This window comes from Halichoeres trimaculatus, unplaced genomic scaffold (assembly GCF_033239565.1).
Source record: "Halichoeres trimaculatus isolate MK-OKI-2021-1 unplaced genomic scaffold, fHalTri1.1 fHalTri1_scaffold_10, whole genome shotgun sequence".
NCBI classification, from domain to species: Eukaryota; Metazoa; Chordata; class Actinopteri; order Labriformes; family Labridae; genus Halichoeres; species Halichoeres trimaculatus.
Genome location: NW_027437187.1, coordinates 35,944,853 through 36,208,427, shown reverse-complemented (window position 1 = coordinate 36,208,427; position 263,575 = coordinate 35,944,853). Strand labels below are relative to the sequence as shown.

The 263,575-nt window shown below is 39.0% G+C and overlaps 1 protein-coding gene across 1 annotated transcript; it reads right to left on the bottom strand.

The window, feature by feature from the left end:
• Positions 1-23,085: 23,085 nt before the first annotated feature.
• On the bottom strand, positions 23,086-244,370 carry mgat4c (mgat4 family member C). The gene is made up of 10 exons (XM_074676815.1): positions 244,323-244,370; positions 238,416-238,935; positions 200,454-200,541; positions 143,206-143,276; positions 125,240-125,308; positions 88,327-88,422; positions 86,370-86,460; positions 28,407-28,574; positions 26,439-26,586; positions 23,086-24,961 (listed from the first exon to the last, which is right to left on the bottom strand). Exons 8-10 carry the CDS (start codon positions 28,533-28,535, stop codon positions 23,805-23,807), a joined length of 1,434 nt encoding a protein of 477 aa, XP_074532916.1. The 5' UTR covers positions 28,536-28,574; positions 86,370-86,460; positions 88,327-88,422; positions 125,240-125,308; positions 143,206-143,276; positions 200,454-200,541; positions 238,416-238,935; positions 244,323-244,370; the 3' UTR covers positions 23,086-23,804.
• Between the last annotated feature and the right edge of the window lie 19,205 nt (positions 244,371-263,575).

Below are 263,575 nucleotides of genomic sequence, written 5' to 3'. Positions count from 1 at the left end.
GGGCGGAAACATCCAGAACAACACCAGCTCTGCAGGAGGGAATAAGAACAGAGACATCAGCTGTTTCCTGCAATTAGCCTGTTAGCAGCTGGTTAAGTCCTCCTGCACTCACAGTTTGACTTCTTATAGAATTCAAGACTAATCAAACTGCAATAAAGGACAAATTCAATCAATAATTAAAATACTTAAAAAAAAAAAAAGGAAAGAAACCTGACAATCACTGACAAACAAAAACTGCTGTTTTTTGTCCGTGAAATGATCAAAACGCTATGTTCAAAAAATAAAAAATCACACAATCTCCCCGACGCTTGCTGAAACAATAAGGTCATAACATGAGGATCTCATCACTGGTTCATGACATGTTATAGCCTCAAACACCAGCCTCTGCCCATAGTTCCACCCTTTGATATTCGTCCAGACTACTGGCCAATCAGAGTGAAGGGGGTTTGTGAGGCAGAGAGCCTTAAAGAGACAGAAGCTGGACCAGGTGTCTGCAACCTTTACTTTCAAAGGAGCAATTTTTCCTCAGCTCACCTGGATTAAGTCATTCAGGAGACACAAAATCTACTTTATCTTCACTATAAAGACAAAAAAAGTGAATAAAATTCTATACCAGAACCAGAAGGGTTGTTTAGGGAATTTATGAAATTATACATGTAATGTTTTAGGCTTTATTTCTCATCAATCTTCAAAAACAACAACATCAACAACAACAACAACAACAACAACAACAACAACAACAACAACAACAACAACAACAACAACAACAGATAAATAAAGTTTTAAAAAGTTGAAAAAAAGAAAGAAAAATAAAAACAAAAAAATTACCAAAAAAAATCACTTTTTTTAGTGAAAATGCAAACTTAAGAAATAGCAAAAAATTGCATTTTTAAAAAGTTGGCAAACTTTGTTTTTTCTTATGTTTTTATTTTTAAAGAAATTTCAATGCTGAAAAATGTTTAAAAGTTTTGTTAAAATAAAAAAAATGAAAAAAATAAATAATGACATTAAATAAATTTGCAAAATATTCACTTTTTTTAAATTGCAAATTTTAGAAATAGCAAAAATTTTCATTTTTTAAAAACCTAAAAAGTTGGCAAATTTATCTTTTTCCTTTTTTTCAAAGAAATTCCAAATATTGACAAACATTCAAAAGTTTTTTTAGAACTTCCAAAAGTTAAAGAAAATTAAATCAATCAAGTTTTAGAAAATCCCAAAAAATGTATTTTTTATTTTGAAATTTCAAAAGTTGGCAATTTTTTTTTATTTCAAATATTCGCAAACATTTAGAAAAAAAAATCTGGAATTTCAAAAATTTGCAAAAATGTGATGTTGATGTCCACAACCTATATCTTGAGTCCCATGCGATTAAGTTTTTAGGATTTATTCAGGGAATTTCACATCTCTCCAGCACAGCTTATGAACATGGACTGAAATGGAGGTTTTAAATTTTAGAATCAATATACATATGATTTTTTTTTTTAATTACTATTTAAAATTTGTAAAGAAACAATACTTATACTTCAATATACTGAATTATTCCTCCACCCCTAGAATTGAAGTATTCATCACACTGAAAGAGTTGGGTAACACTTTTTTTTTAAGCTCCTGTGAGGAACTGTGTTGGCACCAAAAGTTGGACCAATGAAATCAAAATTAGCTAATTTTCAGACTGCTTAATGTACACATTGGCAGAGAGCTTTCAGAAACTTTAACAAACATATTTTTGATGTTAAATGAGCATTTTGTTGCCGCCTGTTTGATAAACATGGCTCAAAGGTGGGTTTCATTTGATTTTTATGGCTTCAAGGACTCCACTAATCCAGACTCCCTGTGCCCAGTCTTTGTGGCAGCCCGTGTGCCTCTCTGCAGTCTGACTCTGGGTAACCAGGGTTCAGTCCTCTCAGCTGACACTGACAGCCTCACCTGTGACAGTAAACAGCTCTGACATGGCTGCTCCCTCTCTGCCATCACTGAAGGCTGCGGTAATGCCGCCCATATGTGAGGCCTAATTACTTTCTCAGCTGGCCCCTGCAACAAGGTCACACTTGTTATGCCAATGTCCCATCCACACAATCAGATTTCTCACAAAGGGAGCTAATCTCATTCCTTCACAAGCCATTATCTTGATCGGACCGGCTTTTTATGCAATTTGCAACGCTGTCCAGATGAGAGAATGACTTTCCTTTAGCAGGAGTGAAGACGAGCGTCAGCATCCCACTGAGAAGTTTCAAACTGTCAGCCAACATCCACCAACTCTAAATTGGAGTTAAATTGAAGAGGCGTCCGGCTGGAGAAAGGCCAAGACAAGCCGGGCCGCGCGGCGCTGCAGCGGCAGATGTCGATGAAGGTTTTTAATGGAGTTGAATTAATTCACGCAGGGTGTAATTTGTTCGGTGGATGTGGGAGGCGTACTAAGCCTGAACCTTCCCAGGGTCATGAGAGTCGTTATATTGATAGACATCTGCTGAGGCAGCCTGTGGATTTGCAAAAACTGACAGATCTGCTCTGATGTCCAGATAATGATAAATTACAACTCCACAGTGTGAAGACGGAGCTGCATCAGGACGACGCTCTGCAAGAAAAGAGTTAACGCACGGGATAAAGAAACATCTGTTGGAGTCTTAATGTTTGATTTGATCACCTTATTTATGATTATCTAAAACATCTACACACTTCTGAAATATTTATCTGTGCTATGATTGTAGTTTTACAATGTAACCCTGGTAGTATGTTGAAAAAAAAAATGATATTGGTTATGTTGCGGGTCATTTTGATCCGCACTATGTGAATCAACTCAAAACAGACAAAAAACGGGTCAAACGAACTTCACCTTTGTTTTAGTTAAAAGAAAAAAAGACATTCAATACATTTTTAATCCCCAAACTATATTTAGTAACCATTTCATTAAAGTTTTCCCCTCTTTACAAACACATTGTTTTTCATATAACTTGCCCCATTTTCTCAGATTCTCAATGTTCAACATTTTCAAAGTTCTCCACATGATGGAGAGTATGTCACTGTGAGCTTTCTGCAGATGTTATTTCAACATTAAACACAAGAGAGGCTTGTTTTACTGTCCTCACAGAAAGGACAGACCTGGAAAAACACAAGCTAAGGTTCTCTCTCAGGAGTCTAAACACATGCTACGTGTTCTCTTTGGGTCTAATATGTGCCATGGTGCCCCATTGGTTAGCAACTATACTAATCTGCCCCCTTCGCTGGCTAAAACAGAATAAACTGTCCCCCTGGGTGTGAAAAATACTGCCATGACCTCTTTGGGGCCTCAAAACACATGCTAAAGTGCTATTTTGGGAGCCTAAAATCACACTTAAGTGCTCTTTCAGGAGTCCAAATGCACTTAAGTGCTCCCTTTAGAGCTAAAAACACACTTAAGTGCTCTCTTTGGAGCTAAAAACACACAAAGGTGCTCTCTTTGGAGCTAAAAACACACTTAAGTGCTTTCTTTGGGGCTAAAAACACACAAAGGTGCTCTCTTTGGAGCTAAAAACACACTTAAGTGCTCTCTTTGGAGCTAAAAACACACTTAAGTGCTTTCCTTGGGGCTAAAAACACACAAAGGTACTCTCTTTGGAGCTAAAAACACACTTAAGTGCTCTCTTTGGAGCTATAAACACACTCCAGTGCTTTCTTTGGAGCTAAAAAATACACTGAAGTGCTTTCTTCGGAGCTAAAAAATACACTTAAGTGCTTTCTTTGGAGCTAAAAAATACTCATAAGTGCTTTCTTTGGAGCTAAAAAATACACTAAAGTGCTCTCTTTGGATCTAAAAAACACACTTAAGTGCTTTCTTTAGAGCTAAAAAACACTTAAGTGCTCTCTTTGGAGCTAAAAATACACTTAAGTGCTTTCTTTGGGGCTAAAAACACACGAAGACGCCCATTTTGGAGCTAAAAAATACTCATAAGTGCTTTCTTTGGTGCTAAAAACACACATAAGTGCTCTCTTTGGAGCTTAAAACACACTGAAGTGCTTTATTTGGTGCGAAAAACACACTAAAGTGTTCTCTTTGGAGCTTTATATACACTTAGGTGCTCTCTTTGGAGCTTTATTTACACTTTAGTGCTCTTTTGGGAGCCTAAACACACATAAGTGCTTTTTTGGGAGCTAAAAATCCACTAAAAGGCTTTTCTTAGGAGCGAAAAATCACTTAAGGGCTTTTATTTTAAAGCTAAAAACCTTATGAACTGCTCTCTTGGGAGCCTTAAGGCACTTCAGTGCTCTCTTTGGAGCTTAAAACACATGCTACAGGGCTTTTTTTGGAGCTTAAACCCCACTAAAGTGCTCTTTTGGAAGCCTTAACACAGGCTTAAGTTGTCTCTTGGGAGCCGTAATACACTGAAGTGCTTTCTTTGGAGCTAAAAACACACAAAAGTTCTTTTTTGGGAGCCTAAACACACTTAAGTGCTTTTTGGGCGCTAATATTAAACTAAAGTATTCTCTTAGGAGCTAAAAACACACTTAAGTGCTCTCTTGGCTGGCTGAAATAAAATTGGCTGCTTTCTTAGGTGTGAAAAATGTCCACTGTGACCTAAACACACGCTAAGGTGCTCTCTCAGGAGCCTAAAAGCAAGCTAAAGTGACCACTTTGGGTATTAGCACTTGCTTAAGTGTCCTCCAAAAGTGCTCTTATAGGAGCCTTAAAACACTAAAGTGCTCTCTTTGGAGCTAAACACATGCTAAAGTGCTCTTTAGGGAGCCTTAATGCACCTAAGTGCTCGCTTTGGAGCTCAAAACACACTTCAGTACTTTCTTTGGAGCTCAAAACACACTTCAGTACTTTCTTTGGAGCTCAAAACACACTAAAGAGCTTTCTTTGGAGCTAAAAACACACTTAAGTGCTTTCTTGGGAGCTAATACACACTAAAGCGCTCTCTTGGCAGCCTAAACACATGCTAAGGTGCTCTCTCAGGAGCCTAAAAGCAAGCTATAGTGACCTCATTTGGTCTTAACAAGTGCTAAAGTGCTCTCCTGGTTAGCTAACACACTTAAGCGACCACTTGGCTGGCTAAAACAAAATTAGCTGCTCTCCTAGGTGTGACAAATGTCCCTGTGACCTCTCTGGAGTGTAACACGTGCTAATGTGCTCTCTTGGGAGCCTTAAAATATGCTTAAGTTCTCATTTGGGAGACAAACAAATATGGGTCAAATTGAGCCTTAACACAATCTCATTTTATCATCTTTAATTAAGTTTCTTTATGTTCATTGCAGGGCAGGATCCATTGGTGGCGCTGTTTCAGTCTGGTGAACATGTGAAAGTCTAAAGTCAGGATTACAGACGGATTCTTTGACCTGTTGGTTGGAAACTCTCAGATATAAGATTCAAAGCTCGGCCGGTGAGTCTTATGAAGTATAGTGGCTTTTCTTTGATTGGTGTATCTTATTGTTTATTTCATGTCTGTTATTGTATATATGTAATCTTACCTTTCCTCCCACGCTTCCCCATGCTTGTGTCTGATCCTCTCATCGCTCAGACTTCATGTGTTGGAGCTGGTGTGTGTTTCTGCGGCCCAGGAGGGGAGGTGGGTGTTTTGGTGTTTTTGGATGTTTGGTGTGTTGAGGGATATGAGCCGGAGTGTTTCTCGCTGGTTTTGAAAACAAATGAAAAATAATTGAATACACAGAGCAGCTGGGGTCAGGATGTTTTCCTTTTTTTCTGCATTGTTAAATTTTCTTGTTCTGAGCTGGATGAGAGACAGCTCGAAGAGAAACTAGTTAGTCTTTAAAAAACAACCTTTAATAAGATCCACTCATCGTATCTAAAAGTCTTTAGACTAATCTTTAAAAGCTGAGCCCCAGGTGGATTTAGTCCTTTATTTGCAGACTTCATATAAGGATAAACTATGGTCTCATCATCTACAGGTGAACTTGAACCTTAAAGGGTTTTAACACTTGTGTTAAGCTACACTATTAAATGTGATTTTGCGCATTTGTTGTTTTAACATATTAATTTAACTCAGTATGACAAAAGATAACTGAAGTTATGATAACGCAATATTATAAGTTGAAAATGTAAACTTTGAAGAACTTCTTGTTTCCACATAAAAAGTTGAGTAAAAGGCTGCTATTTATATAATAAATACAACATCAATGTAATTATAAATATATTGATATTTAGCTTGTTAGCCTTTATTTCTTTTGTTGAATTGAAATATAATTGTTCGTTTACTTAACTTCTACACTGTAAAACATCTCACTACATGGTAAAAAATAGTGGTAAAACACTGGCAGCAGGGGCTTCCAGTTATTTTCTGATCATGAAATGCAGTTCATTGTAGTGAATCGTCAAAATGAGCGACTTCAAAATAAAACCAACAAATCAAAACATGGCTAATGTTTACGTGGAGGAGCAGACGATTTGATATCTGATCAAAAAATATGCATATCATGGGAATTTGATCATACTGCTTGGTTTCCAGCTAAACGAAGAACTGGGACACCACTTAGCTAGACGTAAATGTGCAAAACCACAGGCTAAGGGGTAGAAATGGGATTGGACCTTGTGAGCATCTACAGAAAGAGTCAAGAGGAAGATTTAGGATCTGGTCTTGGTCAGACTCTGTAGCGTGTAGCATAACAGCGGTTTTCCACACACTGACATAGTTTATGCCGTCCATATCCGATCTCTGATGAGGGCAAATCAATCCTCCTGCTAACAAGGAGACAACAGCCGACTGAATCAATGTCTGCTCTGCCTCTCAATACCAGGGGAGAGATTTGCTTACACAGTAGCACGGCGCGATATGATATGCTCATTTTGGTGTCTGAGATACAAAGCAAATAAAGCAGTGATCAGATAGTACTCTCTGCAGAGTAGATAGTATCTGTAATCTCCTGGCCTGGACAGGCGGCTGGATATTGCAGGATATTCTTCATGTTTTCGTCTTTCTGAGGCTCTCAGATTTGTTATGATGAGAATTCTTCAGCGGAGGAGCCAAATAACAGGCCTTTCAGAGCGTCCTCGTCCTCTCCTCTGTTAGCGAGAGGCTGGGAGTGATTGTAAACAAGAAAGCTGATGTGTTTGCGATCTCATCTCTTCTGGAGGAAGGATGCACTTTTATGTGACAAAAGCACCAACGAGCCTCATTACGGCTCTGCAGGCGCTCGTCTGTATCCTTTCACAACTGCTGACAAAACACATGTTCACGTGAACACGCGTGCAAACATGATGCGCTGCAAACACGCCATGCATGTGCAGAGGCTGATTGCTGCAGACAGATCGCCGTGCTCTGTGGCGTGCTCTGTGGCGTGCCCTGACATTGTGCTCAGCCGCCACGGAGGAGATGAGCAGCGGTAATTGTTGCATGGACGGAGGAACGAGCAGCCTGAGCGGCCTGAGCGGCCGGCCTTACGCTGGCTGATTGTGCCGTCGCCTGCCTGTGATAATTAAAATGACTCAACCTCCCCCTGCTCCAGTCACAGTGGTGGCATCGCGGCAGCGGCGGCGGAGCTGTTATTGCTTGTCCTTCAGCTGAAAAGATGGTGTTGGCCGGAGAGCTGAAGGCTTTTGTTCTGAAGCTGAAAAATCTGGTGTCCAGCCTGGGTGGTTTTTAGCAAAGCACCCGGGGAAATGAGTTATCTAAGCGGCGCATGCAAGAAAACCCTGACATTAATCTTTAATTAAGGCCTTTACAATTTTGGACGACATGCCCGGGAGTGGGGGAGATACTGTAGGGGGAAGATATGAGCAGTGGGCAGCGGAGAGGGCCCGGCAACATATTATATCTCATGCTGAGCTCATTTTGTCTCATCAAAGTCAAGGACCCGATGATCCGCTGAGACGGCGCCTCGCCTTTCTGCTCTGCTGTTTGGATCACGAGATGCCCGGAAAGGTAAGCTGGGCGCTGAAAGTGAGAGTTCCTGCTTTGGGGAGGATGGATGATACTCCCCGGTGAACCCACGTGGTCCGCTTAGTTCGCTGCAGACTGCTGCTGGGCGATTTGACCTAAAATCTATATCACGGTATTTTTTCCTTCATATTGCCCGAATGATATTAAATTACAGTGGCTATGGGGCTGGACCAATATTCTTTTCTTGGGATTTGATTCTTTTACAATTTTGGGGTGCCAATTCAATTTAAATTGAGATTCTTCGCTACTTCGGATTCTTGCGATTTTTAGTTTGCTTTTTTTAACACCAGACCATGTAAGAAAGTTGAGTTATAATGATGAGTGGTAGGAAAAAAAAAATCAGAAATCGATGTATTAGAATTATTTTTATGACACTGTAAAAATCGTGATTCTCCATCAAAATTCTTCGTCTTTGTTTATAAACTGGATTGGAAAAAAAATTACCACTTTTCTCCAGCAGAGGGCGAAATATTTCTCTCTGACTTACTTGATGTGCATTTTTATGGGAAAATATGGCTGTCTTTATTTTTCTTTTAAATAAATTTTTAAGTGTTTCAAAAAATTTTGAAATACCAAACAATGCAAAAAAGTTTTGAAAATTGACATGAAAAAAATTTGCAAAATTCAAAAAAAATTCCAAAAAATAAAGAATAAAATTTAATAAATTTGCAAAAATTGCAAAAAAAGTAAAATTTTAAAAGTTGCAAATGTTTCAAAATTTTTTCAAATTTCAAAATATCACAAAAAAAAACATCTTAAAATTTCATAAACTGGAAAAAGTTCTCTATTTAAAAAAAAAAAACAACTGGAAAAAATTCTTAAATTTTAAAATTGGCAAAAATTCCTCAAATTTCTGAAATGTCAATATTTAAAAAAAGATCTTGAAATAAAAAAATATAATTTTAAAAAATTGGCAAAAATTTTTTTTAAATGTTTTTAAAAAACTTTGACTTAGAAAAAATTCCCAAAAATTGCAAACAATATTTTATTTTAAAAAATCAATATCCTTAAATTAAAAAAAAAATCCAACATTTTGAAATGATAAAAATTCACAATTTTTATCAACAAACATTTTAATTTTAAATAATTTAAAAAAAAATCAACTAATCCTTGAATTTCACAGCATATATTGATATTATTGCTTAACTCATGTTTCCGTTTTCTGCCAGTTATCTACACTTAGTTATTATACCTGAGGTGAACAGGAAACCTTTGACCTCTGCCTTTGCCAACAAAGGTTATGTAAAGGATTGAGGTCAACTTTGGTTATTGACCAATTACTTATTTCCACCAAATTTACAAACTAATTCTTTAAACTTCCTACAATGTTCCTGGATTTACCTCTAATGAAAACTACAGACGTCTCTCGTCTTTCTAAGAAGAGGAACTTGTAAAATCAGTGTCTTAATAAATACTTTTTGCCCACTGTACCACCCCCCCCTCCATCAAGGTGACTTTATTTGCTCACACGTTGGTTTGTCTCCCACTCCTTCAGTGATTGGTTGAATCTTGTTGAAAAAGCCAAGTGATAAACCCGCTGGTGGACGCAGCACGCCGCTGAAGCTTCCTGTCTTCTTTTGTGGCAGCTGCCGCCTTTGTGATGTGACGTTCCCCAAACCTCTCCCTCCCCCCTGTGGACACAACCTGTTTCATTCTGGCGGAGGCTGGCATGAAAAAGACGCGTCCTCCCTGAAACAAAGCTGGACTTTTTAATTGTTTTGATTACTCCTCTCCCTCCTCCCAGAAGATGAAGGCTGTACCGAGCTGAAAGAGGAGGTTCAGGGAAGAGAAGTGGCAGCACATCTCCCCGCGGCGAGATTTGTTCACTGGCAACAATGAGAGACAGATGGGAGGACGGTGGAGCTGCAGGAGGAGGAGGAGGAAGAGGAGGTGGAGGGGAGATCACACCTTTGTGAGGCAAAGCAATTGGGAGCGATTAAACCCTCATTGGCTGCAGGGACGATCCAGTCGGAGGAAAGAGCGCGCTCCAGCAGCGCCTGCAGCGGTGTTCCTTTTATCTCCACTCCTCATGAAGACCCTGGAAATGCCAGGGGAGTAGTTAAAGTGAAGCACGCAGCGTTCTGCTGGCTGCTTCACCGGTAATGCTCAACATTATGACACAAATGGGAAGAAGCTCTCAGCTCGGCTGCAGCCGCTCTGATACGCAACAGGAGCCCGGCTCGACCTGGGAAACTACGCTGGAGACACTGAATCAGAACCAGAAATACACCACATCTGTCTCTGGTCCATCACGGCGTCAGATCTGACACGTTTCAGCTCTATTCAGTCGACGAATGCAGTCAACACTCAACAAAGCGGAGCTGGACCGCAGGCGGATCTGGTGTATTTGAGGCGTAACGGTCTCATGTGACCAGGGCCCATGTGCACGTCCACGTAATCCTGTGTTAACATTTAGTTGAACTAAATCTTCATCCCATCTGTCCATAAAGCCTGCCACCGCTCTACTTCACCTCCTACAACATCAACAGCCCACCAACTTTCCATGCACCTGTGGCTAACCTCAAGTTTTACAGCCCTGGGAAGATAACTACATCTACAAAAAGACTCATCTGGAAGAAAATACTGATTTTAATTCTGTGTGGATGGATTCATTTAACTGACAACGTGCCTGATTAATAAACATGGTTGATATACCACGACAAGATATATGCAAAAATAATAAAATATGGTGAGTTGAGCCATGTGATCAATTTAAGTAATTAAATTAAAGTGTTTTTTTTAAGATTTGGAGTTTTTTTTTCAAAATTTTCACATTATAATTTTACTTTTTGTGCAAAATTTTTCAATAAAAAAAAAGTTTTCACATTTTTTTTCAATTTTTTGAATTATTTTTATGTTCCCATTTGATGGCTTAATGTACATGCTTGACATGTAGCAAGACACAAGTAGACAACAAAAAAAATGATGAGTTGAGCAAGTATTCTTTCAAAAATTTTGATTTTTTTTTCAATTTTTTAAAATGTCATTCTTTTTTGATTTTTGAAATTTTACAAGTGTCTAAAGTACTGAAATCTTGCTTTTTTTTAAATTGCCATTTTTATTAATTTTTGCAAGTTTCAGTAATTTTTTCACATTTTTAGAATTCAGTTTTGTTGATTTTTTTAATGATTCTTTTACTAAAAAAACAACTCTTTTTGTCCTATTTTGCAAATCTAAAAAAAATTCAAATGTCTTCAATTTTTAAAAATATTTCCAAAAATTTTTAAATGACTACACATGTATTAAAAATCATACATCAGTACATCACATGGAAAACTGCTTTAATTAAAAAATAGAAAATTCAATTTTTTTTTCAAAATTTTAAAATTTTATCTTTTATCTTTTATTTTTGTCTTTTGTTTTTTTTTTTGCAAATTTTTAGAAAATTTTTCAATTTCTGCATATTTTTATGTGAATATATATATGTAGTTTTTGTAATTTTCTGCATATTTATTAAAAGTCATACATTAAGACATCACATGCATTAGTTAATGAAAAATTTCTTATTGGGATAATTATTTATGACATTTTGATCCGGGCTTTGAGTTTCCTTTCTAACAGCTACAGGGCACCTGCCAGTCAGGTGACCTGAGCTGTGTTTCTGATTGGACAACCTAATCCTAATATTTCTAGACTACTGACTTAAAAATAAAAAAAAAAATCCTCTGAAAATTATCATTTCAGACCCAATTCTTTTATTTTAACCAGGCTGCAAATATGTTTTTAATGCCTTAAAAGTCTGTTTTTTTGTGTTTTTTTTTTGACAGGGTGTGTATGTGGTTTCTGGTCTTTCTGCAGCCAGCCTCAAGTGGATCCTCGATGAACAGCAACCGTCCATGATGTTTTGGCCTCCTCTGCACCCCGGTGCATCAGAAATGTCTGGATTTCTGCTGACACCTTTGGTGTAAACAAAGCATCAACGATGGTAACAGCAGCGCAAGCAGTAAAAACAGCAGTTTTCTCCAACCACACGTCCACAGTTTACTGCACACGTGTCCTCTGCACATGTGCAGATTCCACTTCATATATCTTTGATTTGCCCCCAAATGATGATTGAATACTCGACGCGCCCTCACCTGCACACTCAGCCTTTCCATCCCGTGTGCTAAGATAAGGATGCATCCGCTTCCTTCTCCATCATGAAAGCGTTTTAATACCCAGCAGCAGCACGCCGCTGGCTCAGGCCTCTCGCCATCCTCTGTAAACTGGCAGCTCATCAGCCTGAGAGCACCTGAACGCCGAGGGCCCCCCCTCCATCACCGCTAGACACACAATCACAGGTTCCTCGCTGGGTTATTACGAGTCATTCATCACCTACGCCGGCTCCTCGTCCCCCTTCCATCAGCTCGATACTTTAAATCCACGTATGTGCCCGTTTGTCTGCTCATTGCAGCGCTTTCAGCTTCTCCTCCTCGCCACGTTTACACCTGGCTCCTGTGGGCACAGAGTGTACTAATCAGAGCCTATTGACGGCTTTGATGACGCGCCGGCGTGCGCTTGAAAGCAAACCGTGCCTGTAACTGGAGCGAAGAAGCGGGCAATTATAAATCAAAGAGGCTGCGCTTGTTGTTCTTTGGATTCCTCTGCGTCTTCCTCGTGGATGGATTGAGAATATGAGGCAGGATTTAAATCCCGCCGCGGAGGCAGATTCCCAGAGGCGCCGAAGCAGGACTGATCAAAACCGCACAGTTCGTATCAGGCCGCCATCACGAGGGGTTTGCCCTCCTGTGCCAGCTCCATGGAAACCGCAGCGATTGATTGGTTCATGTCCCCCGCTGTGCGCCGTGCAGATGTGAGATATTGGTTTTTTCAGGCGCCCCCCTCACAGCGAGCATTCGCCGAGGTTTCCAGGTACCCAGCTGTCATGTACGCTTACCTTCCCTTTGGTTCCGGATGACTTTGAAGGACAGGAGATGCAGCGAGGCGGGGACGACTGTGACAAAGCGTTTAAGGTCTCTGAAATGGCGTTGGGGCCGTGAAAGCCTGGAGGTGTGACACAGAGTGCGAGACTCTATTATGGCAAGCCGCAGCAGTCATAAAGCCTTTAATAACTGATCCTGTTTACAGATACTCCTCCTGAACTCTCCTTTCTCTGCGCTCTTTATTCCCTAATCTTTCAGTATTGTTGTGAGCGGCGTTATGTGCCACATGCTCGTTGTTAAACAGCTAATTAGCAACGAGAATCAAGCATGACACTGTGAAGGCCCAATCTGTTCAATTACCAGATGAAATGCTTCTCTGTGGATCCTGGAAATCTGCTGCTTTCATCAGACTCTGACGAACAAACGGCGGCTCTCGCAGAGCGAAATGGCTCGTATTAGTCTGAGATGTTGAAACTTTATCGCCCATCACCAACGAGCGGGAATCATTGAGAGGCTGCAGGGAGCGACTTCTGTCAGGGCTGGCAGCTAATTCTTTGTAAACAAACTGAAAACGCTGAAATAGATGAGCGTCGGCTCAGACCGGTTCAGACTTTATTTCATGCAGATCTACCACCCGTGGTAGAATCTGACTCTGAGCTCTGGGCTTCCAATCCTCTGAATGAAGCGGATCATCGTGGACGTGGTCCTGGAGGATCATTTGGAGGATGAAGAGAAACAGAAACAAACAGGAGCTTGAAATACATGATGATGTTTTTCTAACTGAGCTAACACCTGCTGAATAAGATCGTGCTGCCAAATGAACGTGTAATCCTGCATCCAGCAACTTCATTCAACAACTTTTCAGATCCCTCTAGAAACTTTTTTCAAAGTTCAGAGTTTGGAGAATCTCAGGTGTATGGAGCTAAATCAAGAACAAAAGTTTTCTAAATTGAAAAAAAAAAAAAAAAAAAAAAGAAGAAAATTTAAAGTTTGATCTTGAATTTAAAAAAAATGAAATCATAAGAAAATACAACACTAACCTGAAACAAAAAAAAGAATAAGTAATTATCTTCAAATCCAAAAATATTTTTTTCTCAGTTTTTTCTTTAAAATATTATACCTTTAACTTTTTTTTTTTTTTGTTTACTTTACAGTACATGAGCAGGATCTTAAATTATTCTCTGTTGTAATTTTAAAGGTCCCATATTAGCCCCTTCTGTTCAGAACGCTCTGATTTAGTGGGCGTGGCCTTCATATGTAAATTAGCCACCGCTGATACCGCCCCGCTCTTCCACGTCACTGAGAGCGGCGCCACGAGCTCCGAGTGCACAATGTTTAGAAAACAGAGAAGCTGGTTTACCGTAACATTACAGGCTAAAACAACAGGCTAACTGCAGCTAAAGTTAGCATCCTGAAGCTAACACAGAGACAGGGGGGACACTGAGGAAAAGCTCTTCCATCTGCTCCACAGCACACAGCATTTAAAATACTCACATTTCCAGGGTCCCAGGTTTGTTGGAGGATGGTTGGTAATGCGCCTGGATTCAGGACCAGTCTATTGGCTAGCCCTCTGTTGGACTGTCCAAAGTTGGAAAAGCAGTCGGCCGTGAAGTGACTAGCACACACATGCACAGTTTTACTGAGTGTAGCTGGAACATTTCCTGATAAATGAACTCTAGACACTTAGTCTGTCTTCTGAGATGGGAAGATGTGCATGGAACTATGTGACTGTTTACAGCCAAAAATAGAGCAGTGATGGCTCTTCAACTTTGGCATTCTCCTCCCCGCTGCTGGAGAGATTTCTCTCCAGGGGGATTTGGGTGTATCTGCTCTGGTGGACCAATCAGGTCAGACTTGCTCCTGATTGGTCAAAAAAGGGAATCGCTGACGCCAGCAAACCCCATAAATTTCAAACAGCTGGTTTTAGGTCAGGATTTTACATTAACAAGCTCTACTAAATACAGGTTTTGTCATTAAATATCACATTTTGTGGGCTGGGAGGAAAGACAAAGTGATTTTTGCACAATATGGGACCTTTAATCGTTTTTTAATTTTTTTGTTGTTTTATTTTTTTTTACATGGTGCTGGTTTTCAGCCTTTTATTTGATTTATTTTCTTTAGTTCCTCACATTTCTCTTTTACTCATCTTTTACTTCTTTTACTGTTTGTTACATGTTGTACAGCACTTTGTAGCATTGCTTTTGAAAAGTGCTATATATATAAGTTTAGTGTAATAAATATATTTTAACATTTGAGGTGTTTTTTTTTTCAGGGGCGATTTTCTTTTTTCCAGATTGCTTTATTCTTTCTTTTTTGTCCAGATTCAAAATTTTGGCCCTGTTCTGGCGTGGGGGGCCTGGTCACGAGTAAGAAGGGTGAGTGACAGCATAGCACAGAAGGCTCACACATCTGTTGTCTAATGCACAAACCTTCTGGAGTCATGTGATGTTGCTGAGACTTCCTGTAGAGGTTTGGTTGTCTTACCTGATCTCCAGCGTTGGTTTCTGTTCCTCTCTGAGTGGATGATCTCGGCCTTCTCCTGGTCCAGGATGTGGTTTTCTTTCTTAGAGTGGTCCAAGATAACTTACACCAACTTTACACCTGTACAACCTGTTATTGGGAAATTTCCCAGTTGAAATGTCTGAGTCCCAACCTGGAAGTGTTCCAGGCAAATTACAACTTCGGTTTAAAGGCAAGGAATTGTGGTATGTAAACAAACCATAATTCTTAATCATTTTCAATCACCAAAGCAGCCGCAACTTGCTCATCTGAGTGAAACGGAGGACGGAAAACAGTCCATAAGGTAACAAAAGCTTTTACTTTAAACATCACAGTATTTGTTGTTATATTGAAACATTTTTTTGTTTTGATTAATGCACCGAAAACTAGCTAACGCCAGAGCATTAGAGCCATACCTTGCTATGACAGACTGTAAAAATAAGTTGTGTGACGTCACGAGCCGTGACTCTGCGTACATCGATCTGGTACCAGTTAGAGTTGCATGATATACCGACACTGAGAAATTATTCATACTCCCTGTTTTCAAAAAGTAAATAATACCATGTGTTTTGAGTATCGATACTGCATTTTTTTCAAATCAGAGACATTTTGACTCAGGCAACTTGTGAGTCTGCAGCCACCAAGCCGGGTCCTCTCTCCTCTTTGAGGAGTGGGTGGAGACTTGCTCCCTTTCTAAAGTGTGTGTGACAAGCAAACTAGTTCACCACTGCTTATAGTTGATAAGATAAATAATCAACGTCATAAACACATGAGCTGTGTGGGGTTGACTCACTTTAAATCAGTGACAAGTAGTTTTACAACTTTAACGATGACAGAAACCTATAGGAGACACTAAAGTGTTGCATCTGTGAAAGAGTTTAAATAACACGGGTACACTTTTTTTTTTTTTTAGAGTATTCATGTTAAAAGTGTGTTTTTCAGTGCCTCAACACACACAGTATGAGCTAAACTCCAGGGTGTTGAGCATGAAAACAATAGATGGATGTTAAAGTCTGGCAGGGTTATTTCACCTGCTTATTACTGTACGACAATATTTTCTGTTTTTCTATTTAGTTGAATTATTCTTGAGAATAATAAATGAGCTCAGGTTCCCTCCAGGAATTGATTCTGCATGTAATCTATAAAAGTTTCCTTCAAGCTGCTTATTCTATTCATTTTCTGATGTTTTAGGTTTTGCGATGGTATCGATTAAGTATCAGTGTCGAATTCTTTCAGGCAGGTATGGTATTGAATCATTATTTTGGTATTGTGACAACACTAGTACCAATTCAGGGGTGGGAAGTTAGGAGTTTGACTGCCGTTCCAGTGCACTTTCATGAGTTCCAGGTAGGAAAACACAAGTTGCGGGTTGCCTGAAGCCTCGTTTCCACCAAGCGGTGCGGTATGAATCGGGGTTGGATCAGTAAAACCTGATCTTGTTTGCGTTTCCACAGCCAACTGCGCCCCCTCTTGGTAGACAGTGTGCACGCAAGATACTGATAGCAACATCAGCTTCATACCAGCTAACAAAAAGAAAGTTATCATCTCAAAGTTGACTGGAGATTTAAACACGACAGAGTTGCTCCTTATTACTGCTGTCACACAGGAAGTGACGATTCTTTTGACCAATCGACGGACTGCTGTGTGTCTGGCTCCACTTTCTGGGGTCAGATCGGTATGCCTGGTGCCCCAACAGAAGGGAACCAGAAAGTGGGACGGTACGGGTCGGTAATTTCAGACGTTATCCTTGACAAACAGAACTGAACCGCTGTTGGAAACTGAGCTTAAAGGTATTTTCAACCACAGGATCCAGATTTTGATGTTGGGTATTAATCTTACAGTCCTGTCTGGGAACTTTGGGGACCAGGACCTCCAAGCTGAATGTTGGACCTCGACCCGCTGGTTGAGAAACTCTTTATTTGTGTTTGAATCTATGAATCCAAAATCTGCTCTGTCCGTGTTCTCAGGTGTCTGATGGGCTTTGTAAAATCACTGCACCTGTCTGGATGAATACACAAAGAGTATCAAACCCTCCCTCCTCCAGCAGCATCTCCACACCTTCATTAAACATGCAGTTAAAAAAAGCAGAAAGCATATGAATGCTAAAATGAATTATTTATGTGTTTTGCTTTTGGCTAGAGCGAGATCTTAGTCAGCTGGCTGCAAGTTTTCCAGGAAGTGAAATGTCAGTGATGTTTCTGCTTTGATTTAAAGTGTAGGCTGCATCTGTAGGTTCTGCTTTTATTTCTAAACAGTCAAACAAACACACAACAGGGACAACAGCTCTGATTCAGGGTCCTGTAAATATTGTTTTTCTGATACCTGGAGACATTTGGAGCCAATATTCAAACTCACATCGCAGACACATTTTCAATACGTCCAGCTCCCCCGAGCGCCGGGCTGTCTCAGCAGTCAGTGCACCACAAAGTTGGCATTCATTCCTTTAATCTAGTTTCATTTTAAATACAATATGTACAATACAACGTCTGAAATGATACCTGTAAAAAAATATATGTCATCTTACAATACAGTACCATTTAGAGACCGATGGGAAGGAGAAGAGACACAGGAACAACACTCGTTCCACCGAACGGTTTACAGCACACGTCGACTCCAAACCTGCGTGATAAGGTAGTATCTGTACGCGTCTACGCACGAACCCAGGACGTTTGTGTAGCAGAAGCTGAACGATAAGATCCTGACGTAGAAAAGGAGATGTTTGATCCACTGAAGATGCTTTTTTTGTTCATGCACTTTGTACATGCTCCACTGGAAGACAGCTCCACACTTTATATTCACATTCATCACTCGCTTGGCTCCGTAACTTCAACCAGGGGTAGGCAACCTTTTCTATGACCCACGCCGCAGATTTGTTGAATCTCGCCATCTCTCGTTTTTCTCTTTACTTCTGGACATAAATGTTTCTTTATTTGACAGTCCATCAAATAAAATGTTGATAGCAAAGTCTTCCCGTAAGTATTCCCTGTCAGCGAATGGTTTCCCATACTTTGAACGCAGTAAAAAATGGTCTAACTTCCGTACGCTGCCTGGTTTCCAACAGTACAGAAAGTTTTGAATGTGCTACTTTCTTTAGCATACTTTGCTAACACTGTTTTCTTCACACTCGATCTCCTCTGGCAATAAATCTGTGCTCCCTCGTCCAACTATGTTAGAAAGAAGAACTGGGACTTGGTTTGCTTGCTATGGTAACGCCGCTCAATGCTAGCTAGCACACTTAGCTCCCATGATATTGAGAGGAGTCCAGCTGCAGACCTCCACCCTCAGTCTACTCTCTTTGAGGCTCCACTGTTAGAAGGAAGTGACCTAAGGATGTGAAGTTAAAAACCCAAACAAAAAACCCAAACAGCATTTTTTTTTAGCTAACAATAAGTTTACAATCAAATAAATTTGGATATCCGTATATCTCTGTACATAATTAGATAAAAATAAGTAAAAAAAAAATCACATCCCCTGACATAGATTTATTTTCTGTTTTAAGTTTTTGACTGAGGTAGGCCATCTAGTGTCTTGAAGTGGTAATAGCAATAGTTTAAGCCATAGCCTGCATGTAAGTTTCATTTTCTTTTCCTGTTGGGAAACATTTGTCTGTTTGTATTTTGACATTTCGAGTTTTGAGCAACTGAGACTAACTGTGAGATGTTTCTGTGATGAAACTGGTGTAAAACCAAGGGTTAGTAAAAATGAAGCCTATGCGAAAGTGTTAAATGTTGCTGTTCATTGAGAATCTGCTTCAGGCTGGCTGCAGAAACAGCAGGGTTTCAGGAACAGACGGGTGACGTCGCGGATGCTACGTCCAAGTTTTATACAGTCTGTGTTTAAAACTGAAGTTAATAATATATGCTAACCATAGTCAACCATAGACTCTAAAAAAAATGGACGTCATCTTGCTCAGTTTGATGTGAGGTGGCCACAGAAACTGCTCCCCCTGGTGGCTGACTGCAATATAGGTCAAAAATCCATCTCCCCAGTCATTCCAGATGGGCTGTGGTCAAACTTAAAAAAAATAACACACCTGGTAGAAATGTTTCTCACATCTGATTGTTGTGGTGATTTGAAGATATTATTTGGCTGCTTCGTATCCAAGTCCTCTTTTTTCTGAAAAGTTTCGTTTTCATTAATTATTAGAGGCTAAAAACAAGGTTTTATGTCACATTTACCATTGATTGACAGCTGCCGTTCTTGTGTATTTTTTTCGAGGACTGTAAAATATGTCAGGAGGTAGAGTCAAGAAGAGAATCACATGTTAGAGAGTAATGAACATTTCTTTGTGAGTTCAGTTCTGTCGTAAAACTTTGAGCTGAAAATCCTGAATTAGAATTTTCTTGGGAAACAGTTATCTATATGCTAAGCTAAGCTAGCTGTGGCGTGAAACAAATGAGGAAATAAAAATGAGATCATTACACCAAACAAGGGTGCTCACCAATACATGTTGTGTTATTGAAGTCATGTGGTTTGTACTTTTTGTTTTTGTAATTTAACATTATTGAGGAATCTGGTTGATCAAGGTAAACAAAACGCTAACGCGAGACTGGCTCCAGACAAGACAAAAAAGTCTGTTTTCAAAGCAGAAATTAACCTATTTACAGCCTTGTTCAAAACACGTCTCCTGTCTGAGTCGCTAATTTTACAATCAGCATCCATTGTACGGGGGGTGAATTATTTTTAAACCCGGAAGTTTAGAGGATATTAAGATCTTGAGCTCAGGGTCATATGACCGACAGAGGCCCTATAGCTGTACGTGAAAACCTTGCCCCTACCAATATGGCTGCTACAGCCGATCTGCTTCAATTTCTGGTTCATAAACAGACGGGGGACTTTGGGGAGACTATGTCCATGTTTTATACAGTCAATGGTGTCTACTCAGCGTAACTTTGGAGGATACTTTTATTTTGAAGTGTTTTTACTTATATCAGGACATCACTTCCTTCTGACGGTGGAGGAGTGAAGCCTCCAAGAGATTCGGCTGAAGTGTTTAATAGAATACAATAATTTTGTTATTTATTTTGTCCTGTGCTCCATTGTAATTTTTCTCTGCCAACATCAACAGCCTCACGTGCTCCTGTTGCCTACCCCTGGATCAGACAAACCTGGACAGACCCCTTCCTGAAAGCGACTAATAAATCTCCCAGAGATCTGTTTCTTCTGAGAATCTTCCAGAAACGCGCAGCAGAGATGGCGTTTTAACTGCTGCAGCTGCTCAACAGGAGGATAAAATAGTGTTTCCTTAAGTGTTATTGGACAGTGTGAAGTGATGCACGCTTCGCTCCGCTGTGAATTGAGGCTTCCAAACATGCTGCAAAGAACGCTGCGCGCAGCAGTTTGCTGACATCCAGTTGAGGAATTTATGCAGCTTTAGTTGTTATCCCCCTTCATGTAAATCTGTCCATAAATCTGCAGCGTGCAGCCAGTCCTGGCGGGCGTCTTGTTTCAAATAAAGATCAGAGAGCGATTTCTCCTGCAGTGGGAAAACAGGTCGAGCCGTTCATTACACTTGTAAAACAGCTGACTGCCCTGCGGTGACATCACGGGTTTGAGAGCTCGTAAGCGGGAAATACAGGGGATCCATGCAGGTCACGGATTCACTCATTTCCAGGGGAATGCACAGGAAATAAAACGCCGACGTGCTGTAAGGTGGTGGCTTTGTAATGGAATTCTCAAAAACGAGCCAATCTGCGAAAGGTCTCGATCCGCGACACCAAACAAGACCTTGAGGGAAAACATGGAACAGGTGCTCCCACCTCCAGCGTATGTAAACATTCACCTCTTTATTGCATTGTTGAGAGATTTCTTCACGGCTTTCATCGACGAAACAATCAGAAGATTCCCTCCCTGACAGATCTTTATCACGCGAACGCAAAGGAAGAGAAAAAACTGCTTTCAAAGCACGTCGAAGAAACGCTCAGAGCATCTCCTCTGATTTATCGTGCACGGCGTTAATTCTCACAAATGTTTGCCGCTAAACAACATAAAGCGAGGTGGGGAATTTTTAACAGGAACTTCAAAGGAAAGCAAAGTCAAATTCCCCCAAAGCAGCAGCAGCAGAGAGCGGAGAGCAAAGATCACAGGGAGGCAGCCGTGTAGGAGCAGAAACATCGGGGTTGGGAGAGCGCAACATTGGGGAAAGAACGAATTGAGATCCTATAGCTTCAGGGGAGATGTTGTTGTGCTGGTGTAGGGAGCGAGGCAAACACAGACCAATTTACTGCGGGAAAATTGTGCCGGGGTGGAAAAAAAAAAAAAAGGAAAGAGGCGAAAGCTAAGAGCAGACCAGGCCCATTCTTCACTGTGCAATCTAATCTGAGCTCTTAGAGAAGATGGCGGAAAACAAACATTGTTCTCCCGTCAGCAGCCCTGACACAACACATAGAGCCCACTCACGCCTCCTGCCGCCGCCTCCTCTTCACACAACGAGGAAGATGATTAAACCTGGAGAGACTGAGACAAAAAGAGCTGAGGAGTTTCACTGTGACATGATGAATATTCAAGGCAGTGGTGACCTCTGGTACCGTCCTGCTGGGCTTCAAGGAGGGAAATAATTAAGGGCCAAACGGGGACAGAGGAAACCAGGACTAGACTCCGACATTACTGAAGACAATAGATTTAATTTGATGCTTTCAAGGAGAACTTGTTCCAAATAAAGTCAGGCTTTCTAACAGCTTTCCTTTCCTCCTTTTTAGAGATAATCAGTTCGTTATTGTCAGGAAAGCAGCTTTCATTAGACGACGAACTGAAGTTAATACCCCTGCTGCTGTCTGCTGTCTCTACGCCAAGGCTGGGTGATACAGACAAACCTGATCCTAGGGTACTTTTTGAATCTTAAAGGCCCTGTGGAGGCTGTCTAAGGCAAGGATCCTCAACCTGCGGCTCCGTGACTCTTTTGCAGTGGCTCCCTGTAGCTTTAAAAAATATTACTGAAATAAAGACTTTTTGTTTTTCTATCAGAGGGTATTAATAACACTAAATCTTCATCCCATCTGTCAATAAAGCCTGCCACCGCTCTACTTCACCTCCTACAACATCAACAGCCCACCAACTTTCCATGCACCTGTGGCTAACCTCAAGTTTTACAGCCCTGGAAAGATAACTAACTGTAAGAAATTGAAAACACAAACACGAGCTGAAAAACACTATCAGTATATATTTGATGAAATCCAGAAATTCTTTCAAAATTTTGAAAATAAATTAAACTTGAAATTGTTTATTTTATTTTTTTTATTCTGAATTGTTTAAATTTCTTGCACATTTTTTGCACATTAATTTAGCAAAGAATTAAATTTTTCATTCAAAATTCAATTTTTTCTTCTTTGATTCCTGAAAATTTAATGATTTTTTTCAATTTTTTTGACATTCCAAAAATGTTTGATTTTTTTGCAATTTTTGTAATTTAAAAATGTTTTTTTTATATTCTTGAAATTGAATGAATTTTTTGATTTTTTTAAATTTTTGATATCCCAAAAACTTTTGAATTTTCTGAAATTCTATTATAATTTTTAATTCTTTAGATTTAATAATTTTTTTTCAATTCTCAATTTTCCAAAAACTTAATTTTTTTTTTTGCAATTTTGGAAACTTTTACAGCCCCTTTTTTATTTTTGTGATGTCATGATTTGATTTTAATTTTCTGTTGTTTTTTTTAGTTTTTGACATTCCAAATACTTTTGAATTTTGTTCAATTTTTGCAATTTTACCCTTTTATTCAATTCTTGAAATTTCAGAATTTTTTGATTATTTTTACATTTTTGACATTCCAAAAACTTGACATCCTTGCAATTTTTTTAAAAAACTTTTGTGAACTTTTCAAAAAAACTTTGAAATCTCATGATTTGATTTTAACTTTCCACATTTTTTGACATTTCAAAAATGTTTGAATTTTGTTGCAATTTTTGACATTTTCAAAATTCTTTGAAATTGGAACTAAATGGCTTTGTAAAAACAGGGCTTTAATGTCCTGTTAAAGTTATTAACCACTGATTCTTCTGGGAGTCCCTGCGCTCTCTTGTCTCCTTGGTTGCTCTGGACCGTTGCCTTGCCTCCTTGGTCTTTCCACAAGATTTGTTGCCCTTGAGAAACTTTCAGGCCTTAAGACTCAAATTTAATTTCACAAAACTGCACCAAAATATGAATATAGCATGTAAAACTTTTCCACCCAGCTCTTTCAGGGAACAAACGGCCACATGAACAGAGGCTTTAATCCTCAAAAATAAGGACCAGTGGTTGATCTGACCCGGGGCTCTCTACTCCAGATTACCTCAGTGTCTGACTCTTTGCACTGTCCCGTCTGGATAAAGGCTGAAAAACTCCAAATAACTTAAACAGATGGCGAGTAGAAGCTGAACGAAGCCGTATGAACACGTACGGAAACGCGCGCTGATGAAAACTCTGAGGTCAGTTAAACAGTCTGTCAGAATGAGTGGGAAGAAGCTCCTCTCAGGTATAAAAACTATAGATTGATTCAGCAATCCAAATGAGTATCAATAAATACATACAAAATGAATAAATAAGACATTTATAAATAAAAAAATGACGTACTAAGAGTCAGAGTGTGTAGTCCTCATTGGCTCGGGGGTTGTGTCGTCCATAAACTTATACTTCTTATAATGAGCCACTCTTTCTGACTGGCTGTCACCACAATACGCACACACTCAATGTCAAAGGCAATCTTGTGGTCGACGTCTTGTACCTCAATGTTGCCGTTTTTAAACTCCCCTAACGTGATGTAGGAGGAGCACTGCTTCCCTTTTTTGGTCCCGACCAGTTTCTCTCCGACCTCCAGAGCTCCGTGGTGGAGGAAGTCGTTCTGTCGGTCGTCTGAACCGGTGGAGATCTTTATTTTTTTGATTTTGGTGGATTTGTTAAAGACTATGACGAAGAAGTCTCCTGTAGACGGAGGCTTCCCCCAGAAGTACTCGTCCACGGAGCTGTACGCCTTGGTGGCGTCGTAGTTCTCGAAGACGTTGATGTTGGTGTAAAGGCTGGCGGGAGGGTTGTCGGGGATGTCGATGGAGTCCTCCTCGAAGTCGTCGTCCTTCAGCTTGTTCTCGGCTCCTTTGTAGGAGGAGTAGTAGCCCATGTGCTGGAACAGAGAGGGTTTGAAGCGGATCACGTCCTTCTGGGCCAGCAGACCCCTGAAGTGGATCAGGAGCCAGTCGCAGGGCATCTCCTGGTAGAACATGAGCAGGAAGTGAGCCAGGCGGGGCAGGTCTCTGGAGTGGTACAGCTTCCCGATGTAGCCCAGCTTGGAGAACTCCAGCATCACCCAGTAGGACCCGTCTCTGGAGGTGATCACCTTCTTCAGCGCCGTCAGGAAGTTCCTGGAGCAGCGCACGTCGTCCTCCAGCATCATGTAGAAGTGGGACAGGTTGGTGCAGAAGTTCAGGAGGAAGGCGTAGTCCACGTTCTGCTTGGAGCGGAAACGGACTCGATCCTCTGGGTCATTATAGTTCCTTTTCAGCCCATCCAGAGACGGGTAGTACTCCTCGGGGGCCTGGATCACTAGGAGGCGTCCGGCTATGATGTGATGAGCGAACTTCCTGGTGATGTCCTGCACCAGGTTTTCACACCAGACCAGGTCAAAGTCCGCCAGGTGGACCACGACCACGATCTCTTTGAGTTCCTCGTAGCTGGACTGGTCAAAGATGGATTTGATCGTCTCCAGGAGGTAGTTTCCTCTTTTTCTTTTGACTGACGACAGTCCGATGGTCAGGTACTCTGTGAACAGAAAGTAAAGTTTCATGTCACTGATTTTAAACAGAAACACCAAAAACATCTGAAAGAATTAAGAAGCCATACGTTTAGTTTTTAAAAAGTGAGAATAAAATTCTCTGTCTATATCAGGGAGTGTTAAGGAGCTCCTCAGGGTTCAGTGCTTGGACCATTTCCTTTTCACTATTATGCAGATGATACTCAGCTAAACTCGTCAATTAAACCTTCACAATATCTTCACAATAAAGACAAAAAGTTGATAAAATTCTGAACAAAGTAAAATATCAAGGTAATACTTATCTAGACCAGAAGTTTTTTGGGGGGTAGTTTATGAAACTAAACATCTGATGCCTTATATTTATTTATTGATTTTTTTTTTTTTTATTTCAAAAATTTCACAATTATAAAATTGAAATTTCAAAACTTTGCAACCATTTAAACTAAAACGTTTTAAATTTCAAATTTTGGAAAACATTTAAAAATTTTAAAAATCCCCCAAATTTCCAACAATTAAAAAAAATTAAAATAAATTTGCAAAAAATTAAAAAATGTAAAAAAAAATAAACATTTGGGAACAAAAAATAGTTTAAAAATTATAGAAAAAATGTGAAAACTTTTTTAAAATTCTAAAAATTTGCAGTCATAAAAGTTTTATATTTTAAATATTTGAAAACACTTTAAAAGTTTGAAGTTACTCAAAATTTGCAAACATCTCACAATATGTTAAAATACATTTGCAACAATTTCAAAAATATTTTAAGAAAAATTAAACAATTGGAAAAATATAAATAATTTTAAAAATTGCAAAAAATAATGAAACCTTTTTTTCAATTTAAAAATTTGCAGACATTTTTTTGAAAAAATTAAAATAAAAAAATAATTGAAAAAAAAAATCCAAAATTTAGAAAAAACACTTTATTTTGATTACAAAAATTTATGACATTGCTAAATTTCCGAATTTTTGGTTGTTTACTCATTCCTTGCCAATTATATCAATCGTATATACTAATCTTGCACGTTGTCAGTGAAATGAATCCATCCACACAGAATTAAAATCTGTATTTTCTTCCAGATTAGTCTTTTTGTAGATGTAGTTATCTTCCCAGGGCTGTAAAACTTGAGGTTAGCCACAGGTGCATGGAAAGTTGGTGGGCTGTTGATGTTGTAGGAGGTGAAGTAGAGCGGTGGCAGGCTTTATTGACAGATGGGATGAAGATTTAGTTCAACTAAATGTTAACACAGGATTTTATTTAGTGTCAGTGACTTTAATCATCAATACCCTCTGGAAGAAAAATAACAATTCTTTAATGATATGTTTTAAAGCTACGAGGAGCCACTGAGGACCCTTGGTTTAGACCGACACACAGGCCTTTCTTCCCACACATCAGTCTCTCCCATCCGTTCACGGAGGAAACACTGTTTGTCTAACTCTAACTCCTCCACACTGGTGTGAATCGTTAATCCTCTCAACACTTCAACTTACTCTTGCGATTCAGCGGAGTCCCAGCCAGATAACGATACGTCACGTTAATGGCTCCGGAGAAATTACTGAGGTCTCTGAAGGTGTGAACGTATCGCTCGGAGCTGGGAGGGTGCGCTGATGTTTCTCTGAGCTGCCTTTTATCCCCTTCCTGAAAGAGAAACACAACGTTACACTCCAGGAAAAGAGGAGCTGACAGACGGCTGCTAAACAGAAACAGGGGGGTCCTCTGGAAAGTTCCAATTTTGGCTGTGAATTATTCAAAGGCAGGGAAAACAGAGTCCTTAAACTTGCTTTAACATCTTGTTCCAACATGAGACGGGACGTGTTTGGAAGCAGCAGCGGTAACCCTCAGTGTTGTAGACAAAAGGAATATTAAAACCTCTGGCGGCAGTTTGCATAGCTGAGCAAACGGACTTAAGAAGAGCAGCAGAGAGCTGAAACACAGTGTACAGTGCGTTAAATAATTTACAGAACAAACATGGATAATGTACTGTGATCACCAAGTTTGATGGCATCATGAATAAGAAATAAATCATCTGGATGATTTCAGCTCAGGCCCGTTTGATGAAAATTTAAAGACGTTTTCTTTAAAAACAAGCAATCATGACGGGAAGACATGAATAAATACAAGTGCACATTTGGTTCTGAGCTGGATTAAAACAAGGGGTCTGCAACCTTTAATTTGATAGGAGCCATTTTTCCTCAGCTCACCTGGATTAAAGTCATTCAGGAGACACAAAATCTACTTTATCTTCACAATAAAGACAAAAAAGTGTTTAAAATTCTAAACATAAGAAAAAATAAAGGGGCTACTTAACTAGACCAGATGGTCTATGGGGGGTAATTTATGAAACTATACATGTTATTGTTTTTTTTTATTTTAAAAATTTCAAAATTTCAAAAAAAAAAAAAAAAAAAAAAAAATGGAAATTTCAAAATTTGCAAACATTTTCAAAAATAAGTTTACAATTTCAATTTTTTTGAAACAGTTTAAAAATCTTAAAATTCCAAATAATTTGCAAACATTAAGAAAAAAGGAGAAATAAATTTTCAAAAATTCAAAACATATAAAAAAAAAAATAAAGAAATGGGAAAAAAGATATTAATCATGGCTAAAAAATGTGACAACTTTTTTTTTTAATTAAAAAAATTATGAACCATTAAAAAAAGTTTTAGATATCATATAATTGAAAAAAAAAAAAAAAATTTCTTACTTCCAAAAAATGTAAACATTAAAAAAAATGTTGAAATAAATTTGCAAAAAATTGAATCTTGAAAACAAAAACAGTTGGGAACATATAAATAGTTGAAAAGTTGCTTAAAAATGTGATAACTATGTTTTTAAATGTTAAAAATTGTGCAACCCTTAAAAAAAGTTTTACATTTTAAATATTTGGAAACGTTTAAAAATTTTGAAATTACTCAAAATTAGCAAACATTAAAAAAAAACGTTGAAATAAACTTGCAAAAAGTTCACAATTATATATAAATATATTTGAAAATAAACAAATGGGATGATACAAATATTTTACAAATTGCAAAAAAAAATGTGAACACCTTTTTTTCTTTCAAACATTTGTAAAAATAAATAAATTAATAAATAAAAATAAAAATTTGAAAAAAAAAATCCAAAATTTTGAAAACACACATTTTAGATTTATTACAAAAATTGTATACATGGCTAAAATCGCCATTTTTTTGTTGTTTACTAATGTCTTGCCACATATCAAGCATGTTTATTAATCTGGCACGTTGTCAGTTAAATGAATCCATCCATGATGATTTCAACTTGGGCCCGTTTGATGAAAATTTAAAGATGTTTTTTTTTTTTTTTTTAAACAAGTGATCATGACGGGAAGACATTAAGAAATACAAGTGCACATTTGGTTCAGTGGCACATTGGCTCAAACTCAGACATCAAGAAGGAAAACAACAACACAGGAAGAACTTTATCTGAGCAGGACTCACCAGCACGTAGCCGTCCTCGATGTAGAGGTTGAGGAAGAGGAGGAAGGTGATGAGGAAGCCCAGGAAGGGGATGGTGGAGCGTTTCCTCAGACACCTCATCTTATCCAGGGATTTCCACACTAGCCTCATGCTGCTGCTGCTGCTGCTGCTGCACGCGCTCACCGGGATCTGCATGGGAACGACATGAGGAGCGACACGTTAGAGCAGCTCGCTTTGAACGCCGTCAGCTCCTCGCTCCTGCTCCGGGAATAATTTGTCTTCTTTATCAAGCATCAACAGATTGTGGGAGAATTAATTTTAGGACCGCACAGCCATGTATGACGTGATTATCTTCCTCTGGCATCATAATTATTCTCCTGCAGACTTCTAATGATGTGTGATAGGAGCGTTTTTCTCCTTTTCAGGGAGAGCGCTGGATCAGATCCACGCCAGGGGAAACTAAAGGCTCTGCAGACGGATATTGACGTTTTAACAAAAGATTACTGGTTTGAATGAATAACCACAGTGTTCACCAGTTGATGGCTGACTTAGTTTCATCTTCCTCACCCCCCACTGCTCTGGTAATTTTAGCTGCTCACTGTTCGAGACCTTTTGCCCGTCTCTCTGCAGGACTTCTTGAAGCAAAAGTGTTTCAGTGTTACTACAAAACCGTGTTGAGCAGTGAACTCAACAGTTGGAGACAGACAGTTTTCCCAACAGTTGCACTTTTTTTTCAAACGAAAATTCTCTCAGACATTGGTATTAACTCAAATAATCCACACATGAAAAGAAATCACAACGTTCAGGTCCATAAATAATGATTATGGTGAATTAAGTACAACAACACAGGAAAAAAGTATTGAACACACCATGGAAAGGCTGTATACTTTGGCAAAGAAATGCACCATACCACCTGAAATCTGTTGATGGTCCTATAAAAAAGGTATTTTTTTCACCAAGCAGTTAAATAGCACACACCTCATGATGGGTAAAGGCAAAGAGCTCTCTGAAGACATTCACAACCTGATTGTTGCTCAGCATCAGAATGGAACTGGTTACAGACTTATATCAAAGCACCTGAATATTCCAGTCAGCACCGTTGGGGCCATTATTCACAAGTGGAAGAAGCACCACCTTACCATCAACAGGCCACGCACAGGAGCTCCTTGAAGATTTCTGACCAGGGAGTCAGAAAGATAGTCAGAAGAGGACTCAACCAGCCAAGGACCACCCTGAAAGGGCTCCAGAAAGACTTGGAGGCAGCAGGTATAATTGTTACAGAGAAAACAACAGGCAATGCACTCCACCGCCATGGCCTCTATGGACGCTCAGCCCGCAAGACTCCATTCCTCAAGAAAAGGCATGTTGAAGCTGGTTTAAAGTTTGCTAAACAGCATCTTGACAAGCCTGTAGAATACTGGGAGAATGTTGTCTGGTCAGATGAGACCAAAACTGAACTTTTGGGCTGTCATACTACAGACCATGTTTGGAGGAGAAATGGCTCTGCACATCAGCCAAAAAACACTACACCAACAGTGAAGTTTGGAGGTGGAAGCATCATGGCATGGGGTTGTTTCTCATCTCATGGTGTTGGCAAACTTCATATAACTGACGGAGCAATGAATGGAGCCATGTATGGGGAAATTCTTGATCTGAATCTGCTGCCATCCACCAGGATGATGAAGATGAGACGTGGCTGGACCTTCCAGCAGGACAACCATCCAAAGCACACGGCAAAGTTGACTCTCAAATGGTTTCAGAAAAAGAAAATCAATCTGTTAGAACGGCCTAGTCAATCACCTGTCTGTGTTTTTGTCCAAAGAGTCTGACAAACTAAAGGCTAAACCCGTTCCTCCTCCTCCTCCTTCCTCCTCTCCTCTCCTCTTCCAGACTGAGCTCACTCCTGGTCAAAGGAGACACTTCTGTCAGCTCCTATCAGCCAGCTTACCCCTCTTTGTTGTGAAAATGTGACTCTTCTATTTGTAGATTATGGGCCACCATCACTAAAGGAAAAAGTCAATTCAATTTTCAATCCAGTTAACTTTATTTCCAATTTGTGGTCCGGAGTGGAAAGACATAAAAGATATAAAAGTGGAGCAGAGAGCGCGGAGAGGCACTACGGAGAATAAAACGGATGATTACTTTCATTCATCTCTTAATCTATCTATTTTTAATCTCATCTATTTTTTGATTTCTTCAGTTTTTTAGAGAAAATAAAAAAGAGCAGTCCCAGATATATAAGCTTCAGAAACAAGCGTTTCTAAAGACGCACAGAGCTGGAAACGGCGTCCTCCAATCCCTGACGCTCACAGCTTAACGTACATATATCAGGGTTTATCTCCAACAATGGGGGCTGTATCATCTCCAGCTTACAGCGCCGTATCAGGCTCAGTCACAGCAGATACAAAGCATGAGATGGACTGAGGAGAGGAGGGAGGGGGGCAAACAGGAGGAACAGCCAACAGATGCTACGATGGCGCTGGTCTTTGCTCCGCCTGCGATTAGACATCAGCGCGCTCTTCTGCTCCATGACGGCGAGACCCCAGAGGAAGCTAATAGAAAACAAACTAGCAGTGAGCTCAGCCCACTGACCGCAACACATCGATCACTCGCACCAGGAGGCAGCGCCACCTGGGGTTTGGATGCAGTCAATACCTCCTCGCCACGCTACGCCTGAAACTGGATCAGACGTATTTATCTCTGCAGTTGTTGTTTATCTCTGTGCCTCAGTGTAGGTTATTCAGACGTATATAAAGTAACTGAATATTACAACGTACCAAATTCCTTAGGAGCATCATAATCTTTCAGTTTCTCTATTTTCAGTTACCTGAGACTTTCTCCCTTTAGTGAAACTCTCACCCCGGTCTTTTACAGAGGGGGTATGTGATTTTCTTAAAGTCTTTATTTTGTCCCTCTGGTGCCCCTGTAGTATCTTTACCTGATCTACAACAATTTGATATCCCTATTTTTTTTTTCTCTGACTGGTGTTTTAGAAATACCTCAGTTAATTTAAGGACAGACCAACACATCTGTGGATCTTTCTAACCAATACAACATTTTTTATTTCTATTAATTAAGTAATTAATTAATTCATTTTATTTTAATTCAATTTGATTTAATTTAATCTGATTTAATTTTATTTTTATTTCATTTTTTAAGTTTTGTTTATTTTTTTATTTATTTCATTTTATTTTATTTTTTTTTGTGTGTGTGGGGGTCTTTTTAAACATTGCACAATCTTTTTCTTTTATTATAATCATTTTAATAATAATAATAATAATAATAATAATAATAATAATAATAATAATAATAATAATAATAATAAAAATTATTATTATTATTATTATTATTATTTTACATTTATGGGTCATTAATGCACATGTGTGGCTTTTAATTATTATTATTATTATTATTGTTATTATTATTATTATTATTATTATTATTATTATTATTAGTAGTAGTAGTAGTAGTAGAAGTATTAGTATTTTTATTAGTATTATTATTATTATTATTATTATTATTATTATTATTATTATTATTATTATTAATATCAATTTTACATTTCTGGGTCATTAATGCACATTTGTGGCTTTTCATAGTATTTTTTTTATTACTAGTATTTTTTTTTTTTTTTTTTTTTTTTTTTACATTTCTGGGTCATTAATGCACATTTGTGGCTTATTATTATTATTATTTTTATTTTTATCATTATTACTATTTTTATTTTATTTTTTTTTTCAATTTTACATTTCTGGGCCATTAATGCACATCTGTGGCTTTTTAAAAAAATGTTAATTGTAATAACACATTTATATATCTTTAAGACCCATCTGCGGATGTCTCTGTACATTTGTAGATCTTTTTTTACACATTTTTGAAAGATAAAAAACACATTCATGGAGCTTATCTACATATTTATGATCTCCAATACATGTTTGATAATTTTTTAACAGTTTTGCAGGTTTTTCTTCACATTTGCGGATTTTTTTTTTTTTTTTATAAAAGTTGATATTTTCTGCACAATTTATTGATCTTGCTGTACATTTGAGTATCATTTCAACATGTGTTTACCTTCAATCAATCTTTCAGGCGCCGCACTGTATTTGGGGTGGGTCATTACTTTGTATGGTTTATTTTTTGGTCGTAAACACCAAATTGGTTTTGTCTTCAGTGATTATCTTATTATTTTTTCTCCTGTGTTTGTCTGGAGATCCAACATGTAACCATGGCTGCATTGTTTACATGTGAAATCAGCTGTTAGCAGCCTGTAGCATGTCAATGCTAACTGGTGCTAGGCCAGATGTTTCCCTACAAGGTGATTGGGAACGTAAGATCTATCTCCAATAAGATGGACAAGCTAGCCATGCTAACCCAGCAACAGAGGGAATACCAGAGGGCAGAGTAGCATCATGCTATTCACAGACATGGCTAACGGAGCTAACACCATGTCCGTCCTGATATAGGTAGACAAAGCAGGATGCTCCTGTTTTATCTGAATAATTCAGTTTGTGAGATCCTGCTGCAGAACAACCTCTTCTTCTTCTTCTGCTCATTTATCTGCGACCGATATCTGGAGGAGGCCTCCTGAAGCATCAGCTCTGACCCTGTTTCTGGTCCACGGTATATGGAGCGCGTATACGTGGACGTATGGATGGCTGCATGCTGAGCGTCCATTAAGACAGGGGGACGTGTGTGTGTGTGTGTGTGTGTGTGTGTGTGTGTGTGTGCGTGTGTTGTTGTGCTCATCCTTGTGGCATGAATCCAGGCTGGAGCTGCAGCAGTGAAATGGACTAAGTGTGTTTTAATGGCTGTGTCATCCTGGCAGTCACACACTCCCTCAGATGTCCCCTGCACCATTTCAGGGCACACACACTTCCAGCAGGCCGGGGCTGTTAAATATCCATTATGCTCAGTGTGTGTGTGTGTGTGTGTGAGCTGAACCAAATAAACCACAACAGTGCACATCTTCTCGCCGACACACAGCAGCGCTCGGCACACCTCGCTCCCATCGACCGTTGCGTCCTGCAGGCGTTCCTGCAGAGGAGGTTAAATCCTTTTAGCTCGACGTGAAGAAAGATAACCAACGTCAGGATCTGCTCTGACCGCTGTCGTTACTGTAGTTAAATCTGATCAAGACGCCTCCAATCAAAACCCGGTCTGAAAAAACAGATACTCAGGGTCCTCTGATTGTTTCCACCCAGGAAAGGTGAGACACAGAAACTCCTCACAGGAAAATATCACCTCCCAGACTCACACCAGGACTAAAGTGCCTGAAGGTTTGGAAATGGCTCTCAGCTGGAAACCTCTCGCCCGTCGGTCCTCGACGTCACAGAGCGCTGAGGGTAGTTATTACGCTGCTGTGCTGGAAGATTACAACACAAGAGGTGAGAATGAAACACAAAGGGAAGGAAATTACCGTGAAGGGCTCTTTGTAAACTAGGACCATAAAGATCATGAAAAATGCATGTTCCTGTGCATTTACATACGCGCAGTTCAAGGATTATAGAGCTGCACTTCAGGGGTTTGATAACTCATGGATCACTATCTGCAGATCCTGCAGCTTAATGAGGATAATGTTTCCATAGATGGTGTAATGATCATTTTGTACGGTAGTGTTATCGGACAGATCTCCTGAGAATAAAGAGAGCTCATGTTGAAGAGGTGTGCACACAAGTGGAACAGCCATTTAAAAGCTCAAGCATAAGAAAAACAGGAATGGTACTACCAACCCTGTTTGTCTAATGTGAATGTTTTCCGTCAGTTTGGTAGGGTCTAGGTAAATTACATCTCAGCCGTACAAAGGCTGCTGGTTTAATGCTAAAGATCTGTACATCCTACATAAACTCAACAACTCTTCAGCTGACGTCTTTAAATGAACAGATTCATCAGGATGAGAAAATGTGAGAGTTCAAAAAAACACAAACCAAAAAAGAAAGAAAAACTGGAGCATAAGAAACGACAAAAAGAAAATTTTGGGGTCTAAAAATGTTATTTGAGGAAAAAAAGGTCTGAATATGAGAAACAATCCTTCCCCCACCATTCTTTCTTTTTTTCTTTCTTTCTTTCTTTCCCTCCTTCCTTTTTTTCCTTCCTATCTTTCCCATCTTCCTTTGATTCCTTACTACTTCCCCTCTCCCCCTTTTCCTTCCTTTCTTCCTTTTTCCTGTATTATTTATTTGCTTCCCATCTTCTTTTTGGTACTTCATTCATTACTACCTACCTTCCTTCCTTTCTTATCTCCTTCCTTCCTTTCTGTTTTCCTTCATTTTTTTCTTCCCCTCTTCTTCTCTTTCTTAAAGAAGTATGTCCTTCCCTTCCTTCCTTCCTTCCTTCTTTTCTTTCTGTTTTCCGTCATTTATTTTCCTCCCCTCTTCCTTTAAGTCTTTCTCTTGGGATAAATTAAGTATCTATCTTTCTCTCCTTTCCTTCCTGCCTTTTTTATTTCCTTCCTTCCTTCCTTCCCTCTTTCCTTCTTTACTTCCTTTCTTTCCTTTCTGTTTTCCTTCATTTATCTTATTCCTCTCGTCCTTAAAGTCTTTCTCTTGGGATAAATACAGTTCCTATCTATCTTTTCCTCCTTTCCATCTTTCTGTCCTCCCTTCCTTCCTACCTTCCCATCTTCCTTCTTTCCTTCCTTCCCATCTTCCTTCCTTCCTTCCTATCTTCCTTCCTTTATGTTTTCCTTCATTAATTTTTCTTCTAGCCATCCTTTAGGTCTTTCTTTTGGGATAAATTAAGTATCTATCTATCTTTTCATTGTTTCCTTCTTCAGTGCTTTCTTCCTTGGTTTATTTCCTTTCTCCCTTCAATCCTTTCTGTTTTTCTTCATTTCTTTTCTTCCCATCTTTTAGGTATTTATCTATCTTTTCCCCCTTTTCTTCCTTTTGTTTATTTTTTTTCCTTTCTTCCCTCCTTCCTTCCTACCTTTCTTCCTTCCTTCCTTTACTCCATCCTGTTTTCCTTCATTTCCCTTCTTCCCCTCTTTTAAGTCTTTCTCTCGGGATTAATAAAGTATTTATCTTTCTATTCCCCCTTTCCTTACTTTTGTTTATTTCCTTCCTTCCTACCTTCCTTCCTACCTTCCCTTCCTTTCCTTCCTTTCTGTTTTTCTTCATTTATTTACTTCCCCTCTTCGTTTAAGTCTTTCTCTTGGGATAAATAAAGTATTTATCTATCTTTCCACCTTTCCTTCTTTTTGTTTATTTTCTTCCTTTCTTCCTTTCTTCCTTCTTCATTTCCTTTCCTTTCTTTCTTTCATTAATTTTCTTTTCCCTCTTCCTTCAAGTCTTTCTTTGAGGTTAAATCAAGTATCCATCTTTCCCTCCTTTTCTTCCTTCCTTTGTTTATTTCCTTCCTCCCTTACTTACATCCTTCTATCCATCCTTTCTGTTCTGTTTTATTTTCTTCCCCTCTTTTAAGTCTTTCTCTCGGGATAAATAAAGTATCTATCTAGCTTTCCCTCCTTTCCTTTCTTCCTTTCCTTCCTTCCTTCCGTTGTCTCTTGCCTTTATTCCTTTCTCATTCTCTCCCCTTCCTATCTCCCAATTTTCCTTCCTTCTTTCTTCTGTCTGCAGGTCAAAACAGTCTGAATCTGAAAACCAGTCCTGGTCAAATCCAGATCCTGATCATGTCATCAAACCATCCTGACATATTTCCCTCATATCGCCCCCTGATGGAGAACATGTTCATGGTCAGACACAGAGTTTGCTGATGTTTCTGCAGCAGGTAACACAACAGAAAACTGATCATCTGGATCAGAGACACCTGAGGGACAGCTGTGATGTCATCAGTCTGTGACACATTGAGTGACTTATTTTTACAGAAATCACCAAAACTGTGACAGTCTGACACCAGAAGGTGTTGAATTTAATGATTTAAAGCAAAGAGGATCAGCAAAACACCCCGTTTGATTAATAAATGAATGCACTAATCGTTGGGCTGTTTCACGGCTTCACACCGTTCAGTCTTTCTCCAGAGCAGAGCCTGCTTTTCAGATATTTTTTGCCAGCGATATTAGATTTTTCTGTGCTCCAGGCGAACCTTTGGCAGCTATCTCTGGCTTCATCGTCAATGTCCTCTTCCCTCTCTGGCAGCTCACAGCAGCTGACTGATCCAGGTATTGTCTTCCCCTCCCTCTGCTGCTGAAACCTGACAGAGGCTGACTTCAAATGGAAAACAAGGAGCTCCCCAGTGAGGAGGAGGCAATTATGGTCTGGCCTGATGTGCAACCTAATGCCAGGAATTCTATATCACACACACACACACACGCACACACACACGCTGGAAAACAAGAGCGAAACAAAACAAAAGGCCTTCCATCTCCTCCCTGTTGGTAATGGCTTGATTGCTGCCGAGCGGACGCCGTCCTGCTGCATGCCAACGATGCAGCGTTTTGTTCCTGAGTGCTGTGAAAGCGCCGCAAAGAGCAGGGCGGACGGAGGGGAAAAGGGACGCGATTGAGCCGCACTGACACGAGTCGAGCTCCACAGTAATTTCACATCCCATCTTCCCAAGGTTGTTCCTCTGAAAGTCATTTCCGCGCCGTGTCAGGACGCCGACTCGGCGAAACACCTGCAAACCTGAATCTGACAAAACCTGAATGGATTACCTCTTCTTTCCAAAAACGGCGTGTGTACAGTATCGGCGTAATGAATTCAGTCCGTTGGATGTTGGCGGCGAAGTGAGGGGAGCAGAATAATGAAGGTGAGATATGAAAATAAAATGTTTTCCTGCGGGAGTCTCCGGCACAAAAACACACCGAGTCCTCCCGCGTGTTATTCACGAATCAAAATAACCTCTTGACAAACACTTTTCCCGCCTGCTTGAATCAACCTCCAACTTTCAATTTAGGCCAGCGCGCTTTCAGAAAAGTGACGCCGCGTTTCAGAAATGGGAAAAACTTATTGTGAATGAGAAAAGGGGAAAAGATTAATAAAACGAGTAGCAGAGGCAATTCTCCCACATTTCATCTTGTTATCTGTTTTACATTATTTCCCCCGGGTATCCTGCACCTTGCAGATATACAGCTCTGCACAAATAATCAATTAAGCCGGCAGATTTGCCGGGATTCAGCGGTTGCTTTGTGTCAGGCCTTCAGCCACTTTCAATGGATTCTCCTTCCTGATAAAAAGCCCGGGGTAACAAAGGCTTCAGCGCCGCATGCCCGAATAATAAATCCTTTTGTTATGAAATGGCTGTTTTGTTAATGATTCAGATTGGCCAAACAGTTTACCAATTACTACCTCCACACAGCCTGACGCACACAAAAGGATCTGTCAGCTACAAAGTCTCTGCAGCCTTTTGTCAGACGCCAGCTCTGACTCGGAGAAGCATCGACGTGATCTTAATTATGTGGACGCGAGGGGGGACTGTCGATGAGGGCGTTGTTTCATGTCGCTGGGAATCAAAACACGGCACAGGAAGATTCAATAAGTAAACTAGCAAACCATGATCCAAACAATTAAAGACAGAGTGAAACCTGACGCTGAGGGGTTTGTTTGATTTGGAAGAAATGAGAGCTTACTTCCTATTAGGGTATGGGAAATTAAAAGAAAAAATATATATACAAAGTTTAACTCCCTGTGAGGGGTTTCAATAAGATTATCAGCGCCAATGTTACAGGTTACAGGTTATTTCAAAATGCTACTTCCTGATTGGTTGATTTATGGCACGTCTAGAGCTGTGACCCACTTCAGGGTACTGAACCAGATATTTTTAAAGGTACCGACCAAATTCTGTCAAAAGTAACTCAAACACAAAACATAAGACCAAAATTTTTCCATTTTTGAATTTATAAAATTGTAAACATGATGTGTTGATTTTTCAAATCATTAATATATTTGCAAAAAAAATCCAAAACTGCAAAAAAAGATTAAAATATGTGAAATAATAATAAAAAAATAATAAAAAATGCAAGAAGTAAAAATAAAAAATAAATGTAAAAATTTTTGGCAATTTTTATCTTTTGAAATTTCAACATTTTCTAAAATTAGCTAAAAATTTAAAAATGAATTGCAATTATGCTTACATTTTTTTTAAAAAAATGTAACAATTTCAAAATTTGTGAAACTCAAAAAAATTCCAAAAATAAAAAAGTGAATTTCCAAAATTAGCATTTTTTTTTTTATTTCAAAAATTTTATTTTTTATTTTTCTAAAATCTTAAAATTGCATTGCAACTATGCTCACAACTAAAAGCGCAATGGGATGAAAGATGTAGAGACACAGGAATAGTCTGGAACAAAGTAGAGTTGAATATGGGCAGGAACCTATCGATACGATACGATTCGCGTCACGATACTTGGGTCACGATACGATAATATTACTAGTATTTAATGTACTGTGATATTCTACCCAGTTGTGTAAGAAAAAAAAAAGACACGATGTTTATATAAATCAAAATATAACTCAAAATTAAAGAAACTGAGGAAAAAATTGATGTCTGTCGCATACAGACTCTGTCAGAGTAGGTGACTTTCCATGCTGGTCATGAACACAGCATTGCAATGTTTTATACTGAAAAATAAATATGTTAAATTGAAAAAAATGGAAGTTTTATTATGAAACAAATTGACATTTTTTGCTACATAAACACAAAAAAGTATAAAATTGGTACCATCGAGTATTGATACTGATTGCCAGGTATGGGGCATTGGTACCGTATCGTATCGAATGTGAAAGTTTCCCATCCCTTACTACAAAATGCAGCTGACCAATCAGGCCCTTTTTTCAGGTGCCTTGAGGGACAAATTCAGTCAACTGTTCTTAGCCTCACATACCAAGATAACATGGGATTGAACTTATATTTTAATGTGCGTACGTTTCAGACGAAAAAAATAGACTTGGTGTGCAAACACCTTAACTGTCAGATAGAAAAAGGAAAGAAAAGCAGAAGAAAGATAAACAGGATAGAGATAGAGCATGAGCTGAAGGCCAAAACAAGAGCTATAGGCTAATACATGAGCTTAAGGCTAAAACATGTGATAAAGGCTAAAACACAAGCCAAAGGCTAAAACACAAGCTAAAGGCTAAAACATGAGGTAAAGGTGAAAACACAAACTAGCGAACACGTGTTAAAGGCTAAAACATGAACGAAAAGCTATAACATATGCTAGAGGCTACAACATGTGCTGAAGGCTAAAACACAAGCTAAAGACTAACACATGTGCTAAAGGCCAACACATGTGCTCAAGGCTAAAACACATGCTAAAGGCTACAACATGAGCTAAAGGCTAAAACATGTGCTAAAGATCAAAACATGGCCTACAGCCTAACACACAAGCTTAAGGCTAAAATGTGTGCTTAAGGTTAAAACACAAGCTAAGGGTTAACACACTAGCCACCAGTTAACACACAGGCTTAAGGCTAAAGCATGAGCTAAAGGCTCAAACCCAGGATAAACTGTTTGTGCTAATGTTTCCTCCAACCCACAGTCAGCAGTTATTCTGCAGTGGTCTGTTCAAACTTGAGAGTCTATCAATAAAATGAAGAGCCAGGTTACGTTAGCTCTGCTTGGTGAGGTTGGAGTTGGTAGATGAGCTCTGGTAGGACAGAACCAGGATTCACTAACGTTACACGTTACAGACACGTCTCAGAGCACCGGGCTGTGAGGAGAGAGAAATATAGCAGCTGCTAAACTACGCTACAAACTGACAAAGTTAGCTTGTTGTCAGGTTTCACTCATTAGAGAGTTACGCTTCTTTAATCTGGCTGATCATCTGTTGTAGTCTTGCTTTAACTTTAAACTGCAGTATAACTTCAGCATGTTTGGGTTTAAAACAGATGCCACATAAATAAAGATAAAGTTAGACAGGTGTGTGATGGAATATTTTGATCAATCCATAGGATGATGATCAAAGCTGATCATTATTTTCAACATTTCCTCCTGTGATGCTGACAACCTGCCGCCTCCTCAGAGGTAATCTTCCAGAGGGCGTCACGGCGATGCTTCATTTTTGTCTGTTTTTATGTTTTATCTGTGAGCTGCCAAGTGCTCGTCTGATCATCAAATGATCCCAGATGTGCCGTGCTTTACTGATCTCAGCTACATCAAACTCCGGAGGCCAGACGGTGCGCCAAGGACCCAAACAGATGTAGCATCCCGCGACAGCAGCAGCAGCAGCATCCCCCCTCTCCTCCTCCGTCTCCTCCTCTGCCTCCTCCTGTCTCCCTGTCAGCGCTGTCAGCAGCCGGAGCTCACTCACTCTAATGGAAGGAGGAGGTGTGTGTGTGTGTGTGTGTGTGTGTGTGTGCTGAATGTGATGGGCTCCCTACGGACAAACTGTCCAAGAGTGGTGCTCTCCCCCCACCACTGCTGCCACCACTAACCGCCACCGCCACGGCCCTCCAGGGACCAAACAAGCAGTCCGGTGACAACGCCACTTCCAGCTGTTCTCCCATAAGGCACCAGCGAGCAAGAGGAGCCGTGGAGTGTATAAAAGCCCGAGCGGTCCCAGCACAGCCGCTGTCTCTCATTCAGGAACATTTCTGAGCGCTGCCAGGCAGAATCTGTGTCCTGGACGGTCCCGGCGTCCTTGCCTTTATGCGCTCATGCAGGGAGAGGACGCCGCCTTGTTCTCGTTCCAGGACGTGTTGGACACTTGAACAAAGCGTTTCAATCCATCAGCAGCGATGCTTGTTGTTTCCAGAGCAGAGCTGGCAGCGGCTGGAGTACATTCTCATGAAAAACTGATCGCTGTGCCACCCGCGGACGCAACCTTCAGAGCAATCAAGCATCAAAACGTTCAGAACAAACGGCTTCAGCCTTTTTCTGCCTCTGTACAACCGTCCAGATCACTCAGCACGCACTGCACGGAGATATGATTGTGAAGAGCTCTCCTCCCATCAGCCCATATTTCACCCACTGTTTCATTACTTGGCACGAGAGGAAAAGGTCTCCTATCTTTTATAGCTGTGAGTGGACTCGTGCCATCAGTGGACGGCCAATCCTTGAGGCCATCAGGGATATGAAAGGGAGCCTGCATTTATCATGGAGCACAAACCCAGAGCAATCAAAGAGCTTAATGTGCTAATGATGTGGCAACATATAAACTACTTGCTCCATCAAAGAGAGCTGCCGACAGGCGTTTGGACTCTGTGCAGCCATGAGCTGCTTCCCCTCTGCAGGAACTTTTACCCAAGACTTTCAGAGCACGTAGGAGGAGAGAAATGAAGGAGAAAAAAAAGAGTTGTGCTACACCACCAGACCAGTAAAGGGCAGTAGGATCATCCGCTGTTTGAGCTTTTGGAGCATCCTATTGATTGAGGGGGATGCATCCTAGATCCTCATCAAATCCTTATCTGATGATGAGATTACGACATTTATATCAAACTCAACCAGGATGACTTCCTCTATGTTTGAACAGCTGTTATAACCTGGATCTCCACTGACACGTTCAGCTAAAGGTCTCCAGTTTACAGAGTCACTCTTTAAACTGGAACACCGGGAGCTGACAGAGACACATTCACACTATCAGGCTCAAGGAAGACCATTGGTTACGAGGCACTTAACCAGGGATCCGCAACCTTTACTTTGATAAGAGCCATTTTTCCTCAAAATTTTTCCTCAGCTCACATGGATTCAAGTTATTCAGGAGCCAGAAAATCTACTTTATCTTCACAATAAAAACTACAAAGTCTATAAAATCCATATGTAGTTATTATCTAGTGAATAATTATTAAAATAAGAAGTTATTTTTTGATTTATGAAATTTTACAATTGATGTCTTGGTTTTTTGAATTATAAATAAATCCACAAAATCTGCAAAAATTGCAAAAGTTTCAGAACTAGAGGGTATAGTAGTGAAACATTAGGGAAAAAAAAATATAGTTTTGCAAGTCAGATGGTGTGTGGGTGTTGACTTTAGAAATGTTCTACAGGAAACCTGACCCTCCAAGGCACTTGTCCTGAAAAATAGATGTGCGATAAATTTTTCCATTTTTGAATTTATTAAATTCAAATGTCATGATGTCTTTTTTTTAATATCAGTAAATTTGCAAAAAATTTGCCAAAACTTCAAAATTTGTGAAATAAAAAAAATGTGAAAAAAAACATTTTAAAAAAAGTGCAAAAAAATTGTGAAATTAAAAAAATGTGAATATAAAAATATTTTTTAAAATTTGCAGAAATTTGTGAAATTAAAAAAATGTGAATATAAAAATATTATTTAAAATTTGCAGAAATTTGTGAAATTAAGAAAATGAGAATATAAAAAATAAATTCAGAAATTTGCAAAAAATTGTGAAAGAAAAAATCAGAATATTAAATGTACATATCAAAAATTTTGCCAAAAATTTTTGAAATTCCAAAACTTGCCAAAAATGTTTATTATTGCTAAAATTCTAAAAATTACGTTCACAACTAAAAACTTAATGGGATGAAAGATGGAGAGACACACAAATAGTCTGGGACAAAGTAGGGGTGAGTATTGGCAAAAACCTTCCGATACAATATACATATATATATATACCCGATACTTGGGTTGTGATACGATAATATAACAATGTTACTCAAAATTAAAAGAACCAACGAAAACATTGATTTCTATGGCATATGACTCTGTCAGTACAACAAAACCCCACATTATCAAGTTTAGATGTTAAATATTTTGAATATACTTTGAGATTACTATGCAATCTATTATCAACATACAGGGTAGTAGCTCTTTGGCGCCATCCACTGCAAGCGCAGAAATTGTATTGTACTTCCAACTCAGTTAAAATATGAATTTTTGTTTTAACAAAAATATCAATATTAAGAGTAGAAATATCAACGTTATAGTTTCACACCTTTAGACCAAAGTGATAATTGAGGATGAAGTCTACTTATTTGAGCAAACAGCAACCTTAGGTCTTTAAATATGAAACCAAGGCAAAAGTGTTAAAATCTACAGTTCATCAAGTGTCCACTAGAGGCTGGCTGCAGCAACATAAGAAACCACATACGCATCCATTCAAAAAGCTGATCTCGACAGAAGAAGTAGACATGTTTGCAGCCTGGTTGAAAACAGGATTTCCATCTGAACAGCTCTTCTTTATCTCCTGCTGCAGCTCGGCTAGCAGACGCTCTCCCTGAGTGTTGGTGTGTGTTTACATGTGAGGTCAGGGTGGAATAAAAAAGCCTTCCTCTGCTACAGCTGGGATGAGCGTAATGAGGACGGGAGGCGTGAGCAATGATTCATACGTGGCCCAGCCTCTCCAAGGCCCTTCTGAGCAGTTAGCACTTCGACCCAGATTAGCACTCTGCCAGGGGTTCACATGGGAGGGCTGCGATCCCGTCTCTTCATTTCCACCAGGAAACACACACGACATGTGAACACTGTGTGTGTGTGTGTGTGTGTGTGTGTGTGTGAGGTTGTATGAATTATTACCTGCATCAGACACAAGATGATTAGTATTTAAATATTGTGAAGTGGACTCTAGGGTGGAGAAATTCAATTAAATCCTCTGTTAAATCACAGTCTGCTAATCGCCGGCGTGTCTTCAAACTCCCTGTTGCCCTCTGCGCCCGACGTCACGTGTCATAAGCATATGCTGCTGCCGCTGCACCCCGGGGCCCTTCGTCAACATCCAAAGCACAGACCCAGGTGAATTAGCAGACAACAGCCTGTCATCATGTCTACTCACTCCACAGAAGAAGAAGAAGAAAAAACACGGTCAGTGGCCGAGGGCATGAGAGTAGAGAGCGAAGAAAGGAGGCCGCTGAAGAAAAGGCCGGAAAGAAATCTCCTCTGCCTCTCAGTCTCCATTTGTGAGACGGGGGAAAAAAGGAAGAGGAGACTTGGCTCTGCCTTAAAAGCACTTAAAAAGCCAAGGTCACCTCCTGGTCAAATCTGTGAAATGAGAAAATGGCTAAAGGGGCGAGAGGCCGGTGGCAGATAACATGAGAATGCACTATCTCCTCCCTACACATTTAGTGCAGGGGAGGACGGGGCAGCGGCTGGCGTTTTCTGTGGAAGCGAGCGCCGCTGACACAATGAGATGTCCCAGTTTCACCCAGTATGCCGGCGCATACATTGAAGTGCTCTTAGGGAATGAGCTCTTTGGTCAAGCAGGGAACGGACACAGCCGAATGTGCTGCATTCAATCACACAGACAGAAAAGTGGCCAGGTGAATTTAAAGGGGCGGCGTCAATTTTCGTCAAGAATCATTAGCGTCATTAAATAAATGGATGTGGTAAGCGAACAGAGGGTGTGCTAATCCAATCATTCAGGTGGAATCAATACCTGAAGAAAATTACAACCATCCCTCTTCAGAGGAAACGAGAGCAGGCCAAGGAGACGCTGAATTGATGTCATCAGGTGGCGCTTTTTGGCACTCACGATGTATTATCTTTGACACTGAGGGTTCAGGTTTTTCTGTGATATTTTTAAACCAAATTACTTTTCCTCAAACAACAGGGCCGTGCAGCTGTGACTCAGACGCTGAGACCAGAATAAGCCCTGTTTGCTCACAGAACCAGTATCACCTGCAGTCGGTTTTAATCATCTGTGATGTAACTGATGTGATGTGTCCAATCAAAACTTTACCACAGATCTGAACACCACCTTTTTGGGTGCTTTAGGAGACTTTTTAGAAAGTCTCATCCCAACAAACGCCTGAAAATGTGGTTGTTGTTCTTTTTTAAAATAAATGTTAGGATCATAACAAAGATTTTCTGTGTTAGAGGAAGAAAATCTGCAACTAGGGCACAGCTGGTTTAATAAGCTAGATGTATATGAATATCAAGAACAAAAGCCCCGTTTCCACCAAGCATTTCCTTTGACTAATCCAGGGACAGGTCCCCAAATTACCAACCCATAGCGTGTACCGTACCACTTTTTGGGACCCTTCTGTTGAGGTGCCAGACTAATCCAATCGGACCACAGAAGGTAGAGGTACAACAAAGCAAACAGTAGACCGGTCAAAACGATCTTTGACTTACGTTATTGTTAAGCCCCATTTCTACAAAGCGGTCCGGTATGGATCTGCACAGTTTGGTACAGGTCGTATAAGTAAGTAAGATCCGTTTTGAGTAACCAGAAAGCAATAGGCGGCGTGCAAGCTGGCCAGCCGGCAGTCATGTACCCCAACAGGAGGGTACCAAAAAGTGGGACAGTAGAGGTCTGTAATTTGGAGACCTGTCCTGGGATTTGTCAGTAGAAACACTACAAAATGTGTACCGTACCAAGATTAACCACTTGGTGGAAAACACAGCTTATGGCTAAAACTGGGGTAATATCCCTAAATTACCAACCAGTACTGTCCCACTTTCTGGGACCCTTCTGTTCGGGGACTAAATCGATCTGACCCCAGAAGGTGGAGCTACAACACAGCAGACCGTTAATTGGTGGGAAGAATCGTCACTTCCTGTTTGACAGCGCCTTCTCAGACAAACAACATGTCTCTGGCAAAGCCGTTCACCAGGGGGGGAAGTACTCTTTTCTTCAAAACACATAAAGTTTTAACATCCCTCTTAAGGAGAACCTTAACAAGAACAAAACTGTTCTTCATCTACAGCTCCTTTCCTCATGGTTCCTGGTGAGCCCAGTTTCCACCAAGTGGTCTGGTATGGGTCTGCACAGTTTGAAATGGGTTGGACCAGCAAAGCTTGATCCTGTTTGAGTTAGAAGAAAGCAGTAGGTGGCGTGTAAGCTGAACAGTCATCAGTTATGTACCCCAACAGGAGAGTACCAAAAAGTGGGACGGTACAGGTGTGTAATTTGGGGACCTGTCCTGGGATTCATTTATGGAAACACTACAAAATGCGTACCGTACCGAGAGAGGTTCCCAAATTACCGAGCCATACTGTCCCCATTTTTGGTACCTTTCCGTTGGGGTGCCAGACTAAATCGATAGGACCACAGATGTCGGAGCTACAACACAGCAACCGTTGACTGGTCGAAAGAACCGTCACTTCCTGTGTGAAAGTGGCTGCTGTATTTCTCCTGGCTGCACACAGCGTTCTCATCAGAGATCTGCTCTCAGACAAACAAGTCTGAGCAAAAGCCGTTCACCAGGGAGGAAGTCTCTTCCAAAACATGCCAAGTCTAAACATTCCCGTTAAAGAAGACCTTAACAAGGAACAAAACAGTTCCACATCTTTGACCAAACTCCTGTCCTCAATGTTACTGTTAAGCCCCATTTCTACCAGGTGGTCTGGAATGGGTCAGCACAGTTTGGTACAGGTCCAATCAGTAAAACTTGATCCTGTTTGAGTCACCAGAAAGCAATTGGTGGCGTGTAAACTGGACAGCCCCCAGTTATGTACCCCAGCAGGAGAGTACCAAAAAGTGGGACGGTACAGGTCTGTAATTTAGGGACCTGTTAATGAGACACTACAAAATGCGTACCTTACCAAGATAACCTGGTGATAACTTGGTGGAAAACACAGCTTTTGACTAAAACAGGGACAGGTTTCCAAATTACTGACCCGTACTGTCCCACTATTTGGGACCCTTCTGTTGGGGTGCCAGACATACTGATGCTACTTTACCTTAGCCGGATTATTACCTTAACTTTCTCAACGTTTACTTAATAAGAAAAAAAAAACAGCCTTTGAAACCTAATAAGGTAACACTTCTAGTGATTAATTGGTTCATTACTGAAATCACAGCATATGACACTGTTCTGTCTCACAAAAACCTTAAAAAATCTATTTTATTTTTTTACCCAAAGCTGCTAATACTTCTATTCCATGTGTAATAATCGTTCAACAGATCCTAAGAATTAAAGTTTATGTACGACTAGAAAAAGGGGCCAAAGCACTCAGACACAGACCATTTTACAGCTGTAATAAAATATCTCCTGACTGAATCAAAATGTCAAAAACTGAAGATTGTTAACAACAACCTGCCTTGTTTTATTCAGAGTGTTTCTATTTTAATACTGAGATTAAAAAAAGGATATTTAGTTCCTTCTGAAAACAATACTCTGCCCTGAAAAGTGTTATTTCCAAAACATCTTCTGTTGTGAGATCTGCCGACTGCTCCAACCCCACTTCAGCTCTCCGTGTTACTGCCCTGGACGGTAACCAACGACCAGCAGACAGAAGACAAATTCTTGGCCCATCAGCCGTCTGAATTTCTGCTTAATACACAAGAAATGTTGGCCGTCGCCCACGGAGGCTTCATCAATGTCAGACGACAGCAGATGGGATCCCAGATTCCTTCAAACCTGGCTCGTACGGGACAACAACAAGAGTCTGTGTTCGCTGTGTGACTGCTAACGTGTTCGCCAAAGGAACCGTGAAGAGGGGAAAGTTTGTTCGCTTGTTTCTGAGCTCGACCACAGCCCAAATATGGCTGAGGGGTTGGACTTATGGTGGTGACTGTTAGAGAAACAACCTTTTTTTCAGTAAGGAGTAATCAAAATGTTACTATTTCCACAAGTCACGTTTTCAGCATGAGGACAACTCACGTTTAATCAGTGGCTTCGTTTACATGCAGTCCGTAATCCTTTCATATTGTGAATATTAGCAACAACCTGGCTACGCTCAGCCATGTAAACACCAATAACCCTTTAAAAAAAAAGAATATAATCATATTCCAGTTTTAAACACCCAAAAATCACCCCCCCCCAAAAAAGGGAACGTCATCTTGCTCAGCTGTAAATGCGGTCGCCACAAAAACTGCTCCCCCTGGTGGCTGGCTGTTGTATAGGTAAAAAATTCCATCGCACCAGTCATTCCAGATGGGCTGTAGTCAAACTCTAAAAAATGAATACACCTCGTAGAAATATTTCTCACGTCTGATTGTTGTGGTGATTTGAAGATATCATTTATGAGGTTAAAAACAAGGTTTTACGTCACATTTAACAATTATTGACAGCTGACATTTCTGTGCATTTTGGCTTCAAAAACTCTGAAACTACAATTGTAAACAGCAGAGCCACGATCTACCCACTCTATATACAGTCTATGAGCAGAGCCACATGAGGCAGGCTACCTGCAACAAGCAGGGGCGGGTCCTGACTTTTTAGACTGGGGTGCCCTGACCCAGGGCACTGGGGATATGTGAGCCCACAATCCAATTATCATTTATTTTGGCTTAATTGCATTACAAATACAGGATTAACAGGCTACAAAAATGATTTAAGAAATAAACTAGACTAAAAAAAGCATTTAAAAAACCCCCTCAAAGCTAGAATTTAACTGAACTCTTGCTTTGCTTTGTGCGTAATGTGTAACAAAAGGGTGTGATTTATTTTCTCAAATCTGACACCACATAGATTTTTTTCTGCTTTGTTTTATCGTATTTCATTTTTTTTAGGTCGCTTACTTTAATATTTGACTGGGGATGACAGATGGAAACTAGTCCTATGGCTAACGTGGGCATATTTACAGGAATGTCTGTTACAGTTTTTCTCCATTGGTTTGTCTCGCATCTTGGAACAGAAATTACTTTCTCGAAATAACACGGACAAACCCCCAAACTACTTGGCAATTGTTCACAACGTAATTGAATTTCTCATTAATTTCATCAAATTGCAAATGCTTTTGTTTAGTTTTGCAAAAGACAAAGTACAGGTAGCCTACAGTTAGCCATAACAACATGAATACGAATGAATATATGAATCTCTAGGAGAATCTGATAAATAGATAAATCAGACGTCAGGTGAAACTAGAACTCAAAGGAGGAGTTTTACACATCTCAGAAGTCCAGATGACAGGTTCTGTCTGTGATTGTGAAAACACATCATGATGTGAATAAGAATCTCTATACAGACAGATGGCAGCGTGTGATTGGTCAGGAGAGGGAGGATGAGGACAGCCACCAGTGAATGATTTTCCTTGTTTTTTGTTTATGTGTTTATATTACAGTATTTTGGGCTTTATATATTTTCTTTTTACTCTGATGTGAGGTTACTTTATGTGTGTGAATAATAATGGTTACAATTTCCTTAGCAGTATGTGAGCAATGTGTGATGTCAGACCTTGGAGGCTGCTTTTACCGTAAAATCTTTTGTTTTGTTTTTTTTTTTTCTCCTTTTTTTTGGCAAACAAATTTCAGTATTCTTTTAGTATTCTTTTTTATTTTGCAAATTTTTTGAAGTTTCAAAATTGTTTACATTTTTTTTGATTAATTGAATTTCAATTTGTTAAACAATTATTATCATAAATATAACATATGATATATTAAAATACATATATATATATATAAATATAAATCTTAAATTTTTAAAGAAGTATTTTTTAACAAATTTTTGATATTTTCATTTTTCATATTTTTTGAAAACTTTTTGTTTTTTTCTAATGTTTCTAAAATAATTAAATTTGAACAAATTTTTGAAATTCCAAAATTTTTCTCTTTTTTCTTTCAAATTCTTACAAATTTATAAAAGCATTATTTCGCGCATTTTGACATTTTCAAAAATTTACTGAATTTCATACTTATGCAATTTTTGCAAATATTTGATAGTCCCAAAAAAATAATAAATAAATTTGGACAATATTTGCCATTGTTGCAATTTTCTCCTTTTTATTGATAATTCAATTCTGTTAGCTAGACAAAAAAAAAAAAAAGAGTACAGTGACGTTTGTCAATGAAGGAGTTGGCTCAGACTGAGAGGTGGACATGAGGGATATTTCAATGCTCCTCTGCCTTAGTGACAAAACATCTAAACATTTGACTTTCAGTGCTCACACAAAGCCAAAGGGACGATGCGTTTTGGAGGCACTGACTATTTGTATGAGAGAAATTTGTTTTTGCACATAACTGAACTGTTTTGGGAGAGATATGAGCTTTTTGCAGGTGATCCATGGTGTTAAACTGATCAATCCAGGTTATTTTGAGCAAAAGCACCAAGAGTGTTGAGAACGTCCGGCCTGTTTCAAGAAATAAGCCAAAGCAACTGAGAAGGATCTTTGCATTTTTGGTGGCACTGACTTTTTGCATGGAAAAATGAACAGTTGAACAGTTTTGGTACAGATATGCGCTTTTGCAAGTGAGTGTTGTGCTGAACTGCAATACTGTTTTGCCAAATGATCTCAGAGTTTTGAGAATGTGATTTCTGTTTCAAGAAATTATCCAAACCAATGGAGGTAAAAACTGTAATACGCATTGTTCCTTTAAATTAAAAAAACAAATAAATAAAACGGTGCTGTAGTGCACCAAAAAATAATGTTGTAAATTTTAAATTGTGTTAAATGAATCTTTTTGTTTTTAATTGTGCAGTACACTTTTCACAATCGCAATTTCATAATTTTGCCAAATCATGCAGCTTTTACATCAATTATAATAATAATAAATTTTATTTCAAGGTGCCCAAGGACATCTTACAAAGCATAGTTAAGAATGCAGAATGTAACCAATGAAATAACATGTAATCAAACTAAGTTACTTTTAAAATGAAGTAACTAAGTTACTTTTTAAAGGAGTAACAGATTATTTTTTCAAGGTAACTGTGGCAATACAAGCTAATATCTGCTCAAAGACCAGACTATTCCTGATTCATCCAATGGAAACATGTGTAAAGGTGGTTTGATAGTTAAGTTCCACTTTTAAGACTATGTGGATGTGTCTCGTTGAAAACCCGAAGCTCTTAAACTAAAGTTCAGACTTCCAGCAGATCATGGTTTGAAATCTAAATCATGAAATCTGATAATCAAAGCTTTCCACCTCAAAAGCAAAGCCCACAATCCTCCAGCTCTCTAACCCTCTCCCTGAGAACCAGCAACACGCAGACATTGAGATGCACGGCACCGTACCTCGGTGGAGGAAGCTTCCCTGAGCTGAGCTCTTCAGTCGACGGCTCTGCGCTGAAACATTGACTTCCTTTCCCAGAGCTGGAGCGATGGGAGAATATCCCATTTCTCTGCATCCTCGGACATCTACCAAGTCTCCAGCATGAATATTTGATGAGAGACGTGTGGGACGGCCAATCACTAAAAGACATTTATCTTCAATACCCCTGACTGGGCAGGCTCTGGCTGAGCCTTTCCTTTGGTTATCAAAAACAAACGCTTCATGCATGAAAAGCCTCTTTCAGCAGAATCATTGATGCTGCTGTAACGTATGTACAGAGGATTAGCTCTGCTGCATGCTGGGAATGCATTAGCTCCCAGCATCTGATAGGAACAGCTCACATCCTTTATGAGATCTACTCTTATTCCACCAAAACCAGGAGCACGGCCTAGTTCTGGTTCCCAGCCTGTGTTTGTTGTCTCCAGCCTCCCGTGGGTCTCCCAGCGCTCACAGTCGGTATTAATTAGCTATTCTGGGGCTTAAGTCTGTACTTATTCAACCCTAACGACCCTGTTTGTGCCACGGCAACATTACAGTGTTCAGCAAATTCCTGCGGTCATCGCTCAGACCTTGAGTTTCACATCATCAGCCCATTATTTTATAACCTTGGTTATGCAAAACACTGTGGCATTTAGTGATGACACAAATGAGCTCCCAGGTTCTCATAAAAACCCGGCTCCAATTTTACATCGTTTTAATGATGCTTCAATTGAGCCGTCTCCTCAGCGGGGCTGGCCTATCAGAGACTCTCCTCCTCCTCCTCGTCTGAGTCCAGCTCGCCCTGACCTTTAAAGGAAGTGGGTCCAGGGATCAATCTGAACTCAATCAAACCAGACTTATTACAACAGTTTTGGGATAAGAAAGAGCTTTTTCATTATCCCACCTTTCCTCTTTTAGTTCAGACTAAAAGTGGGTACAAGAAAGAGCATAGACGTGAAACATATAGAAGTGTAGGAATAAAAACATACAAATCAGTTGGATCTGCTTAATTCTTTAGGGATTTGCTTAACAATTCTTCCTCTGAATTTTCTCTGTACAAAAAGCAGCTTTACAGGTTTATAAGTAAATACATTTTCAATTTGTGTCTGGATCTAGATTTCTCTGGGCGTAAAAATGCAGAAGTAAGAAATTGCACGTCATGTAACTATTATGTACTGTTTTGTAATATATTATTGACTTAAGTAGGCCATCTAGTGTCTCAAAGTGGTTATAACAGTATTCTAAGTCGTTTGGAACCTTGCCATAGTTATGAAGCCTGTGAGTATTTTGACATTTTGAGTTTCAGTATTGTTAACAAAGATGAGCTGTGATATGTTTCTGTGATGAAAATTGAAATTCTATTCTGAGGCCAAAGTTATACCAATGTATGCTAACTGCTAGCATACCAATGCAATTTCCCATATACGTTAGCACCAAGCTAGCACTATGTTGGTTATATCTTTTTTGGAAAATAAGGACATTTCTAACATATTGATTGTATTGAATTTGAGGGGCTGTTTACATGGCAATGACTTTAGGGTAAAACGCAAAAGTTTTGTTGCGTGTCAGCCTCGCGTTTACAAGGAAACGGCGTTTCAGCCGACCTAAAATGCAAGCTTTTTAAAACGGTCACCAGAGTGAGATTTTTCTGAAACGCTGCCGACACCGTTTCCGTGTGAGCCAGCGTTTTCAGTGGGAACTATGACATCACACTCCGCTTCGCGTGACTGCATACAACAGGACAACAGTACCGTCGTTACAACAAAATGAGCATCTGTAGCTCCACTTCTGCTCTTAGCATTCACCAATACACCAGATGATCCGCTTAACTCTACTTTGGTGGAGATCTACCAAAAGCTGCTTCTGGACAAGACAGTTATAGTGCCAACTACAGGTCTGGCATGCTTACTACAGCGTTTTCAGTCCCTCGAAGTTTCCGTGTAAACGCAAATTTTTTTCACTGTGTTTTCAGATGAAACATTGCAGAGTAAACAGAGCCTAAATCTCCTATGAGAGAGTGATGTGTGTTCAGTTCTTCAGCTAAACTTTAAGCTGAAAATCCTAAATCAGAGTTTTCTTTGAAAATGTTATCCAACATCTAAGCTAAGCTAGCTGCAGCAGACTCGTTGGTAAGGTCTAGCAGCTCCGACATAGAGCAAAGAATTGATAAGAGAATCTGTTTTTGATTCCCATCCCTTTATGTGTACAGCAAAAGCCTTAAGAAATTCAAGGTGTAAAATAAAGACAGAGATACAAATCCTCCTGTTGTTACAGGCTTGTGTGAAATATAGGCCAGAGTTTGGGTCTGGTGTGACACTGAAAGCCAGATGAGCAAAAAGTGAGTAACTTGAGGCAGCCTGCAAAACCAACCAAAACCACAAACACACTCATTCAAAAAGCTGATCTTCACAGCTGGGTTAGGGCTAAGGTAATGACCAAAATACACCAGAAACCTTTCTTCTCTGACATGGCACCGTATCAGGTAGGTTTCTTTTCAAGACATCCTGTCAACTTGCACTGGATCCACTCTTTTGGGGTCCAACAGCGTCCGTTCTCCAGCAGGTCACAGCAAGCCTCCTGATTCTTCAAGATGCCGGAGCAGTGACTTGTCAATTTATAAAAGTCAGATCTAGCAGGACAAGAAGTTGTTCACAGGAACCACATAAAAACCCACAGTGACTTTCAAAACAAAACAAACCATGTCCAAACAAGATAGTATTTATCTTGACTACAACAACAAACCGACAAAATGAGCAGAGCCAGATCAGTAGTCAACAGGTTTGAGGTTTTACAGCCCAACATGAACCAGGAGAGGATCTTCATTGGGGTGGAAATCCAGGGACTTCCTTGTTCTTTGACCTGGAGGCCCTTACTATGAGATATGATGACAGCTGCTTCAAAATTTGGACCGTTGTATGTCTGATGTGGAAGGCTGCAACCTGTCAGAGCAGGGACCCAGCCAGATGACGACTGTGCAGATCGAGTGTGAGCTGTGAGCTTGTTTTATTTTGAAAGTCACTGGGTGTTTTAGGTAGTTCCTGGTCATGACTTTCAGTCCCACTCGATCTTCTCTATGCTGAATCTAGATGTCACAGCTCTACCTCTGGCAAAAATAGGATGGTTGTGACCTGACGGACCAGCCACGTAGACGAACTGATCCAGTCTAAGATGACACATTGACTTGAATGGAAACCTATTTGATCCGTTCGTAACGTAGACGGACTGCAAACCTAGATTGTTGCTCTTTACATGCTTACCGTAACATGATAACTTACATCCATGTTTCCACAAAAAACCTGTAAAAATTTACATATTTATCTTTGAAACCTGAGGAAAATGAGACCACTCTGGCCGACTACAGGCTTGGTACAGTTAGCATTTCAGACATCCAACACATTCCCTGCTACAAGAGAACAAAGCAACACCAACATTTTCACAGGTCTGATTGGAAATGGCACTTTTTGAAATAGGGATATTAAGTTTTCACGCACTGACAGAAAAACAGGATCCTGAGAGTCCTGATCCAAACTGGAACACTCATAACCTGAACGTGTCTGAACCATAAGCAGGTGATCTTTAAAGCTACAGCACGCTCATGATGTGATGGCTCTTTTCTGTCAGCGCCGTTTGAAGCTTCGCTAGCAGCTGATTGTGATAATCACACAGAAGTAAATGAGGCACCGAACCAACTGTAACACAATTACACTTTAATTAACGAGTGTTTTACTGTTCACTGACATTTACGCTCAGAAGCTAAAGACTGAGAACGTCTCTTCCACCAGGACACTGGCTAATTTCCCAGGTCCCACTTCTTCCTTTGTGTCCTCCAGAAAATCAATGACACTCCCCTCACGACTGTTTCACGCCTTTCTGCCAACATTTTAATTCATCTATTCTGCATTTTCTCCTGTTTACCGGTGATGGAGCTCCTCCTGTAACCTGTCTGAGGTTAATGAAGGTTTTGTCTGTGCCGCTCTCTGAAACTGTGCCTCTTGTGTTTTTCTGCGTAGCCACAGGGACCGTTTCTTTGAATAGCGGTTGTCTGCAATTACTCTTTGGGAGGATCTTTTGCTGTCAGGTTGAGATGCTGACAAAAGATGCCCTTTGCCTTTGAAGTACATCATCTTGCCTCGGGTGAAAGAGTCCATAAGTCGGCGAAAAGGAAAACTTTTTGTTTGGTTCCCAGCCGCAGGCAGGCTTTCAAGTGAGCGTGCTCCTCTGATGTTCAAGTGCACACACACTACACATTCATAATGGTACCTCAAAGAGAAAAAAATACAGCCCAGCTCATTTCAGGAGAGAGCAGCCGAAGCACTCTATTAGGAGTATGTGCTGCACATTTCCTTCTACTTTTTCAAATCAGAATCCCAGTCCAGTAAAAGCTTGTCTCGGTGCATTTTTAATGCCACTTGAGTGGAAGAGGCTGCCGAGGGTACGACTCGCATCCAGATCGTCACCTGGACACGGCGTCAGGTGCATGTCAATGAGAGTATAGTGGGAAAGATCATTTATTTACAGAGTGAAATATTTCATCATTTATTTCTTTTAATTGAGATTACTAAAAACACTAAACTAGGGATGTCCCGATCTGTGTTTACTGCCGCTCTCTGTAATGTTAAGTGAGGTTTGCTTGGCCACTCAGTCTGACTGAAGTGGGCGTGTCTTGAAAGGGAAGTGATGTAAACACATATCTTCTATTTTTTGAGCCAAACCTTTGAGATAAAAACCATCCAGATCCAATTAAAATCATCCACACTCTAACTGAATTAGCCGGTCAATTGCTTGATTTCTTCTATCATTTTGACCCCAAGGTTCTTGTTGAAGGTCACAGAGAGCTGGATCGAAGTCCGGGTCGGTTCAGTCCGGTTTGGTACAGTGTGTTTCCACAGCAAACACTGCCCTCTCATGGTAGGCGGCGTGTAAGACAAATGCTGAAAGCTGCAGCTGTTAAACAATAGCGTGACGCCGTAGCAGCGTGTCACAGTTTACCCCGCTAATAAATACAACGAAGAAGAAAAACGTGACACAGTTAACTAAGAGCATAGTGACGATTCTTTTGACCAATCAGTGGTCTGCAGTGTTGTAGCTCCACCTTCTGAGATCAGATTGGTTCAGTCTGGCACCCATATGAAAGGGTCCCAGTGTGATGGCTTGTCTTGGTTATTTGGGGATTTGTCCCGGGATAAGTCAGTGGAAATGCCACAAAATGCGCGCCGCACCAAGACGAACTGAACCTGAACCAACATGAGTCTGGTTCTGTCCGAGGTTTCTGCCTGTTAAAGGGAAGTTTTTCCTTGCCATTGTAACTTGCTAAATGCTGCAAAGTCCTGTACTCATGGTGGATTAAGATAAGATAAGACTCCTTATCTTGTCTTGATGTTGGGTTTCTGCTAATAAAATTTTATTAACATTTACGGGTCTAGACCTGTAAATGTTTTTGTAAAGTGTCTTGAAATAACATTTGTTATGATTTGGCGCTATATAAATAAAGATTGATTGATTGATTAAACCGGTCTGCTTGGTGGAAACACAGCTAAAGAAGGCCAAGGAACATGTGGCTCCTGCCCACAACGCCAAAAAAAACAGAAGCTGGATAAAGGACCAGGACATTGCTGAGCTTGTTTGGCCAGCAGATTCATCGGATCTGACCTCCAAAGAAATCAAGAACCACTGCTCCCAGATGTATAGGAATAACAAATGGAAAATTTAACTCTGACTGCCTCTTTCCTCGAGTCAAACCATTCTCAAACCAGAGACCATGGCAGAGGAGTCTGACCTGGACCAAGGACTACTCCTCAGTAGTCCAAAGTCCTCTTTCAGATGAAGGTCACGGTTCATTACATTTGTGAATCAAGGACCCAGAGTCTGGAGAAAGAGTGGAGAGGCTCAGAATCCAAGCTGCCAGAGTCAACACAGACTTATACACGGACAATTTAAAACGTTTCATGCTCTGTCCGGGTTTCTTGTACTGTAGGACTTGGATCCTGCCGGCAACGCCAAAATTTTGACCAAAAGCTGGTTTGATGCAGTTCAGTTTTTCTGTAAAATGAACAAACTTTTCTGATCTGAATCCTTTTTATAAGCCATAATCATCACAATTAAAAGACATAAATGCTGTAATATTTCACTATGTGTACTGAATTACATTTGTAAACTCACATTTTCACTGTTTTCTAATTAGTTCATATGCGCCTGTATTGGAAACATACCGCCCATGGTTTCCTGCTGAGCATGTTGAGAGTAAAGCTGCATGTTTTTAATGTGTTTTTTTTTCAGTCTAAATGATGATTGAAGGCTCCAGCAGCACATTAACTAGCACATCATTACTGAAGGTGAGCGTTTCCAGCAGGTCTGCGACTGTTTTCCTGCAGACACAGCCGTTCTCTTTCACCTCCACAGCACAGCACAGCACACACTCTGGTGTTTATTATTCAGCGTAAGTCGGCACACCAGCCCGGCTCCACCTTTGGCTCATTTCCGAACAATTTCAAGCTTCCTGTAAAATGAATATGCATTGCCTTCGCAGTGAATCCATTTGCAAGACAGAATGATAATGAAGAGAAAGTGCTTTCAAAAAACCCAATTAATCTCATGTAAACCGGCTGCTCACTGCTTCTAATGAGATGCCATTTTAATAAGCGGGTATGTAGTACAACAAAGCCATTTGGTAAACATTATTGTTTATTTGTTTGATGACATGCAGGCAATGGAACGGATTGGATTCTGCAGAGAATAAAAAACACTTATCAAAGTTTAATGTAAAGAAAACGCTCGTTTTGCTCCACAGCTTGCAGAGCGGTGTGGTTTTTGTTGCACTGCAGAGAGAAAATGCACATTTATGTTGCTTTAAAGGGGCATACAGAAGGTTAAGGCCCTGCGAGGAGTTTCTCTGTTTCTCTCTTAAAAAAGTCTCCCTTCTAGATATCTGCCTGATCCTAATCCACACTTTAAAATGAGATCATCAGCTCCGATATTGCAGGTTACAGTTATTTTAAAATGCTACTTCTTCGCTTCCAGTTCAGGTCATCCAAGACCAGACTAATTTACAGCACGTCTAGGTCTCTATGACAACACCACGCTGGCTGACGAAGTTTAGCAGTGAGAAGAGAGATCAGTGTTTTTCTCTGCTAATGATGGTGGACACTGGAGCCTAACTGTCAGACAGAAAAAGGACAGAAGAGCTGATTAGCTCCTAAACTACAAACAAACTGACAGTGTTTACTTGTCACGTTAGCCTACAGAGCACCAGGCTGCCGATAGCACTACATATAGCCAGCTGCTACAACGTTTGCTTGATGTCACGTTTCAAACTGTAGCGCTATGTCACTGTACTGATAAATACCTTACCTCAGCGCGTTGTATCCAGTAAAAAATTGTCTTGAACAAAGAAAATTGTTTCCATCTGATCTCCATTTAATTCCAAAACAAACACACGCCTTACTTAAAGTAATTTACGACAGTGTGCAGAGACTCCGAGCCACAAGGTGGCGAGGGAGCGCAATCCAAACAGATCCTCCTCAAAGCATCTTTAAAGCGCGTTCTGGTCTCGCTCCAAAGTAGGGGAGACTGGGGACAGTTGCAACAAGGGACGGTTGCAACAAGCCTTATTTCTCCAATCAGAAACATGCTAGAGTGATGACACTCACACTGCACATGCTCAGTTAGACCCTCTACCCACCAAGAAGAGAGAGGCCATATTGAGCATCTGGTCCTGCTTCCATCAAGTACAGTTGTTTTGGAGGAATGAAAGTAGCATTTTTCATGAGCTGTTTTTTTTGTCATACTGTGCTGACCTTATGTATGAATGAATCCAAACCTTTCTAGTTTGAATCACTGTTTGTTGACTATTAAATGACATGGTGAGCATGTGTCAATGTCAATGTAGCTAGCTAGCACATGGCGTTTTGTCATGACTGGTACCATGGGGACAGTTGCAACTGTTGCAGCTGTCCCATGCTATTAGGTTAGTCATATTAGAAGAGACCACACAACCATATTCTTTTAAAATTTCAGTTCAAAATAGGCAGAATTAATATATTTTATTGCTCATGATGAACAGAACAGGCAATCATATGGAGAAACTAACGCTAATGATAACAGAATAATTTCCCAAATAACTTGTTAAGCAAAAATTAGCGCTTAGTTATTGTTGTATGTTGTATGTGTCATATAAACTTGTCATATAGTGAATGAATTATCTAGATAGAGAAATTATTAAAAAAAACAAAAGGAAGAAATTATTCAATTCTTTTTGTCCCAAAATGCAATATTGAGTTTTTATAGCTTCAGTAACATCTGCACATTGACTCAAGGTAGGCCATTTTTTTTTAAAACAAAACAAAACAAATTAAATACCTTAAAGCTGTACAGAAAAGAAAATTGAATTTGAGCCCACTCTGGGTCATAACATTAGTATTTGTCCTATTTAGACAAAACACTGAGGATAATTAATGAAAAATTAATGTTTTTTTTTTTTATATGTTGCATCTGTCCCCAGGTTTGGGGTCAGTTGCAACGTCTGAATTCCTCTATTTAGCATTTGGGCATTTAGCAGACAGATGTAGGTTTAATATGTAAAGATTTGGTGAGACTAGTCCAAATATTCTCTGAGTAACTGAGGGTAATGTAAAAAGTGTTGCAACTGTCCCCAGTCTCCCCTACATCTAAATCTCTTTTTAAAGACACATTTTAAAGATGTACTTTTATTGGAGATCTTACCTGAGCGTGTTTGAATCACCAAAACGCTGCTTTTATTTCTATTTTTACCTTTTTTTGATGGTATCATGGGGAGGATCTGAAATCCTTTACCTTTTGTTGTTTTAATCTTTCATGTCTTTTATTTTACAGATGTTTCCTTTATTTGGTGGTGGTTCTTACCCTTATTCTTCTCTTTTATTTTTATAACTGCTTGTTTTTATGATGTAAAGCACTTTGTAACATTGTTTTTGAAAGTGCAATATAATCAAAATTATTACAGGCTGTCCTTGAGTTACGAATGAGTTTTGTGCCCGAAACACTGCGTAAGTCGGATTTTTACCCTAAATACCCCCTGAATCAGTGGCGGCTGCTGGTCAGTCAAGGAGGGGAAGCTCATTTTTTTCTGGCCTACATCATACATTTGTTTGTTTATTTATTTGAAGGTAAATTCTCCCCTCTGTGTCAGCTTGTTAGCAGCTGGAGCTGCTACGTGAGACTACGACAGGCTGTGAGTGTGAGTGACAGGGGGAGAAGCTCCACAGCTGTAGCTGTAGCTGCTTATTGGTGAAAAGAGAGAGAATCTTCAAACACAACACTCGTCGTTTTTAAGAAAGGCTCACTGTCAATCAAAAAGGGATTCGGCCTCAGACACATCATCCAATCATCATGCAGAAGCCCAGCGTCCAGGCCAGCCCACTGCCTCATAGACCCCCAGAGACGCTGAGCGTCCGATGGGCGGGACAAAGCCCAGCGTTTATCCAATGACCGTCCAGTTTCCACAGTGGAACAACCCACTCTACGTTTCCCCGCTGAAGTCAGAAGACGCTCAGCGTCCGACTGTGTTAAAGCTCTGAGACGCTGCGGGGATGAATGAGAAGGAGGTGGAGCCAGTTACCTGTGATAGGAGCTGATTCTGAACTAAAGATGAAGGAATTCTAGCACAGATTTTATCAATGAAATGTTCACACAGCAGAACATATCAACACTTTTTGGGGACATTTTAGGGGAAACTGAGCTTCCCTTGCAGTCTTAGAGCAATCACCACTGCTTGAATCTCTTAATTACTATCCAAATACATGTATTATACTGAATATTCATAGGAAAACATATAAGAGAAAACAGAAAACAGAGGTAAAAAAAATAGTGCGCATCATAGGAGCTTACAAACAGAGCAGCATAACTTTAAGACCTTCTCTTAATATTGAATCCAAGCACCAAGGCTAACTCCATTGAAGCCCAAAAAGTGGACTTGATATCCTGTTAAGCCCATATTTCCGCATCCATCCACCAAACACATTTTAATCATCTTAATTAACGGTCAAATTAAATTAAATAATACTTTGGAAGAAACACAACAAACACGACCTGAAATGTCTGATCTCACTCATGAAAACCTGTTATTTACATTGGCTAAGTCATGTGACGCCATGTTGAAAAAAAGAGTGTTTTAAACATCTATACAGAAAACAGATACTTCTTCCTCTGAATTTGTGTCTTTTTTGGTTGAATAACATATAAAATCTATGATTGGCTTATTTAACAGCCATTATCAGACGATGTTAGGTGTTATTTTACAAAAACTTTAACCTGCTATTCCCTTGAACTGTCACCAGCGTCTTATTCAGACGAACCTTAAGCAGTGGGGATCCAGAGTGTATACATGGAGTATTACAACAACGCAGGAAATTCAAGTCGTCCCCGCAGTGGGGAGGCGCTCCGACACAGATTCAGATGGAAAATATTTATGGGCCCCTCATGAAGACGGACTCGGAGCAGGCACAGCCTAATTCCTTTTTTATTGCAGCGTGAATTGCTTGTTTCAGAGGCTGCTTGTTTGGACGGGGGCGGGGGGAAGCAGAATGTGGTCAGAGTGCGCGCCCGGCTGTGTCAGAGATCAGTGAAAAGTGTTGAGAGATGGATTAAATTTGAGAGCTAATCGGTAGCTTGTAAACAACGCAGGCTTCAGATGAAAACAAATCTACTTGTTATCGACTCTGCCGAGGCTGCCGACTGCATCTCTGCCCGCTTGAATGTGTTTACTTATTCATCAAGGTGGAGGGAGCCCTTACTTTCTCAAACTCAGGGACCCAGCAGTTAGTCTTTTCCTGCTGTCCTACAGGGGAGGCCGACCCCATTAAAGATGCATAGTGACCAGCGAGACGAGCGTCCACGCTTTGTGCCGCCCTCTTCAAATATTCACCACCCCTGCTGTATGTGCTGCCTCTCATCGTCGCGGCAACCACGCTGCATCGTGTGCGCTCTGTTTGATAATGCATGGAGGAGTAGGAGGATGCTGTCACAGCGTCTCCAACGTGAAGTTTGTGCAGATATCACTCAGAGCTGGGGCTTGTTTGGTATTCAGGGAGAAGGCTGCAGAATGAGAGGTAATAAGAGAGCGCTGAGCAAACTGTGCAGTGAATTCGTGAGCGGCTCAGCCACACAAACAGGAGGGGAGCGCTCGGGTCGGGGTAAAGGTTAGCACACGGAGTCCAGCTTTCATTTCTCTGAAGATTTTTAAAGCCTAATTGGACAGAAAGGATGAGGAGAGACAGGAAGTCTGGGGAGAGGAAAGTCGGACCAGTTCACATCTGAGAGCAGGAAGACCAGAAATGAGAGACTGACGCCTGAGCTGCCCACACGACTTTAACTGAGACTGTTGGAGGATCCACACGTCCAGCCAAACTGGTTTTGTCTTCAGTGATATTTTTACTACTTTTCCCCTGTGTTTGTCTAAATATCGTACATGTAACCATGACTGCATTGTTTACATGTGAAATCAGCTGTTAGCAGCCTGTAGCATGCCAACGCTAACTGGTGCAAGGCCAGATGTTTCCCACAAGGTGAGGAGAAGGAGGTGAGGACGACGTGCTGGTTCTCAGGTGTGAGCTAAGAAGTGACGACATGGACCTGTCCTTCCATCCATCGTTATTGTGAACATAAGATCTATCTCCAATAAGATGTACGAGCTAGCTGTGCTAACCCAGCAACAGAGGGAATACTAGAAGGCAGAGTAGCATCATGCTATTCACATATTTCTGTTCTATTCTGTAGCAGTGATTAGATTCATTGAAGTCTACTTCTGAGGTAAATGTAGTTTAAGAGCCTCAGCCTCAGATCCTCTGGCGAATGCCGTCTGGTCGTCCCAAAGTTGAGGCTAAAAACCAAAGGTGATGGAGCTCCTCGACTTTGGATCGACCTGCCAGAGGAGAGAAGGCGTGCAGAGTCTGTCGCCTTCTTTAAGTCACTTTAAAAAACTCACTTTTACAGACTTGCTTTTATGTGATACCATCCTTTTGTACTTTTTCTTGACTTTTATCATTTATCTCTTTGATTTATATCTTCCCTCCGTTTTAATTTCTTTTATTTTATCGTTGTATTAAAACTCTTAATATTGTCTTTTGATACTTGCTATCCTATTTTCTGCTTTAGCTTTTGTTTGGTCATCATGGTCTCATTTCATATGGTATAGTTATTGTTTAGTCTGAGTTTATCTTTTATTTGAAACTTAACGATTTCAAGGCCTTGTCTCAACTGAACTGAGCCTTGTTGTTTTATTTTCTGTGTGCTGAAGCTTTTGTTCCTTGGTTTTTTGTTCTAAATGTTTATATGTTTTTAAAGTTCTGTATAAATAAAGTTATTATTAAAATTTATTGCTAAAAGAAATGTAGATTTCTTTTCAACACATTCAACATTTCATAGATCTGTTAATGTTCCAAAAAATAAAGAAAAAATAGAGCTAGCTTGATGCTAACGTATATTGGAAATTGTATTGATATGCTAGCGGTTAGCATACATTTGTTTAATTCTGGTTTTACAACAGAATTTCAACTTTTACCACAGAAACATATCACAGTTACTCTGAACTGAAAACTCTAAAAGTCAAAATACAAACACAAGAAGGTCGACTTCATAACTACGGCTCAAAGCATTGCTATAACCACTATGAGCCACTAGGTGGCCCAAATCAACAGCACAGTTTTTACTTATTTTATTCATTTACATCCAGAGATTTCCAGATCCAGAGACCAAATTCATATTTAATCACTTATAATCTCAATAAAATGTTGATTACACAGAAAATTATTTATTGTGATTTGTTATAAGCAATTCAGACCTCATCTCTATCTTTAAATAACTTGAAATAAGATATTTTTCTGGACTGGTCAGGTGAATGTGGCTCATATTAAGTCTTATAAGAAACTTTTTTACTGAAAATAAGACTAAAACACTTGATAAGATTTCAGTATTTTGCAGAGTGTGTGTATCCTTCCTGCAAAAGGTTGTCTTAAATAACAAATTCACGCTTTAGCAGGACACGAGAAACACTCCACGAAAACTTCTCATTGTACCTTTAAGAAAGATGCAGAAACATATTCATCAGAACATCAGAAGATGCTCTGACAGGACGGACAGCGAGCAGTGGTGTCCGCTCTGCCTCATGTGGAGACGGGACACGTTTCCAAACCTGTTTCCCTTCAATGCGTTTTAATTCTGTGTTGCACTATTAGTTACAGAGCTGGTGATTTATTCTTGGACCTTTGCCATCATTATAATATATTTATATTTGGTGTGAAGTGACTCAAAGCCTTTCAGTCCGGCTAATAAGCCATCAAAGAGAGTCTAAAAATATCCAGTAAGCCTCTTCTCTCTGCTCCATTCAGGACTCAAAAGGAAAATATGACAAACGGCAGCGAAATCTCTCTGTAACAGCTTTAAGTCGTCTCTAAACCCGTCAGCGAGCATCCAGCAGGCGTCACATCAGCGTTAGGACCACCTCGCTGTCTGTGGACGTACCTGAGAAAGTGTTGTCTCTGCTCTCCTAATGAGACCTGACTGAAGTGTCCAAGAGGAAATAAACATTTCTTAAAGACTTTCTGAGAACGTGGCGTGACGCTAAGTGTTCGAGGCGTGTCATTGAGCGTCCTCGCACATTTGAGCCGCGGAGCTCATTTTCTCACCTTGTTTTATTCTGGGCTCAGATTGGAGATGCACGGCTGGTTATTGCTCCGCGTTCAGGAAGAGTGACAACAGGCGCTGAGCCATGGCCTGCTCGCGCTCTCGTTTGTGTCTCGCTGGCTGTGAAATACACCCCGGACCAACGCTCGGAGAGACAGCGCACTCCAGTCCATGATGGATGTCGTCATTGTTCAAAGGAGGCGTCGGCGCGGTGTGTTTTAGACGAGATTTATCTCAGGAAGAGCAGTGAGATGCAAATGTAACATTTTTACCTTTAAGGTTTACTCTAAGCGTGATCATAAGGATGATATAAGAAGAGAAGGCCAGTGAAATCAGACGTTTTAAACTCAAAAAGAGGGAAAAAAAGGAGGCAAAAATACTTAATAAAGCGCAACAGATGGAAAATGAGAATGAGAAAATTAACACAAAAATATATCAGCTAAACAGTTCCTTTTTTTTCCAGTTGACTTCGCTCCCCCAAACCCAGTAATTAAGAAAAAAATCTAAGTTCAGATTAGTTCTCTCATGTGATCTATAATTATGATTCTCCATAGGATTCAAAGTCTATAATACTTAGAGAAATGTTTTGTTTTCTCCTCCAGAGATACAATAGTCAAAAAGGCTGATCAGGCTCATTCCTGCCTACCTGGGGTCCCTCATCCAGGTCTACACTCCTTCTCGCCCTCTGCGCTCTGCTTATGAAAGACGCCTGGTGCTCCCAGTCCAGCGTGGCTCCAAATCTCTAGCCAGACTCTTCTCCTCTGTTGTTCCCAAATGGTGAATGAATTACCTTCTAACTCTATACGATCCACAGAGTTCCTTTCTGAGTCCCTTTCTACTTTAAGAGATATCTGAAGACTCATTTGTTCAGGGAACACTTAGGAACTTAATCTGAGCCTTCTCCTCTTTGTCCTCAGGGGGAGAATGAGTCAGAGGGTCTCAGGCCCCGTTTACACGGAGACTCCCGCAACGATTCTTCCTTTGCGTTTTCAAAAGCCACCCGTGTTTACATGAGGACGGCGTGAAAACGATCCGCGTTCATACGACTCCAGGAGGAGAAGTCTCCTCTTCTGTTCTTTCTTTTTCTGCCGTTTTGTTGTGTGAGACGGTCAGCAAATCCAACCATAACGCGCATTACCGCCACCTACTGGCTCAACTGGAAATGTGGCTGAGCGCGGAGCCTTCACCTGAAACTGCGAGTGCGCATGCGGTGACGTCAGCGTTTCACCCTGAAACGCTCCGCTCTGTGTTTACACCAAGCTGGATGGAGGAGCGGATTCAGATCTTTCCACTCTGGGGAGCGTTTTCAAAAGTTTGCGTTTTCACTGAAAACGCAACGTGGTCTCATCTAAACGGAAGGCCAAAACGCATCGAAATGTTTGCGGAATCGACCGTTTTCGGCGTCATGTAAACGGGGCCTCAGACCCCCAATTCACACCCCAGCACAGCTGGATACCCGAGATCACAAGATCACAGGAGAACCACATGTTCCTGCAGAAATCCACCCTCCTTTCTGTGTGTGTCCTTATAGAAAGGATGTGTTGTGTCTGATAGAATTGTGAAGTTTTTCCTCCCCCAAAATAAATTTTCCCTGTCCAAAACGTCAGATTTCCCCTGGATCTGACCTGCTGATGACTTTTGGCCAGAGACATAGCTTTGATAAACAAGGAGTAGATTTATGATCTGGAGCCAGAACATGGAGCTTTATTTTGAAATGACCTGATGCTCTGATCGTTTTGTGTCTGATTTCCCAGTTTGGCTCTGCAGACATTGACGTCCAAAATAGACTTGCAGCGAAAAAGCCGCCTTAAGCCAGTGGTGATCGCGGTGCTGGCGGACAGCAGTGTGTGCTGTGTGAATGCAATGATTGACTAGAGTGGTTTCAAAGCATGGCGGTGTGCGGGCTGTGCGGCGCCGAGCTCGCCCTTTATGTGTTAATTGGGGGTAAGACTCAGCTCCTATTGAATACAACTTTTTTCTACTCAGATTTTGGGTTTTCTGTGTGATTTCAGGTCCACTGTGTTAATATACTATGTCAGAATGGGAAAATAACTGTAAATCCACACCTGTGAGGTTGTGCTGAAAAAAATGATACCAAGCAATGCCAGGTAAACAGTTTTTAAGGTGAAATAAAAGGGTCAAATCAAAAGTAGTCAAAATGGCCAAAAATACCCTGGACCCCAGAGGGTTAATTAAAATGTTGTTTTAACCAGCAGTCCACATGTGGTCTAATAAAATTCAGCTTCTCAGTTACTCTGACTTTTTGGTCTAGAGTCGAGCTCCTCAGGCTATGAAATGCACCATCTTTTGCACACACTTCCTGGTTCACGTCGATTCCAGGAATGTGATTGGTTAACATCCTTATCACGAGACGTAACAGAACTCAAGAACAAATGAGACTCAAACACAACTCAACCCCACCATGCACATTCACACATTCATCTTAACAATGAAATCAGTGACCTGAGCTACACAAACAAACTGAGCAGGATGCTCAGAGCGTGCAGCGATGGCGATCCTGCGCTAAACGTCGTCCTCAGTGGTTCCAGCTGACCTGCCAGAGCTGAAATGAGCCTTTACCTCGCTTTCCTGAAAACCATTCCCATTATCATGCCCCACTTATCAAACTGGGACACAGCATCTCTCTCTCCCACTCCTGTGAAATCATAAAGCAGAAAATCACCATCCATCTGACATTTCTCACCAGGGAAATCGCCGCTATAACTCCTGACTGAGTTGGCATTTGGAAGTTGGCCGTGGACGCCTCGGGGACAGGACAGGAGCGGAGGGTTGAGTGTCGAGAGGGAGCGTTGTGCAACTTTTTCCCTCTCGTGGAGAGGATCCGCTTTATCAGTCACAGCTGCTGTGTGCATGGCCCTGGTGGGCACAGACGCTCGGCGGAGCCCTCGCATTTCGGCGGCGGCGGGGAGCATCTCAAAATAGAAGACAATAATATGCATGGTGGGCTCTTCAAGGAGGAAATGTAACACGCCATATGGGAGCAGGAGCATGCAAAATATTGAAACATTGCTTTCGACACAGTTGTCAGATGCTGCTGATAGCTTTCATTCCTGAGTCTGACAGCAGCGCAGCGAGGGCTTTCTTTGAATGCAGCAGCTCGCACAGCTCAGAGGAGAGGAGGACGGCGTGTCAGGGAGTGATGCGCCTTCAAGATCCTTCTTTTGTTTAAGATAGAGCTCAAAGATCTCCAGACTGTGCAGACTGAAACCTGGATATTCACAGCTTTGAATGTAAACACTCTTTTCCTTTAGTGAATAATAAAAAACACAGCACGACGACGTAAAGACGAGCGTTTCATGAGCTGAACATTCGTCTGGTAAACACTCATAATAATAATAACAATAATCCAGAGCACTTCAGTGATTAATAACACTTTCATTGGTCCATAAACTGAACCATAAACAAGGATACATGAATTATCTGTGTCAGCCTCGACCCCCTCCTCTGCCTGGATGTTGATGTTTTGGTTGTATTCTAAAATATTTAATCACAAACTGAAAGTACGTTCAACTTATCCCCAAATCCAGAGTCTTGTAGGAACACAAAATCATAAAATTTTGAAAATGCATTTAATCACCATCAACCATTAAATAATACCCAGTACTTAATCATGATTATAAATAAATTGGTGGACAGCTCTGCGTTATGCTAATTAATGCAGAGGCTTACTGAATCATGTTGTAATGAGTCACATTTTCTTTTTTAAGTGTTGTGGTTGAAGAATTAATTTAATCCATAAATGATCAGTTATTTATGAATTCAAGGTTTATAATTAATATTTTGGTGCACTGGTCTGTGATTGGCTTAAACAGCTTCTGAGTTTTGTTCAGACAGAGCATGTGCAGGTTTTCAAACCTCTTCATCTGTTGTAGAAATCCATGATCTAAAAGTTTTAAAAGTATCACCAGATCTTTAACAAGAAGTCTTCAGGAATGATAAGGTCATGACATAAAGATGCCCTGACTGGTTCGGTAAATGTTTGGTGGTCTGCTAATGGCTCCGCCCCCTAACAGGCCTCCACAGGGCTGGCCAATCAGAGTGAAGGGGGTAGCCTTTAAGAGGCAGCAGCTAAAACAAAGTGTTTCAATCAGAGACTAAAATAAATCCCCATTTGTTTCGGTATGGTACACAATTTTTGACGTTTTCTTTGACTAATCCAAGGACAGGTCCCCAAATTACTGACCTGTACCGTCCCAATCTTTGGTACCCTTCTGTTAGGGTGCCAAACTAAAGCAGCGTTACCACCAAGAAGTATGGTTTGGCACGGTTCAGTACGGTTAAGCCTGATCCCTTTTACGTTTCCACAGCAAACTGTGCCTCTTCGTGGTAGGCGGCGTGTAAGCCGGATGCCGAAAGCCGCAGCTGTTAAAGAATAGTGTGACGCTATAGCAGCCTGACACAGTTTAACCGCTAATAAATCCAATGAAGAAGAACAACAGCCGCCATCTGGGGTAAGGGACGATTCTTTTGCCCACTTAACAGGTCTGCAGTGTAGTAGCCCCACCTTCTGCGAGCAGATCGGTTCAGTCTGGCACCCATACGGAAGGGTCCCAAAAAGTGGGACAGCTCGTCTCGGTTATTTGGGGATCAGTCAGTGGAAACGCCGTAAAATGTGTGCCGTGCCGAGACGAACTGAACTGAACCACTTGGTGGAAACATGGCGATACTGATCCCAACCCAGAAGATGGAGCTAGAAACACTGTGGTCAGTTGATTGGTGGAAAGAATGGTCACTTCCTGTGTGACAGCAGCTGCTGTATTTCTCCTGGCGGCACACAACCGCTTCTGTGCTGGATTTATTAGCGATATCACAAAGGGGTGGAGTCATGGGTGGGCCCAATGGTCCAAGGCCCACCCACTTTCTTACAGGCCCACCTCATTTTATATATATATATATATATATATATATATATATATATATATATATATATATATATATATATATATATATATATATATATATATATTCTTTCATTTTTTAAACAAATTCATTCTTAAGAGAAATATTATAGAATTCTGTCATTTTTTTCTCTAAATTTTTACAGTTAGATGCCCCGTCTTTATAAAATGAGCCAAGTTTGGCGATCTTGTAGCCTGTTGCTAAAAAAAGTTGTGATTTATTCAGCCTCATGTTAAACTGGTAGGACTAGAGAATGATTTTGGGAAAGACTGTAGATTTTTGTCTTATTTTCAGTAGGAAATGTCATTTTAGACTTAATGTGAGCCACATTCAACTGATCAGTCCAGAAAAATTATTTCAAGCTATTAAAAGACAAATTGAGGTCTAAATTGCTTTTAACAAGATTATTTTTTTTTTCCAAATGGAACAAGAAAAAAGTAACTTGTATCAAGACACTACTCTAGTTTCTGATTTTTTTTTACTTGTTACAGCAATTCAGACCTCATTTCTGTCTCTAAATAACTTGAAACCAGACATTTTTCCTTCTCTTTCTTTTCTCTTTCTGTTCTTTTTTCCTCTTTTAAATTATTATTATTATTATTTTTTTAATTTATTCTTTTTCTTCTGTATAAAAAAATGTATAAAAACGTGAAAAGAGAAATCACTATTGTCAATTTACAGAAGGACAACACGTCAAAATGCTTGTGAATGTGAGATTCTCAATAAATACAAAATAATAAAAAAAAATTAGGCATTTTTATGGACTGATCAGGTGAATTTGGCTTGTATCAAGTAGTATAAGACAAATCTTACTCAAAATAAGACAAAACCACTTGATGAGAGTTCAGTTTTCTGTAGTCTACTCTTTGGCTGATACCACTGGGAGCCATTGCAGTCTGATGCACTAATCTGCTTCAAATCTGCTTCAAAACACGTTGTGTCAGTAATATAGTAATATAGTGTATAGTAATAGTTATTTAATAACTTTTTAAATTCAAGGCCCATCCAAACTGAAACCCTGGCTCCGTCTCTGGTGTCACGCTGCTATGAAACACGAACAGGATCAGAATTTACTGATCCAACCTGAACCAAACTGGACCGATCCAAGCCGGACCGCTTGGTGGAAACTGGGCTTAATGGTTTTCTAAACCACCAGGGAGAGAAAAACAGAGATTTATTTGAGCTGTAAATCATGTAAAAATTACTATGGGGGCACCATAGGGACAAAATAAAGACTTAAGACTGATACATGATATGAGCTGTTGAGCAGAGTTTTGATTCTTTGAGCCCAACATTTGAGATAAAAACCACCCAGATCCAATAAATATCATCCACACTTTATAAGCGAATTAGCCGGTCATGTTCTCCCTGACATCTGATCTAAGTCACTCTGTGTTTCTGCTCACCCCTCCCCCTTCAGACCTTAAATTAGATTTACATCTGAGCTTGGGGTGGGCTAAAGAAATGGACATTGATCCACTTAACCCTGTCCGTGGCCTCTCGTCTATTACTCCAACCCCCCTCCCCCTTCAAACGTCTCATTCCAGTAAATTATCATGAACCAGACCTCGTCTCTGACAGGAGAACCGCTCGTCTCCACCAGAGAAATTAGCCAACATTCATCAGCAGCTCTTCGGAAAAACAAGACAAGTGTTTTCCTTGGTGATATGTCCAAATTATAGTCTTGTCAACAGAAAGGCAGACTGTTCAATTAGAGGCTGAGCTCCAGCAGGCGAGCAGCGCAGCAATGATCCAATCAGAGCCAGAGCTGCCTGGTTAATACGGCCTGTCACGTCTGAGATCCCTGGACTGTGGGTAACGCCGCTCAACGCCAAAGGAGCAACACAGCCAACAAACTCAAGTTGATGTAGAGAGCAGCTGGAGCCCGCCCTCTTCTCAGGGAGGAAATACCAACCTGGATAAAGCCCCTCCATGGATGAGAGGTGGCTTTCATCCAGCCCACATGCTTCAAAATACCATCTGAAAATACATGCTTGATATGTGGCAACAACTTCGCAAACAAAATTTTAAAATATATGACTTTGGTAAGACAAAAATAATTTATAAAATTAAATTCAAGGTGTATTATAGTTTTTTTTTATTTTATGTTTTTTTTTGCATGTTTTTAATGTTCCTATGTTTTTTTCCCCCAATCTTTTGTTATTTTAATTTTTTCAAATATAAGCAAATTTATTATTATAATTTTTGAAAATTTTGTAATTTTAAAAACATATTGAAATGTATTCTATTTTTTTTGCATTTTTTTTATATCAAAAATTTTGAATTTGTTGCTATTTTTTTAAATTTTTCTTTCCTTTTAATTAGTAAATTTTATTTATATCCTTTTTATAATTTTTGCAAGAAAAAAATTAAATTATTTGATTTTTTTTTGCATCATTTAATATAAATTTTTTTTAAACATGTTGCAATTACGGTATTTCCTTTTTTTTTAAGTATAAGCAAATTCATCAATATCATTTTTTTAATTTTTGCTGTAAAAAAAAAGAATTATTTGAATTATTTAATTATTAATTTTAAAAATGTTTTAATATGTTGCAATTTTGTATTTCCTTTTTAAAATAAAAGCAAATTTATTAATATCATTTGTTTTAATTTTTGTAATAAAAAAAAGATAAATTATTTGCTTTTTTTCATTTTTAAATTCAAAATTTTCGAATATGTTGCAATTTTTGTATTTCATTTTTTAAATAAAAGCAAATTTATTGATTTCCTTTTTATTAATTTTTGCAATTTAAAAAAATTGAAATCATTTGTTTTTTTTGTATTTTTTTAATACCAACATTTTTTTGAATATTTTGCCAATTTTAATTTCTTTTTTTTTTAATATTTACAAATTTATTCAAAATAAAATCTCAGGCTTCAAATTTAAAATTTTCTGAAATTCAAAAAAACATTTCATTTAGATGATTTTTTTGATTAAACTAATTTTATTGAACCAATCAGGTTAATGGTTGATTCGGCCTGTTATGTCCCTGCTCTGTGGGTAACGCTGCTTCACGCCAAATGGCACCGCAGCCAACTAACTCCAATTGATTTAGCGAGCAGCTGGAGCCCGCCCTCTTCTCAGGGAGGAAATACCAACCTGGATAAAGCCCTCCATGGCAGAGAGGTGGCTTTCATCCAGCCCACATGCTTCAAACTGCCGGCGTTGCTTTGAGACACTAACTGCTGACATTTAACAAAGACAACAATGTGACCTCCGGGGCGCCGTTCGCAGCAGAAAGGTCAAAAGCTGGAGTCGGGCACCCACAAGCTGGGAAAGAACAGTAGCAACTGTGAGTGCTATTTGTTAAATGTTGACTCTAGTTATGCCATTAAGCCCTCCGTCTGCTACCACCGCTGAGCCTCTGAGCCGCTGAGACGCAGACGCAGAGGAGGAGGAGGCAGAGCCGCAGATAAAGAGGCGATCTTTAGATGAGAGGTGAGAACGCACAGAACTCATAAATCACGGTGCGTCCTCGTCACCCGCTCGCTCGGGAATTCAGAGCACAGTTATTTCACTTAAACGCACTGACATTTACATTCTGCCTTTTTCCAACATGTTTACCGAGAGGCTGCAGAAACACAGCTCCAGGAACCTTGATGTGCACCCGTGGCGCCGTCAGCCATGAATAAACCATGCAGCGCTATCGTGATGAAGGAGTCGGCGTCTCCCGGTCGTACTCGCGCAGGGCGCGGCGCTCAGTCTGTTGAGCCGGTGTCCCAGCATTGACTGCTGGTTGTAATTCTCTCAAGAGATCGGAGCTGACAATCTTCAGCATGCCAGACGCGAAATCCTGTTTATCTGTCAAGACGAGCGTCTCCAGCCCGCCATTCTCTCCCCGCTCTGCCTGTAAGCTCAGCGCTCACACGGTCTGAGACATCAGGAAGACAGAAAGACAGGCCTGATAGCTAAACTGACTGTGCCATCAACACTCCTGACACCCACAGCTCCGGTCAGTCCGGGCTACCAGGACTGCAGAGACTCAGACTCTCAAGACTTGATTTGACTTTCATGTGTTTTTCAAAGAAGTGCTCGGGGTCAGCTCGGGCTTTGTTTGTCTGGAGCAAACCGAGGTGCTCCAAACTTATCAAACTCAAGACTTGGAGGAAGTGTTGGCAGTTTGCTAACTTTTATTCTGCTCCTTTTCTTCAGAAATGTTTGGAAAACATTTTTATTTTACGTCGAAAGAAAGTCTTCCTCAGCTAACCTTCAACAGTTGGATCATGATTGATTTAATCAAAGTGAAGCCGAAGCTTTTAGAGCTCCCCCTGGTGACTGGCCGTAGATAGATAGATAGATAGATAGATAGATAGATAGATAGATAGATAGATAGATAGATAGATAGATAGATAGATAGATAGATAGATAGAAATTTAGATTCCAGCAGCAGGTAACACCAAGGGATAAAAACAGCACAGAGGTGCAAGAATAAAAAAATACAAAAATACAAAAATAAAATAAATAAATAGATAGATAGATAGATAGATTAATAAATACATAAATAAATTAAATAAAACACAAACAGGTTAAATAAAATGAAGAAACATATAAAAAGAATAAAAAAAGAAAAATATTATTACATAATGATATATATATTTGTATATATTATATATTATTTTTAACCTGTTTTGGTGACAGAATCAGATGTAAAAATGGACATTTTATTATAGAACCTAATGGGGATTTCTGCCTCATGTGGACACTCGAGGAACTGCAGTGTTGCGTCTTTCTGCATTGGCTCATTTTTCATCAACAGAGCTCACTATATGAATTGTTTTTTTCCCACTTGTAGAGGTTGATTTTACTTATTAGTCTTTTATAAGGTCTTTCTGGTGCCCCCGTAGTATTTTAACGTGTTTTGCAGCCCAAAAAAAACAACAACAACATATCTTTTCCTCCCTGTGGTTATAGTAAACCCTTATTTCAGTCTCTGTTTGAAACGCTTTGGTTAAGCTGTGTCTCTTTAAGACTCCCTGCTCCACAAACCCCCTTCACTGTGATTGGCCAGCCCAGAGGAGGCTTTTTAGGGGTGGGGCTACAGACCAATCTATTTTTTTAACTCAAAAACTGCAAATTTCAACACATGATTTGCATTTAAGCTCAATAAATTATGGAACCTGTTAACTTTATTTATTACATAAAAGTGAAATATCACCCAATGACAAACTATAAAATTGGTCATTACTTGAAATTAATATTTAGTAAAATTGATACATTTACCCCATGGACCTGAAATATCATCTTAAGATACATGCTTGATATGTGGCAACAAATTGGCAAACAAAACATAAGAAATTATAATTTAAGTAAGAAAATCAATATATGAAATTAAATTCAAATAGTATTACATTTTTTTTTCAATTTTTCTAAAGTTTTTGAAAATTCTTTTTTTTTATTTTGCATGATTTTTTTTTCATTTTTTTCCCTTTTTTGTAATTTTAGATTTTTATATAAAATCAAATTTTACTTTTTGGCATTTTATTTAATTGAAATTATTTCATGTTTTTTGCAATTTTTTTGAATATCAAAATTTTTGATCAAGTTGCCAATTTTTTTAATTTTCCTTTTTAAAAAAAAATAAAAAAAATGAATATTAGATAAAAATAAAAACTTAAACATCACATATAAAATGTTATCAATTAAAAAAACATTTAGATTATTATTTTATGTTTAGGTATGTTTAGAATTTTTTACACTTTACATTTTAATTGTGAAGATAAAGTAGATTTTGTGGCTCCTGAATGACTTTGAGCCAGGTGAGCTGAGGAAGAATGGCTCCTATGAAGGTAAAGGTTGCAGACCCCTGGTTTAGACCTTCATAAGACATTTTGCAGCCCTGGTGTCTGTATCAGAGCAGCTCTACCGTCCCTTCAGCGGTTTGTAATGGGCTGCGCTTTGTTTGTCTAACCAGTGGACTCAAGCGGTGTTTAAACCTCAGAAGAATCAAAATGTGTTGACAAAAAAAAAAATCTCCAGACTACTTCAGGGATCAGTGTTTGTAGTGGAGTGGCTTACACTCACACAGCTTGTTTCCTGTAAGATGGCTGGAGACGCTGGGATTACAGCGCCTAAAACACAGCCAAAGAGGAAGAGGAGTGTAACTCAGAGAGACATGGCAGCTGTGGCGGGCTTCAGAGCCAAGGTGCCGCCCGCTGCAGAGCGAGAGGGGAGTGTTGATGGGCTTGCTGGGTGGAGAGGAGCGGTGTGAGGCTAAGGTCGGGCAGATGGTGGCCGATAATGAGGGTGTAGAGGTGTGGGGAGGAGGGGAGTCGTGCTGTTCACAGGGATCGGCTCTGCTGCAAAGGCTGAGCGCTGACTTCAAGACCTGAGAGGCTGAGGGGGGAGGAAAAGAAGAGGAAGGTGTGGGAGGTATATAGAAGAAAGGAAGCGGTGTCCCTGTGATGAGGGTGAGCCCAGCAGCTCTGTGCAACCTTTAACAAGCTCAGCCATCATCCCGTCGAGTCTGCAGACCAGTCAGAGAAATATTCAGCTCTCACTCGCCTGAAATCCTCAGCTCCTGGGAGAATACCGGCTCCTGGATCCTTCACCCGTGTCCTGACCTCGCCTTCATTAGCAGGTTGACAGGAATGCATAATTGATAAGAAACAAATGACTCTATGCTAATCATGCTAATCATGTGGTCAGAAGTGTGACAGGGTGAGTGCACATTCCTGTGGTCTGGGGTCTGCAGAGCCCACCCCTGAAATATCTTCTTTTTCTGAGGCCAGAGTCAGGATTCAGTTTGGGTTTGTGTTTTTCTTAGATGTTGATTTTCTTTCTCATCAGTGATCTCGTGCATCCTGAGTTTTATCTGTGATTATTTCTTCATGATTCTGTGTTTCCTGTCAGTCTATAGTTTGTGCTCCTTGTAGCTGATCATGTGAGTCTTTTTATGTTTTCTCAGTGTTTCTGTGCTTTGGCTTGATCTTGTCTCTGTCTTTAGTTTCCCTGTTTGGTTTATTTCTTCTTCTGTTTCCCTCCTGTTTGATTGTCCCTCATGTGTTTTACCTACAGAGCCAAAGCGATGACTTTTTTGTTTGGTATTGAGAGTAAAATTTGGCTTCAAAAAACACATCCTGAAACTAAAAAAGGAAACACTGGCAGTGAAAAATGTGCATAATGAAAAATTATAACGGCATCAAAAGGGGTAGTGGCATTGATAACATATTGCTGAAGTTAAAAACACACCAACAACATTCACAATATTCGCCAACAATATGCAAAAATATGCAAATACCCTCCAAGCCCAGCCCCCCCCCCCCCCCCCCCCCCCCCCCCCCCCCAAAAAAAAAAAAAAAAAAAAGACAGGAAGTTGAAACTAAAAAAAAAAAGACAAAAACAAAAACGTGTGATTAAAAAGAAATAAAACATTAAATTTACAAACCATCATTGATAAAACAGTGACATCAAATAATAAAATCCAATTTAAATTCAAAATCATCAAAATGTTAAAAACAAATTATAATAATAATACAAAACATTTCATGCCTGTGATATTAACTTCAACAAACATTATCAATGCCATCACTTGTTTTGATTCTTATTTGTTTAAATTATATTAAAATTGAATAAAATGATTAAAGTATTAAAAATAAATGTAATTAGAAAAATAAATAAATACATTGATAATATAAAACATATTATATCTGTGTTTTTAACTTCATCAAAATGTTATTTTGATGATAATTTTTTATAACTTGCATTTTTTAAAGTCAGTGTTTATCATTATAGGTTTCAGGATGTGTTTTTCAATGCTAAATTGTATTTACAGTACCAAACATTGGAGTCATTGCTTTGGCGCCATAGTTTCACACCTGTGTTTATCGTCCATGTGCCTAGGGATGGGTACTGAATTAGGTACTTTTATAGGTACCAACCAAATTCAACCTGTAGTACCAGGTACCGATTCAAGTAAAATCAAAGGTGCCATATTTAGGTACCTGAACGCATCTTTGTGACTGTGAGGGAGAGGAAGAGTAGGAGCTTTTCCATGCCGGACATTAACACAGCGCAACTTTGTATTAGTAAACAAATATATATTTATTTATTACCACACATCAAAGTACAGAAAACTGGTACCATTGAGTACTGATACTGATTTCCAGGTTCTGGGCATTGATATTGTATCATTTCCAATGTGATAGGCACCCATCCCTACATGTGTCTATCATAGACTGTATAAGAGTGGGCAGTGTGGCTCCACCATTTATCATTGTTCTCAGGTTTCTTTCGAGACTCTAATCACTTCTTGATTCCCCCTCATGACATATTTTACAATCCCGGAAAAAAAAAACACAAGAACGTCAGCTGTTAACTTCTAATAAATAATGAAACAAAACTTTTCAGAAAAAAGAGGACCTGGATACAAGACAGCCAAATGATATCTTCAAATCACCACAACAATCAGAGGTGAGAAACATTTCTACCAGGTGTATTAATTTTTTCAAAGTTTGACCACAGCCCATCTGGAATGACTGGGGAGATGGATTTTTAAACCTATACTGCAGCCAGCCACCAGGGGGAGCAGATTTTGTGGAGATCTCACTTGAAGCCAAGCTAGAGGACGTCCATTTTTGTTTACAGTCTATGGTGTCTATTGAAGCCTTGTTCAAACACAGCAGGTTATTTCCAAAAATGAATATCCCCCCTTTTTGGTTTTTAAAAATACTTTCGTCCCCCCCCCCCCCACACACACACACACCAAACCCATATTTGTCAGTGCTTTTCCAGATGTAAAACCTTTGCCAGCCAATCAGAATGAGCCCCCGCCATTCAGCTGTGACGTTTGAGAACCAAAAACTCTGTCTCCCAACATCCACATGAAACACAAAACCAGTTTTCAAAAATCTTCACTTTGGCCGGAGTTTTCAGAAAGCATCGCTTTAAGAGACGAAAAACTGGTTAAGTGTGGATGAGGGGCATAAACATATACAAATTTGTGGGGTTTCCTAGATACCTGGCTACATGTGGACATGGCCATAGTCTCAATGTTTCTTGAGTTCCTGGTGAGTCCATCGTTATTGTTGTTGTTGTTGTATCCTGTGTTCTCTGTCACGTATCTCCAAGTATTTCAGCTCTTCTTTGTGTTAGTTTTCTAGAGATTTTGGTTTTAAGATTTTGAAACAGTGAGTTTAGTATAAATAAAGACTTTTTTCTTCTTGTTTCCTGCTCCTGTGGATCCTGACAGCAAGAGCAGAAAACCCAGATAACTCTAAGAGCAGCACTAACCGGCTGGAGGAGACGGTTTGAGGAGGTTGCATTAAAAATAATCAAAATTAAGCTGAGATCGACTAATCAACGCTCATCTAAAGCCCCTCAGCGCAGCCACCGCCACCGCCGCCGCCGCCTGGAAATGTAAGCGTAAGAAAAAAGGAAGTTAGAAAATCAAATAAAGTAATGAAAGGATGTGTCCTAATCCGGCTTAGATGTCATAATTTGTGTTGGCAGGAAAATGTGTGCCAGCAGATTCACATTAGCATTCTGGTGGGATTTCCTATTGGTGGTGACAGCGCTGTGTGCTAATTCTTCAGATAACAGAAGAAGAAGAAGAAGAAGAAGAAGAAGAAGAAGAAGAAGAAATGTGATAAGTTCCTGTTTCCCCACAAACACGCCCCTGTTAGAAAACGAATCCCGTCTTTCATGAAGTCCCCTCCTCCCTGGTCTCTTTCCGCCTCATTTGGCTGTGATGACAGTTGACAAGCCCCGCTGATTTTTTCATTAACAGCTCACACCGTCACCGCGTCAGGCGTCAGTGGTACACAGGAAATGAGCGCTCATATCAATATTCCAGATGACACATCACACACAATGCATCTCAAGTAGACTCCGACTCCTCCGCCTGGTCCCCGAGGGCCGGCGTATTGATCCCGCTGCATTATCATTATCGACCTGTGAGCTGAATCAGGGAAGGAGGCAAATCAACAACTGCTTTACAGAAATCTGATTCTGGGCTCAGAAATTAGAAACTGTGAACATGGAAGCTTGTATTAAAACAAATATTTTCAATACATTTTAAAAATTAAATATTAGTTTTTGTTGCTGGACTACATGCTCCTGAGCATTTTGTATTTGTGTTTTTACCGGAAATATGTCCAAAGACTTCTAACTCTGTGTAAAACCATATTACAGTGATAATACTGTATATTACAAGTTCAAACTCAACATTTTCTTTATTCTAGAAAAAAGTTTCATCTCATTTAAAGTTGGTGCCTCAATGGTAAAATACTGAACATTAGTTTGCAGCTCATTAGACCATGACCAGGTATGAAAAAGACACACTGTAGAGCCTGAGTCTGTCACTTTAAAGATGCAAAGAGGTTCAAGACTCTGTGTGAGTCACAATCAGCTTCTCAGTATAAATATTTGTTCATTTCTTCATCTTTAGTACAAAATAACAAAAAAAGATTCAGAGCATCTGAAGAAATCTGAAGAAAAACGGACAAGGACAAAAAGCCGATAGTGCTACATTAAAAACAGACATGACTCTGTGGTGGGAATTACTGCATGGGCTTAAAATGACACCCACTTTATGTCCAAGTGGCCCTGGAGAAAAGTTTAACACTAGGCAAAAAAGAACACAATAATAATAATAATAATAATAATAATAATAATAATAATAATAATAATAATAATAATAATAATAAAATAAAAAAGAAAGAAAAAAAGAGGCCAAAAATTTGACAAGAAACTTATCTTTGAAACATTTTTTTCAGTTTAATAAATAAAGCTGTGAAAGCTTTTTTTTTTATTATACTTTCCAAAGCTCGTAACATTAGGGCTGGTATCATTGCAATTGCAATTTTTCGATATAAACAATTTTTGCGAATTTAAGTTTGGTTTTTTACCACAGGATTATGTGAAAGTTAAATGATGAAGAGAACCATTTCATCCTCTGCTGGAGAAAAGTGGTAACTTTTTTCCAATCCACTTTATAAAAAAAGACTGAAATGAAGAATTTAAATTGGAAAAAAAAGACAAAATATCTTGATTTTGATTTTGTCAAAAAAAAAGGAAAAAAAAAAGAAAAATAATCCTGATTTATTAGTTTTTGATTTTTTTCTACCACCCCTACATGGTACTAAACTAACTGTAATGTAAGCAATGTACACATTTGACTCAGTTTGAAACAGGGTCGGTGTTATGGGTGGCCACAAAGGTTCGAGGCCACACCCACTTTTTAATAGGCCTATTCTTAACTTTTTTAAATATTTTTTTTCCCTTTTTATCTTCATCTTTTTTTTTCATTTTTTTTAAAGGGGACATATCATGCTTGTTTCTCCTTTTCTCTATGCCAGACTAGGATGCCTGTAAAGCATTTCTGCCCTCAGTACAAGTCATTTAGTTCCTTCATTTCCCCACAATAGCGTTCTCAATATCCTCAGTTTAGGCCACAGCCCTTTGTGCTCTGATTGGTCGGTTCTATCAGAGGGGCGGAGGGGGTAGAGCCAGGGGGCGGTTTTTGCAGCATGGCAGTATTTACAAAATCACCACATTGAATGGAGCAGACCGAGCGAGTTTGCTGTTTGCCAAAACTTCACCGTAAGGCATTGATAGCACTAATATAATGGCAGAGTGTAGGATACGTCCTCTTGTATTGGACCCTGAGTCAGACCCGGACGGTTCTGCAGCTCAGGAGGAAGAAAATCCACCTGGACACAGATCATCTCAGGACGCTTCAGTGTGGTGAGTCAAACCGGTACTGTAACATGTATAGTTTATACGTTTATACTCGGCTCTTGGTGGGTGTATCCCTCGGTGGCGGTTGTGTGACTAACTGACATCACAGAGGAGGAGCTGCTTTATCAGATTACTCCAATAAAAAGAAAGGATCCTCGTGTCATCACAACGGTCTAAATCTCGCGGCCAACTGGCAGTGACCTATTTTCAGAGGCATCAAATCTCGTTCTAGGATATCAGAAAAAATACAATATCTCATTTTTTTGAAAATTCAGGAGGTGAAAGGTCTTGTTTTCAAATTTATTATTTTATATGTAAGTATTAAATCAGGGATCAGCATGATATGTCCCCTTTAAAAATCAATTTAAGCATAACTTTTTGTAATTTTTTTCACTTAATATTTTTTGTTATCGTTAGATAACCTGTCTTTATAAATAAGCTGAGTTTGGCACTCTCTTTAACCCGTTAGACAATAACATATATTGTAACATCATTCAACCGTTGCTGATGTCACTGCTCTTTCGGCCTGTGCTTTACATATAATGCTCTTACATAATAAGTCGTAGCAGTGCACCCCTTTGGTGCACTACAGCACCACCTGTTGGTCAGTAACATGGAGAACAATCACAGGTAGATCTGACTGATGCACTAAATGCTATTAGAAAAAATTCAATCAAATATTGAAGCAGCAAAAAATCAACCACACATAGTAACAGTAGTATTTCAGTCTTTTTATTGATTGAAAATAAATAAATAGAGACCTACTAACTTTTGTCATTTAAGGCTGAGCCAAAAATGAAATCCTGAAATCTAATCTCAGTGTGTTGCAGAGTTAGAGCTTTGTACAAACATCAGATTTTGTTTGCCTAACGTTAAACACAGTGTCACAGCGTTTGTTGAGCTGTAATTTAAGACTCATCGGCGTGGCGCCTGATTCGCTCTCCCCTCAGGTGAGTGTGAGGGAACCTTAACAGGATTGTTGATCTTCATTTATGACACAGCATCTGATATACAGGAGAGCTCCGGGGCCTCAGAGTCAATACCAGTATCAGTCTAAAACCTTTCATTAAGGAAGGTATAACACTTCAGTGGCTACCTTATTTTCTCCTTTATCTCAGAGGCTCCGAGGAGGAAATAAAGCACGGGCAAAAGCTCGGCTCCGTACGGGATAAAATCTATTCTCTATTATTGCTCTGCCGTTGCTTGAGGGCTGTCAAGCTAAAGGTAATGGCATTGCCTGTGATAAATTTATGGCTCAGCTGCTCCATGTTCCAGGAGGGATATAACGGGCTGGGAATCGTCCTGATTGTCGGAGTCACAGCTAAAATGACAAATGAGCCTCCTGCGACAAATCAACGACGTCATTTACAATGTCATTCAGATGACTAAGTGTGTGCTAATGGCAGTCACTGCGTTATATATTTACACAATGCAGGATGGATGGACGGATGGGCCGTACTGGATACGGCGTCAAACGACCCAGAAGGACGAGATTAACCCTTTAACACCGGGTTTGTCAGCGCCAACACATCGTAATATGAATGACAGTTGTTCCTAAATAGTAATTAATGTGTAAACTGAAGCTTGTATTGTGAATTTTTAAGAGCAGCTTACCAAGTCTTCTTTTTCCTGTTTGGACATGATTTAAGGCTTTTATTGTGTGATATCCTTTGTAAAACAATGCACCAAGCCTTATTTCTACTGTACAGTGAGCGTAACCAGCTGAATCTTTCTCCTTTAGTTTCGATTTCAGTTTCTCCAAAGATGAGGAGCACCAATCCTCAGGTGGTGTGTGTGAGAGGAGAGAGGGTTGAGTGGATGCTGGAGATTCTGGTGATGCTTTAAGTGACCTTTTGATTTACAAAACAAGAGGCGATGCCAAGAAATGTTAATGTACACGTTATCAATGTTCATCCTGTAAAATTTGCTCCCTATGATTGATTGTTGTGTTTTTCCTTGGCTAGACCCCTAAAATCCAATTCTATCTTTTAATTTATCTTCATTTAAACTGTTTTACTCTTGTATAAACAGAAGGATTAGGGCCACTGGAAAAAAAAAAATATATAGCTATATTTTTTATAAATATTTTTTCTAAGATAAAAGTCAGAATTTAAAGAGAATATATATATATATATATATATATATATATATATATATATATATATATATATATATATATATATATATATATATATTTGTGTGTGTGTGTGTGTGTATATATATATATATATATAAAATTTTAAATTTAAATTCTTACTTTTTTCTCAGAATTCCTTTTTTTCAGAGACGAAAAGTCAGATTCTGAGATCAAAATGAGAATTCTGAGAAAAAAGTCAGTCCTGCCTTTTTCATTATTCTGAATTTGAAGTTAGAAATGGAAAAAAATAAATGTCCAAATTTTTTTACAACTTTTGTTTTCTGAAAGAAAAAGAGTCAAAATTCTGAGATTAAATTCAGAATTTTGCCTTTCTTCTTAGAATTCTAATATAAAAGTTAACATTCTAGGAATATTGTCAGAATTAAAAAAAACAAAACAAAAAAACCCCAAATTTTTAAAAACTTTTTTTCCAAAAAGAAAAAATAAATAAATAATAAATAGAAAAAAGATCAGAATACTAGGATTTAAGCCAGACTTTTAAAAAGTACATCCAAATTTTTTATTTCTATTTTTTAAAAGAAAAAAAAAATATAATTCCGATGATTCAAGTCAGAATTAACAAAAGATATCCAATTTTTTTATCACTATTTTTTAAAGAAATAAGTCAGAATTCTGAGATTTAAGTCAGGATTAAAAAAAAATACATCCAGTAAAAACTGGATGTATGTCACCTTTTTTTTAAAAAAAGAAAATAGTCAGAGTTTTGAGATTAAAGTCAGTACTAAAAAAAAATACATCCAAATTTTTCTGAAAAAAAAGTCATAATTCTGAGATTAAAAACAAATTTATAAAAATTCATCCGATTTGTTTTATCACTATTTTGTTTTCTGAAAAAAAGTCATAATTCTGAAGATTGAAAACAGAGATAAAAAAATACATCCAAAGTTTTTTATCACTACTTTTTTTTAAAAGAAAAAAGTCAGAATTCTGGAGATCAAAGTCAGAAGTAAAAGAAAAATACAACCTTTTGTTTTCATCATTTTTTTAAGGAATAAGTCAGAATTCAGACTTTTTTCTTAGTGGCCCTAATCTTTGTCTGTACATATAACATGCAGGAAATTGGAAATAACACTGAATACTGACAGAACAAAGTACTCTAGGAAAAAATGGGCCTAAGTGTTTCCTCACAGCTCATTTTTGGACTTTTTTAGTCAAAATAAGCAAAAGGTCGGGGCAGGCATTTTGAGGCTCAGGAGTTGGAGGGTTTAAAGCCAACGCTGACGAGATCATCTAGATACAAGCGGGTTTGGAAAAGTCACTCTGTGGTCGCTCTGAGGCCTCAGTTAGTCCCTGCTCTCACCTGATTGGTCACCTGACTCCTCCTCAGCGGGTCAAATCCATTTCCCTCCATTTGTTCTCTCCTTCTCGCCAAACTCCGACTGATTCCTGAGACTCTTCTGTGCCAATTAATCAATAGCCACTGCTGAGGCGAGCTGGCAGGAGTTCAGCAGAGCTAAAGCTAATAGGGCACTAAACTGGCTCCACAGTCCCATCTTTTATTGGGTATGAGAGCGTCTATTAAAGCAGGACACAGCTCCTCCAGGACCTAACTTTTGTCATCACGTACTAAATAATAATTGGTTTACCAAAGGTTAATTGCCCAATAGATACTAGGCCATTGGAATTTAATTGTGCTGTTAAATGCCTCAGTTGTAGTCCACGCTTTGTAATAGCTCATTTGACTTGGAATGAATGGAAAAACTCTCAGATCCCAGCTGACTGCTAAAAGTCGAGTCTGTTTGAATTTGTGTGAATCAGAGCTCAATTCTCTAAATATTAATTTGAGATCCTCGCAGCACTAACACTCCCTCTTTTCATTAATTAAAGCTCTTTCTATGATTTTGTTTTCACGCCCTCCGGCTCTTTCCTTCAGTCTTTGCGTTGCCAGATATCCGCGAGTCAGCAGGTTTAGCGGCGTGTGGGAGCTCCCGTCTCCCTCAGCAGATAATGGGAGCATTAAAATGCCAATCTGGGATTTTGTGAGTACATCAGCTACGCATGTTAATTCAGATTTTCCTCGAGTATGGGTTGTAAAGTTGATGGAAAATACGTCCTCTGCAATAAGCATATTTCAGCCCAAAGTCATTTAATACACTTCTGTCGGAGCTTTATTTCGCCGGCGCTTGTAAAAACCATAAAAATTATTTACCTAATCGTTAAGCTCAATGAAAGATAAAGTCTTCCTCCTTTTAGGCTCCTTAATTCATGCACCAACAGGTCAATGATACACTTTACGCTGAAAGATTTCCCCCTCCTCTCCATTATGCGTCTGTTTGTTGTTTTAGATGAAGAATTATGTTTTCAACATTGAACCACGTCAAAGGGAGAAAGGGAAGAGAGATGAAGTTACGTATTTAGGAGAGCTCGTCGTTTGAGAAATATGTTTTCATCTGCTGGAGGAAAGCCAAGGGAGCGATTTGAAAGCACAGCCTGTTGAGAACACGACCTAATGGAGTCTTATAAATGATGAGGACAACAAGCGCTCCTGCTATCAGCTCGTTTCAAAGAGAAGACTTCGGAGAGCGCGGCGGCTTCAAATGAACCTGGAGCAGACGTCTCCATGCTCTTTATCAGACGTCCCCTGGCAGAGCGCGGGAACAGCAGACAATCAAGTCGACTAAAACATAATTACTTTGTTTATTTACTTCCTCTGCCCTGCCTCCGAGGGCAGATTCAACCCAATTATGACGACTGAGTGACGACTGACTGGTTGGTTAATAGCTTTCATGAAAACCAGGCTGGGGAGCTCAAACTTTTTGTGCATAACTACCATGCCTAGACCTACAAAAAGGTCTCTTACCACCATTATGAATTTTGGACAGGAAGTTCGGAAAATGGACGTAAAGATAGGGTTTTGAAGATTTCCAGCCTACCTATTTGAATGATCTAGTCCAAGGGTCTTCAACCTGTGGCTCTGGATCCTCATGTGGCCCTTTGACTCCTTTGCAGCGGCTCCTTGTAGCTCTGAAAAAAATATTAGACATACTGAATGAAATGTCTGCTGAAGGTCACACAGACTGTAATGTTACAAGAATAAAACTATGACTGAGAACGGGAACCTTTCTTTGATGTTGTAGACACTTTTTGAGTTATGCCCTCTTCTTACTCACCAGTGTACGGAGATTTTGCGTTTATCCTTGAGAAAAAAATCTTAAAATAATGAATTTTTGTTTTGCTTACAGAGGATATTGATGGTTAAAGACACTGACACAAAAAAAAAATCATGCAATAACTTTTTGTTGACCTAAATATGGATAAACTCCTGCAATAAAAAAAAGCATTTTTTTTTGTAATTTTTGCAAACTTTTGACTTTTTTTTCAAATTTGAATTTTGCTGAAATTGACAGGAAAATTTTAAAATTCAATTTTTTTCTTAAATGCCAATCTTTAAATTTTCTTTTTTTTTTTTTTTTTAGTTCTGAAAAAATTTTCAAATAACACTTTTTGTGAGAAATGTTTGTATTTATGGCAAATTTTTGACCTTTACATTTTTCAAGGAGTTTTGAAAATTTTTGCACATCTAATTTTTTTTTTTCAATTTTTCAGAATTACAAAATTCTTGAATTTCTGCAAATGAGTGTAATTAACTGAATATAATCTTAAATTAACATTTTGTTGATCTGATTATGGATAAACTCTTGCAATAAAGATTGCAATTTCCTGTCTAAATTTTGCAATTTTTTTTTTTTTTTTTTACATTTTCTTTCAAACTAAGACAAAAGATCCAATTTTGGGGCATTTTTTTTAAAAATTCAAATTTCATTTTTTTTTTGCAACTTCTGCAAATTTTGCAAAATTTAATTCTATTTTTATAAGAAATGCAAATTTTTCAATTTTTTACATTTTTTTCTAAATTTAGCAAATTTTTAAATTTCCTCAATTTTTTTTTTTTTTTAGAATTTTTTGTAATTATGGGGAAATTTTTGACCCTTTAAAATTTTAAGTACTTTTGAAAATCTTTATTATAATGATATATATATGTATATATTTGCAAATTTTTAACATTTCAAAATTCTTCCTTCTTGACATTTTCTTTTCATTTGTGCTCTGAAATCTTCCTCCAGCTTTCACAAAGTATCGACGATCAGGTCATGTCCTGTAGTTAGAGGGTCTGTCTATGGCGCCACCTCAAACCCGGATATCTTGCCATGAACCAGGAAGTCATAGTAACTCAGTCATGTAGAGTCCAATCTCCTTCAAATTTCACACACACCATCAAGGTCTATCTCCCAACACTTCTGTCTCCTCAAATCTCTAATACTGCAATAGCTCCACCATCTGGAAATGCATAATAATATCTTTGACCAATTTCTTTTCCATTTTCATGAAATGATCACAGTCTCTTGAATGGTCTGCCTATAGCTCCGCCCCTAACATGCCTCCAGAAGGCTGGCCAATCAGATTGAAGGAGGTTTGTGAAGAGGGGACACTTAAAGGGACAGCACCTTAAACAAAGTGTTTCAGACAGAGGCTGAAATTAGAGTTTTCTAAAACAGCAGGAAGAAATATATTTTTTCCTTTCTTTTTCCTTTTTTACAAGCTGAAAATCATGCACTGGTACACCTCTCTTATTCTTATTCTTTCACTTCAATTAGCACTCTGAGTTTAAAGCATTATTCCCTCCATATCGAAGCTGTGTGATAATCAGGCCGGAGATTGAACCTCTGCACGCCGCCTCCAGCTCTGACTGTAATTTACTTTGTGTTGTGTTTGAAATGTCACGATTTGTCTCCGCTTCACTGTGTTTGCGTGTTTTAATGACAAAAGCTCCTGCCTCTTTGTTATCAGCGCAGTCTGACATGTAAGACTGATGTCTGTTTTCCTGCTCACCTCTTTGTTTCACTCAGTTTTCCCTCCGTGTGCTCGGAGGAGACAGGACTTCTGTCGGTGTACCCTTGAACATGTTGTCGAGTCCAAACAGCCCCCCTGAGGACACACACATGATTGGGGCCTGGTGAAATTAGATTACCCGTCAGCTCCCCGCTGTGTTTGTTGTGAGAGATCCTGCTGCCAAACGTTTGACAAGGATGTCACAGAGAAAAAAACCCAACGCCGCCACTCTGCAAAAGCTGCCAGCCCTGGCATCTGACCCCTCTGCGCGTCCGAGCAGCTACAAGTGCTTTCCATCTCCTCCGACTGCTCAACCTGTCAATCTGCCTATTCAAAGGTTTCCCCTTTCCCCGGGAAAAGCTCATTTTCCCTTCCCCTTGGCCCAGTCAGTGAGTGTCACTTCAGTTTAGATTTCACCGCCTCCCTGCAGTCGTGCACTAAAGTTCCTGTGGAGGATTTCTGTCTGCTGTTGTGGACCTGCTGTCCAATTAAAACTGTGGGGGACGGGGGATTAAAAAACAACTTGCTGCTGAGTAAATGTGTCTCTTTTGGAAATTAAAACACAGCAATAAAACTGAGTCTGGTAAGATTTTTCAAGTGTCAATTCAAAGCCTCTGGACGAAACGCTCCAAACTTTTTAATTCCAGTTTTTTTTAACCAAACACTCTGTACCTGAAAACATCCTCTCCAGTGTTTTCCCCACACTCTCCTCGTTTCCTACCTCTGAGCACCAAGGGTTAGTTATTACTGATGCTGTTATGGATCACCAACAGATCCAACAAGAAGAGGATTTTTAGCTGGCATTAACTTGGATACTGCATACCAGAGTGTGTACCACCAAACTTAAAGAGGGGGTATTCTGCTTTCCCATATGTTTGACATGAATATAACATAACAATCCTGGATGTTCAGACTGAGCATGTGCAGATTTTCAAACCTGTTTTTTTTCTCTGCCAAATCACACCATCTGCCAATCTGCTTCGTATCGGCACTACAGACACACCAACGAACCAATCAGAGCGAGCTGTCGGCAGTATCTAGGTTTGTTTTTCTCCTCTGATCCCTGGCTGCCAACTAAAATGAGACAACAAACAACTGCAATTTGCAAAGTTATCGACGAGAACGTTCATACTCCTGACAGAAACACAACGAACCCTTTTAACCACCTGAAGAGACAGAAACCAGAACAGTACATGCAAAATCGAAAGGCGAGGAGACCGGCAGCCACACCGTCATCCACGCAGCCAAAACAAACGATACAGGTTTTAGATAAAGGCACGCCGTATGACACAACAAGTCAGCGCAGTAAAGATGTGACTGAAGCAGGAATGTTGTACCTGGCAAAGGATGTGGTCCCCATACAGCCAACAATCTTGAAATAAAAACGACAGCTTTGTTTTCCTTTTCACAGCGAACAAACAGATTCTGCACATTCCTCTGGATTACACTGCACTTTAAAGCAGGAACTCAATTTTACATTTTCATTTTATGCTTTTCATTATTTATTTTTTTAACCTAGTGGCCCCCCGTACCATGTGTATTGATAGAGAAATTGGCGTTTCAGGCCTAAGCTGTTTTTTTGAACCAGGCTGCAGATTCTTGATGAACAGCAACTTTTAGCGCTTCTACATCAGCTTCATTTTTCTGAACTACATGTTGCTCTTTGCTAGCACCAGAACCTGAAGGATCTCTTTATATTCAAAACATTCATAATGGACTCCTCACTGCTCCTGTCTGAAAGCCATTTGCACCTGATGTTCACCTTCCTCTGCATTTACTAACCCTTTCTAAACTTTACTTCACAATATTTTTCACCTATCATCTTGGTCTCCAATACTCAGGTGTTTTAGTATTTAGTATTTTTAGTAGGGATGGGTACTGAGTTAGGTATGTTCATAGGTACAGACTGAATTCTGTCATGTAAAATCAAAAGGTACCATGTTAAGGTACCTAAACACATCCTGTGACTGTCAGAAGAGTAGGAGGTTTTCCATGCTGGACATAACCACAGCATCGCAAAGATATATACTGAAGAATAAAATTGTTACGTTTTATAATTCAACACATTAATATTTATTATCACATAAACACACAACAGTATCAAAAGTTGGTACCGTCGAGCGCCGATGGCCCTGGGCATCTGTACTGTATTTTTCAAAAGTGAGAGATACCCATCCCTAACTTTTAGTATTTTATTTGGGTTTGGGCGAGTACTGGTGTTGGTATGGGGTATCGAGCTGATACCAGCCTTTTTTCAAAGTATTGGTACTCACGAAGGCTGCTGATACCAGCAGCTCAAGATACTCAAGGCAAAAAATCTTATACATAGTAAGTCTTACTCACCAGTGGTTGGCGCTACTTGCTGTGGTTTAATGCCACGGCAAATATGCATCAGTTCTCATAACTCTACAGCAGTGTTTCCCAATCCTGGTCCTGGGGCCCCCCTGCCCTGCATGTTTTAGCTGTTACCCCGCTCCAGCACACCTGATTCAAATGAATGGCTCGTTATCAGGCTCGAGCAGAGCTTGATGATGAGCTGATCATTTGAATCAGGTGTGTTGGAGTCGGGAACATGAAAAACATGCAGGGCAGGGGGTCCCCAGGACCAGGATTGGGTAACACCGCTCTACAGTTTCATTTAGCAGATGCTTTGTCCAAAGCAACGTACAACACAAGCAAGAATTTAGACTGAAGGGAAAACTCAGTTATTGCGACAGAGTGCTACAAGTTGTTTGGCTGTAGGTGCTGCCATTAAGTGCAGGATTTTTTTTTTTTTTTTTTTTCTTTTTCCCCAATGTAGAATAATGGGAGCAGGTCCTGTTCAGACAACATGAATAAGCCTGGGAGAGTGAACAGTTAAACTAGTTTATTTTGTACTTCAGTTTATTTATGAAAAAATATTTAAACTCTGACAGTTATAGGCTTTTATCTTAAACTTTTTCTTTCTTTCTTTTTTCAAGGAAAGAATTAAGATTATATTGAGTTTTATTTTGGACTTAATGGCACTAGCTGTGCTGTCTTTGTTTGAAATGATCTGTCACTGTGAAATAAAATTTTGTGCATCAAAAGTACTCAAGATGGAGTATTTGTACTGGTTTCTGTCTGAAAAAAAGTGGTGTTGAACATCCCTTTTTTATTATTTAAGTAATTAATTTCTACTATTTTCATTTCCTTATTTTTTTGCATTTTAAACAGACTAAATCTAAATTTAAAGTGCAGTTCTCTCTGTTTGTGATGTTTGTTTTCTCATCTTTGTTTTCAGTTGTTTACATTGTTTACTGCTCAATGTGCTGCTAAATAAAGTTTTTTGAATTATATCAAATTAATTGCCTATAGCTCCGCCCCTAACAGGCCTCCAGAGGGCTGGCCAATCAGAGTGAAGGGGGTTTGTGGAGCAGGGAACCTTAAAGAGACAGCAGCTAAAACAAGGTGTTTCAGACAAAGGGTGAAAAAAGAGGGAGAGACAAATACAGATTTCTTTCTTTCTTTCTTTTTCTAAAATCTGATAATCATGGACAGAAACTACTTATAAAGATTTAAAAAGGCAAAATACCCCTCTTTAAAGCAGTTAAGCTTCATGAAGGTATGAGCATCTCTGCACCACTGTTCATAAAAAATGAAGCTTGATTTACAGACCTTGGTTTTTTTTTCATTACTTTCTGTTTCAGTCCAAATCTATGGACGCTTTAAAGATCGTCTCAAACCAAACCTTCATAAAATATGTAACCAGGATCAGACTTATGGACAGATTTTCAGCGTTTCTTGGATTATTTCCTGATTTAACCGCCCAAAGCCCAGATGTTCCTTGGTGAGCTGCCTGTTTACCAGAATCCCATCAGGCCCTTGGTCTGCCAACGCCGCGGAGGGCTTGAATCTTAATACAGCCTGATGCTTGTCGAGCTTCCAATCTACTCCAGATTGCAGGGCCTGTCTGTGAGAATAATGAGGGACCGGTTCTGCCACAGAGATTTCCTCAAAGACCGCTGGATTAGGAATTCACAGGAGCCGCTGCCTCTGCAACCCCCTTTTCTCTGCAGATCAATTCTAATTTTGCCCTCCACGTCGATATCCTGCTCATTGCTCTCTGTCTTTGGGGCTTACTGGCTGTTTCCCACCATCCCGTCTTAAGCCATGTTGCTCTGGTTAACCTGCTGACAGCAACACACCGGGCTCCCCGTGTAACAATCTATTCTGAATGTAAATCAGAGATTAGCTGGAACTTTCTGGATGCTTTCTGCTTCCTTCATGTCTCTACCATCAGCTGTCAGGTTACAGACACGAGCAAAGCAGAGCACGTTATTAAACAGAGAAACAGCCCGGAGCGTGGTATCTGAACAGGGTCACGGGCTGCGTTTCCTGGTGCCCCCTGTCAAAGTTTGGTATCGATTCCTCAGGATATGATTCAGATGAGGGAGAGATAAACTCTCTGAGGAGGAAATAATGATTGTTTGGATCGTTACTGCGTCGATGTAACACCTACAGAAACCGGGGGAAGCATAATTCACTCGTTTGATGAGGATGAAAAATAGATGAATAAATAGATTTGATTCAAATGATGGTCAAGTTTCCATCCATCAGTTCACACAGCAGAATAAAATGGTGTTTTCACAGCGCCCCCTTTCATCAGAGAAAGAAGGATGCATACCCCTGGTATTATGCTGAAATAAAATGTACATTAATTATGTTGCACTTTATAAATCCACTTAAGACAGTCAAAAAAACCCAGGTGAAACCAAAACAACTTTGTTTTGTTTATATAAATGTTAAGCAAAGAGACATACAATACATTTTTAATCCTCAAACTATATCAAATAACTGTTTAGTTAGAGTTTTTTCCTCATCACAAAAACATTGATTTTCATTTAACTTGCCCAATTTTCTCAGATTCTGAATGTTCAACATTTTCACTGTTTTCCACATGATGGATAACATGTCACTGTGATTTCTGCAGAGGTAATTCTTACATTTGAAGGACAGACCTGGGAAAACACAGCCTAAAGTGCTCTCTTGAAACCTAAACACACAAATACTTTCTTGGGGGCCTACATCGAAATGCTCTCTCTGAGCTGAGGTGCTTTCTTTGAGCCTGAACACAAAAATATTCTCTTAGGAGCCTGAACACACTGAGGTGCTCTATTAAGAGCCTTAACACAAGCAACAGTGCTCTCTTGGAGCCTAAAAACATGCCAACAGTGCTTTTTTGGGGGCCTAAACACATGCTTAATACTCTCTTAAGCCTAAACACACACTTAAGTGCTCTATCCAAAGCCAAAATACAGGCGTACGTGCTCTCTTGGAGCCTAAACACACAACATTTCTGTTGGGAGCCTTGACAGACACTAAGGATTACTCTTAAGAGCCTAGACAAACTCTAAAGTGCTCTTACGGGAGCCTAAACTGATAAAAGTGCTCTCTCAGGAGACACAAACATGCTTAGGTGCTCTCTTGAGAGCCTAAAAACACATTAGAGAACATCTTTGAGCCTAAACGCACACTAATGAGCGCTATCTGAGGCCTAAACAAGTGCTAAGGCACCCTCTCGAGAGCATAAACACACGCTAAAGTGCTCTCTCAGGAGAATAAACACGCTAAGGTGCTCTCTCAGGAGAATAAACACACGCTAAAGTGCTCTCTCAGGAGAATAAACACACGCTAAGGTGCTCTCTCAGGAGAATAAACACACACTAAAGTGCTCTCTCAGGAGAATAAACACACGCTAAGGTGCTCTCTCAGGAGAATAAACACACACTAAAGTGCTCTCTCAGGAGAATAAACACACACTAAAGTGCTCTCTCAGGAGAATAAACACATGCTAAGGTGCTCTCTCAGGAGAATAAACACACGCTAAGGTGCACTCTCTGAGCCCTTAACACTCACTAAAGTGCACTCTTTGAGCCTAAACACACACACAAATGCTCTATCCAGAGCAAAAGCACAGGCTTAGGTGCTCTCTTGGGGCTTAAGCAAACATTATAGTTCTCCCTGGGGACCCTTAACACAAATATTCTCTTGGAGCCTAAACACACACTAAAGTGCTCTATTCAGAGCAAAAATACAAGCTAAAGTGCTCTCTCAGGAGCCTTAACACACACATATTCTCTTGGGAACCTAAACACACTCAATAGTGCTCTTTTGGGAGCCTAAAGACACACTAAGGTGCTCCTTCAAGAGCCTTAACACACCAAAATGCTCTCTTTGAGCCTTAACACACACAAGTACTCTCTTGGGAACCCAAACCCACGTTAAAGTGCTCTCCCAGGAGCCTAAACACATACCAAGGTGCTCTTATGGGTGCCAAAACACACACTCAAAAGCTCTCTCAGGAGCCTTAACACACCAGGATGCTCTCTCTGAGCCCTAGCACATACACATATGTGCTCTTTTGGGAACCTAGACCTACGCTAAAGTGCTCTCTCAGGAGCCTGAACACAAAAATATTGTCTTGGGAGTCTAAACACACGCTAAAGTGCATCTTGGATCCCAAACAAGTGCTAAGGCGCTCCCTCTTGGCCTAAATGGGCACTAAGGTGCTCCCTTGAGAGCCTTAACACAAGCTGAAGTGCACTTGTAGGAGCCTTAACACACTTAAGTGCTTTCTTGGAGCCTTGACACAAAAATATTTTCTTGGGAGCCTAAAAACACATAAAAGTACGTCTTGGAGACTACACGCACACTAAAGAGCTCTCAACACGCGCTAAAGTGCTCTCTTGGGGCCTAAACACATGCTACAGTGCTCTCTCAGGAGCCTTAACACAAATAAGGTGCCCCCTTGGGAGCCCAAACACGCACCAAAGTGCTCTTATGAGAGCCTCAACACACACATATTCTTTTAGGAGCCTAAACACACACTAAGGTGCACTGTGAAGAGCCTAAACACACACTAAGGTGCCCCCTTGGCTGGTTCAAGCATAACAAACTGCCCTATTGGGTGGAAAAAAGGATTATAACTGTCCCTTCTTCTTAATTTTTTTTTTTTTTTCGCCCCTTCCCATCAAAAAGTCAGTGCACCATACCTGTGATTTTGACCGTTTTATATTATCATCTTTAGATGCCCATGTCTCTTCTGTGAACGGTTTTACCTGATGGAGAATCAACAGCAGACTTGTCCTGTAGGAAAACTGACAATCTGGATCATCAATACCAACATCCACTGTCTCTGAAATGTGTCCCCTGAAATATTCTCCTACTTCAAAATCAGTGGTAGAGCTTCTCCAGCTGTAAACACACCTGAGCTAATGTTTGGTGTATACGTCAAAGAGATGGTGTGAGAGCAGTGACAAGGAAGAGAAAGTTCCTCCACACACACCTGGGTCTCTGGGTCTGAATTTCTGTTCAGAGGATGTCAAAATATACATAAATGGGCGCTAAAAATAATGTACATCAAAGAAACTTCTTTATTTTGGATCTTAGCAGCTCTTAGCTCCATAGATTGAACAGCTGGGAGCATGAAATACAGATAAACACACGACTCCGTCAGTCTGACCTTAAAAACCCTCTCTGAGAGTCTGACTTCCTCAGAATCCTGGATAACTTTTCACCCTGCTCTTTGTCCTCTGGCTTCCATTTACTCCCACATCAAAAAAAAGAAGGAATCAGTAATTGGTGAAGCATATTTGCAGGATGAAAGGATGTGGGCCATTCCTGGGAGTGGCATTGTTACAAAAAAAAAAAAAAAAAAGGCGCTGGGCGGACGCGCCTTCTATCAAACAGCAGAAAGAAGCTATCAACCCCGTAATCACTAAATTGTCCTGAACAAAGGCAGCCGGGGCTTTTTTGTCATTTCCTGTAGGTTAGGAGGAGCAGAGGAGAAAATTGCCTGGCATGGGCACATGGTTACATACCTGCCTCCGTATCTCCGCCGCCTGATTATTTGTGGGGCTCTGACTCACCGCGTTTTATCAAATTTTCTGGATGGCAGCTTTTATCACAACAGCTCTAATCAGCCCTACTCCCTCACGCTGGAGTAATGTGGAGGTACAGAGACGCTGACTGATGTGGGGAAGTCTGGGTGTGAATCCTGATTCGGAGCAGAATTTATTGGATAAATGATTTAATGTAAGATGGAGAGAAGACGTAGACAGATGCTGATCATCAGGCAAACTGTCATTAAGGCAAAATATCTGCTGTAAGTTTTTATCAACAGTAAGAACATGAAGTCTGTGCCGTTCAGCTGGCTTCATTTTTTTTTATTTTGTTAAGTTAAAACAGTCAGAGATCATACCCAGAAAGCTCATCTTCTCTGTCAGGGAGTGTTTGAAATTTTTCTCCTGCCCAAATAGTTGAAGACTTACGGTAATGAGAACAGATAGCATCAGTTGTTGCCTGTGATTAGAACTACACATCAATTTCTATGAATCAGTAATAGTTTAGTCATCTGAAACCTTTTAGTCTTGATTTATTAGTCGACTAAATACCATTTAAGTCTCAGTCTAGTCTAAAGTCTTTTAGTCTCAGTCAAGTTTTGGTCGACTGAACACCATGAGAGTTTTAGTCTTAGACTAGCTCAAAACCTTTTGATCATAGTCTATTTTTTTGTCTGAGACTTGCTTAAAGTCTTTTAAACTCACTTAAGTCGATTCAACACCATAAACGTTTGAGTTTAAGTCTAGCCTTAAGTCTTTTAGTCCTAGTCCAGTTTTAGTTGACTAAATGGCATAGGAGTTTAAGTTTTAGTCTTGTTTTAGTCGCATAAATACAATTATCATTGGTCTGAAGTCTTCTAGTCTCAGTCTAGTTTAGGTTGACCCAATGCCATAAGAGTTTTTGTCTTGAAGTTGTCTGAAGTCTTTTAGTCTGACTCTAGTTTTAGTTGACTTACTGCCATTAAGGTTTTAGTCTCAGTCTAGTCTTAGTCTTAGACTTGAATCAAGTCCCTAAGTCTAACTTTAGGCGATTCAACACCATAAGTGTCTAAGTTTAAGTCTAGCCTGAAGTCTTTTGGACTCGATCTAGTTTTAGCTGACTAAATGCCATAAGAGTTTGAGTCTTGGTCTAGTTTTCGTTGAGAAAATACTATAAGCATTTTATTCTTGGACCAATCTGAAGTTTTCTATTCTCTGTCTACTTTTCGTTGACCAAATACCATAAGAGTTTTTGTCTTAGACAAGCTTCAAATCTTTTACTCTTAGTCTAGTTTTAGTTAACTTAATGCCATACCAGTTTAAGTCTTAGTCTAGTTCAAAGTCTTTTGTCTTAGTTTAGTTTAAGTCTCAGACTAGTTTGAAGTCTTTTTGTCTAACTTAAGTCAATCAAACACCATAAACGTGTTAGTATAAAAGTAGTCTGAAGTCTTTTAGTCTACGTCTAGTTTTATCTGATTAAATGGTATAAAAGTTTAAGTTGTAGTCTTGTTTTAGTCAAGTTAATAGATAAGGGTTTAAGTCTTTGATATGTCTGAAGTCTTCAAGTTTTAGTCTAGTGTTGATTGGCCCAATACCATCACAGTTTTAGTCTAAGAAAGGTCTGAAGTCTTTGAGTCTAGGTCTAGTTTTAGTTGACTTGCTGCCATACCAGTTTAAGTCTTAGTCTAGTTCAAAGTCTTTTGTCTTAGTTTAGTTTAAGTCTCAGACTAGTTTGAAGTCTTTTTGTCTAACTTAAGTCAATCAAACACCATAAACGTGTTAGTATAAAAGTAGTCTAAAGTCTTTTAGTCTACGTCTAGTTTTATCTGATTAAATGGTATAAAAGTTTAAGTCACAGACTAGTTTTAGTCGAGTTGATAGATTAAAGTTTTAGTCTTTGACTAGTCTGAAGTATTAGTCTAGTGTTGATTGGCCCAATACCATAACAGTTTTAGTCTAAGAAAGGTCTGAAGTCTTTGAGTCTGGGTCTAGTTTTAGTTGACTTACTGCCAGTAAGGTTTTAGTCTTAGACTTGTATGAGGTCTTTTAGTTTAACTTTAGGCAAATGAACACCATAAACGTTTTAGTTTGAGTCTAGTCAGAAGTCTTTTAGTCTTAATCCAGTTTTAGTTGACTAAATGCCATAAGAGTTTAAGTCTTTGTCTGGTCTAAGTCTAGTTTTAGTCGAGCTAATACGATAAGCATTTTAGTCTTTGACTATCTGAAGTCTTCTGGTCTTGTCTAGTGTTTTTGTCCCAATCCCATAAAAGTTTTAGTGTTAGACTTGTCTGAAGTCTTTAAGTCTAAGTCTAGTTTTAGTCGACTCATAGCCATTAAGGTTTTAGTCTTAGTCTGGTTCAAAGTCTTTTTGTCTTAGCATAGTTTTAGTCTTAGTCTAGTCTGAAGTCTTTTATCCTAGGTCTAGTTTTAGTCGACCCAATACCACAAGAGTTTTAGTCTCAGACTAGTTCAAAGTGTTTGAGCTTAAGTCTAGTTTTAGTCTTAGACTTTTATAAGGTCTTTTAGTTTAACTTTAGTACATTAAACACCATGAATGTTTTAGTTTGAGTCTAGTCTGAAGTCTTTTAGTCTTAGACTAGTTTTAGTTGACCAAATGGCACAAGAGTTTAAATCTTAGTCTCGTGTTAGTCAAAGAAATATAATAAGTGTTTTTTTGCCTCAGACTAGTCTGATGTATTCTAGTCTCAGTCGAGTTTTGGCTGACCCAATACCATGAGAGTTTTTGTCTTAGACAAGTTTAAAGTTTTCAAGTCTGAAGTCTAGATTTAGTCGACATTCTACCATTAGAGTCTCGTCTCAGACTAGTCTGAGTTTTAGTAGACCCAATACCATAAGAGTACAAGTCTCAGACTTGTTTGAAGTCTTTTAGTCTGAGTCTATTTTTAGTCATTTTCTGCCAGTTTTAGTCGTAGTCTAGTTCAAAGTCTTTTTTGTCCTAGTCTAGTTAAGTCTCAGTCTAGTCTGAAGTCTTTTACTCTTAGTCTAGTTTTGGTTGGCCCAAGACCATGAGAGTTTTAGTCTTAGACTAGTTCAAAGTCTTTTAGTCTTTGTCTTGTTTTAGTCTTATACCTGTATGAAGTCTTAAAGTCTATCTTTAGTTCACTCATCACCATAAATATTTAAGTTAAAGTCCAGGCTGAAGTCTTAGTCCAGTTTTAGTTGACTAAATGCAATAAGAGCCACAAGTCTTAGCCTAGTCTTAGTCTAATTTTCTAATTTTTTTTTCTCTTGCCCAAATGTTTGAGGAGTTGTTTGAGGAATTCAAAGAGCACTTATAGAACAGGTTTTAAATGATCAAAAACAAACCAACTTTTGAAACATAGCTGCACGTGTATCAACGCCACTTCTTCTTCAACAACCAATCAAAATCAAGAGGGGGTGGGACTTCTAGCTAAAGGTTTGGAGGAGAAATTAATCAGACTTTTATTTTAAGTGTGAAAAAGATTTCTGTCCACTGCTGTTCTGTTTTCTGGAAGTTTCTTGAATTTTATCATCAAGCATACGAGCATTTTAAAAAACATCTTCATCCATGAGGAAGAGTAATGGAGCACAGATTCACACAAATTCTCTTTATGTCCATGAAAACCTGATGGTTCAGTCCTGGTCTTCAGGTGGAGCCACAGAGCGTAAAGGGCTTTTCACAAATAACTCTGGACACAAGCTGCATGTCATCCTGAAAGGCTTCGCCACGTTTTCAAAACTGAACCCTGAAATAACAACACTGTCTGAACGCAGCGGCAGGTAGACCTGTAACCTTTGAGAGAGGACAAGATTTCCTCGCTCCATAAACAGAGCGGCGTGCTCACAGCCTGTCCCGCTCGGCGGCTCTGTCTCAGGAATACCTAATGCCGGGCTTTGCAGGGAGAGGGGCCAGATAATAAAGCTCAGTCTGGATCAGCGGGGCCGCTCCGCGCTGGCTCTCCCCTCATTGTCAGATGCTTCGCTCCCTGGGAGTCGCGCCGGCGTTATCAGTGATCATCAAAGGCACTGTCAGGAAAAGTGTGGAAGTGGGGCTTCCACAGGCCGTACGCGGCGCTGGAGACGTCCAAATGAGACAGGCTTATTAATTCTTCAAAAGCCACACTGCTTCCTCTTCCCCCTGACTCATTTTGGTACATTTAAGGATGATAAAGGCTCAGCCAGGGAGCTCTCCCGCCTCTTCCGCTGTCTCTCATTTTCCTTCACACATACATCATACATAATGCAGGCACATGCGTTCAGACGATCCCAACCAGATATTTCTTCTTACTTGGAAATAGCTGTCATGTTTTAAAGTCTCTTGAATGAATTTAAGAGTATCTCGGGGACAAAATGCAGAATGAAAAGCTGCTGCTGTTTCCACCTCGACGTTTCGTTTCTTTCCCAATCCTGCAGCTTTATTCGTTTCCTGCTATGGGGTGTTTGTTCAATCAGTATGAGTAAAACATGCAGCTTCTACTAGATTATTTCATGTTTAGTGGTTAAACGTGATCAAATCATGTTGTTTCAGCATGATTTGCAAAATCGTTTAAACTCCACCTAATAGGTTTGGGTAGGAATCCCATCTGCAACACCTCTCCAGAGCAGGAGGTGGCAGTAATGTCAATGTAAAGTAGCGTCTTAGAGAGTGCAAGTTCTTGATGAGCTGGGGAACAATCTACTTGCTGTAGCGAGGGGTGCATCTGGACATGACTTTGTAAAATTTTGTTTGTATAATTGGAACAAACTATTTAAGACATTTTTGTTGTGACAGCTCGTTGAAACCATGAGTGAGAAGGGAACGCAGTGCATATGAGACCCTGCTGTGCATTGAGATGGTATTTAAAGGGTGCAAGCAGCTGTCTGTGCTCCAAAGCACAGACTGGCTGTCTGTGCTCCATATGGCCCAGCCCATGTATCCAATGATTTTTACAGATTGTTTTATGGTAATAAAAAAAAAAAGTGTTGATGGGCTTTGCTATGTTGGCGCATTTTAAACTGAAGTATTTTAGGGCGTATTCAGACCTGACTGTTTGGTCCACTTTAAACGGACCAGGGTTTGTTTCCCACGCTGGTGCGGACTTTTCATGCAGGTGGGAATAGACACAAATGAACCCTGGTGCGGATCAAACAACCGGGCCCAGACCCACTTTTTGAGGTGGTCTCGGTCCGCTTCCAAATGAACTCTGGTGCGGTTCGTGGTTCTCCAGTGCAGGTCTGAATACAAACCAAGGTCCATCAGAACTACAGGATACACGCGCCTTTTGGGCCTAAAGCCACCGTAACCTGACCGTCTTTGGTTCATACCTGATCTTCCGTCTTCTGTTTAGCCACGCTGTAGCTAGCATGTTGTGGGTCAGGACACGCAGAGCATAGTGCCTCCTTACTGCGATCATTGGTCTTCCTGTTCCTAAATTGTAAACGGTGTTGTTAAGCCTGCTCTGAAGGAGCTGCTCTTGAAACTGAAAATGATTTTGCAGCTCTAATAAGAGCACAAACACACGTTTACCTCCATTTCTGGGTCTGTACTCTGTGTGCCGCCTTTGTCAGTGCTGTCCAATGAGAGCACTGATCCTCACACACCTGGATGTGTTTACAGAATATAGTCCACTTGCAAAAAGTACAATCTGAATACGAACCGCACCAAACGAAGAAAATAAAGTCCGCTTTTGGTCCGGACCAAACAAGTGGACCAAAAGACTTTTCTGGTCTGATTACAGCCTTAATATGTCCAAGCAACATATGACACAGCTCAGTGTGTCAAAGTGTATCTCTTATCCAAAGTTTACCCCTCGTCACTCACGGTTCAAATGTCTTACCTTAGTGAATATGTTGAAACAGTTGAAACAACCTTTACAATTAAGTTGGAACCAAACAAGGCAAACAAGTAACACTAACGCCAATACTTTATGTTCACACAACATATTTACAATTAGTTGGTTTAACAAATTTGGGTCTTGCTAAATGAAAGCAATTTAATTAGGTAGAAATTGTTTCCATAATTGAATAACAGTAATTCAACAATTTATTTTTTGAGTGTTGACAAACAGTGGAGTCAGGCAACTCCCACTATGTATGAATGGGTGATTCTTTAATTAAGAAAGCTTTTCTGTCCTCAGGATGGAAAAAAGTTTATTTTTATTTATTTATTTATCATTTTTTTATTCATGTATTTATGTATTATTTTTTATTTATGTATTATTTATTCATTTATTATTATTATTATTATTATCATTATTATTATTATTATTATTATTATTATTTATTTATTTTTTTTTTACAAAAAAAACAGTTATTGTATTTTTTAGGTTTAGGTTGAAGTAGTTTGGAATAAAAATAATAACTGTGTCTCAGTAATGATATTTTAATACTTTTTTCTCTGTGTTGAAAATTCAAAAGTGCAAGAATTTCATTGTTTTGGGCTTTTCCCCAATCCAGGTATTTCAACATCCCCTCTATAACAAAGCAATAAAAATGCTAAATTCATTTAAACCTTCACTTTACATTTCATCAAAACAACCTAAAAGACATTTTTCAAGTTCACATATATTTGTTCAATTTGCTATTTATTGATAGTTAAATATTGCTGTCACTTATACCTCTGTTAAAGTTATTTTTTTCATAGAGCAAAGTGCAATAAAATGTTACATACTGATATATTTTGCAACGGGCATCAACAAAAACCAAAAATACACATATTGATTGTCACAGGAAAAGCTGAACCAAGCTTATAACTTGTGCGTGTTTGTATTTTAACCTTGCAGAGAAGTCTGAAACTTAACAAAGTGAGAGTAAAAGTTCTGAAATGGTTTTTATTCAGCCCATGACAGGCACAAAGTTCTTCATTCTGCAGAAACGAGGAAGCCAATTCCTCCTGAAATAATGTAAGAGCCATTTAAGTAAAATAAAGTGAAATCCCAACAATGAGCCGTCGAAACGAAGGAAACAGAAGGACAAAGTCTCCAAACCCATTACAACTTCTTCTGCATTCTCTATTGCTGCACATTGGATTATGTGGAACATCAAAAGCTTTAATTATCTTAATTACTCCCACATTTTCAAGAAGGGAAGCTCCTTCAAACCAAAGGAAAATGTAAGAGTGTGTGTGGCGGAGCTGGTCGTTAAAATGCACATAATTTGAATGTTATATGAGAAGCTTAATTGGTGAATTCACGGTTATCAAGGGGGCCTCCTTCATTACGATTCAAGAGCCTCCTTCATGGTGGCCATATTTTTTACATAATGAATTTGATTCTTCTCCTCCCTCGGAGCAGGAACTAATTACACAGACCTGCTGATCGCCACACAGCCTCCTACACACACGGCGAGTTACTGCAGGAAGTTTCTGTTTACAGCGTTAAAACCAGAGAGCTCCTCTTTGTTCACATCATGGATTCAGAGAAATCCACACTGATGACTTCACGTTAATCAGGTTAAAACACTTCAGACGCATTAATTAGAAAGTCAACGGCTCTTCTCTCCACGTCAGACTGGATCAAAATAAAACATCAGTCTGAGCCCGGTCGCTAGGAACTCACAGCGCCAGAAAGGAAAACTGGTGTTTGACCCATGTTGGACTTTCACTGAAACACCTCAGAAGGCAACCTTTACTTTCTTAGGAGACATTTTTCCCCAGCTCATCTGGAATAAAGTCATTCAGGAGCCACATAATCTACTTTATCTTCACAATAAAGAAAAAAAAGGGTTTACAATTCTACACAAAATAAACATCTAGTGAATAATCGTCTTAATGAGAACTCTTGTGTGTTAATAAATTGTCCATGTGAAGTCTTAGTTTTTCATTTGAAATAAAATCTGTAAATACTTAAGACAATAATAAAATGTGTAATGTCATGCATTTAATAAATTTGAAATATTTCTGAAATTTGAATATGTTGCAAAATAAAAAAAAAAGAATCTTAAAAAATTTGTATTTTTTAAATGACGAAAAATGCAAAAATTTGCAAAAACACTTAAAATTTTGAAATGTCAAAATATTGCCATAATTTCAAATATTTGCAAAAATATAACAAATTGCTTTTCCAAAAGATTTGTTTAATTTTCCAAAAAAAATGTTAAAGTATCCGATTATTTCTTATTAGAAAGGGAATTTAGATTTGCAAAAATTTGAAGTAATTCAAAAAATTTTGAAATTTGCAAAATTTAAAAAAAAAATGTTATGATTTATTTTTAAACGGAACTTAAACTTGCAAAAAAATTGCAGAATGACAGAAATTTGGGAAATTTTTAAAAAAAGGATTTTATTCTAAATTGGAAAAAACTGTCAAAATTTGCAAAATACTTAAAATGTTTAAATGTAAAAAATTTGCCATAATTTTTAAAAATTTGCAAAAAATCAAAATACAATTTTTTCAAAAATTTGTTCAATTTTCAAAAAAAAAAAAAAACTTTTCAAAAAACTTTGAAATCAGCAAAAAAAAAAAATGTTTAAAAAGGAATTTAAAATTGCAAAAATTTAGAACATTTGGAAATTTGCAAAAAATGTTTTATTTTTATAAATTGGAAAAAACAGTCAAAAATTTGCAAATAATAAAAAAATGGAATGGTTTATTGCAAGAGTTGATGCATATTTACCTAAACAAAATTTTAATGAATGATTTTATTTAGTGTCAGTGTCTTTAATCATCAATACCCTCTGTGAGAAAAATGACAATTCTTTACTTCAATAATATTTCTTAAAGCTATAAGGAGCCACTGCAAATGAGTCAAAGAGCTGCATGAGGCTCCAGAGCCGCAGGTTGAAAACCCTTGGTCTATACTGTACTCTTTCTGCCCACTTAAGCCTGTTGCATTGATAAAAATAAAAAAAAACCTTAATGCATCATACTTCCTAGATGAGGCCCTAAGTTTGCTATTTGACAGCTGTTTTGGGGACACAAACCTTTTGTGTTTATTAAGCTCATTTAGAGTTTGTAGAAACAGCTCTTTAAGATCATGTTGCTGTTTTTAGTCTGTAAAAGAGAATTACTTTCCTTGTCGTTCTGGTTGTAAGGAGACATTTTGACCTTAAATTAGCTTTTTCCCATTTAAAGAGCATTGAAAACTTTGCTGTGCTGCTTGATTAAATCTTGTTTAATGTGAACTTTGTTATGTCAGATGAGAGTCATCCTGGTGGTTTAGGTCTTAGTCCAATAATCTGGCTCTGAGGAAAGCTGTCATACGGCTCAGAGCGGACTCTGAAATGTTTGGCTGTGTCTGTGAACACAAACAGCAGCTACACGGGATGATTAAAATCACTGCATCGTGGTCGTGGTTGGCCTGCTCTGAGCTCCTGTTCCTCCTCACAGCTTTAAGGCCGAGGAGCTGGGGACAGCCTCAGAGAAAGTCCTGCCCTCTTGTCTCAGGAGTGCTCTGGATAATGTGTCCGGGCTCGCCCTGAGGTGCAGGGATCTGGCTGCAGGGCCAGGCGACACTCCAGCAGGTCAGCTCTTTCGGGCACGAAGCCCAGCTGACTGGTGCGGAAGCGCTAAGCCAGCAGCGGCTGCCAGGGGGTTAGAGGTTAGTGTAAGCCGCTCTGGGCCACCGCAGCCCACTGACTCCGAACAGCGGGGTCAGTCCAGGGGCCACGGGACCCCTCTGCTCAGAAACACAGCGACAAAAACACATCAACAAGGAGGACATGACAAGGAGGGAAACAGGACAGCGCTCGCAGGAGGATCATGACAGGTTTCAGCACGGGGGACGAGAGCGATTTTATCAAAGTCCACAGCTTAGACGCTCCTCAGGAGGAAAAACAACATAACTCAAACATTTTCCTTTAAAAACAGAAACACATCGATTACCTATGAGTCTTTATTTTGTTTCTATAACACTCAAATGTTAAAATGATGAAGTTTAAACATAAAAATTTGCTTAAAGGCATTCAGAAAAAGTGAAATGTTGGAGTCTTTTTAAAAATACTCTGAGGAGGATCTGTTTTAATACCATTGCAGCGCCACCTTCTGGCTCCAAGTCTCACACACACTGTTGTAAAGAAGTCACTTTGAACCAGGTGTGTGTTTGTTTGGGAATTAATTTCATTTGTTCAAGTCAACTGTTTCCCCGATCCAGCTCCACGAGGTAAGGTATTTATCAACAGTTAGGTAGAGCTACACTTTGGAACCTGACAACAAGCTAACTTTGTCAGCTGCTCTGTCTCTCTCCTGTTTCTCTTTCTTCTGCTCTTCTGTCCCTTTTCTGTCTGACAGTTAGGCTCCAGTGTCCACCATCACTACAAAATTAATCACAGAAATCCAAAAGGAATCAAAACTTGTTTTAGCCATTAGCTTGTTTTTTTTTTTAGCCTTTAGCCAGTGTTTTAGCCTTTAGCATGTGTCTAAGCCTTTAGCCTATGTTTTAGCCTTTAGCCTGTGTCTTAGCCTTTAGCTTGTTTTTTTTAGCCTTTAGCCTGTGTTCCAGCCTTAGCCTGTGTGTTAGCCATTAGCTTGTTTTTTTAGCCTTTAGCCTGTGTTCTAGCCTTTAGCTCTTGTTTTAGCCTTTAACTTGTGTTTTTTTTCTTAGGCGTGTCTTAAAGCCTTTGTTTTGTGTTCTAGCCTTTAGCTTGCATTTAAGCCTTTGCCCCTTTTAACCTTAAGCTTGTTTTTTAGCCCAAGGCATGTCTCAAAGTCTTTGTCTTGTGTTTTAGCCTTTAGGTTGTATTTTAGCCTTTGGCTCTTGTTTAAGCCTTAAGCATTTGTTTTTTCGCCCTTGGCTTGTGTTTCAGCCATAAGCTTGTGTTTTAGCCTTTAACTTGTGTTTTAACTTTTAATGCTTGGCTAGTGTTTAAGCCTTAAATGCTTGATATAGCCTTTAGGTTGCATTTCAGCTCATGTTTTAGCCTAAAACTGAAAGCGTTTCCACTCTGTTTAGTCTTTAGTTCATGTTTTTCAGCCTTTAGCCTCTGTTTAGCCTATAACTCATGTTTTAGCCTTTAGCCTCTGTTTAGCCTATAGCTCATGTTTTGGCCTTTATTTCATTTTTGAGCGTTTAGCCTGTGTTTTAGCCTTTAGCTCGTGCTCTATCTCTCTCCCGTTTCTCTTTCTTCTGCTCTTCTGTCCTTTTTCTGTCTGACAGTTAGGCTCCAGTGTCCACCATCACTACTAAATCAATCACAGAAATCGTTTTCAGCAGAGAAAAACACAGATCTCTCTTCTCTGTACTTAACTCCATCAGCCAGCATGGTGTTGTCACAAAGCAGCTCTATGTGATTAGCTCTTGGGTCCAACGAGAAAACATCTTTTGCTAAAACTGACAAGTTCTTACAAAAATTCAAACATTGATACAAATATTGACTGCAACACCTGTTGTAATGAAGTAACTAACCTAAAGCAAAAAATAAAAATAGCGAGGAAAATCATCAGTTTAATCCTGCGTGGCCTGGAAAGCATTTATCTTACCACCAAGTCCAAAAACCAAACCAACGTGTTTCAGGTGTAAATAACCTTTATTAGCATTGTTGTTATCAGCATCATGGCGGTGTGAGCGCTCCATTAACACACGTATTTGTCACACTTCATCAAACGACACCACGACTACTGTAGCAGAAACTCTGCCAATATGCATTTCATTTCCTCTCAGCTCAGTGAGTGGAAAAATACATGATGAAATCAAGACCAAACACATGTTTGCCCACATATTAATGAAGCTGCGGTCACCAGGAGACGCCGGGCGGCTGCACCGATACATCTTCGTCGCCTCCGGCGCTAACAGCAGTGTCAATTTCTTGACTGAGTCCCTCAAGGCTGCCGGCAGAGAAGATACTTCAGATGGAGGAGCGTGTGTGTGTGTGTGTGTGTGTGTGTGAGGGGAGGAGGCGGCAGGGTGGAGGGCTCCTCCCTGAACGCCGCCTCTCTGCACGAAAAGATAATTGTCTCCTCCTCACCCGGAGAGATGGGTGTATTTCTGTGACCTATAGCAGGTCCTCTTCCCCTCTCGTGCGCAGCCTGAGATGTCACAGTAGTTTGCCGTAATTACTTCTGCTGATAGAGGTGATGGAGGACATTTGCATCAGATGAGGCGCAGAGTGCTCGGGTCTCCCCCGCTCGCCGTGTGCAGCTTTTAATGTCACCGTAATCTCTAAAGGTTAGCATTGGCGGCCCCCCTGTATATCTGCACAACGAGCTGAATCAGTGCTTTGGAAATAGGTTTGACATTGAGTTCGGGTAAATGCAAGAACACACACACACAGTCACACACACGCAGAGTCACAAACAGAAAAACACACAGCAGGAGAAGGAGATGTGCATCTTCAGTTAATCGGATCTTTTTCTGTGTACGTCTACCCTCGGAGCGGGGACAGGAGCGGAGAGGTCAGGCCCTGATTTCCTAACACAGCGTCTGTCTCTTTAGACTCTCTTTAAGCTGCAGAGATAAACACACACTGAGAGGGCTCCTTACACTTCTGTCACAGGAGCTTTTCACCTTTTACAGTCTGCTCCCCTCCCCTGCTCTAATACAGACTGCGATATTTATTTTAACCCTGTGTTCTCCAGTTTTTAACCTCTCCGTCTGATGAGATGCTTTCAGCTTCAGACAAAACACTCACAGCTAACAAAAACTAGCCAAATCATTCCCGTAATTACTCTAAACACCTGCAGAAGTAAATTCAGCTTCACCAAGGGTCTTCAACCTGTGGCCTCTTGTAGCTTTGAAAAAAATATTATCCAGACATAATGTACAATATGTCTGCTCAGGGTCACACAGACCAAAACATTACACTCAAAAATCTATGATTGAGTGATACAGTGTGTAGGAACCTTTCTTTGATGTTGTGGACACTTTTTGAGTTACGCCCTCTCCTTACACACCTGTGCCTGCAGGTGAACTAAGATTTTGCATTCATCCTTAAAAAAAAACAATATAAATAAACATAAAGAATTGTTGTTGTTTTTTTTTACAGAAAGTATTGATGTTTGAAGACACTGTCGATAAATAAAATCATGCAATGACATTTTGTTGAACTAAATACCATAAAACGCTTGCAATTAAAATTGCATTTTTTTGACTGTTTTTTGACTTTTTTTATTCAAATTATTTTTTTTTTTCCAAATTCTGAAAATTTTAGTAAAAATATTTCCATTTATTTTTTTTTTAAATGCAAATTTTTGGAATTTACTTTTTTTTTTATAAAATTTGCAAATTTTTGTTAGAAATGTTTGTAATAATGTTAATTTTTTTTCGACCTTTCAAAATCTAAAGCTTTTTTCAAAATCTTTGCACTTTTTTTTTTTTTTGCAAATTAATAAATTTTTAAAATTCTTGAATTTTTTGCATCTGAGTGACATTTACTAAATGAAATAATAAATCAACATTTTGTTGACCTAATTATGGATAAACTCTTGCAATTAAGATTGCAATTTCTTTTGTTGATTTTGTTTATTTTTTTATTTTTTATTCAAACTTAGAAGAATGATCTATTTTTGGCAATTTTTGACATTTTTGCAAATTTCAACTGCTTTGCAAATTCTGCAAATTTTAGCAAAAAATATTTAATTCCACTTTTTAAACAAAAAATGCAAATCTTTGACATTTTCACAATTTTTCCTAAATTTTGCAAATTTTTTAATAATAATAATAATAATAATAATAATAATAATTATTATTATTATTATTATTATTATTATCATCCTTATTATTATTATTAATTCATTTAGCTATTTATCAATTTATCTATTAGAAATTTTTGTAATTATGGCAAACTTTTTGACCTGAAAAAAGTATTTTTGAAAATCTTTGCACTATATATTTACTTTTTTTTTTTTCCAAATTTTTTGAAATGTCAAAATTTTTTAACTTTTGCAACTGGGTGAAATTTTGTTAATTTTTTAAATTTTTGAAATATATGACATTCCAAATGTTTCATTATTTTTGAAATATTTGCAGATTGGTTCAAATAAAAAGCAAAGACATTACAAGCACAATTTTACAAACACAAAAAATCTTCTTGTTACAGATAATTATTCACTAAATATTTTATCCCCTTGTATGTCTTAATTGTGACGATAAAGTCGATTTTGTGTCTCCTGAATGATTTTAATCCAGGTGAGCTGAGGAAAAATGGCTCCTATGAAGGTAAAGGTTACAGACCCCTGAGCTTTACCATGAATCCTGCTCCATCACAGGGTGGTGCAGCAGAGATGTGGTAATTGCTGTCTGCAGTGACACATCCAGGGCTCTGGTGTATTTCTAGATGTGACAAAGGGCTGAAGCCACCTTTGTATGCCTTTGTAAGTCACAACATTTCACAACATGTCTTTTCTTTTTCTGCAACATTATGTCAGCATGTGGCATCTGTAGCATTGTTCAACATGTTGTTGTTATGTCACGGTGCTCAAAGGTCAGATATTCTGGTTTCAAGCTCAAAAAAAGAACTCCGAAAGGATTGAAGCCTCTAATAGCACAAAGAAGAGTGCATCATGTGTCCTACTTTCTGCTTGGTCTAAGGGTCTGGGTCTCAAACTGCTTCAGGGTAGGGTCTTCCATACATGTGTGTCAGTGTCTGTGTCTGCCTCCACCCCCTCCTCAGCCTGGATGTTGATGTTTTGGGATGTAGAAAAATAGTGGATGTAGCACAGAAGAAGAAAAACTCAATCAATTTTCCAAAACGAGGGTGAAGCTTGGCTAGACGTAGAGTGACAGGAGTTAGCTTTCTGCTAACCAGGTATGCGCCAAATACCCATGATTAGCTTGTGCTAACATGCTAAGTCAGGTGCACAGCTCTCAAGTCTCTTCCTTGTAGAAACTCGATGCTACAGTTGGTTGCTGGGCTAGTGAGTGTGTTCACGTAGCCATGGTTGGAAGGTGAGGGTGTGTGCTGCTGCTGGCACTGAGCCAAGGGGGAGGAGCCTAGTTTGAATGTTGTGTTTACTGACAAATAACAAAAAAATCCTGCAGATCCTGGATATAAAGTGTCAATCCTGGATGTTCGGACTGAGCATGTGCAGATTTTTAAACCTCTGACCAATCAGAGGAAAGGGGGTTATGGAACAGGGAGTCTTAAAGAGACAGAAGCCAAAATGAAGCTGAAATCAGAGTTTTCAGACGTCTTATAATGTTTTCAAAAAGTTTCAGCATCAGTCTGGAAGAACTCTGAGGCCTGCAGGTTTTCCTGCTTATGCATTTCAGCTTTCTCACTTTTTATTGGACGTTCCTGTTTGTGTCTCAGTAAAGAGAGGTAAGGGATGGTTATTTACGGAAGCTCGACTCGTTCCAGTAAAGATTGGAAATGCCTCCAGAAATCCTTGGTGCAGAATCATGCGTTGGACTGCGTGCCCAGCATCCAGCCAAGTAATAAGAGACAATAGTAAAAATGTAGATTCAAAACAAGCTGCTGCTGCCAGTTTGAAATGATTCACTCTCAGGGGACACGTGTTCATGCTCGACAATCACGCGCGCTTCTAAACAAAACAGAAAGAAATTGTTGAGAAAAACTGTGAGAGGCGCTCAGGGTGGAGGGTGGGACTCCTTGTGGAGTGATCCTGCAGAGGTGTAACATGAAGGAGAGTCTCTGAGCCGTCTCCCCGAGTCTCTGAGAGAAGCATTCTGCATCCACAGCCTCCAAATCCCACACCTCCCAGAGCATACGCGTCTGTTCATCACACTTTCTCCCTTCTCTTCTGTCTCTCTTTGTTTCGAGGATTCTGGTGACATTTTCAAAGTGCCAGATCCTTGCCTTGAGACATTTGTGCATGTGCCCACACCTCTCCGCCCCCCTGAAAACACACACACAGATTCACACAGAGAGAAAGCAGATACACACACACACACACACACTCCTCGCCTGGAGCCGGGCCCCTCTGTGCTCGTCTACCTCAGAGAAGCTGGAGCTTGGCATGGAGAGGAGGCTCCGGTGGATTCTGTGCTCCGCCTGCCAATGCTGCTCTTTTGATCTGCCGCCAGCTGATGACAGATCTACATTAAGCTCATCGTCTTCTCTCTTTCGCTCCGCTTCTCCTCTCTTCCTGCCTGACACCGGGGCGAAGTGCTGCTGTAAGTCCACCAGCATCGGTGGGAATCGACATCTCCAGGGTCGGCACCAAAACTCTGCTCTCACCAAAAGGAGAGAAGCACAGAAACCTGAGTGGGTTTGAAGCTCACAGAGAGAAACCGTGTGGGCGTGAGCCAAAGATAGAGCCAGATCAACAATCCAAGAGAAGGCTTTGCACTTTTTAGATGTGCACCTTCAAGTTTTGGAAGAAAAATCACCATATTCCCTCAAACAATCAGAGAAAATGGTGAGGTTTTGTACTTTAGTCCTCCCCGTTTAGCGCCTACTTTTCAGCTACTTTCAATGAGCAACAACGCAACAAGGAAAACTGCCCAAAAATTCTCAACAAACTCTATTAAAGACTGTCTTTACACATGCACAACTTCTGAAATCTTTTCCAAAATTTTGCAACTCAACAGCAGCCTCCAGGCTAAAAGTATGACGCCTAAAAACTGCAGTTCCTCGAGTATCCACTTGGGGCTGGCTGCAGACACAACAGAAGAGCACACACACAATAATAAAACAAAGTTACCTCTTTGGAAGCTGTTTGATTTGTCTTAGTTGAGTAGATAACAGTGGTAGGTTGACTTTGTGGCTATATTTAGTAACTTTTCAGGCCCCTTTAGGGACTCTTAAGATAATTAAAAAAAATAAATAAATAAAAAAAATAAAAAAATCTAGCGACTTTCCCTGTGGCCAGAATTGGGAGTGTTTTTCTGGGGTCAATATTCCATTTCCCATGAGGACAAAAAAAATAAATAAATAAATAATAAAAATAAATAAATAAATACAATAATTATAATAATAATAATAATAATAATAATAATAATAATAATAATAATAATAATAATAATAATAATAATAATTATAATAAAAGGTTATTTATAACACACTTTACATTTCACAGAAATCTCAAAGCACAAAAATTAAAAGCTTAAAAATCTGTAAAAAAAAAAAAAAAAAAGGGTAAAACCAGCCAAGTAAAGTAATGACCGGTATAGCACAAACAGGAATAAAACTTGTTAAAAACAGTGGATCAAAAGACAAAAAAAAGGTCTGACGGATCCAAGCTGTCACTTACTGTGGTAAAGATGTGACTCTTACTATGGTATGCATTTGTTTTGGAGAGCAGGTCTTTCTTTTTAACACTACTTTTTGGATGCAAAGCAACGAGGGAATGTATGCTAGAAAATGTAGTAGGATTGGAAAACTAGGAAAAAAAACAGTCAAATTTATTTTGTGTTATCTAATTTTCATTTTTTAAATAAAAAACAAAACAAAATAAAACAAAAAACAAACAAACAAAAATCCATTTCTATTTTGGATATTAACAGTAACAGTTGAAAAGTACCCTCATATTTCTGATGAATAACTTTGGCTTGATATGATGGTGCAAATACTGTGATTGCTGACTGGAGCATCATCATAACTAAAGATTAAATGTCACTTCATAAAAACATTTAATTCTTCTTTTAAACTGTAAAACTCTGACTCATTATTGTGAGTTGGTCTCTCAGGATCTGATGACCCGCTTTGGCGACCCAAAGGGAACAACTCACACTTTGGTACACTTTCATCCATCAGGCAGTTCTTGGTCTGCTTCCCACTGTTTATGTGCTTTTATCACGCAGAAAAGTCCTGGACGGTACTTTCTGTGTTCTCAGGACCTCATTGTGCTCTCTGTCCCAAACGCTCGGACAGAAATTGGTAAAAGGCCTTTGAGTGCTCTGCAGCTGCAGAACGACCTGAAGCTGAAGGAGCTGGTCCTTCAATATCTTTAAATCTAAAATGAAAGCGATGAGGGCTGGTTCTGTAATGTGTCAGTGTCTTAGCTCATTTGTTCTGACAGTTGTTTCCTAGAATGTGATTTTAATCCATTATCTTGAGTTTTGTTGACTGTGCTTTGTCTATTGTTGTGTTTCCTGTCTGTAACTTTGTGTTTTTGCTGCTGCCAGTCTCGGCCAGGCCTCTCTTGAATACGAAAGGTCTAAATCTCAATGGGACCAACCTGGTTATATAAAATGAAGTAGAATAATAAAATAATAAAATAAAATAAAATAAAATAGAATAAAATAAAATAAAATAGAACAAATTAAAATAATAAATAAAATAAATAAAATAAAATAAAGTAAATAAAATAAATAAAATAAATAAAATAAATAAAACAAAATAGAATAAAATAAAATAAAATAAAACAAATTAAAATAATAAAATAAAATAAATAAAATGAAATAAAATAAAATAAATAAAATAAATAAAACAAAATAAAATAAAATAGAATAAAATAAAATAGAATAAAATAAAATAATAAAATAAAATAAAATAAATAAAATAAATAAAATAAATAAAATAAATAAAATAAAATAAATAAAACAAAATAAATAAAATAAAATAAATATCTTAAGATCAGACATTTTCTTCATCTTTCAGGTGAATGTGGCTCACATTAAGTCTAATAAGACAATTTTTTTCCCAAAATAAAACACAAACACTCGATTGGATTTCAGATATTGCAGCGTAGAGATGAGACTGTGATTCACTCTGCTCTTCAGGGCTGCGTGAACGTTGGTCTGTTCTTTGTCAGTGATTGATTCCTCTTTGTGTGAACAGCTCATATGAGCGTCTAAAGAGAACTCTGTGGTCCGGAGTGACTCACACCAAAAACCAGACACTTGGCTGGATGTGTCAGACGGTGCAGACAGTGTTTCATAACTCTCTGTTAGTCCAGGAGAAGCTCCCAGGCAGGAGGAAACACATCGGACGGCCTGTTTTTAAATCCAAGAGGTTAAGAAATTAAGTTTTGGATGCAGGTGTGGTTTCCAAGGATTAGCTGCAGGCGCCTGGAAAACCTGATGATTCCCCTTGTTCTCTTGTTTACTTTAATAGAAAATGTGAGAATTTGCAGAGATTTGACTGCTGACGATGCACTTGGAGGTCAACATTTGAAGAATAAATAACTCACATGTTATGTTTCTTGAGAGTCTTGGAATTTTTTTTGCAAATTATTAGGAAAAATTGCAAATTTCTTAATTCTTTTTTAATTTTGTTGAAAATCACGAAAAAAAAAGTTTAATCTAGTTTTTACTTATTTTTTATTTTTTATATTTTTTTGCAAATTAAAAACATTTTGGCACATTTTTTGACATTTAAATTTTTTGATTTCTGGGAAATTTTTCACATTTATTTTATTTTTTATATATATATTTTTTTAATTTCTGCACACTTTTTTAAATTTCATTTTTGGAAAAAGTTTGCAAATTTCTGAAATTTCCAAATTTTTAAAAATGTTGCAACTCATTGAAATTTAATATGTTTAGCAAATTTTCGAATGCATGTCATGACCAATTTTTATTTTCTCAAATATTTGAAAATTTGTCAAAAACAAAAAACCAATACATTAGAAACAATTTTATAAACACAAAAACAATTTTTGTTTGGATAATTATTCACTAGATTTTTACTATTTATACAATTTATACAATTTTTTTTGGTCTTTATTGCTAAATTAAAGACCTGTGTTTTAATTGGTCAACTCGTCTCTAAGGTGGAAAGCAGACATGCAGAAATTGGACGCAGCAGCCTCCGTGTTTGTGTTTTAATGTGTTTCTCCGTGCGGTGAGTGCTGCTGGAACATTTCCCTTTACAGTGCAGCAGAAAGAGAGCAATCACACAGCAGCTGCAGATGAACAGGGAGTGACGCGCAGTGATGGAGCCTCACCATTAGAAAAACACAACCAGCTGTTATTTCTAAAGGGGATCATCTGCTCGGTACCTCCAGGAATAGCTCGCCATTTCCGTTTGATGCACGGCTGGCAGATTATCCAAGCTAGGTGTAACTTTGTTTGAAAGGTAGAGACACTCTTTGAGGCGTTTCTCTCCTCAGAAGCTGTGATGGAGTGTGTAAGAGGAGACGAGCGGAGCTGTATTGTTTGTGTGTGTCATTACAGAGCCGTCCTTTGACTCGGCGGGGCGGCGCCTTTGTGAGGGCTGCAAATTGGCAATCAGCCTGTCACATTACCATTCAAATGGTCACTGTAAAGAGCTGAGAGGAGGTCACGGCCTGCCTCAGAGCGCTGCGATGCTGCACCCTTACACATTATTTGCTGCACGCTTTGGGCACGGTGAACAAAACAACACACACACACTGGAGCGCACATCCATCTCCATGGAGCTCGGATTGAATTCAGTTTGTTTCATAACGAGACCTCAGTCCCTGCACGGAGAGAAGAGGATATCTGGAAACATGAGACAGAAGAAATGTGAGCGTAAACTCAGGAGTCAGAGTGCACCGGGGAATAAGAGGAAGACGGATCGGGACATAACTCAGGCGGTGCATTCAGAGGCTGCAGCTGCTGCCGGGAACTTCAGACACAATCTGTATTCATAAAGGTTTATCATCCAGTGTCAGCTCGCATGAACACACACCTTTCTTCTCTTTGGGTTTGGAGCCTGTGCTTACTTTTTGTGTCTCATTCCTGTGCTCCTGTGCAAAACCATGGTCGACTTGTTTACACATGAGATTTTACTTGTTAGCAGCCTGTAGCATCATGGCGCTAACTGGTGCTTGACCCAATGTTCCCCATGAGCTGAGGAGAATGTGCTGGTTATAGGGATGGGAAATGATATCAGTGTTTCTCCTACCATTACGCATTATCTGGAAGTCAACTTAATTTTATTTTTCATACAGCACCAGCAGAAGTGATTTAGAGTTCCCTCTCTCATAAATCAGGTCTATACCTTGTTTTTTTATAATCTAACAGACTTAATAGACTTATGTTATTTATCTAGTTTTCATGATGGGATGTCATTTGTAGATTGTTGGGTTCACAGATACACAAACACATGTTTCCGTATAGTGGACAGAGAGCTGGAAAACCACCATAAGGACCATTTTCCAACACTTTCTCTGCTCTGTGAAGATGCAACACTCGCACTCATGCCCCCCCCCAAAAAATAAACCTTGGGAAAACACTGGATATGGTACAGATGCCTGGTACTCAACACTACTAACTTTCAGTTCTTTTGTGCGTGTTTATGTGGTAATATATAATAGTTGCTTAATGATTAAATCTAATAAATGTTCAGTTTAACATGTCTTTTTCTCTATATATATACTTGCAGTGCTCCATTTATGTCCAGTAGGAAAATTGTCTACTCTTCCTCTCCTTCACAGTCACAAAGATGCGTTTAGGTACCAAAAGATGGTACAGTTTGATTTTACATATATTAGTACTTGATACTACGGATGGAATTTGGTCAGTGCCTATAAAAGTACCTATAACCCCACCAAGCAGTTCAGTTCAGTTGAGTTCGTCTCTGCAAGGCAAGCATTTTATGGGATTTCCACTGACTAATCCCGGGATAGATCCCCACATAACCAAGACCTGCCGTCCAACTTTTTAGGACCTTTCCAAAGGGGTGCCAGACCCAGGGGCCGTTTACATGACAACGGTTTTAGGATGAAACCGAAAGTTGTGTTGCGTTTCAGCCTCGCGTTGACACAGAGACGACGTTTCAGCCAACCTAAAACACAAACTTCTGAAAACAGCCTACAGAGTGGAGATTTTCTGAAACGATGCCGACACTGTTGCGGTGTAAACAGTAAGCCTGTATTTTCAGTGGAAACGCTGATATCACATTCCACTTCACTCGAGCGCGTCCAAAAGTAACGTTGCTACGATCGACGCGATCTACAGTGTTGAGCTTGTGCTGCTCAATCTGCTGAATCTGTGACTGTCTTTAACAAAATGAGCATCTGTTGCTCCACTTCTGCTCTTAGCATTCACCAACACACCAAATGATCAACAACTCTACTTCAGAGGAGATCTACCAAAAGCTGCTTCTGGACAAGATGGTTAAAGCGCCACCTACAGGCCTGGCATGTTTACTACAGCGTTTTCAGGCCCTCTGCGTTTCCTTGTAAACGCAATTTTTTTTGGAGGTGCACTGCAAAAAAAAAACTGAACTCCTTATGAGTGTTTTTGTCTTATTTTAAGTATAAACTGTCTTATTACACTTGATATGAGCCTCATTCAACTTCTCAGTCGAGAAAAATGTCTTGTTTCAAGTTATTCAAAGACAAAAATGAGGTCTGAACTGCTTGTAATAAGTAAAAAAAAATCTGCCAACAGAACAAAAGAAATCAGCTCAAAAGAAAGTCTTAATACAAGTGACTTTTCTTTTTTTCCATTAGCACATTTTTTTTTTTACATTATACAGCAATTCTGACCTCATTTTTGTCTTTAAATAACTAAAAAAAAAACTTTTTTTCTGGACCTGCCAGGTGAATGTGGCTTGTATTAAGTCTGAAAATTCATTTTCTACTGAAAATAAGACAAAAACACTTGATAAGATTTTAGTTTTTTTTTTTTTCTGCCTGTGTAAAGCTTGAAACACTGCAGTCCATTGATTGGTGGAAAGCATGGTCACTTCTCGCTGGATGTCTTCAATCATTGCTCTTTGTTTACTGTGTTGCATTTTTCTTCTTCGTTGGATTTATTAGCGGGGAACACTGTGTCACACTGCTATGGCATCACGCTATCATGTAACTGATACAGCAGTGGTCCCCAAACTACGGCCCGGGGGCCGGATGTGGCCCGCCTCCACATTTTGCCCGGCCCCCTGAACAATACCAGAGGCGCATTATGTTTTTTTTTTTTTTAGCCTGGCCCCATGATCGAGACTTACACGTGCATAAATTATATCTTTTTACTCTACCTTTCTGCAGTTCGTGCCCTATCTGAAACCCCTCCCTTAAAAAAAATACATACTGTTAGTGAAATGTATTGTGCTGGTAGCTGTTGTATCAGGTTTCTTAGCCTGCTTGCTTTCTGGTTTTCACAGTGAAGTTAATGAGAGAGAGCTGCAAACAGTGGAGTCTACAGGAAAGTTAATATTTCATGGTCTTTTTTTCAATAAAAAACCTGAAAAGGGTCATTTAATTATTATTTATTTCATAAATAGTGTTATATATGTCATTAACAGTGTTATTATTTATATTCTGATTTTTTTTCCTGTCAAGATCCCAGAAAGGGTTACTAATATTTGGTTATGTGTGGCTTTCTGTGAAACAATAAATATTTACGTTTGGACACCTCTGCGATCATCACACTTTTTTTACTAACTGACCCTGGCCCCTCGTCAGAGAAGGGAAAAGTTGTTTGGCCCAGACGGGAAAAAGTTTGAGGACCCCTGTGATACAACTATTGACATCCAGCTTACAAGCTGCCAACCACGAGGGGCAAGGATGGCCAAGCTGTCTCCAAATTAAATCCCCTTCCCCCTGCTGAGGATAATTTTTTGCATGTTATCTGGAAATAATTCATCTCTTACTTTATACATAATTCATGTTGTGTTGAATTCTACCAGGTTCCTGAACTCCAGCACTGTCGGTTTTATAAACTGTGAGTGGTGTCCTGCGTTATTTACCATCCTGACCATCCTCACCTTATCTGGCGTGTGCGTCGGACGTTTCTTAAAGATCACACGTTCACATCTTAACATAGATATAAAGTAAGAAGCTGGATGTAGATTGTCCAACAGTCTCTGATGAGGGTCGAACCACATGAGTCTCCTCCCTCCCACTCAGCGTCGGTCTCAGATTTTCTCTATTAAGATCTTTTTTTGACAGGCATGTGCTAATTTACTAACTCTGCACGATGAAGTTTGCTTTTCTCTCCAGCCGTCCCTGATTTGAAATCCAAGCACACAGCCCTGCTCTGAGCCATGCTGTCCTGTAGAAGAAACAGCTGTTTGCATGAATCTTTAATGCACGCCCACATTGGCACGGCATTGAAGCAGACGCGGAACTGGAGGATCACCTCGATCCCTGATTTAAGCTGTTTCAAGTCCCCGCTGTTTCAGAATGTCAAACGTCTCATTTACTGGAGTGCAGCACTTAAAAATGTTAAAGGTTAGAAAAACAAAAACAGCGACAGCGCTCACGCCGGAGCGGGAAGCAGAGTTCCTTCTGCAGTTTGGACTTTATGAGGCCAGAGTGCACTAAGTAGAGACCGCGTTTCACAGTCTACAGCCTCAAAGCAGCTCAAATGAAGGTCTACAGGAGGAGAAACACTGAGTTCACCTCATGAGACAGAGCAGCAACACAGCACGCCCAGTTCCTGCAGAATCAGGTCTGTCACCTCCTGCTCCTGATGAGAGGAGAGCTGAGAGGAGATAATCACAATATTTAAGCTGAGAACAGCACTTTGAAACATCCTGCAACAAATAATCTGATTCAGACAGTTCCTCAGCATGTGGAGCTCCACTAATGACATTTACATGAACAGATTAGGTTTAAAATGCGGGTATGGTGCTTTCACAGTCTGTATTCTGTCCCTCTGGTGTTCCCGTAGTGTCTTCACATGATCCACGGCTCAAACAAATCTTTGTTCTTCCCTCTCTGGTGTTTTAAAAAAACTTTATTTCAGCCTCTGTCTAAAAAAAATAGTTTTAGCTGATGTCTCTTTAAGGCTCCCCACTCTGCAAACCCCCTTCCCTCTGATTGGCCATCCCTCTGAGAGCTCATCAAGGAGTGGGACTACAGGGTCACTTTGTAAAGATTTAAATCTTATATTTATCACGCAAAGATAGTAAAGCTCTTGTGAAGACCTCAATCTTGTAAGCAACTCATGAGATTGCTTAAAGAACTCATAAACCACTTGCGAAAAGCTCAATCTTATGAAGATCTTGTGAAGATCTCAATCTTGTAAAGAACTTGTAAAGATGTTGTTGAGTTATTGTGAAGATGTTGTAAAGATGTTGTGATGATCTCTGTCCTGTGAAGAATTCTGAAGATGTTGTAAAGATCTTAAACTTGAAAAGAACTTGTAAAAAAACTTGAGAGATGTTCTTAAGATGTTGTAAAGATGTAAAGTTGTTGCAAATATATCAATCTTGTAAAGAACTTGTAAAAAAACTTGAAAGATATTGTAAAGATATCAATCTTGTATAGAACTTGAAAAACAACTTGAAAGATAAAAGATGTTGTAAAGATATCATTCTTGTAAAGAACTTGTAAAAACAACTTGAAAGATGTTGTAAAGTTGTTGTAAAGATATCAATCTTGTAAAGAACTTATTAAAAAACTTGAAAGATGTTGTGAAGTGTTGTAAAGATGTTGCAAAGATATCAATCATGTAAATAACTTGTAAAAAACTTGAAAGATGTTGTTAAGATGTTGCAAAGATATCAATCATGTAAAGAACTTGTAAAATAACTTGAAAGATGTTGTTAAGATGTTGCAAAGATATCAATCATGTAAAGAACTTGTAAAAAAACTTGAAATATGTTGTAAAGATGTTGTAAAGATATCAATCTTGCAAAGAGCTTGTAAAAAACTTGAAAGATGTTGTAAAGATGTTGTAAAGATGTTGTTTAGATATCAATCTTGAAAGGAGCTTGTAAAAAAACTTGAAAGATGTTGTAAAGATGTTGTAAAGATGTTGTTTAGATATCAATCTTGTAAAGACCTTGTAAAAAACTTTAAAGATGTTGTAAATATATTGTAAAGACATCAATCTTGTAAGGAGCTTGTAAAAAAACTCGAAAGATGTTGTAAAGATGTTGTAAAGATGTTGTCAAGATGTTGTAAAGATGTTGTAAAGATGTTGTAAAGATGTTGTACAGATGTTGTTAAAATATCAATCTTGTAAAGAACTTGTAAAAACAACTAGAAAGATGTTGTAAAGATGTTGCAAAGATGTAAAGATATCAATCTTGTAAAGAACTTGTAAAACAACATGAAAGATGTAAAGATGTTTTAAAGATGTTGTAAAGATAGCAATCTTGTAAAGAACTTGTAGAAAAAAAACTTGAAAGATTTTGTTAAGCTGTTGTAAAGCTTTTGTAAAGATCTCTGTTCTATGAAGAGCTCATAAAGATGTTGTTAAGAGCTCAAACTTTTAAAGAATTTGAAGATCTTGTAAAATGTCTAAAGAGAATCGGGAATATCCTGTTTTTTTTTTTTTTGTGTTGAGACATTTCTCATTTCAAAAAACTTGAATGGCACATTTATGTTACCTCACTAAAAGTAATTTTTGTCCCCCAATATTTTGAAATAAGGCAAATTCTTGAACTTGTGAAGACCTCAATCTTGTAAGCAACTCATGAGATTGCTTAAAGAACTCATAAACCACTTGCGAAAAGCTCAATCTTATGAAGATCTTGTGAAGATCTCAATCTTGTTAAGAACTTGTAAAGATGTTGTTGAGTTATTGTGAAGATGTTGTAAAGATGTTGTGATGATCTCTGTCCTGTGAAGAATTCTGAAGATGTTGTAAAGATCTTAAACTTGAAAAGAACTTGTAAAAAAACTTGAGAGATGTTCTTAAGATGTTGTAAAGATGTAAAGTTGTTGCAAATATATCAATCTTGTAAAGAACTTGTAAAAAAACTTGAAAGATATTGTAAAGATATCAATCTTGTATAGAACTTGAAAAACAACTTGAAAGATAAAAGATGTTGTAAAGATATCATTCTTGTAAAGAACTTGTAAAAACAACTTGAAAGATGTTGTAAAGATGTTGTAAAGTTGTTGTAAAGATATCAATCTTGTAAAGAACTTATTAAAAAACTTGAAAGATGTTGTGAAGTGTTGTAAAGATGTTGCAAAGATATCAATCATGTAAATAACTTGTAAAAAACTTGAAAGATGTTGTTAAGATGTTGCAAAGATATCAATCATGTAAAGAACTTGTAAAATAACTTGAAAGATGTTGTTAAGATGTTGTAAAGATATCAATCTTGCAAAGAGCTTGTAAAAAAACTTGAAAGATGTTGTAAAGATGTTGTAAAGATGTTGTTTAGATATCAATCTTGAAAGGAGCTTGTAAAAAAACTTGAAAGATGTTGTAAAGATGTTGTAAAGATGTTGTTTAGATATCAATCTTGTAAAGACCTTGTAAAAAACTTGAAAGATGTTGTAAATATATTGTAAAGACATCAATCTTGTAAGGAGCTTGTAAAAAAACTCGAAAGATGTTGTAAAGATGTTGTAAAGATGTTGTCAAGATGTTGTAAAGATGTTGTAAAGATGTTGTAAAGATGTTGTACAGATGTTGTTAAAATATCAATCTTGTAAAGAACTTGTAAAAAACTTGAAAGATGTGTAAAGTCGTTGTAAAGATGTTGTTTAGATATCAATCTTGTAAAGAACTTGTAAAAACAACTAGAAAGATGTTGTAAAGATGTTGCAAAGATGTAAAGATATCAATCTTGTAAAGAACTTGTAAAACAACATGAAAGATGTAAAGATGTTTTAAAGATGTTGTAAAGATAGCAATCTTGTAAAGAACTTGTAGAAAAAAAACTTGAAAGATTTTGTTAAGCTGTTGTAAAGCTTTTGTAAAGATCTCTGTTCTATGAAGAGCTCATAAAGATGTTGTTAAGAGCTCAAACTTTTAAAGAATTTGAAGATCTTGTAAAATGTCTAAAGAGAATCGGGAATATCCTGTTTTTTTTTTTTTTTGTGTTGAGACATTTCTCATTTCAAAAAACTTGAATGGCACATTTATGTTACCTCACTAAAAGTAATTTTTGTCCCCCAATATTTTGAAATAAGGCAAATTCTTGAACTTGTCAGTTGAATGTGGCTCGTATCTAGTAAAAAAGATATTTTACTGAAAATAAGACAAAAACACTTGATAAGATATCAGGTTTTGCAGCGCAACTTGTCCCAACCCTGGCTTCCATCACAGAAAAAGTAAGTCAGTACACACCAAGCGACAACCTCCAGTCTTTAGAAGTGATAAAAACCACAGATTCAGAACGCACATTTCACTCTCCAGTCTCGCCTTGTTTTTTTGCTCAATCTACTGTCCTGAAAAGCCCCAAAAAAGAACTTCAAAAACAAAAAAAACAGTTCCTGGAGCGTCCACTAGAGGCTGTCTGCAGAAACACCAGAAACCACATACACACACATTCAAAAAGCTGATCTTTACAGCAGAAACGAACTTCTGGGTTGAGTCAAGTTTGGATGAGCTTCGTTAACGTCTTCAAACCATCAGAAACTCATCTGGTCTGCTAATCCAAACCATGAACGCTGTTTTTTCTTTTAACTCCTGCTCCTACAGAAAAAACTGTGATTGAAAAGTGTTGTTGGAAAGTTTATAAGCACAATAACAAAAGTCTATACGGAGCTGCAGTGACAGCCAATAGCTCAGAGCTGCACATAATACTGAGGTGATGAATCGACTTCACCTGTGTGCAAACCAATAATCAGCGAGGCTGGCTGAGAAAAGGCTCGAGCACAGTGAAGGAAACACACACACACGTACACACACAGAGGTGTCGTCGGTCAGTGTGTTTTGTGGTCTTAATTTAAAAGGATATTTAGAGGTCCCTGTAGGTTTGGCGTCCGACCCAAAGAGTAAGTATTTCTCCTTGTGTTGCAGCACTTTTATATTTGTCTGCGGAAAAAAAAAGAAGCTCTTTGGTGAAATAAGCCGCAGAGTCAACAGCATAAGCCGGATACGCTGCCCTGCACAGAAGAGCAACACGCCTGTCAATACGGCTGCGCGTTTACAATTGTTGTGCTTGGCAACTGCTGTCTGTTTCACACAAGTGTGAAAAGCAATAACGCCAGCAAAGTGCAACTGTTGGCGGTCAATATTTCCTCTCCCTGATAAACCCTCCGGGCAGCAGCGTTGCCTCATCTCGCCAACACAAACACAGCTTTGCAGTTTCAATCTGTCACAGAGTGTGAATATCAAGCCAGGGAGGAGAAAAAACATTCAAAACATAAACCCTTGTCTTGGAGTCTTCGCGCTGCTTTCTCCGTTTCACAGAGGAATCATCCGAATGTGAAGTTTAAGGATTGCCTGAGATAAAGTCACGCTCCTCAGCGGTGTCAGCGGGGTTAAAAAGAACTCCCCGCTGAAAGCAAATTAGTCTTCACGGCTGTTCCGCTGCGACTTTGATTCAGTTTACCTTCTTCTCATGTCACTCCTCTGCGGGGGGACGTTTTATGAAAAAGCAATCTGAGGCAGCGGCTGGGAACCAGACGCAGAAGTGTAAATCCACCACGACACACACACACACACACACACAGTTTGTGTGATGCAGAAACAGAAAGGAAGTCAGAAAGAGGAAGAGGAGGAGGAGGAAATACCTGGTAGGAGTCAGATGTGTTTGAGGGTCTGCAGGTCAGGATGCATGAACACGTCTGCTTCAGAGGAATCTGGAACAAAGAGACACAACATGCTTAATGCACGGCTCTGCAGCGTGCGGTCACGCTTCATTTACATCATGAGGATGTGCAGAATTCACACCGTGCAGGATCCAAACTGGTTAATGCTCAAACACGAGATGGAGGAGTGGATTAAACAAGAAAAGGAACAAAATTTGAAGATTATGCAAAAAATCTAAGAAATAAATTTAAAAAGGAGCTCAAACTTAATAACACTTGTTGTGGGTTTGACAGGGTAAAAGAAAACGGTGTTCCAGTCAGAATCATGTCTGACAAATAATAAAAATAACACATGAATACAACAATCCCATCCTCGGCCTTTGCACACCAACAGCTACATGAATAAATGGCAGAAAATTGCAAAAAACTTGGAGGCGTCAAATTCAATCTTTATTATGGATGGGTAGTGAATCAGGTACTTTTAAAGGCACTGACCGAATTCTGTCAAAAGTAACAGGTACCGATTCAGGTAAAACCAAAAGGTACCATGTTTAGGTACCTAAATGCATCCTTTTGACTGTGAGGAAGTGGAAGAGTTGGTGATTTTCTATACTGGACAGGAACACAACATTACAAGGTTATATATTGTTAAATTAATTTTTTTTTAATATTCCTATTGTTAGACAAATTGATATTTTTACAGGCTGCACGGTGGCGCAACACTTAGCTCTGCAGCCTCACAGCAAGAAGGTCGCCGTTTAGAATCCCAGCATGTTCCCAGCTCTCTCCGGGTACTCTGGCTTCCTCACACAGTCCAAAAACATACTCATCAGGTTAATTGATCACTCTAAATTGTCCCTAGGTGTGAGTGTGTGCGTGAATGGTTGTTTGTCTCTGTGTCAGCCCTGTGATTGGCTGGCGACCAGTCCAGGGTGTACCCCGCCTCTCACCCAGTGACAGCTGGGATAGGCTCCAGCCACCCGCGACCCTGAACAGGATAAGCGGTTCAGAAAATGAGTGAATGATATTTTTTACCACATAAACACAAAAAAGTACCCAAAATTGGTATCGTTAAGTACCAGGTACCAGGCATCGGTACCATATCATTTCAAATGTGAAAGGTACCCATCCCTAGTTTTTATGTCTTTTGGCGTAAAGAACTGGGGTTGCTGAGACTTGAACACAATCAAGCAGTCAGCCATGTTGAATGTTTTGGAATGTGAGGTGTCAAAAACGAACATTTAGATTGGTCAGATTTGTACTCGTCACAAGCGAAATTTTCGAAAAAATTGACCTTAGACTAAAAAAAATAAATGCTGCATTTTTAAAAGAATGTTGCTGGTGTAGAAGCTTGCATTGAAAAACAGAAGGTTAACAAAATAAACAGCAAAGTATTTGACAGGCATGTTGGAATAGTAATGCGAAAAATATGCATTCCATGTGCAAAGGGCTTCAGAACTTAGTCCAGTTCCAGTCTTTCAACTCCCCCACAAACACAACCCAAACCAGTTCAGTCAGATACACAGAAAAACAATTCAAAAATCCGCTCCAGGATTGACCACAGACCCTGTAAATAAGACCAAACAGAGAAATAAAACTGAGATAGCACCATCTGTGGTGAACCAGACAAACTAGTTTTGCAAAAGTTTTGTCGCGTTTCAGCCGACCTAAAACGCAAACATGTGAAAACGGCCTCCAGAGTGGGATTTTTCTGAAACAGAAACAACCCAGTTTTTTCCGTGTGAACAGATTTTTTTCACAGCGCTTTGGTGATTTCTGATGAAACGTTGTTGTGTAAACCATGTGTCACTCAGTCAATCTGGATCTGAGTCAGTCGGTCAGTTATCTCTGCCCAGGCCAGCACTCCTAGAAACACGCCGTCTGGCAAGAAACATCCACTGGTCAACTCATCTCTGGCACTCCTTGTAATGCTCCGACTGCAAATAAACATCCATCGCACGATTCCTTCGCCTGACGCAGACTTCAAACACGGACTTTTAAAACACAACTGGACGCTAGGCAACGCAAACCACACAACCGACTGACAGCTCTGCACAGAGACAAGAGACTTCCCCCCACGACAGTTATTCCCTTTCCAGGTCACCTTGTGGAACTACACCACAAAAAAAAACAAAATCTTATCAAGTATTTTTGTCTTATTTTCAGTAAAAATTGCTTTATTATACTCCATATGAGCCACATTTAACTGATCAGTCCAGAAAAATGTTTTGTTTCAAGTTATTTAAAGACTAAAATGAGGTCTGAACCGCTGTGGCAAGTTTAAAAAACCTAGAATAATGTCTTAATACGTTTCTCTTGTTCTATTGTCAGATTTCTTGTCACTTGTTAAGAAAACACTTCATAAGATTCCAGTTTTTTGAAGTGCACTTGTCACGTTAGTCCACGGATACATCAGAGCGCTGGGCTGCCGATAGCACTACATATAACCAGCTACTACATTTGCTTGATGTCACGTTTCAAACCGTAGCACCCATAGACTGTAAAAAATGGGTATCCGCTTGCTCGGCTCAAAGTGAGGTCTCCACAAAAACTGCTCCCCCTGGTGGCTGGCTGCAGTATAAGTCAAAAAATCCATCTCCCCAGTCATTCCAGATGGGCTGTGGTCAAACTTTAAAAAATTAATACACCTGGTAGAAATGTTTCTCACGTCTGATTGCTCTCGTGATTTGAAGATATCATTTGGCTGCCTTGTATCCAAGTCCTCTTTTTTCTGAAAAGTTTCATTTTCATTAGTTAAAAATTAGCTTTACGTCACGTTTAACGATGATTGACAGTACTGATAAATACCTGACCTCGGCGCGATGTTTCCAGTTAAAAGTTGTCTTGAACAAAGAACATTTGTTTCAATCCCATCTGCGTTTCACTCCAAAACAAACACACGACTTGCTGAAAGTAATTTACGACAGTGTGCTGAGACTCCAGGCCACAAGGGGGCGAGGCAGTCCAGTTAAAGCAGATCCTCCCCATTACATTTTTAATGTCCCTGAAATGAGGAAAGATAGTCAGGATGAGAAGATCAGACTAGGGCTGCAGCTATCGAATATTTTAGTGTTGGAGTATTCTACTGAAAATCCCATCGATTAATCGAGTAATCGGATAAAATACATTTTTGTTATTTTTCAAATGAAAATTTTTCTCTTTAAGAAATAGAATTTTCTGATACAGCATGTCAATAAGAGCACTTGCTTTGGTAGCTCCAAAATGTGTTAACACACTTTGACACATTTTTTGTGCCTTGTTCATCTCATCAAATGTTGCGGACCCAAATGGCGCCCGTTTGGTAGAATGACCCGTTAGTCTCCAAACTCCAGAAAAGAAGCTAGATTTGTTTCTATTTTGTATAAGAGGTAGCTTGAGGAGTCTGAAAACTCTCTTAATATGGCCTCAGCTCTATTTGAAATACCACTCTTTGATCTTTTTTAAAATTAAACGATTCCTCGAGGCGGAGAAAATTACTCGAGCATTTTTTGTAATCGAGTACCTCGAACAATTCGAGGAATCGTTTCAGCTTTAGATCAGACTTCTAACTCATTGGAAAAACGAAAACATTTGAACACACAAGTTAAGCAAAACCAATCGAATCACGTCAGAAACAACCTCTGCAAAGTTTCTGAGAGTTTCTCAAAGAAAGCTAAAGCTAGCTCAAGGCTACGGCGCAGGAAGGAGTGCTCCGACAACAAACAAACAAACAGGAAGTCAGTGACACAAACAATCCTCATCCTCTCTCCTCAGTAGCTTACTGTTCAGCCGGGGACGTCCAGGAAGTGTCGCCTCCTCTCTGAGCGCGCTCACACTGACGCTGCCTGTGATGAGGGGAAGGCTCTGCGCTCCCACACTGAGGCAGGGTAATTGGCTCGAGATGATGGGCCATAAACATACATCAGAGGGGCGGTGAAGCGCCGAGCAGACAGCTAACTAAGGCTCTGTGTTTGTCTCTCACACACACACACTCACACACACACTTTAGCGTCTTTCCCTCTGAATATTCACACACACCTTTAGCACCTCAGAGATAGAGAAACAACACTTTTTCATCCAATTTATGAGCATAAAGCCAAAGTGCCACACTCCACATGGACCTCTCCGGCGTTTCTCTGGCGCCGTGACCCACAGGACGCTCTCATCTCCACTGATGCACATGTAAAAGGTATCACAGGTTTAAAACACGCCATCACCAGAACAGATAGGCTGCCCTCTCCCTCGCCATCACTAGCCTCAGACACAGCGGTGGATAATAGGCTATCCGTTCCCGCGGTGCTATCACCACGCCGCAGACTTTCCCTCCATTACCATAACACTCCTGTCATAATAAGGCGGGAGAGCCTCCCAGTCATGACCACAGCTCGTCTGGAGGAGGTCAGTCATGTCAGATTGTTTGCGCACACATGGGTAATTGGGAGAAATAAGGCAGGGCGGAGGAAACAACACTGCAGCTCCTCTTTCTTCTTACAGCGAGGCAGCGTTTGATGGGAAGAAGAAGAGATGTGGAAACAGGCGATTAATTTAGACTTCCTCACTCTGAAACAGACTCACTTTATATGTTTTCCTGTTTTTTAATCCAGGATTTAAAATAAAATTATACACAACAAAGGCTGCAATTTCTAGATCAGGCTTCTGCAACCTTTACTTTCTAAGGAGCCATTTTTCCTCAGCTCACCTGGATTAAAGTCATTCAGGAGCCACAAAATCAACTTTATCTTCACAATAATAAAAAAAAAGATAACAAAAAAATTTCTCTGCATGGTAAAATCTATTGATTTATGATCTAAACAGAAGTTGTCTAAATTGGTACAATTGAAAGATTGATGTCTATGTTTTTTATTTTATTTTATTTTATTTATATATTTTTAATGATGCAAAATATTAATAAATTAATTAATAAATAATGCAAAAAAATTGCAAAAACAAAAATAGTTGCACATTTTTACAAAAACCACAGATAATGAGATTTAAAAAAATTGTAAAAATAAACAAAATAAAAAAACTCAATCAAAAAAAAACAAAAAAATAAAATAAAATAAAAAAAGAAAGAGAAAATTTTCAAAAAAAATTATTAAATTTTAAAAAAGAAAGTTTTTTTTTTTTTTGAAATTTCAAAAGAAATAGAAAAAAATTTAAAACAAACATTTTAAAAAATTACAAAATTTTAATAATTTGTTAAATTATATTTTGTGGAAACTAAAATAAATAAATAAATAAATAAATAAATAAAGAGAAATGCAAAAGTCTGAAACAATTCAAAAGCATTTGAATTTTTTTGTGACAGTTAAAAAAATAAAATTCCATTTTCTGCAAAAATGTCAAACAGTTGAAATGAAAAAATTAAAAAAATGGAATTGAATTAATTTTGCAGGCTATGTTGACAGATGCAATGAAGATTTAGTACAAAAAAATGTTAACACAGGATTTTATTTAGTCTCGGTGTCTTCAATCATCAATACCCTATGCAAGAAAAATTTAAAAAAGCTTTATTTCAAAAATATTTTTTAAAGCTAAAAGGAGCCACTACAAAAAGCAGTCAAAGGGCCACATGAGGCTCCAGAGCCACAGGTTAAAAACCCTTGTTCTAGTCTATAAGTCGCTCAGGAATACAAGTCCCATCAGTCAAAAATTGCGCTATAAAGAAGAAAAAAAAATCTAATATTCCAGAGAAAACTACTTCCATATAACTTTGATAAATAAGTATTTGTTTATTTGAAGGTTTAAATACGTTTCCTCCAGTGTATTATATCTGTGACCATAGTTAAGTTTCAATTTCTTTTCTCTACATATGCTCCTCCCCCTCTTCCCCTGCTCTACTGTGAGTGTTGCTGGTCAGACCGTTGCAGTGTACATCAGATGAACATCCTCACTTCTAGTTTTGAGACTAGTTTGCAACTTAAACTGAGCGAGAAGATGCAAGTAAACCTTTATTTCTCTAAGTGCTGCTGGGAAATGGAGTCTGACTCTGGATAGTCTCCACAGCGCCCCTAGTGGATGAGGATTTTCCAAGTATTGATCTAATCCTCTTTCTTCCCCCAGTTTCCAGGTTTCCTTTGACACGTCTTGCCGCCTAAAGACCCTCTCCTCGCCGTCTCTGCAGACTCCATCTTCAAGGGGAAGGGTGAAAGTGATTGCAGGAGGGGAGGTAGGGGGGGCCGAGGGGGGGGGTCTGGGCAGTGCTCTCATTATTCAGGGAGACACTCGAGGCCACAGGAAACAGCACACTTCATTTTTCTTGTCAAACTCCGGCTGGCTTTAATGGCGTCTTCACAGCGAGCGGTGAGACAGAGGGATGACAGGGACGGGCCCGAGACGTGGAAGGTGTGCAGATCACTGCGCGCTCACCTTAACGTCGACCACCTGAGCTGCGGCGGCCGCTGAGCTCTGAGCGTCTCATGTTTCAGAGAGAGGAAGGTATAGTGTGCTTTGCTCTCAAAGAGAAAAATGAAATATCGTCTCAATTATCCGGGAACAGTGGAGGGGCGCAGATGTTCCCATTGTTCCTCCCATCCCACATCCTCCTGAACCGTCCCTCATTATTGCCTTCATTACCGGCGCCATCGATACGGCAGGCGGCTGCCAAAAAACCTGGATGTATCCACAACTCATCATCCAAACAACAATTAATCATCCGCCCTGCAATTACACACCGTCCACAATGGCGCTCATTGATTTCCAACACACACTGACGCCTCCTCTCCTCCATCCCTCGTCGATGGAGCGCCGCGGGCCATGCAAAGCAATCTCCTCCTGCTCTATATCTCCTCTGGACTGGAACTGTGTTTTTGATCACAGAGATGATGGGGCAGGTGTTGTGGCGCGGCTTCGTGTCAGCGAGCGGCCTCGTTCCATCACGTTCCCATCTCGCGGCGTGGCAGCCGGGCCGCGCTATCAGACGCTCTCTTTTGTTCAGCTCCTAATTGGGGTAATTTATTGTCCTAACAGGCGGAGCAGCTGTGGCTTTACAGCGCAGCACCAATTAAATCCAGATGCTAGCATGAAAGGATGGGTCTGGACGTGACTCGAGGACCAATGGCTAATATTAACTCGGCGAGGAGAGATTCTTTTCATGCAGTGATATAGAAACTCAAGTCACCATCAGCGCTCAGGATCCTGCATTATCTCCAATAATGGATGCAATTATCTGCCAGATTTAGCAGCAGATTAAAAAACTGCACCTGACAGCTCTGCGCCTGCACAGCACATTAATCTACCCCACTTTTGTTCCACTTTCTCGCCTTTAAGAGAAGTTTTTCCGACACAGGATCAGGTGGATATGAGCAGGAGGTCTGGGGAATACGAGGGAGCAGCCGTGAGAAATCAGGTCGCCGTGAAGATTCCTCCCGGGCAGGGATAACCCCGACATACTGTGCTCTTCAGACGAAGAGCCCCAGGGACGGACACAAATGTGAGTAACACAGAGGATGGAGGCAGCGCCGAGGTCACGGAGCTGCAGCGTGGACGCACAGCGACTCCTCGGGCCTGTGAAGTTTTAATCAAGCCAACGAAGTCTTTGTTCATTAACGTGCTTCATCTGATGTTGATCCACTCTGCGCAGCGACAGAAGGAGCATCAGGAAATCTTCAAGAGTCAAATATCCTCTCTGAAGCTGGAGGTTTGTTTGCATACGATCTCCTCACAAACACTTGGAGTCACATGACAACCAAACCCAACTCCGGTCTAAATATAAACCACACAATAGGAAGGATATTTTTAAATCTGTGTCATGACAAACATCTGTGCCATCCCACATGGGATCAGACGACACCGCCATAACAGAAGCACCGTCACAGCCGGGAAACAGCGAGCTAGAATTCATCAGATTTGACTGTGACACTCAAACACAAAAGGGTCTTCAACCTGTGGCTCTGGAGCCTCATGTGGCCCTTTGAGTCCTTTGCAGCCCACCAACTTTCCATGCACCTGTGGCTAACCTCAAGTTTTACAGCCCTGGGAAGATAACTACATCTACAAAAAGACTAATCTGGAAGAAAATACAGATTTTAATTCTGTGTGGATGGATTCATTTAACTGACAACGTGCCAGATTAATGTACACGCTCGATATGTGGTGAGTATCAATATATGTTATCAAATTCAAGTATTCTTTCATACATTTTATTATATTTTATTTTATTTGCAAAATGTATGGAATTTTTTTTTCTTATGTAGGGAATTTTTTTTTAAATTAAAAATTAATAAATTTTTTGCTAAATTTTGAAATTTCCAAAATTTTAAGCAATGTTGGCACATTTTTTAAATGTTAGTAATGTTATTTTTTTGTGAGTTTTTCCAATAAAAAAACAACATTTTTTTGAAATATCAAACAGTTTTGGCATGCTTTTCAAAAAAAAAAAAATCTTAAAGATTTTAGAAAATGTTCTCAATAATATGATAATAATATAATTTTTGCAAATTCTTGAAATTTTGAACCTTTTTTTTAATTTTCACAGTCCTTTGAAATTCAAATTTAAAAAAAAAATTTTTACACCCCTGCTTTTTCAGAAATTCCATTTAAAAAAAATCTTGCTTTTTTTGAAAAAAAAAAAAAAAAAAAAGTGATGATAATGATAATATTTTTTTTTTAAAGACAAAATTTGGCTAGTTTTTCCAGATCATAACAGTTCCAGATATTTTTGCAAAATCCTATAGTTTCAATTGTGTTTGAAATTTTTGCAAATTCTTGAAATTTTGAAACTTTATTTAAAAAAAATTCACAGTCCTTTGAAATTTTTTTGCAAATTTTTAAAACCTTTTTTATAAAACTTGCAAGTTTTTGCAAATTTTCAAGTATTAAGTTTTTTAATTTTTTAAATTCTTGATTAAAAAAAAAAAAAAAACCTTTCACGGTTTTTTGAAATTCAATCTTTTTTATTCTTTGCTAGTTTTTTTATTTCGCAATTTTTTAAAATTTTTGCAAAATTTAGAAAAAAAAATACAAGACATTACACGTACAATTTCTAAAACCGAAAAAAAAAAAATCTTGTTTAGATACACAAATGGATCTTCTCACTTGAAGGCTCCTTCTTCTCATTTGATGGATCAGTGCATCTCTGCAACTGTGCAGACTTTCTCTGAATCCCGTCCCTTACCTGAACATGCAGCTGACTTAAACCCCACAGAGGAAATAAAACACCTGTTTTCTGTGTCTCTGTCTTCACTGTGACCCGGTCTCCTCCTCATTCCCCAGAGACGGAGCTGAAATCTGACGTAAGTGGTGCGACTGCACGGCAGGGAACCTCTGAGTTTCATGAGGATGAAGAGCTCTGACCCAATTAGCCGTCTTTGTTAAATAAAACTCCACAGGTTCTGGTTTTAACACGCCACACACCCCCCGCCGCCCCTCTGCCCCCCTCTGCTCCCCCCTGCTCCCCCTGCCTGTGTTTTTACAGCACAAAGTGATTACAGATTTAATTAGCTGAGGACCTTGCTTCAGGGAGACTCCTAAATCCATATTGATATTTCTGCAGAGTTGGGAGATAGAGGCCGGCGCTCTGCGGAGACGACTTGGGATGGAGGCTGAAGAAAAACATAATGAAAAGATGATTTGCAACTTTTGCCCACTCCTGTTTCTTTTCCCCCTGGAGGCTAATCACTCTGCAGCGAGTGATGGGAGAATTATGCAGGGAGCGAGGAGCTGATCGATGCTGACTTAATGCTACAGCCTGGGATGTAAACAGGTCTGCTGTCAGGTCCAGGAGCTTTTTCTGCTCCTGACACGTCAGGGTGTCCTGCTGCTGCTGATACACATCGTCTGTCAGCGCTAACTGTGCTCACAGCAAACTGGGAGGCGAGTGGGAGAAAATAACGTAAACATGATTCCAGAAAGTCATCTAACACGACTGGTGGAACGTATCAGAACGATTATGCTAATGCCAGCTAATCCTGCCAGTAAATGATTGCATGTGAGCTTCATTAAAGCCTGTTTTAAAGATGAAAACATCTGTTTACTGAAGATGGTCCTCCACTGCTGGCTTCAAGGGACAGGCTTACACTGCTGTGTGTAACAGGCGTGATAAATACAGACCTTAAACTGTTCCTCACATGATAAATCACCTCATGTTTGGCCTGTTTTCCTGAGAGGTGTACGAGTCAGGGCCTGGTTCACTAAAGGGATGTGAAGCCAACTTAATGTATGCAAATGGGGCAAGAAGACATCGTCCAACTCAGGGGTCTCCAACCTGCGGCTCTGGGGCCTCAAACAGCACTGTGACTCCTTTGCAGTGGTGCCTCATAGCTTTAAAAAAATAATTAAAAGAATTTTAATTTTTCATAGAGGGAACTGATGTTTAAAGACATTGACACTAAATACAATCATGCATTGACATTTTGTTAAACTGGATATGCATCACCTCTTCAGATAAAACTTTCAATTTGTTTTATGATTTTTGAAAATTTGACATCTTTTCAAACAATAGAAAAAACATCAATTTTTTTGGGAATTTTGCAAATTTATTGTATACATCCTAATGTCATTTCTTTTTATTTCTACATTTTTTGAAAATTATTTAGATGCTTTTTAAAAAAAAAAAAAAAAAATTGGGACTTTTATTATTTTGAAAATTAACAAAATTTGAAATTACAAGTTTTTGTTGGTAAATTTTGACATTTAATTTTTTTTCATTTTATTAATTTTTTTCATATTTTTTTATTTTAATTTTCTGACAAATTTTGCAAACTGCGGACATGTCAAAACTTTGAAAAATAAATAAATAAAGCTTTCAATTTGTTTTAAGATTTTTGCAAATTTCATGACATTTTTTTCAATCTGAGATAAAAAATAAAAGTCTTTGAATATTTTGCAATTTTTTGTAAATTTGCAAATTTCCTTTCCTTTTATTGCTGCATTTTTTTTTTTTTTTACAAATTATTTTGATTCCTTTTGAAAAAAAAAAAGTGTTCTAAAGTTTGTTGATAAATCAAAGAAATTTTTTTTTTCTAAGTTCTTTTTGCAAACTTATCCAATTTTCCAAATAATGGCAGTCTTTTTTTCTTAATTAAAAAAGAAAAAAATTCTGCATATTTTTTCAATTCTATTTTCGGACAAGTTTTGCAAACCACTGATATGGCTAAATTTTGAAAAAATGTACTGCTTTTTATTTATTTATTTATTTTTACTTTTGGGAATTTTTTTGTAATTTTTCAAATTTCTTTTTTAAATCAAGTATATTTTTAATTTTAATTTTATTTTGGAAGTTTTTTAAAATTCTAAAATGTTTTGCCAAATATTTGCAAAATTTTGAAATAAACCCCCAAAAAAGCACGTGTCATAAATAATAAAAAAACCTTCACATTTGGATATTTTTCACTGGATTTTACCTGTGCAAAGAATTTCACACACTTAAACGTCATGAAGATAAAGTAGATTTTGTGGCTCCTGAATGACTTTAATCGAGGGGACCTGAGGTAAAAAGGCTCCTATGGATGATCATTGAGAGGTGCAGTCCAGCCCATGATGCTCTAAGTTATGATGTTATAAAGGTCGAGGGCTCTGTCGCCATAAACTGTCAGACACGAGTGACAAACGACGGCTTCTCCAGCCGATCCAATCTTCACTGTGTCCCTCTCTGGTGTCCTGGGGGGCCAAACTTGGATGACAGGGACTTTATTTCCAACAGTTACAAAAAAAATTACGAGCACAAGATGTTCCAGGAAGTCATGACATCTCGCTGTCAAAAAAAGGGTCGAGGAATTCTCTCCAGAGCCAACCCCATGCACCGAGGAAGAGGAAAGACAGACACATCAGACTTCCTCTTCGTCTACTGTTCCTGCCCTGGAACCACAACAACCTGATCATTAACGTCAGAGAGGAGCGAGGGATGGAAATACAGGAAGTCAGACTTAACATCCTAACTGTTGAAAGTCAGCTCCTGCATGAAAGCTTTAAACTGAACGCCCGGCTTATATCTGAAACATCCTGTTCTCTGAGGTATGAGAGTGTGTGAGCTGTGAGAGCTGAGCTTTCTTTCATCATTACTGTACTGAGCACACACATGGTACAGCGCCGTGCTGCGTGAGCTAACGTGACGGAGAGGAAATGAAAATGAGGAAGGGGAGAATGGAGGAGCTGGAGCGGCTCGATGAACTCCCCGCACGTACCCTGAATATTTCACAACTGACACACAGCCGCTACCAGACGATACCCCCCGAGACAAACAGAGACAGAGGATCAGGGAGGGAGGGATCAAAGACAGAGAGAGTGATGGATGGATGGGTGGATGGATGGGTGGATGGATGAGGGATGGAAAAATCCCTGACTCTGTGTGTAAACTGATCAAAACGCTTCAATCTAATGAAAAAAGAAAAAAGCACATAGCATATTACTTAGATTATTAAAAAAAAACTACAATTTTTGAAATTTTGAGGGTTTTTTAAATTGAGCAAATTTGAAATCACAGTTTTTTATTTTTTTTATTTTCTGCAAATTTATGAAATTTGGCAAAGTTTTTCCACATTTCAAAATTTTTTGAAATTTGGCAAATTTCTAAAATTTGGCAACTGAAGCCCACTGAGTGTGTGCAAATGAACCAAGAAGATATTGTCCAACCCAAGGGTCTTCAACCTGTGGCTCTGGGGCCTCATCTTCGATTCCTTTGCAGTGGCTCCTTGAAGCTTTAAAAATATCATTTAAATGAATAAATAATTTTAATTTTCCTTACATAGGGTATTGAAGATAAAAGACACTGACACTAAATAAAATCATGCGTTGACATTCTGTTTAACTAAAAATGCATTAACTCTTAAAACAAAGCCTTTAAATTTTTTTGCAGGCATGTTGGCAAAATTCTTGACATTTTTTTCAATTCAGAAATAAAACTCTTTTTTTTAATTTTTGCAAAATGTTGACATATTTGCAAATTTTAGTTTTTATTTATTTATTTTGCAAATAATTTATAATTTTTTTAAACTTTAATTTTTTTTTTAATCAAGCAAATTTGAAATTACAATTTATTATTATTATTTTTTTGCAAACATATCTGGCACATTTTTTCACATTTTTGAGAATTTTTTGCAAAATTAAATTTTGTAATTATTTCCACATTTTCAAATTGTTTTAGAATTTTTGAAAATTTTTGAAAATTTTCAATTTCATTTTTTTAATTTTGCAAAATTTCAAATTATTTTTAAACAGTTTACAACGTATCATAATTCTTTTCAAAAATCTTTTTTTTTTCTAAATATTTGCATTATTTTTAAATCCCCCTTTCACTTTTTGTCAGTTGTTTAAAATGTTTTGCTTTTTTTTTTTACATACTATAATTTTTGCTAGATTTTTGAAATTTTTTGAAAAATAGAAAAAAATAAGACAACACTTAATCATCAACAAATGCTAATTTTGCGACAAGCCAATCGAGTCATCCTTACTGGATCATGACCAGGCACAGAGAGGAGCTGCAAATACAATGTGGGGAAAAGCGTCAGACACACAAGTAATGATGAGAACAATCATGTTGACACGTGTTTAACAAAGAGCTGATGCTAAAGTCAACTTTTCAGCAACAAATATCACACAGCTACCTGTTTGTGTCTGTGTAACCTCAGTCAGAGAGGATCTCATGCAGCGTCTTTGGATCAAACCAACTCCAGGAAGAGGGGAGGATGTTTTTCCAGGTTTGAAAGTGAGGCACAAGTAGCAGACTTGTTTTGACTTAAATAAAAAAAAATCAGCAGCTGTGATTGGCTGAAAAGGAGGGGGCATCTGATTGGCTACAGACTTTGCCAAATGATTTTTTTTTTCTCAACATTTGTGAATCCTTTCTTGTGCATTTGTGGTTTTATACATGCATTTGTAAATATTTTACACATTTGCAAACCACACATCACACATTTGTGTTTTTATTTCCACACATAAATTTTACATTTGTGGATTTTGACACTGATCTGGCTCCATACATTAAAGGTTTTTCCAAAAAGTTGTGCAAGGATCACTTTCCCTGGTAACTTATTATATTCATGAATGAGCAACTACATTATTTATTCAACTTTTTTTTTTTTTCAGAAAATAACAAGTAACTATAACTTATTACTGTTTTAGAGTAATTTGCCCAACACTGTTTGAGGGGCCCTCTTAAAAAAAAAACAAAAAACAAAAAAAAACCCCAAAAACTTGTTTTTATTTCTTATGTAAGACCTTTTTTCAAGACACAAAACAAGAACATTTTCCTCCTCTAGCTTCATTTTTGGCTTTAAAAACGTAAATAAAATGTTTTTTTCTTACTTATCTGCCAAATGTGGCTCGTATTAAGTTTAATTTGTCCAAAAAGTAGACATAAAAAGTTGATAATATTTCAGTTTTTGCGCTGCAGGATGCTCGTAGTGATCCCCTGACTCCTAGTTGTTTCTCTGACAGCTTTTCAGATAAGCTGCATCTGTGTTGTTGCAGGAATATTTTAACTTTGTTTGACACAAAGTGTGTTTTACTTCTGGCATTTTAACCATTTTTCTTTCTTTTCTTTTAAAAAAAAGTGAAATATGGGATACAAAAGAAAAACGTAAATAAGAAAAGATGTTTTCGCTGATTTTGGGTGTTAACGTCTGGATTCGTGAGTTGATCCTGACATCCAAAGTCTCTTCAGACCAGAGCGCAGACTTTCAGACCCACAGACAGACAGACAGACAGACAGACAGATGTAGTCCCTCCAGCTCCTCACCCACATGGGTTTCTGTCTCAGGCTTCATCTCACAGGCGTGTGTGTATATATATATATATATTTCAGGAGCGGAGCGGGCAGTGCTGTCAGGAGGAGCTCTCCACAGCTGACAGCGCTGCCTTCCAGCTCCAAACGTGGCTGTCTGAGAGCTCACCCACATCACTCCAGCAGCCAATACCCAGGACACGCAGCGAGCCTCGCAACAGACTGCTTTCAATCCCACAACACACCCACTCCTGCAAACAGCACGGACCCTGAACACACACACACACACACACACACACACACTCACACACATGCACTGAGGATGAGCTGCAGAAATGAGTTGCAGTCAGAGGAGGATGTTTATCACTCTGGACAAACTCTCATGGTGGATTGATGACCCTGTGCATGGACTGAATCATGGTGATGTTGATGTTTCTTTAAATCATTGATGTCTTCTATTATTCACTCATAAAGACCCTCTGGACGAGCTCCTCCTCTGACATGCAGCGGCTCAAACTTTCTGCTCAGTAAGGATTAAAAACCAAGATGTTGAGATGATGTTCCTACCACCGTGCAGCCCACAGCTCAAAAGTGAAAAGTTTTTTTCTTTGGCTTTTTCAGGAGTAAGAAAGTCTGACAGGTGGTAAACTTGTGGGATAACTTCAGGAGAACAGTGGGTCCCTCTCAGGGGATCAGGACTCCTTAGGGTCAATGAAAAACACTGATAAGAGGGTCATAAAAATGCCAAAATCCAAAACTATTTATGGTTTCATATTTCATCCAGTACTGTAAAAATAAAATCCATAACAGAAGTTAAACTTGAGTGAAGGCAGATAAGTTCATTAAACACAGCAACATGTGAACATTTTCAGGGGAGTGTTTTCAGTCTGTTCTGGATGTTTTAGCCGAAAGTTCATTTTTTTGCCATTAGCCTGTGTTTAAGACTTTAGCTTCTGTTTTATCCTTTTGCTTGTGTTTAAGCTATTAGCTTGTGTTTGAAGCTTTACCCTGTGTTTTAGCCTTTAGCCTTTTTTAGCCTCTAGCCTGTGTTTTAGCTATAAGCCTGTGTTAAAGCATTTAGCCTGTGTGTAAGCCTTAATTTTTTTTTCTTTTGGTCTTTAGCTTGTGTTTTTAGCCTCTAGCTTTTGTTTTAGCTTTTGTTTTAGCTTTTAGCTTGTGTTAAATCTATTAGCCTATGTTAAAGCCTTTATGCAGTGTTTGAACCTTAAGCCTCTTTTTTTTTTTTAGCCTTTAGGCTGTGTTTAAGCTATTAGCCTGTGATTTAACTTTAAGTCCCTTTTTTAGCCTTTAGCTTGTGTTTAATCTATTAGCCTGTGTTGAAGCCGTGTTTCAGCATTTAGCTTGTGTTTTGGCCATAAGCCTTATTTTTTAGCTTTTGGCTGCAGTGATAGTCTTAGCATGTGTTACAGCCTTAATCCTTTTTTCCCCTTTAGCCTTTGTCAGCCCTTAGCTTGTGTAGAAGCTATAAGCCTGTGTTGTAGCCTTAAGTTAATGTTTTGCCATTAGCCTGTGTTTGAGGCTTCACCCTGTGTTTCAGCCTTTTGCTTGTGTTTTAGCTATAAGCCTATGTTAAAGCATTTACCTTGTGTTTAAACTATTGGCCTGTGTTTAAGCCTTAAGCCTCTTTTTTAGCCATTAGCTTGTGTTTTTAGCTTTAAGCTTGTGTTTTAGCCTTTAGCTTTTGTTTTAGCCTTCATTTTAGGTTTTATCTTGTGTTAAATCTATTAGCCTGTGTTTAAGCCTTTATGCAGTGTTTGAACCTTAAGCCTCTGTTTTGGCCATTTGCTTGTGTTGGGGCCATCAGCCTTCTTTTTTTTAGCCTTTAGCCTGTGTTTAAGCTATTAGCCTGTGTTTGAGCCTTAAGCCCCCTTTTTAGCCTTTAGCTTGTGTTTTAGCTTTCGTTTTGGCTTTTGTTTTAGCCTAAAGCTTGTGTTTAATCTATTAGCCAGTGTTGAAGCCTCTATGTTGTGTTTTGGCCTTTAGCTTGTGTTTTGGCCATTAGCCTCATTTATTAGCTTTTGGCTTCAGTTTTAACCTTTGCATGTGTTTTAGCCTTAATCCTTTTTTTCCCCTTTAGCCTTTGTCAGCCTTTAGCTTGTGTATTAGCTATAAGCCTGTGTTTTGTCCTTTTTGCTGTTTTTCGGCCTTTAGCTTGTGTTTTGGCCATTAGCCTCTTTTTTTTTTTTTTAGCTTTTAGCTTCAGTTTTAGCCTTAGGGTGTTTTTTGGCCCTGAACCTTTTTTCACCTTTAGCCTATGTTTTAGCTTTTATTCTGTGTTTTAGCCTTTAGCATGTGTATTTTATACTTTAGCCTGTATTATAGTCCTTAGCTCATAATTTAGCCTTTAGCCTTTATTTTAGCTTTAAGCTTGATTTTGAGCCTGTAGTTTATGTTTCGACCTTTAGCCTGTATTTTAGCATTTGGCATTTTTAGCCTCCAGCCTTTTTTCAGCCTTTATCCTTTTTTTAGCCTTTAGCATGTGTTTTAGCCTTTAGCTCGTGCTCTATCTCCCTCCTGTTTCTCTTCTTCTGCTCTTCTGTCCTTTTTCTGTCTGACAGTTAGGCTCCAGTGTTCACCATCACTACAAAATTAATCACAGAAATCGTTTTCAGCAGAGAAAAACACAGATCTCTCTTCTCTCCACTAAATTTTGTCGGCATCACTAAAGTTTGTGACTTTAACAACCTGAACACAGAAGCTGAAAAAAACATGTAGAGAAAACAGACTCTGATTATCTCATATTAAATTATGTGTTTTTGAGTTTACTTAGAAACTCCTTTTCCTTTTTTTTCTCCCTTTTCTTCCCAAAGAAATTAAGTTTTGACTGGTTTCAATTAAGCCAGTGGTCCTCTCTCGTCACTTCCTCTAAATGAACGGTCAAAAAACACGAGGATCCTTGAAATGTTCCCACAAAGAAAATTCCTCAAAACATGAAGAAACAAAGCTCTGTTTTGAAAAACTAAAATGACTCAATACCTTTAAACTTCAGAATGAACTCAGGGATTAATTCCACCTCAGGGAAATTCATTAACCTTAAAGATATATAATCCACTCCTGTGATATTTCACCGTCCTCTTTAACCTCCAAACCAGCGCAGACGAGCGTCCGCAGCACGTTGCAATAAAAACACGGTTTCATCTCAGCCGCTCTGTGTTAAGTGCAGTGTTGTGATTTAAAGTTTTCCATGTTGTGCTGATCGATAAGTCTGCATCAGATGAGCTGCAGGTTTACAGGAGCACAGGAGGAGGAGGAGGAGGAGGAGGCGGTAAATCTGACCTGGAGCACTTACTTCCACTGCGCATCCTATGGGCCATTATTGGTGGGTGAGCTCACACATCACGGTGGCAGGGGTCTTCCAGGCTAAAAAGGAAGAAGAAACAAAGGAGTATTAAATCACAGAGACCTGGCTCTGAGCGACACACACACACATTCACACACACATGCATGGGGTTAAACGCTGCAGTGTGAGGAGTGTGAGGAGTGTGAGGAGAGTGAGGAGAGTTTAGCACCCAAAGAAGCAGAGAGAAAGGGAGCGCGACATTGATTTTCCCCCTCTGAAGTGCCAGTTCATCATTCTGTGAGACACACTCTATCGATCCTCCGCCTTTGGTTTGTTTGTAATTTTGGGGGCTCAAAACCGTTCACACAGATAGATCCTCGTTTATGCCTCCCCGATGAAGGATGGAGGGATCAAAGGATGAGTGGAGACGACCTCATTCTGCGAGGTGCTCCTCAATCAGAGGAGGCCTGAGGTCGCTGCGCAGCAAAACAAAGACAGAGGCTCAACGCAGACAAACAGCAGACAAACAGCAGACAAACAGCCTCCTGTTTTAAAGCTGCATGAGGTGAGAGTCTCATCAAACCCAGCTTTAATCACTTTAAATCCATCCGCCGTCCTCGTCCTCTCTCAAACGAGCCGGTTAGTGGGTCAAAACGAGAGATTTGTGAGCAGTTTACTCACGTCACGTTGCATCATCTGGATGCAGGATTTCATCCTTCAAGCAATTACCTCCTGCTGCCATTTGGAGCTGGAGGAACACGCTAACCTGCCAAGTGCAGTTTTAGCTCAAACCCTCTAATGCCCCTCAAAAAAGCTCTGAACGGAGTCATTACTCGTTACTTCTCCGGCCAAAAAAAAGGCAAATCAGGGTTTTTAAGTCAGCACTCGTCAACGTGGAGCAGGAAAGGGCTGGGTGGAGGATGCAACAGGGATTTATTCAATATCTGACATCATTTCTGTCAGGATTATTCTCGTCATGCATTGCGTAGCTTTTTGTCCTTAAAGGCCACCGTTGCTTGTGGAGCTGCACCAACAACAAACGTGAGCAAAGGATGTTTAGACCAAGCTTCAACCTCCTGCCGTGCAGAATGAGGCTGATGCAGAATTTTTAGAACCTGCAGTTCCTCCAGTGTCCACTAGAGGCTGTCTGCAGAAACACCAGAAACCACATACACACCCATTCAAGAAGCCGATCGTGACAGCAGACATCAACATGTTCAGTATCTATCTAAGAGTAAAATCTTTTTATAACTCGTTAGTTTAGAGGAGATGAAGGCGATGAGTTTTTCATAATTAGCAGAGCGTCCTGTAGCTGTGACTCTCTGGCAGCGTGTCCAAAGTCAGACCCACACGCCTCCAGCTTTCATCTCTCAGTAGATTAATCATGTCACTGAAGTTTATCCTGCGCTAATTATGTGAACACTTACATTTTATGTTAAAGTCTTGCCAGTAAATTCTCACTAAACCACATCTGGACTGTTCGTAGGCTGCTGGTTTGAAGCTCAATAACTCTTCCAGTTGACGTAAAATGAACAGATTTATCAGGATGTGAAAATGTGAGAGTTCAGAAAACTTATCAGAGGAAACAAGAGCAGGTTAGAGTCAGGAAACTGAGCAGAATACACCAAACGTGGAGCAGAGGGAAGAAGAAATCAGAAATGAATTTTAATTTCGAGTCAGAATAGGCTGAATATGAAAAACAGTCGTCCTCCCTTCCTTAACTACCTTCCTTAATTTCCTTGCTTCCTTTCTCCATTGACTTCTCTTCCCTTTGAAATTCCTTATTTTTCCTCTTTACTTGTCTTCATTTCCTTCATGTCGTCATCTCTTTATTCATTCCTTCCTTACTGACTTTCTTCCCTTCCTTTCTTCCTTCTCTCCCTTACTTTTGTTCCTTTCTTCCATACTTCCCTTCCTATCTACCTCCACTTCATTCCTTAATTCATGTCCTTCCTTTCTTTCCTTCATTACTTTCTTCCCTTCCTTTCTGTCTCCTTAACTTTCTTCCTTTCCTTCATCTCTCCCCTCCTCTCTTGTTTCCTTTCATTCCTTTCTTCATTTACTGTCTGTCTTTCCTCCCCTACTTCATTCCCTCCTTTCCTTTCCTTTCTTTCTCCCTGACTTCTCTTCCTTCATCCTCCTTTCTTTCCTCCTCCATCTTATCATTCCCTTCATCCTTTTCCTTCCTTTCCTCCCTAGTTTCCTTTTCCCCCTCCTATTTACCTCAATTTTGTTCCCTCTTCCTTTCTTTCCTCCTTACCTTTTTCTCTCCTCCATTCCTTTCTTCATTTACTTTCCTTCTTTCTTCCTTATATTATTCCCTCCTTTCCTTTTTTCCCCATCCTCCCCTTTCCTTTCATTCGCCTTTACTTCCTTCTTTCTTCCTTACTTCATGCCCTCCTTCCCTTTCTTTCTTTCTTTCTTTCTTTCTTTCTTTCTTTCTTTCTTTCTTTCTTTCTTTCTTACATTATTCCCTCCTGTCCTTTCATTTCCCTTCCTCTCCTTTCCTTTCTTTCTCCTTTACCTCCTTTTGTCCTACCTTTCTTTCCTCCGCCCTTCCTTCCCTAGTTTCCTGTCTTTTCTCCCTTTTAACTTAATATCCTTCCTTTCCCCCTCCCTTCCTTCTTTCCTTCCTTCTTTTTCTTCTGTCCTTCCTTTCTTTCTTTCCTTCCTAAGTTACCCCCTTCCTTACTCTGCTTTCTTTTTTATTCCTCAGTGATATTAACAGTCTTACCTTTTACTCTCTGTTTTACTTTTTGTCCCTTTCCTTCCTTTTTTCCCTTTTTTCTTTCCCTCCTTCCCTTCCTCCCTTTTGCTATGTTTACAGGTCAGAATAGTCTGAATCTAAAAACCAATCCTGATCAAATCCAGATCCTGATTCTGCCATAAAACCATCCTGACATGTTTCCCCCACATCGCCCCCTGATGGTGAACATGTTCCTTGGTCAGAAGCAGAGTTCGCTGATGTCAGAGACACCTGAGGGACAGGTGATCTGTGATGTCATCAGTCTGTGATGATGGAAAAAGGAGGTTTGAGGACACAAACAGGGAAAGTTTTCGACAGAAGAAGATATTTATCAGAAGTTTTTGTATGATTATAAAAACATGTTAAAATGTTCAGAAAAATCAAAACTTTAAGAATAAAATCGAAATAATCAACAAAAAAGTCAAAGTTAGAGCGTTGGAGTCAGGCATCAGAAATTTAAATCAGTGGAGGATGGTTTGAAGAATTCAGTCTAAAGGTTGAACATGAAGTATAAAAAAGTCAAAAAGTCAAACTTTGAGTTTTCAGTTAAAATGTTAAAAATGAGGGGGAAGATTTGATGACATTGAGATTTTATTCCTCTTTTTAAGCCTCGCTCCAAGACAGAAATATCGATTTCTGACACGTTCAAAATGCACCATAGCACAACCTCCTCATAATTTGGCAATAACTAACTTCTGTTGAGGAGTTGAAGGGAGGAATAAACATTATAAACGCTGATTTGAGGAGAAAAGGAGTGTGTGTTTATCGGTGAAGTGAAGTGAAAGCACCTTGGCTCTAAGTTTAACTCCTCTGCAGTGGAGTTGAGGGTTGTTGTTGGTGGTTTCTCCACGTTTCAGCCTGATAAACACCGCACTTCTCTCCTGGAGCGAGCAGAAAGGGTTTTCACTGCCAACACCGAGCCGGCTGCATCGCTTTTCACAGCGTGTTTTCCTCCGCGACCTCCATCGCTTCCGGGGAAAATCCTCCACCTGAGAGACAGCCGCCCACACGCTGCCTTACCTTAACATCTCATCTGCATCTCCTCACTCCCTCCATCCCACTCCCCCTCATCACGCTCAGAGCGTCAGAGAGCTGCCACCTCAGGAGACCGAACCGTGGGGGTCATCGTACTACAGCGGCGGCGCATTGACTGCAGGGAAACATCCGTTAGCCGGAGTCTAAACTCACATGTTGGAGTGATTAAAGACTCTTCAGTTTGGAGGCCTCACTCTGAAAAACAGGCAGCGTCCAGCTTTCTACAGGGATCAAAGGAGCAGGCGACCAAAGTCCAGAGTTTATCTGCAGCTTACTGACACAGACGAACAACCTCAGCGTGGTCCTGCAGAGCTCAGCGCAGAGCCACAGAGGCCGCACACCGAGACGTGGATCTTAGGAAAGATGAAGTGACTGAAATCCTGAGAAGATGTCGGAGGAAACCAAAGTGAAGAGGGTTTTTTCAGTCTTTAACCTAAGCTGCTGATTTGGGATAGTAGTATCTTTACATGAATCACACTGCGAAAATTATATCTTAAGTGTTTTTATCTTATTTTCAGCAAAAAAGTCTTTAAGATTTAATATGAGCCACATTCATCTGACCAGTCCAGAAAAATATCTTGTTTAAAGTTATTTAAAGATGCTGTGAGGAGTTTATAAGTGATCCAGCAAAAGTCTCACTTCTAAATATATGCCTGATTGTAATCCAGGCTAAAGGCTAAAACACAAACTAATCTGTTTATGCTAATGTTTCCTCCAACCCACAGTCAGCAGTTATTCTGCAGCGGTCTGTTCAAACTTGAGAGTCTATCAATAGGTTGGAGCAACGGGTTGCCGATAGCACTACATATACCGGCTGCTACAACGTTTGCTTGATGTCACGTTTCAAACCATAGCGCTACGAAACTGTACTGATAAATACCTTAACCCGACTCTGGGCCACAAGGTGGCAAGGGAGTGGAATCAAAACATATCCCCCTCATAGCATCTTTAAAGAAAAAATGAGGTCTGAATTGCTTGCAACAAGTAAAAAAAATCTGCTACTGAATTCAATAATAAAGCATAGATAAAGCATACAAAGAAAAAAAAAAGCTCAACATCCCCTCTTTAAAGTAGGAAAATTAATAAGCGTGTAACAAGCAAACCTGGCTTATTGGAGTCTTTTAAAAAATGATCCTCTGCTTGACTTACACAGGATCTTCACCTGATTTTCTGAAATGATGAGGTCATAGCATGAGGTTTGCCTACAGGTTCCGAGAGGGCTGGCCAATCAGAGAGAAGGGGGCTTGTGGAACAGGTAGCCTTAAAGAGACAGCAACTCAAAGAAAGTGCTTCAGACAGAGGCTTGAATAGGGTTTTTCTACAACACAGTTGGAGAGAAATTGTGTTGGTTTTTTTGTTTTTTAGCTGATAGAGCATAAAAACCTCATTAAAAAAAAAGAAAAAAAAAAGAAAAGAAAGCTTGATACCCCTCTTTAAAGTTGAAAACAATGAGCATGCAACAAGAAGGCCTGACTTCAATCAATCAATCAATCAGTCTTTATTTGTATAGCACCAAATCATAACAAATGTTATTTCGAGACACTTTAAAAACTTGTTGGAGTCTTTTAAAAAATGATCCTCTGCTTGACTTACACAGGATCTTTACCTGATTTTCTGAAATGATGAGGTCATAGCATGAGGTTTGCCTACAGGTTCTGAGAGGGCTGGCCAATCAGAGAGAAGGGGGCTTGTGGAACAGGTAGCCTTAAAGAGACAGCAGCCAAAAGGGAGTGTTTCAGACAGAGGCTGAAATAAGGTTTTTTATTTTAAAATCACAGTTAGAGTAGAATAGGATTTTTTGAGCTGCTAAAGCATAGAAAGCAAAAAATAAAAAATAAAAAATAAAAAAAATAAAAAAGCAAAATACCCCCTCTTTAAAGTTGAAAAACAATAAGCATGCAACAAGCAGGCCTGACTAATTAGATTCTCTTTAAAAAAATGAACTTCTATCTGACTTACACAGGATCTTCACCTGATGTGCTGAAATGACGAGGTTTTTGCATGAGGTTTGCCTACAGCTCTGCCTTTTACAGGCCCCTAGAGGGCTGACCAATCAGAGCAAAGAGGGTTTGTGGAACAGGGAGCCTTAAAGAGACAGCAGCTCATATGAAGGTTTTCAGGCAGAGGCTGAAATAAGGTTTTTCTAAAACACAGTTAGAGTAGAATATGTTTTATTGAGCTGATAGAGCATAGAAAGCCTCAAAACAAAAAAACGAAAAAAAGGCAATATACCCCCTCTTTAAAGTTAATGATAACAAGCAGGCCTGACTTATTGATTGGAGTCTTTTAGTAAATGACTCTCTGTTTAACTTACACAGGAACTTCATCAGACTGGCTGAAATGGTGAATTCCCCAGAAGGCTGGCCAATCAGAAAGAAGGGGGTTTGTGGAGCAGGAAGTCTTAAAGAGACAGCATCTTAGATTAAGCTGGAATAAGAGTTTTTAGAACATCAAAGTGAGAAAAATAGGCATTTTTTGAGCTGTAAATCATGTAAAGATGGGGGAACCAGAGGGAAAAATGAACAATGAAAAATAACAGTACCCCCTCTTTAAGGACTTAGAGTCGAGCAACTCAACTTCATATTTCCACCCTCTCTCTAAACCCAGCAGCATCTGATCCGCGCACATTCAGCCAGAGATGGGTGACTAATCAATCACGGGGCGTAGTGATTGGATGCAACATAAGGCTGCAGATTGTTGGGATTTAGCGGCACATGTCTGAGAGCTACTGTTTAAAATGGAGAAAACAAATCCATCTGGAGCGCTCCGCTGTGCCATACTTTATATTGTCTGTTCTGGATTTGTCTTCTTGACGTTATCTGGCATGTAGGTTAAGACGGAGCTAAGTACGAGCTGCTGATGTGTCTGTCCCTGCGATGAGACACACCAAGTGGCAAAATTCCCTCCTAATAGGCTCATCCAGTCGTTAAATTATTAAAACCATAAAAGCATTATCCGTCAAACCCAGATCAGCTCCAGTCCGGATCCTTGAGATGGTGATATTGAGCTGAGTGGTTCTGACAGTTCCTCCGTAATGAGCCTCCATCCTCGCACAGTTAGCACAAGCGAAATGACTGACAGTCTGGGCACTCTGGGTGGAGGTCGTCCGTGTGAACCGAGCGCCGCATCCTCCAGATGCTCTCGCCATATTCGCAGCCTACAGGCAGTCTATCTGCGGCACTTGTTCATTTCCTCATCAGAAAAACACACTCCGGTCATTACCAGCTACATTTGCAGTCAGGCTTCACGCCGAACTCTCCCGTTCGACTCATCCGTCACAGCGCCATTCCCGAGCAGTTGGATCCACAAATGATGCAAAGCACAAATCTTCTAATTATCTGCGCCTGTCTTTATCTGCTTACACTGCAAGTGTGTGTGTGTGTGTGTTTGACGAGGCTGCTTTATGAGTGGAGCAGGGAACACGATCTGAAACAACATCCATCATGTTACGGCTGCCAAGGCCACTTGGGGGGACGGCACAGGCAGCAGTGCGCTAAGAATTGCACTTCACCTTGGTGCAATCCTCCTGTGTACGGGCAGAGTGGGAGAAAAGAGGGGTGAGCATGGCTGGGAGTGCCATGGAGACAATAGCACTCTTCTCTCTTTCATTATTTACTCGTAGCGCTGTCAGAAACGGACAAAAGCAACACAACACTTTGGTATTCTGGAGAAAAACATCCAAAAAGCAGCGACGTCAGGGTCAGACGGATCAGAAGTTTCTTAGAGAGATTTTTACTTTTGTCACCGTCAGATCTGCCTGAAACAGAAGCTCACTCTCAAACCACAGACTAACCGCGCTGAAATGACAGTGCCACATGTTTTCTTTGGTTCCTGCAGGTTTCTACTTCTTCTTCTTCTTTTTTTTTTTTTTTTTTTTCAAGCAGCCTCCTGTGGGTGTGCAACAGCATGTCCAAAAAAAGAAAAAGAGAGGAGTGGGTGTGGGAGTGTGCCTGCTTTCTTTTGTCAACATTTCAGTTCCTGTTTTAACCTTCAGCTCATGTTTTTAGCCTTTAGCCCATGTTTTAGCCTTTGGCTCAAGTTTTTTTAGGCTTGAGCTTTTGATATTGCCTTGAGCACATTTTTCAGCCCCAAGCTTGTGTTTTAGCCTTAAGCTCAATTTTGAGCCTTTAGCTTGTCTTGAAGCTCTTAGCTAATGTTTTAGGCTTTAGCCTGTGTTTTATCTTTGGCTCAAGTTTTTTGGCCTTTACCTTGTGTTTCAGCCTTTAGCTTGTTGCCCATGTTAAAGTCTTACGTTGTTAAGGCTGTAGCTTATGTTTTAGCCTTTAACTCTTTTTTTTTTTTTGGCCTTTAGCTTCTATTTTAGCCTAAGGCTAAAGTACTTTAGGCTCAAGCTTGTGTTTTAGCCTTCAACTTTTGTTCTTGCCTGTAGCTCAAGTTTTTTTCAGGCTTAATTCTGTGTTTTATCTTAGGCTTTTTTTTAGCCTTTAGCTCTATTTTGAGCCTTTTAGCGTGTACTTAAGCTTTTAGCTTGTGTTTTAGGTTTTCACCTGTTTTTTTTCGTCTGTGGCTCAAGTTTCTTAGCCCTTAGCTTGTGTTTTAGCCTTTAGCTAGTGGTTTTCTCAAGCATGTTTTAGCCCATGTTTAAGATCTTAGCTCAGGCTTAAATCTGTGTTTTATCTTAGGCTTTTTTTAGCCTTTAGCTCTATTTTCAGCCTTTTAGCTTGTACTTAAGCTTTTAGCTTGTGTTTTAGGCTTCCGCCTGTTTGTTTGTTTTGTCTGTGGCTCAAGTTTCTTAGCCCTTAGCTTGTGTTTTAGCCTTTAGCTAGTGGTTTTCTCAAGCATGTTGCTGGCCCATGTTTAAGACCTTAGCTCGAGTTTTTTAGGCTTTTGCTTGTGTTTTAGGTTAAGCTTTTAGCCTTTAGCCTTTAACTGTTTTTTTTAGCCTTAAACCTGCATTTAAACCCTTTAGCTTGTGTTTAAGCTTTAACCTAGTGTTTAGACTTTAGCCTCTGTTTAAGCCTTTAGCTTGTGTTTAAGCTTTAACCTTGTGTTTAAGGCCTTAGCCTGTTTTTTGTCTTTAGCTCAAGTTTCTTAGCCTATGGCTTGCGTTTAAGCTATTAGCATTTTATAGCCTATGTTTAGCCTTTAGCTTAAGTTTTTTAGGCTGTAGCTTTTGTTTTAGCCAAGCCTGTGTTTGAGCTTTTAGTTTGCTTTATTTTTAATCTTTCAGCCTTTGTTTTAGCCTTCAGCATGTTTTAGCCAGTGTTTTAGCCGTAAGCTCAAGGTTTTTAGGCTTCTACTATGTGATTTAGATTTTAGATAAATGTTTAGCCTTTAGATAAATTTGAGCCTGGTATTAGCCCTAAGTTTTTGCTTTTGCTCTGAACTTTTTTTTCACAGCCTCTAGCCTGTATTTTAGCCTTAAGCTCAAGTTTTTTAGGCTTTGGCTTGTGTTTAAGCATCAGCTTGTTGTTTTTTTAGCCTTTAGCCTGTGTTTTATCCTTTAGCTCTATTTTGAGCCTTTTTGCTTGTGCTTAAGCTTTTAGCTTGTGTTTAAGGCTTTCGCCTGTTTTTTGTCTTTAGCTCAAGTTTCTTAACCCCTAGCTTGTGTTTTAGCCTTTTAGCTTGTACTAGCCTATGTTTAAGACTTTAGCTCAAGTTTTTTTTTAGGCTTTTGCTTGTGTTTTAGGTTTATCTTGTGTTTTAGGTTTAGCTTGTGCTTTAGCCTTCAGTTTAAGTTTAATAGTCTTGAGCTTGTTATTTAGCCTTTAGCTCAATTTTGCGCCTATTGCTTGTGTTTTAGCCTTTAGCTTGTGCTCTATCTCTCTCCTGTTTATCTTTCTTCTGCCTCTCTGTCCTTTTCCTGTCTGACAGTTAGGCTCCAGTGTCCACCATCACTACAGAATTAAGCACAGAGATGACTTAACCTGTTGACGTGTTGATTTTCCGGCTGTGCCGTTAAATAACTTCAACCCTCCTGCTTAAACACGCTCTCCTTACCATCTCATCAGATCTGCCTGAAACAGAAGCTCACTCTCAAACACAGACTAACGGCTCTGAAATGACAGTGCCACATGTTTTCTCTGGTTCCTGCAGATTTTTTTAGCAGCCTCGTGTGGGTGTGCAACAGCCTGTCCAAGAAAGAAAAAGAGAGGAGGAGGAGAGTGGGTGTGGGAGCGTGCCGGCTATCCTTTGTCAACCGCTCAGTGCCATTTAATGGCCTGTAAACCCCTTTGCAAGAGAAAGAACAGGCAATTAGCATACTGAGTGGATTACAAGATTGCTCTGACTCCTGGATTAATGTGTGCACTTAATCTTCTCTTTGCTAAGCGATTCTTGGATATACAGCCACTGAAGGGGAACAAATTTCCCACCTCTCAAAACACAACATGAGAAAGAGGTTTCATTTCAAGACGTCGCTCAGGCTGAAAGACGGGAACGCTTTGTTTTGAAAGATGCTGGAATAAGTTATGGGAGGACAAAATATCCTTTTACCTTTGGTTGAATTTACAAGACTAACAAGCAGGTCTGTAAACCTAAATTGGTGTGGAAGAAGGAGGATGCTGTACGCCTCTGCAGAGCGTGCTTGTACCTTAATGGCCTCCAGGCCCTGCAGGATAAATATCTGGTGAATCAGACTGAAGAAGTCTTTGTAAACCGGTCATACTATATCGTGCCTCGATGTGATCAAACATTCAGTTCGACTCTTTGCAAGACGACTGTTCTGCTCCGAGTCCTCACAGCTGGAGCTCCCTGTGTGTAGCTCCACCGGCTCCATTAAAGCAAATGAGACCGTTTTTTTTCCCCACGTGGAGCTGGAGTAAGTGCAGCCTAAGTGGCCCCAGCGCCCTCTCAGTGCCCTCTGTGGTTTGTCTGAGTGCCCCCGAGTGCTCTTTGTTCCAGCCTAATTGGCCCTTCAGCGTCCTTAGTTACCCCCATGAAAAAAATTAAGAGTTTTATAGTGAAGGGTGGGTCCTTCATGTACAATCCACTTCAACCACCATCCAGAAAAAGTTCATCTTTTCATTGGATGAACCTCTGATCATCACAGGAAACAGACAGGGATTACAATCCTCACACAATCTGAGATTAAAACCCAGAGCCTGTTTGAGAATCAGTGCAAAAACAACACATGAAATGCTAAAACTGAGAGTTTAAGCTGAGTATCGGAGGAAATATAAAAAGTTTATATTGAATAAAATTCTGAGGTGGAGTCAGGGCATAGAGGGGCAGAGAATGCTACAGGTGTCAGGTTTGCAGACGGAGATGTAAACAGCCACCAGTAGGGCTGCACCATAAGACCAAAAACCAATGTGTCATTATTTCTAGGTTCAGATTTAGTCAACTGGCTAGTTATATTATATTATATTATATTATATTATATTATATTATATTATATTATATTATATTATATTATATTGTATTGTGTTGTATTATATTATATTATATTATATTATATTATATTGTATTGTGTTGTATTATATTATATTATATTATATTATATTATATTGTATTATATTGTATTATATTGTATTGTATTGTATTGTATTGTATTGTATTGTATTGTAGTGTAGTGTATTGTATTATATTATATTATATTTCTAATTTTTAAATAACATTAACTAAAATTGGAGTCTTACTCTAACTTTTATTGCTATAAATCAGCTACCTGGATATTGTTGAACATGCTAACAGGTCTCTGATTCTCTGCCCATGTTACAGCCTTTAACTCATGTTTTGAGCCCTTAGCTCTTGTTTTAGCTTAAAGTTTGTGTTTTAGCCTTTACCTCGTGTTTTAGCCTTTAGCTCATGTTTTGAGCACTAAGCTCGTCTTTTAGTTTAAAGTTTGTGCTTTAGCCTTTTGCTCATGTTTTTAGCCCTTATCATGTTTTAAATTAAGCTTGTGTTTTAGCCTTTAGCTCATGTCTTAGCCTTTAGCTCAAGTGTTTTAGCTTTAAGCTTGTGTTTTAGCCTTTAGCTCATGATCTCAGCCTTCAGCTTATGTGTTTTAGCCTTTGGCTAATGTTTTGGCTTCAGATCATGAATTTAGCCCTTAGCTCATATTTTTGCTTTAAGCTAATGTTCTAGACTTTAGCTCATGTTATTAGCCTTCAGCTCATGTTTTTAGCCCTCGTCTTTTTTTTTTTTTTTTTTTTTTTTAGCTCAAAACTTGTGTTTTAGCCTTTAGTTCATGTTCTTACCCCTTAGCCCGTGTTTTGAGCCTTAAGCTTGTGTTCTAGCCTTTGGCTCACGTTTTAGCCTTAAGCTTATGTTTTAAGCCCTTAGCTTGCATTTTAGCCTCAGGCTTGTGTTTCCGCTTCGAGCTTGTGTTTTAGCCTGAAACTTTGTTGTAGACAAAAAGTGTAGATAGTTTGTTGTTTACCCTTTTGCACATGTTTGTTGCCATATGCTTATGTTTTTAGCCTAGTAGCTCATATTTAAGCCTGTCGCTCTTGTCTTAGCCTTAACCTTGTGTTGTAGCCTTTCGCCTGTCTTTTCGTCTTTTGCTCGAGTTTTACCCTTTAGCACATGTTTTAGCCTGTAGCTCGTGTTTTTTCACCTTTAGTCAGTGTTTTACCCTTAAGCTCATTTTTTAGCCTTTAGCTCCTGTTTTAGCTGTTATCTGGTGCATAATCTCTCTACTGTTTATCTTTCTTCTGCTCTTCTGTCCTTTTTCTGTCTGACAGTTAGGCTCCAGTGTCCACCATCACTACAAAATTAATCACAGAAATCGTTTTCAGCAGAGAAAAACACAGATCTCTTTTGTCTCTGATAAACTTCATTAGCGGGTGTGGTGCTGTCATAGAGTCAAATCAGGCTTGTCCTGCTCGACCTGATCAAGAAGCTAAGAAGTAGCATTTAGAAATAATCTATATTGGTGCTGATAATCTGATTTTAGTCTCAATTAGTTTGGTAAAAACAGTGATTAAAATAATGGAAGAAGGAGGAAAACTTAAGAATAACTTGAACCTTCCTCCCTAAACATGCATTCCTCACCATCTTTCGCCGCTCTCTATCCCGGCTGTTTGACCATCCGCTTATTCTGAATCTTCAATTTTCGCGTCCTTGAACCTCAAAGTCAAACACCCAGAGAGGCTGACGCACGACTCTGCCACACACCTCCTCCATGATTGCTATCCTCTGCCTATCTCCACTCTTTGATAAACTTTGGGGGCTGCACTCCATATCTCTACATTCAGCGCCTCCATCTGCTATCTCTGCTATCATCCCTGAATCACTATACCTATTCGCTGGCTTTGATATGATCTTTAATCCAGCCCTCCCCTCACACACCCCGAACCCTGAATCTTTCACCCAGAGTGTCAGCCCAGAAATGAAAGGAGCTGATAACTTTGCACAACTATTGCTCACTGCCGAGGCTTGGTGTCTTTAAGGGGAACCTCAGCCGGCGTTGGAGGACACGTAGGAGCACAAAGGCTGGAGATAAAATGTGTCAAAGCAGAGACTCATTTATTCCACTCAGATATTCCCGGGAAACTTCTCCCCGCTTTAAAATTCTGATGCTTACTTATAATATCTCGCAGGTGGTACCAATATGCCAAAGCGCCGTCATGTTGTAAACACTTTTCTGAAAAAGCTTAGGACAGCTTCCTCGCCTCGCTGAGTCTGTGTGAAAATTGGCTCGGCAGCAATAAGGGAATGAATTGCTTCCGTACTTTAAATATCAACACAGATTACCATCTTCAGAGCCATTCTCTGCCTCCGTCCTCGCAGATAAAAAGCTTTCAGGATGCACTCCTGAAGGGGGAAAAGGAAAGTGCTGATTCTCTGCATTGAGTCAAAACCAGGAACAGATGGCTGAGGCAGAACCTTCGCCGTCCGCTGAGATGAACGCTCGCTGGAGCTGCGTTTGGAGACCCTGTACACGCAAACAGAGTCCAGATCCCAGAACACATTAAGACCCTTTTCTCCCTAGGAATCAATAATCTCCAATTGACTCGAAGATCGCCGGGAATGCCATCGCTTTCAGTTTACTCATTCACTCCTCTCAGTGAACACACGGCGGTGATCCAGTCGAAATGTGTGCACAAATCCACAAATGTGTAAACTGATTTGCAAATAATATTTCGTCTTAACTTGCTGAACAGTCAAAGTGTTCTTTTTCTATAAGACCTAAAAATTCACACAAATCATCGTTTACAACTGAGCCGGGCCTCCTGATTGGCCGTCTGTGCACACGTCATTTTTGCTACAGCGAATAATCTGCAAATGCTTAGAGAAAATTTGTCTGAGGCGGTTATGATTCCTACACCCTCTTTGGCTCTTTTAGATTATTGTGCCTCCTTAAAGTCCTGTTAGTGTGGTGCAGCGCAGAGGATGGACCAGGGGTCTGTAACCTTTACTTTCATAAGAGTGACAAAATGTACTTCATCTTCACAAAAAAGATTGAAAAGGTAAAAAATTCTATACATAGTAACTATCTAGTGAATAAAAGTCTACACAAATTAATTTGCATTTAAAAAATAGTTCATGTGAAATCTTAGTTTTTTACATTTTTGTAAATTTTTTAAATTTTATTTTTTGGCCTTTTTTTTGTAGATAAAAAATATTTAAAAATGATTGTAATTTCTTTTTAATTTCTGGTAATTTTTGCAAATTGTTAGATTTTTTTTTTTATTCAGCAAGATTTGAAATTTTTACATTTTTGGGAAATTTAGAAAATGTTTTGAAATTACATATTTCTGCAAATTTATTAAATATTGTCAAATTTTTTAATTATTTTTTTTTAACTTTTGCAAATTTTGGCACATTTTTTAAGATTTTTTTTTTGAACAATTTAGCAAATTTGTAAAATGTTAAATTTTTTTTAATTGGTTACTTATTGATTTTTTTTTTAAATTGTTGCAAATTCATGAAATTCATGAAATTACAAATTGTTTAAATTTTTTGAAGTTTTTGCACATCAATAAAATAAAAAATAAAAAACAAGACATCAAATGTTCAATTTTTTCCTCAAAAAACTTTTTTTTTAGATAACTTTTCACCCGATTTGGATTATGTTTATGATTTTATCCACTATTTTTGTCTTTATTGTGAAGATAAAGTAGATTTTGCAGCTCCTTAATGACTTTAATCCAGGTGAGCTGAGGAAAAATGTCTCTTCTGAAAGTAAAGGTTGGAGACTCCTGGTCCATCCTCTTTGCTGCACCACATTAGCAGGACTGAAGGTGCTACAATAATCCAAAAAAGCCAAAGAAGGGTTGGAATGCATGGCAGAAATAGAATAACAGCTCCATACTGCAGTACCTGATTGTTTCCTCCACATATCCTGATCTTTACTTTATGGAGCATCAAATTCTCGCTCTAACTTCCCCTAAAACATGACTATGTCTGTCTCCAAAGTGTCCGTTTCACCTTCATTCCCAACACGAGGCTCAGGCTGAGGGGAAGCTGCCATCACTTCCTGTCTTCCCTTCAGAGAGTGAATCGAGGACATGAGAAATGTTCACACATCACAGGCGGCGGTGGCGGTGGCGGTGAACCCCCAGCTGTGGGGTAAAAAAACACAGATTGCAGAAGTAACCTCGGGGAATAAACGGTTGTTGCCAGATGTAGTTTTCAAGACTTGGCTGTGATAATATTTCCATCTCGGCGTGCCTGTCAGATACAGCTGACTGCTTCTCCAGCCTGACTCATCTCACCACGTTAGTGAGCAAATCCCTTCGTCTGGGAACTCGGAGTAAGTCGACTTTCACGCTCTCAAAGTCCAGATAAACACAGTTTGCTGGAGCGTCTTGAAAACTTGAAGCAGGAGTCTGTTGTTTTGAAAACCTTGGCCCCCTTTTCCTCCACACTCAGGGGACTGGATGACTAAAGTTTGTGAAATGCTCCGGTACGTTTCTTTAGCTTGCAGCAGAAAGAACGGGCGGTAATGAATGCAACTTAAAGCCTGCAGTGAAATCTACAGATCAAAGCCGGATGTTTTTGCCACTTAGGAGTCATCCAAAGTGTCTGAGAGAAATCTTTTTTTGTTCCTTTCTAAAATCAGACACGGAGCGCCTCCCTCAAAGACTCCACAGATATTTCACCTCACAGAGCACAGGAGTTCCTGATCAACCCAGTGATTCCAACACATGTCAGTTACAGTATTTCTAACACACACAACAAGTTAAATGTTCAATATGTCCCCTTTGCTTCAAAATCCGTTAAGTTAGGTCTGCCCATAGCATTCTTTTGACGAAGTGTAAATGCAATCATCTCCTCTGGGCCTCTATACATGTGTGTCAGTGTCTGTGTCTGCCTCAACCCCCTCCTCTGCCTGGATGTTGGTGTTTTGGGCGACAAATCAGAGCAGCTACGATAGCCGACGTAGCACGGAAGAAGAAAACACAACCGAAGTGAAAGAAAACCACAAACATAAAAAGCTTTTTTCTAAACAAGGGTGAAGCTTGGCTCAACTTTCAGGAACTTAGAGAGCAGCAGGAGACAGAGAGCGATGCAAGTTAGCTTCCTGCCAACCAGGTATGTGTCAAATACCTGTGGCTGGCTTGTGCTAACATGCCAAGTCAGGTGAGTCAAGGAGGAGGAGCCTAACTAACAAGTAACTAAAACCTGCAGACCCTATCTTTAAAGAGTGGTAGCTTTAAAAAAACAACGTGCCTGATGCTTCTTAATTTAAAAAAGCAGAATGTCTTGTTCTGTGGATGATTTTGGTAAAGTTATTGACAGTACGACCCAGGGCTCCTGGTTCACCCAGAGCAGGCGTCTGCAACCTTTACTTTTATAGCAGCAATTTTTCTTCTGCTCAGCTGGATTAAAGTCATTAAGCATCCACAAAATCTACTTTATCTTCACAATAAACTCAACAAAGTGACAATTAAATTCTTTACACGGCTAAAATCTGAGGAATAATTTTCTAAAAGAGATGTTTTTTTTTAATTTATAAAATTGTACATATGATGTCTTAATTTTCATTTTTAATTCATTTGAAAATATTTCAAAATATTTTGAAATTAAAAAAATTTCCAAGACACTTAAAAAAAATTTCGATATTCAAAAGATTACATGAATTTGCAAATATTTCCAAAAATTGAGAAATTTATATAATTTGTAGAAATGTAAAAAAAATAAATTTCATAAATTTGAAAAATAATTCCAAAATTTGGAAATTCATAAAATTTGGAAAAAATTAAAAAAAACTTGAATTTATAAATTTGAAAAAAAACAACCCCCCCCCCCCCCCAAAAAAAAAAAAAAAAAAACCCCACCAAAAATATTTGACACTTCATTATGCACATATTTCAAATGATTTTGAAATGTAAAAAATTACAAGAAATGTTCAAAAAATTTGGATATTCAGGAGTGGCATTTAAAAAAAAAAAAAGAAAGAAAGAAAAAAAGAAATTTGAAGAATTTGCAAATATTTCCCAAAATTGTGAAATTTATAAAGTTTGTGAGGATGAAAAAGAAAAGTGAAATAAAAAAAAAAAATCCCAAAACTCATAGATTTTGTAAAAATAAAATAAAATAAAAAATAATATCAATGTGAAAAATTCCATTTTTTTTTAATTTCCAAAAAGTTGCAAAAGTTGTAAAAAAAAAAAAATCTACATATTTGCATTTTTTAAATTAATACCTTAAAATATGCAACAACAAAAAATTTAAAATTTCAAAATACGTTTGAAATTTTAAATATCTGGAAAAATAAAAAAAAATTGTGGGAGGTGAAGTAAAGCAGTGGCAGACCTTATTGACGGTTCTGATGAATATTTAGTTTGACAAAATCTTTAAGCACGATTTCATGTAGTCTCAATATCTTTCATCATCCGAAAGAAGAGGAAATCTTGTTTTCTTTTATTAGATATTTGTGTTAAAGCTACAAGGAGCCATTGCAAAGAAGTTAAAGAGCCACATTAGGCTCCAAAACCCTGACTCAGAGGAAATGTAGACGAGAAACACTGTTAGTCTGAGCGCTTTGTTGAAGCCCAGTTACCCTGACGGGTGATTTAAAGCCTGATCTGTGGCTGCATCTCTGGAAGTCCTCACAGAGCAGCTGCTCCGTCCATTAACAGGACTTATTTATCCACTGCATGTGAAGGTGGACTGCAGGAAGCGTTTGTTAGTGAGCATTTCCGAAGCGAGACTCCAGAAGCATGTAAGAGTGTGTGTACGAGTGTGTAAGTGTGTGTGCAGTTGAATTATTGTGCTGAGTGTGACAATAAAACATGGCTCAATGTGAAGCCCTCGCTCAGCAACTTTAATGCTGGCTCCGCGAACAAAGGGGTCAGAGCTTACAGTCATTTTGGTTCTCCCCACATCGATATATGAGGCTTCAGAGGGGGCAATGAGATCCTGTCCACAGTTATAAAGAGGGAGTGTTTGAACGGGGCCGGCACACACGCTCCCCGTGCACGTCACACACCTCTCGACCCTGTAAGAACGCCGTCCGCGAAGCAGCGAGGCCCTTCCAGCTCAATCCTGTTTCCCTCTAAAAGCACTGAAGTCAGCGCGGCTTTATTACGCCTAATGTACCATCTGCTTCCCAGGGCCACTCCTCATTAAATATGGAGGAGATAAATAACATATCTCACGTCTGCAGCTCTCAACCTAAATGTGACTAGCTCTGGTAGGTGTGTGTGTGTGTAAGTGTGTGTGTTTGTGACAGCTACTTCTTCATACCAGACGCTCTCTGCAGCATGATGAAAAATAAAGCAGAAGTTGGTAAAAAGATTGCCGCTCCAGGCGCTCCTGACACCATGTTTTGCATCTAAAGACATCGAGGGAGCCTGTCACATTTATGTTCTGAGCCCAGATTCAATCAATCAGAAAAGAAGTTTCACTAACAACAACAAATCAATATTTCCCTCAACGCGCTCAGGATGCGATGTGGAGTGAAAGGCGGAGCAGGATGCTTTTAAAATGTAAGGAGAGCTTTTATAGACTGTATCCCTACAGCTCTGTTTGAAGCGATTAATCTAACATTTGTAGCACCGTGAACTTTCAGAAAAAGCCTCTGCTTACCGCTGCTGCTACAAGTTTTACATCAGAGAGAAGTGCATCCAGCAGCGTATTTCATTCACTTGAAAAAATTAACTTCTGATTTCACGAGATAACTGTCTCATAGCAGAAATTTCTAAAAACAATTTGATGGATGTGAAACGACTCCCATAACCTCGACCCGACACCAACTTTTTACTGCAACGAGGTAAGGTATTTATCAGCACAGTTACGTAATGTTGTTGTTTGAAACATGACGAGCTAACGTTACAAGTTTGTCCCGTACATCAGTACCCGGCTAAATGTAGCACTGCTAGCAGCCTGGCACAACGATGTGTCCTTAGCATAGACTGTGAAAAAAATGGACGTCATTTTGCTCAGCTCGAAGTGAGGTTGCCACAAAAAGGTTTAAAAGTCCATCTCCCCAGTCATTCCAGATGGGCTGAAGTCAATCTTCAAAAATGAATACACCTCATAGAAATGTTTCTCACGTCTGATTGTTGTGGTGATTTGAAGATATCGTTTGGCTGCCTTGTATCCAAGTCCTCTTTTTTCTGAAACGTTTCACTTTCATTAGTTATACGAGGTTAAAAACAAGGCTCTACGTCACATTTAACAATGATTGATAGCTGACGTTCTTGTGTATTTTTGGGGGGAACTGTAAAATATGTTGGGAGGTAGAGCCAAGAAGTGAAACTACAGCAAGCCGTCCACAAATATCAAGATGAAGCTCTCTGTCTACCTAACCCAGCTCCTGAAGAGGAGTCTGATTCAAAAAGTAAGTTTGATTTTATCCGCAGAGTGCACACTTAGGGTCAGACTCAATGGTCTGATCTTCGAGATACAATCACAAGTCATAAATATACAGAGGCCAAATACAAAGCTTCCCCCGCTAACTGGACTGACTGCTTCACCACCCAATGACTCCTCAAGGTGGCGCTAATGACATGTAAGAGTGGATCATGAACCACTGCACCAGGCCCTATGCACCGAGCACTCACACATATCAACACCTGTTCAATTGAATATTCAATATTCAGTATCAAATACTGAATACAATATCCTCCGTAACAAAACCTTAAATATCAGCTCCTTTACACTCTCAGGAAATGGTTTTATCAAAGTTGTTTTTGTTGTGACGTCATGTAACCCTGAGTGAGGAGTGAAACCCTGCTGTACATCGGATGTTGCACGTGGAGCACAGACTCTCTCTGGTGCTCATGGTGTTGACTGTCTGCACACCACAGCATGGATCGGTTGTCTGTGTTACACAGCATGGACTGGTCTGCAGTACTTTATGTATGAAACAAAGTTAAATTGGACCAACCTTTATGCACGTAATGATTAATTCAACCAAGCATTTGGATTAGGGATGGAACAGCTCACAAAAACCACGGTTAGGTTCTTATCACGGTTTTGTAGCCACAGTTTTCGGTTCAGTTTAGCGTACATTGTTGTTGTTTTTAACACCTTTATTTTTACCATATACCCAAATAGTCCACTATAACCCACCAACAGATTATTTTTAATCCATTACGTCATGTATAGTCATGAAAAACCAAACATCATTAAAGCTGAGGGAAACATTGCTAGTTTCAACATGCTAACTCCTCAGCAAGGACAGTCACCATTGGCTCCCCCAGAAGTCACAAAAAGTCACCAAATGATGCTGCTGTCTAATTAGCAGAATAATCCATCTGCAAGTGATTTTCATGGACTTTGCAGGAGAGAGAAATAACACAGGAAAAACAGAAAGCAGGAAAAACACAACATCATAAATATGTTTAGAGCTACAAATTATCTTTCTTCTGTCCATTCTTGTTTTTTAACGTCTAAGTATCAACCCTCCTCCTTTATCTGGGCTGGGGACCAGCAGAAATGACCATAATGAGACACACACTTGGTGATTTGATCTGCTGTGAGTGAGGAGGACTTCTCTGTGTTTGGATGGAGGAGGAGCTGAGATCGCTGAGAACACGCTTCAACCTCAGATTCTCTAAACTCCAGGAAAGTTGCAAGAATTTTCGTCTTTAAAAAACTCTCCAGAGGGGTCTGAAAAGAAATTAAATGTAGCGACAAAGTCTCTAAGTTAGCAGCACTCAGTCGTGATTTTATCCTCCATTTTCATCAGAGCTCGCACTGAATCGAAAAAAGCTCCCAGCCAGAAGAACGCCATAACGCCACAAGTTCACCCTTTAACTCTGTCTTCTCTGCTCGTCATGTAAACAACACACACACCTCCCCACAACTGTTCTGCTGTATCTTGCGCATGGGTACGATCGGAGCTACATACTCGCTTCAAAATGAGTTTTAGAGCGGAAAAAAAAAAGAAAAAGCAAACCACGAACTGAACGGAGCACACGCACCTTGAACCTAGAGAGGGAAACTGAACGGTTCGGGTTTTTTCCATAAACCATTCTATCCTTAATTTGTATAGATTACTGAACAAATATTTGTAGTTGAAACAGCTCAGAATTTTAATTAACTAATTTGACCCAGAATTCAGGTAGAATAATTGACTCACCTGTTGGGTTAAAATGGACCAACCCATCTTGCTGAGTCAAATTAACTAATGCTGGGCTGGTGCTGTAATAACCCAGCAGTTGGGCTTTAAAAAAGGACAAATTGGGTTATTTTAATCCAAGTGTGCAGCAAAAAGAGAAACCGCTTTTGCAGATAATGTGGGCCACATATTGCGTATCATATTGTAAGACACAAAGCGATGGATGTAGCGCCTAAAAAGTGTCGTCCTGTGTCTCTGAAGCAGTGTTTTGTTGTCTATCGATGACGGTTAGCTCCTCGCTAACGGCTACAGTTAGCATGCCTTTCAGCTGAGTGGGACTTTGACATCTCCAAAACAAACGAGTTGGGAGAAAAAATTATTTCTGCCGTAAAGATCGGCTTTTTGAATGAGTGTAAATATGGTTTATGGTGTTTTTGCTCTCGGCCTCTAGTGGACACTTGTGGAACTGCTGGTGGTTGAATTGCGCTTTGATTGAACTTTGATGAAATGGTTGCAGGATGTAAAGTTCCTGAGGAACATGCAGAAGCTCCAGTTCCCTCCCTGGAGAATTTCATCGCGGTCACATCCTCTAACTTTTCCTTTTGTTCCTAACTGAGGGAGATGTTTATAATAAAGCTTTAAACCAGCACAGGCCACCAGGAGACAAATGAACCAACCTGCATTTGAGGAAACTTCTGAAACAGTGGAGCAGGGTGGAGGTGGTGACTCACGAGCAGACTTCATTAATAGTTCTCCATCATAAAACGCTCCATATAGTTTACAAGGAGAGCTGAGGTTGAGGGAGTGGGAGATAACACACTCACCTCCTTTTATAAGCTCTCCTGTAATGAAAAGTTATCTCTTTTGTTTATCCATTCCTCCAGACAATTAAATTCTCCATTACTGTCACAGCATTACAAGGACATATGTGTGTGGGTGTGGATGTGTGAACGCCAAATAAATAGCTACTCCCTTGATGCTGCTCAATTTTAGCAAGACGCGCAGGGCGGGAGGATTTTATGTGAGCGCCGATTTAGCATCCAGCAGCAGCATTCAGGTTATTACATGAAGAGTGGGGCTTTTTCTCTTTATTTTGACTCTTGTTTTGAGGAAAAACTGAAACAGTTCATCCCAGTCCTGCACACTTCTTGAACTCAGTTCAAACAGATGAATTATTCAACAGTTACAAACATATATACACTGAAACACAGCGCTGTGGTTCCTCTGAAGGACGATAGAAATGTTCAGTCACTCGACAAACTCTGCTGGACCTCTAATTTTTTTTTTTTCTGTTGTCACAACTTGGCACATTCAGCCATGCAGGTGCAATAATTGAGAATATGGTGGAAAAGTTGATTTATTTCAGTACTTCAGTGAAAAAATAAAGTAAACTCATATATTCTACAGATTTAGTACACTAATTGAACATTGAGTTGAACTAAATCTTCATCCCATCTTTCAATAAAGCCTGCCCCCGCTCTACTTCACCTCCTACAACATCAACAGCCCACCAACTTTCCATGCACCTGTGGCTAACCTCAAATTTTACAGCCCTGGGAAGATAACTACATCTACAAAAAGACTAATCTGGAAGAAAATACTGATTTTAATTCTGTGTGGATGGATTCATTTAACTGACAACATGCTTGCTAAATATCCATGCTTGATACGTGGAAAGTCATTAGAAAACAGGGGGGGTAGGGATGGGATGAGAAATATTAGCAATATTTGTTATCAAATTCAAATATATTTTTATTAAAAATTTTCCAAATATCTAAAATGCAAAAATGAAATGAATAATAAATAAATAAATAAATAGATTAATATTTGTAGGTTTCTTTTTTCATTTTTGCATTTTTCTATGTTTAGGGAATTTTTTTCAAATGTCATTATTTTGACATTTTGCAAATTTTAACATTTCAATTATTGAAATTTTGGCAACTTTTATGAATTTCACTAATTATTGACATTTTTGCAAATTTATAGAATTATAGCTCTTTTAAAATTTAACTTCTTTTTAACATTTCAATTATTATTGAAATTTTGGCAACTTCTTGAAATTTCAATAATAATTGACATTTTTGCAAATTTATAAAATCATAGTTTTCTATATCAGCAAATTTATTGAATTTTAAAAATGCATGTTTTTTGAATATTTCTTTTATTTTCATTTTCTGCATATTTTTTAAATTTCAAATTTTACGAAATATTTGTAAATTTATAAAAAAAATAAAAATAAAAAATAAAAAAACTAAGACATCACATGTACAATTTCATAAAATTAAAAACTTGTATACTTTTTACTGTCTTTTTTCGTTATTATAAAGATAAAGTAGATTTCTTTGGCTTCTGGATGACTTAAATCCAGGTGAGAAGGCAAAATGGCCCCTGTCAAAGTCAAAGTTGGAGACTCTTGCATTGGACCAACAAAAAGGATTTAATACCAAATGTTGGCCTTCTAAAAGTATTTTCAGACATATACACTCAGTATTTGTTTGATGCGCCTTTTGCTTGAATTCCTGCATCAAACCAGCTTTTGGTTGAAATTTTGGCGTCGCCGGCAAGATCTAAGTCCTGCTGGAGAATGAAACATCCATAAAGCTTGTCAGCAAGTAAAGCATAGAGTACTCTAAAATGTCCTGGTAAACATCTGTGTTGACTCTACTTGGTGGAAAGATTCTATGAGATAATGAATCTCATGTTTTTATGAGCCCTAAGCCTGATTCATCCCAATTGAAAGACATAAAAGCTGAATTTTTTTGTGTGTTCTGAATCTATAGAATATATACGTTTACTGAAATAATTTCACTTTCCACAATATTCTGATTTATCGAGATGCACCTGTTTATCCAAAGCCTGGTGCACTCAAAGAGCTAAGTATGCACCAAAGCAGAAATAATCATGTTTTGACTTCATTATCTTTCTGACCACAGAGGACCTGATTCATTTGCAGGGGAGAGGAAATACAACACGGCCTGTTTGCTCACTCAGAAAACCACGACTGTCACATCACCCAGGCACTCAGCTTTGTTCAGTGAAATAAAAGCAGCAGGAAACAGGTGATGTCTCCAAGCGGAGTTACATCACATCAACCCACAGGGGTCTCAGGAGGTCCTTCAGAGCATGATGTTTGACATGATGCTGCAAGACTACAATATCTGCTCAACACAGAGGAGGAAGCCAGCTGGAGTGTCTACACAAGTCAGAATCAGACCCCGGTTTGAAGGTTGTCTGTTCAGAGCTGTGGAAGAAACAAAAGAGCGTTTTGTGTTTGGATCTCAGGAAGTCAAAAAGCAGGTTACAGTAAATATTACATGATCATAGAAAAACATTTCTTCTTTCAAGAGATGCTGTGTTTACTGAGGCGTGAAGTACGCAGGCTTTGTGTGAAGACTGGAGCTGCTGAAGTTCTCTTAAAATGAGGAGTCTTCTGTTTTTTTCTAATTAAAAGCAAAACTGTTGCAGTGTTTACTACAAAGCTTTAAAGGTGCAGTCTGTAGAAATTGGAATCTCAGCGACATGGAGCGCCCAGATTTCAGATCTTTTATCCATCACTCAGTGACTCTCAGCCTTTGCAGATCAGACAGGATCATCTGAAGATGTTGTCATTTATCCTGATCGTCATGTTGATGGTGTTGATGCTGAGGGACATGTCTCATATCTGGAGAAACAACAGGCAGAAAGCTCCATGACATGTTCATCACTCTCTGATAGTTCATGTTCAGTTTGAATGAGCTTCAACAATGACGCACCAATCCACCTCTGACTGTCAGAGAAAGAAAAAAAACTCTTAAACAAAGAAATGCTGACGTCTGTTGGACGAAAAGAAAAAAAAAAAAAAAGAAGAAATTATGAAAAAAAACTTTCTTCAATTTCCCCCACCCCAAAATTGCATTCAAAAATGTGCAGAAATTAAGACAGAAAATCAAAATTTCAAAAAATTTCAAAAAAATTTAAAAGAACAAAATTTCAAGAGTTTGCAAAAATATAAAAAAAATATTAAACCTTCAGAATTTTGCAAAGATTTAAAAACTTTGGTAGTTAAGGAAATTTGCCATTTTTTAAAACATTTTTGTGTTTGCAAAAATTTCCAAAAATTTCACAAAAAAATTCTCATCTTAAAATCTGCTGAAAATTTTAAAGTTTTTGAAATTTGAAGTTTTGAAAATTTAAATTTGTTTAGAAAATTTTGCTGAAACAGTGAGTCACCGATTCACCTCTAACTTTCAGAAAGAGAAAAAAAATCTCAAACACAGAAATGCTGATTTCTGTTGGACTAAAATAAGATAATAATAATAATTTAAAAAAAATAACATTTCTTCAATTTACAAAAATCTTTAAATTCCAAAATGTGCAGAAATTCAGAAAGAAAATCAAAATAAAAAAAATATTTATATAAAAGAATGAAATTTTAAACATTTGCAAAAAAAGCTTTTTAATAGTATGAAACTTCAAATTTTTTTAAGAACTTTTCTAATTTAGGAAATGTGCCAAAATCTTTCTTTCTTTTTTCTTTTCTTTTTTTTTTTTTTTTTACATTTTTGTGCTGCAAATTTTTTTTCAAAAAGTCTTATCTCAAAGTCTGCCAAAAGTTTTTTTTTTTAGTTTTTGAAATTTAAAGTTTTGAAAATTCAAATTTGTTTTGAAAATTTTGCAAAAACAGTTAGGCACCAATCCACTTCTGACTGTCAGAGAGAGAGAAAAAAAAAATCTCAAACACAGAAATGCTGATGCCTGTTGGACGAAAAAAAAATAAATTATTAAAAATTTTCTTGAGTTTTTTAAAAAAAGTTTCAATTCCAAAATGTGCAGAAATTAAGACAGAAAATCAAAATTTAAAAAATTGCAAAAATTTATAAAAGAATAAAAATTTAAGAATTTTCAAAAACTGAAAAAAATTGAAACATCAAAATTCTGCAAAGATTTCAAGAACTATTGTAATTTAGGAAATATGCTATTTTTTTGTGGTTGCAAACCCAAAAATTGCCAAAAAAAATCTTATCTTAAAATCTGCCAAAAGTTTTGAAAATTTAAATTAGTTTAAAAAAATTCAAAAATTTTGCAAAAAAACAAACAAAAAATCAACCACTTCTTGAACAACAACAACCACCCCTGTCTTCTTCTTCTGCTGTTAAAACAATCACCCTTCTCTTCTTCTCTGCCTGACTTCCAGGTAGATTCAGGACCAGCGTCGACCATGGTCGTTTGTTAAGTCTTCCTCTGTGAGCAGAGGCGGCAGAAATGTTAACACAAAAAGCTTTTTTCTGACTTAATTAAAAGAAAAGGAAAGTTTTATGATGATTACTCTTCACTTATTGTCCAACATCTACGCACTGCTCCTTTAACTTGCTTTAACGTAGACTCTATTGTCTGAAATCTCTGTTCTGTGTTTAACACAATGAAACATCCTTATTATCACAGTCTTGTGAATTAACTCCTGTAAATCTTTCTCAGAATCACACTGAGAGGATCAGAAATAGAAGCAGCGTACTCCAGTCTGTACCTGTTAGTCTCTCAGCCTTGAAGCGTGAAAGCGAAAGTGTTTCTCAGCCAGCCTCACGGTTAAATATAGGCTGAACTAGGAGGTGAGATTGTCTGCTATAATGTACATAAAAATGTCATGGCTCAGCATTAAACGGACAGGAGGCCTTTATTGCTCTGAATTGCCTGTCAGTCTGCAGCTCTGTTCAGAGGAGTATAAGCTCCACCGTCAGAAGCTCCAGCACAAAAGAGCTCGCTCCAGTTTACTCCACGTGGATTAGAAGAAAATTTCCCTTAAATCTCATGTTAATGGATCCACGATGAACGCTCCTCTTCGGCTCTCAAACGTCACATCCCAGCCCGAGACGTGAGCAGATTCTGCTGAGCGTCCGTCCAAACGCTCATCTCTGCACTTTTCTTAAGAAGTGTTTACTCTGCAATGCCAAACAGAGCGCTGTGAGCTGAAAGGAGCTCCCTGGTGTTCTTTTTTCTCCCCTTCACCGCTGGACGCACAGGAGAGCTCTTTGCAGACGGACACACGCTGCGCGGCCTCCTCCAGAAAACACCACAGGCTGTATTTTGGAGAGGAGGCTTCGCTGGGGCTCAGGCTGCAGAGGCTGCTGAAGTCAGCTTCTGGCGCTCTGAGACAAAGCTGACAACTGGTAATACATGAGGCTTTCAGCACTCAGGGGCTGCCACTATCGCTGCGTATCTGTCTTTGTCTCTGCACCCCACAGTGTTTGCTTTTTTGTTTTCCTGCAGCAAAGTAAAGAGCAGCGGGAAAGTTTTCGGGAAATGACTTTTTGAGGGCTGGTCTCTGAAGAGAAGGAGCACTTTCTGATAACAATTCCAACTGCAGACGTCTGATTTAAAACACCTAACTTCAAAAAGTTTAATTAACACAAAAATCTCCGACACACTCCTGAAAATTTGCTGATATTTTCCAGAAAGGCTGCGCTTGTGATTCAAATCCCCCCAAACGTCAAAACCCACATTATGAGCTCCAGATCTTGAGTCACGTGCCGTTATCCTCCACCTTTGCTGTGACTTTCAAACACGCCACACATCCGTGACGACCCCTTGGCCCCGCCAGCAGCCCTGGAGCCGGCTGACCCTAATTACAGCGATGGCTTCGCTGCCAAACGGATCTCATTGGAAACCAGCCACAGCTTCGGCGACCTCGGCATACGAGCTGTTCCCAATGGAAAGCAATTTAATGCTTGGCTGCTCGAAGAACAAAATGTATGCAGCTCCAGAAATCCTTTAGATAAATTAGAGCGGGCTCGCCACCCCCCAGATCTGACGCCTGATGAGCCACCTGTCACCTCAGAGGGGTCGTGAAACCACAGCCTGACGGGAGGCCGACAGGTTCTGTCAGCGAGCAGCAGGTCCGCTGTTACCTGTGGTGTGGTCGCAGCTCATTGGTGGGCTGGGATAACCAGGTCATTGATGAAGGTAACACCAATTACAGGAACTACAGCGCCTACAAAGAAGGTGAAGGCCTCGACTTCTGACTTCAGTTTTCCCATGAATCAACAGTTTTATCCCCATTGTGAGGTCTTTTTCTTGGATTATCTTCAATTATTCCCAACTAGCTCAGATATGACCTAAATGTAGGGACTGCTTGATTCTAATGACTCAAAAACTGAGAAGAAATGTGTCATTGTTCCTTTAACTATCTTGGTTAAAAAAATGTCACTGACCCAGCTATCTTGGGTCAGTATCTATCACAGAACCACACCTGGAGCGGTCTCCCAGTTTTGCCTTTGAAGGAGCCATTTAGCCTCAGCTCAGGTGGATTAAAGTCATTCAGGAGCCAAAAAAATCTACTTTATCTTTAAAATAAAGCGGAAAAGTGTAGAAAATTCTAAACAAGTGGACTGGTTAGCTAAACAAAAGTTTTGTTTCATTTATGAAATTTTACATGTGATGTCTATTTTTCTCTCTCCAAAATTTGCAAAAAAAAAAAAAAAAAAAGTAAGTAAAATTCATAATCCCCCCTCCCAAAAAAACAAACAAAAAAGCAAAAAAAAACAAAAATAAAAAATGCAATATTTTCACAATTATTTTAAAAAAAGTAAAAAAAAAAATTAAAAAAAAGTAAAAAGAAGCAAAAATTTCCAAGAAAACAAACATGAAACTTAAAATTTTTTGCAAAGTTTAAAATAACTTGTATAATTCAGGAAATGTGCCCTTTTTAATTTTGTAATGGCAAAAATTTCAAAAAGTTTCAAAAAATATTACAAAAAATGCCAAATTTTTTGAAGTTTTAAAAAATGTTGGAATTTTCTTTTTATTTATTATTTCTACATTTGAAGAATTCCAAACAATCAAATAAAAAATAATACAACAAGAAATTAAATATCTTAAAATGTTTGTCACTTGAAAACATTAAAAAAAGAAATTTCATAAAATTTGCAGAATTAAAAAAAAAAATCAAACAATTTCCAAACATTTCAAATTAAAAAAAATAAAACCTCATATTTGGCAAAGATTTTAAGAACTTTTGTAATTAAGGAAATTTGCCTTTTTGTGATGGGTAAAATTTTCAAAAAAATCACAAAAATGTTATCTTACAAAAATTGCTAAAATGAAAATAAAAAATGTTCATTTTTCTTTCTTTATTAATTCTACATTTGAAAAATTCTAAACAATCAAATAAATAATTACAACAAAAATTAAAATGTCTTAAAATTTTTGGAATTAAAAAAAAAATAAATAAAAAAATAAATTTCAAAGATTTGCAAAAATTTCAAACAAATAAGCTAATTCAAAAATTTTGCAACAAATTTGAAATTAATCAAACAATTTGCAAACATTTCAAAAAAAAAAAAATCAAACTGTTTGCAAACATTTCAAAATTTTATAAAGACTACTTGAATTTGATAACATATATTGCTGAAGTAATTTTCTCTTTGCTAATGTCTCGCCACATATCAAGCGTTTTTTTTAAATCTGGCACGCTGTCAGTTGAATCCATCCACACAGAATTAAAATCTGTATTTTCCTCCAGATTGGTCTTTTTGTAGATGTAGTTATCTTCCCAGGGCTGTAAAACTTGAGGTTAGCCACAGGTGCATGGAAAGTTGGTGGATGTTGATGTTGTAGGAGGTGAAGTAGAGCGGTGGCAGGCTTTATTGACAGATGGGATGAAGATTTAGTTCAACTAAATGTTAACGCAGGATTTTATTTAGTGTCACAGTCTTTAATCATCAACACCCTCTGGAAGAAAAATAACTGTTCTTTATTTCAATAATATTTTTTAAAGCTACAAGGAGCCTTCTCCCCCTCTCTGCTGCTCCTGTTTCTCTTCAGCTGTCCGATCAATGCAGAAGAATTTTATTTCCAATCAATATTTTTTCTTTTCAGATCAATATTTTAAAACAGCAATCTAAAGTGGCCAGATGTCAGTTTTTACAGCCCACAGACACAATCCAACGACTGGATCAATGGTAGTAAAACATAATGACACTTGAGATGGATGCTTTTTGGATTCTGGTGTTTGATTTAGGAATAAAAACCCTCCCCCTCGGTGTCTCTGGGATATCTCATTGATGAGCGTGGAAAGGATGGAGCTACTGAAGCAAAACAAGCTCAGCTTTTGTTCCCTGCAGCTAAAATACGAGTTCAGTTCAAAAACAATTCCTAGAAATCCCAGCAGCGGTAGACGAAGTGTTGATATGGCTCGCAGCTTTCTTCGCTGCCTGTGGGTTGGAATTGACAAAGTGAAAACACGTCCTTCTCTGGTAATTAGTGCAGAAGTGCCAACAGATATTTGTCCTCTGAAGTGCACTATGCAAGGGTGGCTGAGGAGCGAATCAGTCGGGGTCGAGAGGTGCTCCAGACCATGATGACCTTTAGATTGAAACAATGTCCCGGGGAGTTGCAGCCATTAGCGGCGAGGATTCATCTCCTCAGATAAGCTGACGGTAAACAGGTCGCTGAGTGGGCTGACGTCTGCGATGCCCTGAAGCACCTCGCTCATGTAATCCTGTTTGCCCTCCAAAGACTGGAGTTGCTCCTTCTCTGACCTCCTTTTGAATAATAATACAGACAACACACACCTTCACAGTCACCAGGAGGTGCAAAGACGCCGGGGACGAGGAGGTTGACCCGGCAATTACACAACGTTTAATACAGCGTCTGATTTGAAGTCAGAAGCTTTTAACACGATAAGACAGAACAGTTTTTGTCACTGCCAGTCTCATTAAAAACAAATCTTTCCACCAAATAATTCATTTTTTATGAAGATATGACAGAAGTCATCATGTGGGGAAGAATTCCTCACTTCCTATTCCAGAAATTCTGCTTTTCTATCTCTGAAATATGAACATAAAGCACCAAAACTGGATGTTCAGACTGAGCACGTGCAGACTTTAAAACCCCTAAATGTAATATCTTGTAGAAATCCCAGAATCTGCCCATAAACTGATCAAAACATCCTGTTCTTAGAAGAAAAAGAGTATAAAATCTTACTAGTTCATGACAAGTTGAGGGTGGGGCCTCAAACACCGAGGTCTGCTCAGAGCTCTGCTGCCAAATGAGCTAAGCATACAGGCGCAGCAACTGCATCAAGCTCGCCAGCAGAAAGGACAGGAAATGACCTGAACTGCTTACAAAATCCAAAGTCAAGAGAGAATGCTATCACAAAACAAGACAAGATAAAAATAAAAATGTTTATTTCCTTGTATTGAGTTGTTATTCTTACTTTAAGACACCTGACACATGCATTTGCTGACCCTGCTTTCAGCCTTTCTTGCAATCCAAGTGTTGTTTTTGTGTTTTAATGAGGTACAACTGGACTACTTGCAGTTGACCCCATGACTTGAGTAACATTTTGTTATTCTCTAGCTATGACTTTGATAAATATTTTATTGTATATATGAAGTTTGCAACAAACACTAGTTGACAAAATTTGTTTTATGTATCTTTAAAGGAAGACAACAAAACATGCAGGGTTATTTTGGTTAACAAAACATTTTTGTAGAAATGAAAAATAAAAACGAGGCTTTTCAAAAAAACAATTACTAAAATTCTTCAGTGAATTTACTAGAATAACCTAAAATGATGAAGAAAGTGTCTTTAGTTTTCCTCTTTGTCAGTCCGTGTCAATCTGTGGGTGCGTCTCAAAGCTCCAAAGTTTCATCCTTCCTTCCTCCACTTGTGTCGTTCTCTTGCGTCTTAGGATGGAGGAGATTCATTTTTAGAGCAATGGGACGTCCTCTCCTTCAGAGCGTTACATGAAGCGACGTGTTTCAGTGATGACTGCATCAGCTGATCACCTCTGGATCATCTGTCAGTCAGCTCTAACAGCTGTTTGTGCGTCTGGGCATGTGTGCTGTAATAACTCTAATCAAACAGAAACAGTAACAGAGATTTGTCTGTTTCTTTAACCAGTTAAACAAACACGTTACCATGAAACAAACCTGCTCTTTGTTTATTCTGTGTGCTGTTTAGAAGCTCATATGGATCACTTTCCGGTGAAATGTGTAATTGTGAGATTATGTATGAATTATTTAGCCTTTATCTGATCGTGAACTCTGAAGCTTATTAATATAACCCACCTTATTGTGTCTCAGGAAGATATTATTTATCAGTCAGTTTTATGTATTAATCCTCTGTTATATTGATTTGATGATGGTTGTGTTCAGTGTTTTGTGCTTTAAACTCACAGCGAACACTCTATGACCAAATTTATGATCAGTTTCTGAACAATCCTCTGTGCCTGTCCTCAGCTCGTCTTTTCTCTCATTAAACTCCGTTGTGTGTTTGTGAAGTTTCATGTAAAGTCTGAGCCGCTGCAGCGTCCAATCAGAGAGTGATATTCCATATGGGGGCGTGTCTGTCAGTGAAAAGACTTCCGCAAAGCCGGCTCTCGTGTCTCTTCAATCATAGCTCCTCCGATCAGTCTCCCCCATCCTCTCTCCTCTCTTCTCTGAGCGCAATTATCGCTTTGGGACAGTCTTCAAAATGGCGACTGGGAAAGTACTTCCGATGTCGTGGAGGAGAAAGGACGGAGGAAGCACGAAGTTAACGCATTGAGACGTACCCTGTGTCATACATGAACTCACTTTTACCAATCGAGAGTGCTGACAGACTGCCTACACTCCTAAATATGGAGGGAGTCTCCCATTTTTTTAACCCTTTTTCTCGCTGTTCTCCTGGCTTGTGATTTCTGCTGATTGTCCCCCAACTTTAAGTTTGCTCCTGTCCCCAACTTTAAGTTTGCTCCTGTGATCTCTTATATTTTTCTATGTCAGAGCAAGTCCAGTACTTGGGCGTTATATCGAAACTCAAAAACCATCCACTCCCCTCCCTCTTAGTTGGTTTGATCCAAAGATGCTGCAGGACACATCAGAGACAGAGACAGATAACTGTGCAGCACTTGTTAAGAAAGAGTCTATCAGAGCCTGAACTGCAAATTTTTACTCGGACACGCTGAAAAAATGAGCCTGGAAAGTCAGTTTTGTTCAGTTTTATCAGAATTTTCTGAGATTTTAAGTTTAAAAATGGCCAAATGCTAGGCGCCGCCCTGTTGGTTGTGGCTGCCTGTTGCAGCAGCTCTCTCTTCTTTGTCCGTTTCTTGTCATTTTTCGTCTCTTTTTCTTTGTATTTGGAGTGGATCATTACTTTGTATGGCGCATTTGTCAGTCTGGACACCAAACTTTTTGTGTCTTCAGTGATATTTTTACTATTTTTTCTCCTGTGTTTGTCTGGAGATCCTACATGTAACTAAAGCTGCATTGTTTACATGCAAAATCAGCTGTTAGCAGCCTGTAGCATATCAGTGCTAACTGGTGCAAGGCCGGATGTTTCCCCACAAGGTGAGGAGAAGGAGGTGAGGATGACGTGCTGGTTCTCAGGTGTGAGCTAAGAAGTGACGACATGGACCTGTCCTTCCATCCATCGTTGTCGGGAACATAAGATCTATCTCCAATAAGATGGACGAGCTAGCTGTGCTAACCCAGCTAACAGAGCTAACAGCAGACACCAACGCCACATTGGAAGAGCTTCACCTGCTGTGAGCAGACAGGATCCAGTTGTTCCTGTTTTCTTATGGAGCTTTTTGCACTTTCTATATGTCTAAAATGATTCATATCTCCCTCCAATGTGGACTTCAGAGCCTTTTTGAGACTTCTAGATGATGTGTGATCTTTCTGCCTCCAAAAATCATCAACAGCACCCTGTGAAATGTCTCCTACTGTGATACCTGCCATAGCGTCTGTCACTGAATGTTCACTGTTTGTCTGAGTGAGTGGAGGGGGCGTGGCTTAGCCATAGATCAAATTAATGGTTTCTTCACGTTAAGCCAGAAAAGCTCACTCGATCAAAATCAAAGTCTGAACATGAGGGATCAGGAACTCAAACAACTCCAGTAAAAAGAGCCAAGAGCAGCAGAATGTATCCTGACACTTTTAATCTCATCATAACTTTTTATTTGAAGCATTTAAGTTGTTTCAATCTTAACATTTTTATGAGCGCTGGATGATTTGCTTCGCTGAGAGGTTGAATTTAAGCGCTGCACAGCTGAAGGTGAGTTACTGAAAGGAGCTGAATCATTTTACAGCATCAAATCTATAAGAGCTGAATCAATCTGAGGGAACAGACCTTATTTCTACACTTTTTACTTTGTGATATCGATCCCTCCACCCTTATGAAATGCCTGAGTCGTGTCAATACAGCTGCATGCATTTGGAAAGAGAAAAATAAGAAGCAGCCCCACGGACGCAGAGAGGCACAACAGAAAGGCCTCCTCCCTGCTCCCTGCTCCCTGCTCGGAGTAATCACACAGACAGCAGCTCCTCTGTTTTCCTTTGATGGCAGCTCCGTGTCTGAAAATGATACCCAGCCTCTGTTTGTTTGGAGCCGCCGCGGCCCCGGTTTGTCTCTAAGTGCTGAGTATATTTACTCTCTATCCAGTGCTATGCTTTGTTGCACTCTGTGAAACAAGGTAGAATTCAATTACACGGTGGCCGAGGCCCCGACAAGAGCTCACTCTTGTTTCAATCAGCCCACGGGTGGATGTGGGGACGAGGAGACGTGGAGCTCCGGCCATCGCACCGTGAACCACCCGAAGGGCAATGAGGTGTGAGGAGGCGGTCAGGAGGAGGGGGATGGTGGTGCTGATAGACTCATGGTGCTCATGGAAGAGGAGTTTCAAAGTTAGTTACAACCCCAAGACCCTCAAGACCCCCTTTAAACCTCAGCTGCTTAGAAAATATATTTCATTTTTGCTATTTGTTTTCTGTTTTTTAACGATTTGCATCAACAAACCAAGACAAATTCTTTGTAATGTAAAAACTACTTCGCAATAAATCTGATACTTTGTAATGAATGGATTCCTGGGAGTTTCGTGCTCTCAGCAGTTCTGCCTTTCCTCAGTTATTGACGACACAAGATGAAGTTTTGAAGAAGACTTTGGGGATCGCTTCGCGGCAGATTATTGAAGGTCGTTTCAGAGGCTTCAAACACAGGACACAAAAACAACACAGTCTGCCATACTCCTCCCCTTTCATCCTACACCGAGCTGTCTCTACGTGGTTATGTAGCATGCTGGGTCGCTAGGTTGGCAGGTCACATGACCAAGCGGGGCCAATCAGTATTCAATACACTACACATACTGGATTATACCAACGAGACAGGGGACGCTAGAGAGGCATGCTGGGACTCTGCATTAGAGGTGGGCGAAGTGATCAAAATATCGATACCATTGATATCGAATGATACCAGTGTAAAAAGATCGATACTCTAGTTTAATTTTTATTATTTTAAAAAATTGGTGCAATAATGGGGCAACTTTTATTGATTAATTTTTTGGTACTGTAGTCTCCAACTCTGTCCCGTAAAAGCGATTGTGTTTTAATCTAACCTTAAAGTCGTACATTTTTTGCACTTTATTTTCTTAGGACAAAAATTGCACGCAAAAATGTTTTGGGAATTTTTTTTTTATTTTTATTATTTTTTTAATTTTATTTTTTTTATAATTTTTTTACTGTTACATTGTTTTTGAACATAAATGTTTATCATGACACTAAAGTAATTTGTAGTCACCTTTAGACCTTGCCCAAATTCTGCCCTAGGTTTTTACAACATCATCAAAAAAAAAAAAAAAGAAAAAAGAAAAAGAAAAAAAAAAACCTTTAGGTCAGCAGTTTGTTGATACATCAACCTTTAATATTTAAAAAAATCGGTATCGGTATTGGCGATACTGGCCCTGTATTTTTTTGAGGTCCACCTCTATGCTGCATGTACATTTATTGCTTAAAGTTGCTATTTTGCTGCGTTGACCTCCTAAAATTCTTGAACTAACAGGAATAATGTTGCACTATAGGAAGCTAACCACTGGTGTCAACAGCCGAGCACTTTTTTCAAGTTAAACTACTGAACAGTGAGTTGCGCTAACACTTAGCTTAGCTCCTTATTCAATTAAACCAGTAGTTTAGCATAGCCGTTTCCATTGATTTACATGGAGCAGTTAGCATGGTCTTTCATGCCTGTTTCTTCAAATGTATTTAACCGACTTAAATACTCTTATGTGGAGTCACTGTTGTGTTGGTTCCTATCTGTTAGCATCGTGTAGAAGCCGTTTGATGCTGTTAAAGACCAAAACTTAAAGGTCCCATATTCTGCTCCTTTTCTGCAGTTTAATCTGGATCATTGATGTCTTCATGAAATGGTTGTAACATGTTTTGATCCAAAAAGCCAATAAATCAAGCACAGCAGCATTGTTTCCAGGCTCTCATGGCCCCTCTGTTCAGAACGCTCTGATTTAGTGGGCGTGGCCTTCATATGTAAATGAGCCACCGCTGATACCGCCCCACTCTTCCACGTCACTGAGAGCGGCGCCACAAGCTCCGAGTGCACAATGTTTAGAAAACAGAGAAGCTCCTTTACCGTAACATTACAGGCTAAAACAACAGGCTAACTGCAGCTAAAGTTAGCATTCTGAAGCTAACACAGAGACAGGGGGGACACTGAGGAAAAGCTCTTCCATCTGCTCCACAGCACACAGGATTTAAAATACTCACATTTCCAGGGTCCCAGGTTTGTTGGAGGATGGTTGGTAATGCGCCTGGATTCAGGACCAGTCTATTGGCTAGTCCTCTGTTGGACTGTCCAAAGTTGGAAAAGCAGTCGGCCGTGAAGTGACTAGCACACACATGCACAGTTTTACTGAGTGTAGCTGGAGCATTTCCTGATAAATGAACTCTAGACACTTAGTCTGTCTTCTTCAGAGATGGGAAGCTTGTGCATGGAACTATGTGGCTGTTTACAGACAAAAACAGAGCAGTGATGGCTCTTCAACTTTGGCATTCTCCTCCCCACTGTTTGAGAGATTTCTCTCCAGCAGCGGGGAGGCTCCTGATTGGTCAAGACTTAATAAAAGGATTTTCCACAATAATAGGGATGGAACGGTCTATGAAAAATCCCAAACTGTTCGGTTTCTCACACTCGGTTCAGGGCGTGTGTTTGGTTCGTATTTTTTTTTGTGTGTGTTTTTTTTTGTTTTACAGCTCAGTTTGAAGTGAGTACGTAGCTCTGACCATACGCATGGGCAAAGCGAGGCGAAGGACAAAGAGGAACAGTTGTGGGGAGGCGTGTGAGTTGTTTACATGACAGGTAGAGTTAGAGGGTGTACCTGTGGCCTTGTGCTGTTAGGAAGTGCTTTTGATTCAGTGTGAGCTCTGATGACGACTGAGTGTTGCCAACTTAGAGACTTTGTCACCACATTGAATGACTTTTCAGACCCCTCTGGAGAGTTTTTTAAAGATGACAATTCTGCCACTTTTCTGGAGTTTGGAGAATCTGAGGTTGAAGCGTGTTTTGATCTCCTCAATGGTCCTCCTCACTCACAGCAGATGAAATCACCAAGTGTGTGTCTCATTATGGTCACTTCTGCTCAGTAGTTAAATTTAAAATTCAATCACTTCTTGTAACAGTATTAAATCAGTCATGATCTAATCAGGATGCAAGATTTTGGGTTTTATGGCGTTGCCGGCAGGATTGGAAAATGAACACACACCTGTGCCGTTACATTCTTAAAAAAAAGCATCTTCTCCTCTTCATGTTTCACAATACAGCTGTGTTTACACCCTGTCCCTCCTGAATCCAGAGTGAAACTAAAAAGCACTTTCTCCTCTACTGCATCAGCATCTTTAATCTCTCTTTTCTCTTCGTCTGCTGCTCGGAAACGGTGAGAAAGCATCCTTGTCACATAAAGCCAGCCGTCCAGGAGGTAAAGTTTACACACCCTGAATGAGAAAACACTTCATCTCTGCTCTTCATTTATTGTGACAAATTTAGACTTCTGCAGCGTGTGGATTGTGGATATATCGCAGCGATGATGAAATGGCAATTTACTCTGCAGCCCTCCTTTCTGGTGAACTGCAGCAATTTTCTCAAAATCCACTAGAGTCTGGAGTGTTAATAAAACTTAATTTGGAAAAATGGAGTCATAAAGGCGCGAGGGAATCTTGGAAATAGTGGTCACTGAGTGAAATGAGAGTGTGGGACCTGCATATTTGGCTTTTTACACGCGGTGTATGATGTTTAAATGCTTCACTGCTCAAACGAAATGCAAAACAACATCTGTTTAAAGGCTCCATTCTGAGGTTTAATGTCGTTTGATTACGCTTTCTCTTTCCCCGACAATAATCTACAGCGAGGAAAACTGAGCCACGAGGTGTGTGCTCTGCAGCCATCACGCTGACGGCCCTCTCCCAGGACCGTGCCCGCTGCACGATGAACAGACTCCAATAAAACAAACACCATCCATCATCGTGATTGTCACACTTTTCATTGAGTTCATAATTTCCCTGTGAAAAGGGGCTGCGGATCGGCGGCGGCAGACACAATTTAAAGCAGTAATCAAGCATGTTATGAGTCCACGTCGGTAATTAATGGGCGGCGGTGGTTGTAGGACGGTGTCACGGGAGCGCTGTAAACCTGGTTTGTGAAGCCGGGTGTATTTCACCTTATTCCTCTCAATAACACGATATGTTTGTCTGTATTCCTCCGAGCTGAGCTGTCGTCGGTGATTGAATGCCGCCTTGTCCTGGTGGAGGCCAGATCATTTAACTGCTATTCTCCAGGGTTCCCTATGGGAGCTCTTTGTCTGTGTGTGTGTGTGTGTGTGTGTGTGTGTCCTGTCTGCCTCATTGTGTATACAGCTCATAAATGATATTTATGGGTGAAGCCTATGGAGGGATGTCGTGATGAGAACACAAACATACAAACACAAGCTGCAGAGTGACAGGGAGAAATATGGCAGGGAATTAAGCTCAGATTGCAGCATTAAGAGGGTCATGTCTGCGCGGCAGAAGATATCCATCACAGCTGATGAGAAATCTGCAGAAAACTCCTGAACCGACAAAAAAACAAGACGCACATGTTACTTTTTACACCCAGCAGTCACAGCAGTGACAGAAGCTCTGGTTTTACGACATTAACGACGACAGACGGCGTCACATCATCCGGGTTTGAGCCCTTCTTCATCGACTCTGCCAGCCTGAAATCCAAAGCTGAGGCGTAAAACTGGAGACGACTGAACTTTTCAATCAGGGCCTCTCAGTAAGCAATCGAACAATCGCATTCCCATGTTTCAGCATTTTTTTGCATTAACTAGTATAAAAACAAACATGGGATAAAATGACTTACTCCTTTAGGATAAAGTCACAACTTTTGATAAGCTCTACTCTGGATTTATCTGAAATTAACGAAGGAAAATAATCTTCTTAATGAGCAGCTCAATTTGTTGAATCACGATTTTTTTCTGGACTCAAACTTTTACGCATCTTAAAACTTATTTTTATTCTTTGGCTCTTATTTCAGTTTTGTCATCTCTGTCTTTTAATGTATTTTATGGTCTTAACCTCTGTTTTTTATTTGATTTGTTTTATTGACGCTATTTGATTTTACGGTGCAGCGCTCGGGCAAACTTGATTGTTATTAATTAAAATGTGCTATATAAATAAAGTGGATTGGATTTTACTCAAGTTATTTTGCAGTTTGAATATTGATTACTCATTTTCAAATTTGAAAAAAAAAAAAAAAAAGATTTTCGAACAAAAAATCATGATTTCAATGAGAAAAAGTAGCTTGCATATCTTGTCATTCGTGGGTTTGAGGTTTGCAAATTCTAAATCCAACTGAAGGGTCTGCTTAAATCTTTATACTGGTGTCACTTTATGCATCAAAGGGTTAAATTTAAAAATGACTTAGTGATTTAGAGGAGAAATCAGAATATCAGGAAGTAAATTATGTATTGTAATATAGCTGGAAAATATAGAGAAAATGGTTTTCAGCCATTTAGTGCAGCCCTACTTACTAGATTTGTTCCTAGTTGCTTTAATATGCTGTGAGGAGGATCTACTTTGATAGCACTCCATCGCCACCTTCTGGCCCGGAGTCTCCACATACTGTCGTGAATGACTTTTAGTGAGGTGCGTGTTTGTTTTGGAATTAAATAGAGATCAAATCGAAACAAATTTTCTTTGTTCAAGTCAACTTTTTATTAGATACAACGCGCCAAGGTAAGGTATTTATCAGTGCAGTTACGTAGCGCTACAGTTTGAAACATGACATTGAGCAAACGTTGTAGCAGTTGGCTATATGTAGTGCTATCGGCAGCCCGTTGCTCTGAGACGTATCTGTATCTTCTGTCCTTTTTCTGTCTGACAGTTAGGCTCCAGTGTCCACCATCACTACAAAATTAATCACAGAAATCGTTTCCAACAGAGAAAAACACAGATCTCTCTTCTCTCTACTAAACTTCATTGAACAATCTTCCTTTGGGCGAGGAACCTAATAATGAACAGAGCCAGACCAGAGGTGAGCAGGCTGGAGGATTTACAGCTAAAACAAGAACAAACTAGAACAAACTAACTTTTATTTGTTCATCAGAAAGATAGTCAGAACTCAACCAGCCAAGGACCACCCTGAAAGTGCTCCAGAAAGACTTGGAGGCAGCAGGTACGTTTGTTACAGAGAAAACAATAGGCAATGCACTCCACCGCCATGGCCTCTATGGACGCTCAGCCCACAAGACTCCATTCCTCAAGAAAAGGCATGTTGAAGCTGGTTTAAAGTTTGCACATGCTCAGTCTGAACATCTAGCGTTGTTACTGTATATCTATGTTTAATATGGGAAAGCAGAATACCCTCTCTTTAAATTTATTTGAGGCTACACTCCACATTAGAACTCTGAGAGAGAAAAATAAACATGAAACAAATTATACTACAATATTTAGCATTAACTTTCTGTGCAGGAAACTGTGCCTGTGGGACAGACGTGACTTATACGGCCTTTGCAATGAGTTACACAGTCCCACACACACACACACTAATAAACAGCTCTTATTAATATACACACACACAGAATAAAACTGGAGCGAGGATTTTGGTTTCCAGCCTGAGCAGCTCCAGCTGCATTCCTGCACAGCTCTCTGACTCACACATGTTCCTCCTCAGGGCGAGTTTTCAACCGACGTTTGTGAACATGAGCAACTCTCCCTAAGCCCGGTAACAATACACCCCAGTGTGTGCGGCGTGTGATGTCATCAGAAGTCATCGCCTTCAGCTCTAACAGGACCGGAGTTTGGATGCAGCGTTGTTTGAACTCTCAACCCTGAAATGAGGTTTTTTTTTGGATTCTGAAAAAGGATTTCGACTAAATCTGTCTCGGGTGTTACCGGAGGGGGATGAGAACGCGGGGAGTAAAATCAAACAGGATGCAGTCATACCTCCTAACCACACAGAAGCCGTCCAATCTCCAGAATCCTGACCTCGGGTTAAATCCACATAAATATTGGTAAACTGCAGAGTGCTGACATTTTAGTTTGACAGACTGACAGCCAGAAACATCCATTTTTAAATCTTTGTTTCCAGCATCCAGGCTGATAAACACGACCCTGAACGTTAACCCTTTCCCTGCTTGGCTCTGATCACGTACAGTGGGGAAAATAAGTATTAAACGCGTCAACTTTTTTCTCATCACATTTATTTCTAAAGCTACAACTCAAACTAAATTTCTCCCAGACATTGGTATTAACTCAAATAATCCACACATGAAAAGAAATCACAACGTTCAGGTCCATAAATAATGATTATGGTGAATTAAGTTCGATAACACAGGAAAAAAGTATTGAACACACCATGGAAAGACTGATACTTTGGCAAGGAAATGCACCATACCACCTGAAATCTGTCAGTAATTATTACTTGAACTTCCAATTAGTGCAAACCAACATCAGCTGGGCTAGAGCAAATTGATGGTCCTATAAAAAAGGTGTTTTTTTCACCAAGCAGTTAAATAGCACACACCTCATGATGGGTAAAGGCAAAGAGCTCTCTGAAGACATTCACAACCTGATTGTTGCTCAGCATCACAATGGAACTGGTTACAGACTTATATCAAAGCACCTGAATATTCCAGTCAGCACCGTTGGGGCCATTATTCACAAGTGGAAGAAGCACCACCTTACCATCAACAGGCCACGCACAGGAGCTCCTTGAAGATTTCTGACCAGGGAGTCAGAAAGATAGTCAGAAGAGTACTCAACAAGCCAAGGACCACCCTGAAAGTGCTCCAGAAAGACTTGGAGGCAGCAGGTACAATTGTTACAGAGAAAACAATAGGCAATGCACTCCACCGCCATGGCCTCTATGGACGCTCAGCCCACAAGACTCCATTCCTCAAGAAAAGGCATGTTGAAGCTGGTTTAAAGTTTGCTAAACAGCATCTTGACAAGCCTGTAGAATACTGGGAGAATGTTGTCTGGTCAGATGAGACCAAAACTGAACTTTTGGGCTGTCATACTACAGACCATGTTTGGAGGAGAAATGGCTCTGCACATCAGCCAAAAAACACTACACCAACAGTGAAGTTTGGAGGTGGAAGCATCATGGCATGGGGTTGTTTCTCATCTCATGGTGTTGGCAAACTTCATATAACTGACGGAGCAATCAATGGAGCCATGTATGGGGAAATTCTTGATCTGAATCTGCTGCCATCCACCAGGATGATGAAGATGAGACGTGGCTGGACCTTCCAGCAGGACAACCATCCAAAGCACACGGCAAAGTTGACTCTCAAATGGTTTCAGAAAAAGAAAATCAATCTGTTAGAACGGCCTAGTCAATCACCTGACTTCAATCCAACTGAACATTTGTGGAAAGAAGTAAAGAAAAGGGTTCACCAGAGGGCACCAAAGAATATTCCAGATTTAAAGACAATCTGTGCAGAGGAATGGGCCAAAATCACACCTGAGCAGTGTGGGCCATTAGTTCAAACATACAAGAAGCTTCTGGAAGCTGTCACTGCAAACAAAGGCTTCTCCACTAAGTATTAGATGAGTCTCAGTTAGTGTGTTCAATACTTTTTTCCTGTGTTATCGTACTTAATTCACCATAATCATTATTTATGGACCTGAACGTTGTGATTTCTTTTCATGTGTGGATTATTTGAGTTTATACCAATGTCTGGGAGAAATTTTGTTTGAATTGCAGCTTTGGGAATAAATATGATAAGAAAAAAGTTGACGCGTTCAATACTTATTTTTCCTGCTATAAGGTCTCGGCTCAGGCTAATCGTGCGTCCCACAGGCTCAGCGGGACTCCAGCAGCACATTACCCTGCACAGACTTCAGTGTCACACAAACGCCTGAATGCCACGTCCGCAGAGAGCGCCACTGGCTTTTGTCCCATCGTCTGCTCTCAGCCGGTTTTGGCGCTGGAAAACCATTTTGCACCCGTAATGATGTCCATTTTGCAAACCACGATCCATCCTGGATCTTCCGCACAGCCAGAGGGAAGAATAGATGCCTTTAATATCATGAATAACCCGGTTGGGCGGGGAATAAATCTATTTTCCTTCCTCTGAGCCGCTGGTGCTGCTGGTGTCGAGGTAACGGCTCCAGCTAAAGATGTATAGGTAAAGCTTTCATTTCAGACACAACTTTGCACTAAAACACTAACTGGTAGAAGCAGCACTGCATTAAATTTTGATGAACGAAGTCATGAAATATGGAGGTGCTGATAAAGTGGATGTTAATAGGTTGCCTTTGGGTGGACTGAGCCTGTAAGTGAGGTGTGTATCCCTCCTGCTGATGCTGAGTGTGTGTAAAATGCTGCATGGATGAAAAACGCTGAAGGACCGTCTTCACTTTGCACAAAAACACAACATGTTAGTGAGGAAACACTTAGCTTTTTAAGTGGTTTATCTTTAATTAAAGCATTTTATATTCTATTACAAGCCTTTAAATAATGTTACGGTGCTAAACAAGAACATCGTTACTGATAAAACACTCTGAAAATACCAAATACTTATTTCAGAGCTCTATTTCAGGAACTCAGAGACGGAGCTGTCCGTGGTGCTGAACTATCTGTGTCAGGGCCAAAGCACTCTTCATATGGAGGTTTTATTTTAGGCATACTTACAAGGGATTCTGGGAAATCTAGGTGCCATAAGGATAGCATGAGGCTAACTTAAAGAGGAGTGTCTGGAGCGCAGATGGCTAAATGGTTAACTTCAAGGTAGTTTTATTATCAGTTTTGCAATAAGTGTGACACATACAGAGGATTGGAATTGTGATTCATTCAGTATATTCATTCATTCAACATTTAGTATAAAAATTAAGAGTATAGAGGGATTATTTGTTTATCAACGCTGGATGTGCGCACAACTTGGGTGCAGAAGCACTGCAGAGTATAATAGTTTATAAACTGACGTGGAGGAGTTAACCACCAAAAAAACACATTTTTAAACTTAATATCAGCACTTATACGGTCGGTAAACAGCTCCCAGGTTTGTGAAATAGCAGCAGTTTGGGAAATAAAACCGTATTTCCAGTTGTGAGAACTCTAAAAATAGGAATTACTGGCTTTTGATATATCAACGAGAATTAGCCCAGAAAACTGAGCAACTTTCCTGCTCAAAAGACTTTACTGGGTTAATGAAACTTCATCAAGTTTTAGCTACATGAACTCACATTTCTGTGTCGGAAAATACAGGAAACCAACTTTTTGAGTTGGCATTTGTCACTCTGTAGATTCAAACCCCCCTGCCTCAGTGTTCCCATAGCTGGAGCCCGCACAGGTCAGATGAAAACTGCTTTTATTTTCAAGAGTTTAACATGGTAATGTGTTTTTTGTGGGTGTTACTGTGTTTTAAGTCAATGTATACAGTGACTGACGCATGTTCAACACTTGAAAACAAACAGCTAAAGGTTATTGTTGAAAGCTAGCAGCTAATCCAAGCTAACGTCTAGGGAAAGTAGCCTCAAAACTGGGCTAAAGCGTTACTTCTGGTTGGTTTGTGTGAGCTTCATTAATGTCAACTTAACAGCAGTCTATGTTACTAGGGATGTCCCGATCCTGCTTATTAAATATTAAGTGTTGGCCGATACAGAGAGAAAAAATGGCTAGAATTCCCGATCACTGATACTTTAAAAAATGGAAAAAATCGGCCCGAAACTAGGGATTGGGATCTGGACATTCCTATTTTTGGTTACATTATCTAGTATAGAATATGAATTAAGTGCCATCACTTCACAAAAAAAAATAAAATAAAATAAAATAAAATAAAATAAAATAAAATAAAATGAATAAGATAAAAATTTTAAAAAATTTTTACATGCTTGCACAAGACTTTTTAACTCTGCGATGTAAAAATAATAATAAATAATAAATAATAATAATAATAAAAAAGTATATACATACTCGCGCAAGACTTTTTTAAACTCACAAAATAAAAAAAAGAAATAAAAAACAAACAAATAAAATTTAAAAAAAAACCTAAATAAATAACAATAAAAGCTAAAAAAAAAAAAAAAAACTCTGTAACCAGAAAAGGAGTAGGCTGAACCAGAGGCTTATTTTTGCCTTTTCTATACGATCCATAAAAAAACCAGAAGATCAGTGATGGAAACAAGGGGGAAAAAATCATGACAAAATTTACTCTTAATCATTCTTATTCTTCATTTGACAATTAATCAAATGCTTCATCTGCCGACAAGCTTTATGGAGGTTTCATCATCTGGGAGGACTTGGATGCTGCCGGCAACGCCAAGAACCAAAAGCTGATCAAATGATCCTGATGTTACCGTGCCAGTTGCTGAATCAAAAATCCTTTTTTGTGAGTTTTTGCAGTATTCCAACTTTTTGAGATAGTGAATTTGTTGTTTTTATTAAATGTGAGCCAAAATCATCACAATCAAAAAGTCAATGATGAAATATTTCCTCATCTATACAAGTTTCCTGAAGCTCATCCATCCGTCTTTCCGTTTTGTCTTTGGCTCTTAATGAGTGAGAAACGAAGGGGAAGTGAGCGCCTGTTTCCATCGCGGTTCACACTCTGCACACGTTGGCAGTCGATCACAAAACTAAAACAGAGACAAACATCACAAACCCATTAAGTGTCTCCCAATCTGCACCCAGAGGACTCCCATATGGCGGAGAGGAGATCATGCAGAGCGTACAAAGCCGGAGCCGGGCCGGCCCGCTGCTCTGAACAAAGAGGGTCAGGGTTGAACCAGTGGGCTGCTCTGCTGCCAGCTTCGCTTCCTTTTTCAGGGTAAATATAAAAGTTGTAATCCTGTTAGGAGCATATGTTCCCATTATTTTAAGAAATCAATCCCATTATTACAGTGCCAACTTTTTTTTTTACAACACTTAAACTGATTCAATCAATACTCCTTTGGGCTCCAACAGGACTCAAATCTAAAAGTATTAGTGTTGGTCTGACTTGAATCAGAGCGCTGTGTGCTGGATGTATGAAACCCGCTTTGTGCGCGGTGATTATGGGAGATGAATAACGTGTTTGTGTTGCTCTTTTTGAGAGTGACGAGAGAAAGGCGGAACTTGAAAAGAGGCTGGGAGCGCTAATGAGCCTTATTTTAAGAACACAACACCGCCATGAATATTTAACAGCTTGTCTCCTTGATGAAGCACCAAAATAAAAAGTCTGACGAATTCATCATCCCGAGTGAAAAATGCTCCACGTAAAGCGTCGCTGCCAAGATGCCTCTGTTCAATATTACTGTACAATGCTGTAAAACACATCCTGCAAATCATTACAAAGCTCAGGGAGGCATCCTGAGGTTAACACACACACACACACACACACACACACACACACAAACACACGAACAAACAGCTGCTCTGAAGACCTGAGACCAGCAGACATGTCCGGACTCCGGCCTGGGACTCGTTTTTTTCACATCCCCCAGCCTCCATCAGGAAATGTTTTATTTATGACACAGAGAGTAATCACATTCTGATTTATGTGATCATTTGCATTTCTTTTAAGTGTGCACACTAAACTAAAGACTAATAAAAAAACTATCTGGACCATGCACGGGCTACTCCAAAGATACTAAAGCTCTGGGGATTCTGCAGAAGCACAAGAAAAAATATATATTTATCACGTTTTGAAATGTGCTTTGTGAACACTTCAAGCTCAAAAGATGCAGAATAGGACATAAAACGGCATCAAACTCGTGCAAAAAAGGTGAAAACTGGCGCAGAAAAAAATCATTGATTTGCAGGAAAATAAATATCTGATGTAGAATGAGTTATTTATTTCAATGCTATGGCAGCAATAGCCTTCCGTAGATTCCTGACGCATGTGAGGCTTAAAAAGATGTATTAAGTGACAGAAGAACAAGGCTCTTTTTAGGCCCTTCCAAGTGATAAAAACAGAACTAGTTCCCAGATGGTTTCCAAGTCGAACCTAGGCCCCGGATGATACTCAATAAATCAATTAAACGACAATAAATGAAATGAACTTGTTAAATGCTGCAATTTATCACAGCTCTATACTCATTACAGTGCTGCTTTCGATACAGTAGACCATGACGAACTGTTAAACCGACTAGAGAACTGGGTGGGACTTTCTGGCACAGCACTCACTTGGTTTAAATCTCACCTGAAGGACAGAGACTGTTTTATGTATATAGGTAACTGTACATCTGAGCGGACAAAAATAACGTGGAGTCCCCCAAGGATCCATCCTGGGGCCTCTTCTGTTTAACATTTATATGCTCCCACTGGCTCAGATTATAGACAACAACAAAGCCAGTTACCATAACTATGCTGACGACACACAGTTATACATCTCAGTGTCACCAGGAAAGTGGATCACATCAGTCCAGTTGTGAGGTCTTTACACTGGCTTCCTGTTTGTCAGAGGATAGAGTTTAAAACACCCCTGCTGGTTTACAAAGCTCTGAATGGACTAGGGCCAAAATATATCAATGATCTTTTCATCTCATATGAACCATCAAGACCACTCAGGTCACCTGGATCCAAGGTTATAATAGTTAACTAAAACGAAACTAAAAAGGAAAACTAAAATTTAAAATACATTGCAGTTAACTCAAACGAATAAAAACTAGAAAAGAAAACAAAAGCGTTAAGTAAACTTAAACTGTATCTTGTGTTCACAAAACTAACTGAAACTAACTAAAATTATAGAGAAAATGCCCTTAGTTTTAGTATCTGATAATGTTAATAGCCTTTAGGATTTAAATTAATCTGACACATTTTCCCAACCAATTTTACAACAGTTTTCGGCAGTTGTCAGTGCCGTACAGCACCATCATAGTGACGTACTGGGACGTGCTTGTTTACTGCACTGACTGGCTGTGCGCTGTGCTGCGACGAAACATAGTGGAGCAATGAATTAGAGCATCTGTAATAGTTTAATTGTTACAGAGTCCAAGTTTTTATTTATTGAAGCTCATATTAAATTGTTTTTTTATGTTAATATTATTTTTAAGTAATTTATGTCAACACTATTTTATATAATTTATGTATATATTTTTTATACTAAGTTTATATTATTTTCATGTGTTGAAGGCAGCAGCCAACAGTTCAGTATCAGCATTAACTGAGCAGTGAGCTCTATGTTGGACGTGAAAATAAACAGTATGACAAAATATTTACTCTGACCTTTTTGAATCCTGCACCTGGTTAATAAGGCATAAAAAAACTAAAACTAAACTTAAACTAAACTAAAACTAAGCCTTGTTGCAAAAATCAAAACTAAATAAAAACTAGAATGCCTGCTCTAAAACGAATTAAAACTAAACTGTAATGACAAACCCCAAACTATTATAACGTTGCCTGGATCAGGTCTGCTTTTAGTCCCCAGAGTCAGAACCAAACATGGAGAGGCAGCATTCAGCTTCTATGCTCCAAATATCTGGAACAAACTTCCAGAAAATATCAGGTCTGCTGAAACTCTGAGCTCATTTAAATCCAGGTCAAAGACTCACCTTTTTAGAGCTGCTTTTTATTGGAGCATTTTAACGAAACATTTTTACAACTTTTCTTTTTTTATGTTGAAAACAAAAAAAAAAAAAAAAAAACGTATCTTAAAATTTTTCAACTTCATTGTATCTTAATTTTAATTTGTGTTTTTCCAATTAAATTTTAATTGTTTTCTTTCAATTTTTGGTCAGTAAAGCACTTTGAATTTCCTTGCTGAAATGTGCTTTATAAATAAACTTGCCTTGTCTTATTCAAGTGCAATTTTTTGACTAAGAGTTCATTTAATCTTATTGTTTTTTGTTTGTTTTATTAGGATATTTGAAAGTTACTGATATTCCAGTTAATATGGAAAAAATACTCATGATAAGTAAAATTTTATTGCATTTGACAGGTTTTATTGCATTTTTATGATACATTATCACTATATTAGTGGTTAATTTGGTCTCAAAATAATATTGTCAGCATGGGGACAAAATGTGTTACACACCCAGGCCTAGTTGAACCAACTCTTAACGAGAACCAGGGACTCTTTAGTGGAAAAGAGCGCTCATACTGTTGAGGTTTCTCCTCATTTTGTCCTTAAATAAACTAACACTTCACTGATCAGCGTCTCTGTTGGTTATCACGGGGCAGTGACGGTTTCCCTGATAACCGTCACCAAGGAGGACCACTTTCAAGGTAGTCCCTCAAAGATCCTGCAACTCCCAGGTACTCACTTTGTTGCTAGGCAACAGCAAAGGCAGTGCCCCCCCTCCTACCCTTCTATCCCCTTTTTTTTTCTCAGGAAAGCAACCTGGCTGTCCAAAATAAATAAAGATGGAAGGAGCACGCGGTGAACCTCTTGAGCGAGGTTAAGTCTCAGGGAATAAGACTCAGCAAACAGCCGCACAGCTCTCTGTTGGTCATCAGCCTCTTTACTCCCAAACAAACAGCTTCATCAGCCTCACAGCTCTAAACCAAGTCTATTATCCTCATTAAACAGCATCCTGAGATGTTAATCAGATGTTTCTGTTTAATTCAACCTGGTATCTTTAGATGAAATGAGAGCAGAGGCTGTTTTTCGTGTCTTGTGTTTTCATAAAGGAAATGTAAGCAAACAGGCTGAGCAGATCAAAAGGCCTACCAGGCTACCAACAACATTACCAAGGACTCCTTATCAAAGACGGCCGCTTTATCTCATTAGAGCAGGCGAGGAGAAGGGGAAAAAAGCTGCGGCTCCGAAGGGAAATGAAACAGTTTTGCTTGTATTTGCTTTGTTATTTAGCTGGAACAGCTCAAATTAATTACTCTCATCTTCCTCACTCGATTCATTATTCCAGCTGTAAACACATTAGTCAAATGAAATGTCTCCCAGCACACCTGGCATTCTTATCTTCCCCGCAGAAGACGGCGGCTGGTTCAGGTTTCCAGCACGCTGCGAGCAGAGTATTAAAGAAACCCAGCTCCGTTTCTGGGATAGGCTACCTGCCGCCTCTTCCACCGATAGCTGCCTCCCAGGAAGCCTTAATGTATGAGATTTGTCAGTGTCAATTTCCCAGCTAATCTCTCTGGTCCACCTCGCCGCTGCCTCCGCCGCCCATTCATCCTGCTGCTCTGTCTCTACCTGCTCACTCCATCCCGGGAAGGGTAGGAGGATAAGGAGGCGGCAGGCGGGAAGCGGGGAGAGGAAACACGTCTGTGACAGCTGCTGCTGCAGCGTGACCCCGCGTGTGCAGCCGGCAGAGATGATACAGATCCAGAGGAAGCAGAGCCGGCTTCATGAATACTTATTTACTCCTCCATTAACGGCACGTGGTTTGTTGTTCTCCCAGGAGACACTGCTCTTTTCTTTTTCCTCTGGAGATGTAGACGTTTTTCCTGGGCCAACAAAGTTCCTTTATTAAACCGTAGAAGCTGAAATTTAAAAAAAAATAAGGCTGGGACTATGAAAACAAAACACATTTGACGTCTGTAAGTCTCTAAAAGTTGTGCAGCCGTAAAAAAAAAGAAAAGGTTCAACTTGATCAGGGGTCTGCAAACTTTACTTTAATAGGATTAAAGTCATTCAGGAGCCACAAAATCTACTTTATCTTCACAATAAAGACAAAAAGTGGATAAAATTTAATACAGTTAAAATCTAATAAATGGTAATCTAAAAAAAGTTTTGTTTTCAGTAATAAAATTGTACGTATGATGTCTTATTTTTTCATTTTTTTCCAACACTTGCAAAAAAAAAAAAAAAAAAAAAATTAGGAAGATGTGTAAATTTTAAAAATATTTAAAATGTAAAAAAAAGTGAATATATTAAAAAAAAAAAAATTCAAGAATTTGCAAATTAAAAAAAATAAAATAAAATTTTGCAAAGATTTTAAGAACTTTTGTAAAACAAGAAACTTTTTACAATTTTTAATTTTTGTAATTAAAAAAAAATCTAGAATATCTAAAAAAATATATTTATCTTAAAATCCTGCCATTTTTTTAAAAGTTTTTTAAATTAAAAAATATACATTTGAAACATTTGCAAAAAATCAATTGTAAACAAAGGTGAAAAATAAATAAATAAATAAAAACATTCCATTAACTGTTAGGAAATTAAGAAATCTGAAAAACTTAAAAAAAAAAATTAAATTTTTTTTTGATCCAAATATAACCCAGTGTATTCGCTGCAATTTGAGGATTCACAAATGTCTGATATTCCTTAAATAAACCACATAGATTTACGCAACTGTTGGAAAACACTAGAAGAATCTAAGATACAGGAATTTTCCCTACATTTATATAGACCAGTGAATGAAAATGGTTGTTTTAGCCTAAAAAAGAAGCAGAATGTGTTTTGATTCAGTTTTGAGAGTTTCGCCATAGGAGATTTTTTGGAGGAAAGTCTGAGGATTTTTTTTTTTTTTTTTTTACATTGATATCTGATGAATTAGCCTAAAAAACTAGCTTGATGACACATACATTTCATAATTGATTTTAATGGCACTCCCTCGCCACCTTCTGGCTTGGAGTGTTTCACTGTTGTAAGTTACTTTTAGTGAGGCGTGTGTTTGTTTTGGACTACAACTTTTAACTGGATACAACTAGGGATGGGTATCGAATTCGGTATTTTTTTAAGTACCAACCAAATTTTACCAAAGTACCGGGTATCGATTCACGTTAAACCAAAAGATACCATGTTTAGGTACCTAAATGCATCCTTGTGACTGTGAGGGAGTGAAAGAGTAGGTGATTTTCCATGCTTGACATGAACACAGCATTACAAGGTTATAATTCATTTCATTTCATTTTACTCCGCTTATCTGGGTCTGGGTCGCGGGGGCAGCAGTGCCATCAGCGAAGACCAATGACCTCTGTCCCCGTCCACTACCACCAGCTCCTCTGAGGGGATACCAAGGTTTTCCCAGGCCATTTAAGAGATATAATCTCTCCACCGTGTCCTGGGTCTACCCCAGGGTCTCCTCCCAGTTGGACATGCCTGAAACACCTCTTCAGGGAAGCGTCCAGGAGTCACCCTCCCCAGATGCCTGAACCACCTCATCTAGCTCCTCTCAATATGGAGGAGCAGCGGCTCTACTCCGAGCCTCTCCCAGGTGTCCGAGCTCCAAACCATATCTCTAAGGCTGAGAAAGCTCATTTCAGCCGCCTGGATCTGGGATCTTGTTTTTTCGGTCACTACCCACAGCTCGTGGCCATGGGTGAGGGTCGGAACATATAAGGTTATATATTGAAGAATAAATATGTGAAATTACTTTTTTTTTTCATTAAACAAATTGATAATTTTTACCACATAAACACAAAAAAGTACCATACATTGGTACCGTTGAGTACCGGCTATATGTAGTGCTATCGGCAGCCTGGTGCTCCAACATACCTGTAAGCTAACATGACAACAAGCTAACTGTCAGTTTGTACAGACAATGTTTTCTATCTCTGACTTTAAGAAGTTATTAGGATTGTTAGATTGTCCAATCAGAGGCACAGCTCAGGTCACGTGACTGGCGGGCTGCTTGAAAAATAAATCACAGCCCAAATAGATTAGCCCTTTTAGCCTTTAGCTCATGCTCTATCTCTCTCCTGTTTCTCTTTCTTCTGCTCTTCTGTCCTTTTTCTGTCTGACAGTTAGGCTCCAGTGTCCACCATCACTACAAAATTAATCACAGAAATCATTTTCAGCAGAGAAAAACACAGATCTCTCTTCTCTCTGATAAACTTCATCAGGCATATTTTCCATATTTCCTTTGACTTGACTGTAAGCTCACAGAGAGATCTTTGTTATGTTGTTTGTGTGGATATGGACGGACAGGAAACACTAAGAATCAAACAGCCATAACACGACATATGCTTTAAAATACTCCAAACTACTTCATGAGCTCCAAAGGTTGGAGGGAAACCATTGAAACTCTGAACACGTCCGGGAGAAAAATGTGTGACAAGACTATCAAAAAGAGTTCTGTAAAATAAATCAAGTCCAACATTATTTTGGGATTTTCTCCCCGTCTTTGATAGGACAGAACCCAGCAGGGAATTTACAGAACAAGAAAATGTGTGATCAACATTTAAACTGAAAAAAAAAAAAAAAAACACAGGAGAGGAAAAGTTCCAGTCTAAAAATAACTCCCCCAGCTCAGAGGAAGCTGCAACTTCTCTCTCCTCGTCGCTGAAGTTTGAATGTCGTCCCTTGAAGTCTGAAGCTAATGTAAGTCAAGGTCTTCATTTAATGTTTGCAGAATTATTTTAATTAAGTGTCGTGATATTATTGGCCAGGAGGCTCCGCAGCACACTAGCATCCAACAGTAATGAGCCGAGAACGGAGGATTCAGACTTTTTTTTTTTCAAACTTGGCCTAAATTAGCATTTTTCCCTCTGCAGATCTCAGGGCAAATTACACCTCAGTGCCTGCCAAAGTCTGCTCCGCCGCTGAAACTTCACTTCCTCCTTCCCTGAGTTACGCTGCTTTCTGACACAGTGAAAACAGCAGGTTTGCTATTCAGGAGCCAGGGCAATAAATTTGTAACAAAAAGCTTTTCTTTCTCTATTGATTAGCCCTTTCTCCTTCCTTTCTGTGTGTGTGTGTGTGTGTGTGTGTGTGTGTGTGTGTGAGTGTGTCAGAGTGCTGGATGTGGCTGCTCCGGCTAACGGTGCTCTGAGCTCCTCTGGGGTTTAGAAAAGACTCTGTTACCTCGGTGCAGTGTCTCATCTCTCAGGTTAGACTCATACACACACATTTATAAGATTCCCAGGTATTAATGCGTTTCATTCTCAGGACAAGGATCAGTTTTTAAAACAAGCTTTCCAACAGGGCCGTATTCAGTCGTTAGGGGGCCCAAGCCTAACCCAGTCATTGGGGCCCTCCATGTCCTTGAATACGTAAGCTAAGCCACTTTTTCCTGCATTTGAAATCTTAAACAGTTATTTGACAGCTTAGGTTAGAAGTTAAATAATCATGTTTAAGATAATATGCATTTGTCCCACAGTGGGAAAATTCACAGAGTTACAGCAGCAAACAAGAAAGTATGAAGTGAAAAACATTACGATAAGAAAATATTGAATAAAATAATCTAGTAAAGAAAAATATGTACATATCAAGCATAACATTAAAAAAAGTGTAAAAAATAAATAAAAATATTGTAAAAAAAAAAAAAAAAAAGTATTTCAAATAAATAAATCTGTCTATGCTGCAGCTAGAGATTAAAAATAATAATAATAAAAAAATAAAAATAAAAGATAAATAAATAAAATCTAATAACTACCAGGCCAATAACTATCAGTCCATAACAGAAAATTACTACGATAGGTCCACACTGCAAAAAACTGAAATCAAGGTATTTAAAGACGAAAATGAGGTCAGAATTACTTTACACAATTAAAAAAAGTAAAGTAAGTAAGTAAACAAGTGAAAAATCTGCCAGTGGGGTAAAAGAAATGTGCTTTTCAAGACTAGAATAATGTTTTAATACAAGAAACTTTTCTCTTGTTCAATTAGCAGATTTTTTTTCTACTCATTACAAGCAATTCAGACCCAAATTTTGTCTTTAAATAACTTAAAACAAGACATTTTTCCGGACTGGTCAGGTGAATGTGGATCAGATCAAGTCCAAAAAGACATTTTTACTGGAAAAAAGACAAAAACACTTGAGAAGATTTCAGTTTTTTTGCAGTGCAGCATCCAATATTGGAGGTGACCTGCTCCCTATAAGATCTGAACTGCTGGCAGTGAATGCTGCATTGAAGCACCATTGTCATTAATTGAAAAAAAGAAAAAGTTATTATTATAATAATAAAAAAAACTTTCTGACTGGAAAAACTTAAGAGGTTTTTTTTTCCTCATGTTTGAAAAAACTTGTGAACTTTAACATAATTCTGGTAGTAACTGACTTCATTGCAAAAGAAATGAAATCTCATCAAGTAAAATTGTTTTTTTAGACTCAATATGAGCTACATCCACCTGACCAGTCCAGAAAAATGTCTTGTTTTAAGTTATCCAAAGACGAAGATAAAGTCTGAATTGCTGTAACAAGTTACAAATAAAATCTGCCGATGGAACAAGTAAAATTTGCTCAGAAATTAGAATAATGTCTTACTATAAATAACTTTTCCCCAAGTCATTTTTCTACTGAAAATAAGACAAAATCACAAGATTTCAGTTTGTTGTTTGTTGAACTGACATCCTCAATAGAAATATGAACCCAGAAAAGCAGAAAGAAGGACCAGCAAACATGGGAATATTAAATTTCTGTCACACTCTAAATGCAGCACAACGTGCTCTCAGCACAGCATGTTTACACTTCAAAACACAAAAACACGGAGTCAACAGTGTGGGACTTCTTCAAAGTTTCTGAAGAAGACAGTTTTTCCAGGAATGTTCCATGAGGAGGAGAAGGGAGCAGCTTCAATACTTCAAACTTTATCAGCCACCTGAAGCGTAACCGTCTGTTCGGACAGCTAGGAAGCTAAAGACGCTAGTAACGTACGGCTAAACAGGACTTAACACACTTTTGTTGGATAGATAGATAGATAGATAGATAGATAGATAGATAGATAGATAGATAGATAGATAGATAGATAGATAGATAGATAGATAGATAGATAGATAGATAGATATTGCAATATGAATATTGTGCTTTTTTTAGTCTTCTAAAAAAAAATCCCTGTTTTTCTTCTCTTGGTAATTTCAAAAACCCTTGTTTCAGCCTTCTTCTGAAATGCTTGAATTTAGCTCCTGTCTCTTTAAGACTCCCAGCTCCACACACACACCCTTCACTCTGATTGGCCAGCCCTCTGGAGGCCTGTTAGAGGGGCAGATCTTGGGCAGACCTTGGTGTTTAAGGCCCCGCCCTTCTAACATGTGATAAACCAGCTAGGAAATCATTATGCGATGACCACAACGCCACAAAATGTCGTATTTGTAAACACAGGGTGCTGAAAGATTAATTAACTCCTGAATGATCTTCAGACTGACAAGGGAAATGTGTTAATGATACAAAATCCTGCAGCAACTTCTAACATAAAGCCTGTGTAGATGTGCTAAAACTGCAGTTATTTTAGTGTCCACTAGAGGCTTTATGCAGAAACAGCAGAAACCACATACACACCCATTCAAAAAGCCGATCTTCACAGCAGAAATACACAAGTTTGCCGCCTGGTTTAAAACACGATTTCAGTCTGAATGGACCATTTCTCTATCAGCACGCTCTGAACAGGAAGAAGTTATTATGTCTTTTTCACTTTAACGATATTTAACTGATGGGTTTTGCCCATATAAGGGCATGGCGTCCTTGAGTCACAGGTGGGTGAAGCTGTTAGCGAGGAGGCTAAAGACTCACCTCACTCACCGTATGATCTTTATATCTGTGCAATTATGAGTGGAGCTAAAAACCATCACTGAACACTGAGGATTATAATAACATCAATAACTGAGCAACAGAAGTGGCCCAGCAGGGGGTTCATCACTTTAAAGAGAACATCTCACCAAGATGGGGCTGCAAAAACTGAAATCTAATGAAGTGTTTGAGTCTTATTTTTAGTAAAATTGACGTATTAGACTTAATATGAGACATATTCACTTGAAATGTCCAGAAAAATGTCTGATTTCAAGAAATTGAAAAACAGAAATCTGTAGATCAAGTTTCCTGAACTGTGAAAAGACACAAACACTTGCTTTGATTTCAGTTTTTGCAGCTTCTTATGTAACGTCGCAGCAATTCTTCAACAGTTAAAAACAGAAGAGTGTTGCAGCCAGGAGCGAGGAGTGACAAGAGAGAGCTGCCAAGGTAGAGGTGTGTGTGTGTGTGTGTGAATGTGTGTGTCGCATTCTCTTATTCTTACCTTGACATTAATAATTCATCCGGCTGCATTCCATTAAGACGTGTAGGAGCTGGAGCATCATGTGTCCGGGCTCTCTGCAGTGTGTCTGCTGCAAAACACAAAGGAAGACACCGAGTCACAAAAACATAACAAAAGGCGGCTCGGAGAGGAGAGAAATTTAATTTAGGAAGGATAAAATACGGTGACAGTACAGGGGGAGCTGAGAGGGCTGCAACTGACGATTATTTTTGACATTGACTGATCTATCTCTTAATTAATGACAGTTATTTTGTGTTTAACCCTAATTTGGACTCTGTTTTTACCTGATGCATGTTAATGTCGTTTCTCCTTCCTTTAAATGTCAAATAATTAAACAGATGACTCAGCAAATGACACACTAAATAAGGTTTACAGTCCCCGTTCTGCATTAACAGTGTTGAGAATTACGGCGTCAAAACTTTTTTCCAGTTACGGGTAATCTAATTAATTTCTAGCTGTTACCAACAGTTAACAATCATGTTGACATGTCTTAAACAAAGAGCTGATGCTAAAGGAAACTTTTCAGCAACAAATATCACACAGCTACCTGTGTGTGTCTGTGTAACCTGCAGTCAGAGAGGATCTCATGCAGTGTCTTTGGATCAAACCAACTCCAGGGAGAGGGGGGATGCTTTTCCAGGTTTGAATGTATGGCACATTATGGCCCCGAGCAAAACATGCTCAAAAACTGATTTTTTTTTTTTTTTTACGGCATACCATTTCTATATTTTACTTTTTTTTCTTCTCTTTTTTTTTTGAGAAAAAAGTCACGATTCTGATTTTTTTTTTTACCAGAAAAAAATAGTCTAAGAATTTTCTGTTTTTTTTTTTTTTGTTTGTTTTTTTTTTTTGGTCAGTGGTCCTTACCCTCCCCTGTAGAAAGCTTTAACAGAAAAGTCATTTTATATCATCATTCTTTTTGTGTGTTTTAATACACTTTAAAGTATATTAACATTGTTTCCAGAGGGAGTTAATAACTTTGATGAGTTAGTATTTGAATATTTGGAGGTTTAAATATTTTCCCTACAGCACCTTATATCTGTGACCATAGCTACGTTTCAGTTTCTCTTCTCTGTGTGTGCTCCTCTATCATAGATGGAAAAGGCAAAAACAGACCTTTCAACATTATGTCCCAGAGCAAAACCTGCTGAAAAACTGATATGTTTTCTTTTGAAAAATTAAAGTTTTTTCAAAAAAGTAACGCAAGAATTACTTTCCCAGGAACTTATAACATTTTTGGAGGAGTAATTTTGTTACTAATCGAATTACTTTTTTGGGAAAGTAACAAGTAACTGTGACAAATTACTTTTTTAAAGTGTTTTGCCAAACACTGTAAATATGAAAGCTATGAAAGAGTATTAGTGCCACTGAATTAAAAAAAAAAAAGTCTATTTTTTTATCACTATTACAATTTTTTACTTTTACAATATACTTTTCATTTTATTACTTTTTTTTACTTAAAAAAAAAAAACTCAGAATTTTCTCTGAGTTTAGACAATTTTTTTTTTTTTTTACCAGAAAAACATAGCCTGAAAAAATTTTTGGACTTTTTTTTCCCAGTGGTCATAATCCTCCCGTGTAGAAAGTTTTAACAGTGGAGTCAGTTTATATATTTGTTATGTTTTTTCGTACACTTTCAAGTATTTTTACAGTGTCTGTGAGTTTGATGAGTAAGTTTTTGTATATTAGGGGCTTTAAATATTTTCCCTACAGCACCTTATATCTGTGACCATAGTTAAGTTTCAGTTTCTTTTCTCTATGTGTGTTCCTCTCACTCGCTTTGCTCATGAGCACTTCAACCCCCCCTCCATCACATAAACGTTCTCACTTTCAAAACGTTATCGGAGTTTTGACAGGAATTTGTGACTCAAATCCTGAAAAACTGTTTACAATGGAGAGCAAAAAAACACAAGTGAACTTTTATTTCTCCAAATCATGATGAGCATTTACCACCTGGTTTTTGATACCAGTGTTTGACAAAAACAATCATACGACCTGTGGACTTTAAAAAAAATATCATATCAATGAATTTTTAAAGTTGGCACAATTGATTATGTCGACTAATCAATGTAAAATCCGCTGGAAATGAACATTTTAGAATGAAGGATCATTTTTCAAAGTCATAATTTACAGTTTTCTGTAAATCAAACAAATTATGATCTATTTAAGTTTTGCACACATTTTTTTCCTGGTTTATGGATGTTCCTGGGAAAATAAGCCAGCAAATATCTCTGCAACATGATGCTGTGTGTGCAAAATCAAACACCATGCATCACCCAGCAGGAGCAGGATCTTAAAGGTTAAAGACGGAGGAATAAAAGCGTATTCTTTCCTCCTCTCTTCTTCACTTGTTGTTTGAAAGTCAAAAGCCACACCTGACCATAAATCAGGCCTTTGCATAATTTTATGACACCTGACCTGCCAATCCGTCTCCTTCTGCTGAGCACTAACTGTGATAAAACTTCATCTGCTACTTGTCAGAAAAGCGCGTTAACATCTCTCTGTAACGCGTCCAAAAACCCCCTCGGAGAAAAGAGACATCCTGCAGTTTTGTTTTATGCCGGAGTTTCTGGATCCCATTCTTTTACGACGCATTGATTTATCTCCCCGCTCGGCATAAGGCCATCAATCCGCCGCGCATGGCATTACGGCTCGTTCAGGGCTGTCTGGGGAGGAATTATCACGCTCGATGATGGCGATGAGTAAAAACTCATAGAACAGATGCACGCCTGATGTTGGATTCAAAGCACAATGCAACATTACACTTCAAAGCGCAGCGGGCTCTCTGGAGGCTGGCTGCTTGAAGGTGCCGAGCAGCGTTTCTGCAGGAGTCTGGAAATCCTCAGTAATTCAAAGGAATCTGACGAGCAGGAGTTTTAATTACATACATCCAAGCTGTGCTGGTGACCGGCGGAAAAAAACAACAAATCACAAATCACAAGCATTCCTCCTCCAGTTTCAAACCAACTACTTCATCAGACATCAGAGCTGGGCGATAATTTCTGTCCATTTTTTACTACCTTTAAAGAAAACAATGAAGACAAATGACAGTTTTGACAGACATAACTAAAAACAGGAATTAATTTATTTTAAAATTTTCTGTTTTTGAGATACTACATTATAAAAACAGGATTTCCCATGATGCTCTGCTGCATGATTTGTTGCTGCATTTTTTTGCTGCGGGGTAAATACAGGTAAGGTAGCTTTTTAGTGTGTTTCAATTAACAGTTGCATGCTTCATGTTTCTTTATCGAGATGACGAAAGATTTTCAGAACTTCCTTTACTTTTCAGATTAAAAAATAAAAAAATAAATAAAAAATCCTGTTCTTAATAGAAAATTATTTCATAAAAACAGGAGGATTTTTTTTATTTTATTTTCAGGTGAATGCAATATGACACTGCACCATTTTATATATTTGAAATTTTAAAAAAGCTTTAAAAAAATGTACAGTGGCGCTATTCAGTTTTATTCTACTTTTAAATGGTTTTAATGAAAAACAAACAAACAAAAAAGCTGTAGCCTGTTAATCCTGTAATTTTTAACAAAAATAAGCAAAAATAAAATGCTATTTGTGGGCTTTAAGTGTGGGCTAACAACATTCATGCCTCCCTGCATAGGTCAGTGCTGTGTTCAGGGCACCCTAGTCTAAAAAGTCAGGACATGCTCCTGCTTGTCAGAGTGCACTGCAAAAAACTGAAATCTTATCAAGTGTTTTTGTCTTATTTTAAGTAAAAATGTTCTTGTTATACTTGGTATGAGCCAAATTCACCTGACAAGGCCATAAAAATGTTTTATTTTAAGTTATTTAGAGACAATTTTTATTACTATTACAATTTATTACTTTAACAACATACTGATTATCTAATTAATATTCTTTATTTTTTTTAAATTTTATTTTAATGTATTTATTTATTTTTTTTTTTTTTTAGAAAAAGTCAGTATTCTTAATAGTTTTTGTTTAGAATTCAGATTTTTTTTTCTTTTTTTTTTACAAGAAAAAAATTGTCTAAGAAACTTTTTGGACTATATTTTTTAGTGGTCCTAGTCTTCCACTGTAGAAAGCTTTAACAGTGGTGTCAATTTATATATTGATGTTAATTTGTGCAGTTTAAAATATGTTTGCAATGTTTGTTAGTTTGATGAGTAAGTATTTGTATATATGGAGCTTTAAATATTTTCCCTACAGCACCCCAGTTTCTCTTCTCCGTAATTCAATTACTTTTTTTGGGAAAGTAACAAGTGACCATGACAAATTACTTAGAGACAAAAATGAGGTCTGAATTGCTGTAACAAGTGAAAAAAAATCTGCCAATTGAACATGAAAGTTTGCTAGAAAATTTGCTTAAAACTAGAATTATGTCTTAATTCAAGTAACTTTTCTTTTAAAACCTGAAGTAAGATATTTTTCTGGACTGCTCGGGTGAATGTGGCTCATATCAAGTCTAAACAGACATTTTCTACTGAAAATAAGACAAAAAACACTTGATAAGAGTTAATCCATCTGCTCATCAGCAGATGGATTTAGGCTTAACCAAGAGTTCAGTTTGTGGAACAGTTGTAATCCTGTCTACCTCCCCGCAGTTTATTTTTACAAATCATGATCTGTCCATATCACCAAAAAGAGGTTTTCTTCAGTAGAGTGGGGGAGTTCTGAAAACAACTTTGGTTTATTTCTTCACTATCATTAATAATCAGCAGGTGAATGTAAAAAGGTCTTTGCTTCGTAAATGTTTCAGTCAAAGAACTTAATCAAACTCCTGAAAAGGGACAGACAGAAAACAGAGGATTGAAGGACAGGAGTTAAAATAATTACTGACTAAAGGTCTGGCTTATAGCCCAAGCCTAATAATTATGTACAAAAAGTGAAGGACTCGACATCCCCAAATCTGAAAATGCCTCCTTTAGTTTTCACTCAATGACCCTTCAACAAAAGGTAAACTCTGCTTTCATTAGCTGCAGTTTCAGGAGGAAAGTCCACTTTTCTGCTCCTCTCAGCCGCCGCTGAAGCTTTAAATGCTGGACTGGGAGCCAAATGTGCAGCTGGGAGCACGTTAATGCGACACAGTTCTGTTTTCCTTCTTCATCGCTGAGATAGACTTAAAAAAACTGCAGCTTTATGCTTTACATTATCACATAATAACACCACTTATCTGCTCTGAGAATCTCTTTAATGAGCCAAAAACTCTGAGTCTCTCAGCAGAGTCCTGAGTCACGTCCAAACTAATGCAACAATAAGCCCGGCCTGCAGTAATAAAGCAAACAGGGGCCTAATAGCTGACCCAGGAGACTTGATTATGCTGTTTTCTGTAACCCATTACAGCCACGCAGGCAGTAAAAAGCCATCATAGTGACAAAACTTCAGCATAATGACTCCTGGTTATTGTGAACAACATGTTAACTAAATGTGTGAAAAGTCCGGAAACAGCAAACTGAACGCTGCGGCATCATTTCAGCTCCAACAGGAGTCGTTTTCACAGTGTATAAATTAACATTTGGCTCCGTAAAGGTCACTTCTTCTCTTCTCGGGTTGTTGTGTTTTTCACTTTCTGGATAAAAAGCAAATATCTGTGAAGGTGTTTAGAGAAACACTTCGCAAACACTAACTTAAAGAGGGGGTATCAAACTTTCCCATGTGTTAAATATGATTATAAAGCAACAATGCTGGATGTTCAGACTGAGCATGTGCAGATTTTCAGACTTCTTTTCTTCTTTAAAGGTGGAGTCTGCAGGATTTTTTCGAAAATAAATAAATTAAAAGTCAACTTTTACAGAAATAATCCAGCTCAATCATCTCCTCTGGGCCTCTATACATGTGTGTCAGCGTCTGTGTCTGCCTTGACCCCCTCCTCTGCCTGGATGTTGATGTCTTGGTTGTGTCAGGACATTTCCAGGTGGAGACAGCGCCCATAGCAAGTGGGGATGCTATCCAGAGCAGCTACGATAGTGGCTGAGTTAGCTTTCTGCTAACCAGGTATGTGTCAAATACTCGTTATTAGCTTGTGCTAACATGCTAAGTCAAGTGCACAGCTCTCGTAGAAACGCATTGCTACAGGTGGTTGCTGGGCTAATGAGTGTGTTTACATAGTCACGGTCAGAGGCTGTGGGTGTGTGCTGCAGCTGGCACTGAGCCAAGGAGGAGGAGCCCAGTTTGAATTTTGTGTTTACAAACAAGTAATGAAAACTTCTGCAGACCTTGCCTTTAAATAACTTGGAATAAGAAGTTTCTCTGGACTGGTCAGGTAAATTTGGCTCAAATTAAGGCTAATGAGATTATTTTTACTAAAAAAAAAAACTAAAATTGTTTGCTGTTTTTGAACTAGATCTCCACCAGATCTTTATGAAAGGATGAGGTTTTTGTGGTCCTTAAACACCTAAATATGCCCATAGCTCCACCTCCAGAGAGCTGGCCAATCAGAGCGAAAGGGGTCTGTGGAGTGGTGAACCTTAAAGGGACAGCAAATAAGTGAAGCTTTTCAGAAAGAGGCTGAAATTGTTTTTTTTAATTTCCGAAGGTAAATAGGAATTTCTTTCATGTAAAGATACTACAGGGACACCAGAGGGACAAATAAGAACTAAAATAAAAAGACAGAACCCACCCTCTTTGAATGGAAACTTTTTCAACCAACACTTTACACTGCAAAAAAACTGAAACCCTATCAAGTGTTTTTGTCTTGTTATAAGTATTCAATCACAGTCCAGAAAAATGTCATGTTTTAAGTTATTTAAAGACAAAATTGAGGTCAATGGAACAAGAGAAAAGTTACTTGTATAAAGACATTTTCTAGCAAATTTTCGAGCAGATTTTTCTTGTTTCAGTGTCAGATTTTTTTACTTGTTACAAGCAATTCAGACCTCAATTTTGTCTTTCAACAACTTAGAATAAGACATTTTTCTGGACTGGTCCGGTGAATATGGCTCGTATTTAGTTTAAAAAGACATTTTCTACATAAATAAGACAAAAACATCTGATAAGATTTCCGTTTTTGTGCAGTGTATGGATACAGGTCGCATAACTGTAAGTTGTAATTAGTAAAATGTCACATTGCTAATGTAATGACCACTCCAAACCACTAGGTGCTGCTGGTTTCGGTTTGCTGGTTGTGTGTGTGTTTTTGTCTTTGAGCGCCAGACGCAGGGTCATCAGGAACTGATAAGACGCACCTGGGCCCAGTGTAGTTCCCGTCTCAAAGGGGGGCAAACGTTTGCTCTGCAGATACTCTAGAGAAGAACTGATAACGTTTTGTCCTTTTTGTAAAAAACTTTGTGTTCAGCATCAGCTTTCTTGTCACGCCACCGTTTTTTTGCTACAGCCTAGGATCCGGGTTGTAACACTACGTTTCTGAGTCACAAGAAAAACTTTGATTGTGTTTAAATCAGTTTTGATTGTTAAGTATTATTGTCTTTGACACAACAAGATGTTATTTCACACAAAAGGCTGAAATATTTCATAAAGATGCACTGATTCACACTGAAAATATGAAGTTTTATCAAATATTTTGTCTTTTTCCAGAAGAAAATGTCTTTTTGGACATAATATGAGCCACATTCACCTGACCAGTCCAGAAAAATGTCTTGTTTCAAATTATTTAAAGACTAAAATCAGGTCAAAAAAAAAGAAAAGTTACTTGAACCTAGAATGATGTCTTAATACAAGTAACTTTACTCTTGCTCCATTGGCAGATTGTTTTTTACTTGTTACAGCAATTTAGACCTGATTTTAGTCTTTAAATAACTTGAAATAAGACATTTTTCTGGACTGGTCAGGTGAATGTGGCTCATACTAGGTCTAAAAAGACATTTTCTAATGAAATTAAGACAAAAACACTTGATAAGATTTCAGTTTTTCCAGTGTAGTTTTGCCCATTGCTCCACCTCCTGAGGGCTGGCCAATCAGAGCGAAGGGGGTTTGTGGAGTGTTAAGCTTTAAAGAGACAGCAGCTAAAGCAAATGAAAACTTTTCCTTTCTACAGTTTATGTATAAAAGTAAATATTAAAGGTTAAGAGGTAGAAACATTTTCTCTTTTTAAAGCTAATGTGAAAAAAGCTGAATTGGTTTTGTCTTTGAAAATAACAGATGTTGATGTTGTTGAGTTTCATACAGAAAAGAGACGCTGCAAGGACAAAACACGACCACTTAAAGTCCATCATAATACCAGCTTTGCTTCGATTAGCAGAGAAAAGCTGAGGATGTCTCTCAACGACTTCAAGAAGCTGAACCACTCGTCTTCTTTTCCTCCTCGAGTGGAGAGCACCCACTTCTGTCACCTCTGTGTATCATAACTCCATTCAAAGCACAACACGGTGCGTTCAGTCCTGTTTGAACCTGAACGCACTGTAAACCTGCCAGATATTTGCATAATAAAGGGGGGAAGGGGGGGATATTAACGCAGCACGCTTCACAGTCATGCTTAATTCCTGTTCGCCCCACAATGGGAGAAAATATTATCAGTGTTGTCATAAACACAAGTACAAATCCCTGCTGTTACGGCGCTCACACTGAGAGACTTCTGATGTTTGGCAGTCATTTCCATTCCACTGGCAGCATTTGCATTTGTTTGATTTCCAGCAGCAGTATGCAATGTCTCTTTGTGCAACAATTCAGACACAAATAAATGAAGATCCATCCTTCCTCGCTCAGATTATTTATCTCTCTTCTCAAGCTGTCTGAAGTTGGAAAACAGCTTCGAGTTATTCATTACTATTCCCACACCGGTCGCCCACTGCTCCGCCAGCGAGGACCGCAGCCTGCTGACGGCCTGTGCACGCCGTCGTCGAATATCAGCCTTACACAACGGCTAATAAAGGATTTGTTTAGCTGCTTTGGTGTGCTCATACAGGATGAATCACTGTAATGTAATGCACGCCTATAGCTACAACCCCTCTGCTAATCCTTCTGCAGAAAATCAATTTTTCACATCGGCTCCGGCTGCCCTAAGGAAGACGAATCACAAAACTAGTCAAAGCAGCGATCAGAATCAGAGAGACTTGAATCAGACGAGTAAATGCCTCGCGTACAATCAGGAACAAGTCTCTGCCAGATTGAGAACACGCCGTTTCATTCTCATCAAGCCTCTTTAAAAGACAAACACGGTATAATTAGGATGATTAAGACGAGCGGAGACTAAAGGCCAACAGTGTTAACAGAGCTGCTGATAATAAAAAGGATTAGGGGTGATTCACTTACAGAGGCTAATGGCATTTTCAAATCGAGGAAGAGAGAAGAAAAAAACAGGAATTCATTAGCGGCTGTGAGTGACGGCTGCAGTTTCACACACTGTAAAAAAATATATAACATCCTTTTTTTAAGTATTACACCAATAATGGCATACTATGTTTATATCTCATTTTTTAATGGATAAAAATCCTGTTTTTCATCTTTTTTGCTCTCTTAAATCACAGTCAAAAAAGCTGCAAAAATTATCTGTGACTAAATGTGCAGCTTGTTTTATATTATGCAACCAGTCCCCTCCTCACTCATGGTTCCATTAATGATTACGCTTTGACATGTTTGTTGTGACAGCGCCTGTAACCGTGAGTGAGGAGGGAACACTGTGGATTTGAGACACTGCTGTATAGGGGGCACAGCATGTCTGTGCTCCAAGGCGCAGACTGGCTGTCTGTGCTCCACAGCACAGACAGGAAAACATTGATTCAGTATTATACTGAGATGCTTTGACCTGTGATAAACTGTTATTTTTGTTTAAATAAAAATCCTTATTTTAGGTCATTTTGAAGTACAATACGTCTTCCACACCTCCACTGTGGTAGATGGTGCTGAAGGGCTACTGTGCTCTATGTTGCCGACAAAATGTATAAGAAATAAAATCTCAAAGTAATACAGAATATTTTATTCCTAAACTTGATGATGTGGGTTTTAATGCTGTAAACATCAATGTTTTCTCAATAATCTTGGGTCATTTATTTAAAAATCCTTTGAATTTTATTTTTTACAGAGAAGTAGACTGATAAAATAATAATCAGTCATGTTGTGTGCAATATTAGATTTTTTATGAGTAACATTGGTTTCACCAAGTGACATTTATCAGTTTCACCAACTGACCACGTCTTTTAACCAGTATTTTTTTGCAACAGCAAATTAGTTTAATGTGTCTCTATGAAACACTGCATCTGACTTTCATTTTTTCAAACAAAATATAATAGAAAAGATTAATTCAATCCAATAGTTCACTGTGTAGAATATAGCTATATATCACAAAATTGTGATATTATCGTATTGTTAGGTTCCTGCCATTACTCACTCCCACTGTGCTCCACAGCACAGACTGGCTGTCTGTGCTCCACAGCGCAAACCAGCTGTCTGAGTTATGAAAATTTTTTGATACATATTACATTGCAATACTTTGACTTGCGAAAAAAATATATTGAAATTTCAACTCTTAATAAGGATATCTTTGTTAAAATAAAAATTTAAATTTTAGTAAATTGGAAGTACGATATGTTTTTCACATCTTCACTGCAGAAGTTGGGGCCAAAGAGTTACTCTACTATATGTTGGCTATAAACTGTATAATAAATAAATCTCAAAGTTTATTCATAATACTTTATTCCTAAACTTGATGATGTGGGTTTTTATGCTGTAAACATCAATGTTTCACTCTATTCTTGGGTCATTTTGTTTAGAATCATTTGAAGTTTAATGTTTACAGGGTAGTAGACTGATTTTTTGACTCGTTACAAGAAATTCAGACCTCATTTTGTCTTAAAATAACTTGAAGCAAGACATTTTTCTGGACTGGTCAGGTGAATGTGGCTCATATTATGTTGCAAAAGACATTTCTACTGAAAATAAGCCAAAAACACTTGATAAGATTTCAGTGTTTTCAAGTTCAATACTCAACCAGCTGTCTATGTTCCATGGCACAGACCAACTGTCTGTGCTCCACAGCACGGACCAGCTGTCTGTGCTGGCATGGTCCATGTATACAGTGATTTTTACAGTATGTTTAGTGTTAATAAACATTATGAATTGATAAGCTGTGCTGTATTGGTTAATTTTGAAAATGCAGTGGAATAAAGATTACACAGTCAGTCCATGCAGCGTTGCGCAGACAGCCTGTCCCCCAATGCAATACCTTAACATACAGCAGGGCCTTATGTCCAGCGTGTTCCCTCCTCACTCAGGGTTACAAAAACCATGGCAACAAAAAGTACTTGCTTTAAAATAACAGCATTTTTCTGCAGAACTCTTAATGAAAACTTCTGTAAATGTAATGTATTTGCACTTCATTCAAATTAGGGTATATTACTTTAATTTAGCAGCTCTAGTCATCTACCTTTTTTACAGGTTTTTTTCTTACAGTGCAGCAGAGATGAAGAAATTCATCCAACAACAGGTCCCAGGAAAAAAGTCACTTAAAGTGTCACGCTGCCAGGTGAAGGAGGAAGAGAAAACGGTCCCTTCAGGAAAGCAGAGAGCAGATCTGCAGCCGGCAGATGAGCGCTGACCCAATCTGACCCACTTCTCCCTGATTTATGGTTTATGGTCCCTCAGCAGACACAGCTTTGTTCTGGGGGGTCATAAATCTCCTGCACCTCAGAGCCGATCAGCTGACCCTCCAGTCCCCCCTCCTTCCTCCTCCCTGAAACAGACCCATCCACCTGGCTGCAGCCCGGCTCTCAACACAAAGCAGAAATCATCCCACACCACAAGCGCAGGTAGTTAATCACCGGGAGAGGACGGCGGTGCCAAACAGAGCCGCGCCGCGCCGTCGCAATCTCTGACGCACTCACCCGGGACAGCTGAGAGTTTTACCTGCGTGTTACCTCTGCTCCGAGCTCGGGAAGGGTTTCCTTAAAGGTGGGATTAAGTTCTCACTGTTTGCCAGTTCGTTCAGTTTAGTCTTTCTGCCTCCAGCCATGCTGAAAGGGCTGAATTCTGGGTAATTATGAGACACATTAAGTGGTGAGAAGTTGGGTCATTAGACACGCCAACGGTGACTCAGCAGGTGAACTTCTGCACTCATTATTTCCCCAAAGTAAGTCCTGTTTTCTTGACATGTTGGTGGCAGAAGCGAGGAAAGCAGAAGCCGACAGGAAGAGGAGGAGGAGGAGGAGGAGGAACTGAGGGAGAGGAGTCTTCCACCGAGGGAATAATCGCAGCACGCCACGGTGAGGATATCAATCCACGTAATAAAATCAAAGCGTCGTGAAACCAAACCTGTGAACTCACCTGCCTAAAGCGTGTGGGAGCATCTTAAATCAGTCCGTACACCCCGGGTACACGGAGCTGTGCTGACGCTCCGCTCTGCGCTCCCTGACGCTCAAAATGATCTCCATGACTCATGCGGGAGCGGATAATTGGCTCTCAGAAAAGTGGGATAAACACTCATTGTTAAGGCGGTAAGTAACCGCTTTCTTTTTAGCGTCTTCACACTCCTGCGCATGGATGTTCCCCTCCCCGTCTCCTTCTCCTCGCCTGTTCCCACACTCCCTCAGGAGGACGCACCCCTCCCTCCTCATCCCCTCATTCCTCCAAAGCAAAACTACTTCTCGCCAAGGTGCCTTGCTTTCTTCCTCATCTGTTCTTTCCACCCCGCTCCCCCCTATTCTACAGTTTTCTCACCCTTAAGGAACAATGTATTCACACCCCCTCGACCCCGACCTTCCTGTACGGCTCACAGAGTGTATCATGATGAGAAGTGTTGGGGTAAAACTAATTACGGTTAAGGGCCGGGGCAGCGGGACGGGCTTCAATAATTCATGAGCTCCAGTTAAAGGGGGTGATGGTGGATGTGTACCTACAGAGGCAAAGCTAACAGGAGCAGCAGGATTACATTCCCTGACAGACGTCCTATGACACGGTGGAGGTGAAGGGATCAGAGCAGAGAAATATTTCAGCATCAAACGCTTCAATTATTATAATAACTAAACTCAACATCTCATTATATCTGAATATTAATTAAATAGAAATGTTGGCCCCTGAAAGAGTTCATTTATATTCCCTCAGTTCTTGTTTTGGGACTTCTTTTACATGAATTACTGCATCGAACCAGTTTCCGGTTGTTTTGGCGTTGTCGGCAGGAACCACAGTTCTTCCTGTTTCTTTTTACTCCCTCATTTTCTCCTTCCACTCCTCTTTCCAGTAATCTACTTGGATCCAGCTCTGTGTGAACTGAAGGGGTGAGTATTAACAAGATCCTTACAATACGATACGCATCACAATATTGTGAAATATCGCCATATTCTATACCGCAAAAAAATGAAACCCCATCAGGTACTTTTGTGTTCATTTTAGAAGAAAATTTTTTTTAGACTTAATATTAGACACATTTATGTCTTATTTCAAATTTAAAGACAAAAAGGGGTCTCATCTTCTTGGAACCAGTAAAAAAAAGTGTTCCATTGGCAGATTTTTTTTTGCACTTGTTACAAGCAATTCGGACCACATTTTGTCTTTAAATAACTTTAAACAAGATATTTTGGACTGATAAGTTATATGTGGCTCATCATTGTCTTCAGTGATATTTTTACTATTTTTGCTCCTGTGTTTGTCTGGAGATTCTACATGTAACCATGGCTGCAAAATTTACATGTGAAACCAGCTATTAGCAGCCTGTAGCATGTCAGTGCTAACTGGTGCAAGGCCGGATGTTTCCCACAAGGTGAGGAGAAGGAGGTGAGGACGACGTGCTGGTTCTCAGGTGTGAGCTAAGAAGTGACGACATGGACCTGTCCTTCCATTAGGGCTGGGCGATTATGGTAAAAATAAGAATCCCGATTATTTTAAGTGATATTGAAATCACGATTAATATACACAATTATTCATTTATTCAAAAACTTCAGTACTGATTTAAACACAACTTTAAAGAACCAGCAAGTGGCACATACAGTATTATTGATACACATAAGTCACACACACTCGCTGTGGCTGCACATGGAACACAGAAGAGCTATGAAGCACAGGAACTTGCATACATCTACACTGTGTGGCATATTAATTGTTTTTCTTCGATTATATTGTTTTTATGATTGTCAGATGGCAAAATTGAAATCACGATTAAAATCCGATTAATTGTCCAGCCCTACCTTCCATCCATCGTTATTGGGAACGTAAGATCTGTCTCCAATAAGATGGACGAGCTAGCTGTGCTAACCCAGCAACAGAGGTAATACCAGAAGGCAGAGTAGCATCATGCTAGACTGAACAGACTGCTGGAGAGGCTCAGTCCTGGACCCTGTGGAGGTGGAGACTGGCTGACTGGACAATGATGGACAAGCTGTCAGCATCTATTTTCTTATGGAGCTTTTTGCACTTTCTATACACTTTCTTACTTTTGTTTCCTTGATTGCTGCTGTGACTCCTCCTGAATTTCCCCTCGGAGATAAATAAAGTATTTTCTTTTCTATTCTTTTCTAGTCTAGTCTAGTCTATTCTAGTCTATATTGCGTATGATAAAATAATTTTAACATAAAATAAGACAAAAACACTTGATAAGATTTCAGTTTTTTGCAACGTTCAAAGTTAGGTGGCGCTAGAGAGCAAATTATGGGATGTTTGGGGTTAAGTTTGGTATCATGTCACAAGTTTTGCCACCGACTAGGTGTTTTGCCAAATCTGGTGAGTTTTTGAGCATGTTTAGGGGATCCTTCCTGTTGGGCGAGGACCCTAGCTATAAAATGATCATGATGATTTAAGCAATGAGAGACTGAACAGTGAGAAGAAGCTCCTGTGGACTGTATCCTCTCAGAGGTTTGACGTTAAGGCAACAATTTCCAGGATGAGAGTCTGATATCATTTCAAATCTCTGGCTTTTCATCTCCTGAACAAAGGCGTCACAGTTTTAATCTCTGTGACAGGAAAATAAATATTCACACGGAGCGCGCGGGGTGCCCGAGTCGCCTTCAGGTCCACATCTGCAACGTCAACCTCCCACACCTCCTGGAGCTGATCAAAGCTGCTGCGCGCCTCCATCAACAGCTACATGTATGTTTAAAAGGAACGGCAATATAAATAAAGATTGAGTTGATCTTATTGATTGAGGTGCACCTGTAAGTAATCTCTGTGAGAGAAAAGCAGCGTCTTCAACAGGTCAGTAATCTGGCTTAAACTCTGCGGCCTGGCACGAGCAGAGGAGTCGTATTTTAGTGACAGAGACTTGAAGGCTGGATAAGTCGAGCTGCCAAATGTTCCCCCATCAAGGTAATGCTTCACCATCAAAACGCTTTAATAACTGTAATGCTGCTGTTCTGGCCTGAGAATGAGCACAGTAAGTTCTGAAAGCTTGAAATTTCTGAGTTATTAGATCCTAAAAACGACCTCCAGCTCTCAGCTGCAGCGAGCACTTTTCCAGCTAAAACATCTTGTACTCAAAATTTAAAAGGAGGAGATTTATCAGCGGAGGAAAAACTCCTCTTCCTTATCGGTACGACAGCTCAGAGTCTGGATGAGCTACTGGGCTCCCAAGATCGTCAAATCCTGACAACAGCCAGGAAAACGTCAGTGCTTGTTTATGATTCGTCCACTTTTCATCATCTGTAAGCGTCAGTCAAACTCTGATCCTAAAGCGCTAACTCTTCATGTTTAAACTCGTGGAAATAGTTCCTCAGCTGAACATTCAGACATTTTCAGGCCCTGAGCTGCAGACGTTCAGTGAACCGTCTCAGCACCTGTGTCTCCTGCAATCCTGTGATAAATTAGCGACGACGACGAGCAGCTTCAGCCGCAGGTGCATCAGCTGAGCTTTCTGAGTCCCCCTCCCCTCAGGCGCCTCGTGCCAACGCTGACTTTTGGAGTTTTTTACCTTTCATCAGCCTCATATTCAGAGGTTTATGGGTAATCCTGGTGACTCCATCAGGGGGGAACAATGGGAGGCGACTATTCATGAAGGTTTCATTGTTTCCTGCGGCCTGTTAGAGGATGATGCTGTTCTGGTGCCAACATCATGTGATCAGATTACTGATGTGAAAGGAAAGACCACAATGGAGATGCTCTAAAAACCACGTTTCTCCTCCTCAAAGCCAAACCTGAAACCTGAGGATGCTCATCGACTGACGCCAGCGAGAGATTAAAAAGACAAACTGTGCGGGTTTGTTTCCTGGCTCAGAGAGTGAATCACAGGCTGTAATCCTTAAAGAGGGGGTATCCTGCTGTTCCATATGTTCAACATGGATCTACAGAAACAACACTGGATGTTCAGACTGAGCGTGTGCAGATTTTTAAACCTCTACATGTTCATATGTTGGAGGAATCTTTACCAATCAGAAGGAAGGGGGTTCTGTGGAGCAGGGAGCCTTAAAGGGACAGTAGCTATAACGAAGCATTGTAGAAAAACAGTGAGAGCGAAATACTTTTTTACTTTTTGTTTGTTTTTGTGCTGTAAATTATGCAAAGATACTACGGGTGCACCAGACGGACTGAATAAAGATTAAAAAAAGCACAGTACCCCCTCTTTAAGAGTGACAGTGAAGCCAATAAAGAAAAACGAGCAATTAATAATGAGTATATCTGTTCAAAAATCAGTAAACGTCTGCATTTTCTGAGGAGGCTCAGGATACATGGAGTGGATAAGCACATAATGTTGTTGTTTTATAGATCAGCCATTGAATCTATTATCCATCACGGCATTACAACATGGTTCGGGAACTGGAGTGTCAGATTTAGATCACAGCTTCAAAATCTGATTGAAAGGGCAGGTAAAATAATCGGTCTGCTGCCTCTCTACAGGAGATTTTTGAGCAGACTGTGATGAGGCAAGGTCAAAAAATCACTGCGAACCCAAACCACATCCTGTACAAGGAGTATGAGATAATGCCTTCAGGCAGAAGATACAGGCAACCTCACTGTAAATTGAACCGATACAAATTTTCTCTTGTACCATTATCAATTAAGTTATTGAACGACAGTAAGAGATGAAGTGTGTGTGTGTGTGTGTGTGTCCTTGGGTGTCAGCATGTTATGCGTGTACATTTGTGTGTCAGCATGTGTGTATTGTTGTGTATTAGTGTGTTGTGGGTGTGTTTGTGTGTCAGCATGTATGCTTGTGGGTGCATGTGTGTGGCAAGACAACAAGAATTGGCAATCCATTTGTTTTTTAGTTTTTTAGTTTTTTCCCGGTGGGCATTGTGCAATATACTGTAAACTGTGCTGTAAACTGTGTATATGTAATGGACACATTCTAGAGTAACTTTTTTTTTTTTTTTTTTAATTTTTTTATGCTTGAGTGTGATTGGACTGAAGTGTGAGTGTCGCCAGGGCCCTCGCATCCAAGACAAATTTCTCCCATGGGAGACAATAAAGATCTCATCATCGAAATAATAAAGAAATGCTGACATAGAGCGTCTCTAGCTTGATGAGTTTGAATAACCAGGTCAGTTAGACTTTGAAAGACGACCTTTGTGGAAGATATAGAAATAAGAAATGCTAATCTAAAGAAGCTAAGCCAGCAGCATGCTGTGAAGAAGAAGTTTTGTTTGTTTTTAAAGCCGTTCACGGCTGCGCTAGCAGTTAGCATACATCAGTATAACGTTAGCTTCAGAATAGAATTTCAGCTTTCATCACAGAAACATATCACATCAACTCATCAACTCAAAGGCTCATGGCTGACTTCATAACTACGGAAAGGTTCCAAATAGGCCTGTCACGATAACAAATTTTGCTAGACGATAATTTTCCAAAATATTATTGCCATTAAACGATATTACTGTCAATATTATTTTGATTTTTTTCCAATTTTTTCATTGATGTAATTATGATAAATGGGATAATAAAGTGAATAAACCATATCAAAAGCAAGAAACTTTAATTTCTTAAGAGTATTTAACTGTAATCAAAAGGTCAGGATCTTTTAAATAAAATGAATTAAACAAAATATATAATAAATTTAACAAACAAGATAGAGAAAAAATACGTCAATGAAAATAATTAATACTAATCAAAAACAATAAAACATAGACCCTGTCTCTAAAGAAAAAACAAAACTCCCAAAAAATAAAATTAAACAACAATAAAAACTATAGCCTAAATAAAAGGGAGTTTATACTGTTCCTGAATTGTTTGTAGCATGTACTTTTTCCCAGTCAATCCGTACTGTCTGTCAAACAGTTTTAACATTTCTGGCTTTAACCGTATTGAAGGGCTGCATTTCTTTGGTAATGTAGCTGTCTTTGAGCGCCCACCATTTGGCGCTTTTATTTCTATTTACTTTGCCGACCAAAAGCCTCAGTAAGAGCAGATTGTCAAAGAACAAGGCTCCGCTGCACCTCCCCTTCTTCTTCTTCTTCTTCTTCTTCGTCGCCACTATTTTCAAACAAATGTGACGTATCAGCTCGTTGGTGTTCATGAGCTCACACTTTGTTCATTCTGATAAAAAACAAAATATTCCCACACTGGGACTGTGGCAGGCGGCTTAAGAACTGTATCTTTGGTGCCATCACTCATATTAGCGTGTGTTTCCTCCTTACCCCTCAGGACGCTCGCTTCAGCTCTCTCCGTGTGTACGCACGAGCAGCCCCGTCTTCACCCCAAAGATCTCATTTTTTAACAGATGCTCACTCCGCTATAAATCCGCTAAATCTGCTATAGAACCTATGCACCCCGATGTTAGGAAAGATAGACGTAGTGAGCCATCTTCTCATTCAGCCTCTTTGGTCCAAAGAGAGGAGGAAAACAAACATGCACGTGTCAGTTTATCGAGGCTGGCAAACTTACCGAGGACGTTTTTATTTATCATTCGGTACATACACAGTACATCAACGTCACATTGTGTGCTATTTTGACCTGTTTCTGTTTAATTGCTCAGAAATATCCAGACTCAGGGACCAATTACATTTTATTCACTTACAGTTTAAAGTCAATTAAATGTTGACACAGAAAACCTGTTAAGCTACTTTTTGTACCAAGAAAATTCACAACAGGAAATGATAAGGGAATCAATAAAGAATCAGATCCATAAGCAGATTTGATAAGTGCATCGATATCGACAAAATCTTATCAATTCTTATCCCTAAGTATCAAAGGTCCCCAAGTGAAGCTAACTCCATGTGAAGAGTCTGATATTATTTCAAATCTCTGGCTTTTCATCTCCTGAACAAAGACGTCGCAGTTTTAATCTCTGACAGGAAAATAAATATTCACACGGAGCGTGCGGGGTGCCCGAGTCGCCTTCGGGTCCACATCTGCACCGTCAACCTCCCACACCTCCTGGAGCTGATCAAAGCTGCTGCGCGCCTCCATCAACAGCTGGCGTGTACGTTAAAAAGGAACGACGATACAGCGTGGTTACACAACCCCCACCCCCACCCCAACCAAGCAGCCCTCCACCCTGCTCCCCAAACAAACACAGCTTGCCTTTGGTCTTCATTTCACTGTCATTGATGCATATTTCATGAGGGAATTCACTGTCTTCCTTTGATTCTTTGGCTCTCTGGTGCTGCTGTCGAGAAATCCATTAGCTCCCATTATCATCTCTCCAATCCTAATTAAAGACAACACGGAGAGTGGAGCAGCTCTAATCTGCTGGATATGACGGCTCAGCCTTCTCCTGAAATAAAGGAACTGAACAGGTATGACTCCTCTTAAAACAAGCGTGTGATTCATCTTTACATCCTCAAAGCGTCAGAAACCAGCGAAACAAAAAGTCCGAGACGTCTGAAAATAGCTTCGTTTGTCTGACTCGTATACGCGAAGCCTGAAGTCTCTAAATATATTCAGCTCACACTGATGCAGAGAAAAGCTTGAAGACCACACTTGAGAAAAACCAGCATGTTCCACAATTTTGCCTGATTAATGATTCATGATCATCTGCGGGCCCGAAATCCTTCGCCAAAAACCACCGACAACTTTTTCCCCGAGCATCAATAGCTCCACTCAGACTCTCTATGCCACAGATCTCAGACCGCAGACTCAATTACAACCAGAAAACTCTTCTTTTTACTCCACTTCAGTCAATAATCCAACAGAGGATTCATTTCTTTAATTTTAATCTGCATCTACTCAAAGTTTCTGATCTGTTTTTGTCTTCACAGCGGTTTCTTTTAGACCCATCAGGGTGGGGTTTTTGATCATTATCATTATCCAGTCGTACTTCCAGGTGTTTAACAGCCAAAGGTCATTATCAGGGCTCTGCAACCTTTACTTTCATAGGAGCCATTTTTCCTCAGCTCACCTGGATTGAAGTCATTCAGGAGACACAAAATCTACTTTTTCTTCACAATAATAATAACTATAGTGTGTATAAAGAGTTTTTTTATATTTATGATCTGGTACATGTGGTGTCTTTATAATTTGCAAGAGATTTGGAAAAAAAAAAACAAAAGCTATTTTGAAATTGAAAACTTCGCACACATTTCCAAAACTTTTGAATTAAAAAAAAATCCCAAAATTTTCAAAATAATTATAATAATTAAAAAAAATCAAATAAATAAATAAATAAATAAAAATAAATAAATAAATAAATAAATAAATAAATAAATATCATGTGTATTAAATTCTAAAAATAGTAAAAAAAAATCTGGTGTATAATTATCCAAACAAGAATTTATTTGTGTATATAAAATGGTACTTGTGAGACTCCCTTTTTTTAATTGGATAAATGAAAAATAAAGATAAATCAAAATGTATTAAAAAAAAGGGGAAAAAAATGTAATTTCATGTATTTTTATAAATTTCAAAATTTATGAAATTTCAAAAAGTTTGCAATTTTTTTTTCAAAAAATAAATAAAATAAAATAAAATAAAAGATGTGCAAAAAAAATTTGCCAGAATTAAAAAATCTGTATATTTAAAAAAAATGCCAAAATTTCATGATTTGCAAAAAAAGAATAAAAAGTAAAAATAAATAAATAAATAAAAATTAGCAAAATTTGCACACCAAATCCACTCCATCATCAGCAGATACAAACACCTCCCATTGTTTTCCAGGTGTCGATCACAATTCCCAAAAAGCAGATCAAGCAGGACAGGAAGTTGAGCATTAAATCCACCTAAAAATACCCAGAGACTTTCAAAATAAAACAAAGCGAGTCGAAACCAGATGTTTTTTTTAATCCTGACTACAACAACAAACAGACATAATGGGCGGAGCCAGACCAGGAGTCACCAGGTTTGAGTTTTTATAGCCCAATATGAACCAGGAGAGGAACTCCTCAGTCTGTGACTCTGGAGGTCCTGATGCAACACAGAGAAAAGAAAACAGAAAATAAATAAAAAATAATTCAAAGAAAGTGTTAAGGTTAAAAAAATGGTGAAACTTCATATTGGTGATGTTGACATTTCATAATGTGCACCACCACTCATTTCTCTTCTGATTCCTTCACTGTGAGAGGGGATTACTGAATTAGGATAATAATTACAGCAACCAATAAATCTAAAGCTAAATCACAGTTTGTTATCATTTTCTACACTAACTCAGCTTTAGACCTTCTCTACAGTCAGATCTTTGTGGATATGGACTCCACTGATCCAAAACGTGACTGAGCCCATCCCTCGCCCTCTAACCGCCACGCTGCATTCAGGGAGCAGCGGAGGGGGAAACGCTGAGAGAAAGGCGACGGAGAGGGAAGACGAAGCAGGCAGAGAGCACTTCAGTGACTGAGCTGATTCCACTTCAGATCACAATGAGACTTAATGATGCTAAAGAGGAATCTTTCACCACTCACAGACCGCCGTCTTCACAAGCTGCGTTTCCATATTTGGACTCTTTGAAAACCACATTTCTCTCTGAATGTGTGAAGACTGTCTCAACATAACAAAAGGATTCTGTAGAATATATAAACTCACTTCTAGACTAGACTAGATTTGTGCACAACTTGTGTAAAATCTTGTCCCACGAGATTCAATTTGCAGAATGTGGAAGAAGTCAGGAGGATGGTAACCGGCGGTAACCATGGATACCCCAAACATTTCAAGAGCTGAACTGTCATTTTGATAGACTCATAGTTTGACAGACTATAACTGCACACTGCAGGCTTTGTGAAGTGAAATCCTTTGTTGAATAGTTCATGTAGAGTTAGATTAAATGTGTTTAGACTCCTTGACCCATTCATTTCAATGGGGTGTTCCTTAATGGTTCAGTGTTGCCTGCAGGAAACAGTCAGACATTAAATCTTCTTAAAGCTTTTACACTTTTTATGGCATGCATTGTAAACTGTTGAGGCCATTAAGTATTATCCTTGTGTCCTTGAACATTTTTGTTGTAACTGGTATCATTATGCCTACCAGGAGAGATGTAGAAACTTCTGGAAATATTCACTTTGAAAATAAGCTTTTTCTAGACGGAGATAGGTTTTTACATGTTCTAACTCTATTCTAAAACAATCACAAAATTTGATGACACTATATCAGGCAGCCCATAATTTTTAGCTTTCATTTTGTACCACCTTTAGGTTTATGACCCTTAAGGTTGTGGAGATATTATTTGGACATAATAGAACCTGTAATTAAACCATTCACTAACATTTGCAATTCATCACTTTCCACTGGGATATTTCCCAAAACGATGAAAGCAGCCAAAGTCCAAATTCCACTTTACAAAAATGGTGACAGGCATGTCTTTTTAAATTACAGACCAGTATCTTTGCTTCCACAAATGTAAAAATTATTGAAAATTATTTTTAAACAGACTGGACAACTTTCGATAGCAATGGACAGAAAAGAGTTTTCAGTGCGCATTTTTTGTAGATCTGGAGAAAGCTTTTGACTCCACACTATTCTTCTTCAGTTTGTCCAAATAAACAGTGTCAGATCAGACAGTCTCAATAAAACCTGTGGAGTGCCTCAGGGGTCGGTTTTGGGGCCAAAGTTGTTTATTTTATTTATGAATGACATAACAAGTGTCTTGGAAACGGCAAAATGTATTTTATTTGCTGATGACACCACCATTCTTTATAACAGGGATCATTTAGAAAGAGTACTGAAGACTACTGAAGTGGAACTAAAATAAATGATCCCTACACATTGATAAAAAAAAACAAACTAAAAACTTAATGGTATTTAGTAACAAAGGCAAAAAAAAAAAAGAATGCTATACTAAACGTTGAAGGTATTGAGATTAACAGAGTGAATGAAATAAAGTTTCTAGGTGTTATTATAGATTAATATTTATAATAAACATTGAGCAAAGCTTTATTTTATAAGAACTATAACTGGATCTCCAAACAGAAATCCCTCAAATCCACTTTTTGTAAAACTACAGTTGTTGAAACTTAGTGACTTATCAGATTACCAAATACTGCAAATTACGTACAAAGCTCACACAAATCTACCGCCCAACATTCAGTGTCATTTGATCAAAAAGAAGAGTAGTTACAATTTGAAAAAAGGTTTTAAATATTTCTAAAGAAGATATATATGTCTGTACAGACATTTTTAATAAGCCAAAACTTTCTCTACCTTCAAAAACGTATCAAAACCAACACATTAGACAATTTGAGTTTTGCTTTAAGGTTAATATGGCACACTGGCCAAATGGTGTAACTTCTCTTGTGAGTGTTTTGTTGAGTTTTAAGTTAACTTTTTTGTGAGAGAAGGGGCAGATACAATAAGATTTTTCTTCTTTCTTCTCTTTTTCATTCATTTCAGATTTCTCTTTTATTTATATTGCATGTGTATATCTTTTTATATAACAACATGAATGAAATAAAGATCAACTATGACTCTAAACTACTATATTCAACAATGATTGTGGACACGTCTTGCGCAGAAAACCTAAAAAGTGGCCTTCAACCTGACAACCACCCTAGAAATTTACCTGTGGGTCCCCTTTAACTAAAAAAACAGGCAACCAGCTTGTACCCTGTCAACAGAAGTCTTGACTGGCCAACAACCCACCTCATGAGAGCGTAAAAACTTTAAGTTGAAATTTAAGAAGTTTCTCAAAATCTAGTTGTTTCTATTACCATTTTTTTATTGCAATATTAAAGTTTTGCTCAATTCTAGGTGTAATGCAAACACAGCTTGTGTTGCTTATTTCTGTTTGACATCAAAGAGGGGCACTGTCCTGTTCTAGTTTTTATTCTGTCCCTCTGGTTCCCTCAAAGTTTTCTCTCATTGCTTATTTCAGTTGCTGTCTCTTTAAGGCTCCCTGCTCCACAAACCCCCTCCCTTCTGATTGGACGGCACTCTGGAGGCCAGTCGAGGGTGGAGCTAAGAGCAGACCTTGATGAACATCCAGCATTGTTACTTTATGTTTAATACACATGAAAGCAGAATACCCCCTCTTTAAAAGTTTTCTTACCCTCACAGGTAAACAAATATCCCTCAACTTTCAGGATTCTGGGGTAAAAACTTGACATAAACGAAGCTGAGGCAACATTTTTAGCTGGGAGAATCATGGCTGTGTAAAAACATCACTTTTTATTCCAAGGTTCAGCTCTGTCCAGGAAACTCGTCCTCATGTCTTGTTGAGTTTTGTTTCCACATTGTGCCTCTGCTAGCCGTTTGCTGGGCTGATGCAAGAGTTACAGTTCTGCAAATGTTGGAGGGGGCAGGACACGAATCCCAGCTTTTCATCTCACGAGGACTCTGTTTGGCTTATTTTCTCCTACAACCTGCAGCGTGTGGATTTCTCCTCATTTGGAAACTTCAGAGAAAAGCTCAGAGCTGATTATTCTCCTGGTGTTTGGATGAAGAGTCTTAAACATGTTTAAACTGTCATAAAACACTTTAACCTGACATATTTAACAGCACACTAACCTCCTAATGACTTCTCTGGCAGCGCGTCGGCTCGTGTTTGGCTTTTCTTCAGCTGTAATCTAAACGGACTCTCAGACGCCTGAAACTAAATCACATCAGCACATACGTGGAGTGGCAGACGAGAGTTGGAGCTCGTCTCTTTGTGTTTCACTACAAAGAAATCTCTACAGGAGGATGTTTTGGATGTGTGTCTGAACCCCCCTCAAAGGCGACCAAGAGGAGGAGCTGAATCAAGCGCGGGGGGTAAAAAGGGAATTGTTAAAGCAGAGATGAATCAGGAGAGGAAGTGATGTGGATTGAAACACCCCCAACTGCTACGGTTTTTATCTATTGTCGTGCTGGGCCGGGCTTCTTACAGAAGAACGGCCAAAACTCACAGCACAGAACGTAAATGTAGAGTAGTTTCACATCAACACTCCTCCAACAACACCTGAAGGTGCTGTTAAATAAAGATGGAATATAAATCTGTCTTTAAATTCATGCATCAAGCTGAAGCTGAAGATGTTTCTTTTATGGTTCAACCACTCAGCGAGACTTGTGGGTTTTCTCTGAACCCACAGTGACGCCGTTTTAACCAGCTATGGAGAAGTTTTGATACTGTTGACACCATCCTCCTTCAACGCCCCAAATCCAGTGTTTGGCATCGCAGGGGGGGGGACTCCATTAAATCCAAACTGTCTGGTCTAACTGTTGCTGGAAAGGTTTATGATAAAGATCCAAACCGTTCGAGGTGCGTGTTGTTCCGTTCATACGCATGTGTATGCCTGAGATGATAGTCATTAAATCAATGACATTTTATTACAACAGCTTTCTCGTTACTGGAACAAATCTGATGTGTTTTAAAAGTTACCTGTCCAATAGACAGCAATTCGTATCCTGGAAAAATTTGTCATCTGGTTACCACTTAATTTCTTGTGGAGTGCATCAAAGATCAATCCTTGGCCCTTTGCTTTTCCTCATTTAAATTAATGATTTATACCTTGTCTCAAAGAAAGCATTTTTCATTCTATTTGCTGATGACTCCAGTATTTTTCTCTCTGGTACTGATGTCCATAGTTTAGTACTTTGCAAGTTTCCTGCATTGCCAAGAGAGGCGCAGTACAGGCACACATGAGCGCAGAGCTGCGCATCCACACCTCCCTCCGCGCAAATGGCAGAGAGGGAGGAGAAAAGCAGTGAGTGGGTTTAACACAGCCGAGCGCTGTTTTCACCAATCAAATGAGCGCCTCTCCTCGCCTTTAAATGCCCTGCGACTGAGGCGCAGCGTCTGATTGGTCTGAGTGATCTCCAGCACCATGGAGAGAGTGCTGGTAGCGGAGACGGTCAGAGCTGCTGTCCCTGCAGCAGGTCAATGGACAGTGGGGCGCATCGGAGGACACGACGCGCGTCACCTTGTGGGCCAGCTCCCGGGACAGATGTAATCGGTTCCTTTGTCATTATTCGGAGTAAAAAATTAAGAGGCAGTTACACAGCTGGCTTATCCATTCAGAATACTTTTGATCCACCTGCACTCCTGGTTTGTCATCACCAAATAACAGAACCTTTGGTGATATACTGTATACTCTCCCAGTGTCTCCACCTCATCCTCCTTACAATAATGTACTCCATCTTTTTAGATCAGGTTAAAAATAAAGACTAAAACAGAGAAATATGGGAAATCACAGGTAAATCCTGGGTGACACACATTTATTTTGTCTCTTTTTTCTTCGTCTTTTCTCTCCCTCTTTTCTTTGAATTAAATGAAATGAGAGAACCAGATATATACTCAGTATCAGATGTTGAGGCTGTTTATTGTTTAATTGTAAGATGTACATCAAACTTCCAGCTGCCGTCAGGTTAACTTTCCATTATGACAAACGGCTTTAATCTGACATCAGATGTGACGGGACAGTTAATATAGATATAAATGTATATGCTGGTTCAGACAGTTACACTAAATAGTGATTGCTGTGATTGTTTATTGCATTAAAATGTGCCTGACACTCTGGAAACCTGCCTCTGAGGCTTTGTTGACGTGTGCGCACATGTGCGCCTGTCACCAAATTACAGCTGCGTGGGGTGCGCTCCGCCTTGCGCCGAGGATAGACCAGGTTGGAGCTAGCGAGCTTTCAGCGCACTTTTTTGGCACGAAATTGTCACTGCACCAACATGAATCTGCTGACACCTCCCCCTGGTGCGCCGTCAACTCCCCCTGGCGCGCCGTCACACCCATCTCTGCGCAGACGGTCTACCAACTTGTCAAATTGGCAGCGCACGGCGGTGCACCACGAAATTAGAGCACCTGGTGTTAAGCAAATTATCACTTAATGCAAAAAAAAGTTCTCCCATTTTATTTATTCCAAGACATGTAACACTGAAAACTACTCTTCCCACTGTACATATTGACCACAACATCTTGGAAAGAGTAACAGTAACTCATTTCCTTGGTATTCTCACAGATAAAAATCTCACCTGGAAAACTCATGTATCATTCATTTCAAACAAAATTGGAAAAAAAAAAATACTGGGGACATCAGAAGAATAGCAAGCTCACCAGTCTTTCAAGAAACTAACCACAACGCTTAACAAATTCACCTCCATAATCTTTTTCTTCTTTTCCTATTTTTTTCTTCCTATCCCTCTTTTGCTAACTCTGTATTGATTTCTCCCCATGTTTAACTGTATAATATTTGTTTTAATTACTGTAATATACTTGTATATTTTTGTGAATGTATGGGTATATTTCATTCTTGTCTCTAGGAGGGCCACTGGACGAGCCCCTATGGGTTTTATTGGCCCCTCCTGCACATTTCCTGATGTTAGTTTGTTGCTTTGTTCAGTTTTGTTTTGTTCTTTTACTTAATCATTATGTATGGGTAATGCAGGTTAATGTAGCAGAAATTAGGAGGAAAAAAAGATGATGAAGCCAAACACCACAGCCACAGTGTAGAAATATTTCAGCTTCAAACTGAATGAGAAAGGTTAGCCCAACAACACGGACAAGCCAGTGTGCAGCAACAAAAAAAGGCAACTCAACAAACTCACATACCCGCCTGAAACACAACCACCTGACTCAGTTTTCCAGTTGGGGAGGAAACTGCTCCTGTAGATGCAGAGCCTTTGTCCTGACAGTCAACACTCACTGAGGAGTTTGATCAACAAAGGAAATACAAAAGCAAGTGGACCATCAGTCTGGGTCGGTTCAGTACAGTTAAGCCTGATCCCGTTTGTGTTTCCACAGCAAACCGTGCCCTCTCGTTGTAGGCAGCGTGTAAGTCAGATGCTGAAAGCCGCAGCTGTTAAACAATAGCGTGACGCTGTAGCAGCGCGACACAGTTTACCCCTCTAATAAATCCAACGAAGAAGAAAAACGTGACACAGTAAGCAAAGAGCAAAGATGAAGACATGCAGCATTTCGTCCTCTCTGTGACTGATATGTAGCATATGTAAGTGACGATTCTTTCAACCAATCAACGGTCTGCAGTGTTGTAGCTCCACCTTCCGAGAAAGGATTGGTTCAGTCTGGCACCCATACAAAAGGGTCCCAAAAAGTGGGACGGCTTGTCTCAGTTTTTGGGATCTGTTCCAGGATAAGTCAGTGGAAACGCCTCAAAATGCGCGCCGTACCGAGACGAACCAAACAAGTCTGCTTGGTGGGAACACGACTAAACAAAGTAGAGCAAAAACGGTGTCGCTCACAGAACGTGTATTCTGAACGCTGCAAACCGAGGCAACTGGACTGTTTATAGTTTGGGATGAAGCTGATGAAGCTGACGAGGATGATGAGGCCTCATGGTTAAGAGAAGAAAAGTCTTCACAAACTCTGAACAGTCCAGTTTTCTCGGTTTGGAGCGTTCAAAAGAACTCTGACCTGGATGTTGAGAATTTACACGGCCACAGAAAGTAAAGTTTCCTACATCCCAAAATAAGCGCCGCAGTTTAACACAGTTTTTTATTTAAGTACAATTTTTTAAAAATCAAAATTTAAGTTTTTTTTTTTGTTTTTTTTTTAATCAAAGGCCATTTTATCTTATTTTATTTTTGCTTGTTTTATTAAAATATTTGAGTAATTGGTCTGTGTATGTTTTTGTAATTGAACTGTCTTTTTAGAAAATTATATATATATATATATATATATATATATATATATATATATATATATATATATATATATATATATATATATATATATGAAAAACACAAGCGGTAATTTGATTTTCATTTTCAAATCAAAAAATGAAAATTGAAAAACCGCTCGTACTTTACAAGGCAACTTTCGGTTGCAACAATGAAAAAACAGGCATTCCTTTTTTTATTTTCCTTGTCTTCTGGGATTTTATTCTCTGTTTTTAGAAAAGAAAAGGAAAATTAACCAGTTTCTCAATTTTCATTTATGAATTAAAAAAAAATAAAATCCAATAACCACTCATTACTTATTTATTTATTTTTTAATATTGTTTTCTGAACGGAAAATAAATTTAAAATCTGATTACCAATACATAAATGGGCCGTTATTTATAATCCAACTACAGTTATAAAAAATACTCATAAGAAATAAAATTTGATTGCATTTGAAAAGGTGAATTGCATTTTTATAATAAATTATTTTAATATCAGTGGTTGATTTGGTCTCAAAATGATATTGTTTATAATAACATCTATCATCAATAACTCTAGGACAAGCAAAATCTGTTTTTGGCCCTGGCCTCTGATCCTGACCTCTCTGCGTTGGCTTCTTGTCGTCTCCGGGCCTCTCAGTGTGTCACTGAACTTCCTACCATATATCACCCTCTCAGATCAGCTGATTGCTCCTGGAGCCATGTCAAAAACTGAAGTCCATCAGGTTTTTCTGGCACCTTGACTCTGTGCACTTTGTCTCCAAACCCAGAGAAGAGGTGAAACAGTGATGTCTGTGTTGTAGGAGTCTGTAAAGGTGGATGCTAAGAGGATTTATTAAAACCAGGCCCACATGGTTTCATTTTTACTATCTGTATTGCTTTCCTCCTAATTTTACCTCAGCTCACCATTACCAACCACCTACATGATGTTTAGAAAGTTTCACAGCTTCTTACATAACAAACAAAAGAACATCCATTTAGGTCCGCTTCTTTCCGTCCTGTAGCACAAAAAGCGTCTCTGCGTGTGGGGGTTGAACAAGCTGTTGGCGGCTATTAGAGCAGGACTATAGTTTCTGGGGTGATTTAAAGCAGGAGGAAATGGACAGTGTGTGTTTTTCTACACGCTGAATAGAAATGATGAGCCTCAGTTGTTTGATGCAGACTTTCTGAATACTCATGTTTCAGTCAGTCGGCTCCAGCTGAACAGCTTTAAGCTTCACTTCAGCAGCCGAACGTTGGCTCTGGGCTCCAGATCTCATCACTCTCTGCAGAAGTCAGGGAGTGTTGGGGATAGTTACCCTCACGCTGCAGCCTGAGCTTCCTAAAGTGAAGGTGAAAGGATGCAAATGGCAGACTGGGAGCTTACTCCAGGTTTCCTCAGATCTGAAAAGCCAAATTTTAAGACTTAAGCTCAGGAAAAAGTAAAAGCCAGAGGAGTTACAGAACAAGTTTCCAAAAACAGAAGCTCATACTCAAGGTAAGAAAATGACTTGCCCAATGCCAGGAAACGACTTAATCTTCTTACTTACGTTGAAATAAAAAGTCCTGAAGGACCAAACTGAACTTTAGACCCTGAACCTGAGACCCACCTCTCTCTGCTCTTATATCTATGATCCTCTGCTTCATGACTCACATCCCCTTTAAGCTTGCCTAGCATGCTTCCTTCTTGCCTTGCATGCTAGCTTTTTGTCTTGTCATCTTCATCCTTGTCTGGCTTGCTTCCTGCTCTTCTTGCACACTTCCTCATGGTCTGTGTACTTCATTTTTGGATTGAATGCTTCCTTCATGTCTGTCTCGCTTCCTGCTTTTCTTGCATACTTACTACTTGCCTCAATTGCTGCCTTTACTTGTGTGTTTACTTTTGTCTTGCAATCACCCTTCTTGTCTTGGACGCTTGTTTCTTGTCTTGCATACTTCCTCCTTGTTTTGTAAGATTTTTTTCATCTTGCATGCCAGTTTTTTGTCTACATCCTTGTTTGGCATGCTTCCTGCTCTTCTTGCATACTTCCTAGTGATCTTGTGTCCTTCATTTTTTTTTTATTTGAATGCTTCCTTCCCCTCTGGCATGCTTTCTGCCTTTTTTGCGTACTTACCACTCGCCTTGCATGATTATTTCTTTACTTGTATGTTTCCTGCTATCTTGCATACTTCCTACTTATCTGGCATACTTACTTCTTGTATTGTATACTTCCTTCTTGTCTTGCATGCTTCCTCCTTTCTAACATTCTTCCTTCTTAATTTTTATGCCTTTTTGTCCTGCATACTTCCTTCCTGTCTTGCATGCTTCCTTCTTGTTTTTAATGCTTCCTTTTTGTCCTGCATGCTTTCTGCAATCTTGCATAATTCGTTTTTGTCTTGTATGCTTCCTTCTTGTCTTGCATACTTCATATTAACTTGGTATACTTTCTTCTGGCTTTGTATGCTTCCTTCTGGTTTTTCATGCTTCCTTTTTGTCCTGCATACTTCTTTCTTGTCTTGCATGCTTCCTTCTTGTTTTGTTTACTTTCTTTTTTGTCTTGTATGCTTCTTTTTTCCTGCTATCCTACATACTTCCTTCTTGCCTTGCACACTTCCTCTTTGTTATTCATGCCTCCTTCTTGTCTTGCATACTTCACTATTGTTTTGCACCCTTCCTTCTTGTTTTTCATACTTACTGCTGGCTTGCATACTTCATATTAATTTGGCATACTTTCTTCTTGCTTCATATGCTTCCCTCTGGTATTTCATACTTTCTTCTTGTCTTGCATACTTCCTTTTTGTTTCGTTTGCTTCCTTCTTGTTTTCATGTGCCCTTTTTGTCCAGCATGCTTCCTGCAAGCTCGCAGACTTCTTCTTACCTCGCATGCCTCCTACTTGTCTTGGACTCTTTGCTGTTTTTGAATGCTTCATTCTTATTATTAATGCTTCCTTCATTGTTTTGCATGCTTCCTTTTCTCTTTTTCGCATTTTGGTTTTACTATTGTTAAATGACAAACTGTTTTATGTATTCTTATTCAGTGTTTCCCTCACCATTTCATGGGGGGGCCTTGTGTTATAACTGTATATGTTATTCATCAAATTACGTGATGGGATGTCATTTCTACATCGTAGTGTTCACATTTCTCCTCGTGCTGTTTTGCGCACAGTGAAGTTCTGCCCCAACGTGTTCACAGACACACAAACACGTGCACATTTACACACAGACAGGATGATTCTGTATAGCCGAAAGAGAGCTGGAAAAACCACCACAAGAAACATCTCCCAGTGCCTTCTCTGTGAAGATGAAACACCTGCTGTCCTGCGCTTTTAGCTAACACATGTACAGAAATGCTCAGTGTTCCTGAAACAAATTAAAGTCATGTCTGGAATGTTTAAAATACTTCCTCGGGTTATTTGGCCACAGTTCTGCAGACGCTGCAAGTTTAGTCCACTCTTAACCTCTCTGACCGAGACAGGAAGTCATTCAGTCAGCGCAGGCTTTAAGATTTCTCCTCACAGCAGCTGAACAGAGGTCAAAGGTCAGATCCATGATCTGTCTGACGCAGCCTTCATTTTCAGACTCTCACGTGTTCTGTAACACAGCATCAGCGTCTGCCCGACAGATTCCTGCTGCCCGGACACTCACGACCTGCACCACCCCGGATAATCAACACGGTTAGACACCGGGGAGGAAGAGTACGGTCAAGAGGCAGGCCCACAATTATTTGTGGCATTTGTCTAACCTTTCACGGAGAAATCAAGTGAGTGGCTGCCCGGACTACCTGAGTGGAAGCTGTTGCAATCATCGGCTTAAAGTTCAGCGCATCTTCCACTGCGAGAAATGTCAGTCCTTAAAAAGTCGGCGTCTTAATTAATGTTTCTATTCTCTGGAAAAAGAAAAAAAAACAGAGAGGAAGTGAAGTCATTTAGCTGATGTTCATAAAAACTGCAAAACTAAACCTGATGAGCTCCTGAAGGAGGCTCGGGTAGAGAGTACGAGCGTAACTGTCTCCTCAGGTTGTGTGTCTTAATACTCCTGACATTTAATGTCTGCTCCAGCTCACAGTGACGAGTCAACAGAAAGAAAAGCTGCGTCTAATTTCATTCACAAAGTTGGAGGGATTAAAGTGCTTTGGGTTTATGTTCTGCCTGAGCACACAGAGTCAATGAACGCCTCTTCTCTTTCTGATGAAGTGACTTTATTTTAATGACTGTGCAGAATGAATGAATTCAGAAATATGACTCATTCGATTGGAGGGTTTCAGCTTTTACACCGAAAGGTTGAAGAGTCAGGTCTCTCATGTTTTAAGCGTGGATTTAAAGTAGCAACGCTGGATGAGATACCTGTGAGATCTTTGAGAGGCTTGGTGAAATACTGAGGTCATCACATGAGGAGGGGCGGGGCCTCAAACACCAAGGTCTGCTCAGAGCTCTGGCCAATCAGAGAGAAGCAGGGAATACTGACCAAACAGGAATTTATTTGAGCTGTAAATCATAAAAAGATGTTATGGGGGCTCACGAAGGACAGAATAAAAACTAAATAATAGACATAAGAATAGTAACAATTATCGTAACCATGAGTACAGAGGGTACGCATCTCGTCATCTCATCATCTTTTCTCACGATGGCGCTGCTCTTTCTCTCTGAACTACCGCGACACATCCTCAGTTGGAGCGTGAGCTGCCTGAACTTTTCTGACTTGCAGTGTCTCCCTATGTCTCTGTCATCTCACATCTTCTCCTCATATCCATGCTGAGCTCTCATCCAAAGAGCACACAGCTCTCACCCACAGTAGTTTACGAGCAGGAATTTGATTGACAAGCTCCACTAGACCCCGCCTCCCTCCCGCTGAAAAACACAATTTACTTCGACAGACGCAGGAAGCAGTTGCAATCGAATTGTCTATAGACGACGTTAATGGCTGCAAACACAGACATTGTAGTATGGTCAGTTGAAAAAATGTGGATTTACAAATCTTCTCTTCTTCAGGTATTCATTTGATTAGTCATGCTCAGGGACAGGTACCGAGTCAGGTACTTTTATAGGTACCAGTTCAATTCTGTCTAAAGTACTGGGTACCGACTCATGTAACATCAAAAGGTACCATGTTTAGGTACCTTGATGTATCCTTGTGACAGAGATGGAGTGGAAGAGAAGCCAATTTTCCATGCTGGACATGAACACAGCATTGCAAGGTTATTTATTGAAGAATATATATGTTAAATTGAAAAATATATATATTTTATTCTTAAATAAATCAATATTTTTTACCACATAAACACAGAAAAGTACAGAAAATTGGTACAGTTGAGTACTGGTACCGATTGCCAGGTACCAGGTGTCGGTACTGTATCATTTCTAATGTGAAAGGTACCCATCCCTAGTCATGCACTACAATTTTGAAAAGTCCCAGAATTTAAATTCTTTATTTGGGGACCTGAAGCAGATATGAGATTAAAATGTGATTAATTAGATTAATTAGATTAATAAGTAAGATTAATCAATTACAAATTCTATAAGTAATTAGATTAATTTTCAATCAACTAAAAGCACTAGAAATTACGTATAAACTTCATTTGCAACTTCCATTTACTTTAATCTAACTAATTTTGTCAAAGTTATTCAGATTGTTCAAGTTGTCTTAGGCTGATATCTTTGCATTAACTTTGCATTTAATCCACCTTTTTACTTTGATTTTATGTTAAAAAAAAAAAAATCACACAGAAAAGTTCCATGTGATTCAATCAGTTAAAGTCAAGTTTTGGCATTATTATTTTATTAAATGTGACTTTGACACAAAGCAGCCTGTGATCAACAGTAAACTAACAGTCAAAGTAAAACTGAATTGATGCTTTTCAGAACTTGAATAAGACGTCTATAAGCTCCAGTCAGTGAAACTTACCAGCCATAAATAACAAATACAAGTTCAAAATATGAAACGATCACAAAAACTGAAGTTGATCATAGTCATTCTAACACAAGAAGTCATAAATATATTTGTAGCTTTACAGTTTTTATGATGAGTCCTAACAGACAGGTCATTTTTGACCAGGAACTCAAAGATGTGTATCATGAAATGAACACAACGCGAGGGTTAAACCAGAGTCTGAAGCTCTGGACTCAGAAACCCTTTCAGGAACCATCAGGACTCATGAGAGTCTCAGCATCAGGAATACTTCAGCGTGTTTGCACAGTTTGTTTAAGCGTCCTCATGAAGCCGGCGAGGTGTTGTTTGAAACCAGAGTCAGACTAATAATTCAAGGCCTCACATATTCAACTAAAAGATAAACAAGCAAACACCAGACGTGGTCTTAACAGACTCCTGTTCCTCTCCTCACTCCGTCTGCGAGGATGAATTCATTCCAATTAACGGCGTCTTCACTCGGCGCTCTGGTAACAAGCCGGGGCTGGTGGTGAGAGGCTCGCCCCTCGGTGACCCCTAATGAGCCGGCAGCCTCCTGCCAGAGGAAGCCCGGCTGCTGCTCTTGTAATGAGCTGCTGTTTGTGCTACGGGCCTTTCAGATGAGCCATGGAGCTGTCATTCGCACCGCAGTGCACGAACGACTCCAGAAAATGATGCAATTCTTTGGCGACTTTAAGGACAATGGACGCCTGAGGTGATGAGTTATACTGCTGCGACTTTAATTCAGCGTTTAGAAAAGTGAAGTCAAGAAGAGTTTGGAGACAGAGGAGCAGTTTGTTTGCTGACTGCACAGTGACAAACACTTCAGTGTGAGTCTCAGAGTCAGGAACAGGTCCTGTTCAACAACCTGAGACACTGACGCTGGATCAGGGACCATCGTTTATCAGCCTCCATAAAGCCTACAGAGGGCTGCTCAGATCTGATTTCAATCATGCAAATATTTTAATCACATCTAAATGTTCAAGTGCATCTTCTTGTCCATGTTTATCTGCACATATCTCTCTTTTTCTAAATGCAAAAATGCTTTTATTTGACATAAATCAGATTCCAATAAATGAACCGTCATTCTAAGACTCTAAGTTTTTACTTTTAGGGGACTTGAAATGTGGCAGAATCAGATGATGAGATTTACTCAAGGTTTGCCTAAAGCTCTGCCCCTAACAGGCCTCCTGAGGGCTGGCCAATCAGAGGGAAGGGGGAGCCTTAAAGAGACAGCAGCCTTCTCAAACACTATATCAAGGGTCTTCAACCTGTGGCTCTGGAGCCTCATGCGGCCATTTGACTCCTTTGCTTTGGCTCCTTTTAGCTTTGATAAATATTTTTGAAATAAAGAATTTTTATTTTTCTTACAGAGGGTATTGATGTTTAAAAACACTGACACTAAATATTATTTTTTTTTAAAACAGTGAGCAAAAAATATGATGCATTAAGCAATATTCTGTTATCAAATTCAGGAACACTTCAAAAAATGTAAATTTTTGAAAATTCATGAAATTTCTTTTTCTTTTTTTTGGAATTTAGAATGTTTAAGGAAATTTTAAAATTTCAAGTTTTATGATTTTTTCCAATTATTTTAAATTATTTCATTTTTTAACTTGTTTTTTATTTCAATTTTTTATTTAATTTAAATTTCTTTTTTTTTAATGTTTTTAATGTTTTTTAAACTGTAAAAATTATTTAAATTTATTGCACATTTTTTGATTTTTTTTTTTTTTTTCCAAATATTTTAAATGTTCTTTTTTTTTATGGATTTTTTTTTAATTTTATTTTATTTTTTGGAGATATTTTTTTTATGTTGCAACTCTTTGAAATGTGAAAATTATCTGAATTTTTTGCACATTTTTTTTGTTTCAATTATTTGGAATTTTTGCATTTTTTGTTATAACTTTTTGCAAATGTTTTAAATTTCATTTTTTTTATATGTACAAAATATTTAAATTCAAAATTTATCGAAAGTTTTTTAATCCGTTGAAAATAAATACTGACAAATTTGTTTTGAATTTTAATATGCCATAGTTTTTGTTGCTAAGCTAAAAGTAGATTTTGTGGCACTGGAATAACTTTAATCTAGATAAGATGAGGCAAAAAGTCTCCTTTAAAAAGTAAAGTTTGCAGATACCTGCACTCGAGAAAGAAAAATAGAGAATTTTTTAGAGCAGTGCATCATGAAAAGGTACTACGGAGGTCCCAGAGGGACAGAATAAAGACTAAAAAAAGCACTATACCCCCTCTTTAAGATGAAACAGCTCTTTAAAGCTGCCTCCAGTCTCCTGGGGCTGGTGAAGCTTTGCTGCGTTAATTTGAAAGACAAAATCTAAAAGTGTAGATCATCAAGCACATCATTCAGCTCCTAAATCAACACATGAAAGTGTGTTGAAATGCTACATATCAAACCCGAACAGCTGTTTTTTTTTTCGTTTTTTTTACTTCTGAGCTGTTTACAGTTTCAGCCGTGTGTGAAAAAAGATCTGAAACTCTGCACGGAGCTGCAGATTTTGTGGCGTTGCTGTTTTTGCTCAGCTGCACTTTTGATTTTCCACAGAGCTGGAGTCGGTCAGTGACTGAGCAGAGTCCCCGAGGGCGAGTTATGTTGTTTTCCTGGGATACGTACAAGCTGTTGAATGCATTTTTAATGCTTCATCTACGACTTTTTAAATTAAATATTCACTGATTCAGTCAGAGTGAGGGATAAGGGGTCAGCTGTGGCTGAAGGTGACATTTTCTAAATCACTTGTTTATCCATACACTAGTCCCAAACTATTGATTTTGTGCAGCGCTGACAGGGAAAGGCAGTAAATCCTCACATTTCTGCACTGCAGTTGAATTTAAATATTGACTTAATGGAGATGCAGAAATGAATTATTCAAGTTTCTTCCACTTCTTCCACTCATCAGTGGTTCCTCTGGTAGGAATGTGGCTTAAACAGCTGAGACTGCAGGTGAAGTTTTGCTACTTTAAGCAGGTAAATCATGTCTCACACGGTGTCAACCTGTGACATCTGTGTCTGAGCAAAACCTCCTGCAGAGTTAGTCTCTGATGCACGACGCGTTTCAGGACAGTTTCCTCTGATTTCTCTCATTTCTAGGTTTGATTTGGATTGTTGCATGCTCTCAGAGTGGCTACACACACACACACACCACACACACACACCTGTGCAGAGAGGAAAGCTGTATCGTTGCAGGAACTTCTGCACCTCAATGAGAACCAGAACACGCGTGCCGGTTCCCACAGTGATCCGTCACACCACGTGTCCCCCTTCACCTGTGAGTCCTTCAGCAGCCGTCACCTCCACTCACAGTCAGCCTCGGCACTCACCTCCACTCCGGTACGCGCTGCGGGGGGAGATTCTGCAGAGATGGACCGCTTTGTCTCCCTCCCTCCCTCCTCTCTTCTCCTCTCCTGAGATCCGTGTGGACACCAGCTCCGACTCGCTTCACGATCCCGCACGAACACGCGTGCTGCCCGGGCTGGAGGCAGACAGGCACCGTTGGAGGTTTCTGCAGCAGCGGATGGATGCAGCTCCGCGCGGTCCCTCCCTCCTCTTCCTCTCCCTCCCTCTTCTTCTCTTTCTCTCCTCACTCCTGATTTATTCCCCGCCTTCAGCTCTCATCACGCACAAACTTTGGGGATTTCACGGAGCATTTTCGAGCCGTGGAGATCGCTGCCACATCCCCGAGGTGCCGTGGCGGTGGATGCTGCATGCGCTCCGGTCTGCGCTGCTGCTCTGCTCCTCCCGGCAGCAGGCGGTCAGGAGGAGGAGGAGGGCGGCGCGAGAGCAGATTCGTGCGCTCCAGCGGTGCATGCGTGGCACGGACGGTCATATCCCTGGATTCACCTGTCAACACAAGACAAAGTGCATCCTGTTTAAAATAGGGCTTGAGATGAGAGCGGCTCAAAAGGCTGTAACCCTGAAACACGAGCAGGGGCGCGCATAGGGATTTTAGGGACACCTAAAACACCCCCCACCTGTGAGGATAGGGTTTTTTTTCTGCACTTTTACACCTGATGTCCTTGAAATAAAATTTAATTCCCAGAACAAATCCAGAAATAACTCGTTCTTTTATAACAGATTTTAAGAAGCAAGGACTGAAAGAGTTTTGTCAAATACTATCTTTTCTGCATAAATAAATAAATAAATAAATAAATAAATACATATATAAATAAATAAATTAATATTCCCGAAAAAAGAGTGAGACTTCTGGCTCTCATCTCTGACTTTTGTTTTTTCAGAAAAGCCAAAACGAGGACTTTAGTGTTTGGTATTGAAAATGGATTTGTCATTAAAAAAATGTATAAAAGAAAAAACATTACATCATCAATACAGGAAATGGCATTGGAAAACATTAAGCTAAATTAAAAAAGACAAAAAAAAAACATGGACATTAAGTTAAATATACAATAATTTATTTATTTCTTTCTTTCTTTCAATTTAATGTTTTTTTGAATTTAAACTAAATGTGTATTTCATATGTACAGAAAGGGATAATGGCCACTAAAAAATAAAAAATAAAATTAAAGAAAAAAATTAGCAAAACCCCAATTTTTTAAATTACTTTACTTTTTTTTTTTTTTTTTTTTACTTTTTTTCCATTTTTTTGGAGAAAAAAACTAAGAATTCTGACTCTATTCTCGGAATTCTATTTTTTTTTTCCAGAATAGCCAAAACGATGACTTTAATGTTTGGTACTGAAATGAATTAGTCTATAAAAAAACTTGTATTATAGAAAAAAAAATATTATGTCATCAAAACAGGAAATGGCATTGAAAACATTTTGCTTAAGTTAAAAACATGGACATCAAATTTTAGATGTTTCATTTTTTTACATTTTTCATTTTGATGATTTTGAATTAAGATTAAATGTGAATTTCATCTCTACGGAGGATAATCAGGGCCACTGGAAAAAAAAACTGGAAAAAAAAAATCAATTTTTTAAAAGTTATCTTTAATTTTTTTTATTACTTTTTTACTACCAAAGCTAGAATATTATTATTTTTTATTTATTTATTTATTTTTTTTCAGAAAGAAATGGTATAAAAATTTTTGTGGCTTTTCTTTAAGTGGCCTTTTTGTCCAACATACATCTCACTGTTTAATCTTTTTTTTTTTTTAAATCCCAAAGATACTTTCCTCTTTTTTTCTTCTTTATGGTCTTTTTTTTTTTTTGTGCTGCCTTTTTTTCAGTTTCAACTCTCGGTCACTCTTTTGGCATGGAGGAGTGGGTTTTGGGGGAAGGGCTAGGAGGGCGTGATTTGCACTAAGCTGGACCCATTTTACAGTTTATGGCTGGACCCCACAGAACTTACAGGATCCTAGTGTTAGATATCCACAAGTTCACCTGGAGCTCCCCAAAACACAAGTCAGTCTGTTTATTTCTGCTATTGTCTATCAAGTAGTGGAACAGATTAAAGTATGTTTTCAAATGACGTAATAATCCTCCTCATGTTTAGTTTGTCATGAGGCTCTGTCAGCGATGACGTTGGCCCTGAAACTCCAGGAGTAATAAAAGAAATCGCAGAGCTGGACTCTTTTTCTTTGTCACGTTTAGCCACAGGTTAGCAAGCTAATGCCTGTGAGCTATGGGCAAACCTTGGTGTTTGAGGTTCAGGGATTTCTACAACATCTGAACATGTAGAGGTTTGAAAATCTGTGTGTTTGAAATATGAGAAATGCAGTATACCCTCTCTTTAAGTCGACACATTTTGAATTTGACTCACTCAGTTTCACTGTTTTCTGAACCTCTAATTAGTTATTTAGAACCCAAAATCTAAAAAAATCAACATAATTTAGCCGAACAGGAGTCAGGAAAACATCCCAAATGACTGTGATGAATGAAAAGAGATGCAGTGTGAAATATGTCAGTGTCTGTGTCTAATCATACGCGTCCATGGTGGGCCCATTAAGTCAAGCTTGTTAGAAAATCAGAGTCAGAATGACACCGCGGTAATGTGAGCAGTCACACAGAGAGGGGAGTGTGGGTACCAGCTCACGCTCCAGTTGAGGTCATATTTGGGCTAAGCTGTTTATATGCATATTCATAACCTAATCACAAATACCCCAGCATACATAATTAAGCCCAATACTTTGGATATTATTATGGAGAGAGCTCAGTGTGACCACAAAAATAAGATTAAACAGGATACCCTGGGTAATATGAGCCTGCTGCAGCACATCATCATGATGGGAGCTTATGGCGGATGGGAAATGGTGTTTTCACGCCCCGAATGGAAATGATGGAGCTCCTGGATTATATCAGGGTGAAAATGTGCATTAAAAATCCCTTCATTAAAAAATGTAGAAGGCTGTTATTAGAAAAGTTTATTGAAGTAAAAAACAAAGCTGAGTCACACACTGTGTGTTTTAACACTTACCTGCATTCAATTTTATAATACTGATGGGTTTCATTTGTCATTGCATATTTTTCAGAGTAACAAATTGAGCTTTATTTGCCACACAACAGTGCAAAAACAATGAGCAAAATTTTGGAATGGTAATTTTTGCATTTTCTTTACTTAAAAAAAAATAAAATTGTTCGATTTTTTTTGTTTGTTTTTTTTTCTGTGTAAATTTTCCAGTTTTTGAAATAAAAAAATTGAGATTTTTTTTTAGTTTTCTGAAAACTTTTTTTTTTTTTTAAACTTTTGTGTTGTTTTGTTTTAGAAGGCTGTTATTAAAGAAGTTTTTTGAAGTTAACACAAAAGCTGAGCCACACACTGTGTGCAAACACTTATCTGCATTAAATTTAATAACAAAAATAAAGGGTTTCATTTGTTTTTGCAAATGTTTCAGAGCAACAAATTGAGTTTCATTTGTCGCACAACACTGCAAAAACAATAAGCAAAAGTTTGGAATGGAAAATTTTTGCAAGTGTTTTTTTTTTTTTTTAATTATTTTTCAATTTTTCCTATTTTTTAATTGTTCAATTTTTTTTTTTTTGTAAATTTACCAGTTTTTGAAATGTATTTTTTTTATTAATAAAGCTCTTTTTTCACTTTTTTCACTTTTTCACGTTTTTTTGGGATTTCCATTTTTTTTTAATTGTGATTTTTTTTTTTACATGTTGCAACTTTTTGAACTTAATTATTTTAATGTTTTGCCATTTTTTTAAAATAAGTTACATTTTTTTTAAATTTTTGTTGATTTTTGATTTTTTTTTTATTGTGCAAATTTTTCCACTTCAATTTTTTTTTCAAATTTTTGCAAAGTTATTAAAAATGAAAAAAGGCAGACATTGAATGCACAATTTAATTCATTCAAAAAACTCCTTGTTTAGATAGTTATTTTCTTGATTTTAACTGTATTTAGAATTTTAAACACTCTACAGTCGTTACTGTGTCCCTTTAAGTCCCTTAGGATTTTGTGTATTCACAAAATAGTACAAAGAAACACAGAAATGGACTCGCAAGCAGTTAGGCAAGCCACCTCCTGGCTAACCATAGCGATCAAACAACTGATTTGATTTCCAGATCAACGGAAAGTTTAACCGTTGAAATAAAACATGAATCACAGACAGATCACACCACAGAGATTACACAGAACTAACTCCACCATGTGTTCACATGTGCACCAACTCTCCAGTCCACTCTTCAGGCAGGAGTTCAAGCTAAAGCTGGAGGGAAACAATTACACACAGACAAATCATTGCTTACACCCCCCCACTCCTGAGTCCCACCTGCTACAGTCAGCTCTGCCAACACCTGGGGTGCGTTCAGCTCCGACAGCATGTTGCCAAACGTTTCATGGAATGAATGTGGAAGTGTTGGAGAAAAACTGCTCTGTGTACCTCAAAGCAGATTGTTTCACACGGCTGTACACATTTTGTTTTGGTGAAACATGACGGTGTTTGCACATCGAATGTGTTGATTAGAGCTTCAACCTTCTCCAGGAAACGGCTCAGAGGGAGAAGACAACCAAAACAAACAGGATGAAAATAAAACAAATGCTTAACATTAACAAAACTAAAGTAGGTCCTACTTCACACAATACATATTATGAGGTGAAATTTTAATTTTATTTTTAAATTGGAGAGGCTTCCTCCTGCAGGACTTGGCTCCTGCCAACAACACCAAAAAAACCGAAAACTGATTTCATGACTGTGACGTCGTATTTCATCCATATCAAGGGTCTTCATGGAGTCTCATGCAGCTCTATGACTCCTCTGCAGTAGCTCCTTGTAGCTTTAAAAAACATCAGATATGTCAATAAAGCCTGCCACCGCTCTACTTCACCTCCTACAACATCAACAGCCCACCAACTTTCCATGCACCTGTGGCTAACCTCAAGTTTTACAGCCCTGGGAAGATAACTACATCTACAAAAAGACTCATCTGGAAGAAAATACTGATTTTAATTCTGTGATGGATTCATTTAACTGACAACGTGCCTGTTTATTATATAATATGTGACATGACTTTGGCAGAAAACAAAGAACGAGTGGAAAATTATGTTTTTTAATGCAGTGACTCTTTCAAAGTTGTTTGGGGTTTTTTTTTCTCCATAATTTTTAGTCTCATCATTTATTTCTTTTTCAAATTTTGAAGAATTTCCAAATTGTTTGGACTTTTTCAGATTTTTGAAATTTCATTGTTTTTTTTTTTTGTTTTTTTTCCCAAATTTTTAAAATTCTTGTTTCTGGAATTATATATATATATATATATATATATATATATATATATATATATATATATATATATATATATATATATATATATATATAAAATTTTTATTTTTTAATTTTTGCATTTTTTGTCCAAATAAAAGAATTGTTGGAATTTTTGAAAATTTAATGTTCCAAATTTTTATAATTTGATCATATTTATTTTTCATTTTATTTGTTTATTTATTGACATTTTTGGAAATTGTGATTCTTTTGAAAATGTTTGTAATTTTTTTAAAATTCCAAAAGTTTTTGACATGTGTGCAAATTTTTCAATTTTAAAATATCTCTTTTTTTTCTAATCCATTACAAATTATAAAGACACCACATGCGCCAGATCATGGACATTTATATAAAACTCTCTATAGTATATAATTATTGTGAAGATAAAGTAGATTTTGTGGCTCCTGAATGACTTAAATCCAGGTGAGCTGAGGAAAAATGGCTCCCATGAAAGTAAAGTTTACAGACCCCTGATCTATATGAATGTAAAAGTAAGCCTGCTTTTGATATTATTCCATTTATAACTGAGGGAATTTTAGACAGGTCTATCAACATATCTACTCACTCTGATCTTCTGTCATCCAGTTCATAGTGGGATAACCCACTATGGGATCACTGTGGCAGTTTCTCTACTTCTGGCAAAACACCACACCCACTCCACCTTCCACATGTGATCCAGGCAGCATGCTACTGATCGTTTGGTGGATGTACACTGAGCTACACTCAACATGTTGGTCAGTGTCCTGTGCTACTTGATTCACTCTGAGTATCAGGAGTTTCTTATGTCTAATTCTGTTTTCTTGTCTTACCACAGAGCTTCCTGGTTCTGGGCAGTGGTTAAGGACCCGAGCACAGGTTCAGACTGTCTGTTATAGTGCCTGAGTGTAAGTAGGGAGCATGCTCAGTCCATTTTACTGCACCAAACCAACTGAAGGGAGAGGTAGACGGGGTTGGCAATTCATTCCTAGCTTGGTGACTCCATAAATATGTGGTAAGTAATTGTAAATAAACTTTAAAGAGTTCCTTGTTTGAAAAAGAGACTTTTTGGTTGACTGCTTAATTGATACTAATGAGAGGTGGTATGGTCCAGTGGGAGGGGCTTAGCCTTTAAATGGAGGTGATCTGCCTCAGAGAAGAGCTGTGGTGCTGTGTAGAGATCCAGCCAGAGTTTGTTCATATTTTTCTGCTGCATTTTGCTTTATTTTTCAAACAAATTTCTTTGGTCTGTTTCACAAAGAAGTTTCCATAAACTCTGAGTTTGAGTTTTCAGTTTCAGGGCTTTTAGAACAGCTGATCTGAATCAGTTTAATCAACTCTGAGAAGTTTCACCTGGAGTTAAGCCTGTGCAGCTCAACCATGAAAAGCCATCATCAATGGAGCCCAGATTCAATGATTCACCATGGCAAACGAAAGGAGAAGGGACGTTTTTCACAACAATTCAACCAGAAATTTTAAGATGGGAGAACATTGCTACGTAAGTATTCATGTAGTCCTTTCTAATCACAACAATATTAATGGAGAAATCTGCTTGAATTGTTGCTTATTATTTAGTTTATTTTGTTTAATTCAGGTGCAGTCCTGTGGGAGTGAAGCACACCTGGCAGCAGGTAAGGATGACATTTCCGCCAGAAGCTAAAAAAGTTTTTGTTCTGGATTTAAGTTCCCAGGATTCAGTGGGATCTTCTTTCTTTTTACTCATTTTCCTGGTATACCAGTGGGTTTTGTTGACTGATCAAGTATTTTTTTTTGGGGCATTTTTTCCGTGTGGATTTATCTTTTGTTTGCTTCTGATTTGTGTTGTGTGCGTCAAGGAACAAAAGCTGAGTCAAAGACAATTAAAAATAGCTCTAAAAAGGACAAATAGGTTATTTTCCTTAGTTTGGGACTTTTATATAATTTTGGATTGAAAAAGACTGAGATTGGGGAATTATTTTGGTTGTGGTTTCCCTTGGCTTTGTCATTACACGTGGGGAGAATGATTAGTTATTGATTTAAGGGGAAACTTTTGCTTTAAACACAGTCTCAGAGAGAGTTGTTGGTTGCAGTTGTTAATTAATATTTTATTTTGTTCTTATAAATTTCAATATAGGCCTACTTCTTCTAGGCCTTCTACTTCAAAGTTTCCTTAAAGTGTTTTTTTTTTTTTTTTGGTTCTTTCTTAAGCGGAATTGATAAAGGTTGCGTTGTTGTAAATATAAAAACATTTTTTCAAGCAGTTAAGATCTCGGCATAATTTCATGGTGGTACCTCATTTTAAACATACTTTACAAAATATTAAGTGGCTGTTTGACTGTGCAGCGGTTTTATCCAAGAAATTATGCCGTTTATTTTTTATTTTTTTTTAAAGTCACTTCTTGACTTCTGACTCTTCTCACCTCCTGACATATTTTACAATCCCTGAAAAAAATACACAAGAGCGTCAGCTGTCAATCATCGTTAAACATGGCATAAAACCTCGTTTTAACCTCTTATAAATAATGAAAATGAAACTTTTCAGAAAAACGAGGACCTGGATAAAATGATATCTTCAAATCAGCACAACAATCGGACGTGAGAAACATTTCTACCAGGTGTATTAATTTTTTAAAGTTTGACCACAGCCCATCTGAAATGACTGCGGAGATGGAATTTATGACCTATACTACAGCCAGCCACCAGGGGGAGCAGTTTTTGTGGAGACCTCACTTGGGGCCGATCAAGATGATGTCTATTTTAATGAAAGACGGCTAAACAAGACTACACCAAAACTTACAGCTGACTGAATGACTGAGGAAATTAAGTGGCGTGTGGCTCTGAAAGAGGGCGGAGTCAGAGAAAAACTCGAAGTTTGTTGAGAAAAACCTGCTCTCGACCAAGTTTTAGTCACTCCTCTTTGTGAAACAGACTTGAGTTTCGCCTCTTTCTCAGGTTTGATTGACTTCCTTTTCTGAGACGGAAAAACCCAGAGTGTTCCTTATAACTCGGAGTTAATAGACCCTGAGTTTTCATTAATCCTGCTTTGTGAAACAAATCCCTGGACCGCCTGTGAAGGGGAATAAAAACATGAATACAGTCATCAGATGTTGGTGCAGCCCGACCACCTTTTCCCTCCCCGTGGTGAATAAAAGCTGCTCTTTTTATGTACATCTCCTCCTGGAACGATGTCAGGTCAGGAGAGAGCTTGGAGCCAGGAGTGAGGTCTTGGTATAAGTCAGAGTGACAATTAGTGGAATGACACATCTCGACATGTCAGACCTCCAAACAGCTGTCGATGAATCACAGGAGGCTGTCTGGGAATAACCACCTCAGCTCAGGAAGCAGAAAAGCAGTCGAAGCAGGTGTGTTCTCTGGTTTCAGTCCTCACCTGGTTCAGAGTCTCAGTCCCTGAGCAGGGAATGGTCTGCCTGATCCTCGGCCACACTTTAAAATCAGATTATCAGCACCAATGTAGGTTATTTTGAAATGCTAGCTGTTAGCTTCTTAGCTTCTCAATCGGGTTGAGTAACTCTGGATTGATTTATGTCACATCTTAGTCTCTATGACGACACCACACCGGCTGATGAAGTTAAGCAGTAAGAAGAGAGATCTGTGTTTTTCTCTGCTGAAAACGATTTCTGTGATTAATTTTGTAGTTATGTATAATACATCAATCAATTAATTTATTATTTATTCATTTAATTAATTAAATAATTAATTTATTAATTAATTTGTTTTTTAATTTTATTTTATTTTTTAAATTTATTTCATGATTTTATATTTATTAATTTATTTAATATAATCTTACTTATTTAATTCAATTTAATGTTATCAAAAAAATTAATTGATTAATTGATTGATTGGAAAAAAAAGAGAAAAGAAAAAAAGAAAAAATTAACTGATAAATTAACTTGTTGATTTTTTTTTTTTTTTTTTTTTATTCATTTTTTCTCCCCTTGGAGCTTCAAGGAAGGTTAGATGGGCTGGGGATATTTATTCTATGAAAATGTCCCTGTAAATATCTTAAAGTGGTCATGTTTTTAACAATTTGTTTTTAACTTAACATAATATTAATGTATAAATAAATAAATAAATAAATAAATAAATATATAAATTAATAAATAAATAAGTACAAAAAAAGTAAAAAGATTTAACTTCCCATGTTGTCGATTTTTAGAATCAAGCCATCATTTTCCTGCTAACATCTTTAAATCAGATGTTTTTCCTGTACCTGTCAGGTGAGTGTGGCTTAGATTTAGGCTGATTAAACTATTTTAACTGAGGATATAAAGGACACACTTCCTTAGGTCCCAGATTTTGCAGTGTGGTTGAAGTCCTCCTGCTGGTGAACTTAAGCGATCAAACCGGTATCTGGAGAGATGTTTGTTTATTTCTGGACTCTGCAAAGTTACCCTTGAGCAAGGTGCTTCAAACCCCCAAGGTCTCAAGATGCTCAATCATGCAGCCCCCTCACTTTGACGTCTCTGCAGCAGTGGATGCTCAAAGGATCCTGTTTGTGCATGTGTGTGTAGCATGTTCAGTGTCATGTAACTCAGTCTCCTTTACTTTAGATAGATGCTGAGCAACTCAACATCTTTTCTTTAGACGCCTCTTAAAGGATCAAATTTTCTTCCTTGGAATAAAATATTTTGGATTCCTCCACCTCCCGATCTTCTTCTGGCTTTGTGCTCATGCTAGCTCTGGCCTCACTTCACCTTTGACGGCTCAAACATTCCTGACAGGGACAGGAAATTATGGCTCTCTTTATAAAGATGGATGTGTAGATGAAGAGACAGACACAAAGAGAGTCGGATGAGTACTTGCTATGCAGGAAGCAGCTGACACCAACGGGTCTCATCCAGCATCATTTGACATCATCAGCTGCACGCCTCCTCTGAGACACGCTGGGGGTATTGATCACAGCTCCTCTCATGGATCGCAGTCGACCTCAGAACATTTATAGACGTGAACTATCGAAGATGCTCCCGTCTCCAGCTGCCTACAGACGGGTTGTTCTGCAGATCTGAGACGTTTGTTTCAAACACCATGAGTTATTTGAGTCGGGCCGAGACTTCCTTTCTCTATGTTTGGGTCATTATGAAGTCCAGCCATGCATCCCACACACACACAGACACACAGTTTTCCTTCATGCAACCAAAGCCTGCTCAAATGTCATGGGTCAATACGAGCTGGACTGCAAATGAGGATCACAATGTTTGCTGCTCTGAGAATGCTGGCAGGAGATTCTGGATCCAGACGTTGATTTACAGGAAGTTACTTTAAAGAAGCAGAAATGCTGTGGTTGCAAAATGAGAAAAACTGTTGCTTGAAGCTTCGGTCCTTTCTTAAAAAGGCTGTGAGGAGGAGCTGTTTGAATCGGACTGCAGCGCCACCTTTTGGTCTGGAGTCTCACATGCTGTTGTGAAGATGTAACTCTGACCAAGGTGTGCCAACTGCCATCAGGGTATCAAATAACTCTGGAAGCCAGTCCAAATGCTGAACACTCACTGACTGACTGACTGAGAGACACTCAATCTGATCGTTCGTTCAGTAAACGACTGAAAGTGAAGCTGAGTAGAATTAGGTTGGATGTATGAGCCATTTGCAAACTGAAAGCAGCTGTTTACAGCACATACAGTTTTAAACCACTTAACTGTTAAATCAAATATTTGATTTTAATATTTTGCTGACGGCACAAAGCTCCCAACGAAGGCTTAGGCGACTCTTATACCGCGGCCACACCAAATGTGAACTTGCAAATTTAATCGCCCTGTAACGCGCCACATCAACACTCATATAATGCGGTCCATGGTAGTGAAGTCTGTTTGCTGTGATTATGTCGCCCGGATCTGACATCAAGTTTATCATCACCTCGTAAAAACGTGTTCGCTTTGGAAGAGAAGATACAGTCGCTCTGAGTATGACAGCCAGCGAACACTTAGGGGTGGTGATGTAGCGGATTTTGAGTGGCATCTCATTTCTAAGAGATGTTTTTTTATTTTCTTCAACCCCTTTCCCCCCGGCCCTTAACCCTTGTAGTGTGTTTGAAAGCTGCTAACATCTTTAGTGTTAGGGGGTCAAAGTTAGCTTGTTTATACTTAAAAACAACAGCTATCACTCTTTATTGTTTTTGACCTCATAGCTAACTTATTATGTGTTCATACCCATGTAAACATTGTTTGGAGTGTTACTTTTTTTTTTTTTTTGGCTCCATACACTTTTTATCTGACAATATACCACTCGTCTTTAATAAATTAAATTAAATTAATTAATTAATAAATAAATAAACTAGTGCTGGGCAAGTTAACACGTTATTTTCGCGTTAATCCGTCAATCTATTAACGCCGTTAAATATTTTATCGCACATCAGTGCATGTTGCTCACATGCTTTTATTTTGTAAATGTCTGTCGCTGACCGCGGTGGAACCGGAAGTGAAATTGGCGGAAAACACAATGAGTAACCAAAACAAGCATGGAGAAGAGGGGCCCAGCCCTAATTTATATATCTAAATATTATAATATCTTTTGCTACAATACTACTAAAACTTGTCACACTACTACTACTTTCAAAGCAATAACTACAGCTTCAGGTATTTTAGCGAACTGACCCTCGAGCGTTTGCTGGTCCGGCCTCCGCCATGTTGGTCAGCTACGCAGTTTCTATGGTCGTTTCCATGACGATGCACGTCCATCATCTTTTGGGCGCAGAGCCAGGGGTGGGGTATGAAGGGAGAGGCGGGTCTAAATTTGTTTATCAACAACCTCTCCACTCGTTTTCTCCCAGACCGCTGACTACACCTTTAATTTGGGTGGAGGACCGCCCCAATCGGATCCTCCGGCTCAGCCCAGGTGTCATTTTTTGGGGCTTTTTTGTTCCATAATGCTCAGGATCTTTCAGAAAATGTAGAATGACTGTCTTACTGCGTCCAACCTCAGCAGCGATGGCACACTGCCAGAGGCCTTGCTTATGCAGCTCGACGATCCGACCACGTTCAAGAAGAGACAGCTTCTTAGCTTTAGCCGTCAGGAGGGTGTGATCGTGTGAATGCCTGACAGGAAATGAACATTTGGGGCAGATTTTGGCTTTGACAGCCTGTGGTCTTCAACCTTTGATCAACCTATTTTAGTTCCAAATGTTTTTTTTGTCACACTCCCCCTTCTTGCTTTTGCTTATTGTAACTCTACTTAAAGCTCTGGTCTACGATCTGAAACCCAGTTTGGCTGATGAGACACATCTCTATGTTCCAAGATCCCGCCCCCCAGCTCATATCGCCCTTCGTCGCCTCCTAACAACACGCCCCCTCCGACAGAGCAAGAAGCCGGCCGGCAGAAAATGTAACAAACAGACAGTCATCCTCCTTGTAACACACAGAGGTAGCTTTTTCAATTGGACCAGCGTGATCAACACCATGAATTAGCCGGAGAAGCAGGTCTGGTGTTCCCACTGCCAGCTGATCAGAGCAGAGCCGACTGTAGGCGGGGCTTTGCCTTTCTCGGCGTGCCTTCACCAGCTCAGTTTACAATGCTAAAGATGTGTGGCTAACTTATGCTAACATCTATTGACAGAGCCAACCCGTTCCTACCAGCAGCGTTCAGTCATTAGCCAGTACAGGCTCAGACTAACCAGAGTTATTCAGCTGACATCTCCCACTGTGGTAAACAAAGTCATTACCTGTTCAACAGAAACTCAGCTGTCTCTGCGTCAGTCTTCAGTCCCAAATCCCTCTGCAGCTTTTTCCACCGTTCGTACATTTCTCCAATATTCAGTCTCTGTTGGCACCTGTATCGCTCATAATTCTTCCTTGCTTCAGCCTTTTCCTTGAAACTTTTTCGTTTTTTCTCCTTCCCTGTTGAGGGTAACAGTAACAGCTTCCTGGTTTGGGTCTTCTCAGGCTCCATGACGCTTCGGTAGCTGAGCAGCTAGCTGACGTGAGAGGGGTAGTGGGGAAGGACGAGGTGGGACCATGGGCATGACGGTGCGAAGGGAGGGAGACAGGGGATTGGATGGACTCATGGCATGTGCGGTCCGGATTGGTCAACCAGTATGCAGCTTTGAAGCGGATATACTGAATGTATTTTTTTTTTCTGTTCTTTTTGGTCTTTATATTGTGTAGATTGGACCATAGGACCATTACAGCCTTATAAACGGTGTTTTTAAGATGTACAAAGCTTCCAAATTGTACAACATAGCTTTAAAGCCTCATTAAGATCCAAATGTGCAAAATGCATACTCTAGCAATTTTTCAACTGGTCTTAAGATTTAAATCAGGTCTGTATAAGGGTTAAAACGGAGGTTGAAGAGGAAGAGGTAGGAATGGCGATTGGGATTGGCCCTTAGAAACAGAAGTTGTTGTTGTTGCTAACACCAGGCCTCAGTTTCCCTGCTGGCCAAGAAGAAACCGACGTATAACTGGTGTTTCTATCTGAAAATGAGAGAAAACCTCAGCCTGACTTCAAATGAAAAACAATGTTTTGATCTTATAGTCTTGGTTGTGTTTATTCAGCTCATATTGGAAGCACAAACCCACAGCAGCACAATAATCATTACAGCTAATCGAATCAAAACACTGAATAATGGGTGAGAAAACCTTTTCACAGCCTCGTTTGTCGGAGATCCTTTCACAGCGTTGTCGTGTTTTCTGTTGGGAAACAGCATTTCCATTTCACTCAATTAAAACACGCAGAATAAATCACTAACAAAACAAAACACAACAAAAGGAGACATCAAACTGCACAGTCACATTTTATCCACTTCCTGTCTCCAAGCTTTTGGAGCGGCTCCCGTGTTCCTGCTTCGATTTATGACTTTGGTCTTTGTGCGAAATATGCAAGCTTTCTGGTCATTTCTCAGCGCTCGGGAATAAATGTGGCTTCTCCCTCTTGTTGTACAGCACTAAATTGATTTCCTGGACTCAGTCATTATTGGACTACAGAAGACTAAACGGGCCCTGCCGGTAATTAAAAAGTGGAGTTTTTTCTTTGAGGAATCTTCCGCCTCATTAAAATCTCACAGAGCGGGTACGAGCGGTGGTATTATCAGCCAGAAAAAGACAGCCAGGTAGTTCACAGCGTCCCACTGAAATGCTGAACAGGAAGTCAGCGTTTCACAAAAGACCGAGCAAGTCCCTTTTCTCACGCTATCATTTATGCAATGAATGATATCCAGTAATTGGTGCGAACGTCTCGGTTCACATTGTGCATTCCCAAGGCGGCGCTCCCACATTGGATTCTCCCGAGCTTCTGCAGGCGGGATGTATGGAAGTCTCGCAGAGGTTAAGCCATTGTTAATCCCACAATGCTTAATCGTTCCCCTAAAATAACAAGGAAACAGGCGTCCTGGAACAGTCGCCAGTGGAAAGATTAACTGGATTAGCGGCAGATGATGCGGTCGGGCGGTGAATCCTGTGGGTCTGAACCGCGTCAGTGTGGTTAAAAAATGCAAATCTCGCCTTATGTTGGAACAGGAATGTAAACAATGAGCAACAAGGGCGTTTCAAGTCCATCAAACGAGACAATTAGTGATTATTTTTAGGTAGATACTCTGCACGGAAACCAGCGCCTGAGGAGGGATTCAGCTCGCTGCTTTCTCTTTCAGCTCCAACCTTGACAGAAGAGCGGGAGTCAAAATAATAGATTCTGCGGGGATTTTTGAAGCACGCTGCGAATCTCAGGCCGGGGAAACCACAGCGGGCTTGTTATGGAGGCTCCCTGTGAATAACCGTGGAAGTCCTGCAGCTTTAATAACCTCACTAACTCAGTATCCTCTCCCCGCCTTCGTCTGTTGTGGTCATCTCCATACAGATCAGAAAGCCGGCGTTCCTCAGGGTGTCCATGAGTGGGGATGTTTATAACAGCGTGGGACGATTTGTCACTTCTTAGCTCAACCTGTGTCCTGCAGGAAGCCAAATAATGATTTTAACTGCCCGTCTGAAAGATTGATCTCCCTAATCCTCCCCACCTTTCTTCCCACTGAAAGGTGCAGACTAATTTACGACAGCGCCGACGATGGGCACGCCACGCCTGTGAATGAATGATCCGGCCTCCGGCAAAAAGAGGTAATTTCCTCTTAATGTAGTGCCGTAAACATTTATCATCACGCTGAGCTGACAGCACATCCACAGGGGGGAGGATGCCGGCTTAAATCTCTGGAGATTCTTACCTCTGATTAGCGACGTGGCCTACAATCACCGCCCGCCACGCACGGTTAATTTTCACCACCTTTGCAGCTGTAACTGTTGGTTTGGAGAGAGCTGTGGATAAATATACATCAGCTTTTCTGCTGGAGGAAAAAGAGCTGAGGAATCTGTCACTGTTTGGAAAGCGACATTTTGTAAAGATTTAGTTCACTTTTCTCAAATGAAGCTTGTTTTTATTTCATTTGCAGAACAAAAAGTTCTATATACTTAAAAAAAAGTGAACACTTAAAAAATAAATCTAAATCTCAATACTAAATCTTAATCTAAATGCTATTTTTTTTCTAAATATTAAATCCCATTTTAAGTCCAAATCTAAATCTTATTGTTAAATCCTAATTGAAATGTTTGATATAAATCTAGATCAAAATCTAAACATAAAAACTAAATTTTATTCTAATTATTAAAATTCAATCTAAATGAAAAATCTAGATACTTAATCTAAATCAAAATGTTCAATCTAAATTTTAAAAGTAAAGCAACATTTATATGTTCAATCAAACCTTAAATGCCTAATCTAAATCAAAATCTTAAATCTAGATTAGAATGTTAAATCTAAGTCTAAATACTAACTCGTAATGTAAGATCTAAATACCAAGTTTAAATGCTAAATCTAACTGTTAAAGGTCCCATATTGTGCAAAAATCACTTTATTAAGTCTTTTAGTGAAATTTGTGGGTCTTTGTCTTTCCTCCCAGCCCACAAAATGTGATATTTAATGACAAAACCTGTACTTAGTAGAGCTTGTGAATGTAAAAATGGAAATGTGAGTATTTTAAATGCTGTGTGCTGTGGAGCAGATGGAAGAGCTTTTCCTCAGTGTCCCCCCTGTCTCTGTGTTAGCTTCAGGATGCTAACTTTAGCTGCAGTTAGCCTGTTGTTTTAGCCTGTAATGTTACGGTAAACGAGCTTCTCTGTTTTCTAAACATTGTGCACTCGGGGCTCGTGGCGCCGCTCTCAGTGACGTGGAAGAGCGGGGCGGTATCAGCGGTGGCTCATTTACATATGAAGGCCACGCCCACTAAATCAGAGCGTTCTGAACAGAGGGGCTATGAGAGCCTGGAAACAATGCTGCTGTGCTTGATTTATTGGCTTTTTGGACCAAAACATGTTACTACTATTTCATGAAGACATCAATGATCCAGATTACACTGCAGAAAAGGAGCAGGATATGGGACGTTTGGGTCTACCAGGTCTGACCGGCATCTTCCCCCACCATCGGAGCCAACTCACCACCAGATGGTGATCGGTTGATAGCTCCGCCCCTCTCTTTACCCGAGTGTCCAAGACATGAGGCCATAAGTGCGATGACACGACTACAAAGTCAATCATCGAACTGCGACCTAGGGTGTCCTGGTGCCAGATGCACATATGGACACCCTTATTAAATACTTAATCTGAATGTTTAAATGAAATGTTAAATTTATATCCCAATGAAAGCTAAATGTTTAGAAATTATGCAAAGTTAGCAGGTTGGTGTCTGACTCTCCATTAATCACTGCTGCCGTCGGCTGAAAATCACCGGTTAGCATGGTCGCCATTACCTCCAAAACACCGGTTGCTCTGTAACGGTTGAAACTTGACAGAAGTTGCCTCTATTGTGTTGTATTGTTTTTGACAGCTGTCCACAGAACAACCATACAATTTGATGCTTCTAACAGGTTGAATTTAGTGTCTAAAAAAAGCTAACTCGTCTGAATGAATTGAGCTAAACGCTGCTTCTGCGGTCGAGATGCGTGACCATCATTATGATGACGTCGACTGATAATCCCTTTATAGAGTGATCTTAGAAAACAGTTTTATTCTAGAAAAAAATCACTCAAGTGGTTTGAGTCTTACTTGACCAACAGGACTTTCTCTGTGATGATCAGTGACTTGTCCTCCTTTATTGCCTCTTTTTCTTGTGGAGTTCCCCAGGGCTCCATTTTGGGACCTTTGCTAATTTCCCTTTACATGTTGCCACCGGGGTCAGTTATAGCGAGGCATAATATGACATTTCACCGCTACGCTGATGATCTCCAGTTGTATTTACCTGTGTGCCCAAACAAAAGTGGTGCCCTTCAGTCTCTGACTAGCTGCATCAGTGACATCAAGTCGTGACTGGGGAAAAGTTTCCTCTATTTAAATGAGGACAAGACTGACTATGTTTTATTTGGGGATAATGTTCTTGTGGATCCAGATCCTTTGTTCTTAAAGTTAAAACCATTTGTGAAGAACCTCAGGGTCATTTTTGACAGCGGTTTACTTTTGCCAAACAGACAATGTGATCAGAACAAGTTTTTATCATCTTTTATCCAAAGTAAAGCCTATTTTGAATTGTGCTGACCTTTAAAGGACCATTTATGCTTTTATAAGCTCACACATAGATTACTGTAATGCTCTTTATGTCTGTGTTTCCCATCTGCCCTTAGCCGCCTTCAATTGGCGCAAAGTGCTGCAGCCCATTTCCTGACAAACACCCCAAGGAGCCAACGCATCACCCCAGTCCTCTTTTCCTTCCACTGGCTTCCAGTTTTCTGCTCGGATGGATTTTGAAGGTCCCATATTCTGCTCCTTTTCTGCAGTTTAATCTGGATCATTGATGTCTTCATGAAATGGTAGTAACATGTTTTGGTCCAAAAAGCCAATAAATCAAGCACAGCAGCATTGTTTCCAGGCTCTCATGGCCCCTCTGTTCAGAACGCTCTGATTTAGTGGGCGTGGCCTTCATATGTAAATGAGCCACCGCTGATACCGCCCCGCTCTTCCACATCACTGAGAGCGGCGCCACGAGCTCCGAGTGCACAATGTTTAGAAAACAGAGAACCTCGTTTACCGTAACATTACAGGCTAAAACAACAGGCTAACTGCAGCTAAAGTTAGCATCCTGAAGCTAACACAGAGACAGGGGGGACACTGAGGAAAAGCTCTTCCATCTGCTCCACAGCACACAGCATTTAAAATACTCACATTTCCAGGGTCCCAGGTTTGTTGGAGGATGGTTGGTAATGCGCCTGGATTCAGGACCAGTCTATTCTCTAGCCCTCTGTTGGACTGTCCAAGGTTGGAAAAGCAGTCGGCCGTGAAGTGACTAGCACACACATGCACAGTTTTACTGAGTGTAGCTGGAACATTTCCCTCATAAACGTACTCTAGACACTTAGTCTGTCTTCTTCTGAGATGGGAAGCTTGAGCATGGAGCTATGTGGCTGATTACAGCCAAAAACAGAGCAGTGATGGCTCTTCAACTTTGGCATTCTCCTCTCCGCTTCTGGAGAGATTTCTCTTCAGATGCTGGGAGAGGAGTGGGCGTGAAGGGGATCTGGTGGACCAATCAGGTCAGACTTGCTCCTGATTGGTCAAAAAAGGGAATCGCTGACGTCGGCAAATCCCCAAAATCCAAACAGCTCGTTTTAGGTCAGGATTTTACATTCACAAGCTCTACTAAGTGCAGGTTTGGTCATTAAATATCACATTTTGTGGGCTGGGAGGAAAGACGAAGACCCACAAATTTCACTAAAAGACTTAATAAAGTGATTTTTGCACAATATGGGACCTTTAAAATTTTACTTTGTGTTTTTAAAGCCCTTAATGATCTTGCGCCTTTTTATTTGACTGAGCTTCTTTCACATCAGCTGCTTCTAGAAGTTCCTGTGACCAGTTATAAGCAGAGGGGTGATTGAGCTTCTTCAGTTTTTCTGGACCAAGACTCAGCCAGACTTGGCCTTTTCAAAGCCTGGCTTAAAACATATTTGTTCAGACTGGCTTTTAATACACAGTAATGTGGTGACACGTTACTTTATTTTGTCTTTTTTTTATCTGATTTATTCTGATTTTATTTTCCTGATGTGTTTCATTGTTGCTTTCTTTTAATCTGCTTTTATTTCTTATCTATTTTTATCTGGAAAGCACTTTGGTCACCTCGAGTGTTGTAAAGTGCTTTATAAATACTTCTTGATTGATTGATTTAGATTCAGATCCAACATTTAGATTTAGATTTAAGGTTTAGATTTAGTATTTAGATTTAATTTTCATGTGCACATACTTTTAACAAGTATGTAGAACATTCTGTTTTGCATAAATTTTGGTCTTAAATGAAAGAAAAACAAGCTAAATGTGGAAAAAGTGAAATAAGTATTCACAAAATCTCACCTAATATTCGACGCCCCGTAGGAAAAGTCTTGGAGTGAGGCTCTGACATTACATAACATCATCCTGGTGACACCCGGCTTGTGTTGACACTTTGGGACGTGTAATATTCCAGTAATTTTTGAAATGCTGTTCAGAGATGAATAATGCAGAGTCACATTACGTCCCTCACACTGAAAGTCATTCACACATTAATACATAATGTGCTGAAACAAAGAAAATGCTTTTAACAACTGTGTACAGGCAGAGAGAGAAATGGAGACAAGAGCGGGAGTCGTTACTCCAAACAAATTAAAGAGGCTTCATCACTGAGCTGCTAAAACGTCTTTATCACGCTGAAAAATCAAAGCATTGTTTCTTTAACGCTGATTTTTTCTGTCTCCAAAAGAGAAACTTTGCTCCAGCGTGACAAACACAGCCCTGATATCTTATGCTAATGCTTCTGCCAGCCGTTCCCAATTACATCCAGCCGCCACGGCGCAGCATTAGCATTGATTTAGAGTCATGTTTCTGTCGACCTGATGAACATACAGAGGAGTTCAACGCTCACTCCTCTTTTCCTCCAGTTGGCTTCTCAGGGCAAAGTAGCAAACTAGAGACTGCTGGTTTAAAGAAGGGGTATTTGTCCCTCTGGTGCCCCCGTAGTATCTTTATATGATCCTTATTTTTCTCTTTCTGCCGTTTTTGGAAACTCCTTCTATCAGACTCATTCTGCTGTCTCTTTAAAGGTAGGGTCTGCAGGAGCTCCTCCTCCTTGGCTCAGTGCCAGCTGCAGCCCACACCCACAGCCTCCAGCCATGACTACAAGCCTAGCAACCCCCTGTAGCATTGCATTTCTATGTGGGAGAGATTCGAGGGCTGCGCTCCTGATTTGGCATGCTAGCGCAAGCTAATCACCGGTATTTGACACATACCTGGTTAGCGGAAAGCTAATTCATGTCACTATTTGTCCCGTGCTGCTCTCCAAGTTCCTGTGAGTGAAAGTTGAGCCAAGCTTCACCCTTGTTTTGTAAAAAGCTTTATCTGTTTGGAGTTTCATTTCACTTTTGTTTTGTTTTTCTTCCTCCGTGCTACGTCCGCTAATGTAGCCACTCTGATTAGCTTCTTCAAATGGCTATTATCAGCATTCAAAGCAACTTCTGCACTGGGTGCTCTGTGATTTGCTGAGGAAACCACGCTTACTCTCCGCCTAGAAATGTCCTGATACAAACAAAACATCAGCATCCAGGCAGAGGAGGGGAGTTGAGGCAGACACAGACACTGACACACATGAAAAGAGGCCTATAGGAGGTGATGGAGCCGGATGAATCCTTGAAAATTGACTGAAAAAAAAAAACAAACAAAAAAAAAAAAACTACAGACTCTAGTTTTTAGGCTCCCCACTCCACAAACCCCCTTCCCTCTGATTGGCCAGCCCTTGAGGACTGTCAGGGGGCGGAGCTATAATCAGCCCTTGGTGTTTGAGGCCTCCCCCTCCAGCTTGTAACCTTTAAGCAGGTCTGGTGCTCTTGTTTTGATCAGTTTACAGACAAATTTGGGGATTTACAAACATTTCAGAGGTTGATTTTTTTAATTCAAACATCTTTTTAGCTTTTGTTTTGAAAAATGTGTCCATGAGGAAAATGTTTTTTAATATTTGTTTTGTTTTGGGAGATAAAAAGAAGAAAAATGAAGAGAACTGGCTTTAAACCTGAGCTAAAGAGTGAGGATCAGTGCCTCAACCCACTGTGGCACCGATGTATCAACACTTGAAATGAATAAATCAAAAAAATGTTATTTCAGAGTAAACCCACGGATGTGTCTGCGCTCCATGCCGGTGAAAATCCTGGAGGATTTTCTGCGCTCACTTTAAGGCCAAACGTTCATCAAATCGAAGCCAAAAAGCCGAGCTGAGGCCAGCTTCCCCCGTGGTTGTTGACAGGTCTAAAGCATATTAAATCCAGTGTCACCAGCAGATCAATACCTACTGAAAGTGTTGACGCTCGTCCGCCGGGGCGACGCGGTGTAGGCGTGTGTTTGCATCAAACTGCGGTGGACTGTCGGTGCCAGTGTGAGAGTTCAGAGCCGCAGATCTGGACGGATCAATGTCTGCGCTGTCAGTCACAATAAGACCCTGACGAGCCGTTTAAAGGAAGAGCTCGGAGTGACCTGCTGATGTGTGAGAGGCAGCTCTGTCTTTACAGCCTGATGCTCCAGCAGGAAGAGCCAAATGACATGCAAACATTATTTGTAGTAAATTCAAAGGCTTTTCTGGAAGCGGCCGTCTGGCTGCTCGTCAACATTTTGCATGAATGTAGTCCTGGTCCAGAGAATCATTATGATTCAACGAGGACTGCCAAAACATCAGAATTATAATTTGGAACTTAATCTTCAGCGTCCTGATTAAATAAAACGACAGAAGAGACAAGTCTGCAAGTAAATAAAGTTGATTAGTGAAGTTTTTTCCTGTGTGCTCAGCAGTCCCCGGTTTATGCAGAGCAGGAAAACTTTCCTACGAGCCTGCACGTTTTTCTCCGTCCAGTGTTGATCACACAAAAATGAAAACATGAACATTTCACTCCCACAGGGTCAGGTCAGGAGGGTCGTTTGGATTTTTGGGGTTATCTTTTAGATCAGGGGTCTGCAACCTTTATTTTATAAGAGTCATTTTTCCTCAGCTCACCTGGATTAAAGCCATTCAGGAGCCTCAAAATCTATTTTATCTTCACGATCAAGACGAAAAAAGTCTGTGAAGCTCCATACATAGTTTAAATCTATTGTCTAGTCTAATTATCTTAACGAAAAGTTTTTTGAATTTATGAAATTGTACATGTGATCTACTAACAATGTTCAAATAAAAAAAAAAAAAAAATTCAAAACTTAGAAAAAAAAATTAATTTGACAAAACTCAAAAAATGTAGAAATTCTGAAATATTCAAATATATTTTTTTAAATGTATAGAATGTACAAAAATTTTAGAAAAGTTTCAGATTTCAATAATTTGGAAAAATAAATACGTTTTTTTTTTTTTCAATTTATGAAATGGTACATGTGATGTCTCAATTTTTTTGATGTATCTGCAAAAAAAATTAATAAAATTGAAATAAAAAATGTACTAAAACTTCAGTAATAAACAAAATATTTTGAAAATGAAATAAAATTGCAAATAGTTTAAAAATTAAACTACATGTGCAAGATTTCAGAACTATTTTAAATCCAAATCTGCAAATTTACTTTGATTTTTTAAAATTTATCATACAAATTATACATTTGATGTGTTATTTTTTTCTTTTAAATATGTATTTGCAAAAAATAAAAAAAACAATACAAAAAAAAATTTGGAAAAAAATTACAAAAATTAGAAATGTCTAAAAGTTGATAATATTTTTCTAAAATGAAAATTTGATAATATTTTTTACACTGAAAATTAATAACCATGCAATATCTTTTGAATTCTTTCAAATTTCATACATTTTCAAAATTTACTGAGAATTTTGTTGAATTTAAGAAATTGTATATTTGATGTGTTTAAACAATTAATTTCTAAAATTTGCAATTATTTTTTTAAATGAAAATTATTAAATGTCTGCTAGTTTTTGAACTTTTTTTAAATTTAAAAAATTTGCAAAATAAAATGAGAAAAGTGAAACTTCAATTTTAATCCTGCTATTTCAAAAAATACTTGAATATGACATTTATTAATATCCTGTACTCATCATTTTTTGCTGATTGCTAATGCTGTGCCACATATCAAGCATCTATTGATCTGGCATGTTGCCACTTTAATAAATCCATCCACACAGGATTAAAATCTGTTTTTTCTTCCAGATTAGTCTTTTTTCCTTTTTCCACTCCTTTTTGAAAATGTAAAAGATTGTAAATTAGGGATTTAAAATATTACTATTATTATTTTATTTTATTTTATTTTTTTTTTTTTCGTCTTTCTTTCGTTGACTGTGTCTGTAACGTTATTCTTCTTCTACATTTTCAAAATAAACTTTCATTCATTTATTCATTTGTAGATTTAGTTATTTTCCCACTGGTTTTTCTACCTCACAGTATCACCATCTTTGTATAAACCTGGACTCCTTTTGTCTGGACTTGTCTGACACACCTGGAGCTGGTATTTTGTCCCCTCATTACAGCACATCCTGATGTGAATTGAGGATGTCTGCTGGATCTTTCATTACACTATTAGTGCAGCTCAGCTTCTCCTGAATGTGAGTAGAGCCCCTCAGGTCTGATTAGAAACAGTCATTACCCTCCTCTGCTACTGTATGTGTAAAAGTACAGAATCTGCAAGTTGAGTCTCGCCTGTTCCCAGCTCAGAATGAGGCATGGGGAAGTAAGACAGGCTGTGGAATATGTAATAAATGTGTATAACTTGAGTCTGGAAGAGTCAGGATGTAGAATAAGGTCTGTGTCAGCTCTGAGTGCAGAGAGGAGGTGATACTGATGCTGGTGATGCAGGTAATGATGATGGAGTATTAATTAAAGTGATAATGATACCATGATCATTAGGATGATGACCTTCATAGACGTCAGTTAAACAGGATACATAACCTTTACACTGATTAGTCCACAGAAAACATCAGAAGTGTCCTTAAAGAGGGGGTATTCAGCTTTTCCATACTGTAAACATAGAAAGTTTTCTCAGTTTTCTCATTTCTTGCCTGAAACATGTGTAGGGGTGACTGGTTAAGGTCCTGTCCGACAGATAGCAGTTTTTCTGTTTATCAGGGTGGTGCTGATCCCATGTGGAGTCTCTCAGGGTTCAGTTCTTGGGACAGTTTTATTCAAGGGGCAGCATCAGGTTTACAAAAATAAAGCGGATGTGGAAGTGCCAGCTGTTGCTGTTTGAGAATCCACTTGAGGCTGGCTGCAGAAACACCAGAAAACATGTACCAACAAGCCAAAAGAAAAACAGGCTTCTACATCATTAAAAACATATTTACAGCCTGTTTCTAAAAACAGCTTGGGTCTGAAATGCTAAAACGCTATGGGCACACAATGTACCCTGGTAAGTTGTTCTCCCTAACTAAGTGGTTTAGAAGATATCGGTATTGTCTGATTGTCCAATCAGAGACACAGCTCAGTTCACATGACTGACCATCGCCCAATAGCTGTTAGAAAGGAAGTTCAAAGCCCCAGTCATGTCCAATATGGCTGCATCCATCAATTAGCTTCATATAGGGATGGATACCTTTGAAACAATACGGTACCGTTGCCTGGTACCCGGCAATTGGTACCGATTCTCAACGGTACTCAACTGTACAAATTTTCAGTATTTTTTTGTGTTTATGTGGTAAAAAATATAGAATAGAATAGAACAAAATAGAATAGAACTTTATTGTCATTGTGACAAGAACAACGAAAATGAAGTCACAGCAGCAATCAAGAAAACAAAAGTAAGAAAGTGTATAGAAAGTGCAAAAAGCTCCGTAAGAAAATAGATGGCCTCTGCCCTCTGGTATTCTATCTGTTGCTGTGTTAGCACAGCTAGCTCGTCCATCTTATTGGAGATAGATCTTACGTTCCCAATAATGATGGATGGAAGGACAGG

Bases quoted from the DNA above. Each gene is read 5' to 3' on its own strand.
- mgat4c (XM_074676815.1), bottom strand. From the start codon at position 28,535: ATGAGGCTAGTGTGGAAATCCCTGGATAAGATGAGGTGTCTGAGGAAA. The intron at 26,587-28,406 runs GTGAGTCCTGCT...TTTCTCTTTCAG, and splicing joins TCGAGGACGGCTACGTGCTG to GAAGGGGATAAAAGGCAGCT. The intron at 24,962-26,438 runs GTAAGTTGAAGT...TTCTGTTCACAG, and splicing joins GACTCCGCTGAATCGCAAGA to AGTACCTGACCATCGGACTG.